The sequence below is a fragment of the Mobula hypostoma genome, chromosome 30 (genome assembly GCF_963921235.1).
Source record: "Mobula hypostoma chromosome 30, sMobHyp1.1, whole genome shotgun sequence".
Classification (NCBI taxonomy): domain Eukaryota; kingdom Metazoa; phylum Chordata; class Chondrichthyes; order Myliobatiformes; family Myliobatidae; genus Mobula; species Mobula hypostoma.
This window is the reverse complement of record NC_086126.1, coordinates 13,870,848-14,087,734: the sequence shown is the minus strand read 5'-3', so window position 1 is coordinate 14,087,734 and position 216,887 is coordinate 13,870,848. Positions and strand designations below refer to the sequence as shown.

General features: G+C 49.4%; 4 protein-coding genes and 2 non-coding genes across 14 annotated transcripts in view; 1 reads left to right on the top strand and 5 right to left on the bottom strand.

Moving 5' to 3' along the window:
• Positions 1–9,223, bottom strand: part of LOC134339615 (potassium channel subfamily K member 4-like) — a 53,964-nt gene extending 44,741 nt beyond the window's left edge. The window contains exons 1-2 of the mRNA XM_063036286.1: positions 8,918–9,223; positions 1,047–1,227 (exon numbers count right to left, since the gene is read on the bottom strand). The gene's annotated coding sequence lies outside the window, so the exon portion shown is untranslated. The remainder of the gene's footprint in view (positions 1–1,046; positions 1,228–8,917) is intronic.
• A 35,383-nt stretch (positions 9,224–44,606) lies between these two features.
• LOC134339834 (small nucleolar RNA SNORA57) lies at positions 44,607–44,739 on the bottom strand. Its single transcript, XR_010016459.1, has one exon. It is a non-coding gene; the product is annotated as a small nucleolar RNA SNORA57 (small nucleolar RNA).
• Positions 44,740–46,241: 1,502 nt separating this feature from the next.
• LOC134339830 (small nucleolar RNA SNORA57) lies at positions 46,242–46,374 on the bottom strand. Its single transcript, XR_010016455.1, has one exon. It is a non-coding gene; the product is annotated as a small nucleolar RNA SNORA57 (small nucleolar RNA).
• A 14,205-nt stretch (positions 46,375–60,579) lies between these two features.
• Positions 60,580–69,292, bottom strand: gng3 (guanine nucleotide binding protein (G protein), gamma 3). 2 transcript variants are annotated; one of them, XM_063036634.1, is made up of 3 exons: positions 68,655–69,292; positions 66,473–66,575; positions 60,580–60,821 (listed from the first exon to the last, which is right to left on the bottom strand). In XM_063036634.1, exons 2-3 carry the CDS (start codon positions 66,572–66,574, stop codon positions 60,693–60,695), a joined length of 231 nt encoding a protein of 76 aa, XP_062892704.1. In that variant the 5' UTR covers position 66,575; positions 68,655–69,292; the 3' UTR covers positions 60,580–60,692. The 2 variants fall into 2 exon arrangements, with proteins under 2 accessions (XP_062892704.1, XP_062892703.1); XM_063036633.1 differs by having other exon boundaries at positions 66,473–66,578; positions 68,655–69,217.
• A 9,046-nt stretch (positions 69,293–78,338) lies between these two features.
• Positions 78,339–167,495, top strand: bscl2 (BSCL2 lipid droplet biogenesis associated, seipin). Of its 8 annotated transcripts, none has more exons than XM_063036131.1 (18): positions 78,339–78,473; positions 88,486–88,775; positions 92,130–92,372; positions 95,556–95,634; positions 100,238–100,381; positions 105,711–105,845; positions 110,117–110,214; positions 112,476–112,632; positions 117,752–117,926; positions 133,520–133,585; positions 147,385–147,450; positions 150,865–150,930; positions 152,404–152,469; positions 154,500–154,544; positions 154,801–154,860; positions 157,054–157,119; positions 159,211–159,276; positions 166,546–167,495. In XM_063036131.1, exons 3-18 carry the CDS (start codon positions 92,176–92,178, stop codon positions 166,632–166,634), a joined length of 1,575 nt encoding a protein of 524 aa, XP_062892201.1. In that variant the 5' UTR covers positions 78,339–78,473; positions 88,486–88,775; positions 92,130–92,175; the 3' UTR covers positions 166,635–167,495. The 8 variants fall into 8 exon arrangements, with proteins under 8 accessions (XP_062892201.1, XP_062892200.1, XP_062892204.1 ...); XM_063036130.1 differs by having other exon boundaries at positions 92,016–92,372; XM_063036134.1 differs by lacking the exon at positions 150,865–150,930 and having other exon boundaries at positions 92,016–92,372.
• Positions 167,496–167,631: 136 nt separating this feature from the next.
• Positions 167,632–182,268, bottom strand: LOC134339532 (microtubule-associated proteins 1A/1B light chain 3C-like). Its single transcript, XM_063036139.1, has 4 exons — positions 182,129–182,268; positions 181,852–181,907; positions 180,113–180,219; positions 167,632–167,953 (listed from the first exon to the last, which is right to left on the bottom strand). Exons 1-4 carry the CDS (start codon positions 182,163–182,165, stop codon positions 167,758–167,760), a joined length of 396 nt encoding a protein of 131 aa, XP_062892209.1. The 5' UTR covers positions 182,166–182,268; the 3' UTR covers positions 167,632–167,757.
• Between the last annotated feature and the right edge of the window lie 34,619 nt (positions 182,269–216,887).

Genomic DNA, 216,887 nt, shown 5'->3' with positions numbered 1-216,887 from the left:
ACCAGAGGTGCTACCCCTCCCTGACACCCCATACCCCCTCCCACACCAGCGGACCGCTCTGCCCCGGTTAAGAATGCTTACGGGGCATTGAGTTCAAAAGTTAGGAGGTTACGTTGCAACTTTATAAAACTCTGGAGTATTGCGTCCATTTCTGGTCGCCCCACGACAGGAAGGACGTTGAGGCTTTGGAGAGGGTGCAGAGGAGGTTCACCAGGATGCTCCCTGGTTTAGAGGGGGTGTCCCACCAGGAGAGGCTGGATAAACTTGGGCTGTTTTCTCTGGAACGCCGGAGGCTGAGGGGAGCTCTGATAGAGGTTTATAAATGATAAGATTATGAGAGTGGACAGCGAGTATCTGTTTCCCAGGGTTGAAATGCCTAATACCAGAGGGTATGCATTGAAGGTGAGAGGGGGGATGTGAGGGGCAAATTTTTTACTCGGAGAGTCGTGGATGCCTGGTGTGGTGGTACAGGCAGAGACTTTTAAGAGACGTTTGGATAGGCAGATGGACGTGAGGAAAATGGAGGGATGTGGACATGGTGTAGGTAGGAGGGATTAGTGCCACACACATCAAAGTTGCTGGTGAACGCAGCAGGCCAGGCAGCATCTCTAGGAAGAGGTGCAGTCGACGCTTCGGGCCGAGACCCTTCGTCAGGACTAACTGAAGGAAGAGCTAGTAAGAGATTTGAAAGTGGGAGGGGGAGATCCAAAATGATAGGAGAAGACAGGAGGGGGAGGGATGGAGCCAAGAGCTGGACAGGTGATTGGCAAAAGGGATATGAGAGGATCATGGGACAGGAGGTCCGGGGAGAAAGACAAGGGGGGGGGGCAACCCAGAGGATGGTCAAGGGGTTTAGTCAGAGGGACAGAGGGAGAAAAAGAATGTGTGTATATAAATAAATAACGGATGGGGTACGAGGGGCAGGTGGGGCATTAGCGGAAGTTAGAGAAGTCAATGTTCATGCCATCAGGTTGGAGGCTACCCAGACGGAATATAAGGTTGTAAACGCCTGAGCTGGTAAATTGGTTTATTGCCGTCACACTTACCAACGTGCGGTGGAAAACTACGGCTCTGCCTCAATGCTTTGCCCTGTGCGCTCTACAACTCTCGCCCCCGGTATAAATCCGTTATATCTTCACAGTCGGTCTTCTTTTGCAGACCGGTCGCTTGCCAGTCCGTGTCTGTCTGCAGTTTTCCACTGAATCTATTGCAGTTCTTTGTGAATGCCTGCAAGAGAATGGATCTCAGGGTTAGTATATGGTGACACGTAATTTCTTTGATTATGAATTTGGGGCGGCTCAGTAGCGCAGTGGTTGGCACAACGCTTAACATGCCGGCGACCCGGGTTCGATTCCCGGCGCTGCCTGTCAGGAGTTCGTACGTTCTCCCGGTGACCGCTGGGGTTTCCCCCGGGTGCTCCGGTTTCCTCCCACAGTCCAAAGACGGTGCTAGGTTAATGGGTCATTGTGAATTGTCCCGTGATTGGGCTGGGGTTAAATTGGGGGTCGCTTTGCGATGTGGCTCGAAGGGACAATAGGGCCGACTCTCCGCTGCGTCTCAATAAACAACCGAACAAACTCGGTCTTGCACGTTATCCGTGATTGCGTCAGTGCGTTGCGGAGGTGCGAGGTAAAACGGTAACAGAATGCGGAATAAAGTGTAACCGTTACAGAGAAAGGACAGACAATAAGGTCCAAGGGCCGCAACAAGGGTAGATTGTGAGGCCAAGAATCTATCTTATCATACCAGTAGTCTGAGAACAGTAGGTAGGAGCTGTCCTTGAGCCTGGTGGGATGTGCTTTCAGGGTTTTGTGTTGTCTGCCCAATGGGAGAGGGGGAGAAGAGTGAATTATCCTTTGCAACTTCTCCATCCCCCCTCTGCTTTCCACAGGGATCGCTCCCTCTGTGATTCCCTTGTCCATTCGTCCCTCCCCACTAATCTCCCCTCCCGGCACTCATCCCTGCAGTCAGCCAAAGTGCTACACCTGCCCATTCACCTCCTCCCTCGCCTCAGATGAGGCCACCCTCCGGGTGGAGGAGCCAACACCCTGTATTCCATCTGGGCAGCCTCCAACCTGATGGCATGAACATCGATTTCTCCTTCCGGTAAACTAACTTTCCCCCTTCTTCTATTCCCCACTCTGGCCTCTTACCTTTTCTCACCTGCCTATCACTCCCCCCAGGTCCCCTCCTCCTTCCCTTTCTCCTCTGGTCCACTCTCCTCTCCTATCAGATTCCTCCCTCTCCAGCCCTTGACCTTTCCCACCCACCTGGGTCCACCCATCTCCATCCATCCAGCCTCCTTCCACTCCCTCCCACCTTTTTATTCTGGCATCTTCCCCCTTCCTTCTCAGTCCTGAAGAAGGATCTCGGCCCGAAACGTCGACTGTTTCTTCATCTCCACAGACGTTGCCCGGCCTGCTGAGTTCCGCCAGCGTTCTGTGCGTGTCGCTTTTGGATCTCCAGCGTCTGCAGACTCTCTCGTGTCCATGGGACGAGAGACTGTCCGAAGAGCGTGGGGATCGTCAGCGGCGCTGGCCGGCGGCGAGAGGGGAGGCCGGTCCCCGAGATGAGCTGAGCCGCGGTCCACACACCCTCCGCGGTCACGGGCGGAGCAGCGGCCGCGCCAAGCCGTGAAGCAGGACGCTTTCTACGGTCTATCGATTTAAGATTGGTGAGGGTCTACAGGGAAATGTCCTTAGCCCTATGGTTGTCCAGAGCAGGACCCTGTTGTGAGCTGGAGGCTCCTCGTGCAAGGACTTGGCCATGTAAGCATCTGCCTTCCACTGACAATAGTTCCCCAGTCTGATCAGATGGGCTCACAATCTACTTCACGAATATCGTGCGCCTTGTTGTCTGCCCGCACCACACTCTCTCTGTCGCTGGTACACATTATTCTGCATTGTTACTGTTCTACCTCCTTCTACCTTAATCTGTGTGCAATGCGTTACTTCTTTATGACTCTGTGGCGATTTGGCATGACGTCTAAAACTTCGACAAGCTCCTACAGGTGTGTATTGACCAGCCTGGTATGGAAACACCAATACCCTTGAATGGAAAATGCTACAAAAGCCCGCCCAGCCATTGAGCACGTCTACATGAAACGCTGTCGTAGGGAAGCAGCGTCCGTCATCAGGGACCCCCACCACCCAGGACGTGCTCTCTTCTCACTGCTGCCATCAGAAAGGAGGTACAGGAACCTCAGGACTCGCTCCACCAGGTTCAGGAACAGTTATTACCCCTCAATCATCAGGAAGGAGATACAAGAGCCTCAGGGCTCACACCACCAGGTTCAGGAACAGTTACCACCCCTCAACCATCAGGCTCCTGAACATAACTACACTCAGTTAAGATGCTGGAGATGCTCAGCAGGTCAGGCAGCATCTGTGGAAGGGAGTAAACAGTCGAGGCCTCATCAGGACTGGAAAGAAGAAGGGGAGAATGGGAATGGTGATGGGTGGATCCAGGTGATGGGGAGGGGGTGAAGCCCAGAGCTGCGGAGGTAATTGGTGAAAGGGATAAAGGGCTGGAGAAGGGGGAATTTGATATGAGAGGGTAGAAGATCACGGAAGAAAGGTAAAGAAGAGGAGTACCAGAGGGAGATAATGGGCAGGGAAGGAGATGAGGTGAGAGAGGGAGATACACTACACTCATTTGCCCATCCAGTTCCCACAACCAATGATCTCAGTTTAAGGACTCTTTATCTCATGTTCTCATTATTTATTGCTATTTATTTATATTTGTATTTGCACAGTTTGTTGTCTTCTGCACTCTGGTTGATCTTTCATCGATCCTGTTTACAGTTACCATTCTATAGATTTGCTGAGTACGCCCGCAGGAACATATATGTGCTCTGATAATGACATTTACTTTGGAATAATGCTTTTCACAGTATCTCGGTACAAGTCACGATAATAAACCAATTCCAATGTTGACAATTTCTTCACAGTCTGGTACGGCATTTCGAATGCGCAGGAACACAGGAAGCACAGAGCTGTGGACTCTGCCTAGGATATCACGGGCATATTCCAAAAGACCACAAGATCTAGCAGCAGAATTAGATCATATGGCTTGGACCATTCGGCCCATCGAGCCTGCTCTGCCATTTCATCCTGGCCGATCCATTTTCTCTCTCAGTCCCCGATCTCCTGCCTTCTCCCCAAATCCCCTTCACCAATCAAGAATCTATCAACCTCTGCCTGAAATGTACGTAAAGACTCGGCCTCCAGAGCTGTCTGTGGCAATGAATTCCACAGATTCACCACCCTCTGGCTAAAGGAATTCCTCCTCATCTCTGTTCTAAAAGGACACCCCTCTATTTTAAGACTGTGTCCTCTGGTCTTTGACTCTCCCACCAGAGGAAATATCCTCTCCACATCCATTCTATCGAAGCCTTTCACCATTCGATAGGTTTCAATGTGGTTACCTCTCATTTCTCTGAATTCCAGTGAATACAGGCCCAGAGCCATCAAACGCTCTTCATACGACAAGCCATTCAATCCTGGAATCATATTTGTGAACCTCCTTTGAACCCTCTCCAGTTTCAGCATATCCTTTCCAAGAAAAGGGGCCCCAAACTAATGACAATACTCCAAGTGAGGCCTCACCAGTGCTTTATAAAGCCTCAACATGACATCCTTGCTTTTATATTCCAGTCCTCTTGAAATGAATGCGAACATCGCATTCGCCTTCCTCACCACAGACTCAACCTGCAAGTTAACCTTCTTAAAGACTTCTTTTAGTTGCCTTCTCTTGGTTTTTAAAAGCTTCCCAATCCTCTTAACTTCCCAATATTTTTAGCTCTATTATATGCCCTCTCTTTTGGCTTTGACTTCTCTTGGTAGCCACGGTTGTGTCATCTTTCCTTTAGAATACTCCTTCCTCTTTGGGATGTGTATATCCTGTGCCTTCCGAGTTGCTCCCAGAAATTCCAGCCATTGCTGCTCTGCCGTCATCCCTGCCAGTGTTCTTTTCCAGTCAGTTCTGGCCAACTCCCCTTTCATGCCTCTGTAATTCCCTTTATTTCACTGTAGTACAGATACATTAAACTTTAGCTTCTCCTTCTCAAATTTCTGGCTGAATTTGATCATATTATGATCACTTGCTCATAGGGGTTATTGTAATCAATTCTAATACAACACCCAATCCAGAATAACCGATCCTGTAGTGGGCTCAACTACGAGCTGCTCTAAAAAGCCATCTCGTAGTCACTCCAGAAATTCCCCCTCCTGAAATCCAGCACCAACCCGATTTCCCCAATCTACCTGCATACTGACACTCACAACACGCTGGAGGAACTCAGCAGGTCGGGCAGCATCTGTGGATCAGTCAACGTTTCGGGCCAAACATTGACTCATCGTTTCCACGGATGCTGCCCGACCTGCTGAGTTCCTCCAGCGTGTTGTGAGTGTTGCTTTGACCCCAATATCTGCAAAGTATTTTGTGTTTACCTGCATTCTGAAATCCCCCATAACTATTGTAACATTGTCCTTTTGGCATGCATTTTCTACCCCTTGTTGTAATTTGTAGGCCACGTTTTTACTACTGTTTGGGGAGTCTATATACAATTCTCAACCTTTAGTTCCATCCACAATAATTCAACATCTTCCAACCCTATGTCAACTCTTTCTAATGATTTGATTTCATTTTTACCAACAGAGCAATGACTTTCTGCCTTTCAATACAACCACATTAAGCTCCCAGCTATAATCTTCTTTCAGCCACGATTTAGTGATACCTACAACATCATACCTGCCAATCTGCAACTGTGCTACAAGTTCATCGACCTCATTCCGTGTACTGTGCGCATTCAAATTCCACACCTTCTGTCCTGTATTAACCCTTTTCAATTTTGCCCGCCTTTGACGATGTTCCTTGCCACCTCACAGCGCCAGAGAACCCCGGTTCGATCCCAGGCTCCGTCGCTCTGCGTGTGTGCATGCGTGGTTTCCTCCACACATTCCAACAGCATGCGGGGTCGGTGGGTTAATTGCCCGCCCAGTCTGTGGGTGAAGCCGGCTGGTGGCCTAGTGGCACCGGCGCCAGACTTCGGAGCGAAGGTTCCCGAGTTCGAATCCAGCCGGCTCCCTGGCGCGCTTTCCATCCACTCGGGGTTAAGGGCTTTCTTCTTCTCCTGTGGGTGAAAGGTGGAATCTGGGGGAGGGGAGGGGAATGTAGAGTGGACAAGTTCTACCAGCCTCCCGGTTACTGACTCTGTCTGCACTTCACACTGCCTTGGGAAAGCAGCCAGGATAATCAAAGACCCCACCCACCCTGGAATATTCTCTCTCCTCTTCACCTCCCCCCCACCCCAAAATCGGGGAGAAGATACAAAAGCTTGAAAGGCACGTCCCACCAGTCCCAACAGTTTCTACCCCGCTGTTATATCCATTAAATAGATCCTTAATACGATGAGATGGATTCAACTTCACAGTCTTTCTCTTAGACCATAATAGGGTCACAATTAGGCCATTCGGCCCATCAAGACTGCTCCGCCATTTCATCATGGCTGATCCATTTTCCCTCTCAGCCCCCCAATTTCCTGCCTTCTCCCCGTATCCCTTCACGCCCCGACCAATCAAGACTCTATCAACCTCTGCCTTAAATATACATACAGACTTGGCCTCCACAGCCACCTGCGGCAATGAATTCCACAGATTCTCCACCCTCAGGCTAAAGAAATTCCCCCTCGTCTCCGTTGTAAAACTGTGCCGGGAGCTACGTCCTCCCCCACCAAGGGGAACGTCCTCTCCTCGCCCACTCTACTGAGGGCAAGAGGACATCTGCAGACGCTGCAAATCCAAAGCAACACGCACAAAATGCTGGGGGAACTCAGCGGGCCAGGCAGCGTCCATGGGGGAGAAAAGAGTACAGTCGACATTTCAGGCCGAGACCCTTCGGCAGGACAGAGCAGGAAGGGGGCAGTCGCCAGAATAAAAAGGCCGAGGCGAGCTGGGAGGTGACGGGTGAAGCCAGGTGGGTGGGAAAGGTCAGGGGCTGGAGAGGAAGGAATCTGATAGGAGAGGAGAAAGGGAAGGAGGAGGGGACCCAGGGGGGGAGTGATGGAACGACAAGTTGGAGCAGGAATGTTTAGATCAGGAAATTCTTGGATAGGAACATGGATAATAGAAAAACGAGAGAGAGAAGTGTCAGATTGATCTCAAAAGGCCGGCACAATATTGTGGGCCGAAGGGACTGTACTACACTGTAGTTCTGTGCTCGAAGTCAAAGTCCCAGCATTGATACATTGACCCCCTGCTGTTTGCTATTCACCACTCTGCGCTCCATCCACTCTGGATGCCCCTCGGCCCGCTGAGCATTTCCATTCGGTTCTGGTTGGTGGAATTTTTTTCAGCTGTTGTGGGGAGGGGAGGCAGCTGCAGGGAAGAGTGGGGAGGAGAGGGTCTGGGTGGGGAGGGTAGTGGGAGACTGGGTGGGTGTGTAAGGGTGCGGGGGGTGGGAGAGTCTGCAGGTGGGTAGAGTCGGGGAGATCAGGTTGTTGAGTGTGTGAGGGAGGGGAGGGGGAGACAGACTGGAGGGAGGGGTAGGGAAGGGATAGACCAGAGGGAGGGGTGGGGATGGGACAGACGGGAGGGAGGGGTGGGGGGGACAGACCGGAGGGGAGGGGTGGGGAGGGGACAGACTGGAGGGAGGGGTGTGGGGGACAGACCGGAGCGGAGGGGTGGGGGGACAGACTGGAGTGGAGGGGTGGGGGTCCAGAGGGAGGGGTGGGGGGACAGACTGGAGTGGAGGGGTGGGGAGACAGACTGGAGGGAGGGGTAGGGGGAGAGCAGATGGATGGATGGGTAAGGGACAGACCAGAGGGTGGAGAAGGGACAGAACAGAGGGAGGGGTGGGGGAGATCGGAGGAAGGGATGGGGAAGGGTCAGACAGGAGGGGAGGGGTGAGGGGAGAGCAGATAGATGGATCGGTAAGGGACAGACCAGTGAGAGGGGTGGGGAGATCGGAGGAAGGGGTGGGGAAGGGACAGACCAGAGGGAGGGGTAGGGGGAGACTGGATGGAGGGGTGGGGGAGATCAGAGAAAGGGGTGGGGAAGGGGCAGACCAGAGGGAAGGGTGGGGGAGATCGGAGGAAGGGGTGGGGAAGCGACAGACGAGAGGGAGGGGTGGGGGAGACTAGAGGGAGAGGTGGGGAAGGGACAGACCAGAGGGAGGGGTGGTGGGAGACTAGAGGGAGGGGTGGGGAAGGGACAGACCGAAGGGAGGGGTGGGGGAGATCGGAGGAGGGTTGGGGAGGGGACAGACCGGAAGGGTGGGGGGTGACTAGAGGGAGGGGTGGGGGAGATCGGAGGAAGGGGTGGGGAAGGGACAGACTGTAAGGGTGGGGGTAGACTAGAGGGAGGGGTGGGGAAGGGACAGACTGGAGGTAGGGGTGGTGGGAGACTAGAGGGAGGGGTGGGGAAGGGACAGACCAGAGGGTTGGGGAAGGGACAGACCGGAAGGGTGGGGGGAGACTAGAGGGAGGGGTGGGGGAGATCGGAGGAAGGGGTGGGGAAGGGTCAGACCGGAGGGAGGGGTAGTGGGAGACTAGAGGGAGGGGTGGGGAAGGGACAGCCCAGAGGGAGGGGTGGGGGAGATCGGAGGAAGGGTTAGGGAAGGGACAGATCGGTGGGGTGGGGTGGGGGGGGAGACAGACTGGAGGGAAGACAGACCGGAGGGAGGGGTGGGGAAAGGACAGATCGGTGGGGTGGGGTGGGGGGGGGAGACAGACCGGAGGGAGGGGTGGGGAAGGGACAGACCGGAGGAAGGGGTGGGGAAGGGACAGATCGGTGGGGTGGGGTGGGGGGGGAGACAAACCGGAGGGAGGGGTGGGGAAGGGACAGACCGGAGGGGTGGGGAAATCCGTGCATACACAAGTCCTGCCGCCAGACAATCACACGATGAGAGAGGGACTCACTCAGACTCGGAGCGCCTGGCGTGCGTTCCCCGGAGAGCAGCGGGGATCGGGGCCGCCCCGCCCGGAGCCGGAGCCTCTGTAGCGGGAGCGAGTGCGTCCGCAGCGCCGGGGGAGGAGGCGGGGATGGAGCTACTGTACCTGTAGGAGGGGGTCCGCGGCGCCGCAGTCTCTGTCTGACCCGGTTCCTACCCCCGCCCCTCTCCCTCCTCCTATCGCCCTCTTTCTGTCTCTCTCTTCTTTCTGTCTGTCTCTTTCTCTCATTCATTCCCCTCTTTCTATCTCTCTCCTCCTATCTTTCCCTCTTTCTGTATTTCTTTCTCTCTGTCCCAATCTCCCTCCCTCTGACTCTCCACATCCCCTTTCTTCGGTATCCTCCCTTTCTCTCCGTTTCTCTGTCTCCTAAATACGTCCATCCCCTCTCTTCTCTCTATCTCTCCCCACCTCTCCCTCCCTCTCTCTCCCTCCCCCTCTCTCCCTCCCCTCTCTCCCTCCCTCTCCCCCTTCCCCTCTCTCTCCCTCCCCCTCTCTCCCCCTCTCTCCCCCTCTCTCCCCCTCTCCCCCTCTCCCTGCCTCTCCCCCTCTCTCTCCCTCCCCCACTCTCCCTTCCCCGTCTCTCCCTCCCTCTCTCCCCCTCCCCCCTCTCCCCCTCTCCCCCTCTCCCTGCCTCTCCCCCTCTCTCCCCCCTCTCTCCCCCTCCCCTCTCTCTCCCTCCCTCTCCCACCTCTCTCCCCGTCTCCCCCTCTCTCCCCGTCTCTCCCCCCTCCCCCTCTCCCCCCTCTCTCCCCACCTCTCTCCCCCTCTCCCACCCCTCTCCCCCTCTCCCTCTCTCCCACCCCTCTCCCCCTCTCCCTCTCTCCCACCCCTCTCCCCCTCTCCCCCTCTCCCCCCTCTCCACCTCTCTCCCCGTCTCCCACCCCTCTCCCCCTCTCCCCCTCTCCCACCCCTCTCCCCCTCTCCCCCTCTCCCACCCCTCTCCCCCTCTCCCCCTCTCCCCCCTCTCCCCCTCTCCCACCCCTCTCCCCCTCTCCCCCTCTCCCACCCCTCTCCCCCTCTCCCCCTCTCCCACCCCTCTCCCCCTCTCCCCCTCTCCCACCCCTCTCCCCCTCTCCCCCTCTCCCACCCCTCTCCCGCTCTCCCCCTCTCCCACCCCTCTCCCCCTCTCCCCCTCTCCCACCCCTCTCCCGCTCTCCCCCTCTCCCCCCTCTCTCCCCCTCTCTCTCCCTCCCTCTCCCACCTCTCTCCCCGTCTCCCCCTCTCTCCCCGTCTCTCCCCCCTCCCCCTCTCCCCCCTCTCTCCCACCCCTCTCCCCCTCTCCCACCCCTCTCCCCCTCTCCCCCTCTCCCACCCCTCTCCCTCTCTCCCCCTCTCCCACCCCTCTCCCCCTCTCCCTCTCTCCCCCCTCTCTCCCCCTCTCTCTCCCTCCCTCTCCCACCCCTCTCCCCCTCTCCCCCTCTCCCCCCTCTCTCCCCACCTCTCTCCCTCTCTCCCCCTCTCTCCCCCTCCCCTCTCTCTCCCTCCCTCTCCCACCCCTCTCCCCCTCTCCCTCTCTCCCACCCCTCTCCCCCTCTCCCTCTCTCCCACCCCTCTCCCCCTCTCCCCCCTCTCCACCTCTCTCCCCCCTCCCCCTCTCCCCCCTCTCTCCCTGCCTCTCCCCCTCTCTCCCTCCCTCTCCCCCCCTCTCCCGCTCTCCCCCTCCCCTCTCTCTCCCTCCCTCTCCCACCCCTCTCCCGCTCTCCCCCTCTCCCCCCTCTCCCCTCTCTCCCCCCTCTCTCCCCCTCCCCTCTCTCTCCCTCCCTCTCCCACCCCTCTCCCCCTCTCCCTCTCTCCCACCCCTCTCCCCCTCTCCCCCTCTCCCCCCTCTCCACCTCTCTCCCCCCTCCCCCTCTCCCCCCTCTCTCCCCACCTCTCTCCCCCTCTCCCTCTCTCCCTGCCTCTCCCCCTCTCTCCCCCCTCTCTCTCCCCCTCTCCCCCTTCTCTCTCCCCTCTCCCCCTCTCTCTCCCCTCTCCCCCTCTCTCTCCCCCTCTCTCCCCCTCTCTTCCCCTCCACCCTCTCTCCCCTCTCTCTCTCCTCTCTCTCCCTCCCTCCCCTCTCTCCCCCTCCCCTCTCTCTCCCCCTCTCTCCCCCTCTCCCCCCTCTCTCTCCCCCTCTCCCCCCTCTCTCCCCCCTCTCTCTCCCCCTCTCCCCTTCTCTCTCCCCTCTCTCTTCCCTCTCTCCCCCTCTCCCCCCTCTCTCCCCCCTCTCTCTCCCCCTCTCTCTCCCCCTCTCCCCCTTCTCTCTCCCCTCTCCCCCCCCTCTCTCTCCCCCTCTCCCCCTCCCCCCTCTGTCTCTCTCCCCCTCTCTCCCCCTCCTCTCTCCCCCTCTTCCCCTCCACCCTCTCTCCCCTCTCTCTCTCCTCTCTCTCCCTCCCTCCCCTCTCTCCCCCTCCCCTCTCTCTCCCCCTCTCTCTGCCCTCTCCCCCCCCTCTCCCCCTCTCTCTCCCCCTCTCCCCTTCTCTCTCCCCTCTCCCCCCTCTCCCCCTTCTCCCCCTCTCTCTCCCCTCTCCCCCCTCCCCCCCTCCATCTCTCTCCCCCTCTCTCTCCCCCTCTCTTCCCCTCCACCCTCTCTCCCCTCTCTCTCTCCTCTCTCTCCCCTCTCTCTCTCCCCCTCTCTCTCCCCATCTCTCTCCCCCTCTCCCCTCTCCCCTCTCTCTCCCCCTCTCTCTCTCCCCCTCTCTCTCCCCATCTCTCTCCCCCTCTCCCCTCTCCCCTCTCTCTCCCCGTCTCTCCCCCTCTCTCTCCCCCCTCTCCCCTCTCTCCTCTCTCCCCCCTCTCTCTCCCCCTCTCCCCCTCTCCCCTCTCTCTCCCCCTCTCTCTCCCCCCTCTCCCCCCTCTCTCCCTGTTCCACCTGTTGACTCTCTCTATCACTCTCTCTCACTCTATTCTCCCTCTCCGTGACCCCTTCCTCTCTCTGCCCCCTCTCACCCCTCCCCTCCTCTCTCCCCTTCCCTCCAACCCTCCTGCACCTCTTTCTCTCCCTCCACTGTACACCTCTGCCTCCCCTCACACTCTCCCCTCCCTTCTGCCTCTCCCTCTCCCCTTTCTCTCCCCTACTCTCCCTCATTCTCCCCTTCGCCTCTCCTTCATCCTTCTCCCTCTCTCCCTTCCCTCTCCCTCTCTTCCTCTCCCCTCTCCCCCCTCCCCCCCTCCGTCTCTCTCCCCCTCTCTCTCCCCCTCTCTTCCCCTCCACCCTCTCTCCCCTCTCTCTCTCCTCTCTCTCCCCCTCTCTCTCTCCCCCTCTCTCTCCCCATCTCTCTCCCCCTCTCCCCTCTCTCCTCTCTCCCCCCTCTCTCTCCCCCTCTCCCCCTCTCCCCTCTCTCTCCCCCTCTCTCTCCCCCCTCTCCCCCCTCTCTCCCTGTTCCACCTGTTGACTCTCCCTATCACTCTCTCTCACTCTATTCTCCCTCTCCGTGACCCCTTCCTCTCTCTGCCCCCTCTCACCCCTCCCCTCCTCTCTCCCCTTCCCTCCAACCCTCCTGCACCTCTTTCTCTCCCTCCACTGTACACCTCTGCCTCCCCTCACACTCTCCCCTCCCTTCTGCCTCTCCCTCTCCCCTTTCTCTCCCCTACTCTCCCTCATTCTCCCCTTCGCCTCTCCTTCATCCTTCTCCCTCTCTCCCTTCCCTCTCCCTCTCTTCCTCTCCCCTCTCCCTCCCTCCCGCCACCTCCCCCTCCCCCTCTCTCTCTCCTGTCCCCTCTGTCTCTCCTCTCCTCTACCCTTACCCCTCTTCCTCTCTCCCTCTCCTTCACCTCTATCCCACTCTCCTTTCTCTCTCTCTCTCTTTCTCATGTTCCCTTCACCCTCTTCCCCTGCCCTCCCCCTCCCCCATCATGATAACCCCCTCCTGTCCTGTGACAGAACTTTACCCACGTTGCCGCTCTCCGCAAGGTAACACGAGTCGGTCGTCCCTCACTCCCAGTTCTGACGAAGGGTCTTCAGGCCTGGTCCGTGAACCCAGTCTCCATCCCCACGGACGCTGACTGACCTGCTGAGCCTTTCCAGAGTTTGTACGTTACAGATGACTACATCAGATTAACGAGTGACTTAGCAGAGGCTGGGGGGAGGGGAACAGGGGGGCAGCCGTTGGGTGGGGGAGGGGGAGGGGAAGGAGGGGAGAAAAGGGCGGACCGAGTAAGAAGGACGGAGAGGTGATAGGAGAGAGGATGGGAAAGAGGGGAGGGAGGAAATGGGGAGGAAGAAGAAGAGGAGGGGGTGATGGGGAGGGGAGTGAGGAAACAGAAGGAAGAAGGAGTTGGGATGTAATGTTGAAATTGTACAAGGCATTGGTGAGGCCAAATTTGGAGTATTGTGTACAGTTCTGGTCAGTGAATTATAGGAAAGATGTCAATAAAATTGAGAGAGTACAGAGGAGATTTACTAAAATGTTGCCTGGGTTTCATCTCCTAAGTTACAGAGAAAGGTTGAACAAGTTGGGTCTTTATTCTTTGGAGCGTAGAAGGTTGAGGGGGGACTTGATAGAGGTGTTTAAAATTATGAGGGGGATTGATAGAGTTGATGTGGTTAGACTTTTTCCATTGAGAGTGGGGGAGATTCAAACAAGAGGACATGAGTTGAGAATTAAAGGGCAAAAGTTTAGGGGTAACATGAGGGGGAACTTCTTTACTCAGAGAGTGGTCGCTGTGTGGAACGAGCTTCCAGCAGAAGGGGGTGAGGCAGGTTCGATGTTGTTGTTTAAAGTTAAATTGGATAGATATATGGACAGGAAAGGAATGGAGGGTTATGGGCTGAGTGCTGGTCGGTGGGACTAGGTGAGAGTAAGAGTTAAGGAGGGAGAGGGAAGGAGGGAATGGGAAGGAGGAAGAAGAGGAGATGGGAAGGGGCAAGAAGAGGGGGTTGGGAGGGAGGAACTGGGAAGGAGAAAGAAGAGGAGGAGAGGGGAGGGGAAGGAGGAAGAAGTGGGGAAGGGGAGGATGAGGAGGAGAGAGAGAGTAAGTGGGAGGGAAGGGTAGAGAGAGGGAATGGGAAGGAGGTGACGGGAGGGGAGGAGAGGGGAAGAAGTCGCACACTTCCTCTTCTTCCTGCCTTGAGCAACTCTGGTTAAAGACACACTCTGGTCACCCCATCACGGGAAGGATGAGGTGCTTTGGAGAGGATGCAGTGAAGGTTCACCAAGGTGCTGCCTGGATTAGAGAGTATCTGATTAAACACTCTATTACCGCTGATGTCGGGGCGGCTCGGTGGTGTAGTGGTTAGCACAACAGTTTACAGTTGCTGGTGAACGCCGCAGGCCAGGCAGCATCTATAGGGAGAGGATTGTGTGCAGTCTGGGTCCCCTAATCTGAGGAAAGACATTCTTGCCATAGAGGGAGTACAAAGAAGGTTCACCAGATTGATTTCTGGGATGGCAGGACTTTCATATGATGAAATACTGGATCGACTAGGCTTGTACTTGCTGGAATTTAGAAAATTGAGGGGGGATCTTATTGAAACGTATAAAATCCTTTTGTTGAGCATTTTAGAGAACAATGGATGATTAGCCCACTGCACCCTGCATGATGACCTCAAGGCAAAACTTAGCAATTTTAGTATTTAGTGCAACTTCAGCAACATCGCCGAACAGTGAGGCAGCAAAAAATATGTCCTTGAGAAGCTATACATTTTACTTAAGTGTTCGTTCACAAAAGACACGTCAGGCAAGCTGGCATATAAAAATTCTCAGAACAAGGAAGTACAGATAGGCAAACAACAGGAATTCTGCAGATGCTGGAAATTCAAGCAACACACATCAAAGTTGCTGGTGAACGCAGCAGGCCAGGCAGCATCTCTAGGAAGAGGTGCAGTCGACGTTTCGGGCCGAGACCCTTCGTCAGGACTAACTGAAGGAAGAGCTAGTAAGAGATTTGAAAGTGGGAGGGGGACGGGGAGATCCGAAATGATAGGAGAAGACAGGAGGGGGAGAGATGGAGCCAAGAGCTGGACGGGGGATTGGCAAAAGGGATATGAGAGGATCATGGGACAGGAGGTCCAGGGAGAAAGACAAGGGGAAGGGGGGGAACCCAGAGGATGGGCAAGGGGTATAGTGAGAGGGACAGAGGGAGAAAAAGGAGAGAGAGAGAAAGAATGTGTGTATATAAATAAATAACGGATGGGGTACGAGGGGGAGGTGGGGCATTAGCGGAAGTTAGAGAAGTCGATGTTCATGCCATCAGGTTGGAGGCTACCCAGACGGAATATAAGGTGTTGTTCCTCCAACCTGAGTGTGGCTTCATCTTTACAGTAGAGGAGGCCGTGGATAGACATGTCAGAATGGGAATGGGATGTGGAATTAAAATGTGTGGCCACTGGGAGATCCTGCTTTCTCTGGCGGACAGAGCGTAGATGTTCAGCAAAGCGGTCTCCCAGTCTGCGTTGGGTCTCGCCAATATATAGAAGGCCACATCGGGAGCACCGGACGCAGTATATCACCCCACCGACTCACAGGTGAAGTGTCGCCTCACCTGGAAGGACTATCTGGGGCCCTGAGTGGTGGTAAGGGAGGAAGTGTAAGGGTATGTGTAGCACTTGTTCCGCTTACACGGATAAGTGCCAGGACAGATACGGTTATTTTAATGTCTCGGTTGCGAGGCACATTTCAGTCACGCGGAGTACATTAGTTGCAGATAAGTGATTGTAGACTTCGAATTCACACTTTAAAACAAATCATTGGCCCCTCAGTGCCCATTACAATGTAAGGCCTTGATAGTTTCTCCCATACCGTGGGAGGAGGCTCTCCGAGTTTTCGGGGTGAGAGAGATTTCTGATTTGGGACGGTGTGTGAGTGGGAAGGGAGCCCGGGGGGAGTCACTGTGGCGCGGACACGGTGCGCCAGTGGTGGAGGGAAGAGCTGTTTAGGAGAGAGTGCGGGGTGGCCCGAAACAATCCTGACTTGTCCCTTGTAAACCGAGGAATGGTCTTGGGGTGTCTAGGGAGAGAGACACTCGGAGTCTGGTGACCCAACAGTCCCCCGCTGGCACCAACGTCTTCAGGGGGCCGGTATCCGCCAGTCCTCTCCGGGGATCGTCACCTCGTCGTGGCGGAGAGGTTTGGCGAGACCCTGAGGTCCCGAGGGTGATGCCGCCTGGAGTTTAGCTCCTGGTGGGATCACCCAGGGCGGTAAGGTCAAGGCTTCCAGTCAGAGAGCGGTCCAACCAAGACCTCAGCGGCGGAGATGGCAGAAGATGACAACGGGAGGGAAGACCTTTGTGTCTTTGCAAGCGAAGGGACCACGGATCTCCCCGCGTTAAACAAAGTCACGCACGGACGTTCTCCACTTAGGGAATCTACCGGTAGACAGCCGCTTCGGAGAACATTGTTCTCGGCTCCAGCGGCCTCTGCTACCCTCACCACCCGGGACAAGCCCTCTCCTCATAGGGGAGAGGAGGCGAAGACCCACCTTTAGCATTTTAGGAACAGCTTCTCCTCCCTCCGCCATCGGATTTTTGAGCGGCCCATGAACCCACGGACACTACCTCGCTATTCCTCTTGGCACTATTAATTCATTTCGTTGACTTAAAGACCTTTGTGCCTTTGGTTACGGCTGCTGCAAGACCACAAATACCGCGCGGAGGTACGTCCTTACCAGAGGAGGCGTGAGGCGCTCCTTCCCTCCGCCAGCCTGCACGTCCCCCCTTGGGCAAGGTGGAGTACCTGCTTAGCCCCCCGATCAGAGTCACACGAGGCAGGCGGTGGACGGTCGTACGAGCAGCCGGTGCAGATCACAAGTCCTGACGCCCGACAGACAATTTCTAAAGAGTATTGATAATGGGTGGGGGGGGGGGGGGGAATCACCCATCTTGTGAAGTCACTGCCCAGAAGAACACAATGGCAAAGCACTTCTGTAGAAATATTTCCCAGGAACCATCATGGGAAGAGCATGATCGCACATAGTCAATGATAATGAACGTGATTCTCCATTCTCCTCGGGTATGGGTATTTCTGGAACATTCCCAAACCTTTCTTACCTATTCCATTGAGGGTGTTATTGAGTGAACGGCGGCTAACGCTGTGGGGTATTGATCAGTAACCTTGCCATTAATACCCAATCATAAAATCTCAGTTACACTGCCGGGAAAGGGCTTTGGTCCAGGATCGACGGTTCCTTCCCCCACACCGCCGGTGATACAGAGGGCTCTCCCCTCACCGCGACCCCCCCCACCACCACGGCACTGACACCTCTCCCGGCAACGCCTCCACTCAGCCGGAGAGGGACGGGAGCGGCTGGGACCCCAGTGTGAGTTTCAGACTGACCCCGACGCACAAACCCCCAGGCACAGGCACACCGTGAGAGAGAGACAGAGACAGAGGGAGTGAGAGAGGGAGAGAGTCACTGAGACACATACACACCAAATTGGTCGGGGGGGGGGAGACATAGACAGATAGACAGACAGACAGACACACTCACACACACACACACACACACACACACAATGAGAGAGAGAGAGGACAGAGAGACACACACAATAAGAGAGAGAGAGAGTGAGAGAGTCACTGAGACACACATACACACCAACTTGGTGGGGGGTGGGGTGGGAAAGAGACAGACACACACACAATGAGAGAGAGAGGGAGACACACACACACATAGACACATCAATAGACACCCAGACATATATACATACCCCGACATACAGAATCAATCATAACTCAGGCACACGCCAGGGTTAACACACAGATGTGCAAATACACACTAATACACACGTGGTGCATGCTCACACACACACACACACACTTGGTCTGTTGACAGTGATAAGAGGTTTCCACCGATCCCAGTGGTCTCACCAGAACCCTGGACCCCAGGCAAGTTCTGCTCCCCACCTCCTCGCCCCAGGGATCGGCCTGCCCTCCACGCACAGACGCTCCCTCTTCCAGCCGGGAGATGGCCCCTGAATCTCCTCTTACCGTGTGTCTGTCCAATTACCTTTTAAATGTTGTTAAAACACCTGCTCTGGGTGAAGAAGTTGCCCCTCAGCTTTGGGGGACTTTGGGGTTCCGCCATTCATTCTTTGGGGCACTCTGTTTTCATGGATGTTTGTGAAGAAAAAGAATTTCAGGATGTATATCTCCCTAACATTAAATGCACCTGTTGAAACCTGTGCCCTCTGCTTCGAGATCCCCCAATCTTGGGAAACCCTCTCTGCGACACTTGTGATTTTGTACACCCCTGTAAAATCGCCCCTCCTTCTCCAAAACTTCAAGGAAGGGAGTTTGATCTCTCCCTATCAGTTTGCCTATCATTCCTTCACATTTCAAGGAATAAAGAACTAATTGGGTCCCGTTGGACTAGGCTCCAGTAGCTCAGGATCTTTGCCTGTATAAGACCATAAGACATAGGCGCACAATTAGGCATTTAGCCCAGTAAGTCAGCCATTCTATCATGACTAATTCATTATCCCACTCAACCCCAATCTCCAGCCATCACAGGATTTTAAACAATAGAGGGAAAAAGCTCCAGCCTTCTCCCTATGACCTATGATGATGCTACTAATTAAGAATCTATTGATCTTTGCTTTTAGTACACTTACCGATGGCTGTGGAGGAATCAGTGGCAAAAAATTCCACAGATGCACTACCCTCTGGCTAAAGAAATTTCTCCCCATCTCTATGTGCTAAAAGGACATCTCTCTATTCTGAGGCTGTGCCCTCTGGTCCTGGACTCCCCCACCATAGACAACATCCTCTCCACATCCACTCTTATCTTTCAATATTTGATATGTTTTAATGAAAGCCCCCCCCGCCACCATTTCTGTAGCTGGAGAATGTCACCCAGGTTTTCTGCATTTTGGATGTGGACTTGGACTATGGACTTTTTTTTTCAGACTTATAGTTTTTTATAATCTGTGCTTTTCACCTGATCTTTCTCAATTTTTGTGTGCAGGGGAGGGGGATTTGGTGGGGGACGCAACGTAACTGTTCCGGTGTTGTCCGTTTCTTTTGTGAGGGGAGGGGGGCTTTGGGAGTAGCTGGCCGTGCTGCCGTCCTATTCCTTCTTGGTTTCATGGCTATCTGGAGAAGGATAATTTCAGAGTTGTATACTTTGATCATGAATGAACCTCGGAACTTTTAACCCCGGTGAGTACAGACCCAGAACTCCTCATATGTTAACCCTTCTATTCCCGGGACCACTCTCGTGACAAACAACAGAAAATCTGCCGACGCTGGAAATCCAAGCTACACACACAAAATGGTGGAGGAACTCAGCAGGCCAGGCAGCATTTATAGAAACATAGAAACGTAAAAAATAGGTGCAGGAGTAGGCCATTCATCCCTTTGAGCCTGCACCGTCATTCAGTATGACCATGGCTGATCATCCAACTCAGAACCCTGTACCTACCTTCTCTCCAAACCCCCTGATCCCTTTAGCCACAAGGGCCATATCTAACTCCCTCTTAAATATAGCCAATGAACTGGCCTCAACTGTTTCCTGTGGCAGAGAATTACACAAATTCACCACTCTCTGTGTGAAGAAGTTTTTTCTCATCTCGGTCCTAAAAGGCTTCCCCTTTACCCTCAAACTGTGACCCCTCATTCTGGACTTCCCCAACATCGGGAACAATCTTCCTGCATCTAGCCTGTCCAATCCCTTTAGGATTTTATACGTTTTAATAAGATCCCCCCTCAATCTTCTAAATTCCAGTGAGTATAAGCCTAGTTGATCCAGTCTTTCATCATATGAAAGTCCTGCCATCCCAGGAATCAATGGAGAAGAGTACAGTCGACCAGTCGGGCCGAGACCCTCCGGCAGGAATTCTTGTGAAACTTCTCTGAACCCTCTCCAACGCCAGCCCAAAACTGCTCACAATATTCCCAGTGAGGCCTCACCAGTACCTTTTAAAGCCTCAGTATCACAACCTTGCTTTTATATTCTAGTCCTCTCGAAATAAAAGCTAACATCACATTTGCCTTGCTCAACCTACAAGGTTGGCCAAACTTCAACAGAGCAGCCAGGACTGAGAGTACAGTTCTTCATCATAGATCAGCTGTCATCCCTGGAGGCCAGCTGACGATAAATCTGACTGAAAGCAGTTAAATTTACAGGGAGGGGAGATGGCAGGAAGCCCGTGTTGACCTTAGCTGTCTCACTCCCAGTATAGGGAGGACGGGACGGAATCAGGAGTGACTGGGGGGGGGGGAAGGGAGAGTGATTTTGGAGGGGGAATGGAGGACAGACAGGGACAGTAGGGCGAGAGGTGATGGGTGACAGGCTCCCAGCTCTCCCACCGATCAGAATAATTGCTCCTGCAAACTGAGCTTGGCATCGGATCCATGTGCGGATCGATCGGCCAGCATGTTGGAAACTGGTGCCCTTGAAGGGTCTGGGAAGGTGCACGCAGTCCAAGGTCCAAGAGTGCGGGAGACTGAGACCCTGAACTTCCCACTCCCACCCCAGCCTGTGTCAGCGAGAAGGAGCTCCCAGCTGGATGGCTTCAGAAGTGTCAGTGAGGGAAGGTGGGAGAAGACAGAGAGAGAGAGATTGAGAGAGACTAGTACTCCCAAGGCAGGCACGGTATGGGTCAGACACAGAGTGACGATCGCTCCACACCGTCCCATCACACACTCCCGGAGTCAGACACAGAGTGAAGCTCCCTCCACACTGTCCCATCATACACTCCCGGAGTCAGACACAGAGTGAAGCTCCCTCCACACCATCCCATCACATACTCCTGGGGTCAGACACAGAGTGAAACTCCCTCCACACCGTCCCATCACAGACTCCCGGGGTCCGACACAGAGTGAAGCTCCCTCTACACCGTCCCATCACACACTCCCGGGGTCAGACACAGAGTGAAGCTCCCTCCACACCGTCCCATCACACACTCCCGGGGTCAGACACAGAGTGAAGCTCCCTCCACACCGTCCCATCACACACTCCCGGGGTCAGACACAGAGTGAAGCTCCCTCCATACCGTCCCATCACACACTCCCGGGGTCAGACACAGAGTGAAGCTCCCTCCACACCGTCCCATCACACACTCCAGGGGTCAGACACAGAGTGAAGCTCCCTCTACACCGTCCCATCGCACACTCCCGGGGTCAGACACAGAGTGAAGCTCCCTCCACACCGTCCCATCACACACTCCCGGGGTCAGACACTGAGTGAAACTCCCTCCACACCGTTCCATCACACACTCCCGGGGTCAGACACTGAGTGAAACTCCCTCTACACCGTCCCATCACACACACACTCCCGGGGTCAGACACAGAGTGAAACTCTCTCTGAACTGTCCCATCACACAGTCCAGGGGTCAGACTCTCTTTCTAGGTCAATGGCATCTCTTCTACTGCAGGCTGACTGAAACTGAGGACAATATTCCAGATGCGGTCTCAACAGTATCTTGTACAACTGGAACAAAACCTCCCAAGGTCTATCTGTGTCCTGACTGATGAGCCCCCAGTGTGCCAAACACCTTCTTCACCACCCCGCCCACCTGCAATGCCCGCAAGACCCTCAGATCTCCTGGGCGCCAGCATCTCCCAGGATCTGCGGGCTGCACTTCTGCGGGCTGGAGGAGACCGTGTACCACATGTACACGGAGTGTGTGAGGCTGCAGCCCCTTTTCGCGTTTTTGCGTGGGCTGCTTCTCGCCTTCTGGTTGCATTTCAGTCCCACCCTATTTATATATGGTCATCCAGTAAGGAGGGGGGCACAGAGGGATGAGGATGTCCTTGTCAACTTGCTCCTGGGGCTGGCGAAAATTGCCATCCGTGGCTCCTGGAAAAGGGTGGCAGGAGGTTCTCCCCGGGCGGACTGCCTGGCTATGTTTAGGGGGTATGTTCGTGCCCGGGTGAACATTGAAAAGGAATACGCACAGTCCACGGCGACCGTAGAGGTGTTCCGGGACCGTTGGGCTCCGCGGGGTGTAAATGCCATCATTGATGAGGATGGCAATATATTGGTTTAAGATGTATTGTCTGTTTGTAGTGTAGTAAATATGTTAGTCACTGGGTTTGTAAATATTGTATAGCACCGACATTTGTAATAAAGAATTTTGTATAAAAAAAAGGATCTATCCTGGGCTCAACGTAGCGTTGCAATCTCGAAGAAGGCATGACAGCGGCTATATTTCGTTTGGAGTATGATGGGATTTGGTATGTTTCCAAAGATTCCAGTAAATCTCTGCGACTGACCGTGCAGAGTACATCTAACTGGTTTCATCACTGTCTGGTATGGTGAGGATTATACACACAGCTCCATACCCACCATCAGGGTCATCTCCAAAAGACGATGCCTCAGAAAGGCGGCGTCCATCATTAAGGACCCCCACCACCCAGGACATGCCCTCTTCTCATTGCCACCATCAGGGAGGAGGTACAGGAGCCTGAAGGCAGACACTCAGCGATTCAGGAACAGCTTCTTCCCCTCTGCCGTCCGATTTCTGAATGGACGTTGAACCAATGAACACTACTTCACTATTTTACATATATACTGTATATCGTACAAGAGATGTACAGGGTGTCCAGGGAGAGGTAGCACCTCTGGTGAAGGGGCTTCGCCATTCTGGGCAGTTCACTCACTATTGCCCCCCCCACCCCCGCCGGACACTCGGCTCTCACCCGCGGCCCCAAGCAGCCGCCTACGCGGGACGGCGGCCGCGCCCCGGTGCGCCGCTTCGACGGGCCGGCCCAACCAGGCGAGGGCGGCCGGTGGGGGCCTCGTATACCCCGGTGAGACAGGGACACGCCCGTCCCAGCACGCGGAGTCGGACCGGGCGGACGAGATGGACGGGGGGGGGGGTGGGCGGGGGGAGAGAGCCAGCGGCCAGGAGGGGCGGTTCCACGAGGCCCCGGTGGGGAGCGAAGGGCGCGGCGAGGCGCAGAAGGCGTCGCGGCCACCGCAGCCAAGGAAGACCCCGGTTTGCGACGCTGGCTCGTATCACTGGACCCGGACTTCTGCGGTCCAGGGAGTGGAACTGCCCCAGAGCTTTTCCTCTTTAAAAACTCTCCCATCGTCGGACCCGGTGGGCAACCGCCAGTAAATAAAACATGCTATCAAGTACAACTTATCTTTCTTAATACGAGCATTCTAACAAGAAGTAAGAACAATAAGAAATATATATGGTACTGTATAGAATATTTTATGAATTGCACTGTCTTTCCGCGACAAAACAACAGATTTCATGACAGTATATCGATTTTTAGAACTTCCTCTAATTGCCCCCCCACCTTCACATTGCCTCCATCTCCCCCCTCTCTCACCTGATCTCCTTCCCTGCCCATCGCCTCCCCCTGGTGCTCCTCACCCTTCCCTTCCTTCCAAGGCCTTCCGTCCTCTCCTATCAAGCCTCCCGCCTTCTCCAGCCCTTCATCCCTTTCACTTCCCAGCTCTTCACTTCACCCCCTCCCTCCCGGTTCCACCCATCACCTGCCGCCTTGTACTTCTTCCTCCCCTCCCCCCACCTTCTCACTCTGACCCTTCCCCCTTCCTTCCCAGTCCTGCCGAAGGGCCTCGGCCCGAAACGTCGACTGTGTACTCTTTTCTGTAGATGCTGCCTGGCCTGCTGAGTTCCTCCAGCGTTTTGGGCTCGGCTTGGGTTTCCAACGTCTGCAGATTTTCTCTTGCCTGAAATTTTATGACAAACGTCAGTGACAATGAACCTGATTTTTGAATCCGATCCAACACTTTATTCTGCCTTGTACGATCTCAATATGCTGATTCAATGAAAGCAATGGCATGCCAGACAAGGTTTTGCACTGTACCTCGGTCGTAAGCCAACAAGAGTGGACCACGTATCTGTAATCCTAAGGTCGACATCACTTAGTCAATCCCTGCTCTTCACGGTGAACGTCCTGTCCTGATTTGTCCTCCCAAAATCCAACACCTCGCAGCCATCCCCCGGATTAAACTGCGTTTGCCTTCCCTTGGCCCCCTTACCCAGCTGACCAAAGTTCAAAGCAAATCTATCAACAGAGTGTGCACACCACACACCACCTGGAGATTTATTTTCTTGCGGGCATCCGCAGGAAAATAAAGAAACACGATAGAGCCCATGAGTGTGAGTGAGGGCGAGGCCTCCGTCGGTCAGGGTCGACCACGGATGTTGCGTCCTAGATACGCGAGCCTGGGCAGGATGATACGGAGAGCAAGCTGTCGTCCGTGTAGCAAGCTCCCCCTCTCCACGCATCCGATGAACCCAAAGGAATGGCAGAGACCGACAGTTTGGGCACCAGGAGTTGCCAGTCAGTGTTGAACTCAGCGTAGGGCTGCCTCAGGGACTCCAGCTCCGGATCGTTACCTCCAGGTTTACCCCCGAAGCCTTCCCCATGAGCGGGTATGGCCGGGAGACAGCAGAGGTTTGAGATCAGAGCTACCAACCACGGACTGACAAGCCCCATCCTCCGGAAGCGACAGGTTTTAAGCTGCTAGTGACCCACCTTTGCCCCTTCTCCTGTCAGTAGAAAGTTCCGCTGGGCTTAGTAGCTAAGCCACACCTGAAGGCCAGAGGCTATTTGAGGCGCATGCAATTGGGAGCGTTTAATAGATAGTGGGAGCTTGTCCCCATTACCACCCCCGGCTATAACAACCTGAAGACAGCAAAATCCATGAAAAAATGCACACTACAAAGACCGAAAGAAGATCAGAATCCTCCGATTCTAACCGACAAACATCCAATGAGCAAAAGAGGACAAAACGTGAAATTGGTAATACGCTGATCGCGGGCCGCAGGTTGCCCGAAAGCGAGATCTCTCTGACAATCACCTCCATGATCGGGATTGTAACCACTTTACGTGTGTCGAGTGAATGTTGTCCATCTGGCACTGTGCGCCTGTGATGCTGACGTGAGGAAGTTTCTCATTCACCTCCCCACCACTCGCGTTGCGGACATGGACTCGTGCAGATGACGATAAACCCGACTCTGATCCTCACACAGTACAGGCCGATGAAAATCAGCTTTTTGCAGCAGCAGCTCTGTGTGTTGCAGACTTGACGCATATAAACGTTAACACATACCTGAGGTACCTCCTGTACCTTCTCCGTGGATTGTCACCTTGTCGTGGTGGAGAAGCTTGTGTGGTCCTGGGATCCCGAGAGCGATGTCGTCTGGAGCTATGCTCCTGCTAGGGTCACCCATGGCGGTAAGGTCTCTGACAAAGAACAATCCAACCAAGACCTCAACGGTGGAGCAGGCGGATGAAGTTACTTCGAACTCAACGGCTGTGAAGGCGGATGGAGGCTGCAACAAATCCATCAACTCCAGTCGTCGTGGTTTCCATGCAATTGGAATTAGTTGGTTGATTTGTGAAGTACCGTGTGCTTCTTGGAGTGCAACATCAAGTACACGTTAAACAAATACACGCACAGGCGTCTTCGCTCTGTGGGCCACTTCTTCAGAATGAAGACCATCATCCTCGACCTCGAGGGATAGCCACCACCACCTCCTGTACCTAGCAGAGTGGTCACTGAGTGTATGTCCGTGGTCTTCAGCTGCTGTAGCCGATCCAATTCAAGGTTTGACGTGTTGTGCATTTAGAGATGCTCTTCTGCACACTACTGTTCACTACATCCATCATCTGACATCCCCACCACCCAGGCCGTGCTCTCTTCTCGCGGCTGCCATCAGGTAGAAGGTACAAGAGCCTCAGGACTCGCACCACCAGGTTCAGGAACAGTTACTACCCCTCAACCATCAGGCTCTTGAACAAAAGGGGATAACTACTCTCACTTGCCCATCCATTGAGATGTTCCCACAACCAATGACCTCACTTTAAGGACCCTTTATCTCATGTTCTCGTTATTTATTGATATTTATTTATATTTGCATTTGGACACTTCATTGTCTTCTGCACTCTGGTTGATCTTTCACTGATCCTGTTTACAGTTACTATTCTATAGATTTGCTGAGTATGCCCGCAGGAAAATGAATCTCGGGGTTGTATGTGGAGACGTGTACGTACTCTGATAATCAAAATTACTTCGAACATTGTTGTAACGTTGAGGTTATCTGAGTTACTGTCGCCTTCCTGTCAGCTTGAACCAGTCTGGCCGTTCACCTCTGACCTCGCTCGTTAACAAGGCGTTTTCACCCACAGATCTGCTGCTCACTCGGTGTTTTATTTTTTGTTTCTCGCACCACTCTCTGTAAACTCTAGAGACTGGTGCGCGTGAAAAATCCCAGAATATCAGCAGTTTCTGAGATACTCAAACCACCCCATCTGGTGCCAAAAATCATTCCACAGTCAAAGTCTCCTAGATCACATTTCTTCCCCCATTCTGATCTCTGGTCTGAGCAACAACTGAGCCTCATGACCGTGTCTGCATGCTTTTACACATTGAGTTACTGCCACATGATTGGCTGATGAGATATTTACATTAACGAGCAGGTGTACTGATGTACCTAATAAAGTGGCCACTGAAATTAACATACAGTGTCTTGAAAGAGAGTATGTATCCCCACAATTATCTTCACATCTGACTGTCTCATTCTCTAAAATAAAAAAAAAATTGAAGTCAGATTTTTTGAGCTAATCTACAAAAAGTTGTGCATTGTGTCAAATCAATACAAAAGTTCTAAAATCTGCCAACTAATTATGAAAAATTAAAAGCCAAAATTGCTCGGCTGAAAAAATATTCATCCCCTTTGTAATTATTACATAGAAACATAGAAACATAGAAAATAGGTGCAGGAGTAGGCCATTCGGCCCTTCGAGCCTGCACTGCCATTCAGTATGATCATGGCTGATCATCCAACTCAGAACCCCGCCCCAGCCTTCCCTCCATACCCCCTGATCCCCGCAGCCACAAGGGCCATATCTAACTCCCTCTTAAATATAGCCAATGAACCGGCCTCAACTGTTTCCTGTGGCAGAGAATTCCACAGATTCACCACTCTCTGTGTGAAGAAGTTTTTCCTAATCTCGGTCCTAAAAGGCTTCCCCCTTATCCTCAAACTGTGACCCCTCGTTCTGGACTTCCCCAACATCGGGAACAATCTTCCTGCATCTAGCCTGTCCAATCCCTTTTGGATCTTATACGTTTCAATCAGATCCCCCCTCAATCTTCTAAATTCCAATGAGTACAAGCCCAGTTCATCCAGTCTTTCTTCATATGAAAGTCCTGCCATCCCAGGAATCAATCTGGTGAACCTTCTTTGTACTCCCTCTATGGCAAGGATGTCTTTCCTCAGATTAGGGGACCAAAACTGCACACAATACTCCAGGTGTGGTCTCACCAAGGCCTTGTACAACTGCAGTAGTACCTCCCTGCTCCTGTACTCGAATCCTCTCGCTATAAATGCCAGCATACCATTCGCCTTTTTCACCGCCTGCTGTACCTGCATGCCCATACGCTAACTTCCCTCGGGTACAAGTACCTTACTCGATGGCCTTGCACTAAAAGGGTGTTTGTGGAAGAGTGAAGGAAGAGCCTCTGGCTAAAACAAAAAGCATATCCTGGTCTGTAAAGACTTTGCAAAGTGCCACTTAGGAGATACTGTAAAGGTTTGGAAGAAGGTCGCGCGGTCGGGTGAGACTGAAGTGGAAGATTTTGGCCTCAACACTAAGTGGTACGTGTGGTGTAACTCTAATACTGCACATCAGCCAGGTAACACCGTCCCTACTGTAAAGTGTGGTGGAGGTAGCCACGTGCTTTAGGGATGCTTTTCCACAGCAGGGACGGAAGGGAGGAGGAGAAGATGGCGGCGCGACGCAGCGCGCGCGGCCTCTCCGGTGAATGATATCTGTAATCTCTCAAGTAGGGTGCCGTGCACAATCCTGATTTGATGGAGACGGACGTGAGAGAACGGAGGAACATCTGGAGAAACTTCTGAAGTGCCTGTTTCGCTGCCGCTGCTACTGTGTGGTAACCGGAATCTCCGGAGGGGAAGGCCCCGAGTCCTCGGCTTTGTTTGTTGCTCGGCGGCCAGGACGGGGTCGAAGCTCTCGGCAGAGATGGTGCTCAGTGCTCGGTGTCGGAGGGCTGGTCGGAGACTCGAAGTTTTCAGACGGACTCGGGGTTGGCTGTGGTTGGGTGCTTCCAATGCATTGATGGTTGTCGGTGCCTGGAGGTTTATGGCAGGGAGAGTTTCTCCCTTCTGCCGCCTGCTATCGGGGACTCGGGAGTCGATCGGAACTTTGAGACTTTTTCTTTACCGTTCCCATGATCTGCTCTTTATAAAAATAATGGGATTGCTTTGCACTGCTGTAACTATATGTTATGAATATGTGGTCTTGTCAGTGTTAGTCTTTGGTTTGTCTTGTTTTTTTTGTGATATCACTCTGGAGGAACATTGTATCATTTCTTAATGCATGCATTTCTAAATGACAATAAATGAGGACTGAGTGTCCTCGTAATCTAATCTAAAAATCTGGTCAGGATTGACGGGAAGATGAACGCTGCTAAATACAGAGAGATCCTGCATAAAAACCTGCTAGCCTCTGCCAGAAAGCTTAAACTGGGGAGGAAGTTAGTCTTGCAGCAGGACAACGAACCAAAACTCACTGTCAGAGCAACAACGGAGTGACTTCAAATGAAGAAAAGTGATGCCCTTGAGCGGCCCAGTCAGAGGCCTGACCTTAACCCGATCGAACATCTCCGGCAAGACCTCAAGATTGTTGTCCTCCACCGCTCCCCAACAAACCTGGCACAACTTGAGCAATTTTGCAAGGAGGAATGGGCAAATCTTGTTCCATCACGTTGTGCAAAGCTAATCGAGATTTATCAACAAATACTGCTGGCTGTAATAGCTGCGAGAGATGGTTCAACTAAGCACTGAGCAGAGGGAGATGAATACTTTTGAACTGTTGACATTCCAGTTCTTGAATATTTAGTTTTTCATGCTTTACAACCTTCCCTGTTTTTTTTGGGAAAAGGAGCAGGAAAATTAATCTCAGGGGAGGTGATGGTAACTGACGTATGCTTTGAACTTTGAACTCCCTCCAGAGCACACTCCTCAGCCAAACGGTAAGGAGGCAATTAAACTACCCCGTCGTCGGGACGGGGGAGGGAATCAGAGAATCCGGGGAATCAACATGCAAACAGTGCCGGAGTCTGGGATCGAACCTCCGACCGGGATCGAAAGAGGCTCTGCCCACTGCGCCACCCCGCCGCCGAAAGCCAAAAGAAGGGCTGCCGGTGTCGAAAATTTTAATCAGCAATAAAACCGGAAACGGTCAGAGGCAGCCGGCCGGTCGGGCAGCATCTGGGGAGAGAAGAGCTAACGTTTCGTCAGAACTTTTCGGGGGCGGGGGGGGGGACGGATTGGAGAGCGGAAAATGGCTGGAGCCAGCAGCTGCTGAAGGCCATCACCAAGCACGCTCGGTCCTCCAGCAACCCTGTGCTTCGTGGTCACCGTTACGAAATGTGCTTTTTAATCCCTACTTCTTTAATTACTCGGCTATAAATCCCCCAGCTGCCGAGTGGGATTTGAATTCATATCTCTGGATCAATACTTGCAGAGAGTCAAAGTCGTTAACTGTCGAGCTACCGTATCGCATTTCACCTCGAGAAGGAGGAACTTGGTTAAACCGCCCCCCCAGGCTCTGTTCTTCCTCTGACCCCTCTCTCCAGAGGGGCTGCCAGGACAGGAGGCTCGCAGGGGTGCTGCCTGGATTAGAGAGCATGTCTTGTAAGGATGAGTAGGCTAGGGCTTCTCTCTTTAGAGCAAAGGAGGATGAGAGGTGCTCGTAAGTGTAATTGCGGGGAAAGCCTCTAATTCCCCAGGAGTCTGCGGAGATTCGGCATGAGGTCTAAAACTTTGACAGACCTCCGTAGATGTGTAGTGGAGAACGTATTGACTGGCCTGGTACGGAAACACCAATGCCTTTAAATGAAAAATCCTGCTAAAGGTAGTGGATTTGGCCCAGTCCATCACGGGTAAAGCCCTCCCAGCCATTCAGCACATCGACATGAAACGCTGTCGCAGGAAAGCAGGGTCCGTCATCAGAGACCCCCACCACCCAGGCCGTGCTCCTTTCTCACTCCTGCCATCAGGTTGGAGGTACAGGAGCCTCAGGACTCGCACCACCAGGTTCAGGAAGAGTTACCACCCCTCAACCATCAGGCTCCTGAACAAAAGGGGATAACTACACTCACTTGCCCATCCATGGAGATGTTCCCCCAACCAATGACCTCACTTTAAGGACTCTTTACCTCATGTTCTCATTATTTATTGTTATTTATTTATATTTACATTTGCACAGTCTGTTGTCTTCTGCACTCTGGTTGATCTTTCACTGATCCTGTTTACAGTTACTATTCTATAGGTTTACTGAGTATGCCCGCAGGAAAATGAATCTCAGGGGTCATATGTAGTGACATATATGTAGTCTGATAATAAAATTACTTTGACTTTGAGTTCACTTTAAATGAGGTGTGCACGTATCGCATGATGGCATACGCAATTCACGTATTTGTACATAAAACCCGTAATTAATTATTTAAAGAACAGGAATACGTAATCAAACAATGTATATACACAAGATTACTCAAGTACTGAATACACAATGACAGTAACAGAACACGGGAACTGGTTCGCCGTTACATCCCGCGCGGAGAGGGCAGATTTTCGACGGTAGAGAACTGGAGACGGAAGTGCCCGTACTCTGCCTCGCTACCTCACGGCCACTCAGAGCTGCGGGCAGTGCCGGGCAACCGGGGAAGCCACCCAGCGCACAGGAAGATCCCACGCCCACTGGCCGGCTGGCCCGTCGCGATTTCGCGGAACAGGTGGCGCTGATGCCTCCGCCCTGTATAAGGGGGTAGGGCAGGAGGGAGGGCGGGGGTAGAGATGGGTGAGAGAGGGAGAAGGGGGATGGACAGGGAGAGGGAGGGGGAATAAGGCAGAAGAGGTAGCAGAAAAAGGGATAGAAATGAGGGGAAGTGGAGGAGAGAGGGAGGGGCAGGTGATAGGGAGGAGAGTGAGGGAGAATGGGGAGAGGTGGGGGGGCAAGGATGAGAGAGGGGGAGAGGGGAAGGGAAGAAAGGTTAAAGGGGAGAGGGGAAGGTGAGGGGGAGAAAGGGGAAAGGGATAGACTGGAGAGAGGGGAAGAAAGGGAAGAGGGAGGGGGAGAGGGGGCAGGGGAATGGAGGGAGAGGAAGGGGACAGGGGAAGGGAAGAGGAGGAGAAAGGGGAGAGAGGGGGAGAGGGGGCAGGGGAAGGGAAGAGAGGGGAAGAAAGAGGAGACAGAGGGGACAGGGGAAGGGGAGGGGGGAAAGGGGGAAAGGGACAGACTGGAGAGAAGGGAAGAAAGGGAAGAGGGAGAGGGGGAGAGGGGGCAGGGGAATGGAGGGAGAGGAAGGGGAAAGGAAGAGAGGGGGAGAGGGGGCAGGGGAGAGAAAGGGGGGAGAGGGGAAGGGAAGGCAGAGAAAGGGGAGAGAGGGGGAGGGAAGAGAGGGGGAGAGAGGGGGAGAAAGAGGAGACAGAGGGGGCAGAGGAAGAGGGGAGGAGGAGAAAGGGGAGAGGGAGAGAAGGGGAGAGGGAGAGAAGGGAAGAGAAAGGAAGGAAAGAAGGGAGAAAGGGGAGAGGGAGAAGGGGACAAGGAGGGAAAAGATGGGAGAAGGGGAGGGAGAGAAGAGCAAGGGGGACAGGGGGAAGGAAGAGAGGGGAGGAAGGCGAGAGGAAGAAAGGGAAGAGGGGAAGAGAAAGGGGAGAGGGGGAAGGGAAGAGGGGGAGAAAGTGGAGAGAGAGGGGGTAGGAGAAGAGGAGAGGGGGAGAAAGGGGAGGGAGAGATGGGAGTGGAACAGGGGAATGGAAAGGGGAGAGATAGGGAAAGAGGGGGAGGAAGGGAAGAGGGAGAGAGGGGACAGGGGAACAGGGGAAAGAAGGAGAGGGGAGAGAGGGAGAGAGGGGAGAGGGGAATGGGGAAGGGAGGAGAGGATAAAGTGTAGGGGGACTGGAGCAGAGTGGGAAGGGGAGAGAGAGGAGAAGTGGGAGAGGCAGGAAGAGAACAGGGAAGAGGGGGAGAGAGCAGGGAGAGAGGTGAGAGTGAGAGGGGCGAGGGGTAGGATTAGAGGGAAGGAAAGCAGTCTAACACAGGCTGCAGTGTGCCCACTGACGATTTCCTCCCCCAGCAATGACCTGATCACTGTTTCACGGTCACGGCTGCAGACTCAGCTTTCTCTCCCCCTGACGGAATTACTTGGCTGCCACTTGTCCAGCTGGACTTGACTTCCCCTTTTCCAAAAAATTGCAGGGTGGGGGTGGGGGGTAAAGTCTGGAGAGCTGGGACAGAATGAGCAGGGGTAGGGGGTAAGGGCTGGAGTTGCCACACACTCCTGGGGGGAGGGATTGAGGGGAAAGGTCAGAGGAGGTGAAGAGAGAGAGGATGATCTGTGTTTCGGTACTGTACACCCCGTAAATCTGTCTCCATTGATTTCAGCTACTATCGATCCAACATGGGGTAGCACAGTAACACAGTGGTTAGCACGACCGTTTACAGTACCAGAGACCCAGGTTCAATTCCCGACGCTGCCCGTAAGAAGTTTGTACGCTCTCTCTGTGACCACGTGGGTTTCCTCCGGGTGCTCCTGTTTCCTCCCACAGTCCAAAGACGTACCGGTTGATAGATTACAAAATGTCCCGTGATTAGACTAGGGTTAAATCAGGGGATTGCCAGGCAGTGTGACTCGAAGGCCTGGAAGAGCCTGTTCCAAACTGTATCTCAATTAATAAATAGACATCTCTTAACAATAAGATTGAGAGAGCACAGAGAAAATTTACAAGGATGTTGCTGGGTCTGGAGGACCTGAGTTATAAGGAAAGATTGAACAGGTTAGGGGTTTATTCCTTGGAACGTAGAAGGTTGAGAGGAGATTTGATAGAGGTGTACAAAATTATGAGGGGGGGGGAAGATAGCAGGCTTTTTCCGCTGAGGTTGGGTGGGACTACAACCAGAGGTCATGGGTCAAGGGTGAAAGGTGAAAAGTTTAAGGAAACCTGAAGGGAAACGTCTTCGCTCGGAGGGCCACGAGAGTGTGGAACGAGCTGGTGCGTGCGAGCTCGATTTCAACGTCTGAGAGACGTTTGGACAGGTACATGGATGGTAGGGGTATGGAGGGCGACGGTCCCAGTGCAGGTTGATGGGAGTAGGCAGTTTAAGTGGTTTGGCACAGACTATTTGGGCCGAAGAGCCTATTTCTGTGCTTTCTATGAGTCTAATTTTTCAGTGAAGTTACCAGTAACTGCAATATGGCTACTTCTGTATTTTACTGGAAGCTTCTTATTTTCTCACCACTGAAATCTGGCTGTTTTACAGGCTGATTCTTATCACCACATTAATATCTTTTCAGTCGGAGCACAGAGGACGACCATGGCTTATTTGCTCTCTTCCCCTCTTCTTTCTTGTCTTTTGCTCTTGTATGGCTCAGTAAAATGGCCGTAAGCAACCGGCTTTATGTCACATTTTTGACTCCCGAGGAACTTCCGTTTACTTATTGAGATACAGCATGGAATAACCTCTTCCGGAACCACGTCGGATTTAACCCTCGCCCAATCAGAGGACAGGTTGCAATGACCGATTAACCTACCAACCTGTAGGTCTTTGGTCTTTGGACTCCCGGGACTCTGGAGACCAATCCTGGGCCCAACATATCAACGCGTTTGCGAAGAAGCGGCTGTGTCTCACTGGGAGTTTGGGGAGACGTGGCCAGTCACCAAAAGTCTCGAGCAGATCTCTCTAGGGAGCTCTCCAACCGGCTCGCTTCACCGTCCGGTACGGAGGGGCCGCCGCACAGGATCGGGAACAGCTGCAGAGGGTTGTCGCCTCAGCCGGCTTCATCACGGGAACTAGCCACCCCACCGTTGCAGACACCTTCAGGACACGATGCCTCGGGAAGGGAGGGCACCCACCAGCAAGGACCCCCAACCCCTGGGGCACGCCCTCTGCTACCGCCAGGGAGGAGGTACAGATGGGTGAGACAGAGGCACCGATTCAGGAACAATAACTTCGCCTCCGCCAGCAGATTTCTGACCGGACAACGCACCCCTGAGCATTTTTTTTAGATTATGAGAACACTCAGTCCTCCTTTATTGTCATTTAGAAATGCATACATGCATTAAGAAATGATACAATGTTTCTCCGGAGTGATATCACAGAAAAACAGGACAAATCAAAGACCAACACTGACAGAAGCACATAATTATAGCATATAGTTACAGCAGTGCAAAGCAATACCATAATTTGATAAAGAACTGACCATGGGCACTGTAAAAAAAAGTCTCAAAGTCCCGATCGACTCCCGAGTCCCCGATAGCAGGCGGCAAAAGGGAGAAACTCCCTGCCATAAACCTCCAGGCACCGTCAACTTGCTGATGCCTTGGAAACAGCCGACCCTGAATCCATCCGTCCGAAAACTCCGAGCCTCCGACCAGCCCCTCCGATACAGCCTCCCGAGTGCCATCCTCTGCCGAGCGCCTTCGACCTCGCCCCGGCTGCTGACACAAGCAAAGCCGAGGATTTCGGGACCTTCCGCTCCGGAGATTCCGGTTACCACACGGTAGCAGCGGCAGCGAAGCAGGCATTTCAGAAGTTTCTCCAGATGTTCCTCTGTACTCTCACGTCCGTCTCCATCAAATCAGGATTGTGCACGGTCCCTTACTTGACAGATAACAGACATCATTCACCGGAGAGGCCGCGTGCGCTGCCGTCGCGCCGCCATCTTCTCCCCCTTCCCGGGAGGATCAAAAAAGACAAGATTATTCCTGACAAGATCTGCAGGTGCCAGAAATTCGGAGCAACACACACACACAGAGTGCTGGAGGAACTCAGCAGGCCAGGCAGCATCTTTGGGAAATAAGGTACAGCCGACGTTTTGGGCTAAGACCCTTCGGCAGGGCACTTCCGTAGATGGTGCCTGGTCCGCTGAGTTCCTCCAGCATTTTGTGCGCGTTGCTCACTAATTCTGCACCACATATTTAAATTTTGAATATTTATTTTTTGTTTTAGTTCATACAAACGTATTTTATGTCTCACACTATACAGCCAATATAAAAACTCCACTTCACGCATCAATGATAATGACCCTGATTCCGGTTCCACTGGCAATGAACACAGACAACATTCAGCAGAGCAGATACTTAATAGCATTAGCTTACAGCGACCTGTCAGAGCCAATATATAATTGCCAGACTAAGAACACAGTTAATATTGAATTAACAGTCGCAAAACCAGATCTTTTCTAATCAGTTACTCATCACTCTCCTGAAGGGCCTGCACTCCCGGTGTTTTGGGTCACACTGCATTGGGTGGCGGGGTGGGGATACGTCTCTACCAGAGGAGGTGTGAGGTGCTCCTTCCCTCCGCTAGCCTGCAGGTCACCCTTGGGCGAGGTGTAGCTCCTGCCTAGCCCCCCGATCAGGGTCTCGTGAAGCCATGGGAGCAGATGGTGGATGGTCGTACGAGCAGCCGGTGCAGACCACACAAAGTCCTGACGAAGGGTCTCGGCCTGAAACGTCGACTGTACCTCTTCCTAGAGATGCTGCCTGGCCTGCTGCGTTCACCAGCAACTTTGATGTGTGTTGCCAGACTACACAAAGCCTGGTTATATGACCACTGACGCCGGGCAGACGATCTCTGAGGAGTATTGATAATGGATGGGGTCACCTATCTTGTAAAGACACAAAAACACTGGTAGAACGCAGCAGGCCAGGCAGCATCTACAGAAAGGGGTACGATCGACGTTTCGGGCCGAGACCCTTTGCCCCGGCCTGAAACATCGACTGTACCCCTTTCTATAGATGCTGCCTGGCCTGCTGCATTCACCAGCATTTTTTGTGTGTGTTGCTTGAAATTCCAGCATCTGCAGATTTCCTCGTGTTTGCGTATCTTGTAAAGACACCGCCCGGAAGACGACAATGGCAAACCACTTCGGCAAAAAAGTTTGCCAAGAACAAGCACGGTCACGGAAAGATCCCGATCGCCCACGTCCTGCAACACGACACATAGCAGGGCAATGGACAGCGCGGGAACAGGCCCTTCGGCCCAACTTGCATATGCTGACCCGGATGCCTAACTGCGGTACTCCCGCTGCCCCCTGTTCTCAGCTCGCCTCCCAGAACCTTCTCGGAGACAGCAAAGCTCCAGATCGCCCAATGGGCCCGGAAGCGCGCCACTAAGCTGTAGTTCACAGGCTCCAGCAGTACCAGAGCCACTGTTATGTACCCCTGGGGTTCCTTCTTGCTGTGGACTGTCACTTTAAGGCACAAGAAAGAACTGAGACTAACTTTTGGATTTCTGCTGAGAGAGAGGGGTAGAGTTTACCTTTCAGCAACGTGTTTACACTTTTACAAGGACACTGACTACTGCTGTCAGATTCTGGGTTGCCATGGAAAGAGAGAGAGAGAGAGAGGGGTGGAGTTATTTGATGGACAATCGATGTTATTATGGTTTCTCTGCGGCATGTTTACTTTTAACAAGGACGGTTACAGACACAGAGAAACACATGCTCAGAGTCAAGATGGATTCAGTCATCGAAAGACACCGGTGAGTCGGCCGCTGGTTTAAGCTTTCAGTAGCCCGAAAAGGGGTGAGTTGAGATCGATCCTGAGTATTGATAAATGACTCTCACAAGTTTTCTGCAACTAGAACAAGTTTGCAGGAAGAGAAGAGAGGAGAGATAGGTTTGAAACAGAAGAAACCTAGTGACAAAAGCTAATGGCATGTTGGCCTTCATAACAAGGGGAGTTGAGTATAGGAGCAAAGAGGTCCTTCTGCAGTTGTACAGGGCCCTGGTGAAACCACACCTGGAGTACTGTGTGGAGTTTTGGTCTCCAAATTTGAGGAAGGACATTCCAGCTATTGAGGGCGTGCAGCGTAGGTTCACGAGGTTAATTCCCGGGATGGCGGGACTGTCATATGTTGAAAGATTGGAGCGACTGGGCTTGTATACACTGGAATTCAGAAGGATGAGAGGGGATCTGATTGAAACATATAAAATTATTAAGGGATTGGACACGCTAGAGGCAGGAAACATGTTCCCGATGTTGGGGGAGTCCAGAACCAGAGGCCACAGTTTAAGAATAAGGGGTAGGCCATTTAGAACGGAGTTAAGGAAAAACTTTTTCACACAGGGTTATGGTTCTGTGGAATGCTCTGCCTTAGAAGGCAGTGGAGGCCAATTCTCTGGATTCTTTCAAGAAAGAGTTAGATAGAGCTCTTAAAGATAGCGGAGTGAAGGTATATGGGGAGAAGGCAGGAAAAGGGTCCTGATTGTGGATGATCGGCCATGATCACAGTGAATGGTGGTGCTGGCTCGAAGGGCTGAATGGCCTACTCCTGCACCTATTGTCTATTGACAAAGAGGTCACTGTTTGGACTCTCTCCTAAGTAGCCCATGAGGGTGTTTGATTCCATTCGAATACGAAGGTGTGATTGTCACATAGTTAATCCCCAGGAGTGGGTTCTCTGGTCAGGGGAGTACCTTTGTGAATACCACTACTGTGTTACCCTTGTTTGGGTGTGGTAGTTCACTAAAGTAAGGCACCCCTGTGGCAAATCACTGTTGGAGTTATTTCGTATGTGGTGGAACTGGATAAGTGGCTATCATAGTTGTGTGTTTGGAGTAACCTTGTGTGATAATCCCTACCTAGTTTGGTAGCTTTACCACTTGAAGACAGTACCTCAGTGATAGACTACTGTTGGTGATAATCCATACGTGGATTCACCTTGTGTCCACCACTTTGGGATGTCCCGTAGCTGAATTCAGGGGTGGTACCACTTGTGTTGAAAGGATATTCATTGAAGATCACTGTCGGTGATATTTCGTGTGTAGAGTGGAACAACTTCGGAGATAAAACCTACTACTATGGCTATTTTGTATTGCTGTCATGGAATCTGTGGAATATCGATGTAATTGCCTTCTCACAACGTTCGCCTTTTGGATTACAAATCTCTCATTAATTAACCAGAGCATTGAACTGAACTATCTTACATTCCATCGTAAGACAGTATCTATTTACCCCTAGGCTTTTTTATTTCCAAACTTCCAAATTTATATACATATAATCTTTGCTAACCTGTTGAATATAATCTGAATCTATATTGCTGTATTGCGTAGTTATTAATAAATAGTATTAGTTAATAGCAATACCAGACTCCAAAGTGTTTTCCATTTCTGCTGGTTCTTTAACCCATCACGGGGTACATGACACCACGTTTCAAAGAAAAATGCGTAAGAGTGAAAGAACAAGCAAGAAAAAATCTTCTTGTGCAGGTCCTGCCGAAGGGTCTCGGCCCAAAACGTCAACTGTTTACTCTTTCTCATAGAGTCTGCCTGGCCTGCTGAGTTCCTCCAGCATTTTGTGCGTGGTGCGTAGAAGCCAAACAAAGAGTTTTGTGGACCATCTGGAAGACGTCACCCGGAGTAGCGCGCGTGCTGGTTTTTCTCCCCCCGCGGGGTGGTCAGTTGATGTTCTTGTTGACGTGTGCTCGATATTTTTTGCACGGGAGGGGTGGGGGGGTGTGACCTCATCCTTTGAACGGTTTCCATGGCTGCCGGTGGGGAAGATAAACCTCAGGGCTGTATACTGCGAACATACCTCAATAAGAAATGTGCTTTGAAGCCTATCCAAGAGGAATTTCTGACTCACCTGTCCGAATGCCTTTCGGATGTTGTAATTGTACCCATCACCCTCATGCGTGGAAAACGTTCAGAAACAAAACCAGGTTTATTTTCCAACATATGCAGTGGAATGTGTTGTTTGGTGGCCACTGTAAGGTGCAAGATATTTTTAAAATTACAACCGTCTCAACAGTGCTAACGAGGAATAGTGAGGGTGCGTTTATGAACCTTGCAAAAATCAAATGGCAGGGTTGTTCCTAAAACGTTGAGCATGTGACTTCTGGCTCCATGTTGGTTGCAATGACAATATCCCAGAAGGCGAGGTCCTTAATGATGGACGCCACCATCTTGAAGACGCCCTCGATGGTGGGGCGGGTTGGGCTCGTGACGGAAGCGGCCCGGCCTCAACCTCTGCACCTCTCGCGATCCCGCGGAGCTCCCCCGTGCCGGTCAGAATGCTCTCTGCCGGACAGGAACAGGACGGGGAGCCTCGTCCAACGCCCGCAAAATACTAGCGCAACTCAGCAGGTCAGGCGGCATCTGTGGAAACGAGTAAGCGGTCGACGTTTCAGGCCAAGTCCCTTCCTCAAGGAAGACGCCAGAATAAAAAGGTGTCGGGGGGTGGGGGGGGGAGAGGAGGCGGCTAGCTGTAAGGTGATAGGTGAAGCCATGCGGGTGGGAGAGGAATCTGGTTGGAGAAGAGAGTGAATAATAGGACAAAGGGAAGGAGGGGCGCCAGGGGAGGTGACAGGCAGGAGAGAAGAGGCAAGAAGCCAGAGTGGGGAATAGAAGAGGGAAGGCGGAAGGAGAAATCGATGTTCAGCCATCAGGTTGAAGGCTACCTAAACGGAATACAACGTGTCACTTCCCTCCACCCTGAGTGTGGCCTTGGAGATGGTGGGAAGTGAATGACATGCTGGATGCAGAGGCTTCATGGGGAGGTAGGCTAGGACAAGAGGAACTCTACCCCTGTTTGGGGGTAGAAAGGTCTCATTGTGGGAACAGATGCGAAGATGAAAGAACTATGAAAAGGGAGTAGCAGGACTGGCTGGTGGCACAACAACATCGGCGCCAGACCCGGGAGCAGAGGTTCCCAGGTTCGAAACCAGTCGGGTCCAGCCCCGAGCACGCTTTCCATCCGTGCCGGGTTGGGTGTTGAAATCGCAACTCGACCTCGTCAAATAAAGGGGAAAATACTGTGAAAATGTCTACGTGAGGAGTGGAGCGCCACAGTCTCTCTCTCTCGCTCTGTGCCTTGGAAAAAGCCATGAAAAATCTATAAGGGATGCACGCAGACGTGCGGGCACAGACTCGCACACAGGCACACACCAAAAAAATATAGCATTTTTTTTTAAAACAGGAGATGCATACATTGTTTTTTTTTACAGGAAACAAGGGGAGTGGGGAAAAGGAATAGTCAAGTTGGTTGTGGGAATTGGTAGGTTTATAACAGTGGTCCCCAACCTCCAGGCCGTGAAGCATGCAGGGGTGCAGTGGTAGCCGGAACGTACCCAGCGCATCTATAAGAAAAAAGCTGAAATAAACAAGCTAATTAATTATGTGCTGGGCAGCACCTAATTAGCTTGTTTATTTTGGCTTTTTTCTTAAAGGTGAGCTGGGTGCATTCTGGCTACCACTGCACCCCTGCATGCTTCGCAGCCCACTGGTTTATAATAGTATTGGGGACCGTTTTACACACCCAACAGAAAGGCAGGGCATTACTGGGGCCTATGCGGACGCCCACGACTACCCCTTGTGTCAGAGCAACTGAGCGACCGCTTAACACCAGATAGACATGGAACTGGCCATTGATCTGTCCCAATCAACATAGCTGCTGTCAGTTGATGCAGCCGGTCAAGGGTTTTTAAGTTCCTACACGTCCATCTCACCAGCAACCTCTCCTGATCCCACCAGACTGATGCAGTGATCAAGACACACCAAGGGATGTACATCAGTACTTGTGGATGAGGATTCTCAAATTCCTACAGATGTGCTACAGATTACCAACAGGTTGCATCCCAGCCTAGTACAGGAAGTGCTCTGGGCTGACAGAACCCACGGAGTATAGCAAACACTGCCTAGTTTGTCACGGGGTCATCAGTCCCTGTCATAATCCATTTTCATGTGGCATGCTGCTCCAGGGCAGAGTTCAGCTGAGGTTCTGCGAGATCGTGATTACAAAACATTGGGTTTTGAACTTCGCGCAACACGTCATGCTGGCGCTCTCAGTGACTGAGCAGCCCCCGTTAGTGGTCTCTCAGCCCACTAACCCCAGCGCGCTGCCGACTGACTTATGGGAGCAAACCAACTCCCGGTGGGGTGGAAAATTGGAGGGCAATTTTCATTCTGAAGGAATTCTTACACATCACTCCACTTCTGGCCTGTCACCTCACTGTCGTAAATGTTGCAAAAAGGCAGATTGTGTAGGTTCAGTATTTTTCCCTCAGTTCTCAGGCTGAGCTTAAGATCAGAAAGGTTCCCACCCACCCAAAAGGGTGACATACTATTCAACATTGTCGATAAATTTTCATGCTGTAAATGGTATTAATTAAAATCAATTTACAACCTTCACAAATTAAATCTACCAAGCCTACCTTGAGAAAATTATATCCCATTTTGGCTAAAACCAATAATAAATTTATTCTGTTTACCTTGAGTTTTAAGATAAACAGTATTAACAGGGATTCCTTTCACCCCAAGTCATACCACTTTGTCTCTTCTACCTCTGGCAGCCTGAAAGCCCAGGTGACCAGAGTCAAGTTCACCTTCTCCCCCAGTGCTGTCAGACTCCTGAACCCATCGTCTCTCTCACATCCCCTTCCGGGTGGCACTACCATGTTCTCCGACCCCTCAATTCCACCCATTACGTCATCACTTCCGCATTTCTTTCTGCGTTGCTGAACTCCATGCCGTTCTGCTGTTTTGTACAGATTGTTCACTCAGTGCATGCTAGTGTACGTTAACAAAAACCTGCCTCGTTTTAGGTGATGCAGGAGTTGCCTGGGAGGCTGCTGGTTTCACAGTGACCCTTCAGCAGGTCTCAATGATTGCAAGTGCAAACCAATATACAACCAAGCAGAGAGATTAAGTAGTTGTGAAATCTTTATTTCATTTTTTAAAAAATCAAATACAAAACAATCAGGGAACAGTCTAAACCTCCATCCGACACAGGGACACTGTACTAACCCACCCCACAGGCTGACACCATAGTGCCATGCTCACCACTGTTACAGCGCCACCAAGAGGAAGAAAGCTGAACTGTCAGTATATGTAGATGAAGGACATTTTTCAAAATGTCCCAGGGCTTGTTACTCCCTCTCTCTCCACTCGCTGCTTGACTGACCAAGCATTTTCTATTTCTGATTTCCAGTATCTTAAACCAGGCAGCACCTATAACCATATAACAATTACAGCACAGAAACAGGCCATCTCGGCCCTTCTAGTCCGTGCCGAACTCTCACCTAGTCCACCGACCTGCACTCAGCCCATAACCCTCCATTCCATTCCTGTCCATATAGCTGTCCAATTTAACTTTAAATGACATCGAACCTGCCTCAACCACTTCTGCTGGAAGCTTGTTAAACACAGCTACCACTCTCTGAGTAAAGAAATTCCCCCTCATGTTACCCCTAAACTTTTGCCCTTTAACTCTCAACTCATGTCCTCTTTTTTGAATCTCCCCCACTCTCAATGAAAAAAGCCTAACCACGTCAACTCTATCAATCCCCCTCATAATTTTAAATACTTCTATCAAGTCCCCCCTCAACCTTCTACGTTCCAAATAAAGACACTTGTTCAACCTTTCTCTGTAACTTAGGTGATGAAACCCAGGTAACATTCTAGTAAATCTTCTCTGTACTCTCTCTATTTTGTTGGCATCTTTCCTTTAATTTACTGACCAAAACTGTACACAATACTCCAAATTTGACCTTACAATGCCTTGTACAATTTCAACATTACATCCCAACTCCTATACTCAATGCTCTGATTTATAAAGGCCAGCATACTAAAAGCTTTCTTCACCATCCGATCCACGAGATTCCACCTTCAGGGAACTATGCACCATTATTCCTAGATTCCTCTGTTCTACTGCATTCTTCAATGCCCTACCATTTACGACGTATGTCCTATTTTGATTAGTCCTACCAATATGTAGCACCTCACATTTATCAGCATTAAACCCCTTCTGCCATCTTTCAGCCCACTCTTCTAACTGGCCTAAATCTCTCTACAAGCTTTGAAAACCTACTTCATTATCCACAACTCCACCTATCTTAGTATCATCTGTATCCAGTTTACCACCCCATCATCCAGATCAGTAATGTATATGACAAATAACACTGGACCCAGTACAGATCCCCAAGGCACCCCACTAGTCACCGGCCCCCAATCTTTATCCACCACTACTCTCTGGAGAGAGAAACACCAAGGGATGCATTTGCCTGGGGAGGCAGCAGACTGGATCCCTTGGAGGACGGAATTATTGCTTTTGTGGAAATCTATCGGTAACCCTGAAGTCGTGATGAATTTTATAACTTTTGTAAATGTAATGTAGCAAAATGGAACCCGCGTGATCCCAGAGTGCTTTGCTAATTTGCTGATGTGGTTGGATAAAGAGCTTGCTTCTAGAGTATGTGGTTTATAGCAGGGAGTGTTTTGACAATGACATGACTAAAAGCAGAGAATGTGGCTCATTCAAGATGGGATGCAAGGTAAGACAGGAATGCAATTAATGACCTCAAAGACATGAAGTTAAACAGAAAAATGATCCGTTTTCAGCTGCAAGATTGAAGCTACCTACCAACAACTTAACACACAAAGGTAATCTTCCCTTGCAAGTAATAAACGCACTTATAATCCAATCCACTGAGATGGTTACTGTCTATTTAGAAGACAGTGAACGGTACATGACAATTTCAAACGGGGAAAGAACTTGGGGGGGCAGGGGGTGGTTGGTCTGCAATGGGACAATAATGAGGGACCGTTTCCTCAGACTGGTGCCTGGGAATAGAGGCAGGAAATTAGGAGGAATATTTGGAATTGAGAATTCTCTGGGCCCTGAATGTGGTTAAGACCAGTAATTCTTTTTACTGAAAGTTCAAGAGGTTGTGGAGACCAGGTAGGGCGGCAGATAAAACCCAGGGTCAGACACAAGAGGACACAGGTGGTGGAGCCCCTGCTGCGTGTGTGGAGTTTGCACGTTCCCCCGTGACCGTGTGGGTTTCGCCCAGTCGCTCTGGTTTCCTCCCACAACCCGAGCAGGTGTAGGTCAATGGGCTGACTGGCCACTGTAAAACAGGATTTAGTGCTTTCCCGGCGAACATCACGAATAAACTCCTCTCGGGCTTCCAGCCAGGCACAGGAGTCGGGTTATAACCAACGTTTTGATGACTAACTCTGCCTTCTCCACCAGGCTTCATCATTAATGAAGAAGACAGAGTTTGTCATCGAAACATCGGTTATCATCGATACCTGTACCCAGCTGCAAGCCCAAGCAGAGTTTACGGGCCACTGCAAGGTCCGCCCACCCCCCAAGTGTGTAGATGAGCGTCAGGAAGTAGAAACAGAACAGAAATGATCATCTTATAACGTGAAATTTGTTTTTTCAGCTGCAGTACAGGGCGAAGATAGAAATCATAAATTAAAAATATTGCAATAAAGGTATAATGAATTAGTGTTCATGGACCATAAATCTGATGGCAGGGGGAATGAGCTGTCTCTGAACTATTGAGAGAATAGGTTTTAGGGGAACAGTGGGGATTGCTCCAAGAGCCGTCATTGACTTGATGGGCCGAATAGTCTGATGTAAGAATACATGGAACTTAGTCACAGCAGGTGAATGGTTTGGCTATTGTAACCTGTTCATTCTGGCACCAACTGCCCCCGCTCATTCACCGGGTGTTTACAGGGAAGCACTCCGGCCTCTGGAACTTGCTCTGACGTTGCTCGCTCCCGAGTGCTGTCCCAGCGAGTCGCAATAACCTGGATAGAGGCAGGACCCAGGGTTAAGCTTTAAAGCTACAAGGATCCGAGAACACCCACACACCCAGAGGAGCGACCCGCGTTTCCTCTCTCAGCAGTGGGAACCAGCCAATCGTGTTCACATGCTGGCATCCCCCCCACCACAACCCTCTCACACCCGAAGTGGGACAGAACCCCAGGAACTGTGTCTCAGCCAATGAGGATGGGACCAGGAGACGGCGGCCCACTGGCACCGAAGACGTGGCGGAGTTTGCTCTCCCTCCGCAAACACACGCACAGGCCACGGGCAGACGCAGGCGTGTCAAGAACAGGAGGGTCCCCGCTTTGGCCGGGAGAGGGGTGGACCGCGACGTACCCGCGGGTCCCAGCCCCGGACTGCTGGGAATGGTCACACGGCCCGCGGACTGCCCGAACATGAACCGGCCCACTTCGCAAGCGGACGGAGACAGCACTTACCCACATGATCTGCGTCCGCGTCGACAGCTCCAGCCAGGGGGAGTCACATTGCCAACCATTCTGCCCCTCCCTTACTATCCCAAGCGGCTGCCTGGTCTCAGTAACTGCACTGGATGTTCAGTGGCCACCCCCCACCCCGAGGAGCTACAAGCCTCAGCCACCCCCTCAGTGGAGCCTGTCTTGCATGTGGTGAGCACAGAGCCAAAGCATGGAACACATGACAAGTCATGACATTCACACATTTGGAACTGTACCGCACCGAAACAGGCCTTTTGGCCCAATATACCCATCCCATTCCCAGCACGTTCTCAGCTGAGGCGAATCAGATATCCCGAGGAAGTCACAGCCTGATTCTTGACTGCCTGCTCCCCCAGTGCCATTCTCTCCAGACCCTGCCTCCACATCGCCCGACCCTCTCCCCACTCAACCGCACACCTCTGCTGAGACTGGCTGCAGGATTGCATGCTTTACTAGGACCACCTTGTCCCCGGCCAGACTCCCACCACCTCCCCACTGGGGGCTTCTGACAGGAGTCCATCGCCTGAACCTCACCCACCTGAGAACCGGTCAAACACTGGGTGAACCCCCCACCCCCTCCCCTCCAGTCCTACACTCATACACTCAGCAATGTGACCCCCCCCACTCCAGAACCAGCTGCAGGGATCGAACGCCAGCTCGCCACCTGTGGAAAGAACAGCAGGGTTAGTGAAGTGAACTTCCCCACTGTGAAATAGCAATAGCATTCCCAATGCAGAGAAACAGGCTGTGAAGATGAATCTGAAATGTATTTATAATTCATTTATTAAAATAAAAGCAGGCCCTTCAAGCCACATCAGCCAGCAATCCCCCATTTCAACCCCAGCCTAATCACAGGACAATTTACAATGACTAATTAACCTACCAACTGAAACATCTTCGGACTGTGGGAGGAAACCGGAGCACCAGGGGGAAACCCAGGCGGTCACAGGGAGAACATACAAACTCCTTACGGGCAGCGGCAGCAATTCAAGCTGGGTGACCCGCACTGTAAACCGTTGTGGCAGCCGCTACACTACTGGGTGAAAAATAACTGCGTAGGAGTTACTGAATCAGAAAATGGGAGAAGGGCAGTGGTAACTGACTTGGGAGAATTACACCGCTCGCTAGTGGACGGAATTGCCAGTGCAGCTGGAGAACGAGCCGAGCTGCCAGAGGAAGTGGCTCAGGTAGCATCTTTAGGAAGCACCCGGACAGGTGCGTGAGAGGGATAGACAGCACTCGGATAGACGAGGGCTGAATGCCAGAAACTGGGATTAGCTGGGTCGGCACTGACTGGTCAGGCCGAGTGGCTCTATGCCCAGCAGAACCCCTCCGCAGCAATGAAGTGTCTCAGCCGACGAGGATAGGACCAGGAGACGGCGGCCCGCTGGCACCGAAGACTTGGCGGAGTTTGCTCTCCCTCCGCAAACACACGCACAGGCCACGGGCAGACGCAGGCGTGTCAAGAACGGGAGGGGTTTGTTTTAGAATGCGCCCACCCCCCCACGAGGAATCATAAGATCACTGCCAGGAAACACACTCTGGCCACTCAGCGACATGGCGATCTCAGGCCTTTGGGTCATCACCCAGCTCCTTACAAGAAGCGCTCAGCCCTTCTCGTCCCCCAGTACACTCTCAAAAAATGTGCCCATTCCCAATTAACTAGCACACAGAAAATCTCAGAATTTCCTCCCGGTGACCGTGTGGGTTTCCTCTGGGTGCTCCGGTTTCCTCCCACAATCCAAAGACATACCCGTTGGTGGGTTAATTGGCCAGTGTAAATTGCCCCGTGATGAGACTAGGGTTAAATGGCGGGGGGAGGGGTTTACTGGGTGGTGTGCCACGAAACAGGCCACAAGGCACTGTATCCAATACTTTAAAAGAATACCCGCAGCATCAGTAGAGGCAGAGGATTTATTCTTAAACTGAAGCATCAAACTTCTCTTCACAGATGCTGCCCAACTTTATAGGGAATGTGAGATAAATAGGATCAGGTTAGGGAACAGTTCAAAGGTTTAATTTAATGTCAGAGACTGTATACGGCATACAACCTGAAATTCTTACTCTTCGCAGACAGCCACGAAACAAAACCCCATAGGTTGAATGATAGAAGAATCCAAGCCCCTCCCCCATTAAAATGGTGTTAAATGGTTAGTACAGACGTATTAGGCCAAAGGCCCTGCCTCTGTGCTGTGTCTCCCTCCACCTCTTTCTCTATTTCGTCTTTTTTTAAAAAAAGAAAATCCTGACTGGAGCTGGAAGCATTTAGCCTGTGTGCCACAAGACACAGGAAGGTCCAGTGTGGGCCGATGTTTAGCAAATTCCACTCACGCCACAGAAACGCTAGAGCCAACTGGGCAGCTCGATCCTTTACCCCACATTCCCCTGCAACTCCTAAGAGTGCTATATGAGGTCATTCTTACCCTCGGCCATTAGGCTCTATAATGAGCTAACCCAGCGGTCCCCAACCACCGGGCCACAACACGTGCTGCCGGGCCGCGAGGAAACAATACGAGTCAGCTGCACCTTTCCTCATTCCCTGTCACGCACTGTTGAACTTGAACATAGGGTTGCCAACTGTCCCGTATTAGCCGGGACATCCCGTATATTAGGCTAAATTGGTTTGTCCCAAACGGGACCGTCCTTGTCCCATATTTCCCCCACGAAGGTACAGTGTTCCGATGAAACCTTTCATGCCAAAATGGCGTAAAGCAAAGAAGCAATTACCATTAATTTATATGGGAAAAATTTTTGAGCGTTCCCAGACCCAAAAAATAACCTACCAAATCATACCAAATAACACATAAAACCTAAAATAACACTAACATACAGTAAAAGCAGGAATGATATGATAATTGCACAGCCTATATAAAGTAGAAATAATGTATGTACAGTGTAGCTGGGAAGATTAAGCCAAAACCGATTTGTGGGCGGAAAAAAAATCAGCACGTACGTGCATGCGCACACAGGTGCCCGCGCAAGGCTTCATGGTCATGGTAGTCTTTCCTGGGGTAAAGTGTCCCGGGATTTGACTGCTACTTTTGTCCCTTATTTGGGAATGAGCAAGTTGGCAACCCTAACTGTAAAAGACATGTTGAGGTGAGTTTAACCCTACTTGAACACTCCCACCCCCACCCCGGCCGGTCCGCATAAGTATTGTCAATATTAAACCGATCCACGGTGCAAAAAAGGTTGGGGACCCCTGATCTAACCTACAGCTGGGGAAGTGATGACCCCCCCCCCGCCGTTAGACTGTTTGAGGTAACTAATTGTTTATTCTTTCTTACTTCTCTTCTAATACTTGTGTATCTGTGCACTCATAATGCTACTGTGATACTAACTTCCTTTGGGATCAATAAAGTTTCTATCCAAGCTATTCACACACTGGGGGCAGTTTATCGCAGCTGATTGCTGCACCAACCGCAGCGTCTCTGGGGTAAAGGAGGAACAGGCAATGAAGATTCGGCCGTAATCACATGGAATCTGAACAGGCTCCCACCCCTATTCACAAACACAAGAGATTCTGCACATGCTGGAAATCTTGAGTAACAGACACACAGGCACAAAAAGCTGCAGGAACTCAGCAGCCACAGCTATAGAGTGGATTAAACAGACACTTCATCTTCTCAGCCCAGAAAGTCAACTTCGATCCCCTCTGCAGATGCTGCCTGACCTCCTGAGAATATCCAGCATTTCTGGGTGTGCGTGTTAGTCCATATTTCCAGCATCTACAGAATCTCGTGAATCAGGAGGAAAAATAAAAATGAAATTATCTATATTTCGGGTCAAAACTCTGCAACATAGCTTCCCAGCCCAATCAAGAACTTCCAACTGTTTCTTTTCGGCTTATATTTCACTGTTTTGCAAATTTCTCACTGCAGTCTTATAAAAAGCTCGCTAATGCTGCCAGACAACAAATACAATTCCAAGAGGCGTCTTTCTGCACCCGAACACAGGCAACAGCAAATGTCATTCTGATGGGTCAAAAAGTTCGGAGCCACGTGGTCACCGACCTGCCGGCTCCGACCTTACTCCGGTTCTGCGCCTGCGCTCGGAACCCACATGCCCACCGTGCGCAGGCGCGGAACCTAAAAGCCGTGACAGTTGCCGGCGGGCCAGGGCCCCGGCAAACCGAACGGGCGCAGTCCCGGGGGAACCGACAGACTTCTCGGTGAAGAGAAGGGTGGATGTTTATGCCAGTAGGGAATTAAGCCGTCACTGATTGAACCAGTCCGCCCCCAAAATCCGGTTTTAAAGTACACCCATCCTTACCTCATCACTGCCGCGCTCGCCCTGAAGAGAAGGGGGCGACTACTGCCGCCGCCTTTTATAGGGACGAATTGACAAAGATGTTCGCGTTCAGGGCAAGATGGTCCCTTCGCCGTGCTCCGCTACCCCCTAGGGTCTGGGAGGAGAGCTGCACTGACGTCAGAGAAAGGAACGGGGAATTCCCAGTTTGCTCCAGGCTGGAATATCACCATGGCAACAGCATAGGGTCCCACAAGGACATTGCAGCCACTGGAAATCCGCCGGCAGAGTGGCTTTATTGAAAAGATATCCCGGGGAGTGTGTCAGTATTTACAGGGGGTCCCGGGGAGTGTGTCTGTATTTACAGGGGGTCCCGGGGAGAGTGTCAGTATTTACAGGGGGTCCCGGGGAGTGTGTCAGTATTTACAGGGGGTCCCGGGGAGTGTGTCTGTATTTACAGGGGGTGCCGGGGAGTGTGTCAGTATTTACAGGGGGTCCCGGGGAGTGTGTCAATATTTACAGGGGGTCCCGAGGAGTGTGTCAGTATTTACAGGGGGTCCCGGGGAGTGTGTCAGTATTTACAGGGGTCCCGGGGAGTGTGTCTGTATTTACAGGGGGTCCTGGAGAGTGTGTCAGTATTTACAGGGGTCCCGGGGAGTGTGTCAGTATTTACAGGGGATCCCGGGGAGTGTGTCTGTATTTGCAGGGGATCTCGGGTAGTGTGTCTGTATTTACAGGGGGATCCCGGGGAGTGTCTCTGTATTTGCAGGGGGTCTCGGGGAGTGTGTCAGTATTTAGAGGGGATTCCGGGGAGTGTGTCTGTATTTACAGGGGGTCCCGGGGAGTGTGTCAGTATTTACAGGGGGTCCCGGGAGTGTGTCTGTATTTACAGGGGGTCCCGGGGAGTGTGTCAGTATTTACAGGGGGTCCCGGGAGTGTGTCTGTATTTACAGGGGATCCCGGGAAGTGTGTCAGTATTTACAGGGGATCCCGGGGAGTGTGTCTGTATTTACAGGGGGTCCCGGGGAGTGTGTCTGTATTTACAGGGGGCCCGGGGAGTGTGTCAGTATTTACAGGGGGTCCCGGGGAGTGTGTCGGTATTTAAAGGGGTCCCGGGGAGTGTTTCGGTATTTAGAGGGGGTCCCGGGAGTGTGTTTGTATTTACAGGGGGTCATGGGGAGTGTGTCAGTATTTACAGGGGTCATGGGGAGTATGTCTGTATTTACAGGGGATCCCGGGGAGTGTGTCTATATTTACAGGGGGTCCCAGGGAGTGTGTCATTATTTACAGGGGTTCCCGGGGAGTGTGTCTGTATTTACAGGGGGTCCCGGGGAGTGTGTCGGTGTTTACAGGAGTTACCGGGGAGTGTGTCGGTGTTTACATGGGGTCTTGGGGAGTGTGTCGGTGTTTACAGGGGGTCCCGAGGAGTGTGTCTGTATTTACAGGGGGTCCCGGGGAGCGTGTCAGTATTTACAGGGAGTCCCGGGGAGTGTGTCTGTATTTACAGGGGGTCTTGGGGAGTGTGTCGGTGTTTACAGGGGGTCCCGAGGAGTGTGTCTGTATTTACAGGGGGTCCGGGGGAGCGTGTCAGTATTTACAGGGAGTCCCGGGGAGTGTGTCAGTATTTACAGGGGGTCCAGGGGAGTGTGTCTGTATTTACAGGGGGTCCCGGGGAGTGTGTCTGTATTTACAGGGGGTCCCGGGAGTGTGTCAGTATTTACAGGGGGTCCCGGGGAGTGTGTCTGTATTTACAGGGGATCCCGGGGAGTGTGTCTGTATTTGCAGGGGATCCCGGGTAGTGTGTCTGTATTTACAGGGGGATCCCGGGTAGTGTGTCTGTATTTGCAGGGGGTCTCGGGGAGTGTGTCAGTATTTAGAGGGGATTCCGGGGAGTGTGTCTGTATTTACAGGGGGTCCCGGGGAGTGTGTCAGTATTTACAGGGGGTCCCGGGAGTGTGTCTGTATTTACAGGGGATCCCGGGAAGTGTGTCAGTATTTACAGGGGATCCCGGGGAGTGTGTCAGTATTTACAGGGGGTCATGGGGAGTGTGTCAGTATTTACAGGGGTCATGGGGAGTATGTCTGTATTTACAGGGCGTCCCGGGGAGTGTGTCAGTATTTACAGGGGGTCCCAGGGAGTGTGTCAGTATTTACGGGGGGGTCCCGGGGAGTGTGTCTGTATTTACAGGGGATTCCGGGGAGTGTGTCAGTATTTACAGGGGGTCCCAGGGAGTGTGTCAGTATTTACAGGGGTCCCGGGGAGTGTGTCTGTATTTACAGGGGGTCCCGGGGAGTGTGTCAGTATTTACAGAGGGTCCCGGGGAGTGTGTCAGTATTTACAGGGGTCCCGGGGAGTGTGTCTGTTTTTACAGGGGTCCCGGGGAGTGTGTCAGTATTTACAGGGGATCCCGGGGACTGTGTCGGTATTTACAGGGGGTCCCGGGGAGTGTGTCCGTATTAGAGGGGTCCCGGGGAGTGTGTCAGTATTTACAGGGGGTCCCGGGGAGTGTGTCAGTATTTAGAGGGGGTCCCGGGGAGTGTGTCAGTATTTAGAGGGGGTCCCGGGGAGTGTGTCGGTATTTACAGGGGGTCCCGGGGAGTGTGTCAGTATTTAGAGGGGGTCCCGGGGAGTGTGTCAGTATTTACAGGGGGTCCAGGGGAGTGTGTCGGTATTTACAGGGGGTCCCGGGGAGTGTGTCTGTATTTACAGGGGTCCCGGGGAGTGTGACTGTTTTTACAGGGGTCCCGGGGAGTGTGTCAGTATTTACAGGGGGTCCCGGGGAGTGTGTCAGTATTTAGAGGGGGTCCCGGGGAGTGTGTCGGTATTTACAGGGGGTCCCGGGGAGTGTGTCGGTATTTACAGGGGTCCCGGGGAGTGTGTCAGTATTTACAGGGGGTCCAGGGGAGTGTGTCGGTATTTACAGGGGGTCCCGGGGAGTGTGTCTGTATTTACAGGGGTCCCGGGGAGTGTGTCAGTATTTACAGGGGGTCCCGGGGAGTGTGTCGGTATTTACAGGGGTTCCCGGGGAGTGTGTCAGTATTTAGAGGGGGTCCCGGGGAGTGTGTCGGTATTTACAGGGGGTCCCGGGGAGTGTGTCAGTATTTAGAGGGGGTCCCGGGGAGTGTGTCAGTATTTACAGGGGGTCCAGGGGAGTGTGTCGGTATTTACAGGGGGTCCCGGGGAGTGTGTCTGTATTTACAGGGGTCCCGGGGAGTGTGTCTGTTTTTACAGGGGTCCCGGGGAGTGTGTCAGTATTTACAGGGGGTCCCGGGGAGTGTGTCAGTATTTACAGGGGTCCCGGGGAGTGTGTCTGTTTTTACAGGGGTCCTGGGGAGTGTGTCAGTATTTACAGGGGATCCCGGGGATTGTGTCGGTATTTACAGGGGGTCCCGGGGAGTGTGTCCATATTTAGAGGGGTCCCGGGGAGTGTGTCAGTATTTAGAGGGGGTCCCAGGGAGTGTGTCAGTATTTACAGGGGGTCCCGGGGAGTGTGTCGGTATTTACAGGGGGTCTCGGGGAGTGTGTCAGTATTTAGAGGGGGTCCTGGGGAGTGTGTCGGTATTTACAGGGGGTCCCGGGGAGTGTGTCAGTATTTAGAGGGGGTCCCGGGGAGTGTGTCAGTATTTACAGGGGGTCCAGGGGAGTGTGTCGGTATTTACAGGGGGTCCCGGGGAGTGTGTCGGTATTTACAGGGGGTCCCGGGGAATGTGTCAGTATTTACAGGGGGTCCCGGGGAGTGTGTCTGTATTTACAGGGGGTCCCGGGGAGTGTGTCTGTATTTACAGGGGGTCTCGGGGAGTGTGTCAGTATTTAGAGGGGATTCCGGGGTGTGTGTCTGTATTTACAGGGGGTCCCGGGGAGTGTGTCAGTATTTACAGGGGGTCCCGGGAGTGTGTCAGTATTTACAGGGGGTCCCGGGAGTGTGTCTGTATTTACAGGGGATCCCGGGAAGTGTGTCAGTATTTACAGGGGATCCCGGGGAGTGTGTCAGTATTTACAGGGGGTCATGGGGAGTGTGTCAGTATTTACAGGGGTCATGGGGAGTATGTCTGTATTTACAGGGGGTCCCGGGGAGTGTGTCAGTATTTACAGGGGGTCCCAGGGAGTGTGTCAGTATTTACGGGGGGGTCCCGGGGAGTGTGTCTGTATTTACAGGGGATTCCGGGGAGTGTGTCAGTATTTACAGGGGGTCCCAGGGAGTGTGTCAGTATTTACGGGGGGGTCTCGGGGAGTGTGTCAGTATTTAGAGGGGATTCCGGGGAGTGTGTCTGTATTTACAGGGGGTCCCGGGGAATGTGTCAGTATTTACAGGGGGTCCCGGGAGTGTGTCAGTATTTACAGGGGGTCCCGGGAGTGTGTCTGTATTTACAGGGGATCCCGGGAAGTGTGTCAGTATTTACAGGGGATCCCGGGGAGTGTGTCAGTATTTACAGGGGGTCATGGGGAGTGTGTCAGTATTTACAGGGGTCATGGGGAGTATGTCTGTATTTACAGGGGGTCCCGGGGAGTGTGTCAGTATTTACAGGGGGTCCCAGGGAGTGTGTCAGTATTTACGGGGGGGTCCCGGGGAGTGTGTCGGTGTTTACAGGGGTTCCCGGGGAGTGTGTCTGCATTTACAGGGGGTCTTGGGGAGTGTGTCGTTGTTTACAGGGGGTCCCGAGGAGTGTGTCAGTATTTACTGGGGGTCCAGGGGAGTGTGTCTGTATTTACAGGGGGTCCCGACGAGAGTGTCTGTATTTACAGGGGGTCTCGGGGAGTGTGTCTGTATTTACAGGGGTTCCCGGGGAGTGTGTCAGTATTTACAGGGGGTCATGGGGAGTGTGTCAGTGTTTACATGGGTCCCGGGGAGTGTGTCAGTATTTACAGGGGTCCCGGGGAGTGTGTCAGTATTTACAGGGGGTCTCGGGGAGTGTGTCTGTATTTACAGGGGGTCCCGGAGAGTGTGTCTGTATTTACAGGGGGTCATGGGGAGTGTGTCCGTATTTACAGGGGTCCTGGGGAGTGTGTCAGTATTTACAGGGGGTCCCGGGGAGTGTGTCAGTATTTACAGGGGATCCCGGGGAGTGTGTCAGTATTTACAGGGGTCCCGGGGAGTGTGTCTGTATTTACAGGGGGTCCTGGGGAGTGTGTCAGTATTTACAGGGGGTCCCGGGGAGTGTGTCTGTATTTACAGGGGATCCCGGGGAGTGTGTCAGTATTTACAGGGGTCCCGGGGAGTGTGTCAGTATTTACAGGGGGTCCCGGGGAGTGTGTCTGTATTTACAGGGGTTTCCGGGGAGTGTGTCAGTATTTACAGGGGGTCCCAGGGAGTGTGTCAGTATTTACGGGGGGGTCTCGGGGAGTGTGTCTGTATTTAGAGGGGAGTCCGGGGAGTGTGTCTGTATTTACAGGGGGTCCCGGGGAGTGTGTCAGTATTTACAGGGGGTCCCGGGAGTGTGTCAGTATTTACAGGGGGTCCCGGGAGTGTGTCTGTATTTACAGGGGATCCCGGGAAGTGTGTCAGTATTTACAGGGGGTCATGGGGAGTGTGTCAGTATTTACAGGGGTCATGGGGAGTATGTCTGTATTTACAGGGGGTCCCGGGGAGTGTGTCAGTATTTACAGGGGGTCCCAGGGAGTGTGTCATTATTTACGGGGGGTCCCGGGGAGTGTGTCTGTATTTACAGGGGATCCCGGGGAGTGTGTCAGTATTTACAGGGGGTCCCGGGGAGTGTGTCTGTATTTACAGGGGGTCCCGGGGAGTGTGTCGGTGTTTACAGGGGTTCCCGGGGAGTGTGTCTGCATTTACAGTGGGTCTTGGGGAGTGTGTCGTTGTTTACAGGGGGTCCCAGGGAGTGTGTCAGTATTTACAGGGTGTCTCGGGGAGTGTGTCTGTATTTACAGGGGGTCCCGGAGAGTGTGTCTGTATTTACAGGGGATCCCGGGAGTGTGTCTGTATTTACAGGGGGTCTCGGGGAGTGTGTCGGTATTTAGAGGGGGTCCCGGGGAGTGTCTCGGTATTTAGAGGGGGTCTCGGGGAGTGTGTCTGTATTTACAGGGGGTCATGGGGAGTGTGTCAGTATTTACAGGGGTCCTGGGGAGTGTGTCAGTATTTACAGGGGGTCCCGGGGAGTGTGTCAGTATTTACAGGGGATCCCGGGGAGTGTGTCAGTATTTACAGGGGTCCCGGGGAGTGTGTCTGTATTTACAGGGGGTCCTGGGGAGTGTGTCAGTATTTACAGGGGGTCCCGGGGAGTGTGTCTGTATTTACAGGGGATCCCGGGGAGTGTGTCAGTATTTACAGGGGTCCCGGGGAGTGTGTCAGTATTTACAGGGGGTCCCGGGGAGTGTGTCTGTATTTACAGTGGGTCCCGGGGAGTGTGTCAGTATTTACAGGGGGTCCCCGGGAGTGTGTCTGTATTTACAGGGGTCCCGGGGAGTGTGTCTGTTTTTACAGGGGTCCTGGGGAGTGTGTCAGTATTTACAGGGGGTCCCGGGGGGTGTGTCAGTATTTAGAGGGGGTCTCGGGGAGTGTGTCGGTATTTACAGGGGGTCCCGGGGAGTGTGTCGGTATTTACAGGGGTCCCGGGGAGTGTGTCTCTATTTACAGGGGGTCCCGGGGAGTGTGTCAGTATTTACAGAGGGTCCCGGGGAGTGTGTCAGTATTTACAGGGGTCCCGGGGAGTGTGTCTGTTTTTACAGGGGTCCCGGGGAGTGTGTCAGTATTTACAGGGGATCCCGGGGACTGTGTCGGTATTTACAGGGGGTCCCGGGGAGTGTGTCCGTATTAGAGGGGTCCCGGGGAGTGTGTCAGTATTTACAGGGGGTCCCGGGGAGTGTGTCAGTATTTACAGGGGGTCCCGGGGAGTGTGTCAGTATTTGGAGGGGGTCCCGGGGAGTGTGTCGGTATTTACAGGGGGTCCCGGGGAGTGTGTCAGTATTTAGAGGGGGTCCCGGGGAGTGTGTCAGTATTTACAGGGGGTCCAGGGGAGTGTGTCGGTATTTACAGGGGGTCCCGGGGAGTGTGTCTGTATTTACAGGGGTCCCGGGGAGTGTGACTGTTTTTACAGGGGTCCCGGGGAGTGTGTCAGTATTTACAGGGGGTCCCGGGGAGTGTGTCAGTATTTAGAGGGGGTCCCGGGGAGTGTGTCGGTATTTACAGGGGGTCCCGGGGAGTGTGTCGGTATTTACAGGGGTCCCGGGGAGTGTGTCTGTATTTACAGGGGGTCCCGGGGAGTGTGTCAGTATTTACAGGGGATCCCGGGGAGTGTGTCAGTATTTACAGGGGTCCCGGGGAGTGTGTCTGTTTTTACAGGGGTCCTGGGGAGTGTGGCAGTATTTACAGGGGATCCCGGGGACTGTGTCGGTATTTACAGGGGGTCCCGGGGAGTGTGTCCATATTTAGAGGGGTCCCGGGGAGTGTGTCAGTATTTAGAGGGGGTCCCAGGGAGTGTGTCAGTATTTACAGGGGGTCCCGGGGAGTGTGTCGGTATTTACAGTGGGTCTCGGGGAGTGTGTCAGTATTTAGAGGGGGTCCTGGGGAGTGTGTCGGTATTTACAGGGGGTCCCGGGGAGTGTGTCAGTATTTAGAGGGGGTCCCGGGGAGTGTGTCAGTATTTACAGGGGGTCCAGGGGAGTGCGTCAGTATTTACAGGGGGTCCCGGGAGTGTGTCGGTATTTACAGGGGGTCCCGGGGAATGTGTCAGTATTTACAGGGGGTCCCAGGGAGTGTGTCAGTATTTACAGGGGGTCTGTGGAGTGTGTCAGTATTTACAGGGGGTCCCGGGGAGTGTGTCTGTATTTACAGGGGGTCCCGGGGAATGTGTCTGTATTTACAGGGGGTCCCGGGGAGTGTGTCAGTATTTACAGGGGGTCATGGGGAGTGTGTCAGTATTTACAGGGGATCCCGGGGAGTGTGTCTGTATTTACAGGGGGTCATGGGGAGTGTATCAGTATTTACAGAGGGTCATGGGGAGTGTGTCAGTATTTACAGAGGATCATGGGGAGTGTGTCAGTATTTACAGGGGTCCCGGGGAGTGTGTCTGTTTTTACAGGGGTCCTGGGGAGTGTGTCAGTATTTACAGGGGATCCCGGGGACTGTGTCGGTATTTGCAGGGGGTCCCGGGGAGTGTGTCCATATTTAGAGGGGTCCCGGGGAGTGTGTCAGTATTTAGAGGGGGTCCCAGGGAGTGTGTCAGTATTTACAGGGGGTCCCGGGGAGTGTGTCGGTATTTACAGGGGGTCCCGGGGAGTGTGTCAGTATTTAGAGGGGGTCCTGGGGAGTGTGTCGGTATTTACAGGGGGTCCCGGGGAGTGTGTCAGTATTTAGAGGGGGTCCCGGGGAGTGTGTCAGTATTTACAGGGGGTCCAGGGGAGTGTGTCGGTATTTACAGGGGGTCCCGGGGAGTGTGTCGGTATTTACAGGGGGTCCCGGGGAATGTGTCAGTATTTACAGGGGGTCCCGGGGAGTGTGTCAGTATTTACAGGGGGTCCCGGGGAGTGTGTCTGTATTTACAGGGGGTCCCGGGGAGTGTGTCAGTATTTGACAGGAGGCTGGGCAGCATCTGTGGAAATGCCAGGTCTGATTAAAATGTCCCTCTCTCTCCACAGATGCTACCCGACCTGCCGAGTTTATCCAGCAGTTTGCTTTTCGTTCAGTGGCGGCTCATCTGAGAATCACTCTGGCCCCCCCCCACCTCTCTACGTTACCCTCAGAGTAGAGCACAGAGGTAAGCGTCTCAAAGCCCTCTGCCAGTCGGAGCCGGAGGCAGGAGGCCGGCGCCCGATGTAGCAAGTGTGAGAACTGGCTGCTCGGGGAAGCCTGGCCCTGCGGTTGATGGCCTGTCTGTGTGTGAGCGGTGGGACGGGGGGCTGCCTTGCGAGTTTTGTTTCCTTACAAGCAGCCAAAGTGCGGCAGCTGCCCCTACACCTCCTCCCTCACCTCCACTCAGGGCCCCGAACAGTCCCTCCAGGTGGGGTGACACTTTGCCCGCAAATCTGCTGGGGCCACCTGGCGTATCCAGCGCCTCCCATTGCGGCCTCCTCTGCATCGGTGAGACCCGTCGTCAATTGGGGGACCGCTTCGTCAAGCATACCCCCCCCTCTTCCATCTGCTACAATCGGGACTTCCAAGTGACCAACCATTTTCAGTCCGATTCCCATTCCCGTTCCAACGTGTCAGTCCACGGCCTCCTCATGTGCCATGTAGAGGCCACCCTCAGGGTGGAGGAGCAACATCTTAGCTTTCATAAGTCGAGGGATAGAGTTTAAGAGTCACGGGGTAATGATGCAGCTCTATAAAACTCTGGTTAGGCCACACTTGGAGTACTGTGTCCAGTTCTGGTCACCTCACTATAGGAGGGATGTGGAAGCGTTGGAAAGGGTACAGAGGAGATTTACTAGGATGCTGCCTGGTTTAGAGAGTATACATTATGATCAGAGATTAAGGGAGCTAGGGCTTTGCTCTTTGGAGAGAAGGAGGATGAGAGGAGACATGATAGAGGTGTACAGGATAATAAGAGGAATAGATAGAGTGGATAGCCAGCGCCTCTTCCCCAGAGCACCACTGCTCAATACAAGAGGACATGGCTTTAAGGTAAGGGGTGGGAAGTTCAAGGGGGATATTAGAGGAAGGTTTTTTACTCAGAGAGTGGTTGGTGCGTGGAATGCACTGCCTGAGTCAGTGGTGGAGGCAGATACACTCGTGAAGTTTAAGAGACTACTAGACAGGTATATGGAGGAATTTAAGGTAGGGGGTTATATGGGAGGCAGGGTTTGAGGGTTAGCACAACATTGTGGGCCGAAGGGCCTGTAATGTGCTGTGTTCTATGTTACATTCCATCTGGGTAGCCTCTAACCTGATGGCATGATCATGGATGATAAACAAATTTCTCCTGCCCCCATCCTCAATTACCTACTCTGACCCTTTACCTCTTCTCACCTGCCTGTCACCTCCCCCCGGATCCCCTCCTCCTTTCCTTTCTCCTCCGGTCTCTCAGATTCCTTCCTCTCCAGCCCTTGACCTCTCCCACCCACCTGGCTTCACCCATCACCGTCCACCCATCCTCCTCCCCCCTCCCCAACGCCTTTATATCCTGGCTTCTCCCCCCTTCCTTCTCAGCCCTGACCAAGGGTCTCGGCCCGAAACGTCGACTGTTTATTCATCTCCATGGACGCTGCCCGACCTGCTGGAGTCCCTCCAGCGGTTTTGTACACATGGCTCCAGGTCTCTGTCGTCGCTGCTGCCGGTGAGCGTCCGGATGCGTTGCTGTTGTGCAGAGCGCTGTGGACGCGCTACGGCAGCACCAAAACGTGCAGAGACGCTCGCTGGCTGCCCCCCCCCCGCACCCCCTGGTTGCGTCTGCCGTTTACGCGATGGGCGCATTTTGCTGCCTGCGCATGATAATAAAAAAGGAAGCTGAGTCTGACCACAAGGTATCGGAGCAGAATTCAGCCATTCGGCCCATCGAGTCTGCTCCACCGTTTCATCATGGCCGATCCATCTTCCCTCTCAGACCCCCCCCCCAATCTCCTGCCTTCTCCCCGTATCCCTTCGTGCCCCGACCAATCAAGAATCTATCAACCCCTGCCTGAAATATACCGAAAGCCTTGGCCACCACAGCTGTGGAATCCATTGCCACAGGCGACTTTGGAGGCCCAGTCATTGGGTATATTTAAAATGGAGGTTGGTCGGTTCTTGATTAGTCAGGAGCATCAAAGGTTACGGGGAGAAGGCAGAAGAATGGGGATGAGAGGGATAATAAATTGAATGGAGGAGCAGATTCGATGGGCTGAATGGCCTAATTCTGCTCCTATGTCTCATGCTCTCAGAGGACGTGGCGAGGATGTTTCCTCGAGCGGGCCAGTCTAGGACCAGAGGGCACATGCCACAGAATAGAGGGATGTCAAAAATGAGGAGGGATTTCTTTAGCCGGAGGAAGCCAGGTCATTGGGTGCATTTAAATCGAAGGATAAAATCTTGATTAGTCAGGGCATCAAAGGTTACGGGGAGAAGGCAGGAGAATGGGGTTGAGAGGGACAATAAATTGGCCGTGATAGAATGGCAGAACAACCTCGATGGGCTGAATGGCCTAATTCTCCTTTTTTTATGGTCTTACTTTTTTCAAGGTTGTTGCTTCCTTCCACGCCTTGGGGCACATCGGGTGGCATTTTTAGCAATTTCCTTAGCATTTTGTGTGTTTTTTTCACAAGGCAAAGCTGCTAGCTCGGATGGAAAGCATGCAAGGGGCCGGCCGGATTCGAACCCAGGACCATTGGCCTCAAAGTCCGGTGCTGATGCCACTACGCCACCAGCCGGCATGGTCCGAATAAAATGGAACCGGTGTCAATGGCTAGCAAGGACTTGAAGGGCCAAAGGGTCTTATTCTCCTCCCCCCACCCCCCCAATAGTACAAGCAGATATCCTGGACAGTAAACAAGAGAGCCAAAGGGGGTTTTAGAACAAGCAAGAGGCCACTTTATTGGTGTGAAGATGGTCCGTTTACCAGTGACACCAGCGAGTAACATGAATACAGGAATCTACTCCTTCAGGCAGTGGCGGGCGGTGTCACAACAGCGCGCAGAAGAACTTCTTCTCGCGGAAGGGGTTCTCGGAGGTCGGCACGGGGGTGATCAGCGGGTCCTCGCAGGTGTGGGCGTTGCAGTAGGCCATCAGGTCCGCCGCAGCTTTCGAGACCTGTCCGGGGCAGCGGAGGGGCATGAGAGGGGAGGGCAAGGGGATGGAGCGAGAGAGGGGTTAGGGAGGAAAGGGAGGGAGAGGGATGGGGAGATGGAGAAAGTGAGAGAAGAGGATTAAAAGGGTGCGGTTGAGGTAACGTCGCCTCATGCAGAGTTGGATGGAATCGGCCGTGTTTCAGTGGTTATTTTCGCACTGGCCTCTCCTGCGATCTTGCTGCGCGCAAACCAGTTGCGTAACTTCAGTGACTGCCGTTTGGTGGGGGAGGTGCGGAAGGTGCCCCCATTTCCCTCTGGGACGAGTTGTCAAAACGTGCGTTCCTTTTCCACCGCCCAGTCCTTCTCCCGGAGCATTCCCTGCCCTGCCGACCCTCACCCGAATTTCACCGGCGCCCCGCCCAGGCGCACTCTCACCTCGGCAGGGCGACTGCTCCAGCTGTGAGCACGAGGAACCGCAGAGGGTCACGGGCACGGCTCGGCACATTATGGAAACCAGCCTCCCCTCTCACTGCCTCGGAAAAGCAGCCAGCCCTGGGACATTCTCTCTTCTCATGGGTTCCATGCTTTTCTTTAGTGGTCAGCACAACATTATGGGCCGAAGGGCCACTAATATGCTATAAATTTCTATGTCCATGGCTATCTGAAGAAGACGAATCTCAGAGTTGTATACTGCTTACATACTTAGACAATAAATAGAAACATAGAAAACCTACAGCACCATACAGGCCCTTCGGCCCACAATACTGTGCTGAACATGTCCTTATCTTAGAAATTACCCAGAGTTGCCCATAGCCCTCTATTTTTCTAAGCTCCATGTACCTATCCAGGAGTCTCTTAAAAGACCCTATCGTATCCACTGGCACTGTCGCCGGCAGCCCATTCCACGCACTCACCACTCTCTGAGTAAAAAACTTACCCCTGACATCTCCTGTGTACCTACTTCCAAGCACCTTAAAACTGTGCCCTCTCATGCTAGCCATTTCAGCCCTGCGAAAAAGCCTCTGACTATCCACATGGTCAATGCCTCTCATTATCTTGTACATCTCTATCAGGTCACCTTTCATCCTCCGTCGCTCCAAGGAGAAAAGGCCGAGTTCACTCAACCTATTCTCATAAGGCATGCTCCCCAATCCAGGCAACATCCTTGTAAATCTCCTCTGCACCCTCTCTATGGTTTCCACGTCTGTCCTGTAGTGAGGCGACCAGAACTGAGCACAGTATCCCAAGTGGGGTCTGACCAGGGTCCTATATAGCTGCAACATTACCTCTCGGCTCTTGAACTCAATCCCATGATTGATGAAGGCCAATGCACCATATGCCTTCTTAACCACAGAGACAACCTGTGTAGGAGCTTTGAGTGTCCTATGGACTCAGATCTTAAGATCCCTCTGATCCTCCACACTGCCAAGAGTCTTACCATTAATGCTATATTCTGCCATCATATTTGACCTACCAAAATGAACCACCTCACACTTATCTGCGTTGAACTCCATCTGCCACTTCTCAGCCCAGTTTTGCATTGTACCAATGTCCCGCTGTAACCTCTGACAGCCCTCTACACTACCCACAACACCCTCAACCTTTGTGTCATCTGCAAATTTACTAACCCATCCCTCCACTTCCTCATCCAGGTCACTTATAAAAACCACAAAGAGTAGGGGTCCCAGAACAGATCCCTGAGGCACACCACTGGTCTCTGACCTCAGAATATGACCCATCTACAACCACTCTTTGCCTTCTGTGGGCAAGCCAGTTCTGGATCCACAAAGCATGTCCCCTTGGATCCCATGCCTCCTTACTTTCTCAGTAAGCCTTGCATGAGGTACCTTGTCAAATGCCTTGCTGAAATCCATGTACACTACATCTACTGCTCTACCTTCATCAATGTGCTTAGTCACATCCTCAAAAAATTCAATCAGGCTCGTAATGCACAACCTGCCTTTGACAAAGCCATGCTGACTATTCCTAATCATATTATACCTATCCAAATGTTCATAAATCCTGCTTCTCAGGATCTTCTCCATCAACTTACCAACCACTGAAGTAAGACTCACTGGCCTATAATTTCCTGGGCTGTCTCTACTCCCTTTCTTGAATAAGGGAACAACATCCGCAACCCTCCAATCCTCCAGAATCTCTCCCGTCCTCATTGATGATGCAAAGATCATTGCCAGAGGCTAAGTAATCTCCTCCCTCGCTTCCCACAGTAGCCTGGGGTACATCTCATCTGGTCCCGGTGACTTATCCAACTTGATGCTTTCCAAAAGCTCCAGCACATCCTCTTCCTTAATATCCACATGCTCAAGCTTTTCAGTCCACTGTAAGTCATCCCTACAATTGCCAAGATCCTTTTCCATAGTGAATACTGAAGTAAAGTATTCATTAAGTACCTCTGCTATTTCCTCCAGTTCCATACACACTTTTCCACTGTCACACTTGGTCGGTCTTATTCTCTCACGTCTTATCCTTTTGCTCTTCACATACTTGTAGAATGCCTTGGGGTTTTCCTTAATCCTGTCTGCCAAGGCCTTCTCATGGCTCCTTCTGGCTCTCCTAATTTCATTCTTAAACTCCTTCCTGCTAGCCTTGTAATCTTATAGATTCCTATCAATACCTAGTTTTTTTGAATCTTTCACCTCATTACAATCTTGCACCTTATCGTTCACCTGTGCTGCACTTTCTCTGTCACTGTAAGACTTTATTCTGCATTCTGCTATTGTCTTGTGCTAACCGATGCAGCTACAGAGAAGATGCGGATTTGAGGGGATTTGGTTTGTCACCCAAAACACTCGCAAGTTTCTGCGGGTGTACCGTGGAGAGCATTCTGACTGGCTGCATCACCGTCTGGAATGGCGTTGGGGGTGGTGTGGTGGGGGCTACTGCACAGGATCGAAGTAAGCTGCAGAGAGTTGTAAACTCAGTCAGCTCCATCATGGGCACCAGCCTCCGTAGTATCCAGGACATCTTCAAGGAGCGATGCCTCAGGAAGGTGGTGTCCATCATTAAGGACCCCCATCACCCAGGGCATGCCCTCTTCTCATCGCTACCATCAGGAAGGAGGTACAGGAGCCTGAAGGCACACACTCAACGATTCAGGAACAGCTTCTTCCCCTCTGCCATCCGATTCCTGAATGGACATTGAACCCATGAACACTACCTCAATACTTTTTTATTTCTATTTTTGCACTACTTACTTAATTTAACCATTTAATGTAAATATTCTTAATGTAATTCACATTTTTTTCTATATTATCATGTGTCTCATTGTACTGCTGCTGCAAAGTCAACAAATTTCACCACCTATGCCGGTGATATTAAACCCGATTCTGATGCCACCTCAAGGGATTGTGTCATGAACTGAAGAACGAACAGGACAAGCTTATCACTGTACTGCAGGAGATGCGTTCAAATCAAAAATAACCCTCCCCGCCCGCCAACTTGTGCAAGATGCACAATCAGAGATCTCCCATCCGGAATTATCCGCCCGGATTCCCTCTTCCCGATCCAGGAGAGAGAGAGCGGTGGGGAGAGAAATGGCAGAGCACAGGTAAGGAGAGAGGGGGATCAGTGTGACTAGGGAGGGGAGCCCATGTTACACTGGGCAGTCCTTCTGAGACTCCCTTCCCTCCAGGGAAAGCCGGGGGGGGGGAACGCCATGTCCACCTCTGGCGTAGCGGTCAGCACAACGCTTTAGGGTACTGGCAACTTGGGTTCAATTCCCATCGCTGCCTATAAGGAGTTCGTACGTCCTCCCCCGTGACCGCGTGGGTCTCCTCCCAGAGATTTTCCGGACTGGTTGGTTAGTCGATCATTGTGAATTGTCCCGTGATTAGCTTAGGGGTCAAACCTAGCGGGGGGTTACTAGTCAGCGCGGCTCGAAAGGGCCAACTCCGCACACTGCATCTCAATAAAAATAAAGGATGTAGTCGACAGCAGCCAATCATAAACAGAAGAGAGTGTGCAGACGCTGGAGATCCAGAGCAACACACACAAAACGCCGGAAGAACTCAGCAGGTCCGGCTGCATCTGCGGAAGGGACTAAACATTTTGGGCCGAGACCTTCCAATCAGCAGCTGCCCTCAGGTGAAGGAGGTGGTGAAGTGAGAACCGCCCTTGTCCGTGGCAAATGAGTGGGGACTGAGTGCAAAGAACTGTCACGGAGACCATGGGCTGAATGGTCACCTGCCAGTTCCAAGGTCGGTCTGAGGTTTGTGTTTTCCTTCTTTTTCTCTCCCTCCCTCTCTCTCTCTGTCTGTCTGTCTCTCTCTCCCCCCTCTCTCTCTTCCCCTCTCTCTGAATCAGGTTTAATATCACTGGCATATGCTATGAAATTTTTGGCTATACGGCAGCAGTACCATGCAATACATAATTCCAAAAACTGTAAGTTACAGTTATAAGTATATTTATTTAAAAAGTTAAATATGTAGAGCAAAAACAGAAATAAAGGAGTAGTGAGGTGGTGTTTGTGGGTTCAACATCCATTCAGAAATCAGATGGCAGAGAGGAAGAAGCTGTTCCTGAATTGTTGAGTGTGTGCCTTCAGGCTTCTGTACCTCCTCCCTGATGGTAGCAATGAGAAGAGGGCATGTCCTGGGTGATGGGGGTCCTTAATAATGGACGCCGCCTTTCTGAGGCACCGCTCCTGGATACTACGGAGGCTGGTGCCCAAGATGGAGCTGACTGAGTTTACAACTCTCTGCAGCTTGTTTCGATCCTGTGCAGCAGCCCCCACACTCCCATATCAGACAGTGATGCAGCCAGTTAGAATGCTCTCCAAGGTACATCTGTAGAAATTTGCGAGCGTTTTAGCAGAGAAGCCAAATCTCCTCAAAGTCCCAATTAAATATAGCCACTGTCTGGCGTTCTTTCTGACTGCATCGATATGTTGGGCCCAGGACGGATCCCCAGCGACGTTGACACCCAGGAACTTCTGCTTTTCCCCCTTTTCTTTTGATTATTCAGAGACCCAACACGGTAACAGGCCTTTCCGGCCTAGCGAGCCTTCCCCACCCAATTACACCCACGGGACCAATTAACCCACCAACCGGCACCCCTTTGGACTGTGGGAGGAAACCATGGCACCCGGAGGAAACCCACGCGGTCACGGGGAGAGCGTACAAACTCCTCGCAGGCAGCAGGGGGCTTTGAACTCCGGTCGCTGGTACTGTGGTAGTGTTACACCGAACTCCACGTTACTGTACAGCCCCCAGCGATCTTCCCCGCTCTCTATTCTGTATGCCTGTCGTCCGTCTCACTCTGTCTTTCTTTCTGTCTTTCCCTTGTTCCCTCACCCTCTGCCTCATTATCTCCCTCCCATTCTCACCCTATTTCTATCTCTCTCTCTGCCCCCCCTCCCTCCCTCTCTCTCCCACTTCCTCTCAATCTCTCTCTCCGTCTCTCCCCACCTCTCTCACACTCCCTCTGAATCTCTCTCTCTCTTTTTCTCCCTCTCAATCTCTTTCCGTCTCTCCCCACCTCTCTCCAGCTCCCTCGATCTCTCTCTCTTCTGCTCCCTCTCAATGTCTCTCTTCTGCTCCCCCCACCTCTCTCTCTGTCTTTCTGTCACGCTCCCCCCACCCCTTTATCCGATCTCCCCCTCCCCCCGGGCTGTGAGGTGGGAGCAGGGGCCCTGGATTTGGGATGAATCCCGACCTTTATCCGGTACATGCTGGCCTCGATCTTCAGCTGCTCGACCAGTTTCCGTGCCTGGGCAATGCTCATGGTGCTGTTGACGGGGGTGTCTCCTTTCGGCATGCTTCTGGGGGGGGGGGCGGGTGGGGAGATGGGAAGAGAGAGGGATGGGTGATAGAGAGAGAGGGGAGAGGTGAAGGAAGGGGAAGTGGAAAAGCAGAGAGTGAAGGAAGGAGAGGGGGGCAGGGTCAAGGAAGAGGTGACTGAAAGGGAGTGATGATGGGGAGGGGAGAGAGGGGAGAGAGAGAGGGGTGGAGGAGGGAGGGGGAGGGGAGGGGGAGAGGAGAGAGAGGAGGGAGGAGAGAGTGGGGAGAGAGAGGAGAGAGGGAGGGATGGAGGAGGGAGGGGAGGGGAGGGGAAAGAGGGGGAGGGGAGAGAGAGGGGGAGAGGAAGGAGGGGGAGGAGGGAGGGAGAGGGGGAGGGGAGAGAGGGGGCAGAGGAGAGAGAGGGGAGAAGAGAGGGGGAGAGAGAGGAGAAAGGGAGGGCGGGGAGGGAGAGGAGGAGGGGAGGGGGAGAGGAGAGAGAGGAGGGGGAGAGGAGAGAGAGGAGGGAGGAGAGAGTGGGGAGAGAGAGGAGAGAGGGAGGGATGGAGGAGGGAGGGGAAAGAGGGGGAGGGGAGAGAGAGGGGGAGAGGAAGGAGGGGGAGGAGGGAGGGGAGGAGGGAGGGGAGGGGAGGGGGAGGGAGAGGGGGAGGGGAGAGAGGGGGCAGAGGAGAGAGGGGGGAGAGAGAGGGGGGAGAGAGAGGGGGGAGAGAGAGGAGAAAGGGAGGGCGGGGAGGGAGAGGAGGAGGGGAGGGGGAGGTGAGGGGGAGGGGGGAGAGAGGGGGAGGGGGAGGGAGAAGGGGAGGGGAGATGGGGGTACAGAGAGGTGGAGGGGAGAGGGAGAAGTGGAGGAAGGTAGAGTGTGGAGGGAAGAGGTCAAGGAGAGGAAAATGTGAGGGGAGGAAAAGGTGAGAGGGTAGGGATTGAAGAGGGAGAGATGGAAAGAGATAAAGGGGGGGAGAGAGAGAGAGAGAGACAGACAGGCAGGGTAAGAGATAGAGACCGAGAGCCACGCCCTGCACATATCCCTGACCTTCTCCTCCCCACCGACCCTACAGAGGGGGAGGTTGCCCCCACCCTCCACGGCATCACCCCCTCAGATTACAGGGATCGGTCTCACTGCCTACCTCACCCACACAACACAGGAACTGTCCTTCTGCTCTCCCCAGCCAGCCCTCCTCTCCCTGAGCTGACTGGGACTGGGGAGGGTGGGGAGAGACAGCGAGGCCAGTCAGCCCCTCGCACCTAACCCTGCTGGTCCTGTGTGAACAGGTGGAAGAGTCCGGAAGCCCCCCTCCCTTCTTCAGCCTCTGCCCCCCACCCCATCACACAGGAAGCAGAGGGGAAGGGGAGGGGCGGTCGTTAAAAGCCCCTTGAGCCGATCACAGCCATCATCTGCCCTCCGTGCTGGAATTTTCCAGCAGAGCCCCCTCCTCGTAAACTGTGATCCCCGCCTCCCCATCGAACACCCCGGGCTGATTTAGGGACCGGCCCCTCGGACCCCTTAGAGCCGACAAGCAAGACTGGACAGCCTCGCAGCTCCTCCCCAGGGTGAGGACCAGTCGCAAAGTGGGGGGGGGGTGGGGGCTGGGAGGTGAGATGGGGGGGAGGCCACTCGGTCCGTCGCTTCAGTGTTAGGCTAGGAAAGTGGTGTGTGTCCCACCCCCCACCCCGCGCATCCTACTCACCTCCATCCCTCACCCGACCCCGTCCCCTTAACCCCTACTCCCTCCTGAGCTCATCCTCCACCTCCCAGGAAGGTCAGATGTCCGCCTCCCCCCCCCCTCGGCAGACGGTGGGGGAGGGGGGAGCGTGTAGAAGGCAGAGCCCTAGGGAAGAGGTGTGTGGAGGACAGAAATGCCTCCCCACCCCAGCGTTTGCCTGCCCCCCACCCTGAAAGGCCATCTTCTCCACACAGCCCCCTTCCCCTCACCCTGACGAGATGTCTTCGGTTGACCTCAGGCTAGGATCTGTGCGTGGGAAGAGAAAGGGAGAGTGGCGGGGGCTGGGGGCGCGTTAAACCATGGAGTGGTGAGGGGTGTTAAGGAGACGGGAAAAGCCATTCAACACGCCGAGGGAAACGAGACCCAACACACACTCACCTCCGCCGTTCAGTGCAGACTGGGGGGAGTCAGGGTACGGAGGATGCGGTCTCTCTCTCCCGCCCTGTCTTCCGCGGTCTCTCCTTCCCTCCCTCCCTCTCTCGTTCAGTCTCTCGCTTTTTTCTCTGTCTCGTTTTATCTCCTTTTCTGTCTTTCTCTCCCTCCCTCTCTCACGTTCTCTCTCTTTTTTCTCTCCGTCTCTCACAGTCTTTCAATCGCTATCTCTCTCTCTCTCTGTCTGCCTCTCCCCGTCTCTCTCTCTCCCTCCTCCCTGTCTCTCCTCTGCGGCAGCCCTGCTGAATACAAAGAGGTAATGGTTCTCCCTCTCTCTCTCTCTCTTTCTCGCCCTCGGCTGTCCGAGTCAGGGTCAGTGGGAGGAGAGGAGGGAATCAGGTCTATCGGCCGCGCTTCCTCGCCGGAGAGGGAAAGGCGCCTCCTTCCCCGACGCTGCGGTGTACCGGGGCGGGGCGGGGCCGGCGGGGCAGACCCTCCGGCTGCGGGGAGCGGGGGCGGGAGGGATAGGTGAGCCAGGGCGGGGGTCTAGGATGTGGGGAGAGGGCACATCCTCCCCGCCGCCAGACCATAATACTCAGGGTCTGTAAGGTAGGAGGGAGGGCAGCCGGCTGTGGGACAGACCCCCCCCTCCGCGTCCCGATCGGGGATTTGGGATCTGCTTCCCATAAAAGATCTCTCTGCGGCCCCCGGGTTCAGAGGCAGCCGTCGAACTTGCGGCGGGCGGGCTCTTCGCCGGCCGGGACACCGAGGCGAGCACGCTGCCCGGCCGAGGGAGGGGGTGGAGGAACAGGCAGGGGGAGAGAGGGGAGATAAAGGGGTGTGAGAAATATCCGAGAGGAGAAGAGGGGAGGGGAATCCGAGGGCCAGGAGAAGTGTTGGAGGGGATGAGGGGGTGTTGTTGGGGAGAAAGGGAAGGGGAGAAGGCTGGGGAAGGGGGGTTGAAGGGTGGGAACAGTGTTGGAGGGGCAGTGAGAGGGAACAGTGAAGCGAGAGGGGGAAGGGAAAGGGAATGAGGGGGCAGGAGGAGTTGGAGGGGAGAGGAGGAGGGAGGGAAAGGGAATGAAGTGGGGAGAAGTGTTGGAAGAGAGAGGACAGGGAGGGAAATAGAGGGAGGGAAAGAGAGAGAGAAGATAGGAGGAGAGAGGGAATTGAGGTGGGAGAAGTGTTGGGGGAGAGGAGATCAGAAGGGGAGGAGGGGAAGGGAACGAAGGAGAGGGGATCAGGGGTAGGAGATGTGAGGGAGGGATGAGGAGGAGAGGGGGTGAAGGGGAGGGTGGCAAGGAGGGAAGGGGAGGGAGATGGAGGAGAGAGCCAAGGTGGAGGGGTGGAACAGAGAAGGGCAGAGGGAGAAGCAAAAGACATTGGGCAGGTGGGAAGAGTGTAGCGGAGAGGAGAGAGAAGAGGGCAACGCTCACAACACGCTGGAGGAACTCAGCAGGTCGGGCAGCATCCGTGGAAAAGATCAGCCAACGTTTCGGGCCGGAACCCTTCGTCAGGACTGTAGAGGGAAGGGGCAGAGGCCCTATAAAGAAGGTGGGGGAGGGTGGGAAGGAGAAGGCTGGTAGGTTCCAGGTGAAAAACCAGTAAGGGGAAAGATAAAGGGGTGTGGGAGGTGATGGGCAGGAAAGGTGAAGGAGGAATAGGGGAAAACACAATGGGTAGTAGAAGGAGGTGGAACCATGAGGGAGGTGATAGGCAGTTGGGGGAGGGGGGCAGAGTGACATAGGGATAGGAGAAGTGAGGGGGAGAGAATTACCGGAAGTAGGAGAATTCTATGTTCATACCAAGGGGCTGGAGACTACCTAGACAGTATATGAGGTTTTGCTGCTCCAACCTGAGTTTAGCCTCATCATGGCAGTAGAGGAGGCCATGTATGGACATATCTGAATGGGAGTGGGAAGCAGAGTTGAAGTGGGTGGCTACTGGGAGATCCTGTCTGTGATGGTGGACAGAACGGAGGTGCTCGACGAAGCGGTCTTTTTGGGCTGGAACCCTTCGTCAGGACTGTAGAGGGTTCTTTAACGTCAACCGATCTTTCCCACGGATGCTGCCCGACTTGCTGAGTTTCTCCAGCGCGTTGTGAGTGTTGCTTTGACCCCAGCATCTGCAGATTATTTTGTGTTGAGAGAAGAGGGTAGGGGGAGACTAGGCACTAGTTCCAATCTGAACTCTAAAAAGACCAGATTCCTTCCACCCTGACACTTGCTGCCTGCCGCGGTCAAAGAGCCAGCAAACACTGTGCCTCAAATCTGGAACAAGAGGTCAGAGGACAAGTTTAAACCAATTTGCCATGTGAGGGAGTGGGTTTACAAACAGAGGCGATATGCAGCGAGACTCCTAGCAAGGGGAGGCTGACGAAAGGGCAAAATTGCAGTCAGCAGGATGTGTTATAACATAAAAGGTGGATAAAATCAAAAAGGGAGAATACAGGGCAAAAGGTGTTGAATTTGAAAGTGCACAGTACACAGAATAAGGTTGGTGAACTTGTAGCACAGTTGCAGATTGGCAGGTGTGATATTGTAGACATCACTGAATCATTGCTGAAAGAAGATTATAGCTGGGAGCTTAATGTCCAAGGTTACACATTACATCGAAAAGACAGGCGGGAAGGCAGAGGGGGCGTTGTGGCTCTGTTGGTAAAAAATGAAATCAAATCATTGGAAAGAGGTGATATCGGGTCAGAAGGTGTTGAATCATTGTGGATAGAGCTAAGGAACTAGAAGGGTAAAAAGACCCTGATGGGAGTTGTATACAGACCCCCAAACAGTAGTAAGGATGTGGCCTACAAATTACAAGGGGAGATAGAAAATGGATTCCAAAGGGCAATGTTACAATAGTCATGGGGGATTTCAAAATGCAGGTAGATTGGGGAAATCAGGTTGGTGCTGGATCCCAAGTGAGAGAATTGTCGAATGCCTACGAGATGGCTTTTTAGAGCAGCTCGTGGTTGAGCCCACTAGGGGATCAGTTTTTCTGGACTGGGTGTTGTGCAAAGAACTAGAATTGATTACAGAGCTTACGGTAAAGGAACCCTTAGGGGTAAGTGATCATAATATGATCAAATTCACCCTGAAATTTGAAAAGAGGCTAAAGTCAGATGTATCAGTATTACAGTGGAGTAAAGGGAATTACAGAGGCATGAGAGAGGAACTGGCCAGAAATAAGACTCTTGGGAGTGGAGAGGATCAGTGAGATCTTGGGGTCTGTGTCCGTAGGACACTCATAGCTACTGTGCAGGTTAACAGAGTTGTTAAGAAGGCCTATGGTGTGATGGCCTTCACCAGCTGTGGGATTGAGTTCAAGAGCCGTGAGGTAATGTTACAGCTATAAGACCTTAGTCAGACCCCACTTGGAGTACTGTGTTCAGTTCTGGTCACCTCACTACAGGAAGGATGTGGAAACTATAGAAAGGGTGCAGAGGAGATTTACAAGAACGTTGCCTGGATTGGGGAGCATGCCTTATGAGAATAGGTTGAGTGAACTTGGCCTTTTCTCCTTGGAGCGACGGAGGATGAGAGGTGACCTGATAGAGGTGTACGAGCTGATGAGAGGCATTGATCGTGTGGATAGTCAGAGATTTTTCCCCAGGGCTGAAATGGCTAACCCAAGGGGACATAGTTTCAAGATACTTGCAAGCAGATACAAGGGGGATGTCAGAGGTAAGCTTTTCACATAGAGAGTGGTGGGTGCGTGGAATGTACTGCTGGTAACGGTGGTGGAGGTGGATACAATAGGGTCTGTTAAGAAACTCTTAGATAGGTACAAGGTTCCACACGGTAGGCCTTTTCAGAAAGTCAGAAGGCATGGGATCCAGGGAAGTTTGGCCAGGTGGATTCAGAATTGGCTTGCCTGCAGAAGGCCGAGGGTCATGGTGGACGGAGTACATTCAGATTGGAGGATTGTGACTAGTGGTGTCCCACAGGATCTATTCTGGGACCTCTACTTTTCGTGATTTTTATTAACGACCTGGATGTGGGGGTAGAATGGTGGGTTGGCAAGTTTGCAGACGACACAAAGGTTGGTGGTGTTGTAGATAGTTTAGAGGGTTGTTGAAGATTGCAGAGAGACATTGATAGGATGCAGAAGTGGGCTGAGAAGTGGCAGATGGAGTTCAACCCAGAGAAGTGTGAGGTGGTACACTTTGGAAGGACAAACTCCACGGCAGAGTACAAAGTAAATGGCAGGATACTTGGTAGTGTGGAGGAGCAGAGGGATCTAGGGGTACATGTCCACAGATCCCTGAAAATTGCCTCACAAGTAGATAAGGTAATTAAGAAAGCTTATGGGATGTTAGCTTTCATAAGTCCAGGGATAGAGTTTAAGAGTCGCGATGTAATAATGCAGCTCTATAAAACTCTGGTTAGGCCACACTTGGAGTACTGTGTCCATTTCTGGTCGCCTCACTATAGGAAGGATGTGGAAGCATTGGAAAGGGTACAGAGGAGAGCTACCAGGATGCTGCCTGGTTTAGAGAGTATACATTATGATCAGAGATTAAGGGAGCTAGGGCTTTACTCTTTGGAGAGAAGGAGGATGAGAGGAGACATGATAGAGGTGTACAAGATAATAAGAGGAATAGATAGAGTAGATAGCCAGCGCCCCTTCCCCAGGGCACCACTGCTCAATACAAGAGGACATGACCTTAAGGTAAGGGGTGGGAAGTTCAAGGGGGATATTAGAGGAAGGTTTTTTAGTCAGAGAGTGGTTGGTGCGTGGAATGCACTGCCTGAGTCAGTGGTGGAGGCAGATACACTCGTCAAGTTTAAGAGACTAATAGACGGATATATGGAGGAATTTAAGGTGGGGGCTTATATGGGAGGCAGGGTTTGAGGGTTGTCACAACATTGTAGGCTGAAAGGCCTGTAAATGTGCTGTTCTATTCTATGTTCTATGTACATGAAGCTTAGAAAAATAGAGGGCTATGTGCTAGGGAAATCCTTGGCAGTTTCTAAAGTAGGTTACATGGTTGGCACAACATTGTAATGTGCTGTAGATTTCTATGTTCTAATTGATGGGAAAAGAACACTGGCAGAGATGACGGCAGAGCAGCAATGGCTGGAATTTCTGGAACCAATTCGGAAGGCACAGGATATATACATCCCAAAGAGGAAGAAGTATTCTAAAGGCAAGATGACACAACTGTGGATAACAAGAGAAGTCAAAGCCAACATAAAAGCCAAAGAGAGGGCATATAATAGAGTAAAAATTAGGGGGAAGTTGGAGGATTGGGAAGCTTTTAAAAAAAGTCATGAAGAAGGTAGAGATGGAATATGAAAGTGAGCTAGGCAATAATATTAAAGAGGATACCAGGAGTTTCTTCAGATACGTAAAGTGTAAAAGAGAGGCGAGAGTGGATATCCGACCACTGGAAAACGATGCTGGAGAGGCAGTAATGGAGACAAGGAGATGGCGGACAAGCTGAATAAGTATGGATTCTGGTTAATTTAATCAGGGCAGCCATTTATTTGGGACAACTCTTAAAGAACAAAAACTAATCAAGAAAATTCTCAGGATTCCCTTCATTTATTTGGGACACAAGGCCTCTTAATTGGGACAGCAGAGTGTCGCCAGAGTTTCGAACTAGCATCAGCCACATGCACTTGCGTGGCTGCTAAACACCATGCCATGCTTACAGTGAACAACACACAAAACGCTGGAGGTACTCAGCAGGTCGGGCAGCAGCTACGGAAATGAATAAACAGTCGACATTTTGGGTCGGGACCCTTCGCCAGGAGCGGAAAGGAAGGGGGAAGATGCCAGAATAAGAAGGCGGGGGGGGGGAAGGAGGGTGTCACTAAGTTCGGATATGGCCCAAGTGTGGAGTGAGAGACACTGAAACGGGTGGATAGTTCACAGACTTTAATGCCAACAGAGTTAGAGGGAAAAGAAAACAATAAACACTAGGCCAACAAGAGGAATTCTGCAGATGCTGGAAATTCAAGCAACACACATCAAAGTCCTGACAAAGGGTCTGGGCCTGAAACGTCGACTGTACCTCTTCCTAGAGATGCTGCCTGGCCTGCTGCGTTCACCAGCAACTTTGGTGTGAAACGCTAGGCCAAACAGGGCCGTTGACTAAAACTCTCAAATGGAAAACAAAGCCTACACTGCGGCTGAAAGGAATAACCGAATACTGTTAGTCTCGTTGACTCAACAGTCCAATTTCTTAGGCAAGCAGGCAGCGAAACGTTGATGTACTTTCCTAAGGTCTCAACAAGCACTACGACGAAAAGAATGGAGTTAAATACCATCACAATTAAATAATAATTAGCTGACACATGCATATTCGTGAGCACAATTGCCTTATCTGCTGCGTTGACAAACAGTTTTGCGTGAGTTGGTTGTCAAGAAGCAATGGTTTTTGTCACTGATAGTTGGTGAGAAGTAAGCAGTAAGATCATGTGGAATTGTTTTTGCTCATTCTGGTTCAGGATTGGAGAAGTCAGAAATGGCCAGAAGTGGAAATGAAACGATTCCATGACTTCAACAAGTTCGGAGCTATGAAGAATGTGAAGGCATTGACAATCATCCTGAACGTTAAAATGAGAATGAAGATTTGAGGATGAAATCATCAAAGGCATTGCATGAAGGCACAAGGTGTCTGCGCTAATGTTGTTCATTTACAGTCAATCAAAAGAACACAGCAGTAACACTGGATGAATTCCTCTGGTGATAACTATTGGGAACTAATACAGTTTTATTGTGCCGTTGTGGAATTGGTAATGTTCCAATTGGTTCTGTATTTCAATTAAACACATAATTTATACTTTATACTTTATTGTCACCAAACAATTGATACTAGAACGTACAATCATCACAGCGATATTTGATTCTGCGCTTCACACTCCCTGGATTACAAATATTAAATATTTAAAAAATTAAAAATAGTAAAAATTAGTAAATATTAAAAATTTAAATTATAAATCATAAATAGAAAAATGGGAAGTAAGGTAGTGCAAAAAAACCGAGAGGCAGGTCCGGATATTTGGAGGGTACGGCCCAGATCCGGGTCAGGATCCGTTCAGCAGTCTTATCACAGTTGGAAAGAAGCTGTTCCCAAATCTGGCCGTACGAGTCTTCAAGCTCCTGAGCCTTCTCCCGGAGGGAAGAGGGACGAAAAGTGTGTTGGCTGGGTGGGTCGTGTCCTTGATTATCCTGGCAGCACTGCTCCGACAGCCTGCGGTTAAAGTGAGTCCACGGTTAAACAGTGGATTGTCTTATTTAATGTTTTTTTTTAAACTATTTCCATGAAACTTTGGCTAATTGAGGCAGCCTCTTAATGGGCCAAAATGTACTGGTCCCAATGAACCGGAATCCGCTGTGTGTGTGTGTGTGTGTGTGTGTGTGTGTAATATACATATGAGGGGTGCAGGCCAATGCCTCTGACTTCCTGTCAAGTATGGAGGGAATTATGGTGTTGAATAGTGAACTGTGTGTAAGGATTGGCTCCCTCACCTCTGCCCCTCTGCCCCTCAACACAGGTACCCCCCAGTGTTGTGTCCTGAGTCCCCTCCTCTACACCCGCGACTGTACTGCCGCACACAGTTCCAATCTGCCGATCAAGTTCACAGTTGACACGATGTTGATTGGCCTTATCTCTAGCGGTGATGAGACGGCCTACAGAGTTGACCCCCCCCCCCGACACAGTGACAGCATAACAACTTCTCCCTCAATGTCCAGGAAACAGAAGAGTTGATTGTGGGTTACAAGAGGAACGGAGACAGGCTCGGCCCGATCAGCATCAATGGGACTGCAGTTCAGAGGGCGAGTAGTTTCAGGTTCCTCGGTATACATGTCACCGATGATCTCACCTGGACTGTACACACCGGCTGTGTGGCAAAAAAAAAGCACAAAAGTGTCTCTTCCGCCTCAGGCGACTGATTAAGTTTGGCATAAACCCCCAAATCCTCAAGACCTTCTACAGGGGCACCATTGAGAGCACCCTGACTGTCTGTATCACTGCCTGGACGGGAACTGCACCCACCTTGATGGCTGGGCAACGCAGAAAGTGGTGCGGACAACCCAGCACATCTGTGGGTGTGAACTGCCCTTCACTGAGGACATTTACAGCAGCGGGTGAAGAAAGAAGGCCTGGAAGATCACCAGGGACACCAGTCACCCCGACCATAAACTGTTTCAGCTGCTTCTGGCTGGCATTCAGTACTGCAGCATTAAAGCCAGGACCAACAGACTACAGGACAGTTTCTTTCTACAAGTCATTAGACTTCTAAATCCACACGTCTGTACATTGCGATGGAGTCATAGCACAAAGAGTTTTACTCCCTCACGTTGTGGGACAGATGTAAGATTTAAATAAATACAAACTCAAATTATAAATTTAAGGACAGATAGGCATGTATAGAGTATCAGTGTATATATACTGTAATTGTTATTCACAGTATTTAAAATGTATTGCTCAGTACACTAAATATACTGCAAATTACATGAAATATACTGTATGTTGTGTAAGATAGATGATTATACTGTTGCAAAACAACACATTTCACGACATGAGAAAGTCTGCAGATGCTGGAAATCCACAGCTGTTTATTCAGGGTGAGGGTCACTCACTGTGTAACTGTATAGAGTCACTGTTTATTCAGGGTGAGGGTCACTCACTGTGTAACTGTACAGAGTCACTGTTTATTCAGGGTGAGGGTCACTCACTGTGTAACTGTACAGAGTCACTGTTTATTCAGGGTGAGGGTCACTGTGTAGCTGTACAGAGTCACTGTTTATTCAGGGTGAGGGTCACTCACTGTGTAACTGTACAGAGTCACTGTTTATTCAGGGTGAGGGTCACTCACTGTGTAACTGTACAGAGTCACTGTTAATTCAGGGTGAGGGTCACTGTGTAACTGTACAGAGTCACTGTTAATTCAGGGTGAGGGTCACTGTGTAACTGTACAGAGTCACTGTTTATTCAGGGTGAGGGTCAATGTGTAACTGTACAGATTCACTGTTTATTCAGGGTAAGGGTGACTGCGTAACTGTACAGAGTCACAGTTTATTCAGGGTGAGGGTCACTCACTGTGTGACTACCGAGTCACTGTTTATTCAGGGTGAGGAACACTAACTGTTTTGAGGTAGAGGGTGGGAGGGAGGTGAGGAGGAAAAGTGGAGGGTGGGGGTGTGAGGGAGGGAGGGGGAGGAGAGACAGTGGGAAGTTGGGTGGAGGGAAGGAGGGAGGGAGGGGAGGACCGAGGGAGAGAAGATGGGGAGGGGGAGGGTTAGAGGAGGAAGGGTAGGGGAGAGGTGGAGGCCAGAGGTAGTGAAGAGGCGAGGAAGGAGAATGGAGGGTGGAAAAGTTGAAGGGGAGGCAAGGAGGGAGAATGGAGGGTGGAAAAGTTGAGGAAGGGATGGGGAGGGGGGAGGGTGGAGGGACGGAGGAGGAAGGGGATGGGGTAGAGGGAGAGGTGAAGGCTGGAGGTAGTGAAGGGGAGGCGAGGAGGAAGAATGGAGGGTGGAAAAGTTGAGGAAGGGATGGGGAGGGGGGAGGGTGGAGGGACGGAGGAGGAAGGGGATGGGGTAGAGGGAGAGGTGAAGGCTGGAGGTAGTGAAGGGGAGGCGAGGAAGGAGAATGGAGGGTGGAAAAGTTGAGGAAAGGTAGGGGAGGGTGGAGGGACGGAGGTGGAGTGGAACGAGGCGGCAGTAGGGTGGGAAAGGAGGCGGATTTCCGACCTTCCGGCGGTGACCGGAAGTGCGCCGGGGAGCAGGTTGGGCGGTGACTCCGTTGCCGTGGTGACGGGCTGCGGCCAGCCATGGGGGGAAGCGGCGCTCGGGTTCCGGCGGCGGGGACGGCAGGTACCGGGGATGGGAGGTACCCGGGTCCGGGTCGGGTTCCGACACCGCGCTGCCGGCCTTGGGGAAGCCCAGACGGACCGGGCCTGAACTCCCGTAGTTGTGAGGGAGCGCCGGTGCGGCCGGGTGGGGGAAGAGGGAGCGCCGCGCTGACGTGTGGCACGGAAAGAGGCCCTTTGGCCCGGCTGGTCTCTGCTGACCTAGATGCCCATCCCCGAGCTGGTTCCTCTTGCCCGTGTTTGCCCCTTCTTTCCTGTTCCAAGTGTCTATTCAATCGTCCTCGCCTGTATCACTTCCCCTTGTAGCTCTTCCCTTCTATCGACCACCCTCTGCCCCCCCACACCTTTCCCCCCTTCCTTCAGACTCCCCTACCCTGGGGAAAAGACCGTGACCGTCCACCTTATCCCTGCACTTCATGGTTTTATAAATCTCTCCAGGGGCACCCCCCACCCCTCAGCTCCTTGAAACCCAGCAATTCTGGTCACCAACCTGCAGGAAAGATGCCAACAAGGTTTGAAAGAGCGCAGGGAAAATTGACAAGGACGTTGCCGGGTCTGGAGGACCTGAGTCATAAGGAAAGATTGGACAGGTTAGGGGTTTACCCCCTTGGGATGTAGAAGATTGAGGGGCGATCTGATACAGCTATACAAAATTATGAAGGGTATAGATAGGGTAAATGGAGTGAGGCTTTTTCCACGGAGGTAGGGTGGGACTACAACTCGAGGTCATGCGTTAAGGGTGAAAGGTGAGATGTTTAAGAGGAACAGGAGGGGAAACTTCTTCACTCAGAGGGTCCTGAGAGTGTGGAATGAGCTGCCAGCACAAGTGGTGCATGCGAACTCGATTTTAACGTTTAAAACAAGTTTGGGGGTACATGGATTGGAGGGATATGGTTGATGGGAATAGGCAGTTTAAATGGTTTCAGCGTGGACTAGATGGGGCCTGCTTCTGTGCTGTACTTTTCTGTGACTCTATAATCACAATTCAAGTCCCCCAGTCCTGGTACTGTCCTTGCCAAACTTTTCAGCCCCCTTTCTCGCTTAATCACGTCCTTCCAGTCCAGATAAAGGCTCTCGATCTGCGGCACTGTCCGTCCATTTCCCCCTGTCAATGCTGCCTGGCTCACTCAGTCCCTCCAGTACTTGGCTTATTGCCTCAGTTCATAGATTGGCAGCCAGAATGGCAAATGTGTACTCACCGCTAATTGTGCAACTGCAATATGGCATCCCCGAGCTCCCAAACGCGGTGCCTCAACCTGTGAAGGCCAGCTCTCGATAGTCACCGATAACCTGTGACGCCACTCCCCAGGCCCTGCCGTCCACTGCGCCGGCCCCAGCCTGGCTTAACTTCTCAAAATGAATCACTCCACACACTGAGATAAATTCAGAATCGAAGTGAGAATCAGGTGTGCTATCACTGATGTGGCGTGAAATTTCTTGTTTTGTGACAGCAGCGCAGCGCAATATATTAAAAGTTACTGTAAGTTACAGAAGGAAATATAAAAAAAATGCAAAAATGAGCAAAATAGTCAGGTAGTTCAAAGTATATTTATTATCAAACTATGTATACCATCTGCACCGATCATTCCAATGCCAAAGAAGGCGACGGTAAGCTGCTGAGATGACTATCATCCAGTGGTATTAACATCAACCATTATGAAATGCTTTGAGCAGCTGGTCATGGAGCACATTAAAGCCTTTCTCCCGGCTACGCTGGACCCTTTCCAGTTGGCTTATCGGTTCAATCCGATCCACTGACGATGCAATAGCCCCTGCCCTCCACTCCGTCCTGTCCCACCTGGAAGATAGATAGTAGTAGGAGGCGGCCGTCCATCCCGGAGATGATGGGTTTGTGCCTCCGGTGGACTGTGTCCTCTCCAGGGCTCAAGCCTGGGCGGGAAGATTTGAAGAACCGGCTGTTGCCCATGCAGCGGGTTCCCCCTCTCCACGTCACTGATGTAGTCCAGGGGAAGAGCAAACGCTGATACAGCTTGGCACCGGTGCCGTCGCGGAGGCTGCCAGAGTGAAGTTGTAAATGTGGCCCCCCTGGCAAGCCTCAGGCTTGCTCAACTTGCTTTCGTCGAGGGGGAGCAGCCTCCGGCCCCGCCAAACTGGGTAATCAAGTTTGTGTGGATGCTGTGTGATGTACCCCATCCTGCCAAATAACAGACAATACCCCATATATGATTAAATGATTACACTTTATAGATCTTACTGGAACTATGTAATTAATAGAGATACAATATAAAAGGAAAGTAAAAGGCGCCACACTTATCAAAGTTCAACCTCTTCGTGCACAACAGTTCAAGCTAAATTAACGGGGTCCTCTTTCCACCATGCGATCCCTTCGATTTGCCGCTCGGGACCAACCACGGTGCTCGACCAGAGGGCTTCCAGCACGTCCTCCCTCTTCGGGTCTCCTCCCGAAAGCCCTGGGCCTCGGACTGCCGCTCGGAGTGCGTCCCGCCGCCCAGCTTACAGCATCATGTCTCCTCTCTCTGTCCCCATCCGCCTTCTCCCCCAACCCCTGCGAAAACAATAGCTGACAGACACACAAGAAAGAACAACATCTATCCCAATTGGTTAGCAAATGAATACAATTCTCTTTATAACCCAAACAAGCTGCTAGAGAGAGAACTTTCTCAGCAGTTAACATAACCAAGAAGCCATTTTGATTACCCTACGCAGTAATATAAAAGAAGAAACCCCTTACATAAACAACATCAAACTACCTTAGGGACCCCGGCTCTGGATTCATTCTTCAGAGTTTACTCCCAAAGCCTTTCCCAAGGGTGGGTATGGCCACAAGGCAGCGGAGGTTTAAAATCAGAGTTTTCCTTCTCCTAGGCGGGCTGCCCGGGAAGATAGATTGATCGATATATTATTGATCCCAAAGGAAATTAGTGTCATAGCAGCATTACAAGTGCACAGATATGTAAATATTAGAAGAGCAGTAAGAAAGAATTTTTTAAAATTACCTCAAAAAGTCTTAACAGGGGTGGGGGTTGTCATCATTTCCTCAGTTATAGGTTGACTCATTATAGAGCCTGACGGCCGAGGGAAAAATGACCTCATATATCGCTCTTTGGAGCAGCACAGTTGTCTCAGTCTATTACTGAAAGTTCTCCTCTGTTCAGCCAAGGTGGCATTCAGAGGGTGAGAAACATTGTCCAGAAATGCCAGGATTTGTCCTACCACAGTCTGACTCCTATACCAGGGCCAGGCTTTCGAATCAGTTTATTGAGCCTGTTGGCGTCACCACATAGAAGATTGTCCTGGCGACAACAGACTGGTAGAACATGTGAAGGAGAGGCCGGGTTACTCTAAAGGACAAAGATGCTGTTTGATTGCTGCGTATAGACTTCAGCTCGGCATGTAACACCGTCATACCCCAGAAACTGGTGGAGGGACTGTCCCCGCTGGGTCTCAACACCTCCGAAAGCAACTGGATACTGGACCTCTTAGCAGAAAGGCCACAGTCAGTCCGTGTGGGCAGCAACGTCTCTAGCCCCGTTACGCTGATCACCGGCGCTCCGCAAGGCTATGTGCTCAGCCCACGGCTGTTCACGCTGCTGACGCACGACTGGGTCAAAGCACTCAGCTCAAACTGTGTCTTCAAGCTTGCAGATGACACAACAGTGGTTACTTCATCAAGAACGTTGACGAGACGGAGTATAGAGAGGAAGTGGAGCAGCTGGTGGGTTGGTGTGAGAAGGACAGCCAAAGCCTGAACATGGAGAAGACAAAGGAAGTTATTGTGGATGTCAGGAAAAGGTGCAGATGAACCATCCCCCCTTCTGCGAATACGTGGCTCCTCCGTAGAGAGAGTTAAATGCACCAAGTTCCCAGGAGTTCACATCACAGATGATCTCACCTGGTCGCTTAATATCACCTCCCTGAACAAGAAGGCACAGCAGCACCTCCACTTCCTGAGGAGATTGAGACAAACAAGGCTCCCCCCTCACCAACTTTAACTGCATTTTACAGGAGCACCATTGAGACTGTCCCGACAAGTTGCATCTCCATCTGGTCTGGGAGCAGCCGAGCATCGGACCGGAAGTCCCTACAAAGGATTGTGAGAACGGCCGAGAGGATCATAGGGGTCTCCCTACCGTCCTTCGGGGACATTTATCAGGAGAGCTGCGTATGCAGGGCCCTTAGTATTATCAAGGATCCCACCCATCCATCCAGCATCCTCTTTGACTTTCTACCATCAGGCAGGAGACTCCGATGCATAAAGGCAAGAACGGTCAGGATGGGAAACAGTTTCTTCCCTCAGGCCGTCAGGCTTCTGAACTCCCTGCCGCATCGCAGTTGAAATGTCACCGGTTAATACCAGACAATATTTAATTGATGCACTTTACTTTGTTTAGTTATGCGTAATTCATCTGTAAATTTAATTCTTTACTTTCCCAGGTTACTGTGTGTTATGTGTACTTCTGTGCTTTACACCCTGGTCCGGAGAGACGTATACATGTATATAGTTAAATGACAATAGACTTGACTGTCTAAGTCAGACACAGTGAATGGTAGGGCCCTGGGGAGCATTGTAGATCAGAGAGACCCTCAGGGTGCAGGTACATGGGTCCCTGAAAGTGGTGACACCGTTTGACAGGGTGGGGAAGGAGGCTTACAGATGCTGAATTAGATCCTTTTATAACTTTAGATAACCTCTTTCACTGTCCATTATACCACTAATTGTAGAGTCATCTGCAAACTTCGTCACCACACCACCTGCATTCTGCTCCAAGTCATTACTGCATATCTTTTCATTCATTATGTGCCGTGTTGTATGACATGGGCGTTCATAGACCACAATTGTTCTTTTGCAGATTTTTCTGCAGAGGTGGTTTGCCATTGCCACCTTCTGGGCAGTGTCTTCACAAGATGGGTGACCCTACCCACTCCCCCACCCCCCCCAAGCCATTATCAAAGTTCAAAGTAAATTTATTATCCGAGTACATATATGTCACCACATACAACCCTGAGATTCATTTTCCTGCGGGCATACTCAGCAAACCTATAGAATAGTAACTGTAAACAGGATCAGTGAAAGATCAACCAGAGTGCAGAAGACAGCAAACTGTGCAAATGCAAATATAAATAAATAGCAATAAATAACAAAAACATGAGATAAAGAGTCCTTAAAGTGAGATCATCAGTTGGGGGAACATCTCAGTGGATGGGCAAGTGAGTGTAGTTACCCCCTTTTGTTCAGGAGCCTGATGGTTGAGGGGTAGTAACTGTTCCTGAACCTGGTGGTGCGAGTCCTGAGGCTCCTGTACCTTCTACCTGATGGCAGCAGTGAGAAAAGAGCATTGCCTGGGTGGTGGGGATCTCTGATGATGGACGCTGCTTTCCCTCGGCAGAGTTTGATGTATTCAAGGTGCTCGTTACCCTTCTGCAATCGTCTGCCTGGCGTCAGTGGTCGCATAACCAGGACGTGATATGCACCAGCCCCTCCACCTGCTCCCACAGCTTCACGTGACCTTCACGCGACACCTTGCCCAAGGGTGACCTGCAGGCTAGCGGAGGGAAGGAGCACCTCACATATCCTCTGGTAGAGACGTATCTCCGTCCCGCCACCCCAAATACATACGTACAGACAATAAAGGAGCCAACACCAGTCACTGCAGCACACCAGCAGTCACAGGTCTTCCAGTCCAAAGAGCAGCCTACCTCCACCACCCTTTAACTCCTGCCGCCAAGTCCAATTTTTATGTTATTTACTCCCTCACCCTGGATCCTATCAATTTTGCTGGACCTTGCTGATGTCCACGTGGACAGCGTCCACCATCCTGTCCTCATCGGTCCTTTTGGTCACCTCCCCTACAAGCTCTTCATCACGCCTGTGAGATGCGATCTCCCCTCGCACAAAGCCATGCCGACCATCCCTGATCCGTCCTGGTGTTTCCAAACACACAGATTGATCAATCATTCTAGTTACCCCCCCACCCCCCATTTATGTCTCTGCACTGTAAACACCCTAACTCACATCTTAAAATGCAGTTTACTTTGTAAATACGTGCCAGTAGCACCTTTTATTCTGGATCTATTCTTTCACCTCTAACTTTATCAGAATCACCGGCAAATGTGAAATTTGTTGTTTCGTGGCAGTAGCACAATGCAATACATAATAATATCGACTATAAATTACAATAAGTATGTATAAAATAGTTAAATAATTAGTGCAAAAAGAGAGGGAAAAAGTAGTGAGGTAGTGTTCATGGGTTCAATGTCCATTCAGAAATTGGATAGTAGAGTGAAAGAAGCTGTTCCTGAATCGTTGAGCAACATACATCAAAGTTGCTGGTGAACGCAGCAGGCCAAGCAGCATCTATAGGAAGAGGCGCAGTTGACGTTTCTTCCTATAGATGCTGCTTGGCCTGCTGCGTTCACCAGCAACTTTGATGTATGTTGCTTGAATTTCCAGCATCTGCAGAATTCCTGTTGTTTACACCTGAATCGTTGAGTGTGTGTCTTCAGGCTCCTGTACCTCCTTTCCGATGGTAACAATGCGGAGAGGGCATGTTCTGGGTGGTGGGGGTCCTTAATGATGGATGCCACCTTTCTGAGGCACCGCTCCTTGAAGATGTCCTGGATACTATGGAGGCCGGTGCCCGTGATGGAGCTGACTGAGTTCACAACTCTCTGCAGTCTCTCTCGATCCTGTGTAGTAGCCCCCCACCCCATACCAGACAGTAAGGCAACCAGTCAGGATGCTGTCCATGGTACAAATTGTCAAGTGGCTCTGGTGACATAACCTCATGAAACATAACCTCTGGCTTTTTTAAAATTTATATATGATTTTTTATTCTTTATAATTGTAAAACGTTGTCTTTCATTGCATCTAATGCCACAGCAAAGCAACTACCTAATACATGTAAATGTGGCACAATGAGGCCTCGCTCAGGGTGGAGGAGAAACACCTCCTTTCCCTTCTGAGAAGTCTCCAACCTGAAGGCATGAACATCGATTTCTCCTGGTGAACAAATTCCACTGCCCTCCCCCCATCCCTGGTCCCCTTCTACTTCCCTTTCTTCCATGGTCCACTCTCCTCTCCTGTCAGATTCCTTCTTCTCCAGTCCTTGACCTTTTCCACTCACCTATCACCATCGTTTGTCCGTTCAGAAGGAGATCTCAGAGTTGACACAAGACACTCCAAATACTGGGCTCTGGAGCAACAAACGATCTGCTGGAAGAACTAGGTAGCTTGGGTAGCATCTATGGGGGAGGCAGAGAAGGAATTGCCAATTCTGGGTTGAAAGCTTCCTTGCGGGTCTATAGGCTGTTGAACGTAGTAGGACATATTAAAGGAGTGCTTCAAAGGAGGGGAGGGGAGGAGAAGATGGCAGTGCGCGCAGCCGCTCCAAAATGATACCGTATTTGTGAAGTAGGTGCCGTGCACAATCCTGATTTGATGGAGACGGACGTGAGAGCACGGAGGAACATCTGGAGAAACTTCTGAAATGCCCGCTTCGCTGCCGCTGCTACTGTGCGATCGAGAATCTCCAGAGGGGAAGGCCCCAAATCCTCGGCTTTGCCTGTTGCCTGTTGCTGGGGCCGGGGTCGAAGCGCCCGGCAGAGACGGTGCTCGGTGTCGGAGGGCTGGTCGGAGGCTCGAAGTTTTCGGACGGACTCAAGAGTTGGCTGTGGTCGGATGCTGCATCAGCAAGTTTGCGGCACTGGAAGCTCATGGCAGGAAGAGAGTTTCTCTTCCTTCTACCGTCTGCGTGAGATGATGGGCTATCGGGACTTTGAGACTTTTTTTTTTACTGTGCCCATGGTCTGTTCTTATCAAATCACGGTATTGCTTTGCACTGTTGTAACTATATTTTATAATTATGTGGTCTTTGTCAGTTTTTCAGTCTTGGTTTGTCCTGTGTTTCTGTGATATCATTCTGGAGGAACATTGTATCATTTCCTAATGCATGCATTACTAAATAACAATAAAAGAGGACTGCGTGTCCTCGTAATCTAATCTAATCTAAAAGTTGGGCAGGATCCGGCAGGTTATACACAAACATGTTTCATCCTTTCAAAAATATATTGTTTAATATATACATAATTTCAATTCAGAGATGGTTACTATAGCAAGCAATCCCATGCAGTCACTTATCAATGTTGTGAATGTGTCATCCCGAACATTGAATCAGTGAAGTGTCTGGCGGGGGGGCTGTGTTCAAAGTCATTTTCAATCGCTCATTGCTACAGTCAGAAGTTCCCACCTGTTTTGAAAGGGCAACAATTGTACCAGTGTCCAACAAGAGTAGGGTGAGCTACCTCAATGCCTATTGTCTAGTGGCACTCACGTCTACGGTGATGAAATTCTTTAGGAGGTTAGTTATAGCTAGAGTTAACCCCTGTCTCAGCAAGGGCCTGGACCCACTGCAATTGATCCCACTGGTGTAGGGATCGAGGACTAGGGGTTTAGAGAAGGAAGGTGATTAGCAGAAGGTCCAGAAGCGACAGGAGGGGAACACTTTCCCAGGATCTGGAGCAGGGCTGTTGGGAATAGGGGAGGCAGACTCTGCCTTCCAGAGGGGAGATGGATCAGCACTTGAAATGGACAAATTTGCTGGGCAGCACGCACAGCGAGGGCAGGAGATGTGGGGCCTCCTTCCGTGCTCTCTAGGACTACAGTTCTCAATCTGAATCTGCAGTTGGTGGGGTAGGAGCTGATGGGGAAAACGTGGAGACCAAATGGGTGAGTGGTCAGCGGTTGCTGTGGATTAGATGGGCTGAAGGGCCAGTTTCTGTGCTGTGGATTTCTGACTTATCCACTGTTAATAGTCATTATCACTCCGCCATTTTGGAATCTTGCTGTGCCCGCCTGTGGCAGAGTGCCGGGAGAATCATAGACTCATAGAGCATTACAGCACAGAAACAGGCCATTCAACCCATCTAGTACATGCTATACTATTAATCTGCCTGGTCCCATCGACCTGCACTGGGACCACGGCCCTCTGTACCCCTCCCATCCAAACTTCTCCTAAATATTGAAATTAAACCCACAACCGTCACTTGCACTGGCAGCTCATTCCACACTCTCGCCACCCTCTGAGTGAAAATGTTCCCCTTAAACATTTCACCTTTCACCCTTAACCCATGACCTCCAGTCCTAGTCTCACCCAGCCTCAGTGGGGAAAGCCTGTTTGCATTTACCCTATCTATGGCTGAGGCCTCCGTCGGTTAGAGTTGACCGTGGACTTTGCGTCCTAGACACGCAAGCCCGCGCAGTGCGATATGGAGAGCAAGCTGTCGCCTGTGTAGCGAGCTCCCCCTCTCCACGCATCTGATGAACCCAACGGAACGGCAGAGACCGACACAGTTTGGCACCAGGAGTTGCCGGTCAGCATTGAACTCAGCGTCGGACTGCCTCAGGGACTCCCGCTCCGGATCGTTCCCTTGGGGTTTACTCCTGAAGCCTTCCCCATGAGAGGGAAGGCAGCAGAGGTTGGAGATCAGAGTTTTCCTTCTCCCACATGAGTTGCCAACTATGGCTGACGAGCCCAGTCTGCCCGAACCGACTGGTTTTAAGGTGCCAGTAACCCGCCTTTGCCCCTTCTGCCAGTAGAAACGGTTTCACCGAGCCTGGTAGCTGAGGCACACATGAAGGCCGGGAGCCGGACTTGGTTATCAGAGGCTATTTAAGATGCATGCCAATGGGAGCATTTAATAGGTAGTGGGACGTTATCCCAATTACCACCCTTGGCTGTGGCAACCTTACGGAACCACCCTATCTATACCCCTCAAAATTATGTATACCTCTATCAAATCTCCTCTCGTTCTCCTATGCTCCAGGGAATAAAGTCCGAATTTATTCAACTTTATAACTCGGGACTTCCTTGTAAATTTTCTCTGCACACTTTCAATCTTATTGATATTCTTCCTGTAGGTAGGAGACTAGAATAGTCCAGATTAAGTCTCACCAACATTTTATACAACGTCAGCACAACATCCCAATTCTTACATATTACGTCCCATTGATGCATGCTTCTCTTTCTCCGGTTAAGTGTGAATGCCTAAGGGTGAATTCTCGGACTGCTGGTTGAGCTGCTGAAGAGAAGGTCCTTTGAGAGAGTTGCAGTGCACGTGATACCGACCCGGCTCCTGGGGGCTTTCGCTGGCTCGCCGAAGACAAGTCCGACCACCCGACCGCAGCACCCTCTGCCTCAGCCCCCGGCCGACAGATGAACTCGGCCAGGGCTCATGCCGAGCCCGTGAGCCCGGCCGCTGGTCGCCTGCCGTGAGTCATCTTCGGATGCCGAGGAAACTACACAGCCTCTGACGGTCTCTGTGAATAGTAAGTGGACATTATCCCTGCTTGAATGTGTGAATGGGCACGTGATTGTGGGGTGAAAGGATCCGTTCACGGCCGGTGTGACTCTGCAGATCTCTCTTTTCCTTTTCCTTTTCCTCTGCCTCTCTTTTTTCCGCCTGATTCCCACTCACAGACCATAGAACAGTGCAGCTAATCAGAAACACAAGAGATTCTGCAGATGCACAAAATGCTGCAGGGGCTCAGCGGGCCGGGCAGCATCTATAGAGAGGAATAAACAGCCGATGTTTCAGGCCGAGATCCTTCAGGACTGTGCAGCTGTTGTTAAGAGAAATATTCCAGACTTTGGGAATTGAGGGCTTTGTGCAGGAAAGTGGAGCTGAGACCACAGAACAGCACAGCACAGGAGCAAGCCCATCGACCCACAATGTCTGTGCTGAACACAACACCGAATTAAACTAATACTCTTCTGTCTGTGTGTGATATATATCCTTCCATTCTCAGAGTATTCACAGATACATCTAACTGTCCCTTTAACGCCAAAACCATATCAGCTTTCACCACTCTACCTAAGAGTCCAATCCAGGCTTCTGTCAGTCCATGTAACACACACAAAATGCTGGAGGAACTCAGCAGGCCAGGCAGCACCTATGGAAAAGAGTACAGTCAACGTTTTGGGCCGGGACTGGAGTGAAAAAGATGAGGAGTGGATTTAAAAGGTGGGAAGGGGAGAGAGAAACACAAGTTGATAAGTGAAACTGAGAAGCGGGGATGAAGTAAAGAGTAGGTGGAGTCTGATAGGAGAGGACGGAAGCTCATGGAAAAATGAAAAGGGGGTCATGAGCACGAGGGAGGCGATGGACAGGTAAGGAGATAAGGTGAGCGAGGGAAAGGTGGGGGGGGGTTGTTACCAGAAGTTCAAGAAAATTGATGTTCATTTAATCAGTCCATTGCATTCCAGGTACCTTCCGGTCCATTCCAGGCACCTGATGGTGCATTCCAGGCATTGATTACCCCATTTCAGGTACCTGCCACTCTGTGTGTAACCAAAGCTTGCCCTGCACATTTCTTTTAAACTTGCCCTCTCTCACTCGACATTCCTACCCTGGGAAAAAAGACTGACTGTCTGCCCTATCTACATAATTCTATAAACTTCTATCAGGGCTCCCTTCACTCCAGAGAAAACTGCTCAAGTTTGTCCCTGCAGCTGTTAGCTTCTAATCCACTCTGTCCCATCCCCTGATTCACAAACTCCAGAACTGGCCAGATCTTCCTCTCTGCCAAAGCTGTGCTTAATGTTTTGTGCCCTCTGTGTGTGTGTGTGTGTGTGTGTGTGTGTGTGTGTGTGTGTGTGTGAGAGAGAGAGAGAGAGAGAGAGAGAGTCCCTGAAGATAAGTATAAACACTTTTTTTTGCCAGTTTTGTTCTTTATCGGCGTAGGTACCCAGAACTTGTACATATGCAATGTCAGCTTCCAATGCATAAAGGGTGTGAAACGTCCCGGGACAACATTTCACACTGAATCGCCATGAAACATTCGGCCAGGCGATGAAAAGCCAACTGGGACAGATTGGATTTGAGGGATTTGGAAGAGAGGGTGGCTAGGAAGGGATGCAACACCCAGTCCGTCAGGGTCGGGATGGTTAAATTGGCCTTGTCAATAATCTGCATCCAAGTCACTTTATTGCCAGAACGTGAAACATACCAAAAATTGATTGTGGTTTGGTGCCAAGCATAAAACACAGGACAATACCGTAACAGACAACACAACAGCAACCAACAATTTACAAGACAGTAGTGCAAACAGCCATGAGTGATTAACAGTTAGCAGAACCGTCACACGCATAAACGTCAATAATCAGTCAGGTTTAATATCACTGGCATATGCCGTGAATCTGTTAACTTAGCGGCAACAGTACAATGCAATACTTAATAATAGAGGCAAAAAACTGAGTTACTCTGAATGTCCTATCCTGATTTGGCCTTCCAAAGCACATCACATCGCACTTACCAAAATCAGGTTTAATATCACCGGCATGTATTGTGACGTTTGTTGTCTTTGTGAATGAAGACATAGCAAAGTACTGCCAAAGGGTTTTGGCCTGAAACATCAGCTGTACTTTTTTCCATTGATGCTGCCTGGCCCCCCGAGTTCCTCCAGCATTTTGTGTGAGTTGCTTGGATTTCCAGGATCTGCAGATTTTCTCTTGTTAGTGAGGTAGTGTTCATGGGTCCAATTTCCATTCAAAAATCATATGGCAGAGGGGAAGAATTTGTTCCTGAATCGCTGAGCGTGTGCCTTCAGGCTCCTGTACCTCCTTCCTGATGGTAGCGATGAGAAGATGCAACCCCTGGGTGGTGGAGGTACTTAATGATGGACACCTTAATCAAACTTAAATGAATCTGAGCGTACGAAAGATTAAATAATTATCAACAGTACAAGGGCAGCAGTAAAGACCATTTAACGGATGTTGTGCAGGAACTGTTGGAGTATTACACCTGAGTAAGTTTTGTTGAGAATAGCTAGAGGAAAGAAGCTTCGGAGATGGACTTGTAGCGTCTGCAGTTGGCTATGTTAGGACAGCAGAGCTATTCCTGGGTCCTTTATTTATCTCTGAGGAGCGATTGTGTTTGTTGTAGGATGTGCGGAGAGAGAATGATTGCAGATGCTTGAACGTGGAACAATGGTAAAAGAGGGTGCTGGAGGAGCTCAGTGTGTGTTGAGCAGGGTCACAGTCTGAATTGTCAGCCATTCCTGGGCCTCCTCAGATGCTGCTCAATCTGCTGAGTCTTTTAAGCTGTTTATCTTCTGCACTTTCTATAGGGAGCCTGCTGTGAGACAATTGGCTGTGGCAATTCCTTCATTGCCGACGTAATTGTACTCTGTAATTGTGATGGCCTCAACTCTGAGAAATGCAGTCTTTCTTAAACCTTTAGTAACGTGTTTGCTTTCTCTTACTCCTTCCTGCTCTCTCTCTGTTGCCCCCCGCTCTCCTGCCCTCCCTTTCTCCTCCTCTTCCTTGCTCCTGTGTTCTCCCCCTCTTTCCCCTGCTCTCCCCCTTTCCCCCACTCTCTCCCCCTCTCTTTCCATATGCCCTTTCCCTTTGCCCCGCTCTCCCCTCCCTTACCCCACTCCTTTCCACTCCTTTTATCCCACTCTCTCCCCTTCCATTGCCCCCGCTTTCCTGCTCCCTCATACCCCACTGTCCCCATCCCTTCCTTCACTCTCTCCCAATCCCCCCCACCGCTCTCTCCCCTTCCCCAGTTCTCAACCTCCTCCCTCTCCTTCTCTCCCCCTCCTTTTCCCCTTCCTTCTATCCACCCTTTCACGCCCCCACTCTCTCCCACCTTCCTCGCCTGTTTTCCCCACCTCCCCCAGTCCCTCAATCCTCAAACTCCCCCAGGAGTGTGTCCACTGCCCGACCATGAACGGGTGGATCTACTGGGCCCAGGACCACCTGACCGCGCTGGTGCTGAACATGCGCCGCACTCTGCTGCAGATCGCCATCCTCATCAGCGTCGTCCTGCTGCTCCTCTGGCTGTCCGTCTTCCTCTACGGCAGCTTCTACTATTCCTACATACCGTCCGTCAGCTACACCACCCCGGTGCACCTCGTCTTCAGGTAATCCTGCCGCTTGAGCCCGACTCCCCTCCCTCACCCTGCCCACCTTGTATCGGCAAAAACCACTTCTGCTGGCAGCTCGCTCCGCACCCGCGTCACCCCCGTAAGTGAAGAAGATCCCCCTCCCCGTGGCCGCGTGGGTTTCCTCCCACAGTCCGAAGACACACCGGTCGGTAGGTTAATTGGTCAAAGTCAAAGAACATTTATTATCGAAGTGTGTGTGTGTGTGTGCAGTATTCAAACCTGAGATTTGTCTTCCTCACAGACAGCCACGAAACAAAGAAAACTACGGAACCCATTCAAAGTAAAACAACAAGCCCCAATGCGCAAAAAAAACTACAAATCATGCAAACAGCAAAAAAAGAGCGAAAAACATAATATAAAACATCAACACACACACACAAAATGCTGGAGGAACTCAGCAGGCCAGGCAGCATCTACGGAAAAGAGTGCAGTCGACGTTTCGGGCCGAAACCCCTTCAGCATCTTGAGTTCCTCCAGCATTTTGTGTGCCTTGCTGGGATTCCCAGCATCTGCCGATTTTCTCTTGTTTGTGGTATAAAATATCAAACCACTCTGCAAGTCGTCGTAAATTGTCCTGTGATTAAGCGAGGGTTAAGTAGGTGGGTTGCTGGCTTTGTGAGCCGGAAGGGACCTGTTCAGTAGTCACATTTAATATCGGAGAATGTATACAATGTACAACCTGCAATTCTTGCTCTTCACATACATCCACAAAAACAGAAGAGTACCCCAAGGAATGAATGACAGTAAAAATGTCATTCCAAAGCCGCTTTCTCCCCCTCCCCTGCAGAAGCAGCTTCAAAGCATCAACCCTCCCCCATTTATTTCAGCAGAAAGCATCAGCACCCACCACTCACCAAGCAAGCAATAGCAAATCCCCAAGAAAGACCGTGATCAGCAGAACAGAAAAACGAATTGTTCACCCGACAATTCGACATAACACAGCAGGCGCTCCCTCTCTCTTTCTCTCCCTAAGAGAGGTGTCACATGCCGACAAAAACAAAACAACTCGCTGATTAAGGTGTTGAAGTGTCACTTCTTTTCTCCGAGTCCTCCGACTCGAGAATCGGCAGCAAACTCTTCCCCCACCAACAAGAGGGAGAGAGAGCGATTCACTGAGTACAGAGGCCTCTGGCAGCCGATCTGCTGTTCCCGATATTCCATTTCTTACCGCAACGCTTCAGTCGACGGCACCGGCATAGAATCGGCTCCCCCCGCCTCCCCCCCCAGGGCTGCGAGGCCTCAGAAACCCGAAGGCGCGCTCGTCTTCCAGGCCGCGTCCTTGGGGTATCCGGATACGGCCGGTCGATGAGCCCTGGGGGTGGGAACCATCATCGTAAAGAACCGCAGTTTGTGTGCAGCTGCAGGTCAAGGACATGGAAAAAAGAGACATCAAAGGTGGAAATTAAGTTGTTTCCGCAGATGAGCTCAAAGAAGCTGCTCCCTTGGTGCCATCATCACTCCTCCCCAAGTTCCACGCTGTATCTCTAAGTTCTAAAGATGGGGTTGAGAGGAAAAACAAATCAGCCAAGATGGAATGGCGGATGAGACTCGATGGGCTGAGTGGCCTAATTCTGTTCCTAAGTCTGATGGTCTTATGGACAGCTCTATGGGCCTGCCCTCTACCAAGGTATCGTAGACAGTGAAGAAGGCTATGAAAAATTACGGGTGGTGGGGGAGATCTTGATCATTCGGGTGAGCGGGCAAATGGTGTTCAATTCAGACTGGCACGGTAGCATAGCAGTCAGTGTAACCCTATTACAGCACCAGCAACCCCTGCTCAATTCCTACCACTGTCTGTATGGGGAGCATCTTACGTTCTCCCCATGACTGCATGTGTTTCCTCGCTCCAGTTTCTTCCCACATCCCAAAGACGATTAACTAGTCACACGGGTGTAATTGGTTGGCATGGGCTCATGGCCCGGACAGGCCTGAAACCATGCTGTATCTCTAAATTAAAAGATGAAGTGCGAGTTGTTGCATTTTAAGAAGGCACTTTCACACTGAACAGTAGGACCTTTGGGAGTGTTATAGAACAGAGGGGCCTTGGACTAAAAGCACACAGCTGTCTGAAAGTGGTGCACTTGGTAGACAGGGTGGTGAAGGTGTTTGCCGCGCTGGTCTTCGTCAGTCATGGCACCCAGTTCAGAAGTTGGCGTTACGTGGCAGTTCAGTTCCATTTAACATCAGAGAAAAATATGAAATATACATCCTGAAATTCTTGTTCTTCACAGAGAGCCACAAAAACAGAAGCGGGCCCCAAAGAGTGAGTGACAGTTAAAACGTTAGGACCCCAAAACCCACCCAACTTGTCCCACGCACAAGCAGCAGCAAAGCAACAACCCTCCCCCACCCCACCCTCTTCCGCCAAAAAGCATCAGCACCTTCCACCCACCAAGCAAGCCCCCAAGAAAGACCATGATCTGTAGTACAACAAAAACTAATCATTCACCAGACAATTCGACATACCACAGGCTTTCCCTCTCTCCCTAATAAATAGAAAAAGAGGTTTACCCCTTTCACAGCGAGAGGGGAGGCATAACAAAACAACTTGCTGATTTGCGGCTTTAAAATACAGTTGTACAAGATGTTGGTGAGGCCACACCTGTACTATTGTGTTCAGTTTTGGTCACCCTGTTATCGGAAAGCTGCCGTTAAGCTGGGAAGAGTGCAAACGTTTATAAGGACGTTGCCTGGACTCGAGTTATAGGGGGAGGGTGGGCAGGGTAGTACTTTATTCCTCGGAGTGTGGGAGAGACTGAGGGGCTGATCTTATCGAGGTGTATAAAGTCTCAAGGGGGAAAGGTAGGGTGAATGCACACAGCCTTATTTCTCCCCAGAGTTGGAGCATCAAAAACTAGAAGGCATAAGTTTCAGGTGAGAGGAGAAAGATTTAAAAGGCACTTGAAGCACAAACTGTTCACACAAAGGGCGGTGGGTGTATGGAACGAGTATGCCAGTGGAAGTGGCTGGAGCAGCTAACACGTGAAAGACATTGAGACGGGCACATGGATGTGAAAGGTTTAAAGGCCAAACACAGGCTATCGGAACTAGCTCAGATGGGAATCTTGGTCTGTAGGGATAAGTCGTACCACAGGCCCTGTCTCTGTGCTGTTTAAACTGAAGATCTACAGATTGCGTTCTTCTCCTCTGATTCGACAGGTCCGACTGTGACTCCAGAGACGCGCTCTGCTCCTTTCCCATCGCCAACATTTCCTTATTCCGCAACGGAAGGGAGAAGGTAGGACGGCATCTGTGGGCTGACAATCAGGGAGGCGGTCAATGGTCGGACAGCAGCGGCTTGTAAATTACCGGGTGAGGAGTGATGTCCGACTTCAGGGTCGGGACCTTCTGGAAACACAGAGCAGGAGTAGGCCAGTCTGCCCCACTTTCCAATACAATCGCGGCTGATCCGCGCTCTCAGTATCAGATTACCACATGCTCTCCCTGCCTACACTCCCCCCGCCGGTATCTTTTGTTTCTTCAAATGCGTCCATTGGTCTTTTAAGCAAGGCATCCTAATGCCTTTTATTGTGGAAGCAAACACCACAGACCTGAGTTGTAACTTACAGTGATTCCCAACAAGGGCAGTATCGACCCCCCCCCCCCCGGGGGAGGTGGTTACATGTCCTAAGGAGGCATTAAGGGAAATAGAAGTCATTGCGGGGGGTGGGGGGGAGGCTTTTAGGATTCTTGGAGTGGGGATGGTAAGTGGCACGCTAACTATGGCACTATAATTACAAGGACTTACATGATGGGTCAATCGCGCTAACGGAACAGTGTAAGGGGAGCTTGCCGAACACCAGCTCTATCCCAACTAGCATTCAGGTTCCAATCTGAATCCTTGTCAACATAATTTTTGCTGTTGTGATCATCTTCATCTTCGCCTCGCCGTTTCTTTGCGTGTCACTACCATTGTTTCATCCGTGTCATCTTGCTGCGGTCGTCAACATCCGATAGGCATTCCCAGTTTGTGTTAACTTTTTATTTTAATTTAGCCCCATTTGTGGTGGATAAATATGTATGGTGCGATCCCTATGAGTGTGGAGGCGGTGATGCCTTGAATTCCAATCCTTAGAAACAGAAACTACAGAAAGTGCGTCAATACAACGTTACGTACCTGGGGACATCAAAGTTGCTGGTGAACGCAGCAGGCCAGGCAGCATCTCTAGGAAGAGGTACAGTCGACATTTCAGGCCGAGACCCTTCGTCAGGACTAACTGAAGGAAGAGTTAGTAAGGGATTTGAAAGTGGGAGGGGAAGATCCGAAATGATAGGAGAAGACAGGAGGGGGAGGGATGGAGCCAAGAGGTGGACAGGTGATTGGCAAAAGGGATATGAGAGGATCATGGGACAGGAGGCCCAGGGAGAAAGACAGTGGGGGGGAAACCCAGAGGATGGGCAAGGGGTATAGTCAGAGGGACAGAGGGAGAAAAAGGAGAGTGAGAGAAAGAATGTATAAAAATAAATAACGGATGGGGTACGAGAGGGAGGTGGGGCATTAGCGGAAGTTAGAGAAGTCAATGTTCATGCCATCAGGTTGGAGGCTACCCAGACGGAATATAAGGTGTTGTTCCTCCAACCTGAGTGTGGCTTCATCTTTACAGTAGAGGAGGCCGTGGATAGACATGTCAGAATGGGAATGGGATGTGGAATTAAAATGTGTGGCCACTGGGAGATCCTGCTTTCCAGGGGAGATTCTACCTGTCCAGCTCTTGGCTCCATCCCTCCCCCTCCTGTCTTCTCCTATCATTTTGGATCTCCCCCTCCCCCTCCCACTTTCAAATCTCTTACTCGCTCTTCCTTCAGTTAGTCCTGACGAAGGGTCTCGGCCTGAAACGTCAACTGTACCTCTTCCTAGAGATGCTGCCTGGCCTGCTGCGTTCACCAGCAACTTTAATGTGTGTTGCATTGAATTTCCAGCATCTGCGAATTCCTGTTGTTTACATACCTGGGTATGGTTCTTTTCCATTCTTGTCAGATCAGCAACGCCCCACGTGTCTTACTTGTAATACTGTACTGTCTAATGAAGCCATGAAACCATCAAGATTCCAGGAACACTTCTGTAAAAGACACCCTAAAAAGGCTACTTATGGTTTTACTCAGTTTCAGAAGATGAAAGAAGCATTTGAAAAGTGTTGCACACACTCGAGTCGTTCGCCAAGAGAGCTAAAAATGGCCTTGATTGTGATCTCGTTGTTTCTTATAACATTTCCAAAATGCCAGCAAAGTGTGGAAAATCCCACAGAATTGGTGAAAGATTAATAATACCTGCAGTATCAGAAGTGCTCAGCACTGTTCTCAAAATGGATACCTGTATTTTAAAATCAATTCCGCTGAGTAATACCTCTGTAGCTCGTTGTGTTGATGAAATGAATGAAGACATTGAGTATCAAGTATGCACAGAGCTACAAAAAACAGAACTTGGGATACAGCTGGATGAGTCAACTGTGCGAGACAATGAGGCTTTGCTAATGGCATATGTACATTTTATCAAAAATGGAAAAGTTTACGAAGAGATTCTCCATAGTAAAATTTAAAAACAAATATGAATGGCAGATTAATCTACGATGAGCTCAAAATGTATATTGAGGATAAAAGTATTCTGATTAGGAACATGATTTCTTATGCAACAGATGAAGCACCACTTATGACAGGTTGCCATGCTGGTTTGGTAGCATTTATGAAAAAGGAAATTCCAATCCATTGTTTGCAATCTATTATGTAATTCATCGTTAACATCTCACAACCAAAAACGTCAGCCAGTGACTTTTTTCAAGCATGACACTTGTAATATCTGCTATCAAAGCTCATCCATTAAATAGCAGAATATTTTGCCAGTTATGCCAAGCCAATCTGAGATTTGCTCACAAAAAACAGAAATCCCTTGCGGATGACTTCACTCACTTGCCCTTGATTGAGATGTTCCCACAACTAATTATCTCACTTTAAGGACTCTTTGTCTCATGTTCTTGTTATTTGTTGCTATTTATTTATATTTGCATTTGCACAGTTTGTTGTCTTCTGCACTCTGGTTGATCTTTCACTGATTCTGTTACAGTTACTATTCTATAGATTTGCTGAGTACGCCCACAGGGAAATGAATATCAATGAAGAGCTTGAACACTTGCTTCTTCACACTAAAGTGTGTTGGGTGTCTTAAAAACATTTCTTTGATCTTTTTGACATTGTGGTTGAATTTTTGCTCAAAGTCAACAAGAGTTGGGGAAACAAGATTGAACTTCTACATGGAGATGTGGCAGACCTAGTCGATCTGTATGACGAAACAAACATTCTAAAAATGAAACTGCTGGGTGAGAATTCCAATTTAATCCAGGCAAAAAGTACAGTTGTCCACTTTTATCAGAAAATTGGAAATCAAAAGCAAAACATTTGGAGAAGGATGTTTTCACAGTTTCCCTACATGGAAAGTACGGCACCCTCTTTCACAGACAGTGATTTGCAAGAGTACTGCTTATACTTGCAGTCACTGAAGAAGAATTTTCAGAATCAATTCAAGGATTTGAATGATCTGGAAATTCCAGACTGGGTAATTAACCCATTTCTTTGCAAGGTGGAAGAACAGGATGAGAGCTTGCAAGAAGAAATTATTGAAATTCAGAATGATGAAGAAGCAAAAATGCTTTTCAAAAATATCAGCTTTTGTGGTATGTGTCTACACTGTCATACAGAGTTTCCTGGTCTTTGAAGAAGAGCCAAACTGCTCCTTGTTGTATTTCCATTCTCCTATCTTGTTGAAAGAGGCTTCAGTGCAGTGAACCACATACTCACAAAAAACAGAAATCCCTTGCGGATGACTTCACTCACTTGCCCTTGATTGAGATGTTCCCACAACTAATTATCTCACTTTAAGGACTCTTTGTCTCATGTTCTTGTTATTTGTTGCTATTTATTTATATTTGCATTTGCACAGTTTGTTGTCTTCTGCACTCTGGTTGATCTTTCACTGATTCTGTTACAGTTACTATTCTATAGATTTGCTGAGTACGCCCACAGGGAAATGAATATCAGGGTTGTATGTGGTGACATGTATGTACTCTGATAATAAACTTTACTTTGAACTTTAAACAAACTCACATATAGGCGTTCTTCATTAAGGGAGTAACCCCTCAGGAGAACAACATTCTCAACATGAGTGATCTCAATTCTGGCACTACTTTCTGAGCCTCTGCACTTGCCCTCTGTTTTGCATTCTGTTTTCCTTTGACCATCTCAACGTGCCGCTGGTGTTTCGGATGGCAGTGAAGGTCCCCCATCTCTGTCTGTCCTCGGCCATCTTCTCTATAGTGCCCCAGGAGTGGTTCAGGGTCCTCATTTCTGCCTCTACAGTATGGTGCCAAGTTGTCTTTGGTCTCCCAGGTTTCCTCTGACCTTCAGGGGTCCAATGGAGTGCAGTCTTGATGATGGAGTTGGCCTCTCTTCTTGCCCAATTCATCTCCGACGTTTCCTCACGATGATTGTGGCTATGTCCTCTCAGTGACCCTGGAGAGGGAATTGTTGGAGATCTTCTTGGGCCAGAAACTATGGAGGATCTTGCGGAGGCTCCTGGTATGGAATGACAGCTTGGCAAGATCAGTTCGTGTCATGCGCCAGCATTCTGAAACGTACAAGAGTGTGGACAGAACACAGCTCTTGTCCAGCTTCACTTTGGTGTGGATGCTGTTCTTGATCTCAGTACACAGATCAATAATAGGCCAAACTCGCGTTGACCCTTGGAGAAAGATTCATGTCTGTGATTGAGGGCAGGAGTGGTGATGTGGAGGGTGGCAAAGGGTAGGTCATGTTTCTACTGTCACGCGGTGACTGCATCCCCTTCTCTCCAGGTAATGATGTACGGACAACCGTATCGGATCTCCCTTTGGCTCCAGATGCCGGAGTCTCCCGTCAATCAGAATCTGGGAATGTTCATGGTGCAGATGTCCTGCTACACCAAGACAGGGACCGTAATCTCCACCGTTTCCAGATCGGTAAGTACCTTTGCCAAGCGCTGGCCTCTCCCATGCAATGAGATTGTGGCTGGGCCTTCCTGTTACTGATATAGGAAGAGGCTATTCAGCCCGTTAAAGCAATGCTGGCCAGTGCCTTTTCTCCAGCTTCCCCTCCCAATCCTACATCCCTTGAAGGTAAAGTTTAGTTTTATCTGTCATACGTACATCGAAATGTACAGTGTCAAATCAAATCGATGAGGACTGTGTGCCGGGCAACCCGTAAGTGTCGCGGTGCTTCCAGCGCCAATGAAGCTTACCACAACTCGCTAACCCTAACCTGTACGTCTTTGGACTGCGGGAGGAAACTGGAGCACCAGAGTCACAGAGAGAACTTGTAAATTCCCTACAGGCGTGCCAGGAGCTGAGCCACGATCTCACGGCTGGCGCTGTAAAGTGCTTTGTGCTAACTGCCACCCTGTGCATTACCACACCCCAGGGTACAGTAGATTCCCCATGTCCAAATCCTATTGACTTCAGCCGTGGTTATTCCCAGCCACTGTGTCCTTGGAACCTCCAAGAGAGGGAATTCTAAACACTCACCTCGGCACAGGTCCACAGCAGGTTGAGCCTCCGTCTCCCAGGTTCAGTCCTAATCTCTGGTGCTGTGTGTGTTACGACACGTGGGTTATGACCAAAGAAAAGATGGGTAGAATCGCCTGGCACTCTCGTCCAAGGATGTTTATTCAGTGCATCAAAAGACCAAACTTACAAAAATGAGTGAAAATGGTGAAAACTGCCAATATTTACGAAAAAGATATCTACCAGAAACCACAATAAATAGCTCGGTATTGTTTCCAGTGTGAATTCCCAGCAGCTCGATCTTGCTCTGGCCTACTGAGCGCCATTTCCCCCTGTGCTTTTTTGAGGCACTAGGACATACCATCTTTAATTACCCACAGTTAACTTCAGACTACACGTGAATCAGAATATGATGCGCTGCACAACGTCGTTACAATCATATTGCAAAATAGAAGTATCTTCCTTAAGTACAGCTGCCAGGAGAGCGGCATTGAAGGTGGTGTGGCGTGGCGTCCATTCTGGAGTTGGAGCTGTCCCCCAGTGTTTGCTTGGCAGAAGACGAGCTGTATTGTGGTCGACTGCAGATTTCTGCGGCATTCGTGGACTCAGGGTCTGGACTATTTTTTTTGTGTGGCTGTATCTTACTGATATTTTACATGTGTTGCTACCTTGTATGTGCTTTGTGCTGTGTGTGACTGTTGGTAGTGTGTTTTTCACCTTGACCTCGGAGTAATGCTGTCTCGTTTGGCTGTATTCATGTATGGTTGAATGACAGCTGAACTTGATACTAAAGAAAAGGAATATTCCACCGTGTGTGGCGGGAAAGGCACTGTAAAGCCAAACCCTTTAGGAACCATTATGAGAATATACCCGTGGAAGACATTGAAGTGTGTACACTCAGCACAACGACAACAGAATGCCAAGGCAGTGTTTGGGTGTGAATGTGTGTAAATGCCCATAGAAACATAGAAAACCTACAGCACAATACAGGCCCTTCAGCCCACAAAGCGGTGCCGAACATGTCCCTACCTTAGAACTGCCTAGGCTTACCCATAGCCCTCTATTTTTAAAAGCTCCATGTAGCCATTCAGGAGTCTCTTAAAAGACCCTATCATTTCCGCCTCCACCACTGCCGCCAGCAGCTGATTCCACACACTCACCACTCTCTGTGTAAAAAAACTTACCCCTGACATCCCCTCTGTACCTACTTCCAAGCACCTTAAAACTATGCCCTCTTGTGCTAGCCATTTCAGCCCTGGGAAAAAGCCTCTGACTATCCACATGGGCAATGCCTCTCATTATCTTGTACACCTCTGTCAGGTCACCTCTCATCCTCCATCGCTCCAAGGAGAAAAGGCCGAGTTCATTCAACCTATTCTGATAAGGCATGCTCCCCAATCCAGGCAACATCCCTGTAAATCTCCTCTGCACCCTTTCTATGGTTTCCACGTCCTTCCTGTAGTGAGGTGACGAGATTTGAGGATAGTACTCGAAGTGGGGTCTGACCAGGGTCCCATATAGCTGCAACATGTGTAGGGAGTGTTCTCCGTGACTGTGTGTGAGACAGTGAGTGAGTGAGGTGGGAGGTTTACACATGCTCTCTGTGACTGTGTGTGTCTCTCCCAGACGTGCCAGTTTCTTCCCCACTCCCGCGTGCCAGCGATGTGTGACCCGATCAAATCAAATCAGAGTCAAGTTTAATTATCATTCAACCGTGCATGAGCACAGCCAAGCGAAGCAGCTGGGGCCAAGGTGCAAACACACACACAGCACACTCAAAAAAACCATAGTCATGCAAAAAAACAACACATATATTTCCCAAGACCCTGAGTGACACGTCCACAAATCGATGGCAATCCAGCCTGTTACATCGATTGAAGATTGATGTGAGAGGCCCCCAACCGATGGGTTGATTGCAAATACTGAATTCGGTGGGTGAGGGTTAGAATCTGAGGAGGTAGGGAGTTGAAGGGGAAGTAGGTAGAATAAAAAGAAGTTAGTGTACACTGCTGGCACAGACTCAATGGGCTGAATGGCCTGCTTTTCCTTCTCTGCGACTCTGTGTAATACAGATGGGGGTAAGTGAAACACTGGGCTGCACAGTGGTATAACGCTATTTCAGCGCCAGCGACCCATGTTCAGTTCCATCGTCTGTTTGGTTGTTTGTACATGATTGCATGCGTTTCCTCCGGGTGCTCTGGTTTCCTCCCACGTTCCAAAGTATGCTAATTGATCACATGGGGGTAATTGAGCCGGGCAGGGACATAGACTGGTTTGGCGAGAGAGGCCTGATACCTTGCCGTATCACTAACTAAAATAAAATTTTAAGCTATATGATAAAGGGAGAGAGGTATAGCGAAACATGTTTTATAAGGCTCTGGTGAGACTTCACTTGGAGTATTGTGAGCAGCTTTGGGCTCCTTATCTAAGGAAGGATGTACCGACGTCGGAGAAGGTTCAAAGGAAGTTTATGAAATGATTCAGGCATTGAAAGGCTTGTCGTATGAGGAGCATTTGATGGTTCACTGGAATTCAGAAGGGGATCTCATTGGAACCTTCCGCCTCAATAGAGTGAGTGTGGAGATGTCATTTCCTATGATGAGGGAACACTGGAACTAGGGCCCCAGTGAATTGAGGGGGGACGTGGGAACTGGGGCCCCAGTGCATCGAGAGAGAACATGGGAACTGGGGCCCCCAGTGAATCCAGAGGGAACATGGGAACTGGGGAGCCAGTGAATCCAGAGGGAACATGGGAACTGGGGAGCCAGTGAATCCAGAGGGAACATGGAATCTGGGGCCCCGATGAATCAACAGGGAACATGGGAACTGGGGAGCCAGTGAATGGAGAGGGAACATGGGAACCGGGGAGCCAGTGAATCAAGAAGAAACATGGGAACTGGGGAGCCAGTGAATTCAGAGGGAACATGGGAACTGGAGCCCCAATGAATCAAGAGGGAACGTGGGAACTGGGGAGCCAGTGAATGGAGAGGGAACATGGGAACTGGGGAGCCAGTGAATCAAGAGTGAACATGGGAACTGGGCAGCCAGTGAATCAAGAGTGAACATGGGAACTGGGGAGCCAGTGAATCAAGAGTGAACATGGGAACTGGGGAGCCAGTGAATCAAGAGGGAACATGGGAACTGGGGAGCCAGTGAATCAAGAGTGAACATGGGAACTGGGGAGCCAGTGAATCAAGAGTGAACATGGGAACTGGGGAGCCAGTGAATCGAGAGAGAACGTGGGAACTGGGGAGCCAGTGAATCAAGAGGGAACATGGGAACTGGGGAGCCAGTGAATCAAGAGTGAACATGGGAACTGGGGAGCCAGTGAATCAAGAGTGAACATGGGAACTGGGGCCCCAATGAATCAAGAGGGAATGTGGGAACTGGGGAGCCAGTGAATTGAGAGGGAACATGGGAACTGGGGAGCCAGTGAATTCAGAGGGAACATGGGAATTGGGGAGCCAGTGAATTCAGAGGGAACATGGGAACTGGGGAGCCAGTGAATCAAGAGTGAACATGGGAACTGGGGAGCCAGTGAATTCAGAGGGAACATGGGAACTGGGGAGCCAGTGAATCCAGAGGGAACATGGGAACTGGGGAGCCAGTGAATCCAGAGGGAACATGGAATCTGGGGCCCCGATGAATCAACAGGGAACATGGGAACTGGGGAGCCAGTGAATGGAGAGGGAACATGGGAACCGGGGAGCCAGTGAATCAAGAAGAAACATGGGAACTGGGGAGCCAGTGAATTCAGAGGGAACATGGGAACTGGAGCCCCAATGAATCAAGAGGGAACGTGGGAACTGGGGAGCCAGTGAATGGAGAGGGAACATGGGAACTGGGGAGCCAGTGAATCAAGAGTGAACATGGGAACTGGGCAGCCAGTGAATCAAGAGTGAACATGGGAACTGGGGAGCCAGTGAATCAAGAGTGAACATGGGAACTGGGGAGCCAGTGAATCAAGAGGGAACATGGGAACTGGGGAGCCAGTGAATCAAGAGTGAACATGGGAACTGGGGAGCCAGTGAATCAAGAGTGAACATGGGAACTGGGGAGCCAGTGAATCGAGAGAGAACGTGGGAACTGGGGAGCCAGTGAATCAAGAGGGAACATGGGAACTGGGGAGCCAGTGAATCAAGAGTGAACATGGGAACTGGGGAGCCAGTGAATCAAGAGTGAACATGGGAACTGGGGCCCCAATGAATCAAGAGGGAATGTGGGAACTGGGGAGCCAGTGAATTGAGAGGGAACATGGGAACTGGGGAGCCAGTGAATTCAGAGGGAACATGGGAATTGGGGAGCCAGTGAATTCAGAGGGAACATGGGAACTGGGGAGCCAGTGAATCAAGAGTGAACATGGGAACTGGGGAGCCAGTGAATTCAGAGGGAACATGGGAATTGGGGAGCCAGTGAATTCAGAGGGAACATGGGAACTGGGGAGCCAGTGAATCGAGAGGGAACATGGGAACTGGGGAGCCAGTGAATCAAGAGGGAACATGGGAACTGGGGTGCATCGAGAGGGAACTTGGGAAACATAGATCAGGTGAATCGAGAGGGAACATGGAAATTGGGGAGCCAGTGAATCAAGAGAAAATGAGGGAACCAGGAGTCGAGTGAGTCGAGAGGAAACTTAGGTACTGGGGAACCAGTGAACCAAGAGGGAACTGGGGCCCCAGTGACACTGGGTGAAGTAGATTCAGGAGTATCAGAGTTCCCAAATAGTTGCATATTAGGATGTGGGAGTCTTCCTGTGGTGTGCAGTCACCCTGTGTTTTCTTCCTTTTAGGCAATGTTACATTACAAATCGTGGCTGTTACAAACTTTGGACACTCTGCTATATGCCCCTCTCTTCGTTACCGGGCTGCTGGAGCAGATGCAGGTCGTGGAGGTCGAGCTCTACTCTGACTATAAGGAAGATTCAGTGAGTCACCACCTCGTTGTTCCACACTCTCACAACCCTCGGAGTGAAGAATTTTCCCCTCATCTTCCCCTTAAACTTTTCACCTGTCACCTTTGACCCATGACCTCTGGTTGTAGTCCCGCCCAACTTCAGTGGGAAACGCCTGCTTGCATTTACCCTATCTATACCCCTCATAATTTTGTATACCTCTATCAAATCTCTCAATCTTGTACATTCTAGGGAATAAAGTCGATACCTATTTAATCTTTCCTTATAACTCAGGTCCTCCAGACCTGGCAACATCCTTGTAAATTTTCTCTGCACTTTCAACCTTATTTACATCTTTCTTGTAGGTAGGTGACCAAAACTGCACACAATACTCCAAATTAGGTCTCATCAACGTCTTATACAACTTCAACATAACGTCCCATCTCCTGTACTCGATACTACCTCACCTTGAACGCCGAGCGACTGAACCTTTTTGACCAACCTCCCATTCGGGACCTTGTCAAGTGCCTTGCTAAAGTCCACGTAGACAACATCCACTGCTTTTCCTTCATCCACTTTCCTGGTAACTTCCTCGGAAACCTCTATAAGATTGGTTAGACATAACTTATGAAGCACGAAGCCATGATGACTATCCTTAATCGGTTTACATCTATCAAATACTCTGATATCTGGTCCCTTAGAATACCTTTCTCACTACTGATGTCAGACCTGCTGGCCTATAATACCCTGGTTTATGTTTAGAGCCTCTTTTTAAACAGCCGAACGACCTCGGCTATCCTCCAACCCTCCGGTACCTCTCCTTTTGCTAAGGATGATTTGAATCTCTCAGCTAGGGCCCCGGCAATTCCTGCAATTGCCTCCCGTAGGGTCCGAGGAGACACTCTTTCAGGCCCTGGGGATTTATCCACCCTGATACGCCTTAGAATAGCAAACAGCCCCTCCTCTGTGATCTGTAAAAGGGTCCACGAGGTGGATACTGTTTCACTAGACTCTGTGTCCGCCTCCTGAGTAAATACGGATGTAAAAAATTTAAGATCTCCCCCATCTCATTTGCCTTCACACATGGATTACCACTCTGATCTGCCAGAGGATCAATTTTGTCCCTTGCAATCCTTTTACTCTTAATAGATCTGTAGAATCCCTTAGGAATCTCCTTCACTTTTTCTACTAGAGCAACCTCCTGCCTTCTTTTAGTCCTCCTGATTCCTCCTTAAGTGTTCTCTTGCATTTCCTAGACTCCATAAACACCAGTTACACACCCCCTTTTGGCTCATAACCAGGGCCTCATAATCTCTCGAAAACCAAGGTTCCCTTCACCTGTTATCCTTACCCTTTATTCTGACAGGCACATACAAGAACTATACTTCTGAAATTTCACTTTCGAAGAGCTCCCACTAACCAAGTACACCTTTGCCAGAAAGCAGCCTGTCCCAATCCACAATGTCAGATAATTTCTGATACCATCCAATTTATAATTGCAACCAGCAAAGTAAATGCATATGTACTTTGAAACTAATGCCATTGTGGTCACTGGAGGCCAAGTGTTCCCCTAGACAAATTTCTGTCGCCTGCCCTGTCTCATAAATGGAAGATCCAGTATCGCGCACACTCTCATTGGAAATTCTACATACTGATGATGGAAACTTTCCTGAAGACATCTGACAGGCTCTATCCCAGCGAAACACATCAAGATCTACAAGGCACAGGCTACTGATCCTTTTTACAGTACGGGATTCCCAGTCAATATGTGGAAAGTTAAAATCACCTGCTGTAACAACCTTATGTTTCTTGCAAGAGTCTGCGATCTCTTTACAAGTTTGTTCTTCTAAATCCCTCGGACTGTTGGGTGGTCTGTAATATTTAGTGGTCATATCTTTCTTATTTCTCAGTTCCAGCAGTAACGCCTCAGTTGACGAGCTCTCCAGTCTGTCCTGACTGAGCACTGCTGTGTCATTTTCCCTGAGCAGTAATGCTCCTTCCTCCTTTAATCCCTCTTGCTCTGTCGCATCTAAAACAACGGAATCCCGGAATATTGAGCTGCCAGTCCTGCCCCTCCTGCAACCAAGTCTCATAAATGGCTACAATATAATTCCATGCCCTTGAGCTCATCCGCCTTTCCCTTTCATCCTTCTTGCATTGAAATGTACACAGCTCAGGACACTGGTCGCACCGCTCTCAACCTTTCTGATTGCTGACTTTGCCTGAGGTGTTACCAACATCTGCCTTCACAGACTCTCCACTCACTGTTCTGACTCCCTGGTTCCCATCCCCCTGCAACTCTAGTTTAAACACACCGTGCAGCACGAGCAAACTTTCCCGCTAGGATATTAGTCCCCCTCCAGTTCAGGTACAAACCGTCCCTTCTGTACAGGTCACACCTTCCCTGAAAGAGAGCCCAGTGATCCAGAAATTTTATCCCTCCTACACCAACTCCTTCGCCATGTGTTAAACTGTATAATCTTGCTAGTTCTGGCCTCGTCAGCACGTGGCACTGATGGCAATTCTACGATATTATAAACATAGAAACATAGAAAACATACAGCACAATACAGGCCCTTTGGCCCACAAAGCTGTGCTGAACATGTCCCTACCTTAGAACAACCAAGGCCTTACCCATAGCCCTCTATTTTTCTAAGCTCCATGTAGCTATCTGGGAGTCTCTTAAAAGATCCATTCCACACACTCACCACTCTCTGAATTAAAAAAAACTTACCCCAACATCTCCTCAGTACCTACTTCCAAGCACCTTAAAACTGTGCCCTCTCGTGCTAGCCATTTCAGCCCTGGGAAAAATCCTCTGACTATCCACGCGATCAACATTATCTTAAACACCTGTATCAGGTCACCTCTCATCCTCCGTCGCTCCAAGGAGAAAAGGCCAAGTTCACACAACCTATTCTCATAAGGCACGCTCCCCAATCCAGGCAACATCCTGGTAAATCTGCTCTGCACCCTTCCTCTGGTTTCCACGTCCTTCCTGTTGTGGGGCGACCAGAATTGAGGACAGTACTCCAAGTGGGGTCTGACCAGGGTCCTATATAGCTGCAAGATTGCCTCTCAGCTCTTAAACTTTAACCATAGAGTCAACCTGCATAGCAGCTTTGAGTGTCCTATGGTCTCGGACCCCAAGATCCGTCTGATCCTCCACACTGCCAAGAGTCTTACCATTAATACTATATTCTGCCATCATATTTGACTTACCAAAATGAGCCACCCCACACTTATCTGGGTTGAACTCCATCTGCCACTTCTCAGCCCAGTTTTACATCCTATCAATGTCCGTTGTAACCTCTGACAGCCCTCTACACAATCCACAACACCCCCAACCTTTGTGTCATCAGCAAATTTACTAAACCATCCCTCCACTACCTCATCCAGGTCATTTATAAAAATCACAAAGAGTAAGGATCCCAGAACAGATCACTGAGGCACACCACTGGTCACTGGCCTCCATGCAGAATATGACCCGTCTACAACCACTCTTTGCCTTTTGTGGGCAAGCTAGTTCTGGATCCACAAAACAATATCCCCTTGGATCCCATGCCTCCTTACTTTCTCAATAAGCATTGCATGGGGTACCTTACCAAATGCCTTGCTAACATCCGTGTACACTATATCTACGGCTCTACCTTCATCAAATAGAGCATCTTCTCTCTGGTGATGCAGGACGTAGGGTCATACAGCAGGGAAACAGGCCGTTCGGCCCTCTGACTCTATGCTGACCATCAACCAAGCATTGATGTTGCATATATTCCCCCCACATTCACGTCACCTCTCCCCACAGGTCCTTCCCATCACCCCCCCACATTAGAGGCCATTCACACGAACAATGACCCCACTGACCCGGAAGCGGTTGAGAAGGTGGGAGGGCCTGGGGAAAGCCCACGCGGTCACAGACAGAATGTGCACACTCCATTGACACACAGCATGCAGGCATAGACACACACACAGCTAGGCCGGAGGTTGGGATCTAACCCAGGTCTCTGGAGCCGTGAGGTAGCGGCTCTTCCCGCTCTGGCACGGGGCTGTTTCAAGTTGGTTAACGGATAAGTGGAGTGCCAACCTCTGGGCAAGGAGACACCACTGAAATCTGTTGGGCAGAGTTTTGCAACCCATTGCAGAGCTGGCACGTCCTGAAAGTCCAGCACCCCTTCCACATTGGGGAGGTTGGTCTGGACTTCACAGGAGGTTCGCTGACGGGATATAATGTTCGGCTGAGCCCTATGGACGGGCTGCTTACTGAGTGCTGTGAGGCTCTGATTTATTACCTCTGCTCTGTGCAGTACACTCCGACGATCGGGGCGGTGATCGAGATCCAAACGAAGCACATCGAGATCTACAAGGCTCAGCTACTGATCCGCGCCTACTTCACAGGAATCAGGTGAGCCCCTCGCCCCGCTGCGGGGAAAGGGGAGCCAAGCGTGCCTGCCCAGGGCTCCGTGCACTCATTGTGGTGGGGTGGGGGACAATTGAGTCCGGTCCACCATCCATGTACAACGCCAAAAACGGCTCTGGCACCTCTCTGCTCCCGGGTGGTAGTTGTATAATGTTCCCTTCAACTCTCCTCCCCACCCTTCCACTGCGATTTCAATTCAATTCAAGTTTAATTGTCATTCAACCATACGTGCATACAGCCCAGCGAGAGAGCGTTTCTCCGGGGCCAAGATGCAAAACACAGTACCGGCAGTCACACACAGCACAAAGCACGTATAAGATAGCAAGCACGTAAAGATATCAGCAGGATAGGGCTATGCAAAATGAAAAAAGGTAGTCCAGACCCTGAGTTCACGAATGCCGGAGAAGTCTGCAGTCGGCCACAATGCAGCTTGTCTTCTGCCGAGCGAACACTGGGGGGCAGCACTGACTCCAGCCTGGACGTTGCGCCACACCGCCCCCCGGTGGAGCGCACCGGCTCGGACTCCTCTCTCCTGGCGGCTGTAAACAGGCGACCCAGTAGGTTCAGTCCCCGGTGTACCGGACCACAGGCAGGCAAGAGAGTAGAAAGTAGGCCCAGTTATCGAGCTGCCCTGGTGTGCAGATGAACTATTGAAACCAAGCCCCTCTTTTCCCTGGTTGGGACATTCCCCCAGGGGCCGCAGTGGGTGTGATGCAGAGAGCTGGTAGCCACAGAGTACGCATTTGGCATGGCTGACCTGTGTCAGGGGGACCGTCTGGTCAGCTGAATCCTTGCCAGCGTTCAAACCCTTTTCCCAGCCTTCCACTAGTTTTCCCCTTGTGTGATTGTCCTCCGCTTCTTATCAATCCTTCCACCTGGCTAAGCAAGACCTAGTGGACCCTCACGAGGATGCAGATTCATGGGTTTGGTGAGCGAGACAGAAGACACTGATTGCGCGTAAGCCCATTATTCATTTATTTACATAAAACATTCGAGCAAACGTGTAAGTCCCCAAGTTACAAAGACGACGAAACTAAACATTCAAAATCAGAAACTTGGCTAAGAGCGCTCGTGGGCCCTTCTCCATCCACAGCGTACTTTCCCAGCAGTTCTTCAGCGCCTGTCACGATCTCAGAGTGACGATGAGTCCCCGGGGATGAAAGAAAGAGACCCAGCCTCCGGCACCTTCTCTTCTTATGTCCCCAAGGCGCCTGAAACCGGACACTGGTGAAAAGCTGCATCCTTCAAAGGGGCCAGTCGATGAGCGACTTTCGACCGACAAGTAAACTAATCCTTCACGCACACACACACACGCATGACACGGACTCACCGAGCGGCACATCTTTGAGGTGTAGAGAGAAGGCGGAGCGCACGGGCACAGGGAGAGCATGCAAAGCCCTTGCGTGATGTGTGCACGCGCACGCCTGTCTCGGTGATGCTCCCTGCAGTTCAACGGCCTGCCCTTGTTTGCACACGGCCCCCTGCCGAGTGGTTTTATTTGCCTCACAAGCATCAAAAGATACCACGAAAGGCGTTGTTTGCATCGTCAAAGCGGCACGGATCCCCCGAGTGTCGCCGCCCTTCGGCGCCAGCAGAGCACGCTCACCACGACTACCCACAACCTGTACGGTTTTGGAATGTGGAGAGCGTACAAGCCCCTTACAGACAGCGACGGGGATCGAATCCCGATGGCGTTACGCTAACCGTGCCGCCCCACTTTCGGCCGGGTGAGGCCAGCTCTGGAGACGGCGGGCAGGAGCTGGTCTCGCGGCTGCCTGATCCTGGCTGGGGTTGTGCCTGACCCTCCGTTTCACTCACCGGCCCCGTCTCCATGGCCTGTCCCTGAGGGTTCCTCCCGCCCTCCTCCACACCCGTCGTGCCACGCTATGGAGCAGCTGGGTCCTTGGCTTTCTCCTCCCCTGTACCGCCACTCCTTTCCCGAAACACAAGAGATTCTGCAGATGCTGAAAGTCCAGAGTACACGCACATACAATGCTGGAGGAACTCAGCAGGTCAGGCAGCATCTATGGAGAGGGATAATCAGTCAGTGTTTCAGGCCGAGGCCCCTCATCAGGGCTGGTGAAGAAAAATGTGCCTATTTTCTCATTCTCCACTCTTAACCCCTTCTCTCTTTCCCTTCTACCACTCCCACCCTCTCACTGCCCCCGCCCCCCCCTTCTTGTTGCCTTCTCAACCCCTTCCCACTGGCTCCCTCCCCCCTCCCCTTCACCTATTCTCCCCCGCAGGTACCTCCTGTACACCTTCCCGGTGATGTCAGCCATCATCGGTGTCTCCACCAACTTCACCTTCCTCTGCGTCCTCGTTCTGGCCAGCTACCTGCACGTGGTGTGGGGTAGGCTGTGGTCCCCGGACGGAGCCAGAAGTCAGGTCGAGAGTCACCAGGTGAGTAAGCGTGCATGTGGGGCAGGAGGACCCAGGATGGCGAGCGGCGCGGGCGAAACGAAGCGGTCGCCGGTTTCTTTCATCGTCCCATCTACTCTCCCCATATGCTGCTCCTATACCTTATGGTCTATTAGCCTTGGCATCCAATTAGAGTGAGTAATCTAGCACCAGAGTATCCAATCAGAGCCCATGTACCAGACCTTCCTGGAGCGGGATGTGTTTGGAGAGCAATGCCCTATCCCTACGGTGTTTAGAATTGGACCGTTTACCTCAGGATCACTGGGTGTGGAGAGCGGGGAGGTAGCCAGATGCTCTGGGGGTGTGGGGGTGTGGGGGACAGTGATATGCATCGGACAGTCCAGCACAGGAATAGATCCTTCAGTCCTTGATGTCCACGGTGCCTCTGATGCCAATTTAAACTTCACGCCTGCCTGCACATAACCTCAATCCCTCCATTCCCTGTCTCAATACCTCTTAAGTGTTGTCACCACGTCTGCTTCCCCTGAAAGGCTCTGGGCACCCGCCGCTTCCTGTGCAGAAACGAGCCTCTAGGTTTCCCCCGTTGCCCTCAGACCGGATTCAGACACGCAGAGAAATGCATTGTTTGCATTAACCGCCAGCGCAGCCTGAGGACGTGCCGGGGGGCAGCCCGCAAGTGTCGCCGCACATTCCGGCGCTGGGGCAGCACTCCCACCGCGCTCGGCGGAACAACATAGAGCAGGACGTGAGAAGAGTGCAGCACAGGAAAAGGAACAAGGTCGGGCCGAACCATCTAAAGAGTTAGTCACACACCTACACACATACTACCCCACTGCTTTGTTTTTTTGACCTACTTATAAGTAGTGCAAATAAAAATGTATTGAGGTAGTGTTCATGGGTTCAATGTCCATTCAGGAATCGGATGGCAGAGGGGAAGAAGCTGTTCCTGAGTCGTTAAGTGTGATGCCTTCAGGCTGCTGTACCTCCTTCCTGACGGTAGCAATGGGAACAAGGCATGTCCTGGGTGGTGGGGGTCCTTAATGATGGACGCTGCCTCTTTGAGGCACCGCTTTGGGAAATCAAGGACAAGGCATAAAATCTGTTGCTTACGACTGTTTATTAAATGTTTTTAAGAACAAGACAAGGGAAGAGAGAGAGAGAGAACGAATGAGAGAACGTAAACATAGACGTAGCCTGGTGGCAAGGAAGACACAGACGAAGAGAGAGCAGGAGAAAGACAAAGAATCCTGTGCATTGAATACCAATAAGCTGATCAGAGGGGTCTTTATAAGACATAGGAGCAGAATGAGGCCATTCAGCCCATCGAGTCTGCTCCACTCGATCATGGCTGATTTATTTTCCATCTCTACCCCATTCTTCTGCCTTCTCCCTGCAACCTTTGATGCCTCTAGGAATCGAGAACCTATCAACCTCCGCTTTAAATATACCCGATGACTTGGCCCCCAGGGCCTCCTGCGGCAATGCCTTCCGCTGATTCACCACCCACTGGCTAAAGAAATCCTCTGTTCGAACTTCACGGATCATAGAACACAGAGCAGGGCCTTGCGCACAAACGTCTCGCACACTTAGAAGTGTTAAACAGTACAAGTTTCAGATCCAATAACAATATTGGCTGTGTCCATCGTTTCCAGCAGGCTTTCCCATGCTTGGGCATTGGTATTTCTGTGAAGCAACCAGTCAGTCTTATTGTGTAGTCGCTTTCATTAGATAGAGGATTGAGTGCAGGATTCATCCAATAACGAACTTGGACCATTGACAGAACAGTACAGGTCCACAATGTTGTGCCGACCTTTAAACCTATTCGAAGATCAACCTAACCCCTCCCTCCAGCATGGTCCTCCATTTTTCCATCGTCCGTGTGCCCAGCTAAGAGTCTGTAAAATGTCCCTAAAGTATCTGCCTCGAGCATTCATTCCACACACCCACCACTCTGTGCCATAGAGAAACTACCTCTGACATCCATCCCCGCGCCCCCCGCCCCACCCGCCGCCATACTTTCCTCCAGTCACCTTAAAATTAAGCTGTCTCATATTCACCATTTCCAGCCTGGGTAAAAGTCTCTGGCTGTCCACTCGATCTGTGACTTCTGTCATCTTGTACACCTCTAAGAAGTCACCTCTTGTCCTCCTTCGTTCCAGAGGAAAAACGCCCCAGCTCACTCAGCCTACCCTCACTCTAGTCCAGGCGGGATTCTGGTAACTCTCCTCTGCACCCTCTGTAAAGCTTCCACATCCTTCCTACAATGAGGGGACCAGAACTGAACACAAGACCCACAAGTTTGCTCTAACCAGGGTTTTATAGAGCTGCAGCATTACCTCGTGGCTCTTGAACTCAATCGCCCACCCAATGAAGGCCAACACACCACAAGACTGACCGGTTGCATCGTGGCCTGGTATGGAAGTACCAAAGCCCAGGGACAGAAAAGGCGGAAAACACGATGGACAGAGCCCAGTCCATCAGATGCAAAGCCTTCCGCGCCATTGAGCCCATCTACAAGGAGCGCTGCCACTAGAAAGCACTAGAGCCCCCACCATCTCTTCTCACTGCCACCACTTGGAAGGAGGTACAGAAGCCTCAGGTCCCTCACCACCAGGTTCAGGAACAGTTACCACCCCTCACCAATCAGGCTCCTGATCCAGCGTGGATAACTTCACTCACCTCAACACTGAGGTGATTAGACAACCCACGCACTCACTTTCAAGGACTCTGAGACTCGTTCTCAAAAGTGTTTATTTTTCCGAGTTATTTGTTTAACTATTATTTTTTGTTCGCACAGTTTGTCCATCTCTTGCACATTGGTTGTTTGTCAGTCTTTGTGTGTAGTTTTTCATTGATTCTATTGTATTTGTATCAAAAAAAGACTTAGCTCTTACATTCCCCCCCCCACCATACTTCCCTCCAAACACCTTAGTGGAGCACCAACACAGAGGCCGTGTACAAGAAGGGTCAGAGTCGCCTCTACTTCCTGAGGAGAGTGAGGTCCTTTGGAGTGTGCAGGCCTCTCCTTCACATGTTGTACCATAGTCTGTTGTCACCAGTATAATCTTCCATTCGGTGGTGTGCTGGGGCAATGGCATCAACACGGGAGATGCCAACAGGCTCAATAAACTGATTAGACTGGCTGGCTCTGTTATAGGAGTCAAACTGGAGGCCGCGGTAGAACAAGGGACCCTACGGAAAATCCTGGCAATTCTGGACAACGTTTCTCACCCTCTGCATGCCACCTTGGCTGAACAGAGGAGCACTTTCAGTACCAGACTGAGACAACTGCACTGCTCCAAAGAGCGCGATATGAGGTCATTCTTACCCTCGGCCATTAGGCTCTATAATGAGTCAACCTATCGCTGGGGAAGTGATGACTCCCTCCTGTTAGACTGTTTGAGACAACTTATTTTTTATTCTCTCTTACTTCTCTTCTAATATTTGTATTTCTGTGTACTTGTAATGCCACTGTGACACGGTAATTTCCTGTGGGATCAATAAAGTACCTATCTTAAAATTATGCCCCCTTGTATTAGCCATTTCCGCCCTGCTGTGACTCGTTCCTTTCCGCGCCCTGTGGCGCATCGGGTGGCATTTTGTCAGTTTCTTACGAGTCCGAGTCGCCAGCTCAACGCTCAACCCAGCACGGATGGAAAGCATGCAAGGAGCCGGCCGGATTCGAACCCGGGACCATTCGCCTCAAAGTCCAGTGCAGGTCCACTACACCACCAGCCAGCTAATCTCCCTCCCCCACCACTGTAAATGCCCACAAGAAAATGAATCTCAAGGTAGTATTTTGTGACATATACATACTTCGATACTAACTTGCTTTGAACTTTGCATCCCATGGACTTGTGGGTATTAGCCATTCCCACTAATATTCAAATTCAAATGTGTCAAGTTTATTGTCGTTTAACTATATACACATATACGGTCAAATGAGACATTTCTCTGAACCAGGGAGTAAAGCACAGTAGTACACATAACACACACATACCACACAATAACTTATGAAAGTACGATAAAATCTACAGATGAATTACACATAAATGACTAACTAAAGCACATAAATTAAATATTGTAAGGTACGGAACAAATTAACTAGTGACACTTTAAATGCAATGCAGCAGGGAGTTCAGAAGCCTGATGGCCTGAGGGAATGAACTGTTGCCCATCCTGACTGTTCTTGTCTTTATGCATCCTGATGGTAGAAAGCCAAAGAGTTTGCTGGATGGATGGGTGGGACCCTGATTTGAAGAATACACCTCGTGATGTAACCTGGGGCCATGGGGTGTTTCGGGTCTTACGACATCAGACACCCTCACCCAGGCGGCCCAGCCGAGGTCGATCCAGCCGCGACGTGTGTTCAGGAAGCCTGCGCTGCAGATCCCCATGGACTCACGCTCTCCATCCAGATCCATCGAGAGGCTTTCTCTGCTGCCTTGGCGATGTTGCCGACGGCTCTCTGCCCCCTTGCGCCAGCCGTGTGAAGAGACCGTCCCGCCAAGCCCCGGCTGCCCACTTCAGCACCTCCCTTGCCACTAACCAGTTCCTCGTATCTGGCAAGTTTCCCCTCCTGGGCCCCCCAGTCACCCCTCCCACGGCACTGTCAGCCCCAGCAGGATGAAGTCTTTTGCCGCCTCTCGGACCAGGAAGATCTCTGGTCTCTAGATGGTCTTGAGGAAGTGCTGGGGAAAGTTTAGTTGTCTCTCCATGTCAGTGGCGAGCGGGTGCCAGACTCCCTCTAGGTGGTAAGGGCCCTGCGTACGCAGCGCTCCCAATAAACGGCCCCGATGGACGGTAGGGAGACCCCTACGATCCTCTGGGCCGTTCTCACAGTCCTTTGTAGGGGCTTCTGGTCCGATGCTCGGCTGCTTCCAGACCAGATGGAGATGCAACTTGTCTCGATGGTAAGTTAAGATTGGGTGGGGGAGGCGGGGGGAGCCTCGTTTGCCTCACTCTCCTCAGGAAGTGGAGGCACTGCCGTGCCTTCTTGTTCAGGGAGGTGATATTAAGGGAGCCGGTGAGAGCATGCATGCTGTGAACTTGTAGTTCAACGCGTGGCTGTTGCGGAGCCGTCTCCGCTGCAATCCAGTCGTCGCCCGTAACCTATTTGCTTTCCTGTCCCTCCCCACAGCGCCCCTCCGAGCAGCACCCGGAGAGAGCTCGATTGCCCTCCCTGTCCCACCCGCTGTTGCGCAGCAGGGGCAGCATATCGCTCAGCGTGATCGACAGCAGCCCGAGGCGCACGCCGGGCACCAGCCCCCGGGGATCCCTGCAGAACCAGGACCTCCAGCAGGCCGAAACTCCCGGTAAGTCGTCCACTGCCAATGGGGGGCCGTGCGGGAGGGAGGCCTCAGATTGATCTTGAACTACATTAAAGGATCAGCACAGCATTGCGAGCCAAAGGGCTGCAACGTTCTGGGTTCCCTTCATTATTGTCCGCATAAAACTCTATGAATATTCCATAGAAACGCGGAGCACAATGCTGTGTCGAACATGTACTTACTTTAGAAATTACCTAGGGTCACCCATAGCCCTCTATTTTTCTGAGCTCCATGTACCTATCCAGGAGTCTCTTAAAAGACCCGATTGTATCCGCCTCCACCACCATCACCAGCAACCCATTCTACGCACTCACCACTCTTTGTGTAAAAAAACTTACTCCTGACATCTCCTCTGTGCCTGCTTCAAGCACCTTAAAACTGTGCCCTCTTGTGTTAGCCAGTTTCAGCCCTGGGGAAAAGCCTCTGACTATCCACACGATCAATGCCTCTCATCATCTTATACACCTTTATCAGGTCACCTCTCATCCTCCGTCGCTCCAAGAAGAAAAGGCCAAGTTCACTCATCCTATTCTCATGGAGGGTGAGGAGCCAGAGGTCGTGGTACATATAGGTACCAATGACATAGGTAGGAAAAGGGATGAGGTCCTGAAAGGAGAATATAGGGAGCTAGGAAGGGAGTTGAGAAAAAGGACCGCAAAGGTAGTAATCTCGGGATTACTGCCTGTGCCACGCGACAGTGAGAGTAGGAATGCGATGAGGTGGAGGATAAATGCGTGGCTGAGGGATTGGAGCAGGGGGCAGGGATTCAAGTTTTTGGATCATTGGGACCTCTTTTGGCGCAGGCGTGACCTGTACAAAAAGGACGGGTTACACTTGAATCCTAGGGGGACCAATATCCTGGCAGGGAGATTAGCAGGGGCTGCTGAGGTGACTTTAGACTAGAATGGTTGGGGGGGTGGGAATCAAATTAAAAAGGCTAGGCGTGAGGAGGTTAGTTCACAACAGAGGGATGGGAACCAGTGCAGAGAGACAGAGGGGTGTAAAGTGAGGGTAGAAGCAAAAAGTACTAAGGAGAAAAGTAAAAGTGGCAGGCCGACAAATCCAGGGCAAGCATTAAACAGGGCCACTTTTCAACATAATTGTATAAGGGCTAAGAGAGTTGTAAAAGAGCGTCTGAAGGCTTTGTGTGTCAATGCAAGGAGCATTCGTAATAAGGTGGATGAATTGAAAGTGCAGATTGTTATTAATGATTATGATATAGTTGGGATCACAGAGACATGGCTCCAGGGTGACCAATGATGGGAGCTCAGCATTCAGGGATATTCAATATTCAGGAGGGATAGACATGAAGGAAGGGGAGGTGGGGTGGCGTTGCTGGTTAAAGAAGAGATTAACGCAATAGAAAGGAAGGACATAAGCTGGGAAGATGTGGAATCGATATGGGTAGAGCTGCGTAACACTAAGGGGCAGAAGACGCTGGTGGGAGTTGTGTACAGGCCACCTAACAGTAGTAGTGAGGTCGGAGATGGTATTAAACAGGAAATTAGAAATGTGTGCCATAAAGGAACAGCAGTTATAATGGGTGACTTCAATCTACATGTAGATTGGGTGAACCAAATTGGTAAAGGTGCTGAGGAAGAGGATTTCTTGGAATGTATGCGGGATGGTTTTTTGAACCAGCATGTTGAGGAACCAACTAGAGAGCAGGCTATTCTGGACTGGGTTTTGAGCAATGAGGAAGGGTTAATTAGCGATCTTGTCGTGAGAGGCCCCTTGGGTAAGAGTGACCATAATATGGTGGAATTCTTCATTAAGATGGAGAGTGACATAGTTAATTCAGAAACAAAGGTTCTGAACTTAAAGAGGGGTAACTTTGAAGGTATGAGACGTGAATTAGCTAAGATAGACTGGCAAATGACACTTAAAGGATTGACGGTGGATATGCAATGGCAAGCATTTAAAGGTTGCATGGATGAACTACAACAATTGTTCATCCCAGTTTGGCAAAAGAATAAATCAAGGAAGGTAGTGCACCCATGGCTGACAAGGGAAATTAGGGATAGTATCAATTCCAAAGAAGAAGCATACAAATTAGCCAGAGAAAGTGGCTCACCTGAGGACTGGGAGAAATTCAGAGTTCAGCAGAGGAGGACAAAGGGCTTAATTAGGAAGGGGAAAAAAGATTATGAGAGAAAACTGGCAGGGAACATAAAAACGGACTGTAAAAGCTTTTATAGATATGTAAAAAGGAAAAGACTGGTAAAGACAAATGTAGGTCTCCTGCAGACAGAAACAGGTGAATTGATTATGGGGAGCAAGGACATGGCAGACCAATTGAGTAATTACTTTGGTTCTGTCTTCACTAAGGAGGACATAAATAATCTTCCAGAAATAGTAGGGAACAGAGGGTCCAGTGAGATGGAGGAACTGAGCGAAATACATGTTAGTAGGGAAGTGGTGTTAGGTAAATTGAAGGGATTGAAGGCAGATAAATCCCCAGGGCCAGATGGTCTGCATCCTAGAGTGCTTAAGGAAGTAGCCCAAGAAATAGTGGATGCATTAGTGATAATTTTTCAAAACTCGTTAGATTCTGGACTAGTTCCTGAGGATTGGAGGGTGGCTAATGTAACTCCACTTTTTAAAAAAGGAGGGAGAGAGAAACGGGGGAATTATAGACCGGTTAGCCTAACGTCGGTGGTGGGGAAACTGCTGGAGTCAGTTATCAAGGATGTGATAACAGCACATTTGGAAAGCGGTGAAATGATCGGACAAAGTCAGCATGGATTTGTGAAAGGAAAATCATGTCTGACGAATCTCATAGAATTTTTTGAGGATGTAACTAGTAGAGTGGATAGGGGAGAACCAGTGGATGTGGTATATTTGGATTTTCAAAAGGCTTTTGACAAGGTCCCACACAGGAAATTAGTGTGCAAACTTAAAGCACACGGTATTGGGGGTAAGGTATTGGTGTGGGTGGAGAATTGGTTAGCAGACAGGAAGTAAAGAGTGGGAATAAACGGGACCTTTTCAGAATGGCAGGCGGTGACTAGTGGGGTACCGCAAGGCTCAGTGCTGGGACCCCAGTTGTTTACAATATATATTAATGACTTGGATGAGGGAATTAAATGCAGCATCTCCAAGTTTGCGGATGACACGAAGCTGGGTGGCAGTGTTAGCTGTGAGGAGGATGCTAAGAGGATGCAGGGTGACTTGGATAGGTTGGGTGAGTGGGCAAATTCATGGCAGATGCAATTTAATGTGGATAAATGTGAAGTTATCCACTTTGGTGGCAAAAATAGGAAAACAGATTATTATCTGAATGGTGGCCGATTAGGAAAAGGGGAGGTGCAACGAGACCTGGGTGTCATTATACACCAGTCATTGAAAGTGGGCATGCAGGTACAGCAGGCGGTGAAAAAGGCGAATGGTATGCTGGCATTTATAGCGAGAGGATTCGAGTACAGGAGCAAGGAGGTACTACTGCAGTTGTACAAGGCCTTGGTGAGACCACACCTGGAGTATTGTGTGCAGTTTTGGTCCCTAATCTGAGGAAAGACATCCTTGCCATAGAGGGAGTACAAAGAAGGTTCACCAGATTGATTCCTGGGATGGCAGGACTTTCATATGAAGAAAGACTGGATGAACTGGGCTTGTACTCGTTGGAATTTAGAAGATTGAGGGGGGATCTGATTGAAACGTATAAAATCTTAAAGGGATTGGACAGGCTAGATGCAGGAAGATTGTTCCCAATGTTGGGGAAGTCCAGAACGAGGGGCCACAGTTTGAGGATAGAGGGGAAGCCTTTTAGGACCGAGATTAGGAAAAACTTCTTCACACATAGAGTGGTGAATCTGTGGAATTCTCTGCCACAGGAAACAGTTGAGGCCAGTTCATCGGCTATATTTAAGAGGGAGTTAGATATGGCCCTTGTGGCTACGGGGGTCAGGGGGTATGGAGGGAAGGCTGGGGCGGGGTTCTGAGTTGGATGATCAGCCATGATAATAAATGGCGGTGCAGGCTCGAAGGGCCGAATGGCCTACTCCACCTATTTTCTATGTTTCTATGTTTCTATAAGGCATGCTTCCCAATCCAGATGACGTAAATCTCCTCTGCACCCTTTCTATGGTTTCCACGTCCTTCCTGTAATGAGGCGACCAGAAATGAGCACAGTACTCCAAGTGGGGTCTGACCAGGGTCCTATGTAGCTGAAACATTACCTCTCGGCTCCTAAACGCAATCCCGCAGTTGATGAAGGCCAATGTACCAAATGCCTTCTTAACACAGGGTCAAACTGCGCAGCTGCTTTGAGCGTCCTATGGACTTGAACCCCAAGATCCCTCTGATCCTCCACACTGCCAAGAGTCTTGCCATTAATACTGTATTCTGCCATCATATTTGACCTACCAAAATGAACCACTTCACACTTATCTGGGTTGAACTCCATCTGCCACTTCTCAGCCCAGATTTGCATTCTATCACTGTCCCGCTGTGACCTCTGACAGCCCTCCACACTGTCCACAACACCCCCAACCTTTGTGTCATCAGCAAATTTACTTACCCATCCCTCCACTTCCTCTTCCAGGTCATTTATAAAAATTAAGAAGACAAGGAGTCCCAGAACAGATCCCTGAGGCACACCACTGGTCACCGACCTCCATGCAGAATAGGACTTGTCCATAACCACTCTTTGCCTTTTGTGGGCAAGCCAATTCTGGATTCACAAAGCAAGGTCCCCATGGATCCCATGCCTCCTTACTTTCTCAGTAAGCCTTGCATGGGGTACCTTATCAAATACCTTGCTGAAATCCATATGTACACTATCTACGGCTCTACCTACATCAACATGTTTAGTCACATCCTCAAAAAATTCAATCAGGCTTGTAAGGCACGACCTGCCTTTGACAAAGCCATGCTGACTATTCCTAATCATATTATACTTCTCCAAATGTTCACAAATCCTGTCTCACAGGATCTTCTCCATCAACTTACCAACCACTGAAGTGAGACTCACTGGTCTATAATTTCCTGGGCTATCCCTACTCCATTCATAAGTAAGGGAACAACATCTGCAACCCTCCAGTCCTCTGGAACCTCTCCCGTCCCCATTGATAATACAAAGATCATTGCCAGAGGCTCAGCAATTTCCTCCCTCACCTCCCACAGTAGCCCGGGGTACACCTCATCCAGTCCTGGAGACTTATCCAACTTGATGCTTTCCAAAAGTTCCAGCATATCCTCTTTCTTAATGTCTATATGCTCAAGCTTTTCAATCCGCTGTAAGTTATCCCTACAATCGCCAAGAACCTTTTCCGTAGTGAATAGTGAAGCAAAGTATTCAATAAGTACCTCTGCTATCTCCAACTTTTCCATACACACTTTCCCACTGTCACACTTGATTGGTCCTATTCTGTCATGTCTTATCTTCTTGCTCTTCACATACTTGTAGAATGCCTTGGGGTTTTCTTTAATCCTGTTCACCAAGGCCTTCTCATGGCCCCTTCTGGCTTTCCTAATTTCATTCTTAAGCTCCTAACTGCTAGCGTTATAATCTTCTAGATTTCTATCATCACCTAGTTTTTTAAACCTTTCGTAAGCTTTATTTCTCTTCTCGACTAGATTTTCAACAGCCTTTGTACACCACGATTCCTGTACCCTACCATCCTTTCCCAGTCTCACTGGAGACCTCCAGCCTCCCTGATGGCCACATCTGCGCCAGGTGCACCGAGTTGCAGCTCCTCAGAGACCGTGTTAGGGATCTGTAGCTGCAACTTGATGACCTACTGCTTATCAGGGAAAGTGAAGAGGTGATAGACAGGAGCTACAGGGAGGTAGTCATCCCTAGGCTACAGGGGTCAGAAAACTGGGTCACTGTCAAGAGAGGGAAGGGAAATGCCCGGATAGTGGAGAGCACACCTGTGGCTGTCCCCCTCAGCAACAAATATCTTGTTCTGGATGCTGTTGAGGGGGATGACCTGACAGGGGATGCCCACAGTGATTGGGTCTCTGGCACTGAGCCTGGCGCTGTTGTGCAGGAGAGAAGGAGGGAGAGGAGAAATGCGATAGTCATAGGGGGTTCCATAGTCAGGGGAACGGACAGGAGATTCTGTGAGCCTGATAGAGATACCCGCATGGTGTGTTGCCTCCCAGGTGCCTGGGTACAGGATGTCTTGGATCGGGTCCTGAATATTCTGAAAGGGGAGGGTGAGCAGCCAGTTGTCTTGGTACATGTTGGTACCAATGACATAGATAGGACAAAGGAGGAGATCCTGAAGAGAGATTTCCAGGAGTTAGGAAGGAAGCTGAGAAGCAGGACTTCCAGGAGAGTAATCTTGGGATTGCTACCTGTGCCACGTCTAGCGAGGGCAAGAATAGTCAGATCAGGCAGATGAATGCATGGCTGAGAGACTGGTGTAGGGGGCAGGGCTTCAGATTCTTGGATAATTAGGATCTCTTCTGGGGGAAGTATGACCTGTTCAAAAAGGACAGGTTACACCTGAACCCGAAGGGGACCAATATCCTGGCGGGAAAGTTTAATAGAGCTGTTAGGGAGGGTTTAAACTAATTTGGCAGGGGGATGGGAACCTGAATGATAGAGCGGAGGAAGGGGAAAACAGAAATAAGTCTAAGATAGTGAGCAGTAAAGATGTCAGGAAAGACAGGCAGGTGATGGGGCAAATTTGTAGCCATTGGGATGAGTTGCTGTGCAATAAAGTTGCAGTGAAATCAAAGCAAAAAGTATCAAATACTGGTCTAGAGATGCTTCCTGGCCTGCTGCGTTCACCAGCAACTTTGATGTGTGTTGCTTGAATTTCCAGCATCTGCAGAATTCCTGTTGTTTGCATTTTTAAAATACTGGTCTTAAGGTGTTGTACTTAAATGCACGCAGCATAAGGAATAAGGTGGATGATCTTGTTGTACAGCTACAGATTTGCAGGTATGATATTGTGGCCATCACTGAGACCTGGCTAAAGGATGCATGTCTCTGGGGGCTGAACGTCCAAGGATACACGGTGTATCAGAAGCATAGGAAGGTAGGCAGAGGGGGAGGCGTGGCTTTATTGGTAAGAAATGATATTAAATCATTAGAAAGAGATGATATAGGATCGGAAGGTGCAGAATCTTTATGGGTTGAGCTAAGAAATAGCAGGGGTAAAAGGACCCTGATGGCAGTTATTTATAGGCCTCCAAACAGCTGCAGGGATGTGGACTACAAATTACAACTGGAAATAGAAAAGGCTTGTCAGAAGGGCAGTGTTATGATAATTGTGGGGGATTTTAACATGCGAGTAGATTGGGAAAATCAGGTCAGCACTGGATCTCAGGAGAGAGAATTTGTAGAATGTCTGCGAGATGGCTTTTTAGAACAGCTTGTTGTTGAGCCCACTAGGGGATCGGCTGTACTGGATTGGGTATTGTGTAATGAACCGGAGGTGATTAGAGAGATTGAGGTGAAGGAACCCTTAGGAGGCAGTGATCATAACATGATTGAGTTCCCTGTGAAATTAGAAAAAGAGAAGCCGAAATCTGATGTGTCGGTATTTCAGTGGAGTAAAGGAAATTACAGTGGCATGAGAGAGGAACTGGCCAAAGTTGACTGGAAAGGGACACTGGCAGGAAAGACAGCAGAGCAGCAGTGGCTGGAGTTTATACGAGAAATGAGGAATCTGCAAGAGGTATATTCCAAAAAAGAAGAAATTTTCGAGTGGAAAAAGGATGCAACCGTGGATGACAAGAGAAGTCAAAGCCAAAGTTAAAGCAAAGGAGAGGGCATACAGGGAAGCAAAAATTAGTGGGAAGACAGAGGATTGGGAAGTTTTTAAAAGCTTACAAAAGGAAACCAAGAAGGTCATTAAGAGAGAAAAGATTAACTATGAAAGGAAGCTAGCAAATAATATCAAAGAGGTTACTAAAAGCTTTTTCAAGTATATAAAGAGTAAAAGACAGGTGAGAGTAGATATAGGACCGATAGAAAATGATGCTGGAGAAATTGTAAGGGGAGATAAGGAGCTGGCAGAGGAACTGAACGAGTATTTTGCATCAGTCTTCACGAGGAAGACATCAGCAGTATACCGGACACTCAAGGGTGGCAGGGAAGAGAAGTGTGCGCAGTCACAATTACGACAGAGAAAGTACTCAGGAAGCTGAATAGGCTAAAGGTAGATAAATCTCCTGGACCAGATGGAATGCACCCTGGTGTTCTGAAGGAAGTAGCTGTGGAGATTGCGGAGGCATTAGCGATGATCTTTCAAAAGTCGATAGATTCTGGCATGGTTCCGGAAGACTGGAAGATTGCAAATGTCACTCCGCTATTTAAGAAGGAGGCAAGGAAGCAAAAAGGAAATTATAGACCTGTTAGCTTGACAACGGTGGTTGGGAAGTTGTTGGAGTCGATTGTCAATGATGAGGTTACAGAGTACCTGGAGGCATATGACAAGATAGGCAGAACTCAGCATGGATTCCTTAAAGGAAAATCCTGCCTGACAAACCTATTGCAATTTTTTGAGGAAATTACCGGTAGGCTAGACAAGAGAGATGCAGTGGATGTTGTATATTTGGATTTTCAGAAGGCCTTTGACAAGGTGCCACACATGAGGCTACTTAACAAGATAAGAGCCCATGGAATTACGGGAAAGTTACATACGTTGATAGAGCGTTGGCTGACTGGCAGGAAACAGAGTGGGAATAAAGGGATCCTATTCTGGTTGGCTGCCGGTTACCAGTGGTGTTCCACAGGGATCAGTGTTGGGGCCGCTTCTTTTTACATTGTACATCAATGATTTGGATTATGGAATAGATGGCTTTGTGGCTAAGTTTGCTGACGATACGAGGATAGGTGGAGGGGCCGGTAGTGCTGAGGAAATGGAAAGTCTGCAGAGAGACCTGGATAGATTGGAAGAATGGGCAGAGAAGTGGCAAATGAAGTACCATGTTGGAAAGTGTATGGTTATGCACTTTGGCAGAAAAAATAAACGGGGAAACTATTATTTAAATGGGGAAAGAATTCAAAGTTCTGAGATGCAACGGGACTTGGGAGTCCTCGTGCAGGATACCTTTAAAGTTAACCTCCAGGTTGAGTCAGTAGTGAAGAAGGCAAATGCAATGTTGGCATTCATTTCTAGAGGAATAGAGTATAGGAGCAGGGATGTGATGTTGAGGCTCTATAAGGCGCTGGTGAGACCTCACTTGGAGTACTGTGGGCAGTTTTGGTCTCCTTATTTAAGAAAGGATGTGCTGACGCTGGAGAGGGTACAGAGAAGATTCACTAGAATGATTCAGGGAATGAGAGGGTTAACATATGAGGAATGTTTGTCCGCTCTTGGACTGTATTCCTTGGAGTTTAGAATAATGAGGGGAGACCTCATAGAAACATTTCGAATGTTAAAATGCATGGACAGAGTGGATGTGGCAAAGTTGTTTCCCATGATGGGGGAGTCTAATACGAGAGGGCATGACTTAAGGATTGAAGGGCGCCCTTTCAGAACAGAAATGCGAAGAAATTTTTTTAGTCAGAGGGTGGTGACTCTATGGAATTTGTTGCCACGGGCGGCAGTGGAGGCCAAGTCATTGGGTGTATTTAAGGCAGAGATTGATAGGTATCTGAGTAGCCAGGGCACCAAAGGTTATGGTGAGAAGGCGGGGCAGTGGGACTAAATAGGAGAATGGATCAGCTCATGATAAAATGGCGAAGCAGACGCGATGGGCCGAATGGCCTACTTCTGCTCCTTTGTCTTATGGTCTTATGGTCTTATGGAATGTACCTGTGCAGAATGCCACAAATATCCCCTGAACATTTGGGATATTTCTGTACATTTCCCTGAGAACATCTGTTCCTAATTTATACATCCATGCTCCTGCCTGATAGCTTCATATTTCCCCTTACTCTAATTAAACGCTTTCCTAACTTGTCTGTTCCTATCCTTCTCCAAGGCTATGGTAAAGGAGACAGAATTGTGATCAATATCTCCAAAATGCTCTGACATCTGACCAGGTTCATTTCCTGATAGCAGATCAAGTACAGCCTCTCCTCTTGACACAAGATCACGTATAGCCTCTCCATTGAACAATCTCAAACAACACAGTAGAGCTGTATGATAAAAACTCAGAAAGCAAGAGTACTGTGAGTCAATACAGAATCAAGCTTCCTCTACAGCACCGTCCCATCACACACTCCCTGGGGCCAGACACAGAGTGTAGCTCCCTCTACACTGTCCCATCACACACTCCCGGGGTCAGACACAGAGTGTAGCTCCCTCTACACTGTCCCATCACACACTCCCGGGGTCAGACACAGAGTGAAGCTCCCTCCACACCGTCCCATCACACACTCCAGGGGTCAGACGCAGAGTGAAGCTCCCTCTACACTGTCCCATCACACACTCCCAGGGTCAGACACAGAGTGTAGCTCCCTCTACACTGTCCCATCACACACTCCCGGGGTCAGACACAGAGTGTAGCTCCCTCTACACTGTCCCATCACACACTCCCGGGGTCAGACACAGAGTGAAGCTCCCTCCACACCGTCCCATCACACACTCCTGGGGTCAGACACAGAGTGAAGCTCCTTGTACTTTGTCCTTGGACAGGGACACAGAGGGAAGCTTTCTCTGCGTTTGGTGTAAGCACATTAAATGCACTACTCTGACCTTCTTTGTTGTGAAATCAGTTCAGAGCAACTGTCCTGAAAACATCTCACTGTGGAGTACGTTGAAACTGTGAAAAGTTGTAAAAATGCAAGCGATGGAACTGGCAGTGGTTATCTGATCAACCTCTCCATTCGGAATGGCTCAGCAGTAATTCAAATTAAAAAACAAAATCTGTAGATGTGGGAAAAGTGAATTAAAAATAAAAATGCCTGTAACATTCACAAAATTCTTGAGGAACTCAGCAGGTCAGGCACAATCTAAGGAGGGGAATGAACACTTGATGTTTTTAGGCTGAGGCCCTTCATCAGAACAACTGCCTCAGCCTATTACAATCCATCTGTCCTTCTCAACTATTTACCTACAGTCAGAGAAAAGTATAGCTCAGAAACGTTCGGCCCATCTAGTCTATTCTGAACCATTTAAACTGCCCTACTACTTCCAACCTGCACCAGGACCGTAGCCTTCCATATCCCTATCATTCATGTACTTATCCAAACTTCTTTTAAACGTTGAAAACATTGCAGGCACCATTTGCGATGGCAGCTCGTTCCACACACTCACCACCCTCTGAGTGAAGAAGTTTCTCCTCATGTTCCCCTTAAACTTTTCACCTTTCACCCTTAACCCGTGACCTCTGGTTGTAGTCCCACCCAACCTCAGTGGAAAAAGCCTGCTTGCATTTACCCTATCTATACCCCTCATAATTTTGTATACCTCTATCAAATCTCTTCTCAATCTTCTGTGTTCTAGGGAATAAAGTCCTAACCTATTCAGTCTTTCCTTATAACTCAGATCCTCCAGACCCGGCAACATCCTTGTAAATTTTGTCTGCACTCTTTCAACCTTGTTTACATCTTTCCTGTAGGTAGGTGACCGAAACTGCACACAAAACTCCAAATTAGGCCTCACCAACGTCTGATACAACTTCAACATAACATCCCATCTCCTATACTCAGTACTTTGATTTATGAAGGCCAGTGGGCCTTTACATCCCCATCTACCTGTGAAGCCACTTTCAGGGAATTATGGACCTGTGTTCCCAGATCCCTCTGTTCTACCACATTCCTCAGTCCCCTACTGTCCATCACCCCTCCCCTACCCACTCACTTCATCTCGCCTATCACCTGCCATCTTGTGCCCCTCCCACCACCTTATTCAGGATCCTCCCTCCCCTTCCTTTCCATTCCCGATGAGAAGTCTCGGCCCGAAACGTCGACTGTTCATTCCTCTCCACAGACGCCGCCTGACCCCGAGTTCCTCCAGTGTGGTGCGCGTGTCGCTCAAGATTTCCCGCATCTGCAGAATCTCCCAAGTTCAAAGCAAATTTGATTATCAAAGTACAAATACGTCAGCACATACAACCCTGAGATTCATTTTCCTGCTGGCATCCTCAGCAAGTACAAGGAGCATAACAGAATCAATGCCTGACAGGGGGGACAACAACCAGTGTGCAAAAACAACGAGAAAGAGGAAAAAAAAATTATAATAATAACCGTCCAGATATAATAATATAAACAAGCAAGAACAACTTGCTTAATAGATATAGCCATTCCAAACACACATAACATACTGAAATCGGTAAGTGAAAAACACTAGAAATATGCTGAATTAAAAGAGGAAATTGAAAGACTATGGAATATGAACACATTGTCCCAATAGTAATACCTGCAACTGGTATCATCCCAAAGTCACTACACAATAGCACCAAACAATTATGCCCACACTGCAATATCTATGTAAATCTTCAGAAAGCCAGAATACTAAACGCCACTACAGTAGTCCAAATGTTCCTAGCAATTGAGAAATGAGTGTGCTTGGCTATGGCTGTACCTCAGGTTTTACCAGCCTGAGCTGAGGAAAAATAAAATTAATAAATAAATAAGCAATAAATATTGACAATATGAGATGAAGAGTCCTTGAAAGTGAGTCCAGTTCAGTGATGGGGCGAGTGACATCATCCCGTCTGGTTGAGGGGCAGTAACTGTTCCTGAACCTGGTGGTGTGGGTCCTGAGGCTCCTCGTACCTTCTACCTGATGGCGGCAGCGGGAAGAGAGCCTGGTGTGGGCGGATGCTGCTTTCCTGTGAGAACGCACCGTGTAGATGTGCTCAATGCTTCTGCCTGTGCCTGGAAGACTCAACAGATTGATCTGTGGAGAGAGAAATGTTTTAATGTTCCAGGCTGAAGTCCACAAGGCCATAGGAGCAGAGTTAGGCCATTCGGCCCATCGAATTTGCTCCGCCATGCAGACCTGATATATGCTGATTTATTTCCCCTGTCAAACCTCTCCTCCTGCCCTCTTCCTGTAAACCTTAATCCCCTTACTAATCAGGAGCCTATCAACCTCCAGTTCAAATATACCCAGTGACTCGGCCTCCACAGCTGTCTGTGGTAATGAATTCCACGGCTTCAGCACTGTCTGGTTAAAGAAATTCCTCCTCATCTCCGTTTTAAATGGACTTCTTTGTATCCTGAGGCTGTGCCCTCTGGTCCGAGACTCCCCCACTATTGGAAAGATTCTCTCCCCGTCCTGTGGGTGGCATGATAGTGTGGTGGTGAGCATATGCTTTACAGGCGTAAGATGGTGTTTAATTCCCACTGCTAGCTGTAAGTTCTCCCCATAACTGCAGGGGTTTTCTCCAGGTTCTCTGGTTTCCTCCCACATTCCGAGAACATACAGTTTAGATCAGCAGAATAGAGATGCCAGGGATTGAACCCAGGACCTTGTACATGCAAAGCATGCACTCTTCCACTGAGCTACATCCACACTCACCTTCATCAGAGCTGGGCAAGAGGGAAACTGAGTTGTGTTAAGTTGCAGAGAGAGTGGATCCCTGATTAGCTGGAGCCAAGGTCACTGAAGTGGAGCCAGGTTTACAGATCTACTGACTGCAGAGATGTAGAAGGGTGTGAAATGCCAGTTAGAGCTGTCTTTGAAACCAGAAACCATAGGGAGATTTCTGAAAACACACAGCAGATCAGCCAAAGAGTTATGCACACAAAATGCTGGAGCATCTCACAAGGCCAGGCAGCATCTATACAGAAAAGAGTACCCAGTCGACGTTTCGGGCTGAGACCCTTCATTGTGGCTTGAAAGGAATGAGGAAGGAGTCTGACTCCCCCTTCCTTTCCGGTCTTGACGAAGGGTCTTGGCCCGAAACGTTGACTGTTTACTCTGTTCCTTATACATGCTGCCTGGCCTGCTGAGTTCCTCCAGCATTTTGTGTGTATGTGTTCCTTGGATTTCCAACGTCTGCAGATTTTTGCGTGTCAGCCTAAGAGTTATGCAGCACAGAAGCAGACTATTCGGCCCAATTTGTCCACGCTGACCTGGGAACCTGCCCAAGCTAGTCTAACATAACACACACAAAATGCTGGAGGAACTCAGCAGGTCAGGCAGCATCTATGGTAATGAATAAACAGTTGACATTCTGGCCCTTCTTCAGAGCTAGTCTAAGGTGCCTGCATTTGGCCCATTTCCCAATAAGCTTCTCCTATCTCTGTCCCGATGCATTTTAAACGTAATTGTGATGGCCTCTACCACTTCCCCCGGCAGCTCATTCCATTGACCCAGCTTCCTCCAATGTTACAGATCGATAACTGGTTCACTGAAGTATCTAAATATATGAATATATATGGGACCTAAGACTTCTGCACAGTACTGTAGTGATTTTATTATTTGCACTGTACTGCCACAAAAAAAGCAACAAATTTCATGACGTGAGTGATGACAAACCTGATCCTAATCTATGTCTCTATTGTGGACAGAGAGAGGGGGGAATCATAGTTGGGACAAAGGGAAGGGAGAGGGGAGGGAGTGGGATAAGCACCAGAGAGACATTCTGTAATGATCAATAAACCAATTCTTCGCAATCGAGTGATCTTGCCTGGTGTCTCGGGGCTGGGTGTGTCTGCACCGGTGCCACCCCCAGCCCCTGGCACTCCTCATCAGCCAGCTGTCCCACACCTCTCCCGCAGCGCTCCACCCTCCGCCATTCCCAGCGTCCTTTGCCCCTGCTGGATTTACAGCCTCGCTCTCCGCTCCACATTGACCAACACAGCACCCTGCAAAAGTCTCAGGGCACCCTAGCTATGTATATGTGCCTAAGCTTAGACTCTATAGTGTAGTGGAGACCACACTGTGGACAGTAAATGTAGTATCCTAGTCTGGAAGACCCACTGCTTCACTGTGAGGGCCCTGCCCTGGGAGTGTGCAGTGTTAGTGTGCAGAGGGAGCTTTACCTCCCTGTAATCAAATGTCGAGCAACATCGTGAAAGGGATGTTGTGATCATGGGGGAAGGCAGGGAAATGGGGTTGAGAGGGATACCAAATCAACCACGATAGAATGGCAGAGCAGACTCGATTGGAAGTGGCTGATAGAATATAGTGCAGAGAAGTGTATGGCCGTGCGCTTTGATAAAAGGAATAAAGGTGTATTTTCTAAACTGGGAGAAAATGAAAAAATTGGAGGTGCAAAGGGACTTGGGAGTCCTCGTGCAGGATTCCCTAAAGGTTAACTGGCAGGCTGAGTCGATTCCAAGGAAGCCGAATGTAATGTTAGAGCTCATTTCAAGAGGACCAGAAGATAAAAGCAAGGATGTAATGCTGAGGCTTTATAAGGCGTGTGTAACAGGGAGACGGCAAGAGAACGGGGTTGAGAAGGAAAATAAATCAGCCCTGGTGGAATGGCGGAGCGGACTTGATGGGCCAAAGGGCCTAATTCTGCAGCTCTGTCTTGTGGTCTTCATAGAATGGCGCTGCATCTCCTGTGATCACCTGGGGAAAGTCTCAGGTGCTCAGAAAGCCCCCTGCTCAGCTCAGGCTTCTACAAACCAGGGAGGAGCCCTCCCCAGTTCCCAGCCAAGTGGCCTGACTTCCTGTCGCATAACCGTTTCGCTGGCTGGCTCTGTTATATTGGAATTCGATGATCAAGTGGTACAGATCAAATTACCTAAACATTGGTATGTTTTTCAGGCACATCATGGCACTCTGCCAGGCTAGCGTCAAGTAGTCGTGTCGTGCAGGAACGGCCTCCAGGAGGTAAGTGGCTCAGTATTATACTTCAGGAGTGTTGTCGGACACCTCCGCAGCTTCCCAGAGTTCATCTGTCCCAGTCCCCTCGAGGGCTTCCTATCTCTTTGAGCTGCCTCAGGGGTCTGTTGCCAACTGCTCTGCCCAAGACTGCAAGAAAGTGCAGAGAGTCGTACACACAACTTAGCACACGGAAACCATCCTCCCTTCCGTAGCGCAACACGAGAGACTGCAGATGCTGGAAACCTAGAGCAACACCCTGAAGGTGCAGTGGGCCAGGCAGCATCTCAAAGTAAATTTATTATCAAAGTACATCTGTGCCTCTGTATACAACCTTGAGATTCACCTTCTTGCAGGCATTCACAGTAAGTAGAAAGCATCGCAATAGACTCATCGAAAAGCTGCCCACAACAAGACAGGCAAACAACTTGTTGAACTTTGAGTTTTGACTCTCGTAGCCAGCGCTGATTTTAAAGGAGTGGGCAGGCTTAATAAACTCATACAGCGATAGAATTGGCCCTTCAGCCCATCTCTTCCATGCTGACCAGTCTGAGGTGGTCCCATTTGTCTACATTTGGCCCGTGTCCCTCTAAACCAGGGATTCGCAAACATATTTATGCCGTGGGCCAATACCATTAGGCAAGGGGTCCACAGACCTCAGGTTGGGAACCCCTGCTTTAAACCTTTCCTATCCACAGAAGTAAATTATTGTGGACTTCAGGATGAACCGTCCCCCTCTGCGAGTACATGGCTCCTCTGTTGAGAGAGTTAATTGCACCAGTTTCCTGGGAGTTCACGTCATGATGGCCTCACCTGGTCCCTCAGTATCACCTCCCTGAACAAGCAGGCACAGCAGCGTCTCCACTTCCGAAAGAGATTGAGGCTCTCTCTTTCTCTCTGCCCCCTTGTGTCCTGACAAGTTGCATCTCCATCTGGTATGCCATCTGGCATCTCCACAAAGGACTGTGAGAGTGACCGAGAGGATCATAGGGGTCTCCCTACCATCCATCGGGGACATTTATCAGAAGCTGCGTATGCAGGGCCCTTAGTATTATCAAGGATCCCACCCGTCCATCCAGCATCCTCTTTGACTTTCCATCATCAGGCAGGAGACTCCGATGCATAAAGACAAGAACGGTCAGGATGAGAAACAGTTTCTTCCCTCAGGCCATCAGGCTTCTGAACTCCCTGCCGCATCATACTCAAAGTGTCACCAATTAATTTGTTCTGTACCTGACAATATTTAATTTATGCGCTTTGTTTATTTATGTGTAATTCATTTGTAGATTTAATTCTTACTTTCCAAAGCTATTGCGTGTTACGTGTACTACCGTGCTTTACCCCCTGGTTTGGAGAAACATTGTCTCATTTGGCAGTATACATGTATATAGTTAAATGACAAAAGACTTGACTTGATGACCTGTCCAAACACGTATTAAATGTTGTAATGGTACCTGCCTCTGCCACCTACCCAAGACCCTTACTGTGGAAAGAACATCTCCCCTTTCTTCCCCTTTTAAAACTCTTCCCTCCTACCTTAAACATGGGCCCTCTAATTTTAGCCTCCACTCATTACCATCATCATTATGCTCCATGTCCCATGACGCGGGCGATCATGGTCTTTGACCATGATTGTTCTTGGCCAATTTTTCTACAGAAGTAGTTTGTCTAAAATTTGCCTAAAGTTCACCACGCAAGCCAATCCGCGACGAGATTTCCTGCCCGCATCACAATTGAGTTTCAGAAATAAGGACCGATCAGCTGATCGATAAGTATATAAAGGCCAGGCGTTTGGAGGGCACACCACACTTAGCAACGCGCTGATGATGTGTGATATGGTGAAGAAACGTTTGCCAAGATCAGCAAACAACTCAACCCAACCATCATCCACCCAAGCTACACATCTTCCAAGTTTTTTCCATCACCAATACTCTTAAGAGATTTTCTGCCTGGTGTCAGTGGTCACATAACCAGGGCTTGTGACCTACACCAGCTGCTCATACGACCATCCACCACCTGATCCCATGGCTTCACGAGACCCTGATCAGGGGGCTAAGCAGGTGCTACACCTTGCCCAAGGGTGGCCTGCAGGCTAGCGAAGGGAAGGAGCGCCTTACACCTCCTTTGGTAGAGACATATCTCCACCCCGCCGCCCATTTAGACTCCACTACTCTGGGGAGTAGATTGACCACTCACCCTATCTATGCTCCTCATGATTTTATAAATCTCTCAGTGGTCACTCCCTCAGCCTCCTTCATTCCATGAAAAAAGCAACAGAAATGGTAGATTGGGTAATGAAGTCGAGGTAATGTATTTAGTTTTTCAAAAGGCACACAGCATGGTAGCGTAGCAGGTCAGCGCGTTGCTTTACAGCTCCTCGATCACTGATAGGGGTTCAATTCCATCCGCTGCCAGTAAGGAGTTTATATGCTCTACACCGGACTACGTGGGGTTCCTCCTGGTGCTTTGACTTCTTCCCACAGTCAAAGACGTACGGGTTAGGGTTAGTAAGTTGTGGGTATGCTGTGTTGGTGCAGGAAGCGTGGCGACACTTGCGGACTGCGCCGAGCACGATCCTCACTGATGTGATTTGACGCTAGTGAGGCATTTCGCTCTACTTTTTCGATGGGCGGGTGTCAATTAAAGCCAGTTTTTAATCTTTAAGAAAAGACATTTAATAAAAGGTTAGATAAGCTATGTCCAGACAGGAGCTCCTCATGCTGACCCAAGGTGGTATTCCACATGGGTTGATGCTGGGGTCACTGCTGTTCACCATTTGCCCAAGCAATTTGACTCAATAGAAAGGACAATGTCAAAATTTCCAGGGATGTGTAGTTAACATAGAGGAATTCAACCAACATGCAGAATGGTTTATTAACTTCACATGTTCCGAGATGAAGTCTTTTGTGTTTCATCTAGACCAAGGGTTCCCAACCTTTTTGAATCCATGGACCCGACAATCCCTCCAATTTGTAATGACCAGTGTGTGCAAAAATCTTGTGCTGTGCGGTTTTTTTTTGCCCAGTGACGACAACAAGTGCGCTCTGAATTTTATGTATAGAGGTATTCATTTTAACAGCTAGCAAAACACTGTCAATAAGAAATTTAATCTTCTCTGGGTTTGATCATTTTCACTCTTGTTCATCTGCACTCTCACAAAACATAAGTAGCAGGCCTGTAGCAGGTAATGAACGATTCTCTCACCAGAGCTTTTTTGTACACTGCCCATAGGTGTTTTGCTTGCCAAGTAATGCTTTAAAAAGTCAAGTTACCAAATATCACTCCACTTCTTCCCACTTGTAAATTCTCCAGCAACTTTTGCATCGCGACAATACATGCAGCTAACACCAGTTTCTGTATTGTACATAAATATTTCTCGTAGCTGCACATTCTTGACCTCATGAGCTTTTGGTGTAGCAGTTTCTACTGTTTCACTAAGCCAGTCTGCTTTAAATGAACTAGCAACACCAAACGCTGGAAGAACTCAGCAGGCCAGCCAGCATACATTTTAAAAGCAAACAGTCAATGCCTCTGGCCAAGGACTAATGGTCTCGGCTAAAGCGTTGACTGTTTGCTCTTTTCCATGGATGCTGCCTGGTCTGCCGAGTTCCTCCAGCATTTGGTGTGTGCTACTTGGATTTCCAGCATCTGCAGATTTTCTCTTGTTAAGTGAACTTGCAGTTCTTTTGCACCTCGCGCCCTTTGCTGCTTTGGAATTCGACGTAGTGAATCAATAATTTCTTCAATAGAACGATGTAAATAAGCCAGTTCTAAAATCTGCCGACAAATCATCGCAGACTCCACATTCTCATCACTGTCCACAAACGTAACCAGAAAAGGAAATGTGATTGTGTATGACCGTGGAATATACTGAAGATGAGGGGGTTAGACAATGAGGAAAGATTGAGTCGCCTGGGACTGTACTTGCTGGAATTCAGAAGAATGAGAGGAGATCTTATAGAAATATAGAAAATTGTGAAAGGGATAGATAAGATAGAGGCAGGAAAGTTGTTTCCACTGGTAGGTGAGACTAGAACTAGGGGACATAGCCTCAAGACTCGGGGGAGTAGATTTAGGACGGAGATGAGGAGGAACCTCTTTTCCCAGAGAGTGGTGAATCTATGGTCTATGGAATTGGAGGTTACCTCAGTAAATATATTGAAGACAGGGTTGGATCGATTTTTGCATGGTGGGGGAATTGTGATTAATTAACTAAAGACTGTCACGAGCCTTGTGGCCCATCAGGCTGGTGCTTATGCTGGTTTCCGTGGCGTGAAGTGACCGAGGGTACGAGAGTCCCCCCCCCCTCGGGATAGGACGCCAGTCTATCGCGAGGTTGACACCCAGTATTTTGCCGGTACCCATTCTCAGCTGGGTGGACTGGAGCATTGTGAGGTTAAGTGCCTTGCTTAAGGACACGACACGCTGCCCCGGCCGAGGCTCGAACCCACGACCTTCAGATCGCTAGTCCAACGCCCTAACCACTTGGCCACGCGCCACACAGGGGAATTATAGGTTATGTGGCAAAGGCAGGTAGGTGGAGGTGAGTCCATGGCCAGATCAGTCATAATCTTATTGAATGGCGGAGCAGGGTCAACGGGCCAGGTGGCCGACTCCTGCTCCTATTTCTTATAGTCTTATGTCGATGACAATTTGTGCGCAGTTTAAATTCCTTTGTGCGCTTGTAGCTGAGCACGCACACATCTTAGAGGGAACATTACATGGACCCCTACCATTAACCGAGGGGTCTGTGGTTCCCGGGTTGGGAACCCCTGATCTAGACAGATCATGCCAGACATGAGTACCTCAAGATAGTACGGAATTGCTGACGTATGTCCTGAAATTTGCTCTGTGGCAGCAGTGCAGGGCAATACATAAAAATTACTACAGTTACAAAAAATAACGTGCATCGTGCAAAAGAGGCATAGTGAGGTAGTGTTGATGGACCTTTCAGAAATCTGACGGTTGAGGGGGAAGAAGCTGTTCCTAAAACAATGAGTGTGGGTCTTCAGGCTCTGTACTTTCTGCCGATGATTAGGACGTGTTCCAGATGGTGAGGGCCCTTAAAGATGGATGCCAGCTTCTCGAGACATCGCCTCTTGAAAATGCCCTCAGTGGCCGGGAATGGAGCCGGATTCTCCATAGTGGAGTCCGAATTCTGTCGAAATCGTAGAAGGAAACGCTATGACAGAATAAAGACGCAGAATATATCTGTTCAACTAGACCAGACGCAGAGAAGATCTGAACTGTGGTCCCAGCACCCCTCCAAGTAAACAACTGTGCCAACCAATTAATCAACCACATCTCCCATGGGCCTCTTGGAGAACCTTGGGTTGACCTTACTCCAAGTTCAGGAGTAATAGATCATCAGGTCATGGCCAGTACAAAGACTTGATGTTAACAGTGAATTTTTTTCCCTCCAGGCGGTTTATAGCTTAATTCATTAATCTGAAGGCAGCCAATTATGTCTCATTAGACAACGACAGCTTGTCTAATCATAGCCCACAGGTAAAGATGGCTGTAAATCTCTCAACAACAGAATGAAGGTTAATTTGAATATTAACCCTGGCAACAGGAGATCAGTGGGAAGGTAAAAGGCGAGTAAAAACCATGGGTCACAGAGAAATCAGTCAGGTAGTGGGGCTGATGAGATCACATTGAAAATCAGCATGGTCTCAAAGGGCTGAATGGCCTCTGGTATTATAAGATATAAATATGAGGAAGCTTTGTCAACAAAGCCTGCAGAGTTCAAAGTAAATTTATTATCAAAGTACACGTATGTCACCATATTCAACCCTGAGATTCATTTTCTTGCGGGCATACTCGAAAAATCCTTAATAAAACAATAACCATTATTAATCAATCAAAGACTACACCAACTTGGGAATTCAACCAGAGTGCAAATATGAAAAGAAAGAAGTAATAATGATAAAAAAACAAGCAATAAGTATCGAGAACATGAGATGGAGAACGGTCATGATCATGGAAAGACCATGATCGCCAATGTCATACGACACGGCTCATAACGGACGAGCGTACATCGGAACACAGGTCCTCCCATCCATAAGCAGGTCCTGGGATGTGGGATTGACTTGGACACCACTGTTCAGATTAGATGGGCTTTATTTGTCACACGTACGTCAAAACGTTGAAACACAGTGAAGTACATCGTTTGCTTCAATGGCCAAATGGTCCGAGAATGCACTGGGGGCAGCCCGTGAGCTTCACCGTGCTTCCAGTGCCCACAACTCACTACCCTAAACCGTATGTCTTTGGAACATGGGAGGAAACCAGGGCACCTGCAGGAAATCCACGTGGTCATGGGAAGGACGCACAAACTCCTTAGAGACAGTAGCGGAAGCCTGCATTGCTGGTGTGGTAATACTGTTAGACTAGCCACTGTACTGCTGCCCATGACCTGAGTGTTGCCCACATCACCCTGTGTTCCTGAGAGCTAAGAAAAATATCACTAAGTGTTCACCAACTGCTATGTGACTCCAGAATCTGGTGGTCCTGACGAAGGGTCTCGGCCCGAAACATCAGTGTTTACTCTTTTCCATTGAAGCTGCCTGGCCTGCTGAGTTCCTCCAGCATTTGGTGTGTATTACCTGAATATGACTCCAGGGTTGGAGGAGAAGTCACTAGACCAATTAATTATACCACTACCAACATCAACACCGTTACTTTTTCAAGAAAGTCAAAGTTCAAAATATATTTTGTTATCAAAGTACATATATAACCCTGAGAATCATTTTCTTGCGGGCATACTCAACAAATCTATAGAATAGTAACTATAACAGAATCAATGAAAGATCAACCAACTAGGGCGTTCAACCAGAGTTGAGAATGCAAATGGTGCAATTACAAATACACTGTAAGTCAATAGCAATAAATAATGAAAACATGAGATAAAGAGTCCTTGAAAGTGAGTCCATTGGTTGTGGGAGCATTTCAGTGATGGGGCAAGTGAGGTTGAGTGAAGTTATCCCCTTTGGTTCAAGATCCTGATGGCTGAGGGGCATAGCTGTGCACGCACACGTTTTTCAACCAGTGCACAAAGGAAATTAATGTGCGCACAAAAGGTTAGTTACCTAAAATAATGTAGTAGTTAATCATTATACTTATTGAGAAACTTGTAGCTAACGGTTTCTGTTAACTAGTTAGTCGGTTTTTCAAATACCACAATGCACGTCCCTAATTTACGTCACCTCACCTTTCCTGTTCCAGTTTGTACAGCGGCATCACGGCGGCAGCCACGTTTGGCGGACAGTGTTCATATTGTAAAGTTTACAAAGATCTGTTTCAAATCCTGTAGATAGCTTACTAAGTTTTTATTGGAAAATATATTGATTCACTATGTCGAATTCAAAAGAAGCGAAGGGCGTGAAGCGCAAAAGAACCGCAAATTTGTTTGAAGTTGAATGGCTTAACAAAATAGTAGAAACTGTTACACCGAAAGCTCATGAGGTCATGAACAGTCAGCTACGAGAAATATTTATGTATGATTTGGAAACTGGAGTTATCTGTTTGTATTGTCGTGATGCGAAAGTTGCTGGAGAATTTGCTAGTGGAAAGAAGTGGGATGATATTTGGAAACTTGACTTTTTGAAGTGTTATTTGGCAAGTAAATCGCATTTAGATGGTGTACAAAAGCTCAGGCAATAGAACCCGTCATTACCTGTTACAGGAGTGCTACGCATGTTACGGTTGAGTGCAGATGAGCGAGAGCGAAAACGATCAAACCCAGAAGAGATCAAAGTTGAGGTACAAGAATGGTCAGCTTTTGATTTCACCGCAATTGCAGATCGTGATTTCACATTTGGCGATGAACAAGTTAATGCCTTATGTCTAAAATATCATGATTTTCTAGCTGAAAATATTGTAATAGTTGGACAGTTTAATGATTTCAAATTTTCCGTGCAAGAAAAAATTAAATCCAAACCGATTTCAAACTTTGCTCAAATGGTGACATTTGTACTTCAAAATGAACAGTTTTGTGACCTTGCACAGTTCATGGACATTGGGGGAACCTTTCTTGCGTCTAGTGTGGACTGCGAATGAGGTTTTAGCCTAATGAATCAACTCAAAAACAAGCTGAGAAACCGTTTCGGTGAATGTCATTTGGATATGTTAATGAGAATCAAAAGCTATCAATGGGATAGAAGTTCTGTTAGTCGAGATAGAGTTTACAAAGAATGGGTAAATGCCAAAGAGAGGAGAGAGAAAAATACCTGAGTGACTTAAATATGATAAAAATTAAATATCTCCAACCTGATGGTATGAACATTGACTTCTCTAACTTCCGTTAATGCCCCTCCTCTCCTTCGTACCCCGTCCCTTATTTATTTATTATTATCGTTATTATGATTTTTTTCTTTCCCCTTTTTTCCTCTCTTTTATCGCCCTCTGTCCCTTTCATTATAACTCCTTGCCCATCCTCTGGACTTACCACCCTCCCCCTTTCTTTCTCCCTAGGCCTCCCGTCTGATGATTCTCTCCCTTCTCCAGCCTCATATCCCTTTTGCCAATCAACTTTTCAGCTCTTGGCTCCATCCCTCCCCCTCCTGTCTTCTCCTATCATTTGGGATCTCCCTATCTCCCTCCCACTTTCAAATCTCTTACTATCTCTTCTTTTAGTTAGTCCTGACGAAGGGTCTCAGCCTGAAACATCGACTCTTCCTATAGATGCTGCCTGGCCTGCTGCGTTCACCAGCATTTTTTGTGTGTGTGACTTAAATATGTATGTTATTTTGTTGTTATTCTGTGCAGTTTTATGTCAAATATTTTGTAAACCTACATAAATTGTCCCTTGTGTGCACATACTTTTGTCACAGGAGAAAAATTTGCACAACATAAGATTTTTGCGCACACTAACTAGTAAAAATTAGAGGGAACATTGTTGAGGGGTAGTAACTGTTCCTGAACCTGGTGGTGCGAGTCCTGAGGCTCCTGTACCTCCTTCCTGATGGCAACAGTGAGAAGAGAGCATGGCCTGGGTGGTGAAGATGCCTGATTATGCCACTGGAGGTTAGGACAACAATGAAGGTCCTCCATCTCTAGTGTTCAGGACTTCCTTCATCACGTCAGTAGCTTCCTCTTGGTTTTCACTCCTGTCATTCATGCAAGTCCTGGGTGGAGACTCAGGAACACTGTCGCACTCAGATGTAGAAGGATTCTTCATTGATGTTGCTGTAACGATTTTGTCGTACCAGTCGGGGTTGTTAGCCCCGAATATGGAGGACTGATGGACCACTCTTAGTCTGGCCTTTGACCCATTTGGCACAGGTGACCCTACCAAGAGCTAAAACATAAAGCCAACATGATTCTCCAGGTCGTTGAGGCACACAAGCCCCCAAACCCAACAACAAGGTTCTGATCCTCCTGGACGATGGATGCTGCTTTCTTACGACAGCATCTCATGTAGATGTACTCAATGGTTGGAGGAATTTACCCGTGATGGACTGGGCCGAATCCACTGCTTAGCTTTTTCACTGAGGTTAGTTAACATTGGTGGTGGGTAGAACCTTTCTGAAAGTTATTTCAGGGACTTATTTGGAAGAGTAACCTTTAATCGTACAGTCATACTCATTTCAAAGGGGAAGGAGACGTATGACTAATCTGAGTGATTCTCTTGAAAATATAGCAGTAGTTTAGTGGCGTAGATGTTGGTTTTGCTTTCTGATTGTCACACGTACCGAGATACAGTGAAAAGCTTGTACAGATCTGATCATTACATAGTGCATCAAGGTAGAACAAGGTAAAACAATGCAGAATAAAGTGTAACAGCGACAGAGAAAGTGCAGTGCGGGTAAACAGTAAAGTACAAGATCATAACGAGGTAGATCATGAGGCCAAGAATCTATCTTGTCGTACAAGAGTCTGATAACAGCGGGATCGAAGCTGTCCTTGAGCTTGGTAGTTTATGTCAGGGAGAGAGGAGAAGACAGAATTTGGGGTCTAAGATTATTTTGGCATTTTACTGAGGCAGTGAGAGGTGTAGACAGAGTCCATGCAGGGGAGGCTGGTTTCCATAACATGCCGAGCTGTGTCCATAGCTCTCCAGAGTTTATTGCAGTCGTGTGCGGAGCAGTTGCTGTACCAAGCTGTGATGCATTCTATGGTGCATCAATAAAAATTGGGAAGGGTCATTTGGGACGTGTCATATTTCTTCGAGGTTTCGGTGAGCTTTCTTAGCAGTGACGTTGATGTGGTGTGACTAGTTGCAGATTCCCACTCCCTTTGATTTATTGTGCTGCTGTCACTTGTAAACAAATGAAATAAAAGTGTGTTTCAAGATAGTGCAAGGGAAAAGCAGTAAGAGAATGCAGAATCAAGTGTTAGAGTGAAAATGTACAGTGCAGGCAGACAGTAAAGTGCAAGTCCACAGCAAGACGGACTATGGGGCCAAGACTCCATCGTAACGTATAAGATATCCATTCAAGAGTCAGTGGTACTCATTTTCAGGCCTGGCCTTTGTATCTTCTGCCCGATAAGCGGGGGCAGAAGAGAGAATTATTTATAGGATGAACACGAGAAAAGGTTGGAGAGGCATTCCTCACCACAGCAGTGCACTTGGGTAACCCTCTCACCAGAGCTCACATACAAACTCGGCTCGTTGGCTAACTCTGCTAGCAGCCACATGACTTAGCGGTGAGAAGGCCACCTTTCATAAACCGTATGCCTCGAGGATCGGTATGGTTTGGGGTTCAACCCAAACAGGAAAGTTTTGATGTTCCAATTAAGGAACATAGGTTGTAGGGAATGCTGTGTTAATACTGTCTGTACACAGGCATCGGTAGCCCAGAAGTGGCAGAGTACACCAGCTTAAAATTGTAAAGAAAATATATTTTCCAATTTCAGCTTTATCAAACAGTTAATAGGAAAAGAAAATTAAAAGGACCCATTACAGTTAAACCAGTCTAAATATGCACATAAACGATGGAGCTCATTTCTGTAGTGGTTGGGTGTACCGCTTTACTCACAGTGCTGAATTCTCATCACCTTGGGCTCCTTCAACTCATGAAGCACTGCTTGCATTAAGCTCTTCCCTTTGGATTGGATCCCCTAGGCATCTTCCCTGATCTGCATCTCTCGCAAAAAAAAAACAAACCCGACTACTGCCTGTCAGAAATCTCCCTCTGGAACCTTCTCTGCATCTCACCATCCTGACCGGCTAACACAACATTCCTAAGTAGAACAGCATGGCTCCTTATCTTTTGCCGGAACCAAAACCCTCTACCAGCAGGTCACACTGTTTTCACAGAAAACTGCTAAAATATAATACCTCACAGCAGAGCAGCAGAAGTCTTAACCAGGGCATTACACGTATATCTGAGCAAAAGATTCTCTGACTTGTTTTGGACATTCAAGGGGTGAGGATGGAGGGGGCGGTGTGGATTTATTGCCGTAATGGCGACATCCGAAACCAGAGGTCAGAGTGAGGTGTAAGAAGTTGGAAGCAGGGACTCTCAATTACGAAGTACTGTATCTGGACACCCACTTGAATTGCCAGTGTAGACGGCTACAGACCAAGCGCTGGAGAGTGGGGCTAGTGTAGATGCACACTAAATGGTCAGCCTCAGATGTGGCCAAAACCCAGGGTCTGTGACTCCACTGGGGAAATAGGAGCCCGCTGTCTCCAAGACCAGGCATCCACTGGAGCACTGACTATCTGTGCACGTGCGGGAGGAAGGAGAGAGGATGGAGGGTCTTGGCCCGAATTGTCAACTGTTGATTCCTCTCCGTAGATGCTGCCTGACCTGCAGGATTTCTGCACGTGTAACTCTGGATTTCCAGCATCTGAAGAATCTCCTGTGCTTGTGTTTCGCTGCTGTTGTTCTGCTGTGCTGGCGCCGGAATGTGTGGCGACCATTGCGGGGTGTCCCCCTTCCTCCCCCAGCACGTCCTCAGGTTGTCTTGGTTGCTGACGTAAACGGCGCTTCTCACTGTATGTTTCAACGTACACATGATCTGGTAAATCTGAATCTGAGCTCTTTCCCTGCTCTGTGACTCCGTTACTGGTCACTGCCAGGATTCCAGTCATAGCAGGGTTGTCCTCACTTTCCAGACACGCCGATGGTGAGCTTCAAAATGGTGGAATATTGCCTTGAAAATATCTGTTCCTGTGGAGAACCTTGCATGTGTGAGGGAGCTGAGAGCAGACACTTAATTATAGAAAGAAAGCAAGGATAAAATACATGGATATAGGAGCAGGAGTAGGCCACTCAGCCCCTCTAGCCTGGCCCGGCATTCATGCCTCGTCTACCCCAGGCCTTCACTACCAGTAGTCCACAGGCCCCCCGATCATCCTCTCTCCCATTTAAACCCCACCTGAAACCTCCAGGATAGAGGATTCCAGAGATTCACTGCCACCGGCCACGAGAAGGAATTCCTAAGCACCTCAAGGATGTGGCCCGGCAGACAGAGAGGCTGTATCACGGCTCCAGAGAGATCTGGGTCCCATCCCAACCTCTGGCACTCTGCTTGTGTGGAATCCGTGCATTCTCTCTGTAACTATGTGGGTTTGCCCTGAGTTCCCCAGTTCCCTACTGTGTATGGGCTGGTGGGTTACCTGGCCACTGTAAGTTGTTTCCCCATGCAAGGGTGAGGGGCAGAATCTGGGAGGAATTGATGGGTAAATCAATTGAAATGGTTCCCACCGACTCAATGGGCCAAAGGGCCTGTTTCCACAATGTGTGACTTCGAGGTCAATACTACCGCTGAAGATGCTGACAAGTCGTGGTAGAAGGGGATTTAATACAACTCAAAACTACATTTGCTTGAGATCAGAAATAAATGGTAAAAATGGAACTCAGGTTAACATACGGGGCAGTTAGGCATGTTGGAATCAATGCAGGATGTGGACATAATGTATCCAAACCACTGTGTCCAGATCAGGTTCTATCCCAAGCAGTGTTCCTTCTAAGCTGCACGGGAGCAAGTAACCAAAGTCCTTTGTTACCCCACAGCTGGAGTTTTCTTTCCTATAATGTTAATATAACTTTGAAACCTGTGCTAATATTATTTTAAAATTTATGCTAATAGAATTGTGAAATACCCTGTAATTAATTATGTGTTAAGGAATCTAATGCATAATTTTTTCTAAACACTTACTTTTACATTGAAACATTTTAGAGCTTTGGTGTTCTTTAAATTGTCAGTGTTTCAAGTTATAATTGTTTCAAATTGTAACAATAAACATAGAATGGAAGTTGATTGCTCACTGTTAATAAGCCAATGGCCCACTGTACGCCAACGCCATCTAGTCAAAACATTTTACTTTTGCCTTTCTGTCTATCAGTTGCTTTGACTACCTGACATCATTTACTTGTGTTGTAAGTTGCGGTTTGTGTTTGTTTTAATGTGCACAATAGCAAAAAAAAACCAGTTAAAGTCCACTCTCCTCCCTCCTTCATCAACCCTTGACCTTTCCCATCCACCTGGCTTCACCTATCACCTTCCAGCTAGCCTCCTTCCCTTCCACCCAACTTTTTTATTCAGGCATCTTCCCCCTTCTAGTCCTGAAGAAGGGTCTCGACCTGAAACATCGACTGTTCATTCATTTCTGAGGATGCTGCCTGACCTGATGAGTTGCCATGCAGTTTTCAGGCCGTGTAAAATTTTTTTTTACTCCAATCAATCATTGGTCTGTACATCTGTTAAAAGAAAATAAGAGGGAATGCTTGTCCAGACTGTGTGCTGGGTGTGTGGCTCATCCCCCTGTATGAGGTTTAATTATTATCCTCTCCTGCAGTAACAGACCATTGAGTGCAATTTTAGTCACCTGAATATTGCCCCTTATTTTCTAGACTCCCCAAGGGCCAGCATTCCAGCGACCGAGGGCAGTTTGAGGACATCTCAACTCAACTCAAACGGTAGGCGTTCAAATTCTTTCAAACTTTACCACGAGAAGCCTGCTCCACATCAGAATCACTGAGCAGCACCCACAAAATGCTGGAGGAACTCATCAGGCCTGGCAGCGTCTATTGAAAAGAGTACAGTCGACGTTTCAGGCCGAAACATTGACTCTTTACCCTTTTCCATAGACGCTGCCTGGCCTGCTGAGTTCCTCCAGCATTTTGTGGGTGTTGCTCCGATTTCCAGCATCTGCAGATTTTCTCTTGTTTGTTATTATCACTGATGTGTGTTATGAAATTTACATAAATAATAAGTGTTATAGAGGAATGGGTTCAGGGAGACTTTTGCACAGTACTGTATTTGTCAATGTGGAGCAGAGAGCGAGTTTGTAGATCTGGCGAGAGCAAAGGATGTTGGGATGTTGGAGGGCCACAGGAGGGGTGTGGGACAGGTGGCAGAGGAGGAGAACCAGGCGTGGGGAGTGGTGTAGGTACAGATACACTCAGCCGTGAGACACCAAGCAAGGTAATGGATGGCTTCAGATATCTGGTGGCAGAGCGCTTCCAAAAACATTGAGTGTGCCTTTTCAGGCTCCCGTACAGCCCGGTGCAAAAGACTTAAGACTGATTTATACTTGTCCGTACTAGTTTACGCCGCAGCCTACGCAAGTGGGCTACGCCGTCGTGAGCATTTATACTCGTGCGTTGGTGTGTCTGCGTCGCTCTGCAATTCACCGCCAAAACGCTAGTTGGCGGTGGGGTTTCTATGCCACTGTGTTGAGTTTCTTCATGTTGAACCTCACCATGGAGAAACTCAAACTTCAAACAATGGTGACTGAAACTGAAGGAGGGTGAATTTTCCGTGCTTGTCCAGCCACTGAGAGACATGGACAAAGAAATGCATTTCAAATATTTTCGGATGTCGGCAGGTAGATTTGACTATCTGCTTCATCGTCTCCAACCATTCATTTTGCATCAGTGTACGCACAGTATACTCAGAGACTGGCAATCACCATTCGAGTTTTGGCTTCAGGTGAAAGTCAACAGGCTGTAGCAGCTAGCTACAAACTGGTACAAGCACAGGGTCCTGCATAATTTCGGAGGTCTGTAAAACTTTATGGAAAGCATTGCAGCCAGAGTTCCTTCCCTGCCCTTCAGTCACCCAATGGGAAGCTATTGCAGCGTAGGAGGAAATGCGATGCTACCAAGCGGACCAATCACAGTTGTTGCGGTCTGCGACGACGCGACGTGTAGTTACATTTTGGAGAGGTGCGCGTTAGGCTACGGCGTAGGGTTCAGCGTAGATACAGCGTAGGGTTCACGGCTACACCGTACCCAAGGCGTACATTTGACGCACAAGTATAAATCAGCCTTTAGGCCTGTACTCGCTGGAGTTCAGAGGAATGAGAGAGGATCCCGTTGAAACCTATCTAAAGTTGGAAGGCTTTGTGAGATACTTGAGGCTTATAAAGACTGGTGAAGCCTCGCTTGGAGTATTTGAGCAGTTTTGGGCATACTTATCTAAGAAAGGACGTGCTGACATAGGAGAGAGTCCTAAGGAGGTTCATGAAAATGATTCCAGAATGAAAAGCATATTATATGAGGCATGTTTGATGGCTCTGGGCCTGTACTCGCTGGAATTCAAAAGAATGAGAGGGGATCTCATTTTAATCACCTATCTAATGATGAAAGGCTTTGATAGAGTGAATGTGGAGAGGGTGTTTCCTATGGTTGGGGAGTCTAAGACCAGAGGGGGCAGCCTCAGAACAGAGGGGCGTCCATTTAGAACAGAGGTGAGGAGGAATTTCTTTGGCCAGAGAGTGGCGAATCTGTGGAATTCATTGCCACAGATGGCTGTGGAGGCCAAGACGTTGAGAAGAGGTTGATAGATTCTTGATTAGTCAGACCATGAAGGCTGAGAGGAAAACGGATCAGCCATGGTGAAATGGGGGAAAAGACTCGATGGGCCAAATGGCTTAATTCTGCTCCTATATCCTATGGTCTTGTACATAGAGCTAGGGTGCCTAAGATTTTTGCACGTTACTATATTTGTCAACATGGAGCAGAGAACGAATTTGTAAATCTGGCAGGAGCAAAGGATGTTGGGAATGGTGAGGGTGGAGCACCGCGGGAAAGGTGCAGGACAGGTGGCAGAGGAACTCAAGGGTTGGGGGTGGTGTGGCACGGGTGCAGACACACCCAACCCTGAGACATCAGGCAAGGGCATTTGATACCAAACAACTGGTTTATCGATCATTACTCGCTGACTCAATGGGCCGAAGGGCCTGTTTCCGCAATGTGTGACTTTGAGGTCAATACTACCGCTGAGGACGCTGACAAGTCGCAGTAGTAGGGGATTTAATACAACACAAACCTACATTTGCTCGAGATCAGAAATAAATGGTAAAAATGGAACGCAGGTTAACATACAGGGCAGTCAGGCATATTGGAATCAATGCAGGGAGTGGACATAACGTATCCAAACCACTGTGTCCAGATCGGGTTCTATCCCAAGCAGTGTTCTTTCTAAGCTGCAAGTAATCGAAATGCCCCTATGCACATAGCCTTTGTTGCCCCCACAGCTGGAATTTTCTTTATAAAATGTTAATATAATTTCATAATCTATGCTAATATTATTTTAAAATTTATGCTAATATAATTGTGAAATACCCTGTAATTAATAATGTGTTAAGAATATAATGCTTATTTTTTTTCTAAATATTTACTTTTACATTTACTTTGAAACATTTTAGAGCTTCGGCGTCTTTACATTATCAGTGTTTCAAGTTACAATACTGTTTCAAATTGTAACAATAAACACAGAATGGAAGTTGGTTGTTCACTGTCAATAAGCCGATGGCGGCTGAACGCCAACGCCGTCTAGTCAAAACATTTTACTTTTGCCTTTGTGCCTGTCGGTTGCTTTGACTGCCTGACATCATTTACTTGTATTGTAAGTTGCAGTTTGTGTTTGTTTTAATGCGCACAATACCAAAAAAAAAGTTAAAGTCCACTCACCTCCCTATCAGCATCCTTCTTCACCATCCTTGACCTTTCCCATCCACCTGACTTCACCTATCATCTTCCAGCTAACCTCCTTCCCTTCCACCCAACTTCTTTATTCAGGCATCTTCCCCCTTACTTCTAGTCCTGAAGAAGGGTCTCGACCCAAAACATCGACTGTTTTCATTTCTGAGGATGCTGCCTGACCTGATGGGTTGCCATGCAGTTTTCAGGCCGTGTAATTTTTTTTTACTCTAATCAATCATTGGTCTGTACAGCAGTAAAAAAAATTAGAGGGAATATTTGTCCAGACTGTGTGCTGGGTGTGTGGCTCATCCCCCTGTGTGAGGTTTAATTATTGCCCTCTCCTGCAGTAACAGATCATTGAGTGCAGTTTTAGTCACCTGAATATTGCCCCTTATTTTCCAGATTTCCCAAGGGGCAGCAATCCAGCGATTGAGGGCAGCTTGAGGACATCTCAACTCAACTCAAACAGTAGGCGTTCAAATTCTTTCAAACTTTACCACGAGAAGCCTGCTCCACATCAGAATCACTGAGCAACACCCACAAAATGCTGGAGGAACTCATCAGGCTTGGCAGTGTCTATTGAAAAGAGTACAGTCGATGTTTCAGGCTGAAACATTGATTCCTTACTGTTTTCCACTGTGTGCAGTTTTGGGCTCCTTATTTTAGAAAGGATATATTGACATTGGAGAGGGTTCAGAGAAGATTCACGAGAATGATTCCAGGAAGGAAAGGATTACCATATGAGAACGTCTGGCAGCTCTTGGGCTGTATTCCCTGGAGTTCAGGAGAATGAGGAGGGATCTCATAGAAACATTCCAAATGTTAAAAGGCCTGAACAGATTAGATATGGCAAAGTTATTTCCCATGTTAGGGGAGTCCAGGACAAATGGGCACAACTTCAGGACTGAAAGACGTCCTTTTAGAACAAAGATGCAGAGAAATTACTTTAGTCAGAAGGTGGTAAATCTGTGGAATTTGTTGCCATGAGTGGCTGTGGAGGCCAAGTCATTGGGTGCATTTAAGGCAGAGATAGATAGGTTCTTGATTAGCCAGGGCATCAAAGGGTATGGGGAGAAGGCAGGGGAGTGGGGATGACTGGAGGAATTGGATCAACCCATGATTGAATGGTGGAGCAGACTCGAAGGGCGAATGGCCTACTTCCGCTCCTGTATCTTATGGTCCACTTAATTATGTGTTTATGAATGTAATCCATAATTTTTTCTAAATACCACAACATTTACTTTGAAACATTTTAGAGCTTCGGCAAATTTACATTGTCAGTGTTTCAAGTTGCAGTTTGTACTGTTACAAATTGTAACAATAAACACAGAATGGAAATCGATTGCTCACTGTTAATAAACCGATGGCCCACTGAACGCTGACGCCATCTAGTCAAAATATTTTATTTTTTGATATTGTGCCTGTTAGTTGCTTTAACTGCCTGCCATCATTTACTTCTGTTGTAAGGTGTGGTTTGATGTGCATAGCACCAAAAAAAAATTAGTAGAAGTCCACTCTCCTCCCCTATCAAAATCCTTCTTCACCTGCCCTTGACCTTTCCCACCCACTTGGCTTTACCTATCATCTTCCAGCTAGCCTCCTTCCCTTCCATCCAACTTTTTTTATTCAGGCAACTTCCCCCTCCTTCTCAGTCCTGAAGAAGGGTCTCGACCCAAAAGGTCGGCTGTTTTCATTTCCGAGGATGCTGCCTGACCTGATGAGTTGCCATGCAGTTTTCAGGCCTTGTAAATTTTTTTTACTCCAATCAAGCATTGGTCTGTACAGCTGTATATAACAAAAAATAAGAGGGAATGTTTATCCGGACTCTAGGCTGCGTGTGTGGCTCATCTTTCGGTGTGAGGTTTAATTATTACCCTCTCCTGCAGTAACAGATTGTTGAGTGCGGTTTTAGTCACCTGAATATTGCCCCTTATTTTCCAGACTTCCCAAGGGGCAGCATTCCAGCGAGCGAGGGCAACTTGAGAATATCTCAACCCAACTCAAACGGTAGGAGTTGAAATTCTTTCAAATATTGCTGCAAGAAACCTACTCCACCTCAGAATCAGGTTTATTTTCACTGGTGTAGGTTTATGAAATATGTTGTTTCGAAGCATCAAGGCATAAAATTACAGCTACGTAAATAAATAATTAGTGTTGTAGAGGAATGGGTTCGCGAAGACTTTTGCATGGTACTGTATTTGGCAATATGGAGCAATTAAAATGGTTTGGCACAGGTTAGATGGGCCAAAGGGCCTGTTTCTGTGCTGTACTCTCAATTCATGAAATTTTTTTTTGCAGCAGAACAGTGCAGTACATAAAATTACTACAGTACTGTGGAAAAGTCTTAAACACCCTTGCATATATCTGGAATGTACTGCCTGGTACAACGGTAGAAGCAAATACATTAGGGGCTTTTAAGAGACATTGGAATTGTCACATGGATGTGAGGAAGTTGCAGGGATAAGGACATTGTGTAGGTAGGAGGGATTAGTGTTTGGGTGTCTTCGATTTGCTTTTTGGCTGGTTTGGCACGGGCTAGATGGGCCGAAGGGCCTGTTCCTGAGCTGAATCTTTCTATGTTCTATTTGCCTCAGACTTTTGCATGGTTCTGTATCTCCTCCCCCGTGAGAAGGCGGCCTGTGCCTGATGGTGAGGGTCTTTAACAAATTGAATTTACTTTATTTCTTACATCCATTTCATACATGAATAAAAATCTTTGTTACATCTCCATCTGAATGTGCAATAATAGTAACTTTTAGTAATTTATAACAAATAGAACAGTCGGTGTAACATAGAAATACACTCAAATCAGCATGAGTTCATCGGTCTGATTGAAGAAGCTGTCCCGGGCCTGGTGGTCCTGGTTTTTATGCTGCGGTATTGTTTCCCAGATGGTAACAGCTGGAATAGCTGGGATGACTCGGGTTCCCAATGGTCCTACTTTTTACACATCTGTCTTTGTAAATGTCCTGAATAGCAGGAAGTTCACAACTGCAGATGAGCTGGGCTGTCCGCACCTCTCTCTGCAGAGTCCTGCGATTAAGGGAGGTACAGTTCCTGTACCAGGCAGTGATGCAGCCGGTCAGGATGCTCTCAATTGTTCCCCTAAAGAAAGTTCTTAGAATTGGGGGGCTATACCAAAATTCCTTAACCGTCTGAGGTGAAAGAGGCGCTGTTGTGTGGATGCCGAGGAACTTGAAGCTGTTCACCTTCTCAACCCCAGATCCATTGATGTCTACAGGGGTTAGCCTGTCTCCATCCCTCCTGTAATCCACAACCAGCTCCTTCATTTTTGCGACATTGAGGGAGAGGTTGTTTTGACACGACTGTGTCAGGGAGATGACTTCTTTTCTGTAGGCCACCTCGTTATTGTTTGAGATAAGGCCAATCAATGTAGTGTCGTCGGCAAATTTAATTAGCAGATTGGAGCTGTGGGTGGCAATACAGTCGTGGGTATACGGGGAGTAAGGGAGGGGACTCAGTACACAGCCCTGAGGGGCTCCTGTGTTGAGAGTCAGAGGGGTGGAGGTGAGGGAGCCCACTCTTACCACCTGCCGGCACTCTGACAGGAAGTCCAGGGTCAAGGCCGCGGTCTCTCCGATCGACGCTGCCTTTTTGAGGCATCGCCTCTCGAAGGTGGGGAGGGTAGTGCCCACCATGGTGCCAACCCTCTGCAGCCTCTTGGCGATCCTGCCCATTGGAGCCTCCGACCCAGGCGGTGATGTAAGCAGAGAGAATGGTCTCCGTGGTATATCTGTACACAAGTAAGGGTGTGAATGGCAGAGGCAAACTATCAGCGAGGGTGGAATAATTCTAGCGGGCGGGGTGATTCGATGACGGGAAGCAAAGCACGAGACACTGGAGGGTGGAACGGCTCGTGTGGGCAAAGCCCTGTATCGGAGAGAAAGGCGAGGAGACAGGGAGGAGTTGGGAGGAAGGGGACAGACCGGATGGGTTGCTCCCCCTGGTCCTACATGTCCCGCATCGGAATGTCTCTCCCTCCTGAGCCTCGTGGGCCGTTGCTTTGTGTCTTTCAGGGCCGCCACTGGAAACGGTTGGACTGACGGAGCAGGAACCCACAGGTACAGTGAACGTCTCCCCGCAGGTTAACAGGCCGAGCTCTTGCAGGCCAGGGTGGAGTTTACTGCCCCATTCGCGAGTGTGGTGGGAAATCTTGCAGCGGCAATTGTTTGGGCGGGGGGAAGTGGGATAAAGAACAGAGAGGGGAGGAGAGCAGGTTCCTGGTGAAGTCTGGATTTGGAAGGGGAGGGGTACACGTTTCTCCCCCCCCCCCGACCTCCACCCTCACTAACCCACCCAATGCTCTCCCCCTTGCAGCTGAAGCAGAATCCGGACCCACCAGGCCCCCGAGTGGAATGCCAAACAGCGATAACTCAGGTAGAGTGTGAGACAGGGCAGCCCACTCACCCGGTTTGCCCACCTTCACAATGCAGAATTCAGCTCCCTACCGACCAGTGTCCGGGGTGGGGGTGAGCCATCGTACAACACCTGCCTCCCCACTCCACGACAAGATTGCTGGTGAGGCCAGAAATAGGAAGATTATACAGTTTGACACGTGGCTAAGGAGTTGGTGTAGGAAGGAGGGCAGAGATTGTGGACCATTGGGCTCTCTTCCAGGGAAGTATGAGTGTGAAGGCAGCGTGTTGTTCTCAGTGCCGGATGTGGGAGGTCCTGGAGTCTCCAAGCCTCCCGGACATCCACATCTGCGCAAGTGCGTCGGGATGAAGCTCCTAAGAGACTGCGTTAGGGAACTGGAGCTGCAGCTCGATGACCTTCGTCTTATCAGGGAGAGTGGGGAGTTGATAGAGAGAAGTTACAGGCAGGTGGTCACACGGGAGGCAGACAAGTGGGTCAAGATTAGGAGGGGGAATAGGAAGAATAAAGTAATAGATTACCCCTGTGGCTGTGCCCTTTGACAATAAGTACTCCTGTTTGAGTACTTTTGGGGGTGGGGGGGGAGGAGAGAGAGCATACCTGGGGGAAGTTTATTGTGTACAGTTCTGGTCACCAAATTATAGGAAAGATGTCAATAAATTTGAGAGAGTACAGAGGAGGTTTACTAAAATGTTGCCTGGGTTTCATCTCCTACGTTACAAAGAAAGGTTGAACAAGTTTGGTCTTTATTCTTTCCAGAGTAGAAGGTGGAGGGGGAACTTGATAGAGGTGTTTAAAATTGAGGGGGATTGATAGAGTTGATGTGGTTAGACTTTTTCCATTGAGAGTGGGGGAGATGCAAACAAGAGGACATGGATTGAGATTTAGGGGACAAAAGTTTAGGGGTAACATGAGGGGGAACTTCTTTACTCAGAGAGTGGTAGCTGTGTGGAACGAGCTTCCAGCAGAAGTGGTTGAGGCAGGTTCGATGTTGTCGTTTAAAGTTAAATTGGATAGATATATGGACAGGAAAGGAATGGAGGGTTATGGGCTGAGTGCGGGTCGGTGGGACTAGGATAGGGTAAGAGTTCGGCATGAACTAGAAGGGCCAAGATGGCCTGTTTCCGTGCTGTAATTGTTATATGGAAGGTGGGACCAGTACAGAAGAGACAGTTTGCATCTGAACTGGAAAGGGACTAACCTCTCGCAGGAAGATCTGCTAGAGCTGCCCAGAGCTGCGGTCAGACATCATCAGGAATCGGAAGTGTGAGTGCAGTGTGACTAGTATGCTGAGCTGCACACATTTCAATGCAAAGAGTATCGTAGGGAAGGCAGATGAGCTCAGGGCATGGATCAACACCTGGAAATGCGACGTGGTAGCCATTAGCGAGACTTGGTTGCAGGAGGGGCAGGACTGGCAGCTCAATATTCCAGGCGACACACTCAAAATGCTGGAGGAACTCAGCAGGCCAGGCAGCATCTAGGAAAAGAGTACAGTCGACGATTTGGGCTGGGACCATTTTGGGGAACAAAGCTGAGGAGTAGATTTAAAAAGGTGGGAGGGGAGAGGTGAAACCTGGAGGGGGAGGGATGAAGCAAAGAGCTGGGAAGTTAATTGGTGAACGAGACTGAAGGCCATGAAAGAAAGAAAAAGGGGAGGAGCACCAGAGGGAGGTGATGGGTGGGCAAGAAGATAAGGAGAGAGGGGAAGTGGGGGGGCATTGCCAGAGGTTAGAGAAGTCGATGTTCATGCCATTAGCTTGGAGGCTACGCAGACAGAATACAAGATGTTGCTCCTCCAACCTGAGTGTGGCCTCATCACACTCAGGATGAGTGTGGAGGAGGCCATGGATAGACATATCGGAGTAGGAATGGGAAGCGGAATTAAAATGGGTGGCCATTGGGAGATACCGCTTGTTCTGGCGGTCGGAGCATGGGTGCTCGCCGAAGTCGTCTCCCGATCTGCATCGAGTTCCATTGTTTTAGATGTGATAGAGCGGGAGGGATTAAAGGAGGAGGAGGAGTGGTCAAATTTGAGTTTGTTGCCTCGTCCGCAAGTGCGGCAGAAGAACTTGTGGGTGGGGGGGTGGGATAAAGAATAGAGGGGAGGGGAGTGAGTCCCTGGTGATTTGGAAGGGAAGGGTGCACATTCCCCCCCCACCCACACGAACCCACTCCGTGCTCTCCCCCTTGCAGCTGAAGCAGAGCCTGGACCCACCGGGACCCCGAGTGGAATGCCAGACAGCGATGCTGCAGACTCAGGTAGAGTGTGAGACAGGACAGCCCACTCACCCGGTTTGCCCACCTTCGCATGGGAGGTGGGGGTCGCTTGCAAACAGTGCAGCATTCAGCTCCCTACCGACCAGTGTCCGGGGTGGGGGTGAGCCATCGTACAACACCTGCCTCCCCACTCCACGACAGGATTGCTGGTGAGGCCAGAAATAGGAAGATTATACAGTTTGACACGTGGCTAAGGAGTTGGTGTAGGAAGGAGGGCAGAGATTTTGGAACATTGGGCTCTCTTCCAGGGAAGTATGAGTGTGAAGGCAGCGTGTTGTTCTCAGTGCCGGATGTGGGAGGTCCTGGAGTCTCCAAGCCTCCCGGACATCCACATCTGCGCAAGTGCGTCGGGATGAAGCTCCTAAGAGACTGCGTTAGGGAACTGGAGCTGCAGCTCGATGACCTTCGTCTTATCAGGGAGAGTGGGGAGTTGATAGAGAGAAGTTACAGGCAGGTGGTCACACGGGAGGCAGACAAGTGGGTCAAGATTAGGAGGGGGAATAGGAAGAATAAAGTAATAGATTACCCCTGTGGCTGTGCCCCTTGACAATAAGTACTCCTGTTTGAGTACTTTTGGGGGCGAGGGGGGAGAGGAGAGAGAGCATACCTGGGGGAAGTTTATTGTGTACAGTTCTGGTCACCAAATTATAGGAAAGATGTCAATAAATTTGAGAGAGTACAGAGGAGGTTTACTAAAATGTTGCCTGGGTTTCATCTCCTACGTTACAGAGAAAGGTTGAACAAGTTTGGTCTTTATTCTTTGCAGCGTAGAAGGTGGAGGGGGAACTTGATAGAGGTGTTTAAAATTGAGGGGGATTGATAGAGTTGATGTAGTTAGACTTTTTCCATTGAGAGTGGGGGAGATGCAAACAAGAGGACGTGGATTGAGATTTAGGGGACAAAAGTTTAGGGGTAACATGAGGGGGAACTTCTTTACTCAGAGAGTGGTAGCTGTGTGGAACGAGCTTCCAGCAGAAGTGGTTGAGGCAGGTTCGATGTTGTCGTTTAAAGTTAAATTGGATAGATATATGGACAGGAAAGGAATGGAGGGTTATGGGCTGAGTGCAGGTCGGTGGGACTAGGATAGGATAAGAGTTCGGCACGGACTAGAAGGGCCAAGATGGCCTGTTTCCGTGCTGTAATTGTTATATGGAAGGTGGGACCAGTACAGAAGAGACAGTTTGCATCTGAACTGGAAAGGGACTAACCTCTCGCAGGAAGATCTGCTAGAGCTGCCCAGAGCTGCGGTCAGACATCATCAGGAATCGGAAGTGTGAGTGCAGTGTGACTAGTATGCTGAGCTGCACACATTTCAATGCAAAGAGTATCGTAGGGAAGGCAGATGAGCTCAGGGCATGGATCAACACCTGGAAATACGACGTGGTAGCCATTAGCGAGACTTGGTTGCAGGAGGGGCAGGACTGGCAGCTCAATATTCCAGGCGACACACTCAAAATGCTGGAGGAACTCAGCAGGCCAGGCAGCATCTAGGAAAAGAGTACAGTCGATGATTCAGGCCGGGACCCCTTTGGGGGAAAAAGCTGAGGAGTAGATTTCAAAAGGTGGGAGGGGAGAGGTGAAACCTGGAGGGGGAAGGATGAAGCAAAGAGCTGGGAAGTTAATTGGTGAACGAGACTGAAGGCCATGAAAGAAAGAAAAAGGGGAGAGCACCAGAGGGAGGTGATGGGTGGGCAAGAAGATAAGGAGAGAGGGGAAGTGGGGGGGCATTACCAGAAGTTAGAGAAATCAATGTTCATGCCATCAGGTTGGAGGCTACCCAGACGGAATATAAGGTGTTGCTCCTCCAACCTGAGTGTGGTCTCATTACGACAGTGGAGGAGGCCATGGATGGACATATCGGAATGGGAAAGGGAAGTGGAATTAAAATGGGTGGCCAATGGGAGATCCCGTTTGTTCTGGCGGTCGGCGCGTGGGTGCTCGTCGAACTGGTCTCCTTGGGGGGGGGTGGGATAAAGAATAGAGGGGAGTGAGTCCCTGGTGATTTGGAAGGGAAGGGTGCACATTCCCCCCACCCCACCCACACGAACCCACTCTGTGCTCTCTCCATTGCAGCTGAAGCAGAGCCTGGACCCACCGGGACCCCGAGTGGAATGCCAGACAGCGATGCTGCAGACTCAGGTAGAGTGTGAGACAGGACAGCCCACTCACCCGGTTTGCCCACCTTCGCATTGGAGGTGGGAGTCGCTTGCAAACAGTGCAGCATTCAGCTCCCTACCGACCAGTGTCCGGGGTGGGGGTGAGCCATCGTACAACACCTGCCTCCCCACTCCACGGCAGGATTGCTGGTGAGGCCAGAAATAGGAAGATTATACAGTTTGACACGTGGCTAAGGAGTTGGTGTAGGAGTTAGGGCAGAGATTTTGGACCATTGGGCTCTCTTCCAGGGAAGGTGGGACCTGCCCAGTAGAGACTGTTGGCACCTGAACTGGAGGGGGATGAATATCCTAGCAGGAAGGTTTGCTGGAGCTGCCCGGGGGGGGGGGGGGTGTTGCTGGGAGCCAAAGTGGCAGAACAGATAATGGAGACAGATGTTGGTAAGACCTCAGACAAAGCCAGGAATCAAAAGGTTGACTGTGGTGCGACCAGTGTCCTGAGCTCTGTATATTTCAATGCAAGAAGTATCGTAGGAAAGACGGATGAGCTCAGGGCATGGATCAACACCTGGAATTATGGTATTGTAGCCATTAATGAGAATTGGTTGCAGGAAAGACAGGACTGGCAGCCCAGTATTCCAGGGTTCCATTCCATTGTTTTAGATGTGATAGAGAGGGAGGGGTAACGTTCCGGTCAGGGAAAATGTCACAGTACTGTTCTGTCAGGACAGACTGGAGAACTCGTCTAATGAGGCATATTATGGTGGAACTGAGAAAGGTATGACCACGTTAATGGGGCTATATTGTAGGCCACGCAACAGTCTGAGGGACTTGGAGTGACAAATCTGTGAAGAGATCGCAGACTGTTGCAAGAAACACAAGGTTGTTATAGTAGGCGATTTTAACTTTCCACATACTGACTGGGAATCCAATTACTGTAAAAGGGCTGGATGAGAAGGTCTGTCACATGTTCAGGAAACTTTCCTTAATCAGAACATAGAAATTCCATGGAGAGAGTCTGCGATACTGGATCGGCTATTGGGGAATGAAACAGGACAGGTGACAGGAGTTTGTGTCGGGGATCACTTTGCATCCAGAGATCACAATGTCATTAGTTTCAAAGTAAATATGGAAAAAGATAGGTGTGGTCCACGGGTTGAGGTTCTAAATTGGAGAAAGGCTTATTTTAATGGTATCGGAAAGGATCTGGCAAGTGTAGATTGGAACAGGCTGTTTTCCGGTAAAGGCATACTTGATAAAAGGGAAGCCTTTAAAAGTGAAATTTTGAGAGGACAAAGCTTTATGTTTGTGTGTCAGAATAAAAACTAAAGATAACAGGTAGGGAACCTTGGTTTGTGAGAGATATTGAGGCCCTATTTAAGAAAAAAGGAGATGCATTGCAGATATAGGCAGATAGGAACAAATGATGTGCTTATGAGTACAGGAAGTGCAAGGGGACACTTAAGAAAAATCAGGAGGGAAAGAAGGCATGAGGTTGCCCTAGCAGACAAGGTCAGGAGAATCCCAAGAGATTCTACGGATCTGTTAAGAGCAAAAGAATTGCAAAGGACAAAGTTGGTCCTCTGGAAGATCAGACTGGTAGATCCATATGTAGCAAGTGCAGAAATTGCCGGGGCCCTTGCAGAGATATTTAGATGATCGTCAGTGACAGGTGAGGTGCACCTCCTCCTCTGTACCAAGGACTGGAGGGTATCCAGTGATCTTCCACTGTTCAAGGAAGGCTGTAAAACTAAACCAAAAAATTGTAGGCTGGTGACCCTGACAGTTGGGGGAAAGTTATTAGAAAGTATTCTAAGAGACTGGATTTGGATAGACATGGACTTGATTAAGGAAAGTTAGCATGGCTTCGTGCATGGTAGGTCGTGCCTAACCAATCTTCTGGATTTTTTCGAGGAAGTTACCAGGAAAGTGGATGAAGGCAAGGCAGTGAATGTTGTCTACGTGGACCTTAGCAAGGCATTTGACAAGGTCCCACATGGGAGGTTGGTCAAGAAGGATCAGTCGCTCGGCATTCAAGATAAGGCAGTAGATCAGACATTGTCCAGAGAGTGGTTGTAAATGGTTGCCTCTCTGACTGGAGGCCTGTGACAAGTGGAGTGCCACAGGGATCGGTGCTGGGTCTGTTTTCATCATCTAGATTGTTGCTATTGATGACATTGCGATAAAGTGGGTCAGCAAATTTGCAGATGACACCAAGATTGGAGGTGTAGTGGACAGCGAGGAAGACTATCAAACCTTGCAGCAGGATCTGGACCAGCTGGGAAAATGGGCTGAAAAATAGCAGATGGAATTTAATGAAGGCAAATGTGAGGTTGTACTTTGGTAAGACCAACCAGGGTAGGTCTTACACAGTGAATGGTAGGGCACTGAGGAGTGCAATAGAACAAAGGGATCACAGGTAGATAGGGTCGTAAAGAAAGCTTTTGGCACATTGGCCTTCATAAATCAAAGTATTAAGTTCATGATATGTTATGCTGAAGTTGTACAAGATGTTGGTGAGGCCTAATTTGGAGTTTTTTGTGCAGTTTTGGTCACCTACCTACAGGAAAGATGTAAATAAGGTTGAAAAGAGTACAGAAAAAAGTTACAAGGACATTACGTTAACGGGTCTGGAGGACCCGAGTTACAAGTAAAGATTGAATAAGTTAGGTCTTTATCCCTTGAAACGTAGAAGATTTAGAAGAGATTTGGTGGAGGTATACAAAATTATGAGGAGTATAGTAGGGTAAATGCAAGCAAGCCTTTTCCACTGAGGTTGGGTAGGACTACAACTAGCGGCCATGGCTGAAAGGTGAAAAGTTTAAGGAAAACACAAGGGGAAAATTCTTCTCTCAGAGGGAGGTGAGAGTGTGGAACGAGCTGCAGCACAAGTGGCACGTGCGAGCTTGATTTCAACGTTTAAGGGAAGTTTGGATAGGTACGTGGATGGTTGGGGTATGGAGGGCTGTGGTCCCGGTGCAGGTTGTTGGGAGGGAGTAGGCAGTTTCAATGGTTTGGCACGGACTAGATGGGCTGAGGGGCTGTTTGTGCGCTGTACTTCTCTATGACTCTGTTCTGGGATCTTTAGATAGATTTCACTGCACACAAAATGCTGCAGAACTCGGCAGGCCGGGCAGCAGCTATGGAGCGGAATAAAGAGTCGACATTTCAGACCGAGACCCTTCTTCACAACTGGAAAGGAAGGGGACAGATGCCAGAATAAGAAGGTTGGGCAAAGGGGAAGGAGTACCAGTCGGCGGATGACGGGCGAGACCAGGTGATAGGGAAGGGTGATGAAGCAAGAAGCTGCTCGGGAGAGGTAAAGGACTGAAGACTCCACTGGAGTGATTCGACGCGGGAGCCACTGGAGCGGGATTCAAAGTCACCATCTTGGCGAGGGAGAGGGAGAGGGAGGACTGCAGAAAGGAGTTCACCCTGAGAGAGGCAGATACTGATCCACTCTCAGGAATTGACAGAGAGCGGTCGGACCCTGGGGACGGTTGTAGAATGTGGGGGGGGATGAAGGAGAACAAGTACACGGATCCCCTCAGACAGGGGTCACTGACAGGGCAGTGAGGAAGGCATTTGTAACCCTAGACTTAATCGGTCAGGCCGGTGAGAACGGGCATTGGGATGTTACACTGCAGTTGTACTAGATGTTGGTGAGGGCCGTGTACAGTTTTGGTCACCTTGCTCTCGGAACTACAGTGCTTTGAAAAAGTATCCAGCCCCCACAGCTATTTTCACATTTTACTGTCTCGTTTTCCAAATTTAAAAGATATTGAAGTCAGATTTTTTTGAGCTAATCTAGAAAACATTGTACATCACGTCAAATCAGAAGAAAAATTCCAAAACCTGTCAACAATTTACTAAAAATTAAAAGCCAAAATTGTGAGGCTGAAAAAGTATTCATCCCCTTTGTGTTAACTATGTTAACTTTCCTCGGGTGCAATTACCTTACCAACTCACCCAGTTTGTTAATGTAGAAAATTGGAGGATCACCTGTTTTCAATGAGTTCATAGGAATAAATACCCCCCTCTCTCCAAGGCCCAACAATGAGTTAGTCCTGACGAAGGGTCTCGGCCTGAAACGTCGACTGCACCTCTTCCTACAGATGCTGCCTGGCCTGCTGCGTTCACCAGCAACTTTGATGTGTGTTGCTTGAATTTCCAGCATCTGCAGAATTCCTGTTGTTTGCCCAACAATATGGTAGATTTTCAACAGACAAGACCAAACTGAAGACAAAAGAACATTCACGACAAATCAGGGAAATGATAATAAGGAAGCACAAATCCGGGCAAGGGTACAGGACTATCTCAAAGACACTGAGCATACATTGGAGCTCAGTGCAATCCATCATGAAAAAAATAGGAAACCACAGCCACACTGCCTAGGTCAGGCTGCCCCTCTAAACTTAGTCACCGGTGAAGAATGGGACTTGTAAGAGAGGCTACTGTGACACCAACAATCACTCTAAGTGACCTACAGAGTCAGTGGCTGCAACTGGAGATGAAAGCTCCACAATCTCTAAGGCCTTGCACAAAAAGAGTGGAAGAGTGGCAAGGAAGAAGCCCTGGCTAAAACCAAGAGTGTATCCTTCCCGTCCAAGACTTTACAAAGCGTTACTTAGAAGATGCTGTAAAGACATGGAAGGTGGTCTTGTGGTCAGTTGCGACAGAAGTGGAACTTGGCCTCAACGCTAAACAGTACGTGTGGTGTAAATTTAATACTGCACATCAACCAGTTAACAACATCCCCGCTGTAAAGTATGTGGTAGCCCCATGCTATGGGGGTGCTTTTCAGCAGCAGAGACTGGAAATCTGTTCGGGGCTGATGGGAAGATGAATACTACCAAATACAGAGAGATCCTGGACTAAAAACCTGTTAGAGTCTGCCAGAAAGCTTCAACTGGAGAGGAAATAAGTCTTTCTGTAGGATGACCCACAGCACACTGTCAGAGCTACCATGGATTGGCTGCAAATGAAGAAAATTGATGTCCTTAAGGCCTGACCGTAACCCAATCGAACATCTCTGGCAAGACCTCGAGTTTGCTGTCTATTGCCACTCCCCAACAAACCTGGCACAGTTTGAGCAATTTTGCAAGGAGGAATGGGCAAATCTTGCCCCGTCACATTGTGCAAAGCTAAGAGACTTACCCAAAAATACTACTAGCTGAGCAAGGGGTCGAATACTTTTAAACTGCTGACATTCCAGTTCTTGAATTGTCAGGTTTTCAGTTTTCCCTGTTTGTTGGGCTCTACTGTGGGGAGAAAACAAAAAGGCGCATATGATCCACAAATAAAAATTCTCGGTTAAATTGATCAAATTCCCTAGTTGTAATACTCATTTACGTCAGCAAAGGGTTGGGGGCTGAATAATTTACAAGGCGCTGCATACCATTAAGCTGAAAAGAGTGTAGAGGAGATTGATGTTATCTGAACTCAAGGGAGTTGAGCAGGTTGGGACCTTTTTCATTGGAGCGTGAGAGGATGAGGAGTGACATTATGTAGGATGTATTAAATCATGAGGGGCATAGATGGGGAAAAGACTGCAATTAAGTTAGGGCACAGGTTTAAGGTGAGGGGGGGTTTTAATAGGAACCTGAGGGGCAACTTTTTCCATCCAGAGGCTGGTCCATATATGGAACCAGCCAGCAGATGCAGTTATTGAGGCAGGTACAATGAAGATGATAGCATCCATCAGTCTCGAAGGAGTGACCTTTCCAGGACACAAGCCTGGGTGGAAGGTGTGGAGATCCTGAGATGCCCAGTCGTCAAGGTCCCCCTCTCGGCCTCACCGGTGGAGTCCAAAGAAAAGCTTATGAAGCGATACGTCTGTCACCAGCTCGGCTGCAGGAGCTGCCGGAAGGATGTTCAGTGATGTCCGGCCACCTTAGGGGCTCCACTCCGGATTTGTTGTCTGGATTTACTCCCGCAGCCTTCGTCTCTCCCGCAAGTCAGTGGGCTACTTACCCATAGCCGGGTTCACGAGCACCAGGGCGTATCCACACAGCAGTGGGCCTGCGTGGTACGTGCGCAGGGGCCAGGCCTCCTTGCCGTCCTGAGTCCGAAAGGAATTCTGCAAGGAGGCACGGCGTGAGGCTTGCTGGGAGAGACTTAAACATTCAGCTCACATTGATAACATTTAAAAAATGTACTTGGACATGGGAAAGCTTCAGAGGGATACAGGCCAATGGTGGGTAAAGGCGACTGGCATCTGGGTCAGCATGGACCAGTTGGGCCAAAGGGCCTGATTCCATGTTGTGCGACGCTCAGGGGGAATCTGACAGGAGAAGAGAGTGGATCACCGGAGAAAACGAAGGAGGAGGGGAACCAGAGGGAGCTGATGGGCAGGAGAGGGGAGGTGAGAGCAAAACCGGAACAGGCAATGGAGGGGAGAGAAATTGCCAGAAGTTGGAGGGAATGGAGGTTCATGCCATCAGGCTGGAGGCTACCCAGATGGGGTAGGAGGTATTGCTCCTCCAACCTCAGTCTGGCCTCTGATATCAATCACCCATTACCTGCACCAGCCCCCGAAGAGGCACAGGGCTGCAGATTCCAGAATCTGGATCGATAGGCACACTGCAGGAGGAACTCAGCCTGTCAGGCAGCATCTGTGAAGGAAAATGGGTAGTCAACGTCGTTGGCTCGACTCCCTTCATCTGAACCGGTGAAGGGAGATGACCAGGGAACAATGTTCCCTCCCGTTCCGTGTTTTTTTGAAAAAAACAGCGGGGCGGACCAACCAGGCCTCTGAGCAGGGAATTATTTTTACGTGGCCTGAAAACTGCACTTCAATGAAAGATCATACGGAAGAAAGTTCCAGCTGCACGGCGACGCAGCGTGCGGCCGCGCGCCCCGGAGCGAGCAGTGCCAAGGAGGGATGCAAGTGCCATTCTCGCCTGGGCCTCCGCTGCCGCGTCGCCCCTCCGTCCGCTCTGGATGAAGGGTTGGCACAAAGTATCGACTGTCCAATTCCCCCCACCGATGCTGCCCGACCCGCCAGTAGCTGCTGTTTTGTGCTTACTCCCCGAAGTCAGAGGGGATCGAGGCAGCTTCCCTTTGGGTGTGGGATCAGACTGGATGGGTGGGGAGGAGAGCGGTCTCCCATACAGGGTTCTGTCCTGGTTTGTGGTCATTTCACAGTCACTGTTACCAAGACCAGTGTGTGTTTCTGGATTACTTTAATTGCTACCCTGCCTGACAGATAGGAGCCTGACGTGTGGGGACAGCCATGAAGGTGGGGGTAAATTCCCAGTGAACTAATCCACCTGCTTTTGTTTCCGCGTTTCAGTGTTTGATCACTCGGTGGAAGAATCGAGCACTCCCTCGAGCAGGCAGCCGTCAGCCATGACCGAGGCCGCCCAGCAGTTCCTCCAGTAGCGCCAGGAGCCGGGTGGGACTCCAGGCCAACAGAAGCATGAAACGCATGGACTTGAGAGCGGGCGGGGGCCACGATCGGGACTAATGTGACTGGCAGAACAGCCTGTCGTGGGACTTGGAGGCTGGGGTGTCGGTGACAAAACAATCAGGCTCTGCTGTTCATTCTTCGCTGACGGGGTGGGGGGGAGATAATATTGTCCCCACCCTCCTCCTGGCAGTGTCAGTCAGTGACCCACCACCCTGACCTGTCCTGTTTACCCACATTAGTCCGGGAACAAATTCTCTCTCTCCCTCCCCAGTCCCATTAAAACAGCCTCCATGCATTATGTGGCCTTAAGCCACCCTCACCGCCCCCCCCCGCCCCACCCTGGTTAAAAGAGGTCCCAACACAGGGACAGTGAGCAATCTCAGTGGGAGAGATCTCTTCCACTGTGAGGTGGTGGTCCAGGCTCCTATCCCGCCTTCCCACCCTGCCGCATCAATCAACTCCAGCCCGGCACAGGTAAAGAATGGCGAAACGCCCTGGCAGTGTGAGATGGTACTGTAGAGGGAGCTCCACTCCCTGCGGAACCCCCGGCGAGGAGGGAGTGCCACTCCTTCTGCAGGACCAACACAATCAGGCTTCTGGCCGACAGCGCTGAAACCCCCAGCTTCCACCGAGAGCTCGCACGCGAGGGGGCTGATTAAAAACCCAGTCGGAACACACCAGGGTTTCCTTCTCTGCCTTCCCACAGAAAGCACCCTTACAGGCAACCACTGCCACGTCACGTGCGGGCTGCACTCTTCCCCCACCCCCAGAGACCTCAATCTCTTTGTGGACCGGACCACCCTTGTCCAAGCGTACAGGACATCCCTGAACTACCGGCAAGCACAAACTCCATGGGTTCAACCACAGGGAAAACAGGGCTCTTGCTTTGGAGCAGGGGTGGGGGTTAAATACACATTAATGAGTTTCACCATCCATTCACAAGCGATACAGAGAGCATCACCATCAAAAGAGATTTAAGTGCACGTTTAATACCTCCGGGGAAGATATCAGTGGACAGCAAGAGCGAGCATCTCCAAGGGAAGAGAATACAATAAAAACCTTGCCACAGAGAGGCAGCGGCCGGGTTAACACCCCTCAGCCCGAGGGACTCGTCCTCCCCGTCAGGCCCAGACTGCCGAACATCTCCTGCGAGGCGTAGGTCACGTAGAGGAAGCCATCCTCCTCCTTGAACTCCTCGTAGATCTCCGCCATGGTCAGGGACGTGCTGGCCACGCTCTGGTTGTGCACCATCAGGTAGAAGGCTTGCTTGGAGGAGAGCGCCATTCGATTCCTGAGCGGGGGTGGGACCAACACAATTCATGAGTGGGCAGGGTGGGGGGTGGAGTTTGACCAAGGTCTCATAATTAAATGGCAAATGTACTAACTCATCTTAGAAGGTGCCAGATTCCCATCTCGCATGCCTCACTAACAGTTTTGACAAAAAAAAGACAGGCAACTTGAAGAATTTCAGACTTTAATGATAGATTTCATTACGAGGGTTTGCAAATGGTTCAACCAAGAGTCCCAACACTCGTCCACCAATGAGATGCAGTCTAACCCGTCGGGAACCATATCCATCATTTGCACTAACGGTGTCCAGGCTTTGTATTGTAATTTATAAATAAAAACTAATCCGCAGTCTTAACCTGCCCGTTCTAGTTTGTAACCAGGTGGGAACAGTGTTATTGTTTACAGAAATCAAAGGGACCTTAGGATCCGCGTCTTCAAACTTGACAGGCAAGTTAAGGCGGCTCATCATAATCAAGAGAAGCTGGAAACCCAGAGCAACACACACACACACTCACACACACACACACACACACACACACACAGTACTAGAGGAACTCAGCAGGTCAATATAAATGGAGTCTCTGTTCTAGGCCAAAACCCTTTATCTCTCACCTCTTACGTCATCCGTTCCTCCCCACCCACATTCCCTCTCATCCATCACCTGCCAGCTCCCCTCCCTCCACCTTATTCTGGCTTCTGTCCCCTCCCTTTCCAGTCTTGATGAAAGATTCCTCTCGCTTTTTGCATGTGGCTTATGGAGTGTTGGCTTTCATTAGATAACGGGCAAAATAAGTGGGAGATAGAAACGTAGAAAACCTACAGCACAATACAGGCCCTTCGGCCCACAAAGCTGTGCTGCTGAACATGTCCTTACCTTAGAAATTACCTGCCCACAGCCCTCTATTTCTCTGAGTTCCATGTACCTGTCCAGGAGTCTCTTAAAAGACCCTATCGCATCCACTTCTACTACCACGCACTCACCATTCTCTGTGTAAAAAACTTACCCCTGACATCTCCTCTTTACCTACTTCCAAGCACCTTAAAACTGTGCCCTCTCGTCCTAGCCATTTCAGCACTGGGAAAAAGCCTCTGGCTATCCACACGATCAATGCCTCTCATCATCTTATACGCCTCTATCAGGTCACCTCTCATCCTCCGTTGCTCCAAGGAGAAAAGGCTGAGTTCACTCAACCTATTCTCATAAGGCATGCTCCCCAATCCAGGCAACATCCCTGTAAATCTCCTCTGCACCCTTTCTATGGTTTCCACATCCTTCCTGTAGTGAGGCAACCAGAACTGAGCACAGTACTCCAAGTGGGGTCTGACCAGGGCCCTATATAACTGCAACATTACCTCTCGGCTCTTAAACTCAATCCCATGATTGATGAAGGCCAATGCACCGTACGCTTTCTTAACTACAGAGTCAACCTGCGCAGCAGCTTTGAGTGTCCTATGGACTCAGATCTGAAGATCCTTCTGATCCTCCAGACTGCCAAGAGTCTTACCATTAATACTATATTCTGCCATCATATTTGATCTACCAAAATGAACCGCCTCACACTTGGATGGAATACAGCATCAGGAAATGCATCATAATGCATTTTGGTAAAAGGAACAATAGTGTGGACTATTATCTAAATGGGGAGAAGGTTCAAACATCAGAGGTGCAGAGGGACTTAGGAGTCCTCATGCAAGACTCCCAGAAGGTTAATTTACAGGCTGAATCTGTGGTAAAGAAGGCAAATGCAATGTTGACATATATTTCAAGGGGAATAGAATATAAAAACAAGGAGATAATGCTGAGGCTTTATAAGACACTAGTCAGGCCACACTTGGAGTATTGTCAACAGTTTTGGACCCCTTATCTCAAAGAATGTGTTGCCATTAGAAAAAGTCCAGAGGAGGTTCACGAGGATGATTCTAGGAATGAAGAGGTTAACATATGAGGAATGTATGGAAGCTTTGGGCCTGTACTCACTGGAATTCAGAAGAATGCGGAGGGGGATCTCATTTAAATCTATTGAATGCTGAAAGGACTGGATAGGGTGGATGGGGAGAGGATGTTTCCTATGATGGGGGTTCCAAAACTAGAGGGCACAGCCTCAAAATTGAGGGCTAACTTTTTAAGAACAGGAGTAAGGAGGATTTTTTTTTAATCCAGAGACCAGTGAATCTGTGGAATTCTCTGCCACAGACTGCAGTGGAGGCCAAGTCTGTGGGTGTATTTAAGGTGGAAATTGATAGCTTCTGATCGGTCAGGGCAACAAAGGATATGGCGTGAAGGCAGGTGTATGGGGTTGAGTGAGATCTGGGATCAGTGCGTGGAGGTCGGCCAGTGAGAGCAGCGGGAAGAGTTTAAAAAGAAGACTGCTTTACAGAGCAGGTGTCAGAGCAGGAAGGCTTTGGCTCAATGGGGCTTAGGCAATAATGGGTCGAGGCCAGGTAGGTTATCTGTGTAGAATACAGACAGAAAATATGTGTGTGAGGCCGGTTTTCTGTGCTCGGTGTCATGTGGGAGGTCCTGCAGAATCCCAGGTTCCTGGACGGCCACATCTGCGCCAGGTGCGTCGAGCTGCAGCTCCTCGTTAGGGAACCGGAGATGCAGCTCGATGACCGTCGTCTGGTCAGAGAGAGTGAGGAGGTGACAGAAAGGAGCTATAGGCAAGTAGTCACACTGGGGCCTGGGGAGACAGATAAGTTAGTAACAGTCAGGAGAGGGAAGGGCAAGAGGCAGATGCTAGAGAGTTCCCCAGTAGCTGCCCCCCTTAACAATAAGTACTCCTGTTTGAGTACTGTTGGAGACTGCCTACCTGGGGGAAGCAACAGTGGCCGTGCCTCTGGCAGAGTCTGGCTCTGTGGCTCAGAAGGGCAGGGAAAGGAAGAGGATGGCAGCAGTGATAGGGGACTCTATAGTTAGGGGGTCAAACAGGTGATTCTGTGGACGCAGGAAAGAAACGTGGATGGTAGTTTGCCTCCCAGGTGCCAGGGTCTGCGATGTTTCTGATCACATCCACAATATCCTGAAGTGGGAAGGAGAACAACCAGAGGTCGTGGTACATATTGGTACCAATGACATAGGTAGGAAAAGGGAGGAGGTCCTGAAAGCAGACTACAGGGAGTTTGGAAGGAAGTTGAGAAGCAGGACCTCAAAGGTAGTAATCTCAGAATTACTGCCTGTGCCACGTGACAGTGAGTATAGGAATAGAGTGAGGTGGAGGATAAATGCGTGGCTGAGGGATTGGAGCAGGGGGCAAGGATTAAGATTTCTGGATTATTGGGACCTCTTCTGAGGCAGGTGTGACCTGTACAAAAAGGACGGGTTGCACTTGAATCTGAGGGGGACCAATATCCCAGCAGGGAGGTTTGCAGAGGATATTGGGGAGAGTTTAAACTAGAATTACTGGTGTGTAGGAACCGAACTGAAGAGACGTAGGAAGGGGAGGTTGGCTCACAAATAGAGAAAGTTTGGAGACAGTGTGAGGGGGAGGATAGGCAGGTGATAGAGAAGGGACGTGCTCAGGCCGGTGGTTTGAGATGTGTCCATTTTAATGCAAGGAGTATTATGAATAAAGCAGATGAGCTTAGAGCATGGATCAGTACTTGGAGCTATGATGTTGTGGCCATTACAGAGACTTGGATGGTGCAGGTGCAGGAATGGCTACTTCAAGTGCCAGGCTTTAGATGTTTCAGAAAGGACAGGGAGGGAAGCAAAAGAAGTGGGGCGTGGCACTGTTGATCAGAGATAGTGAAACGGCTGCAGAAAAGGTGGACGTCATAGAGCGATTGTCTACAGAGTCTCTGTGGGTGGAAGTTAGGAACAGGAAGGGGTTAATAACTCTACTGGGTATTTCTTATAGACCACCCAATAGTAACAGGGACATCAAGGAGCAGATAGGGAGACAGATTCTGGAAAGGTGTAATAATAACAACAGAGTTGTTGTGATGGGAGATTTTAATTTCCCAAATATTGATTGGCATCTCCAGTGAGAGGTTTAGATGGGGTGGAGTTTGTTAGGTGCGTTCAGGAAGGTTTCTTGACACAATATGTAGATAAGCCTACAAGAGGAGAGGCTGAACTTGATCTGGTATTGGGAAATGAAACTGGTCGGGTGTCAGGTCTCTCAGTGGGAGAGCATTTGGGAGATAGTGATCACAATTCTATCTCCCTTACCATAGCATTGGAGAGGGATAGGAACAGACAAGTTAGGAAAGTGTTTAATTGGAGTAAGGGGAACTATGAGGCTATCAGGCAGGAACTTGGAAGCATAAATTGGAAACAGATGTTCTCAGGGAAACGTACAGAAGAAATGTGGCAAATGTTCAGGGGATATTTGCGTGGGGTTCTGCATAGGTACGTTCCAATGAGACAGTGGAAGGGTGGTAGGGTACAGGAACCGTAGTGTACAAAGGCTGTTGAAAATCTAGTCAAGAAGAAAAGAAGAGCTTACGGAAGGTTCAAAGACCTAGGTAATGATAGAGGTCTAGAAGATTATAAGGCTAGCAGGAAGGAGCTTAAGAATGAAATTAGGAGAGCCAGAAGGGGCCATGAGAAGGCCTTGGCGAGCAGGATTAAGGAAAACCCCAAGGCATTCTACAAGTATGTGAAGAGCAAGAGGATAAGATGTGAGAGAATAGGACCAATCAAGTGTGACAGTGGAAAAGTGTGTATGGAAGCAGAGGAGATAGCAGAGGTACTTAATTAATACTTTGCTTCAGTATTCACTATGGAAAAGGACCTTGGCGATTGCAGGGATGACTTACAGCGGACTAAAGAGCTTGAGCATGTAGATATTAAGGAAGAGGATGTGCTGGAGCTTTTGGGTAACATCAAGTTAGATAAGTCACCGGGACTGTACGGGATGTACCCCAGGCTACTGTGGGAAGTGAGGGAGGAGATTGCTGAGCCTTTGGCAATGATCTTTGCATCATCAATGAGGACAGGAGAGGTTCTGGAGGATTAGAGGGTTGCGGATGTTGTTCCCTTATTCAAGAAAGGGTGTAGGGATAACCCAGGAAATTATAGAGTAGTGAGTCTTACTTCAGTGGTTGGTAAGTTGGTGGTTGAGAAGATCTTGAGAGGCAGGATTTATGAACATTTGTAGAGGCATAATATGATTAGGAATAGTCAGCATAGCTTTGTCGAAGGCAGGTTGTGCCTTACAAGCCCGATTGAATTTTCTGAGGATGTGACTAAACACATTGATGAAGGTAGAGCCGTAGATGTAGTGTATATGGATTTCAGCAAGGCATTTGATAAAGTACCCCATGCAAGGCTTATTGAGAAAGTAAGGAGGCATGATATCCAAGGGGACTTTGCTGTGCAGATCTAGAACTGGCTTGCCCACAGAAGACAAAGAGTGGTTGTAGATGGGTCATATTCTGCATGGAGGCCGGTGACCAGTGGTGTGCCTCAGGGATTTGTTCTGGGACCCCTACTCTTTGTGATTTTTTAATAAATGATTTGGATGAGGAAGCGGAGGGATGGGTTAGTAAATTTGCTGATGACACAAAGGTTGGGGGTGTTGTGGATAGTGTGGAGGGCTGTCAGAGGTTACAGCGGGACATTAATAGGATGCAAAACTGGGCTGAGAAGTGGGAGATGGAGTTCAACCCAGATAAGTGTGAAGTGGTTCAAATATGATGGCAGAATATAGCATTAATGGCAAAACATAAGAACATAAGATATAGGAGCAGGAGTCGGCCATCCGGCCCATCGAGCCTGCTCCACCTTTCAATAAGATCATGGCTGATCTGTCCATAAACTCAACTCCATCTACCTGCCTTTTCCCCATAACCCTTAATTCCTTACTATGTAAAAACCTATCTAACTGTATCTTAAATATATTTAGTGAAGAAGCCTCAACTGCTTCCCTGGGCAGAGAATTCCACAGATTCACCACCCTCTGGGAAAAACAGTTTCTCATCTCCGTCCTAAATCTTCTCCCCTGAATCTTGAGGCAATGTCCCCTAGTTCTAGTCTCACCTACCAACGGAAACAACTTTCCTACTTCTATCATATCTATCCCTTGGCAGTGTGGAGGATCAGAGGGATCTTGGGGTCCAAGTCCATAGGACACTCAAAGCTGCTACGCAGGTTGGCTCTATGGTTAAGAAGGCATACAGTGCATTGTCCTTCATCAACCGTGGGATTGAGTTTAAGAGCCAAGAGGTAATGTTGCAGCTATATAGGACCCTGGTCAGACCCCACTTGAAGTACTGTGCTCAGTTCTGGTCGCCTCACTACAGGAAGGATGTGGAAACCATAGAAAGGGTGCAGAGGAGATTTACAAGGATGTTGCCTGGATTGGGGAGCGTGCCCTATGAGAATAGGTTGTGAACTCGGCCTTTTCTCCTTGGACTGACGGAGGATGAGAGATGACCTGATAGAGGTGTACAAGATGATGAGAGGCATTGATCGTGTGGATAGTCAGAGGCTTTTTCCCAGGGCTGAAATGGCTAGCACAAGAGGGCATAGTTTTAAGGTGCTTGGAAGTAAGTACAGAGGAGATGTCAGGGGTAAGTTTTTTTATGCAGAGAGTGGTGAGTGCGTGGAATGGGCTGCCGGCGATGGTGGTGGAGGCGGAAACGATAGGGTCTCTTAAGAGACTCCTGGATGGCTACATGGAGCTTAGAAAAATAGAGGGCTACGGGTAAGGCCTTGGTAGTTCTGAGGTAAGGACATGTTTGGCACAGCTTTGTGGGCCAAAGGGCCTGTATTGTGCTGTAGGCTTTCTATGTTTCTATGATGGAATGCCAGAGCAGACTCGACAGGCTGAATGGCCTATTTCTGCTCCTTCAATTAAAAAAACCAGGGGGTTGGGTTCAAGATCCGTGAGGTAATGTTGCAGCTCTATAAAACACTGGTCGCCTCATTATAGGAAGGACATGGAGAGGGTGCAGAGGAGATTTACCGGGATGCTGCCTATATTCATGCAATGGGTTAGAGAACATGTCTTATGAGGGATAAATTGAGTGAAGTAGGAGCAAAGGTGTTTTTTTTTAAAAAACACAACAGTAGGTGCATGGAACACACTGCCAGGGGTCGTGGTAGAGGCAGATACATTAGGGGCATTTAAAAAAGTCTTAACACATAGATGATAGAAAAATGGAGGACTTTGTAGGAGGGAAGGGTTAGGTTAATCTTTGATAGGTTAAGAAGTTGGCACAACACGATGGACTGAAGGGCCTGTACTGTGATCTTATGTTCTGTAATTCTGGAACAAGACAGGGACAGTCCTGGGATAGAAGCGAGCCAATTTCAACACAGCAAGACGCTGGGGAAAACCCAGGCCGGACCACATCATTCAGGAGAGCGTTCAGGGCTAACGTTCCCCATAAAGGTGAAAGGGGAGGAGAGCAGGCCTGTGCAGCCCTGGATTTCAAGGGTGGGTTTATAAAAGGAACACGACGGCTATACAAAAACTGAAGACGGTGGGGGATAAAAGGCCCTTCAAGAATACTGACCCAATATAGGAGAATAGAGATCCACGGCCACTAAATGAGGCTAGTATAACTGGGCAAAAAGATGAGCATTTCTCATTGGCTGAAGGGCTTGTTTCTATACATCTGACATTTAAGGTATGGAGGTAGGGAGGGAAAGATCAGGGGAAAGAAGGCTGAATCTTTGAGTGGGTTTATAGGGAGAGGGGTTAATTTTCAGAGGTAGATAGCTGGAGGAGATGTGGAAAGTTTGAGGTACAGAGGCAGGGTCTCCCTCCTTGTCCCCACTCCAAGCCCACTCCCAACATCGAGAGTGCCGACTTACCATGGGGATTGAAACATCAAGTCCCAGTAGCTCTACCAAGAAACATCACCATGTTGTGGTATCCAAAACCAAGAAGGCACAGGGTTGTGACACAGCATTTGAAAGGTATCAGGGGAGGAGGGAAGAGAAGGTCTTCTCCACAGATATTCACACCACGAGGCGGATGGTGTCCATAGCCTCCTCTCAGGCGACCTGGAGCACACCTCATTCCATCTGGGTAGCCTCCAACCCATTGCATGAATATAGACTTCACCTTCCAGTTAAAACAAAATCCCTCCCCCCTCCCTTCTTCGTCTATTCCCCACTCTGGCCCTTTACCCCTTCTCCCCTGCCCAGACCCTTCCCCTGGGTCCCTTTCTCCTACGGTCCACTCTCCTCTATCAGATTCCTCCTTCTCCAGCCGTACGTCTGTGAAGGGTCTCAGTCAGCCAGGTCATTGTAACTCAAGCAGCACTAAATCAAGACAACCGGACTCGCTGTGTTGTCTAGAAGACGTTTCGCCACTCATCACATTTCTGATCCATGGTGGGCAGTTTCCCGGCTTGTAAACTCTGAGTTTTTGAAAGGTACAGCAATCGCACGAGGGTCATTAAGAGTCGTAGAGGTAATAAGGGGGCCATTAGGCTTTGAATCTCATCACCCATTAGTTGGGGTTTATCACTGCGCCCACCAACAAGGGGTGCAAGGATTTGAGGGAAGCCTTGAAAGCTTGCAGCTACCCTGACGGGGCCTTCGCCGAGACAGCAACAAAAACCAGCAGGGATGTCAGCCCAGCAGAGGGAAGAACAATCATCCCCTCTGTAGCTGGAGGTTCAGAGAAGCTCAGGGGGATTTTCAGCAAACGGCAAATCCCCGTGTTTTTTTTCCCCCCCTCATACTCCGGCAGAAACTCGTCCAACCCAGGGATCCTACACCCAATCATAAACAGAGCAACGTTGTACAAGCTATCCAATTCAATCAGAACTGCACAGATCTGTATATTGGCGAGACAAAACCACTTCACAAGCGGAAGGCCCAGCACAGGAGGGTCAACGCCTCAGGTCAAGACCCGGCTGTATATCTACACCTAAAGGACAAGGGACACTCCTTTCATGACAACAATGAGCACAATTTTGGACAGGGAGGACAGGTGGTTTGAAAGAGGGGTTACAGAAGCCATCTTTGTCGAACTGGAAAACCCATCCCTGAACAGAGGGAGTGGGGTCCGACACCACCTACCAGCCTATAATGCAATCCCAACATCTCTACCCTGGCGTCTCCACAACAGTTCACAGCTCCATTCATACAAATACCAATGGCCCTCTCTAGACTCTTAACGACACCATGTGATTGCTCTACCTTTAAACAACTCTCAGAGTTTATAAGCCGGAAAATGACCCGCCATGGATCAGAACTGAAGAAGCCTCTCAGACGAGTGGTGAAACGTCCACTAGACAACACAGCAAGTCCAATTGATTTTACTTTACTTTAATACTTTATTATCGCCAAACAATTGATACCAGAGCATACAATCATCACAGCAATATTTGATTCTGCATTTCCCGCTCCCTGGAGTACAACTCAATAGTAAATATAGTAAAAATTTAAATTATAAATCATAAATAGAAAATAGAAAAATGGAAAGTAAGGTAGTGCAAAAAAACCGAGAGACGGGCCCGGATATTTGGAGGGTACGGCCCAGATCCGGGTCAGGATCCGTTCAGCAGTCTTATCACAGTCGGAAAGAAGCTGTTCCCAAATCTGGCCGTACGAGTCTTCAAGCTCCTGAGCCTTCTCCTGGAGGGAAGAGGGACGAAGAGTGTGTTGGCTGGGTGGGTCGGGTCCTTGATTATCCTGGCAGCACTGCCCCGACAGCGTGTGGTGTAAAGTGAGTCCAAGGACGGAAGATTGGTTTGTGTGATGTGCTGGGCTGTGTTCACGATCTTCTGCAGCTTCTTCTGGTCTTGGACAGGGCAACTTCCATACCGGGTTGTGATGCACCCTAAAAGAATGCTTTCTACAGTGCATCTATAAAAATTAGTGAGGGTTTTAGGGGACAGGCCAAATTTCTTTAGTTTTCTCAGGAAGTAAAGGTGCTGGTGGGCCTTCTTGGCAGTGGACTCTGCTTGGCCGGACCAAGTCAGGTCATTTGTGATATTGACCCCGAGGAACTTAAAGCTTTTGACCTGTTCCACTTGCGCACCACCGATGTAAATGGGGTCATACGGTCTGCTACTCCTTCTGAAGTCAACAACCAATTCCTTCGTCTTGCTGACGTTGAGGGATAGGTTATTGTCTTCGCACCATGCCACCAGGTTCTTAATTTCCTCTCTGTACTCAAACTCATCATTACCCGCGATACGGCCTACACTGCTTCATCTCCAACCGTTTACCTGTCCCACCCACCTGGCTTTCCGAACACCTTCCAGCTAGCCTCCTTCCCTTCCTCCCCCACCTTTTTATTCTGGCTTCTGCCCCCTTCCTTCTCAGTCCTGATGAAGGGTCTTGGCCCAAAACATCAACTGTTTATTCCTCTCCATAGATGCTGCCTGACCAACTGAGTCCCGCCAGCATTTTGTGGGGTTGCTTCAAACATCTTGGTCACTCAGCTTTTGAGGACGGTCTGCTCCGGGCAGATTTACAACTGCGCCATATTCTTTCCATTTCTTGATAATTGACTTAACTGTACTCCAAGAGATATTTAGTGATTTTCTTGTATCCATCTCCTGACTTGTGCCTTTCAATAACCTTTTCGCAGAGTTGCTTGGAGAGTTCTTTTGTCTTCATGGTGTAGTTTTTGCCAGGATACTGACTCTCCAGCAGTTGAATCCTTCCAGATACGGGTGTGTCTTTTGCTACAATCAATCGAAACACCTTGACTGCACACAGGTCTCCAAAAAGAGATCTCCATTTAACTAATTATGTGATTTCTTAAACCAATTGGCTGCACCAGTGATGATTTGGTGGGTTATATTAAGGCGGTGGGGGGGGGGGTGAATACTTGTGTTTTATATTTGTAATTAATTTAGATCACTTTGTAGAGATCTGTTTTTACTTAGACACAGAAGCGTCTTTTTCTGTTGATCAGTGTCAAAAAAAAAAGCCAAATTAAATTCACCAGTGATTCAATGTTGTAAAACACTAAAATATGAAAACTTCCAGGGGGTGGGGTGAATACTTTCTTTAGGCACTGTATATCGATAATAATACATGACTCTGGTGGCCTAATGAATGTGTGGGGCCAAATGGCCTGTAGTGACTACCACAAGCCCAACTCCTTGGCAGAAGCAGATCATCAGGGACTGGCTCCCTGGTTTCCAAAAACATCAGCACACAGGTAAAGCCTGCCCAGCCATTGAGCACGTATACACGGAGCGGTGTCGCAGGAAAACAGCATCCTTCATCAGAGACCCCCACCACCCAGGCCGTGCTCTCTTCTCACTGCTGCCATCAGGTAGAAGGTACAAGAACCTCAGGACTCGCACCACCAGGTTCAGGAACAGTTACTACCCCTCAACCATCAGGCTCCTGAACAGAAGGGGATAATTACACTCACTTGCCCGTCCACTGAGATGTTCCCATAACCGATAATCTCACTTTAAGGACTCTTTATCTCATGTTCTCGTTATTTATTGCCATCTATTTATATTTGTGGGGTATATGGAGTGTCAGGGAGGGGTAGCACCTCTGGTGGGGGGACATGTCACGTCCTTTTCAGGGCGGTTTGTCCACCTTTGGTCCCCACCTAGCACTCAGCTCTCACCTGTGGCTCCCTGTAGCTGTTTGCATGCGACAGCGGCCACACCCCGGGCAACGGCTTCGACAAGCCGGCTAAACCAGGAGAGGGTAGCTGATGGGTCTCAAACCCTCGGTGAGATAGGGAGTTGTCTATCCCAGCATGTGAAGACAGACTCCGGCAGATTGAGCGGACGAGACCAATGGAAGGTCCAACGGTCAAGAAGGCGGTCTCTGCAAGCGTCGTGGAACGTGTAGAGCAGGACAAGACACAGAAGACGTCCTGGTCATCCACTGCGCCTTGTCCCATTTCCAGCCGTCTCGACTCTGTCTTGCCACTGGACCCAGATGGGAATTGGGAAGAGAGAGTGTGGCAACTCTCCCTCACTTAAATCCAAATCACACGCTGGTCTCCACACCATCATAATGGAGTCGAGGTCCTCATCGACGCCGACGATGGACGAACAACATTTATATTTGTATTTGCACATTTTGTTGTCTCCTGCACTCTGGTTGATCTTTCACTGATCCTGTTTACAGTTACTATTCTATAGGTTTGCTGAGGATGCCCGCAGGAAAGGGAACCTCAGCTGACATACACACTCTTCGATAATCACATTTACTTTGAACTTGCCGCCTCTGAAGGCGGGAGAATCAAGGGGCGGTGGGGTGGAAGCTCACCTGATGATAATGGTGAACTGGCACATGCTGAGTTCTAGAGGCACCAGGTACTTGGACCTGTCCAGCTGGGGCAGTGAGCGCTCCTTGGCGTAGCGTTCCACTATCACCTACATGGGAGGATATGAGACAAAATGGCAGTGTAAATTCACACGGTTTCTCCGTTGGGAGAACGCACCTACCCGCGCCGGGCTGGTCCAAGAGCGTTCCTACCCTTCTCTGGGATTGGAAGCTATGTCCCGGGATGTTTCAGGGAAAAAAAAAACTCAAATCCACCCCCAAAATGTTGCCTGGATTGGGGAGCATGCCTTATGAGAATAGGTTGAGTGAACTCGGCCTTTTGTCCTCGGAGGATGAGAGGTGACCTGATAGAGGTGTATAAGATGATGAGAGGCATTGATCGTGTGGATAGTCAACCAACATACATCAAAGTTGCTGGTGAATGCAGCAGGCCAGGCAGCATCTGTAGGAAGAGGCGCAGTCGACGTTTCAGGCCGAGACCCTTCGTCAGGACTAACTGAAGGAAGAGTGAGTAAGGGATTTGAAAGCTGGAGGGGAGATGCAAAATGATAGGAGAAGACAGGAGGGGGAGGGATAGAGCTGAAAGCTGGACAGGTGATAGGCAAAAGGGGATACGAGAGGATCATGGGACAGGAGGTCTGGGGAGAAAGACAAGGGGGGGGGTGACCCAGAGGATGGGCAAGAGGTATATTCAGAGGGACAGAGGGAGAAAAAGGAGAGTGAGAGAAAGAATGTGTGCATAAAAATGAGTAACAGATGGGGTACGAGGGGGAGGTGGGGCCTTAGCGGAAGTTAGAGAAGTCGATGTTCATGCCATCAGGTTGGAGGCTACCCAGACGGAATAAAAGGTGTTGTTCCTCCAACCTGAGTGTGGCTTCATCTTTACAGTAGAGGAGGCCGTGGATAGACATGTCAGGATGGGAATGGGATGTGGAATTAAAATGTGTGGCCACTGGGAGATCCTGCTTTCTCTGGCGGACAGAGCGTAGATGTTCAGCAAAGCGGTCTCCCAGTCTGCGTCGGGTCTCACCAATATAAAAAAGGCCACATCGGGAGCACCGGACGCAGTATATCACCCCAGTCAACTCACAGGTGAGGTGATTCCTCACCTGGAAGGACTGTTTGGGGCCCTGAATGGTGGTAAGGGAGGAAGTGTAAGGGCATGTGTAGCACTTGTTCCGCTTACACAGATAAGTGCCAGGAGGGTGATCAGTGGGGAGGGATGGGGGGGACGAATGGACAAGGGAGTTGTGTAGGGAGCGATCCCTGCGGAATGCAGAGAGAGGGGGGGAGGGAAAGATGTGCTTAGTGGTGGGATCCCGTTGGAGGTGTGGATAGTCAGAAGCTTCTTCCCAGGGCTGAAATGGTTGGCACAAGAGGGCACAGGTTTAAGGTGCTGGGGAGTAGGTACAGAGGAGATGGCAGAGGTAAGTTTTTTACACAGAGAGTGTTGAGTGAGTGGAATGGGCTGCCGGCAACGGTGGTGGAGGTGGATACGATAGGGTCTTTTAAGAGACTTTTGGATAGGTACATGGAGCTTAGAAAAATAAGAGGGCTATAGTAATTTCTAAGGTAGGGACATGTTCGGCACAACTTTGTGGGCCGAAGGACCTGTATTGTGCTGTAGGTTTTCCATGTTTCTGAAAAAGAAAAATACGCGTACAGACAATTCCCCCCAACTCGACCCTCGCCCCTCCCCGCACACGGGAGGGAGTTCTCACCGGCAGCTTGTTCGGGAACTTGCTGCGGATGCTGTCCGCTTCGGCCTTCCTCACATCTTAAAGGTCGCGGGAGAAAGAATATAAACATTAAACTTAGCAAGGAATGAATTAAAAAAAAATAAGAATAAGCTTCCGCGTTGGGTTTTACTGGTATAGCATTACACGGGAGGAGTACGGAAGGTGATGGGTCCGGACAGTTTAATATCCAGGTGTGTGTCTACGACTACAACGGGCCAAGAACTCTTCGCCCGGCGTTTGAGTTTGACAAATAGCTCACCCACGCCGCGCCTCTCTTTAAACGGCCTATGATCCATGGATCTTCTCCGGGGAGTCTCGTCCCGTCCCAGCCCAGAGAGCAGCGCGCCCGCACCACCCGTTCAATCAGAAAGCTCGGTGTGGGTTCGCCCCCTCTCCCCTCCCGTGGACTCTCCCGGGTCACCAATTGAGCGCCGTTAACTCTTTCGCGAGCATTTAACCCACTGGGAGCCGGGCCTGCTATGGGAGACAGGGGGTTGGGGCGGAGAGTCCGGGGTCTGAAGGGTACCGGGGGGAACAGAGGGAGATATGGGAAGAGGTCACGCAGGAAGCCCATTAAGTTAAGGCCTTCCCCCATATTAAAACTGCAACATTTATATAAGAGGCGAGCAACCCTGGTCCTTCTGCTCTATAAACTTCGTAGGGAGAAAGGCCATTCCGCCCATCCTAAGGCATATAGCGAACCGTATCTTCCATCTCTGGGTCTGTACCCCTGAAAATACCTCCCCCCCAAAATGGGTATAACACCTCCACTGCCCACTAGGGCGGGAGTTTCTAGGCCCACGCTGCCCTCCCGTCCCTAGATCAGTCCGGAATTAGCTGCATGGTTCGAGCCTTCATCTGCCTGGGTTGGACCAGACTAGGAGCACCGCACACGGTTCCAGGGTCTGATGAAACTGTTCACAGTTCTGACCTCTGATCCACGGGGGTCAGGCCACACTGTGACAGTTCCAGTCTCCATATCCCTGGGTCAGACCACACTGTCACAGTTCCAGTCTCCATATCCCTGGGTCACACCACACTGTCACAGTTCCAGTCTCCATATCCCTGGGTCACACCACACTGTCACAGTTCCGGTCTCCATATCCCTGGGACAGACCACACTGTGACAGATCCAGTCTCCATATCCCTGGGACAGACCACACTGTGACAGATCCAGTCTCCATATCCCTGGGTTAGACCACACTGTGACAGTTCCAGTCTCCATATCCCTGGGTCAGACCACACTGTCACAGTTCCAGTCTCCATATCCCTAGGTCAGACCACACTGTGACAGATCCAGTCTCCATATCCCTGGGTCAGACCACACTGTGACAGATCCAGTCTCCATATCCCTGGGTCAGACCACACTGTCACAGTTCCAGTCTCCATATCCCTGGGTCAGACCACACTGTCACAGTTCCAGTCTCCATATCCCTGGGTCAGGCCACACTGTCACAGTTCTGGTCTCCATATCCCTGGGTCAGACCACACTGTGACAGTTCCAGTCTCCATATCCCTGGGTCAGGCCACACTGTGACAGTTCTGGTCTCCATATCCCTGGGTCAGACCACACTGTGACAGTTCTGGTCTCCGTATCCCTGGGTCAGGCCACACTGTGACAGTTCTGGTCTCCATATCCCTGGGGCAGACCACACTGTGACAGTTCTGGTCTCCATATCCCTGGGTCAGACCACACTGTGACAGTTCTGGTCTCCGTATCCCTGGGTCAGGCCACACTGTGACAGTTCTGGTCTCCATATCCCTGGGTCAGACCACACTGTGACAGTTCTGGTCTCCGTATCCCTGGGACAGACCACACTGTGACAGTTCCAGTCTCCATATCCCTGGGTCAGACCACACTGTGACAGTTCTGGTCTCCATATCCCTGGGTCAGACCACACTGTGACAGTTCTGGTCTCCGTATCCCTAGGACAGACCACACTGTGACAGTTCCAATCTCCATATCCCTGGGTCAGACCACACTGTGACAGTTCTGGTCTCCGTATCCCTGGGACAGACCACACTGTCACAGTTCCAGTCTCCATATCCCTGGGTCAGGCCACACTGTGACAGTTCCAGTCTCCATATCCCTGGGTCAGGCCACACTGTGACAGTTCCAGTCTCCATATCCCTGGGTCAGGCCACACTGTGACAGTTCCAATCTCCATATCCCTGGGTCAGGCCACACTGTCACAGTTCCAATCTCTGATCCATCAGAGTCAGGCCACACTGTGACAGTTCCAGTCTCCATATCCCTGGGACAGACCACACTGTGACAGTTCCAGTCTCCGTATCCCTGGGTCAGACCACACTGTGACAGTTCCAGTCTCCATATCCCTGGGACAGACCACACTGTGACAGTTCCAGTCTCCGTATCCCTGGGTCAGGCCACACTGTCACAGTTCCAGTCTCCATATCCCTGGGACAGACCACACTGTGACAGTTCCAATCTCCATATCCCTGGGTCAGGCCACACTGTGACAGTTCCAGTCTCCGTATCCCTGGGTCAGGCCACACTGTGACAGTTCCAGTCTCCATATCCCTGGGTCAGGCCACACTGTGACAGTTCCAGTCTCCATATCCCTGGGTCAGGCCACACTGTGACAGTTCCAATCTCCATATCCCTGGGTCAGGCCACACTGTCACAGTTCCAATCTCTGATCCATCAGAGTCAGGCCACACTGTGACAGTTCCAGTCTCCATATCCCTGGGACAGACCACACTGTGACAGTTCCAGTCTCCGTATCCCTGGGTCAGACCACACTGTGACAGTTCCAGTCTCCGTATCCCTGGGTCAGACCACACTGTGACAGTTCCAGTCTCCATATCCCTGGGACAGACCACACTGTGACAGTTCCAGTCTCCGTATCCCTGGGTCAGGCCACACTGTGACAGTTCCAGTCTCCATATCCCTGGGTCAGACCACACATAGAAACATAGAAACATACAAAATAGGTGCAGGAGTAGGCCATTCAGCCCTTCGAGCCTGCACCGCCATTTATTATGATCATGGCTGATCATCCAACTCAGAACCCCGCCCCAGCCTTCCCTCCATACCCCCTGACCCCCGTAGCCACAAGGGCCATATCTAACTCCCTCTTAAATATAGCCAATGAACTGGCCTCAACTGTTTCCTGTGGCAGAGAATTCCACAGATTCACCACTCTCTGTGTGAAGAAGTTTTTCCTAATCTCGGTCCTAAAAGGCTTCCCTTTTATCCTCAAACTGTGGCCCCTTGTTCTGGACTTCCCCAACATCGGGAACAATCTTCCTGCATCTAGCCTGTCCAATCCCTTTAGGATTTTATACGTTTCAATCAGATCCCCCCTCAATCTTCTAAATTCCAACGAGTACAAGCCCAGTTCATCCAGTCTTTCTTCATATGAAAGTCCTGCCATCCCAGGAATCAATCTGGTGAACCTTCTTTGTACTCCCTCTATGGCAAGGATGTCTTTCCTCAGATTAGGGGACCAAAACTGCACACAATACTCCAGGTGTGGTCTCACCAAGGCCCTGTACAACTGCAGTAGTACTTCCCTGCTTCTGTACTCGAATCCTCTCGTTATAAATGCCAGCATACCATTCGCCTTTTTCACCGCCTGCTGTACCTGCATGCCCACTTTCAATGACTGGTGTATAATGACACCTAGGTCTCGTTGCACCTCCCCTTTTCCTAATCGGCCACCATTCAGATAATAATCTGTTTTCCTATTTTTGCCACCAAAGTGGATAACTTCACATTTATCCACATTAAATTGCATCTGCCATGAATTTGCCCACTCACCCAACCTATCCAAGTCACTCTGCATCCTCTTAGCATCCTCCTCACAGCTAACACTGCCACCCAGCTTCGTGTCATCCGCAAACTTGGAGATGCTGCATTTAATTCCCTCATCCAAGTCATTAATATATATTGTAAACAACTGGGGTCCCAGCACTGAGCCTTGCGGTACCCCACTAGTCACCGCCTGCCATTCTGAAAAGGTCCCGTTTATTCCCACTCTTTGCTTCCTGTCTGCTAACCAATTCTCCATCCACATCAATACCTTACCCCCAGTACAGTGTGCTTTAAGTTTGCACACTAATCTCCTGTGTGGGACCTTGTCAAAAGCCTTTTGAAAATCCAAATATACCACATCCACTGGTTCTCCCCTATCCACTCTACTAGTTACATCCTCAAGAAGACACCAGCAGTGTGCCAGGAGTCCGTGAGTGTCAGGGAGCAGGAGTGAGTTCCATTACTATTACAAAGGGAAAAGGTCTTAAAGTGGATAAGTCACCTGGACCAGATGGACTACATCCCAGAGTCCTGAGAGAAGTTGCTGAAGAGATAATAGATGCATTGGTCATGACCTTTTAAGAATCACTTATGTTTTTGGTGTAATCAAGAAATTGATACTTTCTTACATTCTACTCGTTCTAAAATTCAACCTTTTTGGATAAATTTAAGAGTCTTATTGGAACAAATTACTGGAACTCATCTTCCACATAACCCTGTATTATTACTATCAGGTGATATTGAAGGGATAAAACCAAAACTTAAACTGAATAAATATCAGAAAGAATTCATAAAAATTGCATTGGCAGTAGCCAAGAAGGCTACAGCAGTTACTTGGAAATTGGATTCGTATTTAAGTATGAATCGTTGGAACAATGAAATGTCTAGTTGTATTCCACTTGAAAAAATTACTTATAATTTAAGAGATAAATATGATTCATTTTTGAATATTTGGCGCCCTTATTTACAGAAGATAGGATGGCATATTTAGTTGTTCCGATGATAAAGTTATTGGTCCCTTGGGGAAAGTAATAAATAAATATACTAAATTTATTTTGAATCCCATGGAGCATGTGGAAACCTTCCAATATCCAGGCAGTTCTTTCTTTTTTTTCAGCTAGGGGTATATATTGGGGGGAAGGGTTAAGGGGAGGGAGAGGGTAGACATTATCTTTCCATGTAATCACTTTAAACCTCAATAAAAATTATATTAAAAAAAAGAATCACTTGACTCTGACATGGTCCCGGAGGACTGGAAGATTGCAAATATCACTCCACTCTTTAAGAATATGGAGGGAGGCAAAATAAAGGAAATTGTAGACCAGTTAGCCTAACCTCAGTGGTTGGGGAAGTGTTAGGGTCTATTACTAAGGATGAGGTTTCAAGGTACTTGGAGACTCATGATAAAATAAGACAAAGTCAGACACGGGGAATTCTGCAGATGCTGGAAATTCAAGCAACACACATCAGGACGGTCCTGACGAAGGGTCTCGGCCTGAAACGTCGACTACACCTCTTCCTAGAGATGCTGCCTGGCCTGCTGCGTTCACCAGCAACTTTGATGTGTGTTGCTAAGACAAAGTTGGCATGGTTTAAGTGAAGGGAAATCTTGCCTGACAAATCTGTTAGAGCTGTCCAAGTAAGCAGCAATCGGGGTGGGCAAAGTAGAGGCAGTGGGTGTCACTTAGTTGGATTTTCAGAAACATTTAATGAGGTGCCACACATGAGGCTGCTTAACAAAATAAGATCCTATGGTATGGACAGAGGAATGGCTGACAGGCAGGAGGCAGCGAGTGGGAATAAAGGGGGCTTTTCTGGTTGGCTGCTGGTGACTAGTGGTGTTCCTCAGGGGTCAGTATTGGGACCACTGCTTTTCACATTGTTTGTCCATGATTTAAATAATGGAATTGATGGCTTTGTGGCAATGTTTGCGGATGACACGAAGATAGGTGGAGGGGTAGGTAGTGCTGAGGGATCAATGTGATTGCAGCTGGACTTAGACAGATTGGAAGAATGGGCAAAAAAGGTGGCAGATGGAATACAGTGCCGGGAAATGTGTGATAATGCGTTTTGGTAAAAGGAACGATAGTGCAGACTGTTATCTAAATGGGGAGAAGGTTCAAACATCAGAGGTGCAGAGGGACTTAGGAGTCCTCATGCAAGACTCCCAGAAGGTTAATTTACAGGCTGAGTCTGTGGTGAAGAAGGCAAATGCAATGTTGACGTTTATTTCAAGGGGAATCGAATATAAAAGCAAGGAGATAATGCTGAGGCTTTATAAGACAGTAGTCAGGTTGCACTTGGAGTATTGTCAACAGTTTTGGGCCCCGTATCTCAGAAAGGATGTGTTGTCATTGGAGAGAGTCCAGAGGAGGTTCACGAGGATGATTCTGGGAATGAAGGGGTTAACATGTGAGGAGCGTTTGGCAGCTTTGGGCCTGTACTCGCTGGAATTTAGAGGAATGTTGGGGGGGGATCTCATTGAAACCTACCAAATGTTGAAAGGACTAGATAGGGTGGATGTGGAGAGGGTGTTCCCTGTGGTGGGGGTATCCAGAACGAGAGGGCACAACCTTAAAATTGAGGGGTGACCCATTAGAACAGAGGTAAGGAGGAATTTTTTCAGCCATACAGTAGTGAATCTGTGGAATGCTCTGCCACAGACGACACTGGAGGCCAAGTCCGTGGGTATATTTAAAGAGAAAATTGGTTTCCTGATCGGCCAGGGCATCGAGGGATATGGGGAGAAAGCGGGTGTATCAGGTTAAGTGGGATCCTAGATCAGCCATGATGGAATGGTGGAGCAGACTCGATGGGCTGAATGGCCTTTTTATGCTGGTCTTACGGACTGTACACAGTTGATCTCTGTTTGACTAATTGTGTGAGCTCTAAAACCAACTGGCTGCACCAGTGATGATTTGATGTGTCATATTAAAGGATGGTGGATACTTATGCATTTGTTTTGTAGTTTATAATTAATTTTGATCACTTTGTAGAGATCTGTTTTCACTTTGACATGAAAGAGTCTTTTTCTGTTGATCAGTGTCAAAACAGCCAAATTAAATCCACTGTGATTCACTGTTGTAAAACAATAAAACATGAAAAATTCCAAGTGCCGGTGCGGGGGGGGGGGGAGGGGTTAGTTTTTATAGGCACTGTTTTGATTGAGATACAACGTGGAATTGGCCCCTCCGGCCTTTCGAGTCTCGCCAGCCAGCAATTATCTGATTTAATCCCAGCTTAATCACGGGACACTTCACAATGACCAATTAACCCTCCAAATGGCATGTCTTTGGACTGTGGGAGGAAACCAGAGCACCCGGAGGAAACCCACGCAGTCACGGGGGAGAACGTACAAACTCCTCAGAGGTAGCGGTGGGAATTGAACCTGGGTTGCCTGTACACAATAAAGTGTTGTATTATGCTACCTAAAAATGCCATCCCCTTCTCTCAGTTCCTCTGTTTCCACCACAACTGCTGTCAGGATGAGGCTTTTCATTCCAGAATGAAGGAGATGTCCTCCTTCCTCAAAGAAAGTTCCTCCACCATCAACGCTTCCCTCAACCGTATCGCTTCCATTTCACACTCGTCTGCTCCCACCCCATCCGCCCACTCCTCTTGTCCTCACCTACCACCCCACCAGCCTCTGCACCCAGCACATAATTCTCCGAAACTTCCAATATCACCAATGGGGGTCCCACCACCAAGAACATCTTCCTCTCCACCTCCCCTCCACTTTCTGCTTTCCGCAGGGATCGCCCTCTATGCCACTCCCTTGGTCCATTCGTCCCTCCCCACTGATCTCCCTCCTCGCACTCATCCTTGCAACCACACCTCCTCCCTCACTACCATCCAGGACCCCATACAGTCCTTCCAGGTGAGGCGACACTTCACGTGAGAGTCCGCTGGGGGTCATATGCTGCGTGCGGTGCTCCCGGTGTGGCCTCCTGCATATCGGTGAGGCCTGACGTAGATCGGGAGACCGTCTCGCTGTCTGCCACAAACAGTGGGATCTCCCGGTGGCCACCCATTTTAATTCCCCTTCCCATTCCCATTCCGACATGTCAGTCCGCGCCCTCCTCCACAGCCGTGAAGAGGCCAAGCTCAGGTTAGGGGACCAACACCTCAAATTCCATCTAGGTAGCATCCAAATTGATGGCATGAACATCAATTTATCGAACTTCCGGTAATTGTTCCCTCCATCACTGTTCCCCATTCCCAATTCCTCTCTCACCTCACCTCCCCACTTTTCCTCCACGGCCTTCCGTCCCCTCCTATCAGATTCCCACCCACCCCGCCCCTTCTCCAGCCCTGTATCTCTTTCACCAGTCAACTTCCCGGCTCTTTACTTCACCCCCTCCCTCTCCCGCTTCCACCGATCACCTGCTACCTTGTACATCTTTCTTTCCTTCCCCCTCCCGTTCCAGACCTGAGGAAGGGTCTCGGCCCGAAAATTTAACTTTTCCACAGACGCTGCCTGGCTCGCTGAGCCCCTCCAGTGTGTGTGTGTGTGTGTGTTTCCCAGCGTCTGCTGACTTCCTCGTGTTTGAGACGCCACAGATATTCCTCACCCTCTCCAAAGTAACCGCACCGTTCCTGTAATCGGAAGGAGCAGGACCGCGCACGATAGTGGACTTGTTTTGCCGGTCTCTGTCTGCGGGTAATCTCGCACACGTCTCACTGATTTTCGCCGCTGCTCCTGCGCCCGTCCACCCGCGATAAGGCGGGTCTGAGGGCGGCGTGCGCGGACTTTAGCAATGAATTGACTTTGTATTTTTGAGTGTAATTATTCCCCCGCCCCCGTGTGTGGTCTCGCCGCTGTCTCGTGCACGTAGACGCACACACAATTTAGGAATACAGACACACTCACCTTCAAGTGGCGAGGCAGGAACACTCCCTCAGACATGACAGATACGCGCTACCACATTCATCCAGGCGCACGCCACCGCGCACAGACAGCAGAAACATGTAATTTTATTTTGTTTCAAAGGGGTAATTGACGGAACGGAGTGAAAGCGCGATGCCCTCCGGGCAGGTTGGGAGGCGGGTGACCTGCAGGGGGATCAAAGGGGCCCCTTGTGTTTTTGCCCGCCGCCGCCGCCCCTCCACGCAGCTGACTGCGGCCTTCCGCACGCTGCCGCGCCGAACTTCACGCAGCAGGGCCCCCCCGGCCGCGGTCACAGAGATGGCGTTTCTGGGGAGAGAGGGGGAATTCCGTGGCGGGGCTGGGCCAGGATGATGAGGTGCGGAGGGAGCGCTGCGCTGTTGTGCGCGGTGCGGGAGGGGCGGCGAGAAGGGAGCTCCGCACTGCGGGAGGGGCGGCGAGGAGGGAGCTCCGCACTGCGGGAGGGGCGGCGAGGAGGGAGCTTCACGCTATGGGATGGGCGGCGAGGAGGGAGCCCTGCACTGCGGGAGGGGCAGCGAGGAGGGAGCTCCGCAGAGTGGGAGGGGCGGCGAGGAGGGAGATCCGCACTGCGGGAGGGGCGGCGAGGAGGGAGCTCCGCACTGCGGGAGGGGCGGAGGGGAGGGAGCTCCGCACTGCGGGAGGGGCGGCGAGGAGGGAGCTCCGCAGCGCAGGAGGGGCGGAGGGGAGGGAGCTCCGCAGCGTGGGAGGGGCGGCGAGGAGGGAGCTCCGCACTGCGGGAGGGGTGGCGAGGAGGAGCCAGTAGCCGGTGATGATTTAAACATCTCTGTTAGGGCCCCACCAGCTACTTTCCCTAACAGCTCAACCAGGCCCCGGGGAACATATCCACCTCAAATTCTGCTAATTCCGCCTCCCCCTTAATAATCACGTGTTCTAGAAATTTCCCATCCCGCTCCCTGAATCCTCCAACAATATCCTTCCCTTCGGGCAGAAGGCAGGAGATCGGGGTCTGAGGGGGAAAATGGATCGGCCACGATGAAATGGCGGAGCAGACTCGATGGGCCGAATGGCCCAATTCTGCTTCTATATCCCGGGTCTTTATCCTATGGTTCTCTGGATCTTTAGTGAATGCAAACGAGAAATATTCCTTTCAAACGTCTCTCTCACGCTCTGGCTCCGCCCAAACTGATATTTTCATCCCGAATGGTCCCTGCTCTTTCCGTCTTCACCTCTCGCCCTTATTATACGAATAAAATACTTTGAGATTTTCCCTAATCTTGTCGGCCCCTTTTGGGTCCCTCTGTCCCACCTAACATTTTTAACAGCCTCCCGACACCTATCTATCTCTCTCTCTCCCACACACACACACACACACACACTCTCTCTCTCTCTCTCGCAACCATCTTCGATGGGAGGATTGGCCAGCAGGTTTCCGTCGGCCCGAAGGGTCTGTTTCCCTGCTGACTCAGTCTATGGCTACCGCATGGTCGCTCCTGGCGCCGAGCAGGCGTAACGCTTTACAGCGGCGGGGATGAGCGGGGGTTCGACTCCCGCCGCTGCCGGAGGTACAACTCCCCGTGACCGGGTGGGTTTCCTCTCGCATTCCAAAGTGTACGGGGTGAGCCCGGTACGAATTTGAATTTATTTAAATCTTACATCCGTCCCACAACACGGGGGAGTAAACCCCTCTGCGTTATAACTCCGTCGCAACGTACAGACAGGTGGATTTAAAAGTCTGACGGCTTGTGGAAAGAAGCTGTCCTGGAGCCTGCGGGTCCTGGCTTTCATGCTGCGGTACCGTCTGCCAGACCGAGCAGCTGAAACAGTCCGTGGTTGTGGGTCACTGGTGTCCCCGGTGATCTCCCACGCCGTCTTTCTGCACCCGCTGCCGGAAATGTGCTCAGTGGTACGGACAGCCCAGCGCATTTGTGGATGTGAACTTCCCTCCGCTCTCTGCAGTGCCCAGCGATCAAAGCTGGCGCAGCTCCCGTTCCAGGCGGCAGTCAGGACGCTCTCAGTCGTGCCCCGGTAAAAGGTGTTCAGGATTTGGGGGCCCATGCCGAACTTCTTCAGCCGCCTGAGGTGGAAGAGACGCTGTTTTGCTGGGGGGGGGGGGGGTTTGCCACGCAGCCAGCGTGTACAGTCCAGGTGGGACCACAGGTGATGTGTAAACTACTCACCCTTCTCACCTCCAGACCCATTAATGTTAATCGGGGCGAGCCTGTCTCTGTTCCTCCTGTAAACCACAACCAGCTCTTTTGTTTTTTGGACACTGGGGGAGAGATTGTTATCTTGGCGTCACTGTGTCAGGGGTGTCAACCTGTCCTCTGTGGGCTGTCTCGTCACTGCTATAGGCCGATATACAAGATACTATATACATAAATGGCCGATCAATACGTCTTACAATCATCTATATATATATAAAGAAGAAAAATCATCAACCACCAATCCACATTTATATTATATTGCTCCGGGAGTTGGTTCCTAATGTGTTTTTTCCCCCTTGTTTTTCTTTCTCTTGAAGTTATTTTTATTTTCTTTTAGTTAGTTGCGGTTCTCTATTTCCTTTTCTTTATAAAAATTAATTGTTTTTCATTATCATATATTATTCTTGTTTGATAAGTTTTTTTTCCAGCTTTATTAACTATATATATATCAATTTGTTGAAGTCTTGTATTATTTTATAGCTGTAGAAGATTGTGTATCAATAAAAAGATTTTTTAAAAATAAAATGAAATAAGGCCGATCAATGTCGGGTCATCTGCGAATTTGATCAGCAGGTTGGAGTTGTATGCGGCTGCACGGTCGCGGGTGTAAAGGGAGTAGGGCGGGGGGACTCAGGACACAACATCGGGGGGTGCCTGTGTTGAGGGGCAGAGGGGCAGAGGTGAGGGAGCCCATCCTGACCACCTGCCGGCGATCCGAGAAGAAATCTGGGGTCCAGCTGCACAAGGCAGGGTGCGGACCGAGGTCTCTGAGCTCCCTGTCAACTCCGGAGGGAATTACGGCGTTGAAGTCCTGGAACAGGCCGGAAGCGTGGCGTCACTTGCGGGCTGACCCCCACCCCGGCACAATCCTCGGACTGTGTCGGTCGCGGACCCAGGGCACACACTCCGCCGTGCGTTCCGGTCTACAGGTGAGAAGTAAATCTAACTTTTGACTCTGTGGCGACGCCTTCACCCCGCCCTCGATTCACCCTAATGGAAGCACTCCCGCGACCTCACCTTGCTTGTCAGGTACAGAGTGCAGATGCCGCCAACTCCAAAGCAAGCTTATTGGCAAAGTACGTTTACGTCTCCGTATCCCACCCTGAGATTCATTTACTCGCGGGCATTCGCAGTAGAACAAAGAACTGCGATACCCAGTGGAAAGCGACACCCAAACACAGGCCCCTCCAAGAGGACCACAATCTTGTCGGAGGCTTGTGTGCCTCAGTGACCCGGAGGGCTCTGTTGACCGGAGTCAGGGCTTTGTGCTTTGGCTCTCGGTCGGGTCACCCATGCCAAACAGGGTCAAAGGGTAGAGGCCAGACTAGGAGTGATCCACCGGTCCTCCAGGTTCAGGGCTAACAACCCCGACAGGTCAAAAGTAAAAAATTGTTACGGAAACAGCAATGAAGAATCCTTCTACATCAGTGTGCGACTGCATGGACGGAGAGAAATGGGGAACCTTCACTGCTCCAGTAAATGTCAACGGCGTAACAGGTAGTAAGCAAACACGTACTAACAAACAACCAATGCATAGACTGTGCAAATACAAAAATAAAATATTCAATAAATAATTCTGAGAACACGAGTTGTAGAGTCCCTGAAAGTGAGTCCGTAGGTTGTGGAATCAGTTCAGAGTTGAGATGAGTGGAGTTATCCACGCTGGTTCAAGAGCCTGATGGTTGAGGGGTGATAACTGTTCCTGAACCTGGTGGTGTGGGACCTGATGGTTGAGGGGTGGTAACTGTCCCTGAACCTGGTGGTGTGGGAGCCTGATGGTTGAGGGTGATAACTGTCCCTGAACCTGGTGGTGTGGGACCTGATGGTTAAGGGGTGTTAACTGTCCCTGAACCTGGTGGTGTGGGACCTGATGGTTGAGGGGTGATAACTGTCCCTGAACCTGGTGGTGTGGGACCTGATGGTTAAGGGGTGTTAACTGTCCCTGAACCTGGTGGTGTGGGACCTGATGGTTGAGGGGTGATAACTGTCCCTGAACCTGGTGGTGTGGGACCTGATGGTTGAGGGGGTGATAACTGTCCCTGAACCCGGTGGTGTGGGACCTGATGGTTTAGGAAACGAATTAAAGCAAGTGATGGAAGTCTGTGTAGGGGAGCACTTTGGTTCCAGTGATCATAACACCATTAGTTTCAATTTGATCATGGACAAGGATAGATCTGGTCCTAGGGTTGAGGTTCTGAACTGGAAGAAGGCCAAATTTGAAGAAATGAGAAAGGATCTAAAAAGCGTGGATTGGGACAGGTTGTTCTCTGGCAAAGATGTGATTGGTAGGTGGGAAGCCTTCAAAGGGGAAATTTTGAGAGTGCAGAGTTTGTATGTTCTTGTCAGGATTAAAGGCAAATTGAATAGGAATAAGGAACCTTGGTTCTCAAGGGATATTGCAACTCTGATAAAGAAGAAGAGGGAGTTGTATGAAATGTATAGGAAACAGGGGGTAAATCAGGTGCTTGAGGAGTATAAGAAGTGCAAGAAAATACTTAAGAAAGAAGTCAGGAGGGCTAAAAGAAGACATGAGGTTGCCTTGGCAGTCAAAGTGAAGGAGAATCCAAAGAGCTTTTACAAGTATATTAAGAGCAAAAGAATTGTAAGGGATAAAATTGGTCCTCTTGAAGATCAGAGTGGTCAGCTTTGTGCAGAACCAAAGGAAATGGGGGCGATCTTAAATAGGTTTTTTGCGTCTGTATTTACTAAGGAAGCTGGCATGAAATCTATGGAATTGAGGGAATCAAGTAGTGAGACCATGGAAACTGTACAGATTGAAAAGGAGGAGGTGCTTGCTGTCTTGAGGAAATTTAAAGTGGATAAATCCCCGGGACCTGACAGGGTGTTCCCTCGGACATTGAAGGAGACTAGTGTTGAAATTGCGGGGGCTCTGGCAGAAATATTTAAAATGTCGCTGTCTACGGGTGAAGTGCCGAAGGATTGGAGAGTGGCTCATGTTGTTCCGTTGTTTAAAAAAGGATCGAAAAGTAATCCGGGAAATTATAGGCCGGTGATTTTAACGTCAGTAGTAGGTAAGTTATTGGAAGGAGTACTAAGAGACAGAATCTACAAGCATTTGGATAGACAGGGGCTTATCAGGGAGAGTCAACATGGCTTTGTGCGTGGTAGGTCATGTTTGACCAATCTGTTCGAGTTTTTCGAGGAGGTTACCAGGAAAGTGGATGAAGGGAAGGAAGTGGATATTGTCTACATGGACTTCAGTAAGGCCTTTGACAAGGTCTCGCATGGGAGGTTAGTTAGGAAAATTCAGTCGCTAGGTATACATGGAGAGGTGGTAAATTGGATTAGACATTGGCTCGATGGAAGAAGCCAGAGAGTAGTGGTAGAGAATTGCTTCTCTGAGTGGAGGCCTGTGACTAGTGGTGTGCCACAGGGATCAGTGCTGGGTCCATTGTTATTTGTCATCTATATCAATGATCTGGATGATAATGTGGTAAATTGGATCAGCAAGTTTGCTGATGATACAAAGATTGGAGGTGTAGTAGACAGTAAGGAAGGTTTTCAGAGCCTGCAGAGGGACTTGGACCAGCTGGAAAAATGGGCTGAAAAATGGCAGATGGAGTTTAATACTGACAAGTGTGAGATATTGCATGTGGAAGGACAAACCAACGAGAATATATAGGGTTAATGGTAAGGCACTGAGGAGAGCAGTGGAACAGAGGGATCTGGGAATACAGATACAAAATTCCCTAAAAGTGTTGTCACGGGTAGATAGGGTCATAAAGTGAGCTTTTGGTACATTGGCCTTTATTAATCGAAGTATTGAGTATAAGAGCTGGAATGTTATGATGAGGTTGTATAAGGCATTGGTGAGGCCGAATCTGGAGTATTGTGTTCAGTTTTGGTCACCAAATTACAGGAAGGATATAAATAAGGTTGAAAGAGTGCAGAGAAGGTTTACAAGGATGTTGCCGGGACTTGAGAAACTCAGTTACAGAGAAAGGTTGAATAGGTTAGGACTTTATTCCCTGGAGCGTAGTAGAATGAGGGGAGATTTGATAGAGGTATATAAAATTATGATGGGTATAGATAGAGTGAATGCAAGCAGGCTTTTTCCACTGAGGCAAGGGGAGAAAAAAACCAGAGGACATGGGTTAAGGGTGAGGGGGGAAAAGTTTAAAGGGAACATTAGGGGGGGTTTCTTCACACAGAGAGTGGTGGGAGTATGGAATGAGCTGCCAGACAAGGTGGTAAATGCGGGTTCTTTTTTAACATTTAAGAATAAATTGGACAGATACATGGGTGGGAGGTGTATGGAGGGATATGGTCTGTGTGCAGGTCAGTGGGACTAGGCAGAAAATGGTTCGGCACAGCCAAGAAGGGCCAAAGGGCCTGTTTCTGTGCTGTAGTTTCTATGGTTTCTATGGTTTCTAACTGTTCCTGAACCTGGTGGTGTGGGACCTGATGGTTGAGGGGTTGGTAACTGTCCCTGAACCTGGTGGTGTGGGACCTGATGGTTGAGGGGTGATAACTGTCCCTGAACCTGGTGGTGTGGGACCTGATGGTTGAGGGGTGATAACTGTCCCTGAACCTGGTGGTGTGGGACCTGATGGTTGAGAGGTGATAACTGTTCCTGAACCTGGTGGTGTGGGACCTGATGTTTGAGGGGTGATAACTGTCCCTGAACCTGGTGGTGTGGGACCTGATGGTTGAGGGGTGGTAACTGTCCCTGAACCTGGTGGTGTGGGACCTGATGTTTGAGGGGTGATAACTGTCCCTGAACCTGGTGGTGTGGGACCTGATGGTTGAGGGGTGGTAACTGTCCCTGAACCTGGTGGTGTGGGACCTGATGGTTGAGGGGTGATAACTGTCCCTGAACCTGGTGGTGTGGGACCTGAGACTCCTGTACCACGGCCTGGATGGTCGGGGGGGGTCCTTGACGACGGACGCTGCTTTCTTGTGTCAGGGCTCCTTGTAGATGTGCTCAGTGACGGTGGGGCCGGGGGGGGGAGCTTTATCTGTGATGGACTGGCACTTTCACCAAGTCCTAATGAGACTAGAATCGACCCCCCCCCACCCCCACCCCCTCCAAATCCGGGACCATCATTCCCAGATCATCCTTTACATAACTCCTCCGGACATTAAAGACCGGAAAAGCTTTTGCCTAAAGTTTGTTCCTGGGCTCTTGCCCACGGAATGTTGTAGGCGTGCCCGCTCTCGTTGCCGTGGTAACGGATTGATTAATCGACACCGCCAGCCCACTTGCTCCGTAACCCTCTCCCTGCCACACCTGGAGGCTCCATGCCCTGGGATGCCATGTTACCTGCCCCGACCTTCAACTGTGCCGCGATCGTGCTGCTCAACGCTCGAAAGTTTGGCTGCAGACTCCGGCACGTTGGGTTCGCCGCCCTTCCACGTTCCCTACACAGACGCGTCAGCCCTCCTTATCGGAGCCAAGTAAAGTTACCGCTCGGTGTTTGATGGCAACATCTCACAAAATCCGACGAGCCCTCCCGCCGGTCAGCGTCGACCACTGCGTCCTCGCCGTCTGGGCACGCGAGCCCCCGGGCAAGACGATCCGGAGAGCAAGCTGTCGCCCCGTGTAGCAAGCTCCCCCCCGCCCCGCCACGCATCCGATGGACCCAAAGGAAAGGCAGAGACCGACGCAGTCTGGGCACCGGGAGTTGCCAGTCAGCATCGAACTCAATGTAGAACTGCCTCAGGGTTTTGCCCTCGGGGTTTACAGCGGGTACAGCCGCAAGGCAGCGGGGGTTCGAGATCAGAGTTTTCCTTCCGCTGGGTGAGCTGCCAACCACGGGCTAACGAGCCCAGTCTGCCTGAAGGTTTTAAGGGGCCAGTAACTCGCCTTTGCCCCATCTCCCATCAGTAGAAACAGTTCCTCCGGGCTTAGTAGCTAAGCCACAGGTGACGGCCAGGAACCGGACTTGGTTGTCAGAGGCTGTTGAGGCTCAGGCCACTGGGAGCGTTTAACAGACAGTGGGAATTGTCCCCATTCCCACCCCCCCCATCAATCTTAGGGAACCACACACACACACACATTGATGCAATCAGGAAGAAGACGCAGTGGCAACTCTACTTCATCTGGAGTTTGAAAAGATTCGGCTTGGAGACCGTAAGATATAGGAGCAGAATTAGGCCATTTGGCCCATCGAGTCTGCTCTGCCATTTCATCATGGCTGATCCCTTTTCTCTCTCAGCCCCCAATCTCCTGCCTTCTCTCCGTATCCCTTCACGCCCTGAACAATCAAGAATCTATCAACCTCTGCCTTAAATGTACATACAGACTTGGCCTCCACAGCCGCCTGTGGCAATGAATTCCACAGATTCACCACTCTCTGGCTAAAGAAATTCCTCCTCGTCTCCGTTCTAAAAGGACACCCCTCTATTCTGAGGCTGTGTCCTCTGGTCCTAGACTCCCCCCACCATAGGAAACATCCTCTCCACATCCATTCTAGCGAGGCTTTCAACATTCGATAGGTTTCAATGAGATCCACCCCTCATCCAGCAAAAGCTCTTCATGTGATAAGCCGTTCAATCCTGGAATCATTTTCGTGAGCCGCCTTTGAACCCTCTCCAGTTTCAGCACATCCTTCCTAAGGTAAGGAGCCCAAAACTGTTCACAATACCCCAAGAGAGGCCTCACCAGTGCTTTATAAAGCCACAACATTACATCATTGCTTTTTTATATTCTAGTCCTCTTGAAATGAATGCTAACATCGCATTTGCCTTCCTCACCACTGAGTCAACCTGCAAAGTAACCTTTAGAGAATCCTGCACAAGGACTCCCAAGTCCCTTCACATCTCAGTTTTTTGTATTTTCTCTCCATTTAAAAAATAGTTAACCCTCTCATTCTTCTACCAAAGTGCATGACCATTCACTTCCTGACACTGTATTCCATTTGCCATTTCTTTGCCCATTCTCCGAATTTATCTAAGTCCTTCTGTAGCCTCTCTAATTCCTCAAAACTACCTGCTCCTCCTCCTACCTAGCTTTGTATCGTCTTCAAACTTTGCAACAAAGCCATCACTTCTGTCATCGAAATCATTGACATATAAGACAAAAGGAATCAGTCCCAACACAGATCCCTGTGGAAAACCACTAGTCACCAGCAGCCAACCGGAAAAGGCTCCCTTTATTCACACTCTTCGCCTCCTGCCAATCAGCCACTGCTTTATCTATGCTAGAATCTTCCCTGTAATACCACACTTGTTAAGCAGCTTCATGTGTGGCACCTTGTCAAAGACCCTCTGAAAACCCAAGTACACAACATCAGCCGATTCTCCTTTGCCTATCCTGCTTGTTATTTCTTCAAAGAATTCCAACAGATTTGTCAGGCAAATCTGAGGAAACCATGCTGACTACAGCCTATTTTGTCACGTGCTTCCAAGTACCCTGAGAACTCATCGTTAATAATTGACTCCAACATTTGAGGTCAGGCTAACTGGCCTATAATTTCCTTTCTTCTGACTCTCTCCCTTTTTGAAGAGTGGAGTGACATTTGTAATTTTCCAGTCTTCTAGAACTATTCCAGAATCTAGTGATTCTTGAAAGATCATTACTAATGCCTCCACAATCTCCTCATCTACCCCTTTCAGAACGTTGGAGTGCACACTATCTGGTCCTGGTGACTTATCTGCCTTCAGATCTTTCAATTCCCCAAGAACCTCTCCCTAGTGATGGTATCTTCACACACTTCATGACCCCCAACACCTGGAACTCCCACCATACTGCTGGTGTCCTCCAAGGTAAAGACTGATGCAAGATACTTACTCAGTTCATCTGCCCCCATAGTCCTCCATTACTGCCTCTCCAGCATCGTTTTCCTGTGGCCTGATATCCACTCCCACCTCTCTTTTACGCTTTATGTATCGGAAGAATCTCTTTAATATTATCAGCTAGCTTACTTTCAATTTCTACCTTTACCTTGTTAATGACTTTTTAGTTGCCTTCTGCTGGTTTTTAAAAGCTTCTAACTTTCCATTATATCCTGTGTTACATACCCTTTTTTTTTTGGCTTTTATGTTGCCTTTGGCTTCTCTTGTTAGTCATCTTGCCTCTAGAATACTTCTTCCTCTTTGGGATGTATATATCCTGTGCCTTCCGAATTGTTTCCAGAAATTCCAGCCATTGCTGCTCTGCCGTCATCCCTGCCTGTGTTCTTTTCCAATCAGTTCTGGCCAATTCCTCTCTCATGCCCCTGTAATTCCCTTTCATCATCATCGTCAGGTGCCGTGCCCAGTTTGAGCTTTGACTGCCATGGCCCACACACTCCTGTTTCGGGTCAAGTGGATCAATTCATTGGAATTCATTTCCAGTTCTCTGGCTGCTGTCTCCAACATCATTTGTCTGTGTCTTCCTCTTGCTTTCTTCCCTTCAATCTTTCCCATAATTACCGTGCATTCTAACTCCTCTTTCCTAATCACATGTCCAATGAAGTTACGTTGCCTTTTCATGATCTCATACATTATTTCTCTTTTTGTGTTTGCTCTGTTCATGACATCGTCGTTAGATATTCATTTCGTCCATGATATTCTGTGCATCCTCCTCAAAAACCACATCTCTGCTGCTTCAATTCATTTCCTCATGTTACTAGATATTGTCCAACATTCTGAGCCATATAACATAACTGGATAAACGTAACATTTCAGTACTCTGAGGCGGGTTGTCATGCCTAGTTTAGTATTGGTCAGTATACTCTTCATTCTCGTAAAGGTGTCTTTTGCCATCCCTATTCTTCTTTTGATGTCCATGTCACACCTGCCATCTGACGTCACCCAGCTTCCTAAGTAGCAAAAGTTCTGTACTTGTTTTATGTTTTCCCCGTTTATTCTCAGCCTGCAGATAGGATTCTCCTTCTTTTTGGATATCACCATACATTCTGTCTTTTTGCAATTGATAGATAGACCCATTTTTGCACTTTCTTCAACAATTATCTCAATTAAGTTTTGTAGTTCTTCCTCCGTACTTGCAATTAACACAGTGTCATCCGCATATCTGAAATTACTGATGTTTTCACCACCAACTTTGATTCTCAAGATGTCTCTTATTTTTTGTAATATTGTTTCACTGTACAGATTAAACAAATCAGGGGAGAAAACACACCCTTGTCTAACCCCTCTCTTGATTTTTGTAAACTGACTCACTTCTCCATCTATTCTTACAGCGGCAGTTTGTTCCCAGTACAGATTTCTGATTAGCGGAGGTCTTTCAAATCTAGATCTAGAGTTTTCTGTAATATTTCAAATAACTTATTGTGCTTCACTTTATCAAATGCTTTTGTGTAGTCGATAAAACAAACAAACAAATCTTTTTGCACTGGAATAGTTTGTTCTGATAGTATCCTTAACATCAATATTGCGTTTCTTTACTTTGTCTTTCACAAAAACCACATTGTTCTTTGCCTATTTCAGCTTGTATCTTACTTTTAGAAAATTCTTAGAAGTCTCTTGGTGATATGACTCATTAAACTTATGATCCTATGTAATTCACATTCTATTTCTCCAGCTTTCTTAGGAAGAGTGATAAATACTCTCTTTTACTGATAAATACTGATTTTTTCATCTCTTCTGGTATTATTCCAGTCTCATAAATGTCATTGATTAAATCAGTAAGTTTTTCAATTCCATAATCTTCAAGGGTGATAATTTGTTCTATTGCTAATTCATCAGGACCTGCTGCCTTTCCTTTATTCATCTTATGTATTGCATTACGAACTTCAGATTTTAAAATACTTGGACCTTCAATGTTTTTCTTAATTTCTAGTTTTCTAGTTTTTCGCCTCGATCATCTTCAAACAACTCCTGAATATAAGACCATAAGACAAAGGAGCAGAAGTCAGCCATTCAGCCCATCTGCTCTGCCATTTTATCATGAGCTGATCCATTCTCCCATTTAGTCCCACTCCCCCGCCTTCTCACCATAACCTTTGATGCCCTGGCTACTCAGATACCGATCAATCTCTGCCTTAAATACACCCAATGACTTGGCCTCCACTGCCACCCTTGGCAACAAATTCCACCCTCCGGCTGAAAAAATTTCTTTGCATCTCTGTTCTGAATGGGCGCTCTTCAATCCTTAAGTTATGCCCTCTCGTACTAGACTCCCCCACCATGGGAAACAACTTTGCCACATCCACTCTGTCCATGCCTTTCAACATTCAAGTTGTTTCTGTGAGGTCCCCCCTCATTCTTCTAAACTCCAAGGAATACAGTCCAAGAGCGGACAAACGTTCCTCATATGTTAACCCTCTCATTCCCGGAATCATTCTAGTGAATCTTCTCTGTACCCTACCCTCTCCAACGTCAGCACATCCCTTCTTAAAAAAGGAGCCCAAAACTGCCAAGTACTCCAAGTGAGGCCTTACCAGCGCCTTATAGAGCCTCAACATCACATCCCTGCTCCTATACTCTATTCCTCTAGAAATGAATGCCAACATTGCATTCGCCTTCTTCACCACCGACTCAACCTGGAGGATAACCTTAAGTGTATCCTGCACGAGGACTCCCAAGTCCCGTTGCATCTCAGAACTTTGAATTCTCTCCCTATTTAAATAATAGTCTGCCCATTTATTTCTTCTGCCAAAGTGCATAACCATACACTTTCCAACATTGTATTTCATTTGCCACTTCTTTGCCCATTCTCCCAATCTATCCAAGTCCCTCTGCAGACTCTCTGTTTCCTCAGCACTACCGGCCCCTTCACCTATCTTTGTATCGTCAGCAAACTTAGCCACAAAGCCATCTATTCCATAATCCAAATCGTTGATGTACAATGTAAAAAGAAGCGGCCCCAACACGGACCCCTGTGGAACACCACTGGTAACCGGCAGCCAACCAGAAGAGGATCCCTTTATTCCCACTCTCTGTTTCCTGCCAATCAGCCAACGCTCTATCCATGTATGTAACTTTCCTGTAATTTCATGGGCTCTTATCTTGTTAAGTAGCCTCGTGTGTGGCACCTTGTCAAAGGCCTTCTGAAAATCCAAATATACAACATCCACTACATCTCCCTTGTCTAGCCTACTGGTAATTTCCTCAAAAAATTGCAATAGGTTTGTCAGGCAGGATTTTCCTTTAAGGAAACCATGCTGAGTTCTGTCTATCTTGTCATATGCCTCCAGGTACTCTGTAACCTCATCCTTGACAATCGACTCCAACAACTCCCCAACTACCGACATCAAGCTAACAGGTCTATAATTCCCTTTTTGCTTCCTTGCCCCCTTCTTAAATAGCGAAGTGACATTTGCAATCTTTCAGTCCTCCGGAACCATGCCAGAATCTATCGACCTTTGAAAGATCATCGCTAATGCCTCCGCAATCTCCACAGCTACTTCCTTCAGAACACGAGGGTGCATTCCATCTGGTCCAGGAGATTTATCCGGAGAAGTCAATTCCTGCTATCTTAGATCTGTTAGCTCAATTTAGTAACTTCTCTGGTTACAAATTGAATCTTAATAAGAGTGAATTATTCCCTTTAAATAAGCATGTACCTACTTATGGACATTTACCATTTAAATTGGTTACTGATTCATTTATATATTTAGGGATAACAATTACGATAAAATATATAGATTTATTTAAAGCTAATTTTTTACCTTTAACTGATCAGATTAAACTTTTATTTACCAAATGGTCGCCAATTTCTTTGTCTTTGATTGGCCGGATTAATGCTATTAAAATGATCATTTTGCCCAAATTTTTGTATATATTCCAATCGGTTCCAATTTTCATCCCAAAATCTTTTTTTGATAACGTAGATTCAAAAATTTCCTCATATATTTGGCAGAATAAAAATCCTAGGTTAGGTAAAAGGTATCTACAGTAATCTAAAAAGGAGGGGGGGCTCGCCCTCCCGAATTTAGATTTTATTACTGGGCAATTAATATTCGATATTTAAAATTTTGGTTACGAGATTTGGACGTATCTTTAAACCCTCATTGGGTAAATCTTGAATCTAATTCATTACAAGGGTTTTCCTTGGGTTCGGTTTTAGGAACTTCACTTTCTTTTACTTCTTTTAAATCGTATAAACAAATGAACAACCCAATAGTTGAGCATACTTTACGTATATGGTTTCAATTCCAAAGATTTTTTGAGTTTAATCAATTTATTCTAGCAAGTCCCATTATATCAAATTTTCTTTTTCAACCTTCCACAATGGATCAAGCTTACTTTGATTGGAAAACCAAAGTTATAATATCTTTTCGCGATTTATTTTTGGATAATTGGTTTATGTCTTTTGATCAACTCTCTAATAAATATAATTAACCCAGATCTCACTTTTTCAGATATTTACAGATTAGAAACTTTTTAATTACTGTTTCCCCTAATTTTCTACACCCATATCCAATGGACATTTTGGAAAAAATCTTAGATTTAAATCTCTCTCAGAAAAGTGTAGTAGCAATTATATAATATAATTATGAATTTATGTCCTGATGCTTCTAATAAAATTAAAGCTGACTGGGAAAGGGAACTTGAGATTAATATACCGACTGAAAAATGGGGAAAAATTCTTCAGTTGGTGAATTCATCCTCTGTATGTGCTAAACATAGGTTGATACAGTTTAAAGTAGTGCACAGGGTTCATATGTCCAAAGATAAACTATCTCGTTATTACTCTTATATTAATCCAATATGTGACAGATGTCATTCTGAGATAGCTTCTTTAACCCACATGTTTTGGTCATGTCCCTTGTTGGAGAAATATTGGAAAGATATTTTTGATATTATTTCAACGGTCCTAAACATAGACTTACAACCTCATCCAATTACTGCTATCTTTGGACTACCAATGATAGACTTAAATAATTTAACCTCTTCATCACGAAGGATAATTGCATTTCTTACTTTAATGGCTAGAAGGTCCATTTTGCTGAATTGGAAAGAGATTAACCCTCCTACTGTATTTCATTGGTTTTCACAAACTATGGTGTGTTTGAATTTGGAGAAAATTAGAAGTGCAGTTTATGACCCTTCCATTAGATTTGAAAAAACTTGGAGGCCATTCATTCAGCACTTTCATTTGATGTAATTTGACCATTTCCAAACTTGTTTTGTCTCTCTGTACTGTTGTTGGAGGGGAATGGAGTCGTCGACGCTGAGGTTTTCTTCTTTCCCATTTTTAAGTTGTTAGTTTTGCCCAAGTCTTTTAGTTTAGTTGATTAATTCTGTTTTTCTTTGGGGATGGATTTTTTTTTTTTGGTTTTGTTTTTTTTTTCTTTTTCATGATTTTTTTTCAGTTTTTTTTTGATTTGTATTATCCGTTGTCAGTTCTACATGATTGGGAGCTTTGTTAACTTACACTATTTGATTTTACAATTACTTTTCCTAAGTGTAACAATGTATCTCCTACTATTTGTATTATTGTTATGTTTTGTTTCTATACTTCGAAATTAATAAAAAAGATTGAAAATGAAAAAGGAAGAGATTTATCTACCTTTAGACTATTCAGCTTCCTGAGTACTTTCTCTGTCGTAATTGTGACTGCGCACACTTCTCTTCCCTGACACCCTTGAGTGTCCGGTATCCTGCTGTCTTCCTCAGTGAAGACTAATGCAAAATACTCGTTCAGTTCCTCCGCCATCACCTTATCTCCCATTACAATTTCTCCAGCATCATTTTCTATCGGTCCTATATCTACTCTCACCTGTCTTTTACTCTTTATATACTTGAAAAAGCTTTTAGTATCCTCTTTGATATTATTTGCTAGCTTCCTTTCATAGTTCATCTATTCCCTCTTAATGACCTTCTTAGTTTCCTTTTGTAAGCTTTTAAAAACTTCCCAATCCTCTGTCTTCCCACTAATTTTTGCTTCCTTGTATGCCCTCTCCTTTGCTTTAACTTTGGCTTTGACTTCTCCTGTCAGCCACAGTTGCATCCTTTTTCCATTTGAAAATTTCTTCTTTTTTGGAATATATATTTTTTGGAAGAGGAGGGAGGAGAAGATGGTGGCGCGATGCAGCGCGCACAGCCGTTCCGAATGATATCGTGTGTGTTAACTAGGGGGCCGTGCACAATCCTGATTTGATGGAGACTGACGTGAGAAACACCTGGAGTAACTTCTGAAATGCCCGCTTCGCTGCCGCTGCTACTGTGCGATCGAAAATCTCCGGAGGGGAAGGCCCCGAATCCTCGGCTTTGCCTATTGCCTGTTGCCGGGGCCGGGGTCGAAGCACTCGGCAGAGATGGTGCTCGGTGCTCGGTGTCGGAGAGCTGGCCAGAGGCTCGAAGTTTTCGGACGGACTCGGAGTCGGACTGTGGTCGGATGCTTCCGGGATGCTGCATCGGCAAGTTTGCAGCACTGGGGGTTCACCGTCTGCATGAGATGATGGGACTTTCGAGAGACTTTGAGACTTTTACTGTGCCATGGTCTGTTCTTATCAAATTACGGTATTGCTTTGCACTGTTGTAACTATATGTTATAATTATGTGGTTTTTGTCAGTTTTTAAGTCGGTTTGTCATGTGTTTCTGTGATATCATTCTGGAAAAACATTGTATCATTTCTTAATACATGCATTACTAAATGACAATAAAAGAGGACCGCGTGTCCTCATAATCTAATCTAATCTAATCTAATCTAATACCTGTCTTGCACCTTCCTAACTTCTGCATAAACTCCAGCCACTGCTGCTCTGCTGTCTTTCCCGCCAGTGTCCCTTTCCAGTCAACTTTGGCCAGTCCCTCTCTCATGCCACTGTAATTTCCTTTACTCCACTGAAATACCGACACATTGGATTTGGGCTTCTCTTTTTCAAATTTCACAGGAACTCAATCATGTTATGATCACTGCCTCCTAAGGGTTCCTCCACCTCAATCTCTCTAATCACCTCCGGTTCATTACACAATACCCAATCCAGTACAGCCGATCCCCTAGTGGGCTCAACAACAAGCTGTTCTAAAAAGCCTTCTCGCAGATATTCTACAAATTCTCTCTCTTGAGATCCAGTGCCGACCTGATTTTCCCAATCCACTCGCATGTTAAAATCTCCCACAATTATCATAACACTGCCCTTCTGACAAGCCTTTTCTATTTCCTGTTGTAATTTGTAATCCACGTCACTGCAGCTGTTTGGAGGCCTATAAATAACTGCCATCAGGGTCCTTTTACCCCAGCGATTTCTTAGCTCAACCCATAAAGAGTCTGCACCTTCCGATCCTATATCACCTCTTTCTAATGATTTAATATCATTTCTTACCAATAAAGCCACGCCTCCCCCTCTGCCTACCTTCCTATCCTTCTGATACACCGTGTATCCTTGGACGTTCTGCTCCCAGAGACATGCATCCTTTAGCCAGGTCTCAGTGATGGCCACAATATCACACCTGCAAATCTGTAGCTGTACGACAAGATCATCCACCTTATTCCTTATGCTGCGTGCATTTAAGTATAACATCTTAAGTCCAGTATTTGGTACCTTTTGCTTTGATTGCACTGCAACTCATCCCAATGGCTACAAATTTGCCCCATCAGCTGCCTGTCCTTCCTGACATCATTACTACTCACTATCTCAGACTCAGTCCATCTGTTCATAATCTCATCTTAGATTTAAAAAAATTCCCTTTACTCCACTGTAATACTGATACATCTGACTTTAGCTTCTCCTTCTCAGATTTCAGGATGAAATTGATCATATTGTGATCACTTTCTCCGAAGGGTTCTTTTACCTGAAGCTCCCTATTCAATTCTGGTTCATCGTACAACACCGAATCCAGACTCGCTGATCCCTTCATTGGCTCAACCACCAGCTGCTCTGAAAACCCATCTCATAGTCACTCTAGAAATTCCCCTTCCTGTAATCCAGCACCAACCTGATTTCCCCAATCTACCTGCGTACTGAAATCCCCCATGACTATTGTAACATTGCCCGTTTGGCATGCATTTTCTACCTCCCGTTGTAATTTGTAGCCACATCCTTACTACTGTTTGGGGGTCTGCATGTAATTCCGATCAGGGTCTTTTTAACCCTTGCAGTTCCTTATCTCTATCCAGGACGATTAACACCTTCTGACCCCACGTCAGCTCTTTCCAATGATTTGATTTCATTTTTTTGCCAACAGAGCAACGACACCCTCCCCCCTGCCTTCCTGCCTGTCCGTTTGCTGTAATGTGTATCCTTGGACATTAAGCTCCCAGCTGTAAGGTTTCCCAGCTCCCAGCTGCTCCCACTTACAGGTTTCTCTCGGTGTACGATGGAGAGCGTCACTGCCTGGCAGGGGGGCTCCAACGCATTGGATCGCAAGAGGCGGCCAAGGGTTCTCCGTGGGGTTAACCTTACTCACCACCGAGGGAAAACAGAGGACTCACACAATGCTACAGCGCAGAAAACAGACCCTTCGGCCCGTCTAGTCCCTGCCAAATAGTTATTCTGCTGAGACCCATTCACGCGCAATGGGACCACACCCCCCCCATCCCCATAGCGATCCAAACTTCTCTTAAACGTTGAAATCGGACCCGCATCCACCGCTTGCGCCAGCCGCTCGTTCCACACGCCCACCATCCGAAGAAGCTCCCCCTCAGGATCACCTTAAGTATCTCACCTTTCACCCTTAGCCCATGACCTCCAGTTGTTGTCACACCCAACTTCAGTGGAAAAAGCCTGCTTGGGTTTACCCTCATGATTTTGTGCCCCTCGATTAAATCTCCTCTCGTTCTCCTGCGCTCCAAGGAATAAGGTCCTAACCTATTCAAGCTTTCCTTATAACTCATGTCCTCAAGTCCCGGAACCATCCTGTAAATTCTCTCTGCACTCTTTCAACCTTGTTTACATCTTTCCTGTAGGTAGGTGACCAAAACTGCACACAATGCTCCAAATTAGGCCTCGCCAACGTCTGATACAACTTCAACATAACATCCCATCCCGTACTCAATGCTTTGATTTACGAAGGCCCATATGCCAAAAGCTTTCCTTACAAACCTATCTACCTGTGACACCACTTTCAATGAATTATGTACCTGCATTCCCAGATCCCTCTGTTCTACCTCACTCCTCAGTGACTGTGTAAGACCTACCCTGGTTGGCCCTACCAAAGTGCAAACCTCTCACTTGTCTGCATTAAATTCCACCTGCCATTTTAGCCCATTTTTCCAGATGGTCCAGATCCCTCAGCAAACCATGATAGTCTTCCTTGCTGTTATTCACAAATTTGCTGATCCATTTAAACACACTATCATTCAGATCATTGATACAGATGACAAACAACGATGGACCCAGCACCGATCCCCGCGGCACCCCACTAGTCACAGGCCTCCGGTCAGAGAGGCAACCCTCTACTACCACTCCCTGGCTTCTCCCACAAAGCTGATGTCTAATCCAGTTTACGACCTCACCTTGAACACCAAATGACTGAATCTCCTTGACCAACCTCCCACGTGGGAGCTTGTCAAATGTCATGCTAAAGTCCACGTAAACAACATGTACTGGCTTGGCTACACACACACACACACACACACACACACACACACAGGAACTTGAAATTGCTCCCACTCTCCATTACTGATCCCTCTACGAGAATTGGTGTGTGTTCCCTCGTCCTACCCTTCCTGAAGTCCACAATCAGCTCTCTGGTCTCACAGATAGAAACATAGAAAACCTACACTCACAACACGCTGGAGGAACTCAGCAGGTCGGGCAGCATCCGTGGAAAAGATCGGTCGACGTTTCGAGCCGGAAGCCTTCATCAGGACTGTAGAGGGAAGGGGCAGAGGCGCTATAAAGAAGGTGGTAGTCTCCAACCCTTGGTATGAACATAGAATTCTCCAACTTCCGGTAATTCCCTCCCCCTACCTCTATCCCTATGTCACTCTGCCCCCTCCCCCAGCTGCCTATCACCTCCCTCATGGTTCCGCCTCCTTCTACTACCCATTGTGTTTTCCCCTATTCCTTCTTCACCTTTCCTGCCTATTCCCTCCCCCCCACCCCTTGATCTTTCCCCTTACTGGTTTTTCACCTGGAACCTACCAGCCTTCTCCTTCCCAACCTCCCCCCACCTTCTTTATAGGGCCTCTGCCCCTTCCCCCTACAGTCCTGACGAAGGGTTCCGGCCCGAAATGTCGACCGATCTTTTCCACGGATGCTACCCGACCTGCTGAGTTCCTCCAGCGTGTTGTGAGTGTTGCTTTGACCCCAGCATCTGCAGAGTATTTTGTGTTAACATAGAAAACCTACAGCACAATACAGGCCCTTTGGCCTACAGTGCTGTGCTGAACATGTCCCTACCTTAGAAATTACCCAGGTTTACCCATTGTTGTCTGTTTTACTAAGCTCCAGGAGTCTCTTAAAAGACCCTATCGTTTCTACCTCCACCACTGTCGCCGGCCGCAAATTCCACGCACTCACCACTCCCTGCGTAAAAAACTCACCCCTGACATCTCCTCTGTACCTACTTCCAAGCACCTTAAAACTGTGCCCTCTCGTGCTAGCCGTCTCAGCCCTGGGAAAAAGCTTCTGACTATCCACACGATCAATGCCTCTCATCATCTTATACACCTCTATCAGGTCACCTCTCATCCTCCGCTGCTCCAAGGAGAAAAGGCCGAGTTCACTCAACTTATTCTCATAAGACATATTCCCCAATCCAGGCAACATCCTTGTAAATCTCCTCTGCACTCTTCCTATGGTTTCCACATCCTTCCTGTAGTGAGGTGACGAGATTTGAGGATAGTACTCCAAGTGGGGTCTGACCAGGGTCCTATATAGCTGCAACATTACCTCTTGACTCTTAAATTCAATTCCACGATTAATGAAGGCCAATACACCATCTGCCTTCTTAACCGCAGAATCAACCCGTGCAGCAGCTTTGAGTGTCCTATGGACTCGGACCCCAAGATCCTTCTGATCCTCCACACTGCCAAGAGTCTTACCATTAATACTATATTCTGTCATCATATTCGACCTACCAAAATGAACCACCTCACACTTATCTGGGTTGAACTCCATCTGCCACTTCTCAGCCCAGTTTTGCATCCAATCAATGTCCCGCTGTAACCTCTGACTGCCCTCCACACTATCCACAACACCCCCAACCTTTGTGTCATCAGCAAATTTATTAAACCATCCCTCCACTTCCTCATCCGGGTTATTTATAAAAATCACAAAGAGAAGGGGTCCCAGAACAGATCCCTGAGGCACTCCACTGGTCACCGACCTCCATGCAGAATATGACCCGTCTACAACCACTCTTTGCCTTCTGTGGGCAAGCCAGTTCTGGACCCACAAAGCAATGTCCCCTTGGATCCCATGTCTCCTTACTTTCTCAATAAGCCTGGCATGGGGTACCTTGTCAAATGCCTTGCTGAAATCCATATACACTACATCTACTGCTCTACCTTCATCAATGTGTTTAGTCACATCCTCAAAAAATTCAATCAGGCTCGTAAGGCACAACCTGCCTTTGACAAAGCCATGCTGACTATTCCTAATCATATTGTGCCTCTCCAAATGTTCATAAATCCTGCCTCTCAGGATCTTCTCCATCAACTTACCAACCACTGAAGTAAGACTCACTGGTCTATAATTTCCTGGGCTATCCCATTCCCTTTCTTGAATAATGGAACAACATCCGCAACACTCCAATCCTCCAGAACATCTCCCGTCCCCATTGATCATCACCAGAGACTCAGCAATCTCCTCCCTTGCCTCCCACTGTAGCCTGGGGTACATCCCGTCTGGTACCGGTGACTTATCCAACTTGATGCTTCCCAAAAGCTCCAGCACATCCTCTTCCTTCATATCTACATGCTCAAGCTTTTCAGTCCGCTGCAGGTCATCACAACAATCACCAAGATCCTTTTCCATAGTGAATACTGAAGTAATGTATTCATTAAGTACCTCTGCCATCTCCTTCAGTTCCATACACACTTTTCCACTGTCACACTTGATTGATCCTATTCTCTCACGTCTTATCCTCTTGCTCTTCACATACTTGTAGAATGCCTTGGGGTTTTCCTTAATCCTGCTCGCCAAGGCCTTCTCATGGCTCCTTCTGGCTCTCCTAATTTCATTCTTAAACTCCTTCCTGCTAGCCTTATAATCTTCTAGATCTCTATCATTACCTAGTCTTTTGAACCTTTCATAAGCTCTTCTTTTCTTCTTGACTAGATTTACAACAGCCTTTGTACACCATGGCTCCTGTACCCTACCGTCCTTTCCCTGTCTCATTGGAACGTACCTATGCAGAACCCCACACAAATATCCCCTGAACATTTGCCACATTTCTTCCGTACGTTTCCCTGAGAACATCTGTTTCCAATTTATGCTTCCAAGTTCCTGCCTGATAGCCTCATATCTCCCCTTCCTCCAATTAAACACTTTTCTAACTTGTCTGTTCCTATCCCTCTCCTATTCTATGGTAAAAGAGATAGAATTGTGATCACTATCTCCAAAATGCTCTCCCACTGAGAGACCTGACACCTGACCAGGTTCATTTCCCAATACCAGATCAAGTACAGCCTCTCCTCTTGTAGGCTTATCTACATATTGTGTCAGGAAACCTTCCTGAACACACTTAACAAACTCTACCCCATCTAAACCCCTCACTCTTGGGAGATGCCAATCAATATTTGGGAAATTAAAATCTCCCACCACCACAACCCTGTTATTATTACTCCTTTGCAGAATCTGTTTCCCTGTCTGCTCCTTGATGTCCCTGTTACTATTGCGTGGTCTATAAAAAATACCCAATAGTGTTATTAACCCCTTCCTGTTTCCAACTTCCACCCACAGAGACTCTGTAGACAACCCCTCCATGACATCCACCTTTTCTGCAGCTGTAACACTATCTCTGATCAACAGTGCCACACCCCCACCTCTTTTGCCTCCCTCCCTGTCCTTTCTAAAACATCTAAACCCTGGCACTCTAAGTAACCATTCCTGCCCCTGAGCCATCCAAGTCTCTGTAATGGTCACCACATCATAGCTCCAAGTACTGATCCACGCTCTGAGCTCATCCGCATTGTTCATAATACTCCTCGCATCAAAATAGACACATCTCAAACCATCGGTCTGAGCGCGTCCCTACTCTATCACCTGCCTATCCTCCCTCTCGCCCTGTCTACAAGCTTTCTCTATTTGTGACCCCCCCTCCTCTTCCCCAGTCTCTTCAGTTCGGTTCCCACCCCCCCAGCAATTCTAGTTTAAACTCTCCCCAATTGCCTTAGCAAACCTCCCTGCCAGGATATTGGTCCCCCTGGGATTCAAGTGCAACCCGCCCTTGTTGTACAGGTCATGCCTGCCCCAAAAGAGGTCCCAATGATCCAGAAATCTGAATCCCGGCCCCCTGCTCCAATCCCTCAGCCACACATCTATCCTCCACCTCACTCTATTCCTATACTCACTGTTACGTGGCACAGGCAGTAATCCCGAGATTACTACCTTTGAGGTCCTGCTTCTCGACTTCCTTCCTAACTCCCTGTAGTCTGTTTTCAGGATCTCCTCTCTTTTCCTACCTATGTCGTTGGTACCAATATGTACCACGATCTCTGGCAGTTCACCTTCCCACTTCAGGATATCGTGGACACGATCAGAAACGTCCCAGACACTGGCACACAGGACGCAAACTACCATCTGTGTTTCTTTTCTGAATCCACAGAATCGCCTGTCTGACCCCCTAACTATAGAGTCCCCTATCACTGCTGCCATCCTCTTCCTTTCCTCACCCTTCTGAGCCACAGAGCCAGACTCTGCCAGAGGCGTGGCCACTGTTGCTTCCCCCAGGTAGGCCATCTTCCCCAACAGTACTCAAACAGGAGTACTTATTGTTCAGGGGGATAGCCACAGAGGTACTCTCAAGCATCTGAATGTTGCCCTTCCTTCTCCTCACTGTTACCCTCTTATCTGTTTCCCGAGGCCCCAGTGTGACTACCTGCCTATAACTCCTCTCTATCACCTCCTCACTCTCCCTGACCAGATGAACGTCATCGAGCTGCATCTCCAGTTCCCTAACACGCTCCCTAAGGAGCTGCAGCTCGACGCACCTGGCGCAGACGTGGCCGTCCGGGAGGCTGGCAGTCTCCCAGACTTCCCACATCTGACACCGAGCACAGAACACCGGCCTCACACACATTCTTTCTGTCTGTATTCTACACAGGCAACCTACCTCGCCTCGACCCATTATTGCTAAAGCCCCAGTGAGCCAAAGCCTTCCTACTCTGTCTCCCTCCATTCTGTCACCTGCTCCTCTGATGCCCGCTCTATAAAGCTGTCTTCTGTTTAATCCCTTCTCGCTGTTTTCACTGGCTGACGTCCACATGCTTGAGGTTGAGTACAAGGTTGTTCCTGCGACACCACTCAACCAGCTGGTACATCTCACTCCTGTACGCCCTCTCATCTCCATCTGAGATTCTGCCAACAATGGTTGTATCGCCAGCAACTTTATAGATGGCATTTGAGCTGTGCCCTGTCGTGGGTGTAGAGAGAGTAGAGCAGTGGGTTAAGCCAGTGAGGTGCGCCAGTGTCGATCGTCAGCAAGGAGGAAATATTTTTTCATGATCTGCACAGACTCACCGGTCTCCCGGCAAGGAAGTCAAGGATCCAGTTGCAGAGGGAGGTACAGAGGCCCAGGTATTGGAGCTCGTTGATTTAGAACTGAGGGTTTGACTGTGTTGAACGCTAAGAGTTGTAATTAGTAAACAGTAGCCTGATGAAGGTATGGGTATTGTCCAGATGATCCACGGGTCTTGAGTCTGGACGGGTGTGTGTGCGTGTGTAACAGTGTGTTGGAGTTCAGTTCCTGTGCAACTCTCTGCGTGTGAGTGTGCTGTGGGTCTGCGTAACTCTGTGTGTGTGTGTGTGTTTGCCTGTGCACTTAATGTGTGTGTACTGTGAGCCTGAGTAACAGTGCGTTGGAGTTCGATGCCTGTGTAACTGTGTGTGTGTGTGTCTGCCTGTGTAAATGTGTTGTGTGTGTGTAACACTGTGTGTTTGTGTGTGTTGCATGCCTGTGTAACTGCGTGCATGTGTGCCTGTGTAACTGTGTGTGTCTGTTGTGTGTCTGCCTGTATAACTGTGTGTGTGTGTGTGTGTGTGTGTGTCTGTTGTGTGTCTGCCTGTATAACTGTGTGTGTGTGTGTGTGTCTGTGTAACTGTGTGTCTGTGTAACTGTGCATGTGTGTGTCTGCCTGTGTAACTGTGTGTGTGTCTGTTGTGTGTCTGCCTGTGTAACTGTGTGTGTGTGTCTGTGTAACTGCGTGTCTGCCTGTGTAACTGTGCATGTGTGTGTCTGTGTAACTGTGTGTGTGTGTCTGCCTGTGTAACTGTGTGTGTGTGTGTGTGTGTCTGTCTGCCTGTATAACTGTGTGTGTGTGTCTGTGTAACTGTGTGTGTGTGTGTGTCTGTGTAACTGTGTTTGTGTGTCTGTTGTGTGTCTGTGTGTAACTATGTGTGTGTGTCTGCCTGTGTAACTGTGTGTGTGTGTGTGTGTCTGCCTGTATAACTGTGTGTGTGTCTGTTGTGTGTCTGTGTAACTGTGCGTGTGTGTCTGTGTGTAACTGTGTGTGTGTGTCTGCCTGTGTAACTGTGTGTGTGTGTGTGTCTGTGTAACTGTGTGTGTGTGTCTGTGTGTAACTGTGTGTGTGTGTCTGCCTGTGTAACTGTGTGTGTGTGTCTGTTGTGTGTCTGTGTAACTGTGTGTGTGTGTCTGTGTGTAACTGTGTGTGTGTGTCTGTTGTGTGTCTGTGTAACTGTGTGTGTGTGTCTGTGTGTAACTGTGTGTGTGTGTCTGCCTGTATAACTGTGTGTGTGTGTCTGTGTAACTGTGTGTGTGTGTGTCTGTTGTGTGTCTGTGTAACTGTGTGTGTGTGTGTCTGTGTAACTGTGTGTGTGTGTGTGTGTGTGTGACTGTGTAACTGTGTGTGTGTGTCTGTGTAATGTGCGTGTGTGTGTGTGTCTGTGTAACTGTGCATGTGTGTGTGTGTCTGTGTAACTGTGTGTGTGTGTCTGTGTAACTGTGATGTGTGTGTGTGTGTGTCTGTGTAACTGTGTGTGTGTGTGTCTGTGTAACTGTGTGTGTCTGTGTAACTGTGCATGTGTGTGTCTGTGTAACTGTGTGCGTCTGCCTGTGTAAGTGTGTGTGTGTGTGTCTGTGTAAGTGTGTGTGTGTGTGTGTGTGTCTGTGTAACTGTGCGTGTGTGTGTGTGTGTGTCTGTGTAACTGTGTGTCTGTTGTGTGTCTGCCTGTGTAACTGTGCATG

Excerpts from the sequence above, each read along its gene's own strand:
- LOC134339532 (XM_063036139.1), bottom strand. The coding sequence starts at position 182,165 with ATGGATCATAGGCCGTTTAAAGAGAGGCGCGGCGTGG. Across the intron at positions 180,220-181,851 it reads AGTTCCCGAACAAGCTGCCG|GTGATAGTGGAACGCTACGC; the intron begins GTGAGAACTCCC and ends CCTCCCATGTAG. Across the intron at positions 167,954-180,112 it reads CAGTTCACCATTATCATCAG|GAATCGAATGGCGCTCTCCT; the intron begins GTGAGCTTCCAC and ends ACCCCCGCTCAG.
- gng3 (XM_063036634.1), bottom strand. The coding sequence starts at position 66,574 with ATGCCGAAAGGAGACACCCCCGTCAACAGCACCATGAGCATTGCCCAG. Across the intron at positions 60,822-66,472 it reads CCAGCATGTACCGGATAAAG|GTCTCGAAAGCTGCGGCGGA; the intron begins GTCGGGATTCAT and ends TGCCCCGGACAG.
- bscl2 (XM_063036131.1), top strand. The coding sequence starts at position 92,176 with ATGAACGGGTGGATCTACTGGGCCCAGGACCACCTGACCGCGCTGGTG. Across the intron at positions 110,215-112,475 it reads GCCTACTTCACAGGAATCAG|GTACCTCCTGTACACCTTCC; the intron begins GTGAGCCCCTCG and ends TCTCCCCCGCAG. Across the intron at positions 157,120-159,210 it reads CAGCGATGCTGCAGACTCAG|CTGAAGCAGAGCCTGGACCC; the intron begins GTAGAGTGTGAG and ends TCTCCATTGCAG.